The 288,358-nt window shown below is 42.4% G+C and overlaps 1 protein-coding gene across 2 annotated transcripts; it reads right to left on the bottom strand.

Moving 5' to 3' along the window:
* Nucleotides 1–64,552: 64,552 nt before the first annotated feature.
* Nucleotides 64,553–268,298, bottom strand: LOC122936090 (sine oculis binding protein homolog). 2 transcript variants are annotated; one of them, XM_044292103.1, is made up of 8 exons: nt 267,853–268,298; nt 266,841–266,897; nt 223,905–224,043; nt 194,394–194,588; nt 179,418–179,569; nt 115,266–115,361; nt 80,487–82,429; nt 64,553–66,487 (listed from the first exon to the last, which is right to left on the bottom strand). In XM_044292103.1, exons 1-7 carry the CDS (start codon nt 267,946–267,948, stop codon nt 80,489–80,491), a joined length of 2,676 nt encoding a protein of 891 aa, XP_044148038.1. In that variant the 5' UTR covers nt 267,949–268,298; the 3' UTR covers nt 64,553–66,487; nt 80,487–80,488. The 2 variants fall into 2 exon arrangements, with proteins under 2 accessions (XP_044148038.1, XP_044148039.1); XM_044292104.1 differs by lacking the exon at nt 266,841–266,897.
* Nucleotides 268,299–288,358: the final 20,060 nt, after the last annotated feature.

Genomic DNA, 288,358 nt, shown 5'->3' with positions numbered 1-288,358 from the left:
TAATGATTTTTTTGCAAAAAAATGACATTTTTCACTTTCAGTTGTAAAATTTTGCAAAAAAAACGACATCCATAAATACATTTTTCACAAAATTTATTGTTCTACATGTCTTTGATAAAAAAAAAAATGTTTGGGCAAAAAATGGTTTGGGTAAAAGTTACAGCGTTCACAAACTATGGTACAAAAATGTGAATTTCCGCTTTTTGAAGCAGCTCTGACTTTCTGAGCACCTGTCATGTTTCCTGAGGTTCTACAATGCCCAGACAGTACAAACACCCCACAAATGACCACATTTCGGAAAGTAGACACCCTAAGGTATTCGCTGATGGGCATAAGTGAGTTCATAGAACTTTTTATTTTTTGTCACAAGTTAGTGGAAAATGATGATTTTTTTAATAATTTTTTTCTTACAAAGTCTCATATTCCACTAACTTGTGACAAAAAATTAAAACTTCCATGAACTCACTATGCCCATCACAAAATACCTTGGGGTGTCTTCTTTCCAAAATGGGGTCACTTGTGGGGTAGTTATACTGCCCTGGCATTTTAGGGGCCCAGATGCGTGAGAAGAAGTTTGAAATCAAAATCTGTAAAAAATGACCAGTGAAATCCGAAAGGTGCTCTTTGGAATGTGTGCCCCTTTGCCCACCTAGACTGCAAAAAAGTGTCACACATCTGGTATCGCCGTACTCAGTAGAAGTTGGGGAATGTGTTTTGGGGTGTCATTTTACATATACCCATGCTGGGTGAGAGAAATATCTTGGCAAAAGACAACATTTTCAATTTTTTTATACAAAGTTGGCATTTGACCAAGATATTTATCTCACCCAGCATCGGTATATGTAAAATGACACCCCAAAACACATTCCCCAACTTCTCCTGAGTACGGCGATACCACATGTGTGACACTTTTTTGCAGCCAAGGTGGGCAAAGGGGCATACATTCCAAAGAGCACCTTTCGGATTTCACAGGCCATTCTTTACACATTTTGATTGCAAACTACTTCTCACGCATCTGGGCCCCTAAAATGCCAGGGCAGTATAACTACCCCACAAGTGACCCCATTTTGGAAAGAAGACACCCCAAGGTATTCCGTGAGGGGCATGGCGAGTTCCTAGAATTTTTTATTTTTTGTCGCAAGTTAGTGGAATATGAGACTTTGTAAGGAAAAAATAAAAATAAAAAATCATCATTTTCCGCTAACTTGTGACAAAAAATAAAAAATTCTAGGAACTCGCCATGCTCCTCACAGAATACCTTGGGGTGTCTTCTTTCCAAAATGGGGTCACTTGTGGGGTAGTTATACTGCCCTGGCATTTTAGGGGCCCATATGCGTGAGAAGTAGTTTGCAATCAAAATCTGTAAAAAATGGCCTGTGAAATCCGAAAGGTGCTCTTTGCAATGTGTGCCCCTTTGCCCACCTTGGCTGCAAAAAAGTGTCACACATGTGGTATCGCCGTACTCAGGAGAAGTTGGGGAATGTGTTTTGGGGTGTCATTTTACATATACCCATGCTGGGTGAGATAAATATCTTGGTCAAATGCCAACTTTGTATAAAAAAATGGGAAATGTTGTCTTTTGCCAAGATACTTCTCTCACCCAGCATGGGTATATGTAAAATGACACCCCAAAACACATTCCCCAACTTCTCCTGAGTACGGCGATACCACATGTGTGACACTTTTTTTGCAGCCTAGATGCGCAAAGGTGCCCAAATTCCTTTTAGGAGAGCATTTTTAGACATTTGGATCCCAGACTTCTTCTCACGCTTTAGGGCCCCTAAAAAGCCAGGGCAGTATAAATACCCCACATGTGACCCCATTTTGGAAAGAAGATACCCCAAGGTATTCAATGAGGGGCCTGGCGAGTTTATAGATTTTTTTTTTTTTTTGGCATAAGTTAGCGGAAATTGATTTTTTTTTTTTCTCACAAAGTCTCACTTTCCGCTAACTTGGGACAAAAATTTCAATCTTTCATGGACTCAATATGCCCCTCAGCGAATACCTTGGGGTGTCTTCTTTCCAAAATGGGGTCATTTGTGGGGTGTTTGTACTGCCCTGGCATTTGAGGGTCTCCGCAATCATTACATGTATGGCCAGCATTAGGAGTTTCTGCTATTCTCCTTATATTGAGCATACAGGTAATGAGATTTTTTTTTCCGTTCAGCCTCTGGGCTGAAAGAAAAAAATGAACGGCACAGATTTCTTCATTCACATTGACCAATGTGGATGAAAAAATCTCTGCCAAAAAAAAAAAAGGAGGGGAAAGGCGTCTGCCAGGACATAGGAGCTCCGCCCAACATCCATACCCACTTAGCTCGTATGCCCTGGCAAACCAGATTTCTCCATTCACATCAATCGATGTGGATGAATAAATCATTGCCGGGATTTTTTTTTTTTTATATACAAATTTTTTTCAAAAGCATATGAACACCGCCACCTCCTCAGCTCATATGCCTCGGCAAACGTATCTTTTACTGCAGAGGAGAAATCTCGTCTTGCAGCGCCGCATACACCGACTTGTGTGTAATCTGACAGCAGCACAATGCTTCTGTCAGAATGCACATCAGTGCTGCAGCTAGTCGATCGGTTGGTCCACCTGGAAGGTAAAAAAAACAAAACAAAAAAGAAAAAACCAGGCCGCAACGCAATAATTTTATTAACTTTATAATAACTTTTGAACAGAACATATAAACTTTAACTTTTTGAACTGAACGTTAACCTTTTTTTTTTTTTTTTTTTTACCTTTATAGGACAAACCTCTCCTTCCCCATGGGACAATGTGCAAAGCGCAAATCGCCCAAAGATGTGGCGAAGTGCGTTATGCACTTTGTCCCAGGTGAAAGGAGAGGTTTGCAGCAGCTCTGTGTGTAAATGGGCCCTAATAGCCCTGTGTGCCTGTCCTGGTGAGATGTGATCCCTATGCTAGGTGTACCTGTGTGTGGTACTTCCGGAAACACTCCCCTAAGCATAGGGCAGGGTGGTCAGGGCAGTCAGGACAGAAATAGTGGGTGTCACGCCTTATTCCACTCCTGCTACAGACACGACATCTTTTTCGGGGTGACGGTTGGGTTGAGGTACCAGCAACGACATTGGGGAAATGTCGCTCGTGTAGACGGCTAACTACACTGGTGGATGGGGCCACGGAACCTCCTGGGTACAGGAGGTTCTCGATGATCTCTTCCTGAAATTTGAGGAAGGATCGTGTTCTCCCAGCCTTACTGTAGAGAACAAAACTATTATACAGAGCCAATTGAATTAAATATACAGACACCTTCTTATTCCAGCGTCTGGTGCGGCGGGACACTAAATACGGAGACAACATCTGGTCATTGAAGTCCACCCCTCCCATGTGAAGGTTATAGTCGTGGACTGAGAGGGGCTTTTCAATGACACGGGTTGCTCGCTCAATTCGGATTGTCGTGTCTGCGTGAATGGAGGAGAGCATGTAAACGTCACGCTTGTCTCTCCATTTCACCGTTCTTGGTTACACAAGGCAGCCCTCTCCCCCCTTGCAAGACGGGTGGTAACGAGCCGTTGAGGGAAGCCCGCGCGACTAGTTCGCGCGGTGCCACAGCAGCCAATCTGTTCTAGAAACAAATGCCTGAAGAGGGCCACACTTGTGTAGAAATTGTCCACATAAAGATGGTACCCCTTGCCAAATAAGGGTGACACCAAGTCCCAGAATGTCTTCCCACTGCTCCCCAGGTAGTCAGGGCAACCGACCGGCTCCAGGGTCTGATCTTTTCCCTCATAGACACGAAATTTGTGGGTATAGCCTGTGGCCCTTTCACAGAGCTTATACAATTTGACCCCATACCGGGCGCGCTTGCTTGGGATGTATTGTTTGAAGCCAAGGCGCCCGGTAAAATGTATTAGGGACTCGTCTACGCAGATGTTTTGCTCTGGGGTATACAAATCTGCACATTTCTGGTTGAAGTGGTCTATGAGGGGCCGAATTTTGTGGAGCCGGTCAAAAGCTGGGTGGCCTTTGGGACGGGAGGTGGTGTTGTCGCTAAAGTGCAGGAAACGCAGGATGGTCTCAAATCGTGTCCTGGACATAGCAGCAGAGAACATGGGCATGTAATGAATTGGGTTCGTGGACCAATATGACCGCAATTCATGCTTTTTAGTTAGACCCATGTTGAGGAGAAGGCCCAGAAAAATTTTAATTTCGGAAACTTGGACTGGTTTCCACCGGAAAGGCTGGGCATAAAAGCTTCCCGGGTTGGCGGTTATAAATTGTGTGGAATACCGATTTGTTTCTGCCAAAACTAAGTCCAAGAGCTCCGCAGTCAAGAACAGCTAAAAAAATCCCAGGGCCGAACCGATCCGAGCTGTCTCAACCCGAACTCCAGACTGGGCGGTGAAAGGGGGAACTACCGGTGCGGCTGAAGTTGGGGACTGCCAATCAGGGTTTGCCAGCACCTCAGGGATTCTAGGGTCTCTACGGGCCTGTCTGTGCGGTGGCTGCGACGGGGTAACTACTGCACGTGCCACCGTACCAGCTTCAACTGCCCTTCTGGTGCTCGCCACTTCACCATGTTGTACGGCAGTGCTGGTACTAGGTCCAGGGAGGGCTGCGCTGCTGGTGTATGCCTCACCACGTAATCCGACAGCGCCAGCCCTACTCTGCTGCCCTTGAAGCGGATCCTGCGCAACCTGTGGTCTAGCGACACAGGGCCGGGTACGCCTGGTGGTATCAGGGACCTCAACCTCCTTGTCCGAACTTTGGGTCAGACTGCCACTGCTTTCTACAGGTTCATATTCTGACCCGCTAGATTCATCAGATGAGGGTTCCCATTCCTCATCCGACTGGGTCAGAAGCCTGTAGGCCTCTTCAGAAGAATACCCCCTGTTTGACATTTGGGCAACTAAATTTAGGGGTATTCCCTGAGACTACCCAAGAAAAAAAGCAAGCCTGTCTTACAAATGGGAGGCTAGCGAAGTACCGGAGGCCGCTGCGGTTGATAAAAAATATCAAAACTGATTTTTTTATCGCCGCAGCGCTTGTGAAGTGAATGTGCAGTGATCAAAAAAATAAATATTTTTTTGTCACTGCGGCGGGCCGGGCGTGGGTGAACGCACGTGTGGGCGACCGATCAGGCCTGATCAGGCAAACACTGCGTTTTGGGTGGAGGGTGAGCTAAGGTGACACTAATACTATTATAGATCTGACTGTGATCAGTTTTGATCACTTACAGATACCTATAAAAGTACAAATGCTGATTAGCGATACGCTAATCAGCGAATAAGTGACTGCGGTGCGGTGGCCTGGGCTCTAACCGATCGCTAAACTACCTAACCAAGGGGCCTAAACTATCCTAAAACCTAACAGTCAATACCAGTGGAAAAAAAAAGTGACAGTTTACACTGATCACTTTTTTCCCTTTCACTAGTGATTGACAGGGGCAAGAAGGGGTGATCAAGGGGTTAATTGGGGTGCAGGGGGGTGATCTGGGGCTATGTGTAGTGTTTGGTGCTACTCACTGTGATGCCTGCTCCTCTGCTGGAACCAACCGACCAAAAGGACCAGTAGAGGAGCAGGGAAGCCATTTAACACATCATATTTACTAATATGATGTGTTAGATGGCTTCTGATTTGACATTTTAAAAATCGCCAGCCTGCCAGCCACGATCATTGGCTGGCAGGCTGGTGACGAAATTATGCTCGTTCATTTGCCGGCCCGCGATGCGCATGCGCAGGCCGGCTCAGTCCGAAATCTCGCGTCTCGCGAGATGACGCACGGATGCGTCCAGGAGGAATGAATCGACCGCCTCCCGGACGCATCCGTGCGTTCAGCGGTCGGGAGGCGGTTAATGTCATTTTAAACCCACCAATTCGGGATGTTTGCCAACATACAGTGCTCTAGTATCATGTTCAACACACGGAAAACACCATTAGAGATCAAGTACAACATCTACCCACACCCATATACACTCAAAGAGAGTAAGTTATAATGATTGCTTAATTCCATGTTGATGTCCATATATAGTGGATTAAAGCGCTCCTAAAAGTATTTTTATCTGGTTTATTGTATAATAACATGTATGGATAGTCCCCGGACACCAGATGTTACAGAAAGAAGGATCAGACATGTTGCATTTCAACACTTCCTGTCCTGGACTATCTGCCCAGGAGAGAAAACAAAATACACAAAATGTATTATCATCAATGAGGAGAACATAAGTTTAGGTGACAGCATGTCTTTGGAGTAGTGCACTGTAGGCAAAGCAAACCAATTAGCGTAAGGGGTCTGCATTGGGATTATTGAGATACTCCATTGTCTAGTCCATCCTGTCACTTCCGTCTCAAACCAACATCCTGCAACAATGCATCTTTATTCTACTCTATTGGCCATGTAGTCAATAAATGTCACATTTTGTATATTTGTTTTATGCCATTATTTTTAAAAGTGCTGTGTCACTTCGGCAAATAGCATTTATCATGTAGAGAAAGTTAATACAAGGCACTTACTAATGTATTGTGATTGTCCATATTGCCTCCTTGGCTGGCCGGATTTATTTTTCCATCACATTATACACTGCTCGTTTCCATGGTTACAGACCACCCTGCAATCCATCTATCCACTATAGAAAAATGTACCAGCTTATGTGAGTTCCCATGGTCCTGGCCACCAGAGAGGCCGGCACTTTTTCCTTTAGTGTGCAAGCATGACCACCGCAGCTGGATTGCAGGGTGGTCGTAACCATGGAAACTAGCAGTGTATAATGCAATGGAAAAATGAATCAATCTAGCAAAGGAGGCAATATAGACAATCACAATACACTATTAAGTGCCTTGTATTAACTTTATCTACATGATAAATGCCACTTGCTGAAGTGAGAAAATCCCTTTAACCCCTTAAGGACCCGCGCCGTACATGTACGGAAGGCGGATCGGGTGCTGCAGGAGCTGCGCCCACCCGATCAGCGTCACGGACCCAGCAGTCACTGACAGCCGGACCCCTGCTGCATACGCCGGCATTGTTAACCCCTTGTATGCCGTGGTCAAAGCTGATACAGGTGCCCTCCGCTTCCCCATTGGGTCCCCACACTGCAGTGACGGGGACCCGAGGGCAGAGACGGCAAGCCCGATGCCTTCCATAGGCATCAGAGTTTGCCTTCTACAGAAGCCTGTGAGATCCAGCCCTTAGGGGTAAAGGTTGTATTGTAATGCATTGCAGAGGGGATCAGACCCCAGAAGTTGAAGTCCCAGAGTAAGACAAAAAAAAAGTTTAAAAAAGTGTTTTTCATAATGAAAATAAAAAAAAAATTTCAAGTAAAAAACAAAAACGTATTCCCAAAATAAAACACATAAAATAAAAAAAAATAGAAAAAAAAGAATACCAGACATATTGGGTATTGCCGCGTCTGTAACGACTGCCTCTACAAAAATATCACATGTTTGACCACTTCACCTGAACATCGTAGAAAAAATAAAATAAAAACTGTGCTAAAAAAAATATTTTTTTGTCACCCTACATCACAAAAAGTGCAACACCAAGCAATCAAAAAGGTGTTTTCCCCCCAAAATCGTACCAATCAAACCATCACCTCATACCGCAAAAAATGAGCCCCTACATAAAACAATTGGGCAAAAAATTAAAAGTACTATGGCTCTCAGAATATGGAGACGCTAAAACATGATTTATTTTTTTTGTTTCAAAAATGCTGTTAATGTGTAAAACTTTAATACATTTAAAAAAGTATACATATTAGGTATTGCCGCGTCCGTAACAAACTGCTGTATAAAAATATCACATGACCTAACCCCTCAGGTGAACACCGTAATAAAATAAAAACAATGTAAAAAAAGCTATTTTTTTGTCACCTTACATCACAAAAAGTGTATAACCAAGCAATCAAAAAGTCATACGCACCCTAAAATCATACCAATCAAACCGCCATCTCATCCCACAAAAAATAAGACCCTACCTAAGACAAGCGCCCAAAAAATAAAAACAAATACGGAGACACTAAAACATGATCTTTTTTGTTCCGTCCAGCCCTAATGCATTCTGAGTGGATGCGGATCCGCTCAGAATGCATCAGTCTGGCACCGTCTGTCCTCCGCTCCGCTCAGCAGGCGGACACCCGAGCGCTGCTTGCAGAGTTCGGAGGCAAACGGATCCGTCCAGAGTTACAATGGAAGTCAATGGGGGCGGATCCGTTCGAAGGTGACACAATATGGTGCATTTTTCAAACGGATCCGCCCCCCATTGACTTTCAATGTAAAGACTGGACGGATCCGTCTGAATACAAATTGTACTTAGACTTTTTTAGTAAAATATAATGCAGACGGTTCCGTCTGAACGAATACCATTGTTTGCATTATAGGAGCGGATCCGTCTGTACAAATACCAGACGGATCCACTCCGAACGCAAGTGTGAAAGTATCCTAAAAATGAAATATTTTGACTCAAATTTACCACTGTCATGAAGTACAATATGTGAAGAAAAAACAATCTCAGAATGGATTGGATAAGTCAAAGCGTTTTAAAGTTATCCCCACATAAAGTGACATACGTCAGATTTGCAAAAAATGGCCTGATCCATAAGGTAAAAAATGGCAGGGTCCTGAAGGGGTTAGCTTTAGCCAGATATTAAATGGTCACTAACTGTATACATAACTTTGCATAAATCAATAGATATGTCCCGAACTATTCGCCGGCGAACAGTTCCCGGCGAATATCGCATGTTCGCGTTCGCCGCGGCGGGCGAACATATGCGATGTTCGGTCCACCTCCTATACATCATCATTGAGCAAACTTTAACCCTGTACCTCACAGTCAGCAGACACATTCCAGCCAATCAGCATACCCTCCCTCCCAGACCCTCCCACCGCCTATCAAAAAGCAAGGACAGCATCCATCTTAGATTAATTCTGAAGCTGCAGTGTCACAAAGTTGTAATCGCAATGCGATTAATACAGGTTATATCAATCGCATTGCGATTACAACTTAGAGCTGGGTTCCTAATGGTTATATTGATAGAATATAACGAAGATTGAGAATATAGTGCTATATTCGTTGTCAATTCTAGCAAAACAACCATTAGGAACTCAGATCGCAATGCGAATAATGCAGGTTATATTAATCGCATTGCGAATTCAACTTAGAGCTAAGTTCCTAATGGTTGTATTGCTAGAATTGACGAATATAACGAATATAGCACTATATTCTCAATCTTCGTTATCTACTAGCAATACAACCATTAGGAACCCAGCAGCTCTAAGTTGAATTCGCAATGCGATTAATATAACCTGCATTAATCGCATTGCGATTACAACTTTCTCAAATCCGACAGTACATTCTAGCATGGAGCCGTTCCCATGGTGATGGGGACTCTCCATGAGCACGGAAGTCTGCAGAAGCTCTAAGTTGAAATTGCAATGCGATTTATAGAACTTAAATTAATGGCATTGCGATTTCAACTTAGAACTTCTGGGGACCATCACCATCACCATGGGAACGATTCCATGCTAGAATGTACTGTCGGATTTGAGAAAGTTGAAATCGCAATGCGATTAATTCAAGTTCTATAAATCGCATTGTGATTTCAACTTACCACACTCTGCGTCAACTACGTAATTTTCCATGGGAGTTTTGCTATGGATCCCCCTCCGGCATGCCACAGTCCAGTTGTTAGTCCCCTTGAAACAACTTTTCCATCACTATTGTGGCCACAAAGAGTCCCTGTGGGTTTTCAAATTCGCCTTCCTATTGAAGTCTATTGCGGTTCGCCCGGTTCGCACGTTCGCGAACATTTGCGGAAATTTTATGTTCGCGACATCTCTATAAATCAATAGTACAAGTAACCACAAGAAACTTTGTAATGTCTTCTCAGTGAGAAATTTCTAGTTCTCCTGTTACCAGCTGTTTATCAGATGCATCCTTCCCCCAGCAAATTGCATTTCAAGTTTAAAAATGCCTTATTCCTTACTCCTGCCTGATGGTGGCTGGGGTGCCGTTGATGTTGGCTGAATAAGTTGCGAGGGACAAGACAGGAGAGTAGGTGACCAGTATGGACGCGGAGACCAATAACCAGGCCAGCTTGGTTAGAGTACAAATATAGTATCTCTTTAAGGGTCCATTCACACGTAGAAATGCCTATTCTTGTCCGCAATTGCGGACAAGAATAGGACATGTTCAATTTTTTTCCAGAGCTGCGAACGGGAAGATTGGCGCCGCGCTCCGGAAATGCGGATGCAGTGATCTCCGCATTCATTCTGTCCCCATAGAGAATGAATGGGTTCGCACCCATTCCGCAATTTGCGGAACGGACGCGGACCCATTATTACGGACGTGTGAATGGAGCCTTACTGAAATATGATGGATGTTACAGTATAAATACAAGCAGTAGTCACAGTTCGCAATATATGTATATATACCGGTAATCCTTGTACAGAATGTAATTGGCTTGCAAAACCATAGCTTTTATGTATAAAATGCCTGTATGCAATAAAAATCAATGCACTGTTAAAAAACAAATCAGATGCCATATGTCTAACCTCCAGACTGCATTACAGTAAGCAGAAGGATCGCCACTGACATCTAGTGTTGGAAAAGGAATAATGGAAATTGTGGTCTATCTCATAGGAATAGAAGTTTAACCAAACTCTCACTTACCCTATGGTGATCTTAGTTTGGTTCAGTAAAACTGTATGAAAGCAGGCTTAAGAGAAAAAAAATGTATTTATCCTCTTGATCATCAGTTTAAAGTAAAGGTTTTTTTATGGTCCACCTTCTTCGATAAATACACTAAATCTCTCGGTGTTGCTGGGTATAAAAAGAAATATTTTTTCCAAATGATCAAGCCAATTGTTTCCCTATTATTTTGCAAATTTAAGTGGTTATCCATTGTGACACCACGGAAGCATGCTCTATTTTTGTGCATGATTATGGATCCCTCATGTAAATTATAGTCTATCGGTCTATGATAACTACGGACACAACATAGATGCCATCAATGTTTGGCCCGTGGTTTTCACGGATCATTGCTAGAGTATACTCTGGTAACAAATTTTTAGACTAGCAGTGTCCGTGGAATATGGATGACAGATAGAGAGCAAAAAACAGACACACAGACCAAACACAGACCCTTCATGAACCACTGACCATCTGCAGCAGAACCAAATACCACATGTAATGGATCTCCTGGCACCCCGACCGGGTACCTCCATTGATGGATGCTACTTGTGCTTCCCGAGGACTCCAAGCACTTCACTTGACACCATAACCACCACAGACCCCACGAACCGCCGCAGCTTGGTTGGGGTCTCACCGTCCTCCACCCACGCTGGACCCAAGACCAGGCTTCAGCTTCCAGTGGGTGAACCTCTCCTAAATCCAGAGAGAAGGAACCATGAACAAACTCCTACAAAAGCTAGTAGTTATAGCCAGGGGAGTATAGCAAATCTTCAGCGTATAGCAATCCCCAGTGTCGATCAGTTACCCAAGCACCAGCCTCAACATGATGAAGAGTAAAACAGGAACTCCTTATTGAACACACAAGCATTGACTCATATACACATTTTCCAACAAGGGTACCACCCGCGTGGACCTGGTTGGGAACTGAGGACATAGCAGCCAATCCTTACAGTTTAAACACAAAAACTATACATTCAACAAACACAAGGCCATTGTCTGTGACGCAATTAACAAACACAATGGCATTGCCTGTGACACACTCAATAACAGAATAGGCATTGTCTTTGACGCAAACAACAAAATACAATTACCAAAACACAATAGGCTCTGCCTGTGATACAATTACCAAAACACAATGGGCTCTGCCTGTGATACAATTACCAAAACACAATGGGCTCTGCCTGTGATACAATTACTAAACATAATGGGCTAACTTAATCACTCACAGGCAGAAAACACCCATTTTTCCCCGAAACACAGAAAGCGCCTCAAAACCCCACATATCCCCATAATACATCCATGGATAGCTCTGATCTGGGTGAACAAAATATCCAAAAATCACCCAGATTCGAGCAGGGATCCCCGAATTCCATGGAAGTCACATTTGGCCGACCACAAGCATGGCTTTCCTGCTTAAAACAGTTTCATAGATTTAGGCTGTGTATCTTCTCCTTCAAAGTTAGTATATGGGCCATAATCCTGAGGCAAGAGGCTGGCAAACAGGCCCCTCCAAAACCCAGTGGCGAGGTTATTTTCGCCACAGTACAGGACAATACACTGTCCCAGCAGAACTTCTGCTGGGACAGTATCAGCAGAACCACATTCTACAGTGAAGCACAATTTACTGTCCCAGCAAAACTGTGTATATGTATTTCTGGCTCCTTACAACATTATCTACAGTGCATGTGGTTTGTGGTTACTCAGAAAGTCTAGCTCAAAGAAAGAATCCAAGCAGACAGTGCCATACATAGAAAACTAATACTTTGATAACATGCAAAATTGTAATCCGTACTGTCACTTCCCTCTCAAACCGACATCCTGCAACAATGTATTTTTATTCCACTCTGTTGGCTATATAGTCAATAAGTGTCATATTTTGTATATTTGTGTTATGTTATTATTGTGTTTTTTTTTTACTTTCTGATTTTCTTTTTATTTTACTTTAGCTTCTATAGACAGATGTTAAATGGTTACTAACTGTATAGCTAACTTTGCATAAACCAATAGTACAAGTGACCACAAGAAACTTAACAAGAAATGTTATGGTCCGTGGTAGTGGAATCCATAACAGAATTCTTAGAAAACCTGAACCTTGTATGCCGAACTTGAAACCAGAAGTTCGCTCAACACTAATGGTGACCTATGTGTTGGTGGGGGGTGAGCAGAGAAGTTAACCTGTGTGCTGGAGTTGGGGAAAGCAGACATAGTGACCTGTGTGTTAGTAAAGTGGGAGCAGAGATGGTGACCTGTGTGCTAGTGGAGGGGGAGCAGGGATGGTGACCTGTGTGCTAGTTGAGGGGGAGCAGGGATGGTGACCTGTGTGCTAGTTGAGGGAGAACAGAGGTGGTGGTGACCTCTGTGCTGGGGTGAGCAGAGATGGTGACCTGTGTGCTAGTGGAGGGTGAGCAGAGATGGTGACCTGTGTGCTGGGGGGTGAGCAGAGATGGTGACCTGTGTGCTAGTGGAAGTGGAGCAGAGATGGTGACCTGTGTGCTAGTGGAGGGGAAGGAGAGGTGGTGGTGACCTCTGTGCTGGGGTGAGCAGAGATGGTGACCTGTGTGCTAGTGGAGGGTGAGCAGAGATGGTGACCTGTGTGCTGGGGGGTGAGCAGAGATGGTGACCTGTGTGCTAGTGGAAGTGGAGCAGAGATGGTGACCTGTGTGCTGGGGGGTGAGCAGAGATGGTGACCTGTGTGCTAGTGGAGGGTGAGCAGAGATGGTGACCTGTGTGCTGGGGGTTGAGCAGAGATGGTGAACTGTGTGCTAGTGGAGGGTGAGCAGAGATGGTGACCTGTGTGCTGGGGGTTGAGCAGAGATGGTGAACTGTGTGCTGGGGGGGGGGGGGGGAGTAGAGATGGTGACCTGTGTGCTAGTGGAGGGTGAGCAGAGATGGTGACCTGTGTGCTAGTTGAGGGGGAGCAGAGGTGGTGGTGACCTCTTTGCTGGGGTGAGCAGAGATGGTGACCTGTGTGCTGGGGGGTGAGCAGAGATAGTGACCAGTTGTGGTGGTTGGGGGGGGGGGGGGGATTCAACAATTGCTGGTCATTTCTAGTTATACGCCTGAGTATGACCACTGTGATCTCCCCCTGAATAACTAGAAGCAAAGTAGTGATAGTGACAGAAGTAAAACACCATGCCCCTTCCTTTCCTGTCAGCTCGGCTCAGTCTCTTCTGGTTGTCTGTGGTTTTTTTATGTGTATTTCTACAGCAGCTGAGGTATTAATTATAAAGTTTTGCAGTGACAACTCAGCCTGCCTTTCTGTGGGATACAGGTGTTCTGGCCCAATGGGTGCCAAGTCCCAGGGCTTATCAGGTTCTGATCCAGGGACTCGGCGCTCTATTTTAATCACCTGCTGGCAATATACCCTTGCCAGTTATAGGCTTACATCTTTGCTGTGCTCTGTCTGTGGATATTGGATTGCTTATTATTTTGACCTCGGCTTGCCTCTGACCTACCTCTGTCTAGTGATTTTGTATTGTGTTACCTGTTTGGTTCTGACTTTGGCCTAAATCAGTTTGCCTTTATTTCTGTGTTCACAAACATACTTCAATTTTTTTGAGGGACTGTTTAATGCAAACCAGCAGCATATATACGTGATTACTACACAAATAGACAGGGTAGCACACAAAAGTATCTGAAAGTGCTAACGAATATAGATCTAAATCCATTTCCTTATATTCACAAGTTTTCAATCATTTTTATTTTATTTTTTGTGGTTGTTGATTAAGGACCTGTGGTGACGTCACTGTGCTCCTCACATGGTCCATCACCATAGTGATAGATCATGTGATATATCATGTGATGAGCACAGTGATGACACCACAGGTCCTTTTACATGTCCTGAAGAAAGAACAGGAGACCGGCAGCTACGAGATCAATTGGAGGAGGTGAGTTAATTTATTTTTATTTTTTTAACCCTCAATTGACCTTCTACTAAGCATTCTGTATTAAAGAATGCTATTATGTTCCCTTATAACCATGTTATAAGGGAAAATAATACAGTGAATAGACTTTCCTAGCAACCATGCGTGAAAATCGCACCGCATCTGCACTTGCTTGCGATTTTCACGCAGCCTCATTTACTTCTATGGGGCCTGTGTTGCGTGAAAAACACACAATATAGAGCTTACTGCGATTTTCACGCAGTGCACAAGTGATGCGTGAAAATCTCCGCTTATGTGCACTGCCCCATAGAAATGAATGGGTCCAGATTCAGTGCGGGTGCAATGCGTTCATTCTCGCCCGTGTGAAAGGGGCCTAAGTTTTTACTACACCAATATGCAGGGTAGTGCACAACATCTGAGAGGCCCCAAAAATGTCTGGGTTATGGAAGGGTTCCAAACAAAAGACCCAGAGCCAGAATGTGGGTAGTAGCATTATCAACTATCCGGCCAGAAGTAGTAGGCTATAGTTTTCCCTGCTGACTTCGGAAATATGCAACATTATAGTTGAGGAGAAAGAGGATGAGATTGTGGATTGGATGACTCACTCCTCCTCTCAGTCGCAGCAGGATGATGTGGAGGTAACTTCAGAATCCAATGCCATGCCATGGAGCCAGGGTTTACAATGTTCCCCTTGCTTCTCCTCCTTGCAGCTCCAAAGAAGGCTTTCAGTGGAGTCCTCCCAGTCTTTACTGCCCTTACCTAGAAGGGTGCCTTCCTATTCCTTTGAAGTGGCAAGAAAACCCTACCACGTCCTACGGCAGATCACCAAGAGAGTCTCCTTGTTGGTGATTTGTGTGAGAGCAATCAGCTTTTGTACTGCACTGAGGAGTGGGCCGCAGACTTTAGCATAGTCATGTTGGTGGTGGTAGCAGTGGCCCCTGTAGCCGTGCTATTAATGGGGCAGTCACAGTGGCAGTCGGGGAACAGCAGGGGAGGGGAAGCAAAAGAACCGACCATGATATCCCACAGTCTGATGGAAGTGAAAGGGAGGGTGAGGACTCCGATGACGATTGTGTGCTCAACAGGACCTGAAAGCCAGATCAGGGTACTGAGGAGAAGGCAACATCAGAAGAGGAGGATGATGGCAGCAGCAATAAAGAGCAGAGGCCACGTACCAACCCAAAGAATAGCCAGGGCCACGTCTACTTCGGGATCTGGTTATGCCGCTGATGCAGTGGGTGGGTTAGGCCCAAAAAGTGCCAGAGCTAAGCCCAACTGGCTGCCTCTACCTCTGCTGTGCAAGTATCTCCCATCTGGAATTTTTTCTGCTCGCTGTCGGAAGAGCAAAATAAGACATGGTCAGGTAAACACATAGACACCACAGCTCTATTGAACCACATGAAGCAACATCACCCCATCCCGTGGGCAAACAGAAGTGGCAGCCAGCCACAGCAGCAGGAGTTCCCTAATTCTCCCTTTCCCCCTGTCAGCAAGGCCGCATCACTGAGTAGTACGGTGTCTTTTACATTGCAATCATCCTTTTCTGCTTCTCCCACTCAAACTCCTCCTCCTCTGCTCTATCGTCAGCCATCGATAACGTAATGTGTGGCCAGGAAACAACTCTATGCGCCCAGCAATCCGATGGTGTGCAAGCTAATTCCCACCTGGCCAAGTTGCTGGCGGTGCTGTACCATTTAGTCGAGTCTGCTGCCTTTAGGGATCTAATGGCGTGTGCTCAGCCTGAAATAAGAGTAGCTGACGTATCTTGCTGTCTGCCCTACAGCATTTGGGGACACACAAAGGGAATCTGCCATGGAGGAGGAGGATGACAAAGATCACAATGAGGAAGGTAAGGAGCTGCCACTGCAAGAGGAGGAGGAGGAGGAGGAGGAGTCGGAGGTGAAAGAGAAAGGGGACAATGAGAAGGATGGCACTGGCCAAAACACCCAATTGTTTCAGTGGGGGGTGGAGCCACACAGTTTCAGGCATATTGTTGACATCAAGCAGTCTGGTGATTACTGGATAGCCAAGGCAAAATGGGAGAATATTTTTCTCTGACAGAAAGGGAGGACAAATTACATTACTACCAGGAAACACTGTGTACGCAACCTGCAGTGAGCAGATGCCTGCCGCCAGCAAGTCTGAAAGGGAGGCCCCTCTCCGCCCCTTGAAGTGTCACCTCCCTCCCTCTACCACAAGCAGCAAAAGCCGCAAAAGCTATTTCAGTCTCCTCAACATGATGGAGCAGTTTTTCCACGTGTTGCACCAGGCAGAGGTCAGTAAGTAAGCCAATAGCTCCGGCCTCAACTATGGCCAGTCTCTGTCGCATACCCAGTTCTCTGACCCCATGGATTTCTGAGCAGGCAGACTGGAACAGTGGCCCGAACTGCATGCTTTCCATCTTCTTTCTTGCCCAGCCTTCAGTGTCATCTAAGAGAGGGTTTTTTAGTGCCGTGGGGGGTGTGGGGACAGCCAAATGGACAAAATTGTCCTCAGCCATTGTCCCAGGGGCGGACATATGGCCTGTGCAGCTGTCACTCCTGTGACAGGTCTTAGAAGGTCTGAAAGATTATCTGCACGTGATCTGACAGCGTCTTTTCGTTTCACTTTGTCTGTGTGTTGCTGGTATGTTCACACCTCCTGTTCAGGTGTGGATCCTTATTTAGTCTGACTTTACCCATCACTCCTTGCTCTGGATAGCTTCATTTGGTTTTGGAAGAGCTGGAGTGTGGTTCATGTTGAAGTCCTGCTCATCCATCATCCTCAGAAGTTAAGTGTTCCGCTTGTTGTGTTTTGTATTCCCCCTCCCCTGGTTGTTTACTAGGCCTCAGCGAGCGCTGGTTCCTTCACCAGGGAAGGAACGGGTTGTCTCTGCCCTGTCATTACCTTTAGGGAATCTGAGGGTCACCAGGGTTTTCTAGGTTCCTGTGAATGGGCATCTCTACAATCGAGAGGTGCCCAGATGGATAGGAGTTAGGGCCAGGAGCAGGGTTTTATAGGTGGTGACCCTTTTCCTTCCCTAGCGGTGAGGCCTAGTGTATTTACCCTTCCTTCTTGTTGTCTTTTGGTCTTCTCCCCTATTACATCCGTGACAGCAGCTGAACCAGCTGCACAGGGGCCCAGTGAGAGAGAGGCTGTCACGGTCCCTCCAGTGACAGAGGTTAGAAGATCTGAGAGACTGGCTGCACATCAGGTCATCTGACAGCCTATCTGTTTTGACTTGTTGCAGTGTTGTTGTTGTTGGTAATGACCACACCTCTTGTCTCAGATGTAGCTTGTGGTCATTATTGCTCCTCTATTTAGTCTGGACTCACACTTCATACTATGCGGTTGATATTCTCTGCCTGGAGTTGGAAGAGCTGGCGTGTTGTCCTCATCTGAGTTCCTGGTATCATGTTTTTGCAAAGAAGAGTGGGCAAATCTTGTCAAGTCAAAATGTGCCATGCTGATAGACTCATACCCAAAAAAGTATTAGTTGAAGGGTGTGCACACTTATGCAACCATATTATTTTATTTTTATATTTTTTTCTTCCCTCTACCTAAAAGATTTATTTATTTATTTCAATTGAGTTGTACAGTTTATAGGTCACATTAAAGGTGGAAAAAGTTCTGAAATTATTTATCTTTGTCTATTTTTTTACATCACAGAAATCTGACATTTTAACAGGGGTGTGTAGACGTTTTATATCCACTGTGTATGTGTATATACAGTTGCAAGAAAAAGTATGTGAACCCTTTGGAATTATATGGATTTCTGCACAAATTGGTCATAAAATGTGATCTGATCTTCATCTAAGTCACAACAATAGACAATCACAGTCTGCTTAAACTAAAGAATTAAATGTTACCATGTTTTTATTGAACACACCATGTAAACATTCACAGTGCAGGTGGAAAAAGTATGTGAACCAGAGGCGGCTCTAGACTTTGTGAGGCCTTAGGCGAAACTCGAACATGAGGCCCCCACAAATATTGTTGGGATGCTCGTGATCTCCCGTACGGCGCCCCGGCTTAGTCGTCAATAAATAAGATGTGTCAACCACTGCACGGAGTGGTGGTGTGGTCAACACTCCCCCTCCATGTATCTCTATGGAAGATTTGGAGATACACAAGTGAGATCTGGAGTACCATACAGGAGATCGTGGGGGATCCCATCGAGCGGACCCCCCCTCAGATCAGACACTTATCTCCTATCTCCTTTGGATAGGGAATTTATTTTCCTATACCAGAGTACCCCTTTAATATGCAGTGACATCACAGTAAAGGGTTAATATGCACAGTGACAACACAGTACAGGGCTTATATTTGCAGTGCACATTAACCCTGGCTATACTGAGATGTCACAGTGCATATTAACCCTGTACTGTGATGTCATATTGCATATTAACCCTGGCTGTACTGTATGTGACATCACTGTGCCTATTAACCCTGTACTGTGACTAACAGTACAGGGTGAACATGCACAGTGGGTGACATCATAGTACAGGGTTAAAAGGGACAGTGAGGTCACATACAGTACAGCCAGGGTTAATATGCAATGTGACATCACAGTATAGCCAGGGTTAATGCTAAGTGTTAATATGCACTGCAAATATAAGCCCTGTACTGTGTTGTCACTGTACCTATTAACCCTGTACTGTGTTGTCACTGTGCCTATTAACCCTGTACTGTGATGTCACCCACTGTGCATGTTAACCCTGTACTGTGATGTCACCCACTGTGCATGTTAACCCTGTACTGTTAGTCACAGTACAGGGTTAATAGGCACAGTGATGTCACATACAGTACAGCCAGGGTTAATATGCAATATGACATCACAGTACAGGGTTAACATGCACAGTGGGTGACATCACAGTACAGGGTATACACAGTGATGTCACAGTCAGGGTTAAGCAGCTGCATGCTTGCAGCACATAGTACAGGGCAGGGGCTTAAGTAAAAAAAATGGCACAATACTGGCACCAGTAACACCAGTAAGTTATTATCACCAGGCCCTAAGGTAAGAGGTTCCCAGTATAGCTAGCCGGGGGGGGGGGGGGTGGTACAGCAGCAAGCAGGACACACACCTGACCTTGGGCTTCTTCGGGCACCACGCACTGTCTGTCTTCGGGCACTGGCGGCAGTCAGACAGGGACACTGAGGTGAGGAAGGGCCCTGGCTCCTTCTCCCCTGTGGCTGCTCAGCGCTGTGAGGGCGGGTCTGGCGTTGCGTTCAGTCAGAAGACGTGCCTGTGCGGCGGCACGCTCCGAGCCCTCATCCCCAGCAGCCACTGCTCTCTTAAAGAGGCAGAGTGCAGAGGGGCTCAGAACGGCCGGGTCGCGGCGGCTCAGTCTTATTCAGTCCGCTTAGCACTGCGCAGGGCCCAGGCCACCCAGAAGCCAATAAAATTGTGGTTGCAGCGTTGTCTGGTGCTGGTGGGAGCCAGAGCGAGGCCCCTACCAGCGCGAGGCCTTAGGCGGCGGCCTAAGTGGCCTAATGGAAGAGCCGCCTCTGATGTGAACCCCTAGACTAATGACATCTCCAAGAGCTAATTGGAGTGAGGTGTCAGCCAACTGGAGTCCAATCAATGAGATGAGATTGGAGGTGTAGGTTACAGCTGCCCTGCTCTATAAAAAACACACACCAGTTCTGGGTTTGCTTTTCACAAGAAGCATTGTCTGATGTGAATGATGCCTTGCACAAAAGAGCTCTCAGAAGACCTACGATTAGGAATTGTTGACATGCATAAAGCTGGAAAGAGTTATAAAAGTATCTCCAAAAGCCTTGCTGTTCATCAGTTCAGAGTAAGACAAATTGTCTATAAATGGAGAAAGTTCAGCACTGCTGCTACTCTCCCTAGGAGTGGCCGTCCTGTAAAGATGACTGCAAGAGCACAGCGCAGACTGCTCAATGAGGTGAAGAAGAATCCTAGAGTGTCAACTAAAGACTTACAAAAGTCTCTGGCATATGCTAACCTCCCTGTTAGCAAACCTACGATACGTAAAACACTAAACAAGAATGGATTTGCGAGGGCGTGGCCGGAAGCTGACATGAGAGGACGCGGTTAGCAGGAGCTCCGGACCTCATACCCTAACTTTTCGTTAATCCTGAACCTAACAAACGCCAACATTTCCACACCGAGGAGCAAACGGTTGGGTAGATCCCGTGTGCCAAAAATGTCACGAAATAGAGCTCTTACTGCCGCAGAAAAACTTAAAGAGTTTGCTCGCCCAGATCACCAAGATGGCGGCGGAGCAGAAGGGCAGTCACGCGCATCGTCGGCCTCTGGGGAATCGCTAATGGAAGCGGAGGAAGCGACCCAGAAAGAGCCTTCACTCAAACAGGTGACGGAGCAATTACTACTAGCTATCACTACCTGCCGGTCTTCCTTATCCGGAAAGATGGAAGAAGTGAAGGTAGATATAGGCCTTCTACGGGCCGACATGCAGAACATGCGTGAGCGCATAAAAGAATCGGAGCAGAGGATCTCTGATGTGGAGGATAGAGTGCACCCGATACCTGCGCAAATATCCGAATTAGAAAAGAAAGTTGAATATTGGCAGCAGAAATGCGATGATTACGAGAATCGCACGCGGCACAATAATTTGCGCATTGTGGGACTTCCAGAAAGAGCGGAAGGTACTGATCCTGGGACTTTTGTTACCACATGGCTGAAGTCTACCTTCCCAGATGCTACCTTTTCTAATGCATTCATCGTGGAGAGAGCTCATAGAGTTCCCGCCAAAGCACCACCACCAGGAGCTCCTCCGCGCCCGTTGCTGGCGCGACTGCTGAATTCCAATGATAGGGATCGCATCCTTCAATTGGCGAGACGTAAGCAGAATATCTGTTTTGAAAACGCCACAGTCATGCTCTTCCCGGATTTCTCTGCGGAGCTACAAAAGCGCAGAGCTACGTTTGTGGCGGTGAAGAAACGGCTTTGAGAACTGGACATACCTTACTCTATGGCGCATCCAGCCCGTTTGAGGATTACTGATAGAGAGAGGAGCAGATTTTTCAACTCGCCGGCGGAAGCTGTCGCCTGGTTGGAGAGCAGACCCCGTCCCGCCAGAGACCAAAGATAACTTTATTCTTGGGACATGTGCGGTATTTTATTTTATTTTTGTGCTAAGGAGGGGATGCGATAGGAAGTGTGGTCTTAGTACCGGGAATGCAAGTTGTCTTCACCTATGCCTTGATTTCGCAAGCATTAACCTATCAGGGGGAAGTCTGTTCTTAAACGTTAATGTTCTATCTTATGCCATTCCTTGATGTGCTGTAATGAAGTTTTTGAGCTCTCGATCATGTTCGGATGTGAGAGATGGGTGGGGAGGCATCTCTCCTCTAGGTACGAATATGCATTGCTTTACTGCCCTATGATTTACAATGGGATAAGTAGCCAGACATCGATGTGAATACAATGGAGGGGAGATGCCTCACCGGGATCACGGCACTTTTATTGATGACACTATCGCATAAAGAAATATTCCAAGTTGTGCGTATATACATGCTTAATTTGAAAGTTAGGGTATGCGTTTATCCCTCATGTTATAGCTAATAACATCAGTGCGACTGGTAAAAATATACCATTAGTACTCCCCGTTTAAGTGTAGCCACGGGGGCCTTGACATTGTTTGGTTATTGCAGGACTGAAAAGTGTTTACATGGAATGAGTCGTATTCTGAGTCCTGCTTCTATATTTTGTTCTATGGTTTATGTCTATTTGTTCAATGATATGTACTATGTCAGTATTGCGATATTAAGCTTACCAAATCATGGGATTGCTAGGATGGCAGATGTGAGAGATGGGAGATACTGGGATGGGCGATGGATCCGTATGATTGAGTCTGACTCAATAAAATGGCAGACATGAGAGTAATGTCGTGGAATATCCGGAGTCTAGGGAGCGTTAAGAAAAGGGCCATGGTATTCTCTGAGATAAAGAAATTTAATCCACACATATTGTGTTTGCAGGAGACACATTTAACCACAGAAACGGTTAGACGGCTGAGGAAGCCGTGGCAACAATGGGCACAGCATTCCTGCTATACAAATATGTCCCGAGGGGTATCCTTAATGATACATAAATCGTTGCGGTGGGAACTTGAGCAAATACAGATTGATCCTGCGGGTAGGTACATATTTGTAGCAGCGTACATTCAAGGCACCCTGTATGTCTTGATAGGGGTATATATACCTCCCCCGTCCTCTTTGCAAATACTCCATCGGGCTATTAGCTTTGCAGTTTCCTACCCATCAGCTAGGGTGTTGTGCATGGGTGATTATAACATGACTATGTCTAACACCTTAGATAGGTTCCACCCGAGGGGGACATTGGAGAATGCTGACGAGTATGGTTCCTCCCTAGCTAAACTGATGACAGAGGTTGGTTGGGCAGATATGTGGCGGCTTAAACATCCTAGCGATAGGACCTATTCTTGTCATTCTACCAGTCACAATAGTTTGTCCAGATTAGATTATATTATGGGGAACTCTAATGTGTGCTCTACTAATTATAGGATTGAGTATGGAGTGAGAGGGGTCTCCGACCATTCTCCGGTACTTCTAACCTTTTTACCAGATCTTAGACAGGCAGGTCATTCAATGAAGATACATCCCTTCTGGCTAACCCTTTTTTCATCCAATGACCGTATACCGGATCAATTGGCAGTATTTGTGGAGGTTCACAATGACAACGTGGACCCCTTGTTGAAATGGGACACACTAAAGGCTTATTTGAGGGGCTGCCTTAAATCCTCCATATCTTTTGTGAAGAGAGCTTCAGCTAGGCTTGAGGAAGAGACAGCTTTGGAATGCTCTGTATTGGAGAGATTATATATTGATGATCCCACTGAACAGAATAAACAGAATTGGCTGATGAAAGGAAGTCAATATTTGAGTCTCCTGAAAGAAAAGGCTCAACGCAGGCTATTCTTCACCAGACAATTCTACTTTGAAATGGGGAATCAATCAAGTAAGCTATTAGCCCATATAATCCGGCAAAATCAGGCATCCCCAGCGATACTCAGGATTAGAGATGTAAACGGTACCCTACTGACTGAGCCTGATGCCATTGTTAATAGATTTCGGGAGTATTACCAGACGCTATATACTGGGAGGGCAGATTATACAACTGATGAGGTGAGAGGTTATTTGTCAGATATAGAGATCCCTAAACTATCACAGGAATCAAGGAACATATTGGAAGCCCAGATAACAGCGCAAGAGATTTCGGAAGCTATATCCGCACTTGCGAGAGGGAAATCACCTGGCCCGGATGGGCTGCCTGTGGAAATCTATTCCAAATATGCTGCTTCTCTATCTCAATCTCTGCTAAATATGTACAATGAGGCGTTTAGACAGGGTTGTTTGCCTCCATCCTTATATGAAGCGTTGATTGTGGTTATATTGAAGCCAGGAAAAGATCCGGAGGAATGCGGCTCTTACAGGCCGATATCCTTGCTGAATCTGGATTGCAAAATTCTAACTAAGATTTTGGCATCAAGATTGGGCAGGGTGGTTAGCCCATTGATTCATCCGGATCAGTCGGGGTTTCTGCCTGGGAGATCTACATCGGATAATATCAGAAGAGTACAGGTGATTATACAAATAGGGTTAGCTAGAGAACAGAGTTGGGCTTTGGCGTCTTTAGATGCGGCCAAGGCCTTCGACTCAATAGAATGGCCATATTTACTTACCTCGCTGGAAAAGTTTGGGTTTGGCCCCAATTTCATTAAATGGATCTCTATATTATATAAGGAACCGAAGTCTAATATCCTGGTGAATGGAACACACTCAAATAGCTTTCAATTAGGAAGAGGCACGCGGCAGGGTTGCCCACTCTCCCCCTTGCTTTTTGCATTGGCTATTGAGCCTCTGGCTATACGTATCAGGGAGGATGAGATCTTCAAGGGAATGAGTCTGGGAATGGGGGAAGATAGAGCAGGTTTATATGCGGATGACATGGTGTTATTCATGTCTGAGGTCGAAAGTACTCTCCCTAGAGCTGTAACACTAATTGATGGATTTAGTCGATTTTCTGGACTATTAATCAATTGGTCTAAGTCGATACTCTTCCCTTTATATGACATGGACCCTATACAACTTCCTAATGGGGACTTACCTATAGTATCTAGTTTTAAATATCTGGGTATTACTACTAGTACGAAAAATGCTGATTCCTTTCACGCTTCTAATGTTAGACCTCTTTTAGATTACTGTAAGGATAAATTTAGGATTTGGGGAGGCCTACCATTATCAGTAGCAGGCCGCATCAATTTGATCAAATTGGTCGTCCTACCTAAATTTTTATATATTATGGAGCATGCATCCTTTATTATCCCAAAGAAAATCTTCCAACAGTACAAGTCCATGCTAGCGCCTTTTCTGTGGGGGCCTAACAGACATAAGCTTAATTTAATAAATATCATCATCCCATATGAAGATATTGTGTACAAGAACAGAGGGTGTGCCTCCAAGTCTGCTAAAGTGTGGGAAAGGTGGTGTTGTTTACATTGGACTGCATGGTATAGAAGACTGGAGGGAGATGAGGGATGTTATTTACATGGGACTGTATAGTATACAAGATTGGAGGGAAAAGACCGGCATTATAATTTATGGGGGCACTACAGAGAAGATTGTAATTCCAGGGGATACGACAGGAGGCATTATAATTGCAGGGGGCACTGCAGGGAACATTTTAAATACTTTGTGGGCAGTGGTGGTGGGCATTACTACTGAGGGCACTATAGGAGTGCCTTATTAGGGGGCCTTATTTGTACTGAGGGCACTTTAGGGAGCCTTATTACTACTGGGGGTACTATGGGTGGGGGGATTCCTCCCAGAAGTGAGCCCAGTGACTTCACTAGCACTAATGGATGGGCTTTAGTGCTGCCCTAGCTTCTAAAGCCGCACATCAGTGCCAGTGACATCACCAGGAACACTGCTAGGCAGAAGTCTCCGCCAAGCATTGTACAAATGTAAACAAAACAGCTTTAAGATCTGGGCATCTGCTGTGAAGGGGGCACATCTGGGCATTAGTACTAGTGCTATTTGCTGGTACAAAGGGGTAATAATTACTATGTAGGAATATTAAGCTGACTGGTTGTGTACAGTTATGCTTTAGGAGTTAGAGGCATGGCCCCTGTACTGTCCAAAACATCACTTTTGTCAAAATGAACCAAGCCTGGATTCGGGAGGATTTTGACACTCCAGCTGATTCCAATGAATACACATTGCCTTGCTGGAGGTGCCCCATGTTGCCATTGTTGCTGTCTGTCTGCCTAACTACCATCACGTTCTGTAAGGCTGCTGCTGTGGTCTGCATCATGCCACTTGTGTCACTTTCCAACCATCATGTTCTATACGGCAGCTGCTGCCGCCATCTCCATCATGCCACTGCCGCCATCATGCCACTACTTTGACATGCCAACCATCATTTTCCGTAAGGCTGCTGCCTCCATCATACTGCTGCCTCTCTGCCTCCAACATGCTGCTGCAGCTGCTGTTGCTCCTCATTGTTAATCCACTACTGCCACTATCACTACTACAACCACTATTGGCACTACTGCCTATAGACAACCTTGTATGTTCCAATCTATTCTGCTCCTGCTGCTGCCACTATATCCATACCATACAATTTCCACATCCACACTGCACTGCTTTTTTTTGTCTCTATAAGAAGTTTTCTTCGTATAAAAATAAATAAATAAAATAACAATTAGCCACTATCTTTCCAGTGCCAAGGGGGAGAAATGTAAAAGAGAAAAAGCAAAAATGAAAGGAAGAAAAGGAAGTTTGTATTATGAGATACGTCAGCAGATATGGTGTACATTATGAAGTTCTGCAGCAACTCAGGTGTGTATTATGAGGTTCTACAGCAACAGACGTATATGTATGTCTGTAAAGTGCTGCTGAAATATAAGTAAATAAGTCAAATAAATAAATAGCATAAGGGTCTACAGTAGAGGGGTGTGTAGTATAAAGTTCTACAGCAGTGGGTGGTGTATTATGAGGTTCTACAGCAGTGGAGGGTGTATTATTATGTTCTACAGCAGTGGAGGGTGTATTATGAGGTTCTACAGCAGTGGGTGGTGTATTATGAGGTTCTACAGCAGTGGGTGGTGTATTATGAGGTTCTACAGCAGTGGAGGGTGTATTATTAGGTTCTACAGCAGTGGAGGGTGTATTATTATGTTCTACAGCAGTGGGTGGTGTATTATTAGGTTCTACAGCAGTGGAGGGTGTATTATTATGTTCTACAGCAGTGGGGGTGTATTATGAGGTTCTACAGCAGTGAGTGGTGTATTATGAGGTTCTACAGCAGTGGGGGTGTATTATGAGGTTCTACAGCAGTGGGTGGTGTATTATGAGGTTCTACAGCAGTGGGGGGTGTATTATTAGGTTCTACAGCAGTGGGGGGTGTATTATTATGTTCTACAGCAGTGGAAGGGTGTATTATTATGTTCTACAGCAGTGGGGGGTGTATTATTATGTTCTACAGCAGTGGAAGGGTGTATTATTATGTTCTACAGCAGTGGGGGTGTATTATGAGGTTCTACAGCAGTGGAGGGTGTATTATTATGTTCTACAGCAGTGGGGGTGTATTATGAGGTTCTACAGCAGTGGAGGGTGTATTATTATGTTCTACAGCAGTGGAGGGTGTATTATTATGTTCTACAGCAGTGGGGGTGTATTATGAGGTTCTACAGCAGTGGAGGGGGTATTATTATGTTCTACAGCAGTGGAGGGTGTATTATTATGTTCTACAGCAGTGGGGGTGTATTATGAGGTTCTACAGCAGTTGGTGGTGTATTATGAGGTTCTACAGCAGTGGGTGGTGTATTATGAGGTTCTACAGCAGTGGAGGGTGTATTATTAGGTTCTACAGCAGTGGGGGGTGTATTATTAGGTTCTACAGCAGTGGAGGGTGTATTATTAGGTTCTACAGCAGTGGAAGGGTGTATTATTAGGTTCTACAGCAGTGGGGGGGGGGGTGTATTGTGAGGTTTTACAGTAGTGGGGGGTGTATTATGAGGTTCTACAGCAGTGGGTGGTGTATTATTAGGTTCTACAGCAGTGGAGGGGGTATTATTAGGTTCTACAGCAGTGGAGGGTATATTATTAGGTTCTACAGCAGTGGGGGGTGTATTGTGAGGTTTTACAGTAGTGGGGGGTGTATTATGAGGTTCCACAGCAGTGGAGGGTGTATTATGAGGTTCTACAGCAGTGGGGGGTGTATTATGAGGTTCTACAGTAGTGGGGGGTGTATTGTGAGATTTGACAGTATTGGGGGGTGTATTGTATGGTTTTACAGCAGTGGGGTGTATTATGAGGTTCTACAGTAGTGGGGGGTGTATTATGATTTTCTGCAGTGGTGGAAATGTGAATTATGAGGTGTTGCAGCAGACAAGGTATTTATTGTGAAGTTCCACAGCAGCAGAGGAATGTATTACGGTGTTGTGCAGCATAAAAGGTGCATGTTTATAATCACTATGATTAGCATACATCTTTGCAGTTGTAAACATACCTTACCTGGGTTGTGAGCCCTTTCACATCCCCATTGGTAAACCCATAGCCATACCTAGAAGTGTAACTGCTAAGTGTTGTTCCTTGTAATAACTGTTCTGTCTTAACCAATAGGAAAGACTGTAACCACCATGCTAGTTGCCTCAATCTTGAGTAAACATGTATTCCTGACATATATGCTAGGCCCCATGCACATGACCATTGTTGGCCGGTGCTCGCATTGTGGTCCGCAAACAGCTTGTCCACAATATACGGGCACTGGCCGTTTGTGCACCGCATCACGGATGTGGACCTATTCACTTGAAGGTGCGGTGCAGAATGGAGGCACAGAACCCCACACAAGCACTCTGTCAATGCCTCCGCCTGCATACACTCCTTTTTTGCATTGTGGATGGCTCTGCTTCCGCAGGCTGCGGCCACGCGGTCAGGGCCCGTGCATTATGGACCTCATGGTCGCGTGCATGAGGCCTGTGCATTACTCTGCATATGTGGACACTGCACGGTACCACGTCTGTTGACCTATATGCAGGTTGTGATTCTCAATATCTGCTCTTAGTCTATGTCAGGGATGCCCAACATGCGGCCCTCCAGCTGTTGCAAAACTACAGCTCCCAACATGCCTGGACATCCTACAGCTATTAGGCCGTGGTTGAGCATTCCTGGTCCATGTATTTTTCCAGTAATTGCACGTATTCTGTACGTGTGGACAGTGCACTGTGCACCACTACTCTAGTCCTATAAACTTAAATTCTCTGCCAGCTTGTATTCTGCATATGCAGTATGAACACTGCAGAGTGCCATATCCATAGTTCTTTATGCTGGGTATAATTCTCGGTATCTGCTCTTATTCTGTATATACTGTATAGACAATGCACAGTACACGTTCTCTTGTTCTATATGTTGGGTGTAATGCACAGTATCTGCACAGCAGGGTTGCCAACTGCCCAGATGTTTTGTATGCTCTCCAAAGTGTCCTGTGTATACTGCAAACCACAGCCATCATCAATGATGCCAGTAAGTATGGTAGAATTATATTACAATTCCAGTAAATTCAATAGCATTATATTACAGGTGTGGTCTCTAAAACATTTGTCTATCAGTGATTTTTCGTTCTGTTGCTATTACAAGAAAATATGGTTCCCAGCCAGAGCCTCAGTCCGAGACAAAACAAATATGATATAGCTAGAGATGAGCGAATCGATTTACCGAAGTTGAATTTCCTTGCGCTTTGTGGTAACGAATTGTATTTTTTTTCCTAAAATGGCTGCTGCACATGTTAGAACATGGAACTAAGAACTCTGGGAATGAGGGATCACCCACAATGCCATGCATGCAGCCAATCAGCAGCCAGCCAGCCCTGTGATGTCACAGCCCTATAAATAGCCTCAGCCATCTTGGATTCCGCCATTTTCCAGTGTACTCAGTGCAGGGAGAGACATCAGCAGGTGCTAGGGACAGTGCTAGGAAAGACTTTATTCTGAACAAAAAAAAAACGATTGAGCAGTTCAGGGAAAGATCATTCATAGTGTAGGGAAAGGATAGGGAGGCATTATCCACACTATAGGGAAAGCGCAGGGACTAATAGGGCAGTGTAAAGCCTAGGTAATAGGAGAGATTACTATTACACCTTGCTGCACTAATTGGGGATCCAAATTGCTCTAATACTACTGCTTTTAGGTTGTTTGCACTATATGATATCTCAGTAATTCCAGCAATCCTTGCTTGTTATTGGGGTGAAAATGCTGTGTAATAAAACCAATTTTGGGGTGTATTTAGGTGAAAAATAACTATTTCCATTCACCCTTGCTTCTTTAAGGAAAGTGCAGTTTGATACAGCCAGTTTTGGGGTGTATTAATAGGAAATATAAGTACATCCACTTGCAGTTCTGCAGTGAAATTACATTGTGATATAGCCATTTTTGGGGTGTATTAATAGGAATTATAAGTACGTCTATTAGCCGGTCTGCGGTGAAATGACATTGTGATACAGCCACTTTTTGTGTGTATTAATAGGAAATATAAGTACAGCCACTCGCCGTTCTGCTGTGAAATTACAGTGTGATACAGCCAGTTTTTGGGATGTATTAATAGGAAATATAAGTTCATCTATTCGCCATTCTGCGGTGAAAGTACATTGTGGTACAGCCAGTTATTGTGTGTATTAATAGGAAATAAAAGTACATCCACTTGCAGTTCTGCAGTGAAATTACATTGTGATACAGCCAGTTTTGGAGTGTATTAATAGGAAACATACAGATGTAGCAGGGGTAACACACACACTCTTAACTCAAATTTCTTAACTCATGGCGTTATCTTGAAACAAAAGCCATTGAAAAGCAATTGCTTAACGCATTTAGTTACATTTAGTTTAGATAACATGTCTCATAAAGCATGTATGTTAACCCTGCTACCTCCGTAAGTACGTCTATTCACCGTTCTGCGGTGAAAGTACATTGTGATACAGCCACTTTTTGTGTGCATTAATAGGAAATCTAAGTACATCCACTTGCCGTTCTGCGGTGAAATTACAGTGTGATACAGCCAGTTTTTGTGTGTATTAATAGGAAATAAAAGTACATTCACTCGCAGTTCTGTGATGTAATGACATTGTGAAACAACCATTTTTGGGGTGTATTAATAGGAAATATAAGTACGTCTATTTGCTGTTCTGCTGTGAAAGTACATTGTGATACAGCCACTTTTTGTGTGCATTAATAGGAAATATAAGTACATCCACTCGCCATTCTGCAGTGAAATTACATTGTGATACAGCCATTTTTGGGTGTATTAATAGGAAATATAAGTACGTCTATTTGCCGTTCTGCGGTGAAAGTAGATTGTGGTACAGCCATTTTTTGTGTGTATTAATTAGAAATAAAAGTGCATTCACTCATAGTTCTGCTGTGAAATTACATTGTGATACAGCCATTTTTGGGGTGTGTTAATAGTAAATATAAGTACGTCTATTCGCCGTTCTGCTGTGAAAAAATTGTGATACAGACAGTTTTGGGGTGTATTAATTTACTTTTAATTTAATTATTTTAATTTACAGTATGTCTGACAGACATGTGACAAATCCTTCAAAGGGAACGGGCAGTAGTCAAAATGTTTCTGGCGCAGGCAGAAGTAGCAGCAGAAGAAGGGGGTGGCAGCAGGAGTTGCAATGACAGGCCTCCCAGTGTTATATAGCGGTTGTGTCTTGACCAGCAACCCAGGGTGCTTAAATAGTTGACTTGGTCTTCTACTTCGTCGCAAGTGACATCAGATACCCCCAGCCAAGAGTCGATGGGTTCCTCTGACACTCTTAGTTGCCATGGCCCTGGTGCAGGCCCTGTGCCCCCACCTGTCCTCAACCTGCCTCTGTCATTTTTTGTTCCTTCAGCTCAAGAAGTATTATATGCGGTAGGCTCAGCTCCACTTTTCAGCGAGGAAGAGCTTCTAGAAGACAGTAAGCAGCTGCTGCCCTGATAAGCCGCTTCCTCCAGTAGTAGTAATGATGAGAGTTGCGTGGGAGCTGGTACTGCGAGCGGCCAGGCTCCTGACTATGAGACCGGTGAGGGGGACATCAGTGATGTGCAGACAGTAGTGAATGATGATGGAACCGATCGCACTTGGGTGCCGGGTGAAGAAGGGGTTTCATCATCTTTAGGAGAAGAGGGTGGTAGCTTGCGCATGAGGCAGCTGCTGAGCCAGCAAGGTGGTAGTGTGTCCGTGAGTCAGCAGGGTGGCAGCAGTTCGAGGTCAGGAGCCAAAGGTGCCCGGGGTAGACCGCCTGCTTCACAGGAGCCTACCTACCTGGAAAGTAGTGGTGCAGGGGTACACAGAGGCAGCGGTAGCAGTCAGTCAGTGTGCAGTGTTGGGGGGGGAAATGCAATACTCGGCGGTGTGGCAGTTTTTCATCAAGCTGCCGGAGGAGGTGAATATGTGGGCAGAAGGTGAAGCGTGGCCAGGGTGCTAATGTTGGCACCACAGCGCTGCGTCAACTCATTCACCGTCACCATAAAATGGCCTGGGAAAACCGTGGCTCCAATGTAGTGGTCCAGCCTGCCACAGCAACCACTTTATCACCCAGTGGCCCACCCCCCTTTTCCTGTAACTTCAATGTGAGCCAGTGGCAGCTCATGCGTGACACCTGCCGTTTGATCGGGCCATTTGAGGAGGTCCCTTTATTTGTCAGTCACCAGGACTACTGGATAAACAAAGTCATTCCATTGCTACATGTCCTGGAACAGATGCTGCTAAATCTGGCTGGCCAGGGGACAGGAGACGTGGCGCCTACATCTAACGGCCACATGGGCCCTGTGAGGGCTGAACTGGAGGAGGAGGAGGACATTAGAGCACAAACAATGTGTAGAGAAATGGGTGGTTTTTCTGCACAGGTAAAAGGAGAGGAGGAGCAGGAGCAGCCAGAGGAGATTCAGGGCGATGAGGAAGACAAGACAGATGACACAGACACACCGTGGAAGTATGCAGTGGAGATGGCGGCAGGTAGTCGCTCCGAGTCACTGCGCAAATGGCCCGATGCATGCTCAGTTGCTTGCGTAGTGACAGTTGAATTGTCACCATTCGGCAGATGTATGAATACTGGCTCTCCACCATGTTAGACCCTCGCTACCGATCTAAAATGGGGGCCTTTTTTCCAACCGCTGACAGGGAGGACAAACTGAACTACTATCGGTAGTAGGGTGTGGAATGAGCTGCAAAAATGAGTAAATGAAATATAATGAAGAAAAATTGAGTAGTAGGATGTGCTTCCAAGCTATGCAAAAATGACATGCCAAAATTAAGAAAATGCAAGGATTCCCATAACTCCAGCTGTTGTGAAAATACAACTCCATGCTTCATTTATGCTCCGAGAACAGCCAAGGAAATGTGCATACTAGGAGTTGTAGCTTTAGGCCTCCTGTAGACGAATGTGTGCGCCCTATGGTCGTGCACGTTCCTGTGCAGGAGGCCTTATCGCAACTAAGTGCTGGAGGTTGCAGCCTTGTTTAGACAGAGGAGCTGTAGCTGGAAGGAGCCAAGATGATTACAGACCTGAAATGGTTGTGGTCAATATGAAAAGTGAGACAGCAGGAGGCATTAGTAATCCAAAAGATATCCAAGTGTACAAAATAGGTAAGGTCCTTGTTTCTCACCCTAATATCCCATATAGTCAATAGAATCCCTAATCAGATCTTTATTTCATTGTGCAAAGTTCAGCACACAGAAGTCTCTTTCCAAGTGAGTGCAACGATAGTGCCTTTGATATAACAGGAAACCAATAATGCTTAAAGGGGGTCATCGTTATCCTAAAATCCACTAAATACCACTAAATGCTTTAAAATAAAACAAATCATTGCATTTTTTGCCTATTTCCCTGTCCCCCCTTTCACCCGTGTTGAGCAAGAGGAAGACCAGAGCTGTGGGTCGGAGATCAGCAGGCGAGAAACAGATGAATATAGGATGATTTTTCATTTTAAGGCGTTTAATTGCATTGAGCTGAATGCAGGATAACTTGCACTTGTGCATTGTGACATAAGCAATTAATGATATTCAGTGGGATTGCGATTCAATGGGATCACAGCAATTTTTGGTGAATAAACCAGCATGAATAGTTAAAGACCGGCGAATGCTGCAGTTTTATTTTGGATTTATTCTGGATGATTTGGGGATACTACAGACTGGTATCCAACACTGTGTGCACCACTACCATAGAGACTTTAGCTATGGATTCGTACGTGCTGCTACTTTTTTCCTTTTCTTGAGCTCTAAAATAGTTTTCTGAGATTTCCTGTTGCATGACACTTGCCACTGTGTAGCCCCAGCCTAATTCTCACACTACGCAATTAAACAATGACAAATGGTGACATACTTCTTTGGCGCACGTCTTTCCTGGCTTTATAATTTATGAGTTTATAGCCTTCCAACGTTTTTCTGTTGGGCTCATATTAAATATCTTGAAACTAATAAGATTGTATTTCTGTAGTCACACTTCTATTCTAATAATACGAACAGAACATGTTCTAATACTGCTCATGCATCAAGCAGTACACACATATTTACTGAGAATGTCAGAATGTTACTTCTACTTACTAATACCAGACACCTACACTTCAGATTGCGTGCCTCCCTTTATAACACAGAATAATCACTGTCAATTTGGATCTGCACAGGCTGTTATTTTAATCTTTTTGGCATCTGAAACTTGAGTTGAAACTGCCAAGCATAATACATTAACTATATTATTTCTGCTTTGAAATATTTTATTTCCTGCAAAGAATTCAGGATAAGTGGCCATATTTATAGAATAGACAAACAACACAAGAAAATTGAATGGGTTCATTATAATAAAAAGCTTGTGTTATGTACAGAATTAAAAATACAAAAATGCATTTTATTTGTGATGACCAATGAACGTTGCAAAAAAAGGTGGTTAAAATAAAAAAAAGTTCAGACTTCTGTAAAAAATTGCAAAATGCTAGCACAGACACAACAATGGAATTTGATTTCAGTGGCTTTTTAACCCCTAAAGGACCTGGCCTGTTTTTGTTTTTACATTTTCGTATTTTCCTCCAGGGCCCATAACCTTTTTACTTTCCATATATTATATATATATTTGGACACACATATATATTTGGACACACCTTCTCATTCAAAGAATTTACTTTATTTTCATGACTATGAAAATTGTAGATTCACACTGAAGGCATCAAAACTATGTATTAACACATGTGGAATTATATACATAACAAAAAAGTGTGAAACAACTGAAAATATGTCATATTCTAGGTTCTTCAAAGTAGCCACCTTTTGCTTTGATTACTGCTTTGCACACTCTTGGCATTCTCTTGATGAGCTTCAAGAGGTAGTCACCTGAAATGCCCTGTCAGGTTTAATAAGTGGGATTTCTTGCCTTATAAATGGGGTTGGGACCATTAGTTGCATTGTGGAGAAGTCAGGTGGATACACAGCTGATAGTCCTACTGAATAGACTGTTAGAATTTGTATTATGGCAAGAAAAAAGCAGCTAAGTAAAGAAAGACGAGTGGCCATCATTACTTTAAGAAATGAAGGTCAGTCAGTCCGAAAAATTGGGAAAACTTTAAAAGTGTCCCCAAGTGCAGTCACAAAAGTGCCAAGGCCAAGTGCAGGCCTTCATGGTAGAGCATCTACTAGGAAACCACTGCTAAGCACAGGCAACAAGCAGAAGAGACTTGTTTGGGCTAAAGAACACAAGGAATGGACATTAGACCAGAGTCCAAATTTGAGATCTTTGGTTCCAACCACCGTGTCTTTGTGCGACGCAGAAAAGGTGAACGGATGGACTCTACATGCCTGGTTCCCACCATGAAGCATGGAGGAGGAGGTGTTATGGTGTGGGGGTGCTTTGCTGGTGACACTGTTGGGGACTTATTCAAAATTGAAGGCATACTGAACCAGCATGGCTACCACAGCATCTTGCAGCGGCATGCTATTCCATCCAGTTTGCGTTTAGTTGGACCATCATTTATTTTTCAACAGGACAATGACCCCAAACACACCTCCAGGCTGTGTAAGGGCTATTTGACCATGAAGGAGAGTGATGGGTTGCTGCGCCAGATGACCTGGCCTCCACAGTCACCGGACCTGAACCCAATCAAGATGGTTTGGGGTGAGCTGGACCGCAGAGTGAAGGCAAAAGGGCCAACAAGTGCTAAGCATCTCTGGGAACTCCTTCAAGACTGTTGGAAGACCATTTCAGGTGACTACCTCTTGAAGCTCATCAAGAGAATGCCAAGAGTGTGCAAAGCAGTAATCAAAGCAAAAGGTGGCTACTTTGAAGAACCTAGAATATGACATATTTTCAGTTGTTTCACACTTTTTTGTTATGTATATAATTCCACATGTGTTAATTCATAGTTTTGATGCCTTCAGTGTGAATCTACAATTTTCATAGTCATGAAAATAAAGAAACCTCTTTGAATGAGAAGGTGTGTCCAAACTTTTGGTCTGTACTGTATATATATATATATATATATATTTTTATTTTTTTTATTTTTTTTAAACGTTTTCTATTTACTTTTTACTGTCATTTGTAGTCCTCTTAGGGGCATTGCACGTGTGATCTTCTTATCACTTGTACCATAGACTGCAATAGAATACTACTGCCGAATATGGGAATCTGACAGGCTGCTTGTGAAGCTGTACCTCAAGCTGGGCTTCACAGGCAGCTCACTAGAACAGCGCTTGGATTCTTCACAATGCCCCAGGCTGTCATAGCAATCCATTGCACCCTGGGGACACTGGAGGGAAAAGGGAGCTCCCTCCCTCACCATTCAGATGCTGCAGTAACTATTAAACGCAGCATCTGATGGGTTATATGACAAGGATATATAGCCGGCACCCACCACATAAAGAGTGTGATCAGCACATGATACCGCTCCATACACCTCTTGCATCCTGCTGACATACTCCACAGTGCCTTACAGACATTATCATAACTCACTTTCCCCAGTGGAGCTCACAGTCTAGACTCAATCAACTAAATTCCAAGCAAAAAGTTTTTGAATGCTTTTACTTATCCAAGCCATTCTGAGACTGTTTTCTTGGGACACGTTGTACTTGATGATAGTGGTAAATTTGAGTCAATATATTTTGTTTTTATTTATCAAAAAATCCCAAAACTTTCCAAATTGAATTTCTCTGCTTTTAAAACAGTTATATCTAATAAAATAGCTATTACTTTACATTTCCCATATGTCTACTTTATGTTTGGATCATTTTGTAAATGCCATTTTATTTATTTTTTTGGGATGTTAGAAGGCTTAGAATTTTAGAAGCAAATTTTTAAGAATTTCCAAAACCCACTTCTTTTAAGGACCAGTTCAGTTATGAAGTCACTGTTACATTACTGGCTTACATAGTAAAAAAAACACTCCTCAAGGTATTCAAAAATGATTTTTTGAATACTTTTTTAATCCTTTAGGTGTTCCACAAAAATTAAAGGAAAATGTAGATGAAATTTTAGAATTTTACTTTATTGACAGATTTTCCATTTTAATCCATTTTTTCCTGTAACACAGCAAGGGTTAACAGCCAAACAAAACTCAATATTTATTACCCTGATTCTGTAGTTTACATAAGCACCGCACATGTAATTGCAAACTGATGTAGGGCACACAGCACGACGCAGAAGAGAAGGAGAAATTTATGGTTTTTGGAGGGCAGATTTCACTGGGAAAATTTGAATCACTTCACATCGGGGTCATTTATCCCCCTTCCTGACAGAGCCTGATTTTGCAAATCTGACATATGTCACTTTATGTGGTAATAACTTTGGAACTCTTTTACTTATCCAAGCCATTCTGAGATAGTTTTATCGTGACACAATGTACTTCATGACAGTGGTAAATTTGAGTCTATATATTACATCTTTATTTATAAAATAATCCCAAATTTACCCAAAATTTGGAAAAATTCACAATTTTAAATTTTTTTATTTCTCTGCTTTAAAAAAAGAAAGTGATACATCTTATAATATCATATCAAAAAGAAAGACAGGTGCACTATGCGGTCTTACTAACCCTCATACTGGTGTAAAATTGAGAATTAGCCAACATATCCTGCTTGGAGGACATGTCTGAGCCCGAGCACCACGCCAAGGTTTCTCAAGTAGCTTGGGAACCTAACGCTAAACCTACCTGGGCCGTATGGGCAATACCAGGAGCCAGTGGGCGAATTACAGGTGCGCAAGGTCCGACTCAAAGCAAACTCCCAGTAACCTCCAGCATGTGACCATGCATACAATGGGAGGAGGCAGAGAGCTCTGAGCCCCACCCAAGACTAGCTGATATAGCCCAGGCCTCACATGTGCACCAGAATGCTGCCTGTGGTTGGAAATAAAGGCACATTCAGACTAGGAGTTTCTACACCTCCAAAAATTCAAAATACAAACTACAAATTAGCGTGGTATTAAAAAGCAGGAAGTGCTCAACCCCATATGCAGTGGTGCATCTATACTGGGGGGGCAGATCCTGCACTTGTGGCCCGTTGCTAATGGCAATCCCCACGCTACTTTGTAGTTTACATCTTAAAATATGTATTACTTTACATTCCCCACATGTCTACTTAAGGTTGGCATCATTTTGTAAATGTAATTTTATTTTTTTAGGACGTTAGAAGGCTTAAAATTTTAGAAGCAATTCGAAAATGTCCAAAACCCACTTTTTAAAGGACCAGTTCAGGTCTGTAGTCACATTGTGGGGATTACATAGAGAAAACACTGCATAAATAACCCCATTGTAGAAGCTACATCCCTCAAGTTACTCAAAACTGATCTAACAAACTTTGTTAACCCTTTAGGTGTTCCACAAGAATTAAAGGAAAATAGAGAACATTTCTAAATTTCACTTTTTTGGGCAGATTTTCCATTTTAATAAATTTTTGTCTTTAACACATCGAGGGTTAACAGCCAAACAAAACTCAATATTTTTTACCCTGATTCTGCGGTTTTCAGAGACACCCAACATGTGGTCGTAAACTGATGTAAGGGCACATGGCAGGGCGCAGAAGAAAAGGAGACCCGTATGGTTTTTGAAAAGCAGATTTTGCTGAACTGTTTTTTTGCCATGTCCCATTTGAAGCCCCCACTGATGCCCCCTTACAGTAGAAACTCCCAAAAAGTGACCCCATTTTGGAAACTAGGGCATAAGATGCCTGTTTTATTAGTACTATTTTGGGGTACATATGATTTTAAATTTCTCTATATTATGTTTTTTGTAAGACAAGGTAACAAAAAATTGCTGTTTTGGCACTGCTTTTATTTATTTTTATACAACATTCATCTGACAGGGTAGATCATGTGCTATTTTTATAGAGCAGGTTGTTACGGATGCAATGATATCAAATATGTCAACTTTTTTTGTTTGTTTGCTTCAGTTTTACATAATAAAGCATTTTTGAAAAATAAATTATGTCTCCATTTTCTGAACGCCATATTTTTTTATTTTTCTGCCGATCATCTTGTGCAGGGGTTTGTTTTTTGCAGGAAGAGTTGAAGTTTTTATTTGCACCATTTTTGGGTACATATGATTTTTTGATCATTCATTATAACTAGGGTTGAGCGAACCCAAACTGTAAAATTCGGATTCGTACCCTGGACCCGAACCTGAACTTTTGTGCAAGACCCTACATTTGTGGCCTTTGCTGCAGTTGTGACAGTCCAATACAAGCGTTAAATACTGCAGTTATATTCTGGTTTAAAAAAAACACCCATTTCGTGCAAGACCCTACATTTGGGTCCTTTGCTCCATTTGTGACAGTCCAATACAAGCGTTAAATACTGCTGTTATATCAGTATTAAACCAGAGTTTAAAAAAAAACACCCATTTTGTGGAAGACCCTGCATTTCGGGCCTTTGCTGCATTTGTGATGGTCCAATACAAGCTTTAAATACCGCTGTTTATATTCTGGCTTGAACAAAACATCCATTTTGTGCAAGACATTACATTTGTGGCCTTTGCTGCATTTGTGGCAGTCCAATACAAGCGTTAAATACTGCAGTTATATTCTGGTATTAAAAAAACACCCATTTTGTGCAAGACCCTACATTTGGGTCCTTTGCTGCATTTGTGACAGTCCAATACAAGCGTTAAATACTGCTGTTATATCAGTATTAAACCAGAGTTTAAAAAAAAAAAACATTTTGTGGAAGACCCTACATTTCGGGCTTTTGCTGCATTTGTGACGGTCCAATACAAGCGTTAAATACTGCTGTTATATTCTGTTTTAAAAAAAAACACCCATTTTGTGCAACATAATACATTTGGGGCCTTTGCTGCATTTGTGACAGTCCAATACAAGCGTTAAATATTGCTGTTATATTCTGGTTTAAAAAAAACACCCATTTTGTGCAAGACCCTACATTTGTGGCCTTTGCTGCATTTGTGACAGTATAATACAAGCTTTAAATGCTGCAGTTATATTCTGGTTTAAAAAAAAATACTCATTTTGTGCAAGACTCTACATTTGGGTTCTTTGCTGCATTTGTGACAGTCCATTACAAGCGTTAAATACCGCTGTTATATTCTGGTTTTAAAAAAAAACAAAACACCCATTTTGTTCAAGACATTACATTTGGGGGCTTTACTGCATTTGTGACAGTCCAATACAAGCTTTAAATACTGCAGTTATATTCTGGTTTTAAAAAAAAAAAAACTTTTGTTGAAGACCCTACATTTCGGGCCTTTGCTGCATTTGTGACGGCCCAATACAAGCTTTAAATACTGCAGTTATATTCTGGCTTGAACAAAACACCAGTGGCGTAACTACCGGGGAAGCAGGGGAAGCAGCTGCTTCGGGGCCCGGGCTGCCAAGGGGGGGGGGGGGGGGAATAAATAAATACATCTATACACATGACAGCTGCCCAAACACACCTAGCACTGCTATATCTGTATATGACAGCTGTCCCTGCACACTCAGCTCTGCTATATCTCTATATATGACAGCTGCCCCAGCAAACCCAGCTCTACTACATCTATACACATGACTGCTGCCAAAACACAGCCAGCTCTGCTACATCTATACACATGACAGCTGCCAAAACACAGCCAGCTCTGCTACATCTATACACATGACAGCTGCCAAAACACAGCCAGCTCTGCTACATCTATACACATGACAGCTGCCCCCAACACACCAGGCACTGCTATATCTCTATATGACAGCTGTCCCAGCACACTCAGCTCTGCTATATCTCTATATATGACAGCTGCCCCAGCAAACCCAGCTCTACTACATCTATACACATGACAGCTGCCGAAACACAGCCAGCTCTGCTACATCATTACACATGACAGCTGCCCCCAACACACCAGCACTGCTATATATCTATATGACAGCTGTCCCAGCACACTCAGCTCTGCTATATCTCTATATATGACAGCTGCCCCAGCAAACCCAGCTCTACTACATCTATACATGACAGATGCCCAAACACACCCAGCTCTGCTACATCTATACACATGACAGCTGCACAAGCACACTCAGCTCTACTATATCTCTATATATGACAACTGCCCCAGCAAACCCAGCTGTACTACATCTATACACATGACAGCTGCCGAAACACAGCCAGCTCTGCTACATCTATACACATGACAGCTGCCCCAGCACACTCAGCCCTGCTATATCTCTATATATCTATCTACTGTATAGCAATACTTAGAGATATATAGATGTAGCAGGGCTGGTTGTGCTGGGGCAGCTATCATATATAGAGATATAGCAGGGCTGAGTGTGCTGGGGCAGCTGTCATATAGAGATATAGCAGTGCTGGGTGTGTTTGGGCAGCTGTCATGTGTATAGATGTAGCAGAGCTGGGTTTGCTGGGGCAGCTGTCATATATAGAGATATAGCAGGGCTGAGTGTGCTGGGACAGCTGTCATATAGAGATATAGCAGTGCTGGGTGTGTTTGGGCAGCTGTCATATGCATAGATGTAGCAGAGCTGGGTTTGCTGGGGCAGCTATCATATATAGAGATATAGCAGAGATGAGTGTGCTGGAACAGCTGTCATATAGAGATATATCTGAGATACTGCTATATCTGTATATGACAGCTGTCTCAGCACATTCAGCTCTGCTACATCTCTATATATGAGCAGCTGCCATGTGTATAGATGTACACTTAGCCAGCTATAACAGTCAGCATCAAGGCAGCTCGTATGGTCTAGTGGTTAGCTGCTCTGCCTCTGAAGCAGAAGGTCTTGGGTTCGAATCCCAGCAGACTCTTTTCTGAAATACAAGCACTGAGTCCATATAAGGACATACAAGGCGGGACACAGGAAGAGGCTGCATCGCATCGCTGACATGGAGGTAAGTAGAAGTGTTTATTATTATTTTTTTTATACCCGACTGTTACTGCCATGGGGGAGCGGAAGGCACCTGATACTGGCACATGGGGGGAGGGGGGTTGGCACCTGATACTGGCACCTGGGGGGGAGGGGGGTTGGCACCTGATACTGGCACTGGGGGGGGGAAGAGGCACCTGATACTGGCACATGGGGGGGAGTGGGGTTGGCACCTGATACTGGCATGGGGGGGAGGGAGAGAGGCACCTGATACTGGCATTGGGGGGGGGGGGAGAGAGGCACTTGATACTGGCACTTTTTTTGTGGTGGGGGGGGAGATGGCACTATGATACTGGGACATAGGGGGGGGGGGAGGCACCTGATACTGGCACCTGGAGGGGAGAGGGGGGGTTGGCACTTGATACTGGCACATGGGGGGGGGAGGCACCTGATACTGGCACATGGGGAGGGGGGAGGGAGAGAGGCACTTGATATTGGCACTTTTTAGTGGGGGGGGGGGAGATGGCACTATGATACTGGGACATGGGGGGGAGGAGAGAGGCACTTGATACTGGCATGTGGGGGGGGGGTTGGCACTATGATACTGGCACATGGGGGGGAGAGGCACTTAATACTGGCACTTTTTTGCGGGGGAGATGGCACTATGATACTGGCACATGGGGGGAAGAGAGAGGCACTTGATACTGGCACATGGGGGGTGGGAAGGAGAGAGGCACTTGATACTGGCACATGGAGGGAGATGGCACTATGATACTGGGACATGTGGGGGGGGAGAGGCACTTGATACTGGCACATGATGGGGGGCACTTACTGGCACATTATTGGGGGGCATTATGGGGGACACTAGGCCGGCAGCCTATCAGAGGCCGGACACTGAGGGGCATCTACTGGGGCACTATATATGGGGCATTTTATACTGGTACATTTTGGGGGGCACTAGCAGGAAGGGGGGAGAGGAGCACTATGGGGGAATTTACTGGGGGCACTATATAGGGGTATTTTATACTGGCACATTATGGGGGCACTATGGGGACATTAGCTCAACTGGGGGCATTACAAGGGGGTATTTTTTGCACTGTCACATTATAAGGAGAATTATTACTACTGGGGGGGGGCATTATGGTGGGCTTTATTACTCCCCCATGGTATGACCTCCTAGTAGCAGCACCAGCCTCTCCCTGCTCTGCTATCCCTCTGCCCCTTCTCCAAATCCTTATTATAAAATCTTTCTCATTAGGATAAAACACAACATCAGCTCCGCCGAGCCCCCGGCCAAAGTGTGGAAGTGGCGTCCGAGATCCCCAAGGGCCAAGCCAAGTAACTGTAAGTGTTCATGTGGAGTATGTTTATGTTATGCACATATAGCCTACACTGTGCCCCACAATATACAGTATACCGCTACACTGTGCACCACAATATACAGTATACCTCTATACTGTGCCCCACAATGTACAGTATACCTCTATACTGTGCCCCACAATGTACAGTATACCTCTATACTGTGCCCCACAATGTACAGTATACCTCTATACTGTGCCCCACAATATACATTATACCTCTACACTGTGCCTCACAATATACAGTATACTGCTACACTGTGCCCCACAATATACAGTATACCTCTACACTGTGCCTCACAATATACAGTATACTGCTACTGTGCCACACAATATACAGTATACCTCTACACTGTGCCCCACAATATACAGTATACCGCTACACTGTGCCACACAATATACAGTACACCTCTACACTGTGCCCCACAATATACAGTATACCTCTACACTGTGCCTCACAATATACAGTATACTGCTACTGTGCCACACAATATACAGTATACCTCTACACTGTGCCCCACAATATACAGTATACCGCTACACTGTGCCACACAATATACAGTATACCTCTACACTGTGCCTCACAATATACCGCTACACTGTGCCACACAATATACAGTATACCGCTACACTGTGCCTCACAATATACCTCAACACTGTGCCACACAATATACAGTATACCGCTACACTGTGCCTCACAATATACCTCTACACTGTGCCCCACAATATACAGTATACCGCTACACTGTGCCCCACAATATACAGTATACCTCTACACTGTGCCACACAATATACAGTATACCGCTATACTGTGCCACACAATATACAGTATACCGCTACACTGTGCCACACAATATACAGTATACCTCTATACTGTGCCACACAATATACAGTATACCGCTACACTGTGCCAAAGGAGTGGGGTTTACACAGGAGAAGGGAGGTGCGAAGCGCGCTGAGGGGGGCCCTTACAAATATTTGCTGTGGGGCCCAGTCACTTCTAGTTACGCCCCTGCAAAACACCCATTTTGTGCAAGACCCTACATTTGTGGCCTTTGCTGCATTTGTGACAGTCCAATACAAGCTTTAAATACTGCAGTTATATTCTGGTTTAAAAAAAAAAAACACCCATTTTGTGCAAGACCCTACATTTGGGGCCTTTGCTGCATTTGTGACAGTCCAATACAAGCGTTAAATACTGCTGTTATATTCTGATTTAAAAAAAATACACATTTTGTGCAAGACCCTACATTTGGGTTCTTTGCTGCATTTGTGACAGTCCAATACAACCAGTCAATACTGCTGTTACATTGTTGGTTGACATATTAAAAAATGTTGTGACCGTGAAGTAATTGTATAAAATTTGCCTGTCACGCTGTTGTGTGACCTCAATAAATTTTTCCTCTTTATGACACCGGCACTGCCTTACTCTGAGTGAACTTAATTGACTATTGGCGGTTACATAGTCGTCTGACATAAACCATCTTTTAGTTTGGTTGGTGAATGCAAAGAATGAGGAGAGCGTCAAAAAAGGGACGTGGCCCTGGCGTGGCAGTTCTTCAGACAATGTGCTGACGACAATACACGAGTGGTTTGCACGCTGTGCAATCAGAGCCTGAAGCGAGGCATAAACGTTCTCAACCTGAGCACAACCTGCATGACCAGGCATCTAAGGGCAAAGCACAAGCTGCAGGGGAGTATACACCTCAAAAACCAAGAAAGGTCTCTGGCTCCTCCTGCTTCCTCTTCTGCTGCAGTCTCGGTCTCTTCATCCACCTCTGGAGTGAAAGTGCCACCTGCCACCCCGCAAACAGAGGATCTGCCAGCAACACCACCACCTGGGTCACCAAGCATCTCCACAATGTCCCACAGAAGCGTTCAGCTCTCCATCTCCCAAACACTGTAGCGGAAGAGGAAGTATCCCCCTACCCACCCACGATCCCTGGCCCTGAATGCCAGCATTTCAAAATTACTGTCCTTTGAAATGCTGTCATTCCATCTGGTGGAGACGGAGAGTATTAAAAGCCTTATGGCGGTGTCTGCCCCACAGTACGTCGTGCCCAGCCGCCACTACTTTTCCAGGTATGCTATCCCTTCCCTGCACAACCAAGTAGGGGACAAAAATCAGGTGTGCACTGCGCAACGCCATCTGTGGCAAGGTCCACCTAACTATGAATACGTGGACCAGTAAGCACAGTCAGGGACGTTATATATCTATATAAGCACACTGGGTAAATGCAGTGGCAGTTTGGCGTATGTCTTTCCATCATCGAGGATTGCAGGATGCTTCAATTTGCCTCCTGTTGCTTCCTCCTCCTACTCCGCTTCCTCATCCGGTCAGCGTAACACCTTCACCACCAACTTCAGCACAACCAGGGGTAAACGACAGCAGGCAGTTTTAAAACGTATCTGTTTGGGGGACAAACCCCACACCGCGCAGGAGCTGTGGACGGGCCTTGAACAACAGACCGATGAGTGGTTGGTGCAAGTGAGCCTCAAGCCCGGCCTGGTGGTGGGCGATAATGGGCGAAATCTCGTAGCAGATCTGGGCCTAGCCAGTTTGATGCACATCAATTGCCTGGCGCATGTGCTGAATCTGGTGGTTCAGAAATTCCTTAAAAATGACCCCAATATGTCAGAGCTGCTGCAGAAAGTGTGGGCCGACTGTGCACGCTTTTGGCGTTCTCACCCTGCTGCTGCTGGCCTGTCAGCGCTGCAGGGTAACTTCGGCCTTCCCACTCACCGCCTCATATGCGACGTGCCCACAAGGTGGAACTCCATCTTGCACATGCTGGCCAGACTGTGCGAGCAGCAGCAGGCGATAGTGGGGTTTTCATACGAGACCTGTGTGCCTTGTTGCGCTGTTTTGAGTATTCCACCAACATGGCCAGTGCTGATGACGCCGTTCTCAGCGTTACTATCCCACTTCTATGCCTCCTTTAAAAAAAACGCTTCGTACAATGATGGAAGAGGATGTGGCACAGGAGGAGGAGGGATCATTTACAAGGGTTTCAGGCCAGTCATTCACAAGTGGCTACTAAGGTGGGTTCCTGCACCAACATATGCAAGGTAAACAATTGTCCAGCCAGGGCACAGTTCTGGAGAATGAGGAGATGGAGGAAGAGGAACCGTGTTCACAACAGGGTGGCACCCCAACCAGCTCATGGCCATCACTTGTGCGTGGCTGGGTGGATACAGAGGACACAGATGATACATATGCCACAGAGGACAGCTTGTCATTGCCTCTGGGCAGCCTGGCACACATGAGTGATTACATGCTGCAGTGTCTCTGCAACGACCGCTGAGTTGGCCACATTCCAACTTGTGCTGATTACTGGGTGGCCACACTGCTGGATCCCCGTTGCAAGGACAACGTACCGTCCTTAATTCCGTCACTGGAGCGTGATCGTAAGATGCGCGAGTACAAGTGCACTCTGGTAGATGTGCTGATGATGGCATTCGCACCTGATAGCGGGGGCACAGTGGAAGCACAAGGCGAAGGCAGAGGAGGAGGAAGAGGTCGCCAATGCAGTTGGGGCACCGCCAGCACCTCAGAAGGCAGGGTTAGCATGGTCGAAATGTGGAAAAGCTTTGTCAGCACGCCACAACAACCAGCCAGCACCACCAGCTGATATGGAACGTCTTAGCAGGAGGCAGCATTTCAGCAACATGGTGGAGCAGTATGTGTGTACACGCCTACATCTACTGAATGATGGGTCTGCCCCCTCCAACTTCTGGTTCTCCAAATTGGGCACATGGCCTGAGCTTGCCCTTTACCCCTTGGAGGTGCTGGCCTGCCCTGCAGCCAGTGTATTGTCTGAAAATGTGTTTAGCACGACAGGAGGGGGTTATCAAAGAGAAGTGCAGCCGACTGTCCACAGCCAATGTGGACAAGCTCACGTTCATTAAAATGAACCAGGCAGGGATCCCACAGGACTTGTCCGTACCTTGTGCAGAATAGACATGTATACCAGCCTCACCTAGCCATTGTTGCACTCCAGCACACTTTCTCTTTGTTTTATTTTTTAGATTTCCTAATGTTTTGGGGTCTACCCAAATCTAAACAAAAATAAATAATAAAATAAAATACAAAAACCAGTGGTGGCTACCTCCTCCTCCACCGCCTCTTCCATCTACACCACCACATCCACCGCCTCCTCAACCTCCTACTCCATATGGACCTCTTCCTAGATCAAGATTATTATTTTTTATTTTTACGTATTTTATGTTATTTGAAGTCATTACCCTATCCACGTTTGTTTGCAGAGCACTTGCCATGCTCTTAACCACATTTTGCTGCCTTTTGCAGCCTTCTAGCCCTTTCCATTACTTTTTAGAGCCATTTTAGTGCTCCAAAGTTCGGGTCCCCATTGACTTCAATAGGGTTCGGGTGCGGGGTCAAGTTCGGGTCCCGAACTTAAACTTTTTGTGTGATTTTCTTATGTTGGGGCTAATTTTTTTCGGGATGAGGTGACAATTGTATTACTACCATTTTGTGGGACATACGTCTTTTTGATCACTTGGAGTTGCACTTTTTGTGATGTCAGGTGAAAAAAATTGCTTTTGTTGACACAGTTTTTATTTTTTTATGGTGTTTATTGGATGGGGTGGATCATGTGATATATTGATATAGCCGGTCGTTACGGACGTGGCAATACCAAATATGTCTATTTTATTTTTATTTTTTCTATTTAAAAAAAAAAAAAACTTCTTTTTTTTTTTACACTTTGAGTCCCCCATAAGGTCATACAAGACCTCTGGGGGACATTTAACTTAACTTTTTTTTTCACTATTGATTTCTCCTGTAACTGGGGCTGTGACATAGTAGCCCCAGTTACAGGGGAAATACAGCTCCCAGAGAGGCTGTACAGCAGAATACAGCACTGTACAGCCTCAGTGCAGGGCTGATTGAGGTCTATGGAAGACCACCGGGCCGGGACAAGAAGCGCATAGCGCTTCCTGATCTATATAAACAGCGCTCGTTTAGCGCTATGTATACAGTGATCTAGAGGGCAGGGACACCTGGGAAATGTCCCTGCCTTCCCTCTGGGGTACCCTGCTGTCACTGACAGCAGGCCATTCTGCTCAGCAGCTGGACGATTAGTGTGCAGCTGCCATCTCTGAATGGACGTTCCAGAACGTTCATTCAGAGATAAACATCCACCAATAGGATGTTTATATCCTATGGGCGGATGTGAAGTGGTTAGGGTGCCACATATGATGCCTGGTGCCCCTAGATTAGAAACTCCAAAAAAGTGTCCACATTTTGGAAACTACGGGATAAGGTGGCAGTTTTGTTGGTACTATTTTTGGATATGTATGATTTTTTTATTGCTCTATATTATGAGGTAAGGTAACAAAAAATGGCTTTTCTGGCACCTTTTTTTTTTTGCAATGTTCACCTGACAGGTTAGACCATGTGCTATTTTTTAGAGCAGATTGATATGGACACAAAAATACAAAATATGACTACTTTGGTTTTTTTTGTTTCCGTTTTACATAATGAAGCATTTTTTAGAAAAAAATCTAGTTTTTATGTCTCCATTTTCTTAAAGCCATATTTTTTTTATTTTAATGCCTGGTGCCCCTAGATTAGAAACTCCAAAAAAGTGTCCACATTTTGGAAACTACGGGATAAGGTGGCAGTTTTGTTGGTACTATTTTGGGATATGTATGATTTTTTTTATTGCTCTATATCAGGCATGCTCAACCTGCGGCCCTCCAGCTGTTGTAAAACTACAACTCCCACAATGCCCTGCTGTAGTCTGATAGCTGTAGGTTGTTCAGGCATGCTGGGAGTTATAGTTTTGCAACAGCTGGAGGGCCGCAGGTTGAGCATGCCTGCTCTATATTATGAGGTAAGGTAACAAAAAATGGCTCTTCTGGCACCTTTTTTTTTTTTTTTTGCAATGTTCACCTGACAGGTTAGATCATGTGCTATTTTTTAGAGCAGATTGATATGGACACAAAAATACCAAACATGACTACTTAATTTTTTTTTGTTTCCGTTTTACATAATGAAGCATTTTTTAGAAAAATATCTAGTTTTTATGTCTCCATTTTCTTAAAGCCATATTTTTTTTATTTTAATGCCGATTGTCTTGTGCAGCAGCTCGTTTTTTTGTGGGAAGAGTTGATGCTTTTATTGGTACAATTTTTGGGTACATATGATTTTTTGGATCATTCAATATTACATTTTTGGGGTACCTTACCAAAAAAAAAAAATGTTTGTTTTACATCGGTTTAATATTTATTTTATTTTTTATGCCAATCAACTCAGGGGGTAGATGATATTTTTATAGAGCAGGTAGTTATGGATGCAGCGAAACTTAATAGGTCTATTTTTCTTTATTTATTTTAGTTTTACACAATAAAATAATTTTTGAAAAAAGAAAAATCATGTTTTAGCATCTCTGTATTCTGAAAACCATCTTTTTTTAATTTTTCAGGCAATTGTCTTATGTAGGGGCTCAATTTTGGCTGGATGAGAGGATGGTTTGATTGGTACTATTTTGGGGTACATATGACTGCTTGATCACTTGGTATTACTTTTTATGATGTAAGGTGACAAATAAAATGTATGTTTTTATTTTTAGTTATTTACGGTGTTCAGGTGACGGTGTTGATCATGTTATAATTTTTATAGAACAGGTTGTTATGGATGTGGCGATACATAATATGTTTGGGTTTTTTCCATTTTTTTTTAATTTTATGTGTTTTATTATGTGAAAAGGGACTTTTTTTATTAAAACTTTATTTTATTATTTATATATTATGAAAAACACTTTTTTATTTACTTTTTTTTTGTTCCACCTGGGACTTCAACTTCTGGGAGTCTGATACTCTTTGCAATGCATTACAATTCATCTGTATTGTAATTGCATGTCAGCTTTTACACTGATAGAGAGCTTATGAGACCCAGCCTAAGGGGCTGGATCTCACATGCTTCCGTAGAAGGCAAGCCCCGATGCCTATGGGGCCATCCGGTCCCCGTAACTGCAGCGCAGGGAACCGATGGGGACGTGGAGGGAACCCGTACACTCCACAAACCCCCTGCATGCTGCAGTTAGCGTTGACCACAGCGTACAAGGGGTTAATACGCTGACATCTGTGTTTTCATTGATGCTGGTGTATGCAGCAGGGGCCCGGCTGTCAGTGACTGCTGAGTTCATGCCGCTGATCGGGGCGGGCACAGCTCCTGCACCCGCCCGATCAGCGACCTGTAGCTGTACGGTGCTGGTCCTTAAGTCACAGATACCAGCGCCATACATGTTCGGCGAATGTCCTCTATGGGTTAAGCGCTAATTAACCCTTTAGTGACCAGTCTGAGGCCTCCAGGCAATTTTTATTTTTCATTGTCGATGTAGCCATATGAGGGCTTTTACAAGTTGTAGATTATAATGGCACCATTTTGGGGTACACATAACTTATAGTGGTGTAGAACACTATGCCTTGCAGTAAGGCCTCATGCACACGGCCGTTGGGCAGCCCACAAACGGCGGGTCGGCAATCAATAGTCGCTGGCCGTGTGCACCCCACATTACAGATGCGGACCCACTTACTTGAATAGGTCCGCAATTCCGGAACAGAGTCACGGAACACCGGAAGCACTACGGAGTGCTTCCGTGGTGTTTCTTTCCATGGTTGCGCACCGCAAAAAAAATGACATGTCATATTTTTTCGCTCTGCGGACATAGTTGAATGGGTCCGGCCCGCCGCATGGATGTTGCAATTGCGGTCCCCAATGCACGGAACAGCCGCACAACGGCCGTGTGCATGAGGCCTACCACGCATAACTGCTTTGGTAGTGATACAATACTGTTAATCTGTATGACGTGCAGATGACAGGCGTCGCTCTTAGGCCCCTTTCACACGTGCGAGATTTCCGCGCGGGTGCAATGCGTGAGGTGAACGCATTGCACCAGCACTGAATCCGGACTCATTCATTTCTATGGGGCTGTGCACATGAGCTGTGATTTTCACGCATCACTTGTGCGTTGCGTGAAAATTGCAGCATGCTCTATTTTGTGCGTTTTTCACGCAACGCAGGCCCCATAGAATGGAATGGGGCTGCGTGAAAATCGCAAGCATCCGCAAGCAAGTGCGGATGCGGTGCCATTTTCACGCATGAATAGCAGACAAATGGGCGGCTGACAAGGAAGGAAAGAAAGCTACGAAAAGATACCATGCAAAGTGGCTCACATTTATACTTTCCTTCTATCCTGGGGATACAGCTAATGACTTGATCTAATAACCAGATCAGATACCAAGTGACACAAATGAAAGTATGTACTTGCTTCCATTCATACTTGTTCTACATAGTTAGGAGTAACACTGTGGGTTTAGAGATTATCATCATAGAACACAAGAGTTGTATTGTGTAATATACAGTCTGGTCCATAAATATTGGGACACCGACACAATTCTAACATTTTTGGCTCTATACACCACCACAATGGATTTGAAATGAAACGAACAAGACGTGCTTTAACTGCAGACTGGGTATTTATTGAGGGTATTTACATCCAAATCAGGTGAACGGTGCAGGAATTACAACAGTTTGGATATGTGCCTCCCACTTGTTAAGGAACCAAAAGTAATGGGACAGAATAATAATCATAAATCAAACTTTCACCTTTTTAATACTTGGTTGCAAATCCTTTGCAGTCAATTACAGCCTGAAGTCTGGAACACATAGACATCACCAGATGCTGGGTTTCATCCCTGGTGATGCTCTGCCAGGCCTCTACTGCAACTGTCTTCAGTTCCTGCTTGTTCTTGGGGCATTTTCCCTTCAGTTTTGTCTTCAGCAAGTGAAATGCATGCTCAATCGGATGAAGGGTCATTTGATCAGGCAAATCACCTATGTGTGATGTCTTCCTCATTCAAGCACACTGTACCTGAACTAAACTCCCAACAGAACAAGTGCAGATGGCAGGTGCAGTGACTTTGAATGGAGGAGACATCCCATGGAAGTGATCTGCCTGGTCACATGACTCTCCATCTGCGGCCATCTTATGGACAAGGCCTCTGTGTGGACTGCAAAAAGGACTTACCTTATGAAAGGGGCATACCTTATGAAATACAGAAAATGGAGCAGAATTTCTACAAAGACTATATTAGTAAGTGCCGTATATACATTTTACAAACACATTGGTCAACAGTAACCAGAAAGTGGCCAACCCCTTCAAGACATTTTTAGATTAGCTTTTACAGCAGTCAATGTGCAGTATAAATAATGTGAAAGCTATATAGTTCAAGTTGTTACATTTGTGGCAATACTAATTCTGTGCAGGATTTTTTGTGGACTTTTTAAAATAAAACTTACATTTATAATTATAACATGTATTAGTCCCACAAGGAGGACATTGACATGCGATCACTTCGCTACTTACTATATGTAGTGCAGTGTATTATGCTGTCATTGGAAAACTGACAGACAATCTATTAGGCTTTGCCTCTGCATAAAAAGAAGGCATGCCCGAGGACCTTGATTAGCCTCTGCCAGCCATGTAAAGGCATTGGTACACTGCAATCACATGCACAGAGGTGCTGATGGTTCACAGAGGAACCTACCTCCCTCTGAAACCACTTAGATGTGACAATCCCAGCCATTGGAGTAGGATTCTGACTGTCATTAGAAATCCTGGCACCTGCTCCACCTAACACAGAAAACCTGTGTCGGGCTAAACCTGGAGCACCATAAAAAGGCAGGTATAAGTCCTCTTAGTGACCATGGTAAAAAGATGTATTGGTCTCACCAAGGGGTTAAATGAGTTTTCCAGCTGAATAAAAGTTGATGGCAGTGGGCTCAGAGGGGCTTAAAAACATTAAAGAACAGATGCTTACCCTCATTGATCCCCTGTTGCAGCCAAAACCGTTGTGTGAACAGAGCTTTACCCGAATCTTTCCAGATGTATTTGTAGCCACATCAAAGTAGAAAAGTCATCCTCACGCACGCTGCATTTTGCTGTACTCGCTATACAGCAGCACATACCTGTCACATCCGGTGCCACCAGGTGATGTCTCCTCTGATGTAGATCTTCTCTATCATCATCTTCTCAACTCGGTCCAGACAACTTCTTTCAGCTGCACCTCGTCTCTGCAGAGTGTGACACACAGACATCTTAGCTTCCTCACATTTCTATCATCATCTCCCAACCTGGAGTCCCAACAGTGTTCTCCTACTGCTCGCTGTGCCCCCCAATACCCCCAAATACTATCCTGAAGAAAAATGAGTGCTGTACAGATAGCACCCCCCTTCCATAGTAATAGTGCTCCTTATAGTCCCACCAATAGTAATTCCCTTCTAGTGTCCTCATTAGTAATACTGCCCCCTACAGTGACCCCAACAGTGATAATGCTCCCCAAGAGTGCCTCCATTAGTAGAAGAGCCCTCCAATATTAATAATGCCCTCACAGACACCTCAGTAGTAATAAGGCCCCCATAGTGCTCTTTGTAGAAATAAGTATGTCAGGAATCATCCTGTTATGTCTGCTTAGTTCAGATTGTCTTACCCTCAAGTTCTCCCTAAGTTAAGATGGTGGATTGTGTCTCAGCTGGGTGCCATCTTACTTCCTGTTTCACATTTAAACCTCTCAAGCCAGTTACTAATTGCTAGAGTATTGCGTTTTAGCTTCTGCTTGTGCAGTCCTCTTGCTTGGAACTAGCTCTCTAGTTTGTTCCTCCTCCTTGCGGTTTACCCTTCTACTCTGTGACATCCTACTACCTCCTGTTGCCGACCCAGATTGCCTGACTACATTCCTGTGCCTCCTGCCCTGACCCATTGCTCGTCTGACCTCGGCTCTACTGGATCCTTCGGTCCTGCACCATTGTTACCGGCTCCACCTGCCTGGCTCTGCTTCATCCTTCAGTCCTGCAACCTCCTGTTCAAGACTCTGGCGCTTCCTGTGTACAGGCCTTGTACCTGCCATTGGATTTCAGCAGTATTCCACTAGTATCGTGACAAAGTCAATCCTATAGAGCCCCCAGTAGTAATAAGAATGCCTAATGTCCCCTGGATTTAAAATGCCCCCCACAGTGCCCCCAATATTTATATTGCCCCCTCCTGTTATAATGCTCTCCCCTGCAGTGCCCCCTGTAGTTATATTCCTCCTCTTAGTGTCCTCACAAATTATAATTACTTAGCCCCTCCACCATACAGTCCCATGTAAATAACACTATTTCCCTGCCTCCGCCATAGGGTCCCATGTAAATAACACCACTCCCTCTCCAGCCACCATCAACATACAGTCCCATGTAAATAACATCACACCATCTCTCCAGCCCCCTCCAATATACAGTCCCATGTAAATAACCTCACCCCCTCCCTAACCACCTTCAACATACAGTCTCATGTAAATAACACCGCCCCCTCTACAGCCTCCTCCAACATACAGCCACATGTAAATCAAATCGCTCCGTCCCTAGCCTCCTCCAACATACAGTCCCATGTAAATAACATCACTCCCTGCTACAGCTGCCATCAACATACAGTCCTATGTGTGACTAACTCCCCTCTTTTGAGGTTGCCACGAGTGCTTTGAGAGGACTACTTGCCAGCCTCTTACCATGTGATTATGGTCCCATGTTGTATGCACCGGTTTTATGCAATAGCAGCATAGTTATATAAGTTCATGTATTTTTCTGTCTTTGGAATTGTATTGTATGTTATGTGAGGGTACCCAGATAGCTAATTTTAGTGTATTTGTGTAGTCTGAGTGCCATTCACCTAATAATATGCACTCAGACTTGAGCTATCTGGGGATATGTTAAATGTCTGTGTTTACTGTAAGGGTTGTGACATTGTATGTTTAAATGGTGATTTCTGTCCTGTTGTCTCCACATGTGTATTGGCGATTTCCCTTTGTCCTGAGAGATAATTGAATTGCTCCTAGGATGTCTCCAGGGCAGAGAGGAGGAAACCATGATGCATTGTGAGGATGTATTGTGTCTGTGTATCCTGAATTGCTGCATATCTGTCCTGTGTCACAGTCTTCCTTCTGGTCCCCTAGGGACTTGTCTACCAAATGGGACCTGCATAAATACGGGCGAGTAGCCCTCAATAAAGAGTTACTGCTTTATACCTTCATGAAGTTTTGGCTCATGTTTGGGGAATGCGATAACTAGACTCTTGGGGATTGCTATATCACAATACTCCCCTGAGTATAAGCTCTTGTAAAAGCTTGTTCATGGTTCCTGCTCTCTGGATGTAGGAGAGGTTCACCCACTGGAAGCTGAAGCCCAGTCTTGGGTCCAGCGTGGGTGGAGGTGAGTGCTTGGAGTCCTCGGAAATCACTAGGAGCATCTATCGAGGGAGGTACCCGGTCGGGGTGCTAGGAGATCCGTTACATTTGGTGGCAAGAAGTGGGATGGTGTCCTAGTGCGAGGAGAAGCGACTCAGAGACACCGGTAATGTGTGGAGTTACAAACTGAGGTCAACGCTAGCCGAGCAGAGGCTGCATCCGAGGAGGTTAGCAGTCTCCCCCTGAGACGGCCAGAGGAACCCGAAGACAGGTGGAGACGGGACCGAGGGATCTCCACCGGGATGCTGGGCAGCTGGCCTAGACCCTCAGCAGCAGCCGGAGTTGCCAGGTGTGGACGCAGGTGGTCCTTACTCGCAAATGTTAAGGGACCTCACAGAGGACCCACAGATGGCAGGTGGAGATGGGACCGAGGTCTCTCTACCGGTCCTACAGGGATGCTGGGTTGCCTGCCCAGATCTCCAACGGCAGTGCATATCACAGGGAGAGGAGACAACCGGTCTCTCTCCCCAGTGGCAACCTGAGTTCCAGGGGGAGGAGATGCTGGGTCCCTCTGCCCTACAGCAACCAGAGTCCTGGGGAGGAGAGGCAACCACCCTCACCTTCCAACAGCAGCCAGAGATACTGGGAAAAGGGGAACACAAACCCCTCTACACGGGTGCAGATGAGACCGCGGGCTCGGTGCCAGTCCTACAGGGATGCTGGATGGTCGGTGCAGATCCCCAGCCATCTCTGCAGGGATACCAGGAGGAGGAGGTAAGCGAGCCCTCCCCTTCCCAGCTACTTCCCAACCGAGTTCTGGGGGCAGGGGATGAGCCTGCGATACTCACTAATCTCTCCAAACGAGTTCTGGGGGCAGGGGATGAGCCTGCGATACCCACTGATCCCTTCCCAGTGGAAGAGCTGGCATCCAGGCAGAGCATTCCTGCTTTATACGTTCATGAAGTTTTGGCTCATGTTTGGGGAATGCAATAACTACACTCTTGGGGATTGCTATATCACAATACTCCCCTGAGTATAAGCTCTTGTAAGAGCTTGTTCATGGTTCCTGCTCTCTGGATGTAGGAGAGGTTCACCCACTGGAAGCTGAAGCCCGGTCTTGGGTCCAGCGTGGGTGGAGGACGGTGAGACCCCAACCAAGCTGCGGCGGTTCGTGGGGTCTGCAGTGCGTACGGTGTCAAGTGGAGTGCTTGAAGTCCTCGGAAATCACTAGGAGCATCTATCGAGGGAGATCCGTTACATTTGGTGGCAAGCAGTGGGATGGCGTCCTAGTGCGAGGAGAAGCAGCTCAGAGACACCGGTGTAAACATCACTCCTTCCCACAGCCGCCATAAACATACAGTCCCATGTAAATAACATCACTCCCTCCCCCAGCCACCATCAATATACAGTCCGATGTAAATAACATCACTCCCTCCCCCAGCCACCATCAATATACAGTCCCATGTAAATAACATCACTCCCTCCCCCAGCCACCATCAATATACAGTCCCATGTAAATAACATCACTCCCTCTCACAGCTGCCTTCAATATAAAGTCCCATGTAAATAACATCACTCCCTCCCACAGCTGCCTTCAATATACAGTCCCATGTAAATAACATCACTCCCTCCCCCAGCCACCATCAATATACAGTTTCATATAAATAGCATCACTCCCTCCGCCAACCACTATCAATATACAGTCTCATGTAAATAACATCACCCCCTCCCCAGCCTTATCCAACATTCAGAACCATGTAAATCACTCCCTCCCCCAGCCACCATCAATATACAGCCCCATGTAAATAACAACATCACTCCTGAACATTTTGTCCCATGATAACATCCCTCCCTTCAGCCCTGACATACAGTCCCAGTTAAATAACCATAACTCCCAGCATTGCTCCTCCTCTCCCTTTACTTACCTCTCCTCATGTAGCAGACATCACCACAGCTTCTTCCCCAGGACCTATCCTCTTCACTGCGGACCTCTCCTGCACTGGTCACATGATGGTGACACCTTTATTTGGTTTTTAGAGTGCTTTTGCACTATGTGTCGTTCTATATGTAGTTTTAGCCATAGCGACATGCACCTACATACTTTTGTTTTGTAGTTTATATGGGAGATGTGGCTGACTCCTATTTGGTCGTGCACTCCTGTAACCTGTTTTGCCTCACAGGCTGATTTTAATTAGCATGAGAACATAGTTTGCTCAGCATGCATGCTGGTATTTGCAGTCCCTGGATTCAATGGAGGCCATTTTGGCACCCGAGAGATCTTCCTGAATTTCATGGTCGCTGTCATGGCACATAACAGGTGAGTTTAGTGTTAGGACCCGTCTTATAGAGATCGCCTTGGCGAGCAGCAGACGGGCTCAAATAATTTTGTACAAAATGTATTTGCTAAGCATCTCTAATTTATTAGCAAAGCATTTGCAATATACCTTTGTACTTTATTTGGTTTGTAGAGTGCTATTGCACTATGTGTTGTTCTATTTGTAGTTTCAGCCATAGCAACGTGCACCTACGTACTGGGATGTGCTGACCCCCTTTTTTGTTTTGTGGTCAAATGATGGTGACATCATTGCAGGTCCTTCTCATCCCCTGCCTTCTGCACTGATCACGTGACCTGTGATGTCATCACAGGTCCTTCAAATCTTGCATTGCATTATATTCAGTTGTATCTGCCTGGCAGGCAGTACATTCGGGGCCTGGGACAAAACATCAGGGGTCCAGGCCCTGAATGTTTTAGCCTAGCAACGCCCCTGCTGTATACTGTATATGCCATATGGAAAAACGGAACGGATCCGAAAACACTACTGAAGCAAAAAATGTATCTTTTAAGAACGATCCGCAAAACACTGAAAAAGCCATACGGTCATGTGAACGAGCCCTTAGAATATTTCATGTTTTTCTTTTCAACTCCGGAAGCAATGTGATTAATTCCTATATCTAGAACATGATTTCAACAGTAGGTTTTATTTTCCTGGTGTAACTTTTCTGAAACATTATATGGCACCTTCATAACATCTCCATGCAGAATGCTTATGTCATGAGATCACCTATCAGGAGGATAAATAGGACTTTGTGCCAAATCTGGAGTGTTAAACTAGCATCTTTGAACTAAGGGGATTTAGACAGAACATGTTTTATGCTGATGTGGCATGTATAGTACTAAAGTCTTCTGATGGTGGAAATAGAAGTCAAATTCCATCATTCTATACATAAACTATAGATATAGCACCCATAGAAAATACATGTTCTTAACTCAACCTCTCCAGCCTTTAGATGAAACTTGAGCACCTGCAAACGTATATTGAAACCTGCCCAAACTTTCCCAGTGTATGGATTGTAATAAAGTGGTTACTTCTAGACAAGAATAGACTGAATACTTCATTATATAGTGTGGCAGACCTCTCTGCCTTTGGATTACTATATAAAACCTGATTCGTCTGTTTGTTCAGCGGTTGCTGGTTGTTCGCCCAGATCAGAGCTATCCAGGGACGTATAATTAATGGGGATATGTTGTGTTTTGGGGTGTTTTCTGTGTTTGAGAAAAATGTGTCTTCTCTGCCTAAGTGTAATTAAACTAGCCCATTGTGTTTGTTAATGGTATCACAGGCAGAGGGAAAATGTGTGTTCTCTGTCCGTGAGTAATTAAACTAGCCCATTGTGTTTGTTAACATGTAACCCCACTAAAATGTTCCTGTTTTACTCTCAATACAGATCCTTGTCTCGTACTTCGGGAGGACGGGGGATAGTTCGTATGATTCCTGTTCGACGCCTAGGAGTGTTCGGTAGCTGACGTCATATTCGGGGACAAGAACAGCTTTGGCGGCGTTAACCCCTTTACCTACTCAGGGTGCCATAACATATAGTGTTTTCCCTGATTTATCTCACACAAAACATCTTCCGCAGAGAATTGCATGGTGAAACAGCAACGTACAATGATGAGGTTTTAGTCTTCATAACAACTAGCAGTACTACTACTACTAACACTTATTTTGTATTATTTAAAGAAGTTGTCCCATCTATACACTTATGGCATATTGATAGGGTGTGTCCCTCTGGGACCTGCTGTCATCTCAAGAACAGGGCCCGATGTAAATGGAGAGCATGTCGTGCATGCATGACGTCTATTCTATTTACTGCTATGGGCTTCTGAAAGTTGCTGAACTAGCATGCTCAGCTATTTTCAGTAACTAATCAGTAGCTAGTTTTAACATTTCCTCTTCATTCATTGCTATGGAACTTCCAAATAAAGTTGTAAAACCGCGCTGCTCTAGCAGTGAAAAAGTACACCTTTCAGACACAGAAGGTTCATCTGATATGGTCAAATCCGACAAAGTGACTTCAACTTCCACAAGAATCGGTGCTCTTAATCCTTATAATATTAGAGACTAGTGATGAGTGGCAGGGGAAATATTTGAGTTTGCGATATTTTGCAAATATGTGGTAGAATATTCGTCATATATTTGCGAATATTCGTATTCGAGATTAAGTCTGCAATTGAAAAATCGTGTAAGATTATTTTCGTGATTCCGAAAAATCTGCAATGTAAAAATCGCATAATGCGAAGTGGGTCAAAAACAAATATATAGCACTATAGAATATAGTGTAGTATATTCGTTTTTTAGAATATTCGCAATTTTTTTCCATCTCAAGTTAACATTCATTGGCCCACAAGCAACTTAAGCAGGGAGGAATCATAACTTCAGATAGAAAAAAATTATGAATATTCAAAAAAACAAATATATAGCACTATATTCAATATAGTGCTATATATTCGTATTTCAGAATATTCGTAATTTTTCTCCCTGCTTAAGTCTCGATTCCTCCCTGCTTAAGTTGCTTGTGGGCCAATGACTCATTGGCCCACAAGCAAGAAGCAGGGAGGAATCATGTTTTCAGAAGGAAAAAAATGACGAATATTTGATATAATGAATATATAGCACTATATTCAAAATATTAGCGAATTCTCAAAGTTGCGATATTCGTGATAAATATTCGTAATTCGAATATTCACACCCAACACTATTAGAGATGGCTCAACATAGTGAAGTCCCGCAAGTCCTTTTTCTTATAAAATAATTTATTATACTCACAAATTCCATAAAATCTCAGTCATATAAAATAAGCGGCACTCCTCTCGCCGATTGCCCAACCCGGGTTTCTCCTCCGCTTCGTCAGGGGCATCTGCAAATCCTATAGGATTTAAGTTGAGCACCGATTGAGCACAGATTCGACCATATCAGATGAACTTTCTGTGTGTATGAAAGGTGTACTTTTTCACAGCTGGAGCAGCGCAGTTTTACTACTTTATATGCACTGTGTGTGAACAATACCCACCTCACGACGAACCTACAGCGCTCCAAGTGTAATATTGGCTTGGGATTTAAAGACTTGTCCCTTTTTGTTTTTATTTTTAAATCTATATAGTATGGAACTTCCAAGTTTGCCCAGCTAGCAGGGCCGGTTTTAGACAAAATGTGGCCCTGGGCGAAATTAAAAACGGGGCCCCAAATTCTGAAGTACTGTATCAACAGTCACATTTATTCACCTGACGCAAAGGGAGAAGTCACCGCCATGGCCCACGATTGGTTGCAGGCAGCGTCAAAATGGATGATGACATCCAGGGACCTGAGCAGAGGTCGGAGAGCACTGGAGCCGAGAGCCAGTGTCAGGAAGCAGGTAAGGCCCAGTTCACACTTCAGTTATTTGGTCAGTTATTTCCATCAGTTATTGTGAGCCCAAACCAGTGGTGAAGGCTACTCAGAGATAAGGTATAATGGAAAGATTTCCTCTTGTTCTGTGTTTTTGACCTGCATCTGGTTTTGGCTCACAATAATTGATGGAAATAACTGAAGTGTGAACTCAGCCTAAGGGCTCATGCAGACGGTCGTTACTCGTCTGCAATATATGGGCACCGACCGTGTGCCCCTCACGCAGTATTTTTATATTGCTGGAGAAAAGTCCTGGTAAGAGGACTGAAACATTGCACTGAACAGCTTTTGGGAGCAGCATGGACTTTTCTTTTCTAGATAGATAGGTAGGTAGATATGAGATAGATAGATAAATAGATGATAGACAGATAGATAGATATGAGAGAGAGAGAGATAGATATGAGAGATAGATAGACAGACAGATAAATAGATATGAGATAGATCGATAGATAGATATTAGATAGATAGATCGATAGATAGATAATAGATATGAGATAGATTATAGGGGCCAGCAGCAAATATGTCAGGTCATTAGAGGGTGACATTCTGAACTCACCAGTAAACCTCTGGAGCAGAGGAGGCCATGACAGTGCAGGGCCTCCGTGAGAGAGAGAGAGAGAGAGAGAGAGGAAGGGGCGGAGCCAAGGTCTGTGACTGCTGTGGAGCCGGTGCTATGGATGCAGCACCCAGGTCCTCACTACAGCATAAGGACCCTGCAGGCTACTGTGGGCGCGAGACCAGGAACCAGCGCTCCTTGCTGTGCTGTCTGTGCTCTTCTCAGGTGCGCCACCAGTTTTTCTACATGTGTCTGGGCAGCTCAGCCCATTTAGGGATGGGGGCCCTGGGCAATTGCCCTGTTTGCATTGTGGTATTTAGTTCTGGAGGGGTGGTATTTTGTGCTGCATTACGGTATTGCTGCCTGCCTATTTCTGTTGCCCCTGCCTACTTGTGTTACCCCACCTTCTGTCAATTTAAACCTGCCTACAACATGGAGCCACTTCTTTTTTTTTTCTAGGGCCCGGTCTGGAACCGGCAGCTGCTGGTGTCGGACCTCCACCAATGTGACACTGATGAGTTATCTTGGGGATAGGTAATCAGTATCTCGAACCTGGACAATAAGACATATGCAAACATTGAATATATGGGTTAGTTTGAATTGCATTACTGTTCGTTTTACTGTACATAGACATTTGTTTTTTTAGCACATATTTCAATCAAATTGTGTGAGTTCATCTGCCAACAATAAGACAACCTCTTCAGATGGAAACCTATAATATCAAACTTACCTCTCTAATAGTGTAATAGTGAAACTGGGCTTGCCCTGACACTGCCATAGTAGGTAGAGCCACCTCTAGGTGGAGTTCTATATATACAGATGCCATTGTGTTCAATACAAACAATATAAATCTGAAGCTGTATTCATTGGGAATATATGTATTGGGAATATATGTATATAGTGTGACCTGAGAGAGCCACCGCACTCACGCCTTTCGGAGTTAGTGTGACGGCAAGTGGTTAAACCAGTTTTGATAAATCTAGCCCAAGGTTTTTTAATAGCTGGGGCAGACCTGGTGTCTGGATACATTAATTCAGATTAAATCAACGTACCATTACCTTACTGTTCTGGAGATGTTAGTTATATAATCTGTTTCCTTTAGAAAACCTGTGTCCTGTTGCGGCATGCACTGCACTAGGCCATCCATGCATACTGTCATTTGACTACGCAATCCCAGTAGAGAGTATGGCATTGCCTGCCCTTATTACAGTATATCTAGAGCTGCCACCTCAAACACAGCCAGTTTTCTGCTGCTACATGACGGAGTCCAGGCTGTACCATGTAATTTTACAAAAGTGGGATGTCAGATGCAGGGACGGATTGGCCATAGACCTTATAGGGAAATTTCCCGGTGGACCGATGTCTTTGGGGGCCGACTGGGCCTTCCTCATGGCCGGCCAGTGAAAGTTTTTGGGGATGTATTTTGTGCTGCTGGCAGTATTTTGTGATGACTGTGGTATTTGGCTCTGTTGGGGTGGTATAATGTGCCACAATATAGTATTGCTGGCCCTGCCTTCCATCATTTTGGACCCAACTACAAAACACTTGGACCCAACTACACTTTTAGTATTTTTTTTTGCAGGGCCTCTTTAAGTTTCCAGTCCACCCCTGGTCAAATGTCATCCAGATGCTTAGGTGGAATTTCATGAATGCCAGCCAGGCAGCGTCACCCTGCAACTTTGGAAGTGTTTCATTATTGTTTGCTGTGAAAATCCAGCTGGGGAATCCTGGAGTAGAGGCACAGAAGAACATTTTGCCTTTGAACAAATAAAACAATTTATCATTATGTTTCTCTATTTATTTATTTTTGCGGTGGACTTGTGCTGTGACCTAAACTGACAGGCAATATGGTACTGTATGTAATATAGGAAGCGAAATACTGTATGTTTCATACCTCCGTCGTCTCTCTTTTATGCAAAATACATCAATGTTTCTTTCTCTGTAGCTTGTCACTTTGCATCTGTTTCTACTCTATTCCCCTACGGATCATGTCAGCAGGATGTTTTACCTGCCTGTCACATTCATATGGATCTGACAAATGGTGCAGCATTTTATTATTATTTTGTTGGGGCTTTTTTGTTGTTGTCAGAAACTGCTATAAAGGCTTCTAGCCTTAGACTGCACATTGCAGACATTGACAATCCCTGTCAGTCTGGTTGACATTGCCCACAATACTGCTTATCAACATGGCAATACTACAGCGTTCAGGGGTACACCTATCCTTTCTGCTGCCTGAGGCGAAAACTGAAACGGGCCCCCCTCAAATGCCAATTTCGTAACGTAACCCCTGTGCCACAATGAAAGTGCTCATAGCCCATGGCCCTTCCGTTGCCCCCCTCTTGCCCCTACCTGGTGCTGCCTGAGGCGATCGCCTCAGCTGGCCTCATTGGTGGTGCACCCATGGCCACGTTGTTCGGTTGCTCATATAGTCAATACAACAGATGGTAAAACCAACCCATTTAAGCTGGCATAAGCTGAGAAAGAAGGGCATCAACAAAATTAAATGGAACCCACCCCTCTTCTTTTGATACCCTAATCACCCATACATGCAGCCTCAATCCAGGTCCATGTCCTCAGATGGTCCTAGTCTAAACTTCAGTTTCTCACAGACTCCACAGACTTGCAGATCTTAGTACAGGAGCAGCATGGCGACAGACTCCACTTACTTTTTGAGCTTTCTGTATGGCTGTACTCGACGGGATTTAATATGGTTTCTAACATAATAACTACATATACACACAAATAATCAGAACTAATAGCACTGTTTGCTTTGTTGTATGTATGCCACGTAGTATATAAATCATGAAAGAACAAGATCTTCAAAGTTTGCACAGAAATTTATAGGGTAAAAAGAGATGTTCTAAAGAACAGTCCATAAAGATACCATTAGCCTAATAATCCAACAAAACACAAACACTTCAGTTCACTTTCTTTCCACACGCACAAGTCGCCTTCATTACAGTGGGAATGTTAATAACAATACAGAGTTTCTTCAAATTTACCAAAGAATGACGTATTATATTTTAATTTTGGAAACATAGGGATAGGTCGGCTGTTCCCAACAGATTAAAAGTTACAATTCTGGAAACATGTAACATGACAGAAAGAGGATTTGACACTCCACAAATTCGGAATCGAGTCCATGTTAATAAATAAAAGGGGGATTTCCGAAACAGTAGTTTAAACTGCCGATGCTGTTTTTTTTTTTGTCTTTTTTCTCCTTTTTTTTTTTTTACAAACAAAGCTATAGAAATACAGTATATACATAGTACTAACAGTACACATACACTAAAAAAAGCGGCTATGCTCCAATCCATACTGCACAGAATGCCTTGATATTGAATCCACATCATTGTAAAAAAATGCACGTCTACTTCAAATAGCAGGCACTGTGCAGAAAAGGTAAATGAGCAAATGCTTTATTTGACGTAGTAAACATATACACTGAATCACAATGTGATTTAATGAGATTTCTCCAAACTTGTATGAAAAAAAATAAGAGGGGCTACGTTACATCGGTTTCACTCTTTCTTAAAGATAAGTGCTGGCACACAAGCTCTATGCTAGTGTCGTTTTGGACTCTTGGCTACATCTGTACAAGTGCACATATTTATATCAATGTGTCTTCTACCCTGTTATATCCTCACTCCAGTGACTGAGGACCGAATTGCACATTTTTCTTCATCAAGACAGGAGTAAGCAAACACAAAAAAAGAGAATAGCAGGCAGGAAAAAAGGGGAGGAGGTTGTGGTTCTTAGAAAAGGGGTGTCTGGGGGGAAAAAAAATCCTCTTGGACCCCATTCTATCATTGGCATGCCCATACTGTTCCAATTATCATGAAAGGGCTATGTGGAGAGATTGTCTCGCTGGCTTCCTGGATCAGTGAAATCTAGGGAGGTTGAAATTTCATCCTGTATCTCTTATGACGCTCAGCAAATATCTTCTCCCTCCCTTGTCAGATTAGTTTACACCCTAGGGGAATTTTGGTCTTTAGTACAACACTTTTGCTCTGTTCCCAATTGGGGTGCTGTTTAGGGGGAGTTTAAAAAGAAATGTGAGTAGAATAAACATTTACAGATCTCTTTTGCCATCTAGCCTGTACAAGAAACCACAATATCAACTATTCATGCTGCCTTCTACTGCACGCTGTAAGGATTAAAATCCATAAAGCCTAACACTGAAAATATGGCATTAGACAGAAAGGTGGCCTTTGTTAAAATAAAAATATTAGCCATTAAAACTTTTTTTTTTCTTTAAATGTTTCAATTAAAAGTGCATCATCATGGGTAAGAGAGAGATGACTATGAAGTGTTGCTACTCCAATGCAAAACTTTTACCCTTCAACAGTTCCACACTCTACAGAACAAAGTTCAATTCTCATTGTAGCAGCAAAACCTAAGTCTCTTAAGCAACAGAAAAAGTCCATATAATTCCAGTCATACGTTGCCCTCTGGTACAGATGTTGAAGGGGGGAGTAATTCATTGGTCCACTTTCTTCTTCATGTCAGCGACTGCAGGCGCAGGGGGAAGTGAGGTGGAAAGGAATGCTCAGCATCCTAGGAGAAATGGACTGCATGGCTTTTCTTGCATGACAGCATGATGAGTAGAGACGGCAGGAGGTTGATTTGTAGTCAGCAGAGGCAGTGGCAGGATATGGAAATAAGAAGTGGACCAGCTGGTGTAGTTTGGAAAAGTGTACGTAGACTGTGCTGCTCCCGTTTTCCCATGCAAGATACCCTGTCAGCCAACATCCTATAAAATAAAATAAAAAACACAAAAAAACATGAGTTCGCATAGTGCATACTGGCATGGTGAAAATTACTCATCCCTATTCATTCAATTGGGCTGAGCTGCAATACCACACTATCCCCATGGACAAGAGTGACATTACTCCTAGAAAGACATGTTGTTGTAATCTCATGCATTAATTAAACTAATGTTCAGATTTGGCTAATTTGTTGTGAATTTAGATTTGAAGACTTCAATTGGAAATGCATACCGATTTTGCAATTCAAAGGGTGAAAATTGCAGCAAATCCGTATACACGTATACTTTTGCAGCTGAAGTACAGAGAGGACGGACAGGACAGACTGTGGTAATGGAGACTGCAAACAAGTCCTGCTGCTCATTATCTGCACCCCCACTATCTTCTCTGTACTTAATGTCTCCTCATGAACTCCATTCCTACAGAGATTCAGCTGAAGATCTTATCAGCTATATTCAGGATTATAATCCCTGACAAGTAGAGCAGAGAGGAGGATGAGGCAGCTCTTTATCTCAGTGTTGTCCTGCTGTGAGATTAGGACAGGTTTTGTGTGCACTAATAGGGTGGCAGCCATTTTATTTACCCTGATGATTGCCCCCTAGACAAAACAAGCTGTTATAGCTAATGAAAGGTTTTTGGGAATATATTTATAATAAAGTAATATTTAACCCCTTAGTGACCACCCATATGCCTTAGGGGCCTTAGGTTGGTCCGCCGCTTTTTTATAGTGGCCCAGTCTAAGCGCTGCATGGGCCCCCTGTGCAGTGGGGAGCGTGGACCCAGCTCTCACATAAGAGCCGAGGCCCTGCTCTAACAGCCCGGACCGGCAGGAGTGCCGATCGGGGCTGTTTAAAGCTTTACATGCCGCAGGCAATGGCATCCGCCGCATGTAAAGCGCTGACAGAGGGAGCAGACTCCCTCTGTCTCCCATCGGCACCCTGCAAATGCGATCGCGGAGTGCCGATGTGTGTAAAGGCAGGCTGGGGTCTTAAGAAGGCCCCAAGTCTGCCAATCCCTCTGTCAGAATTTCCAGCAGGCTGTGCCTCTCTGGCGCAGCCTGCTGGTCAATGTCAGTATAGCATTGCATTAAATGCAATGCACTATAGGGAAAATACATTGCATTTTAAAATCAATCTGAATATTGTCTGTTATAGTCCCCTTGTGGGACTATTAAGTGGTAAAAAAAAAGTAAAAAAAAACTTTATTAAATAAAAGAAAAAGTTTTTTTTCTCCATGGAAAATACACTTTTCAATTAAAAAAATTGCAAAAATAAAATCTCCTCCGTATGTTTGGTATTGCCGTGTCCATAACAACCCGGACCACATAAATATCATGTAAATTATCCCCTACGGTGAACGCCTTAAAAAAAAAAAAAAAAAAAAAAAAAAAAAAGACATAATTGCTAATTTATTCAACAATGACATAATTGCTTAATAACAAGCGATCAAAAAGCGTGATTTACTCCAAAATAATACCAATGAAAAATACAAGTTGTCCCACAAAAATCAAGTCCTCACATAACTCCTTAGAAAGAAAAATAAAACAGTTATCAGTCTTGGGAATTGGCAATGCAAAAACAAGGGGTTTTATTGCAAAAAAACGACATGAATTTGGTATCACTATAATCGTACTGACCCAGAGAATAAAGATATCATGTTATTTATACAAAAAAATGAACGTCGTAAAATTTATAACGTAAAAACGCTGTGGCAGTATTGCTGTTTTTCCCATATCCCTCCCAGAAAGATATTTTAAATCCGTTTGCTATCTGCATTTTTAGCAGATAGGATACTGAGCCATTTCCATGCACACATCAGTGTTTTATGCAGATCTGCTGTTCCTTCCGCAAATTATAGAACATGAACATGTCCTATTGTAGTCCGTTTTGTAAATGAGAATAGCCCTTTCTATTGATAGGAGTGAGAAAAACATGGAATGCACACAGAAGTTTTCTGTATTTTGCAGATTCATGGTCCGAAATACAGACCCAGTCGTATGAATGAAGCCTAAGGGCTGCATTATACCAAAAGGTTATCTGACCAGTTTCTGTCCAATCAGACCAATAGTTGGTGTGTATAACAAAAGATCTGTGTGTGTAAACGGCCATCTGACCAATGAATGGTCAGAAAATCTGTCAGATAATCTGCTGGTGTAATACAGCTGTAAGGAGAATGTATTATGTTTTAAACATATAAAATTATATACTCTTTGGGTGGCAATTTCTCCCATACAGATATCAATTGCAACAAAAATTGCCCCATTGCACAAGCATTGCCGCTGCTTGTATGACTGCTTTTGTGGTAGTAAACTCTTTGTATACTCCAATTAAGTTGTCTACGACATATCCTCTCTAAGGCCCAAAAACAAGAAGTAACAGATGTGGGGAAGCAGTCATGTCATGGATTTAGATGCACCAATATTAGTCCAGATTATCGAGAATGACTGTTCTTGCAAACGGTCATTCCCAATCATCTGGCCGTCTAAATGTGCAGCTGATCACCCAATGAACAAGCGAAACACTCGGTCATCAGGTTATCCTGTCGTTTATGTAGGCACCACCGATCATGGCTTCTGAGCAGCAGATTGTGTGGTCTAAACAGCGATCTGCTGCTAAGAAGCCATGATTCTGTATGAGGACGAGGGATCGCTATAGCGATCTCCCGTCCTCATACAGTGAAGGAGATCACTGAAGGAGCTCATCTACATCCACCTTCATGAGGGCTTCCAAACCTATGAATTGAGCATTGGGCGCAGCAGCTACCTATGATGAGACAACCTGTTTGGACTTGATTTCACGTCATGATGCTGCAGGCCCTGCCTTATCACTGATTATATCAGTAGGAGAGTTGACAGATCTAAACATTAGATTAGAAAATATCTCCCCTGGGAATGGGACTCTCTTCCAACATTTTATGGCCGCAGCCAAATCCTTAATACCACAACAATGGAACCAACCGATAGCCCCTACTATAGCTCAATGGTTACGAAAAGTCAACTTTATCTTCCTGATGGAAGAATTATCAGCATGGGAACTAAGATCCCACTCCAAATTCCCAAAAATTTGGCAGGTCTGGACAGAGTTTCGGTCATCTTCTCAGATACTACAACAACTCTCATCTCTGACACATTCCAACATGGACTGACTCTAAACCATCAATTCTGAGCCCGAGCCCTCGCACCACCCCCCTACACTACCCTCCCCCCTCCCGTTCCTTTTTCTAGTTGTATTATATCCTATGTTAAAGGTTATGTACACGATGCATACATACATTATATCAGAACACAGCTCTGCTGTTGGCTTGGGGATTCTATCTAGATAAAGCTTGATAGTTAAACCACCATATGTGATGGGATGGGCACTGTTCTGCTCACCTCTCATATATGGCCCGCGCTTTACGATTGCGTCCTCACGCTACCTATTGGCTTTGAGGTCGGGCGACCAATGGGCCTAACCACCCCTTGCCCGTGGTTCGACCGCTCTGCCCAAGAGAACTTGCCTTGACGGTTGCTCTACATTTGTTCATCATACCCATTGACGCTGTAACACCCTGATACTTTTGTGACTATGTATCGTATATCTTAAGTGTTTATACGTTTTCCTTATTTCTGCAATTGTAACGGATTAAATTATAAAATTAATAAAAAGAAAATTGAAAAAAAAAAAAAAGGAGAGTTGACAGAGAAAAGTGGGTGGGACACTGCAGGGGTCTGACCAATCGGATATTCATGGCCTATCTTGATAGGATAGAGCCCCCACAGTAGCTCAGGTACTAGACGTCATCCCGTAACTACACAGCTCCGTCCATTGTGTATTGGACAGAGTGCTGCTCCCATTGAGTGGAGGCAGTGCTGCAATTACCAGGTCGGTTCACTACACAATACACAGAACTGTGTGGTTCTGGGACAACTTCCGGTGCCTGAGCTACTGTGAAGCAGCTGATCGTAGAGGGTGCGGTGTGTCAGCCCCCCTCTCCCCACCAATTGATGTCCGTCCTGGGTCTCAGAATGAGGTGTGACTGCACAGGTGGAAGCACAGCAAAGGTGTGAGTGCGGTGGGTGACTAGATCATTTGGTGTGCTGGCCCTAGGAAATGAGAGCCCAAACCTGCTGCTTCTGAGACCAAAGGTATCCCATGTTGAAGATCCTTTAAGGTTTTTTAGTGGGCAATGATGCCACAGAAGCTGACATACCTCAGCAATGTCAGTGGTAAAGACAAATTTCATTGGGTTGTTCACATTCTTATATTCACACACAGCATTTACTTGGTGTGAATATAAGACACTACGTAGCATGAATCCATTGGAATAAATGGTGAAGAGGCCCTAGCATACATTTTGCTCTGGAGTCACAGAGAGTAAACTAAAACCCAGTTAAACTTAAAGGATAAGGTCTGTTTGCAGAGTGTGACTACTCAGTCCCAGCAGCTGATGGCTCATGGGAAGCCTTATCTTTGATCTCCTGACCTCATAAACACTTATTTAAGCGATATTTGTATCATTTTGACAAGAGTTTAGCTATAATAAATGTTTCTGAGGTCAGGAGATCAGAGATAAGGCTCCACATGAGCAGTCACGGCTGACGGGACTGAGAAGTGATACTCTGCAGACAGATTTTTTTAACTCGCGTATCTCAAAAATGGCTTCACATTTTAATAAAGACCAATTGAAAAATGATTTTTTTTTTATCCCAAAATGAGTACATTGCAATCACAAAAACATTGCCCAAAAGGTGTTCATTTATAATAAAATGAAAATAATAATCAAATATCACATTGGCACCTAAAAAGAAGACATTCTTTCTGAAGGATAAGAGCCATACATATCTATCTTATATAGGTGAAGGAAGTCATTCCCAAAATCATTTCAATGGCTTTTTCCACAAGAATTGGTAGAAACATTCGTTTTGCAATCCATGCTGATCAAAATAAGATTTACATCTTCTATGGTAAATTAGTTAGTAAAAATTTAGAATGATTATGATTCTGGAACCATACTATTCCTACTGGCATGCCATTGCTTCTTTAAATAGACATTAATTAGGTTTAATTGCTTCATTATCTGTATAGTTGGTGAGTAGAATGAGATGATGCTGTGGTATATAAATGGAGCTATTTCTGAAACCAGCATTGGTGACGTTAAGTATATCATTACAGAGAACTGTATACAAAAACATGCAAATTAGCTGTGACCATTCTTATTCACATATTAAAAAATACATTTGGAAATTCATCTTGTTGGGTTTGAAATAACAAGCTAAAACTAAAGAAGAAGCTGATTATAGTAATTAGAGTATTTACATATCAATATAGACATGCAAAATCTGTAATAGTTGAGCTGATTGTAGGGCGCCCATTTTTATAATGTTACACATCATCAAGTGCATAATAAATATTTGACCATTCATCTGCTCTGCTACTTCAGTTATTGCTCTTAATCTCTTGCGTTGAAAACTAGAGATCTTTCATATCAATCGACTTTTGGTTTATTCATTAAAGTTACTGTATAAATTCCATTTTTTGTTAACTGCAGCAGTTTATACTAAGTTTTAGAATCTAGAATTTGACCTATTAAATTATAGCCACATTTCTAAGCAACATATCATCATCATGGCTCCCTCTACCCCTGGACAGTACCGTGCTTGGTAAGCTGTAAGGAGGTCATGGCACTCACCGTAGGGCTACAGCTTCTTGAAACTGCTGATCGTCAGGGGTGCCAGGAGTCAGACCCCCACCAATCACATACTGATAATCTATATTGAGGATAGGTCATCAGTATTAAACACTTGGACAAACCATTTAACTAAATGTCTTTAAGAGAGGTGAGGTGAGTACCAATTCTTTGTTATTTTTATAACTTCTTACCCCTTTAACTCCATGTCTATGCAGTGAATTCACAACTCAGATCAGAAAAGTTCTGACCTTTATTAAGATGTATTAATGGGGTCGATGTTTATGTTCGTGTTAACTTCCTGCTGCACTGCCCTGTGGGTCCCAGCGCAGCATCGCGGGTTTTCTGATGAAAAGCAATCCATCGTGCATCCGCCTCCCTCGTTCATATTCTGCCTCCTGCTGCACATTGTCACCTTCCCTGTGCATCCGCCCCCCTGAATCATTCTTTCTCCAGCCTGCTGCAGCTTTTGCCTATATTTTACATAGGAGGCGTTTACTATGCTAAGTAGCATAGTCCTCTGCCTCCTTCATTGAAAAGAAAGCGCACTGCCCAGTGACGTCACCGGACGAGAGGGGCGGGGCATAGCGCAATGTAATGCCGTCTAGTTTCTGCCCCTCAGTGTGCTCTGCATAATCACTGAGGCTGACAATGACGTCACCGGGCTCCCTGCAAAGCGGAAGCAGAGGCTTTGGTCTGCAGAAAGGGACCCGGTACGTCACTGAATCTTTGAAAAGCGGCACTTCTGGCAGAGAATTTATGACATGAAAACGGGGCATCAGAAAAGTCTGGCAAAGGTAGGACAGGAATGTATGTAATATTTATGTGCTTGGTGTTCACTTACAGCAATGTGGAGTCAGTAAGCCAAACTTCTGACACCAACTTCTCTACTTTCCTGCATTCTTGACGCCTTTATAAATGGTTCATGTATAATATCTAGTATTAAAATTGTAAAATCGGGATTTACATCAAGAAACAAAAAAACTTTCCAAGATTCCTCTCAAAGGAAATATGCAACAAGCTATTAATGATACTATATATATATATATATATATATATATATATATATATATATATTATTTGATATTTTGAAGCCAAAGTTGGAGTCCATACTAGGGATGAGCGAATTTAATGAAATTCATTCAAATTCAATTTAGCTGGGTCCGAATAAATTCCACCAAAATTGAGAGTCCCAATTGCCCAGACAAGTTGTGGAATACATTTGGGGTCTCCTAGGACTCATTGCAACCTCTTTCTAATTTGTTAACGCCAAGACATCATTAGTAATGTCAAAGTGACAGCAACATATATGGCTATGGGTAAACGCATGACTACTGGTGTTAACTAACAACCTCTTCACCCAGCACAGTTGTATTTTAAAAAAAAATTTAAATAGTCCAAAAATGTTTGGTGTTTGTTGGCAAATGTCTGCCGGTGTGTATACACAGACACCTTCCAGGATCATGTGATCCTCCTTCCACATCTTTCCTGTCTTCTGGTCTGAAAAATGTCTGACGCTATTTTGAGAAATTTATTTGAATCGAATTGCCAAAAATTTGGAAAATCTGTGTTGAATTTGATTCAAACCAAATCAATTCACTCAACTCTAATCAGTACAATTAAACTGACTCTGACTCAGACTCTGAAAACCAACTCTGACCCCACAGCTCTGCTACTAACTGTGGTGTTAAAGACACTACAACTTTTTCTGGATAGTCTTCAAATTATAATGTTATTTGCTCAAGTTTAGTTTACACAGACCATTGAGTTCTGGACATTTTCTGCTAACACAGAACTGTAATAAGCATAAAAGACAGAGTTTAGCTATAAAATGAATGGAGTCTTTTGCAAAGTACACCACATATTACAATTATTCTATTACATGCATAGTTAATGGCATGGCAATAAGTAAAACTATTTAAATGGTCTTTAAAAAACGCTTAATCTTTTTATGATGAAATTTAAATAAAGGCTGACATGAAATAAAAATCTACTAAAATAGAATTAGTTATATTTTGGATAAAATGAGAATATTTTTTTTCCAGAGCATTAATGTATTCGGCAGGCAGACTAAGGGCAGCCGGCTATAAAATGTCTAATCTAGCTTCTAATGTGTTTCTCTGAATTGTTCACTTTAATTTTCGCAATGTCATCTGTGATTAGAGGCCAGATGGTTTACCGCATACCATCATTTTTATTTATAAGGCATCAGAAACAAATCTATACAGAAATGATTACTAAATGCAATGAATTAAGGGAGTATGACGATATTACTGCTGAGTTATAGCCAAGCTCCTTTTTATATTTGCTGGAGTAAGAAAGCAACATGCTACTGTATCTATTACATAGGTTGCTTGAAGTATTAAAAGCAACATTGTCTAATCTTAGTATCAACATGATCATATAACCATAAATTGGCACTCGGTGCCCATCCCCCGTTGCTACTACCACTTACATGCTGTGACTTTGATACAAAGTGCACAGTGACATCTAGACTAAAAATATATGCTCAAAAGGAAACCCAGGTGCTCTTGTTCTGCTGTCAGGTACACTAGCTAATCTAACACATGCTTAATGTAAGGTTAATCAAATTTAAAGGGGAAATGTCATTTAGGCATTTTATGAAATGTCATATATAAGTTTAGATGATTTGGAGCAGGATTTCAGAGTAAGAAACAAAGTAAATGCTGATAGGACTTCTAGTAGAATCAGTAAGAGTCCTGATGACCCCACCTTCACACAGTGATTGACAGCCTTCTCTATATTTACTCTGATACAGGGAAAACGGTCAATCATCTACTAAAATAGAATTAGTTATATTTTGGATAAAATGAGAATATTTTTTTCCAGAGCATTAATGTATTCAGCAGGCAGACTAAGGGCAGCCGGCTATAAAATGTCTAATCTAGCTTCTAATGTGTTTCTCTGAATTGTTCGCTTCAAGTTTTTCTATTCATACAGCCTTGAAGGGCCTGTCTCACTTCAGCACACTACAACAGATGTAGTGGCTGTTACTGAGACGTGGTTCAATGGGAGTAATGACTGGGATATAACAATACCAGGGTTCTCTCTATACAGGAAAGACAGAAAAGGCAAGAAGGGGGAGGGGTGGCCCTGTATGTGAAAGATAGCATAAAATCTAATTTGATACAAGTTAGCGAGAACAATTTAGAGTCAGTTTGGGTTACCTTGCAGCTTGATAATCATAAGGTAACTCGTGTAGGTGTGATATATAGACCACCTAGCCAAGTCAAAGAATTAGATGATCTACTAGTTGAGGAAATAGCTAAAATGACATTGAAGGGGGAAGTTATCATTATGGGAGACTTCAATCTTCCTGATGTAAACTGGAAAACCAAAATAGCTAGTTCTGCCAGGAGTACAGATATTCTAAATTCCCTACTGGGATTATCGCTACAGCAAGTAGTTGAGGAGCCAACCCGGAAGGAGGCCATTTTAGATTTAGTATTCACAAATGGGAATTTGGTATCTGATATTACTGTAGGGGAAAGCTTGGGATCTAGTGATCACCAGTCAGTGTGGTTTACTATAAGTACAGTGACTGAGTCACACCACACAAAAACAAAAGTTTTAGATTTTAGAAAAACGGACTTTTCTAAAATTAGATGAGTGGTATACGAGTCCCTATCAGATTGGAACAGTTTCATTGGAGTCCAAGAGAAATGGGACTACTTAAAAGTGGCACTATTGAAGGCAACAGAAAATTGCATTAGGCTTGTCAGTAAAAGCAAAAAAAGCAAGAGACCACTGTGGTACTCAGAAGTGGCCAAAATCATTCAAAACAAAAAGATAGCATTTAGGAATTATAAAAAAAAAAAAAACGAGGATGACAGGCAAATTTATAAGATTAGGCAGAGAGAGGCCAAACAAGTTATAAGAGCTTCTAAAGCACAGGCAGAAGAGAAATTAGCTCAGTCAGGGAAAAAAGGCGATAAGGCATTCTTCAGATACATAAATGAAAAAACAAAACTAAAAAAAGGAATTACAAAATTAAAAACAAAAGAAGGAAGGTATATGAAAGAAGATAAAGAACCTTTAAAATACATAAAGGGAATCAACAAGGTAAAAGAGGAGATAATATTTAAAAGAAGAAAAACTGCTATAAGAGGACATAGTTTTAAATTAGAGGGGCAAATGTTTAAAAGTAATATCAGGAAGTATTACTTTACTGAGAGAGTAGTGGATGCATGGAATAGCCTTCCTGCAGAAGTGGCAGCTGCAAATACAGTGAAGGAGTTTAAGCATGCATGGGATAGGCATAAGGCCATCCTTCATATAAGATAGGGCCAGGGGCTATTCATAGTATTTAGTATATTGGGCAGACTAGATGGGCCAAATGGTTCTTATCTGCCGACACATTCTATGTTTCTATGTTTCTGTGCGGTCAGAATAATCAGGACTCTCACTGCCTTTCCTAGGAGTCCTGTCAGGATTTGCTCGAAATCTATCTATCTAATATATCACAAGGACAGTTGTCATAGAAAATAGTAAAATGAAATCATATTGACTGATTTAGTCTTTCTGATGCATCTAGCATCAATATTTATCAAAACTGTCGTTATTGTGTTAAGATAGTGACTTTGGCTACAGTATCTTTCCAAATGCAGCATGTGTCCAGTACTCTGTGCTAGCATTTCACTTTTGTGAAGACTCTGTTTCCCATAAACATTATCTATATATAAAGAAGGACGTATCACTCAAAAACGCAACCATCGATTTCAACAAAACTTGGTATACACATCCCTTCCTACCTGGGGGTCACAGCTCTCTAGGACGTACCGTTCCTGAGATATTCCCAAAAAATGACCTACATTAGCCAATACAAGCTTGCAGGTCTTCCTCTTCATATCCCAACTGCCATACACACGGTCACATGTCCCTTATCAGCCACTAGAAGCTCGCCGGCCCTTAGTCTCCACATGCAAACAGTTTTACTACAGGTTTCCATAACAATCCAGAAATTTTTCTTCACTGCTGCAGGTCAGCTTTACGCTAGGGCTACACGACGACATGTGTCACACGACAATTAGTCGCACGACACACAAGGCACAACTACACTGCTACATGTGTCGCACGACATTGATGTTGCACCAATGACGCGTGACAATTTTTATAATGATAGTCTATGGTGTTGCGATGTGACAGTCGCAGAAAAATCCATCTTGGATGGATTTTTTGCAACTGTCGTGTCGCAGCCACAGCATGTCACATGTCGCAGTGCGACACCATAGCCTAGCATTATAAAAATTGTTGAGACAAAATGTCGGGCGACACATGTCGTCGTGTAGCCCTAGCCTTGAAGGGGCACTGTGGAAGTCACTGTTAAAGAGGCGTTCACTGTAGATGTTACTGTTAAGGGACAGGCCGCTGTGGAGGTCACTGTGAAAGCGGCAGACACTGTGGAGGTCACTGTTAAGGGGACAGGGGACACTATTAAAGGGGCAACTGCTGTGGCGGTCACTGTTAAAGCAGCAGGGTACTGAGGAGGTCACTGTGAAGGGAGTGGGGTGCTGTGAAACTCACTGTTAAAGGGGTGGGCTGCTATGAAGGTCAAAGTTAAGGGGATGGGCTGCTGTGGAGGCATGGTGGGGGGGGGGCAGTGTTAAGGGGTGGGGGACTGTGGAGTTCACTGTTAAAGGGGCAGAGTGCTGTAGAGGTCACTGTTATGGGGGATACTATCGGTATCTTTAAACGACACACAAACAATAAATGAAATAGATTAAATATACCTGAGCGAAGCCGGGTCCTTCTGCTGGTACATTAAAAAGCACTCTATTTAGTTAACATTACAACTGAAGCATCTAGTTGATGTGAAATACTGTGGAATTGGCACTTACTGTATATACCATAGAAAACAATATCAAATTTCCCACAAGCCATCATGAACCACATAAAGATCCATAGCACAGAGTAAAAGGCTATAATAAAGAGGTTTTCTTATGATGACATCTACTTGATCTAATCTACAACCAGTCACAAGATGGCAGCACAGCACAATGGTCAACAGACACAAACCCATATCCCTCTTTTTTCATTTTTTCGTGTTTCCGTGTTTTTTGTTTCTGCTAAACCTCTGTATATAAATTAATAAAATAGGGATAGATATTCTATATGCATAGATATGCTATGCATCATTTATATTCAGATATGGATGAAGCTGCAATCTCTGTATAAACACACTTATTACAAAACTGCACTGCTGTACATCGGTATTAGTAAAAAAAAGAAAAGCATAACGGATCTTTTAGCATGGTACCAGGTTTGCCAGAAACCTTGATGGGATGTTAAATACTTTTGTGTTGAAAAGGACAAAAATATTATAGCAGTGTTACCTTTATTACCAAGGACAGTATGCTGCTACAGATGGATCTGGATAGATTGGAGGCTTGGGCAGAGAAGTGGCAGATGAGATTTAATACTGATAAATATATGGTTGGGAAGGAATAATGCAAGTCACCCGTACATACTAAATGGTAAAACACTGGGTAACACTGACATGGAAAAGGACCTAGGAGCTGCAGAAACCAGGTTCAGGCAGCTGCTGCCAAGGCCAATAAGATCATGGGGTGCATCAAAAGGGCCATAGATGCCTGTGATGAGAACATAGTCCTACCACTTTACAAATCACTAGTCAGAACACACATGGAGTACTGTGTACAGTTCTGGGCTCCTGTAAACAAGGCAGACATAGCAGAGCTGGAGAGAGTTCAGAGGAGGGCAACTAAAATAATAACTGGAATGGGTGGACTACAGTACCAGAAAGATAATCAAAATTAAGATTATTTTGTTTAGAAAAAAGACAACTGAGGGGAGATCTAATTACTATGTATAAATATATCAGGAGTCAGTACAGAGATCTCTCCCATCATCTATTTATCCCCAGGACTGTGACTGTGACGAGGGGACATCCTCTGCGTCTGGAGGAAAGAAGGTTTGTACACAAACATAGAAAAAGATTCTTTACGGTAAGAGCAGTGAGACTATGGAACTCTCTGCCTGAGGAGGTGGTGATGGTGAGTTCACTAAAAGAGTTCAAGAGGGGCCTGGATGTAATTCTGGAGTGTAATAATATTATAGGCTATAGTTACTAGATTTCTGGAGAAGGGCTGTTTCAGTTTGAAAAAAGCTCAGGCTTGAGCTGAAACTAATCACTGATGATGCTATGATGCTTTTAATAAAAGTTTCTTCATATCGTTAAGAAAGTCAGTGACGGTCCTTGTTCGCTATATGTTATCAGTAATTGTCAGCTCTCGCTCCTTCACTGACGTGTGGGGAGTCAGTTGGCTACCCTTAAAAACAAAAGCCCACTTGCCTGGTTGTCCCAGTTCCTCCAGAGTGCCACCCCCCCGGCCCGGCCCCCCCCCCCCCCCCCCCACAATAATGGCTTTGAGACTATAATGAACCACCCAGGGATGGGATAAATGGTAGGTGAAAGAATGCTACTGCTCAGGGCGCCACCTCATGAGATCTTCAAATTAGCATTTCAAAACTAGTATTTAAAGTTTACAGCACTGCATACTTTTATAATGAATTCATCAATATCTTTAAGTCAGAGCACTGAGCTTGGTTTGATATTGCAGTAAGACAACTCTGGGTCCACACTGTGGACAGAAACTGCAGAAACTGCTGAAATCTTAATTTTTCATGCCTCTCTGGATGCCGAATTTAGTATGGCTTATCCAGCTTTTACCCAGAGTTATGGCACTGTCATATGAGCTGTTTCTAAGCTTCATCTTATTACGTTTCCGCATTGTTACTTCATAATGCACCCTTTATAGTTTGGGAATTGTGCAGACAATGTTATCTTATGAAGTGGAGGAGTACAGCTACTACCCCAATATTCTCTATATTTACTGAACAGTGGCAGTGGCATGTTGACACATTATCACAATAAAGGGACATTGGACCAGTTTTTGTATTAACTGGTTTTGCACTAATCTGTTAAGAGCTACAATAATCCAGTAAACGTGATTTAGACTTGAATTAGAGACCTGAACTAAGTAAAATTATAATTTTTAACATTTTTTATATCATTATGGATAAAAATGATAATATGCTACAATTTGCATCACCATGACTTTATACTGAAATATTAAATGCAAGCCATAATACTATGTTTATATAGACTATTCAATGAAAATGATATGATAGACTAATAAAGAACCATATGAGCACAGCAGATATACTACTAGGTTTTGTTTGCAGGCAGCTTTTCTGCCATGAACTCTATTCCATCCTAAAGACAATAATCATAAAATCTTAAGAAATTTAATTTTTATAAATAATATTTTCACAAACCTTTATTTATTTTGATTTCGAATACGGAGACACCTCCTTTTAAGTGGTGGCTCCAAATCTTCTGTCCCTGTGGTGAGAATTGGTGATGAGATTATACATGGTGATATTGCAGTCTTTTCTGCTGGTTTTGGCACAGGCTGGATAACACAGCCTGTTTTAGGCAACATCCTCAAAGCATAGGCATGGTCCTCATCTGCAGGGTTGTTTAGATTAGGATCTTGTTTGTCTCCTGCTGTCAGAGACTCTTCCACAAGACTCTTTTTGCCGGCTTCAAACTCAGAATGGCAATTTGAAGCACAGTTATTTTCTTTAACAGATTCCAATTCACTAACTGCAGGCTCCTTGTCTAATGTCTTTTTCTGCTCGTGTGATTTATCAGAGTTTTTAGTACCCTCTGTGCTCTTTGTGCCATTTACAATTACATTGCAAACTGCTCCACTGCTTTCATGACCTGGGGTACTTGGGGCTAGTGAGTTTATACCACAAAGTTTAGAGTCATTGCATGGATGTACTTTTGTTTCCACTGGGTTACTACCATCCACACAGTCATTACAATTGGTTCTATCTGAGTTATTAAAAACCACGTTTACAACACTAATGGGTTCAGATTCAAGTTTTAACTGAGTGTTAACAGCTTTCTGAATTACATTATGGAGTCTAGACCTGTTTGCCACAGTTAAATCTATGACCCCATCCTGTGGCACTTGATGCGTATTAGGGATGCTAGGTTTACTGTTTTCTGGGCTTACTGTCCTCAAAGTCAAGTCCACTACTTCGGTTTTCAAATGTTCTTGAACAACTGGAGCCTGGTGAGAGGAAAGCCCTGAACCACCAGATGAAGTGTCCGAAGGCTTTGAAGGCCTTTGTTTGGAATCCCTTGGAAGCAAAGAGTTTTTCTTTGGCTTTGCTCCTGGGCTATCACTTGATGAACTCGGAATGATGCTTTCACCATTACTGAAGAAGTCATTTGGGGGCTTGGAATCCACTGGATGAGGAATAGGTATGGGTATAGGTATTGGAACAGGTAAAGGAACAATAACTGGGTATGGCACTAAAAGGGTAGGTGGTGGCACTAAGGGAGCAAGAGATGGTAAACCAAAATTTACCATCTGAGGCATGTGTATAGGACCATTTGGCATCATGCCCATTGGAGGGAAAGGAAGACCAGGTATAGGACCTCCAGGTGGATGAGGCGGAATCAAGCCTGCTGGATTACCCGGCATAGTAGGAGTTGTTGGCGGGTGAATGTGAGGGGATAACATTGGTCTATGCATAGGACTTGATGTAGGTCCCATAACTCTAGACCCACCAGGTGGTGGACCCATACCAGGAATTATTTGATTGGACAAAGGACTATTAGGATTTGATCCATGAGGACCCCTTAGAAATGGTGGGCGTATCTGTTGTATAATTTGTTGTTCCATGAAAATGGGCAGAGGAACCGGTCCTCTATTTGTCATAATCATCGGTGGACTCCTGGGTGGCATGCCCATGGGAGGCACAATGCTGGCAGGTGGTGGAACTGGGGCGATATTTGGGCTTTCATTCAGAGGAATGGATTTGGGAACTGGTGTGGGGATTTTAGTAACTGAGCAGTTGGCAATTTCAGAAGGCGAGGCAGTGGTTGAGGCTGATGATCCAGGACCTTGCATTTGGCCAGCTGCAGACACTGGGGAAGGAACCTTTCTTCGAGCATCTGTCAATGGTATATTCCAGGAATCTGGAGTTAGCAGCTGTACCCCCGTGCCTTCTGCTTTATTGTCAACTGGAGGATGTAATGTGTTGCACAGTCCAGCTGGAAGGTTGGCTTGTGTTTCTTTGTAAAAAATGTCCATTTTGTATTGATTTAGACACTTTGCACTGCAGAATTGAAGCCTTCTTTCGCCATCTCCAAAGTCCAGGTATTCTTTTGTATGCCGTATGTGCTTACACCAATCACATACCTAAAATAAAATATAAAAGTCAGCAAGGTGAGAAGGAATAACAATAGTACACAAGAATGACATATGATACATTTGTCAAACATAAAAATAACATTAGATGTTGTTCTGATGTTATTTTATGTTGTTTTAGAGTGCTGTACCTAAAAGTGATGCATTCTTTCACCCAAAACAAGCATTACTCACCCTCTTCTCCTAAAGGCACTCATTTAAATGCCTATGTGCCATAGTTACTGTTATTAGGAATTTTAACATATTTCTCTTCTTTTTTCGTTCTATACTGACTCTTAAATATTTCTTCACTTTGACTCATGGGTTTCAACTTTTTTTTATATGCTTGTAAAATATATTCCTAAGGCCAAATCTATCATCTAGTTGGAGGTTACTAATGTACCCTAAAACCATGCACAGCAGAATCAAGTGTCCCCAAAGCATGGACGTGCTGTTTCAGAAATAATTAACACACTTTCCAAAAATCTGCATTTATATATTTTATTTGACCAAAAAAGACATTTAAATAAACTAACACAATTTTGCTCTTAAAGCATAGTTGTAAAACGATCAGTAGCTTGTACATAAGTGACCGTTATTAGCCAGGATGTGTAACCCTGGAGACAAATTGTGGACTCCTACAGTTGTTTCCATGGATATCAATATTAGTAAGGCTGATGAGTTATTTATGTCAAAACTGTCACCAATACATAAAATCCATGTGATTTTACAGAAATGCTAATACTTGTTTCAAGAGTTGTTTAAGAAATCCATGGGCATAACTACTAGGATAACAGGTATAGCAGCTGCTATGGGACCCCGAAAACTAAGGGGGCTCATCTCTACTCAGACATATGTGCAATTTGTGATGTATAGAGACAATGGAAGAGAGCATTACTTTTTGCATTATTTCTGTGCGGTGACATCACCAATTAATTTCCGTTCATCACCATGCGTATTATCATACTATTGTGATATCGCGTTGAGCCTTATTGCTGTACTGTGCCATCATTGTAAATATTATGTCTGTGCTGTAACTTCATGATGTGTATTATGCAACCATTTTGACTAGAGTCGAGAAAGCGAGCTTCAGATGCTTAATCCGAAGTTGCTTCGTTCAAAACTTAAGAATAATACTATACAGAGATTCGTCTCCGTACTGTATAAAAATGTATGGGCTCCAATGAGTTTAATAACTTCAGTAGTTGATTTTTAAAGTGGAAAACCACTTTAAAACATAAAACCAAACTCGGCTTCGGTTCTGACCAGTACCTCGGAACCAAAGCCGAGTTCGGTTTCAAGTTTTTAAGTAGTTTTCCACTTTAAAAATCAACTACCGAAGTTATTCAACAAAGTAATGCGCGACTTTGTGAATAACTTACTTCGGCTTATCAGAGCCAATACATTCTAATAATGTATGGAGACGAATCTCCCTACAGTATTATTCCGAAGTTTTGAACAAAATTACTTCGGATTAAGCCTCCGAAGCTCGCTTTGCTCAACTCTAATTGTGACGTCACTGTGTGCATTATACTTGTGCACTAGGAAAACCAACATAATCATAAGCTTCCCTCATATACATGCTACCAAAGATGGTCATGGTGGTGTGGGGACCGATTCTAAGGTCTGGTACAAGGCTCCATATGTCCTTGTTACAGCCCTACAGAAAGACATAGTAGTCTAGATAGGCATATCATTTTAAAGTATAGTCTAAGGATGAATGCAATGTATTTTGACTACTTACAAGCTCCACGTTATTTGGAATAGTAACATGGCACCCATATAGTTGTATGGAGCCTATGAGACGCCTGCATGTCTTAGAGTTCACCAAACATGCCCATAAGATTAAGTATTATGGGGCTATTCTTCCCTAGAAGCAATTCTTCTGGTAGAATACTCCATAATACAACACAATACCTAGCACCATATAGGAACACATGGATTTGCCTATGTCTATGCCATATATACACTCACCTAAAGAATTATTAGGAACACCTGTTCTATTTCTCATTAATGCGATTATCTAGTCAACCAATCACACGGCAGTTGCTTTAATGCATGTAGGGTTGTGGTCCTGGTCAAGACAATCTCCTGAACTCCAAACTGAATGTCAGAATGGGAAAGAAAGGTGATTTAAGCAATTTTGAGCGTGGCATGGTTGTTGGTGCCAGACGGGCTGGTCTGAGTATTTTACAATCTGCTCAGTTTCTGGGATTTTCACGCATAACCATTTCTAGGGTTTACAAAGAAGGTCAGAGCTAGAGGTCAGAGGAGAATGGGCCGACTGATTCAAGCTGATAAAAGAGCAACGTTGACTGAAATAACCACTCGTTACAACCGAGGTATGCAGCAAAGCATTTGTGAAGCCACAACATGCACAACCTTGAGGCGGATGGGCTACAACAGCAGAAGACCCCACCGGGCACCACTCATCTCCACTACAAATAGGAAAAAGAGGCTACAATTTGCACGAGCTCACCAAAATTGGAGTGTTGAAGACTGGAAAAATGGTTTCTTGAACATGACAATGAGTTCACTGTACTAAAATGGCCCCCACAGTCACCAGATCTCAACCCAATAGAGCATCTTTGGGATGTGGTGGAACGGGAGCTTCATGCCCTGGATGTGCATCCCTCAAATCTCCATCAACTGCAAGATGCTATCCTATCAATATGGGCCAACATTTCTAAGGAATGCTATCAGCACCTTGTTGAATCAATGCCACGTAGAATTAAGGCAGTTCTGAAGGCAAAAGGGGGTCCAACACCGTATTAGTATGGTGTTCTTAATAATTCTTTAGGTGAGTGTATAAGGCCTAATTCTGCATTTGTAGACTATTGCTTGGTAAACCTACCTAGGTAGACCTGTCACATGTATTTCTTGGAACAACATTCCAGCACCAAAAGCCTTCACCTGTAACCAGTTCTATCATTACGAAATCTAAGACAATCATCTTAAGATTCCCGTTCACTTCCTCTGCGAAATTATTGTGATTTCATTAACACATTAATTTCTCAACACCATCCGTTCTCACAGATGGCTAAGACATGATCTACAATTCAAATACAACTCTTGTTTGCACTAATGCTTTTCCTTCGTGTGGCATTTTGAACAAGAATTAATATGGGTTCTCTTGCCATTGCTATAAACAGATAAACAGATGTCAGCAGTTCTCCTGATGCCTTCATTTTTGGACAAGATAGAAGAAATGCATCATTTACCCATTCGTTACGTTTGTGCGGTTCCAATTATTCATAAATTAATACAACATTGCCAAATACATTTGAATTTTGAGAGATATAATATAATCTTTGGTCAAAAAAATAACTCTATTAGGCAAAGATGAAATGTATTGATTCCATCCAGGATGCTACCTTTTGATGGTAATAGTGGCTAATAGCAAACCAACATCTGACCACTTATTCTTGCCATATGTGACAGTCCAATTAACTTAAAGTAGTCAGGAGCTTAATTTACTTAAAAGAGTTATCCAGGAATTTAATGTTGATGACCTATCCTTGGGATTGGTCATCAATATCAGATTGTCAGGGTCCAACTCCCTGAACGCCCGCTGATCAGCTCTTTGAGCTCTGGTGAGCAATGTGGCCTGCAGCCCCCTCACTGCTTGCCAAGCACTGTGCTTGGTATTATATTCACTTGATTAGGACTGAGATGCATGTAGGCCACATGGCCCATGTAGTGTGACATCACTGGCCTAGGAAGAAGCTTAAGCACTCAAGGAATGCCGTGGCCTCTTCAAACAGCTGATCGTGCAAAGGATGTGCAAAGCATAATTGTGGTCCTGAGTGTAGTCTTTTAGAGAAGTTGTGTTTTGTGTTATTTGTACCACACAATTATCTGTGTGGTAAGTAGCATTTTATGGTTAGCACTGGTACCTTGCAGTGCTGGGGTCCTAGGTTCGAATCCGACCAGGGACAACATTTGCATGGAGTCTGTATGATCTTTCTGTGTTTGAGTAGTTTCCTCCGAGTACTCTAGTTTCCTCCCACACTCCAAAGTCCCACTGGGGACAGAGTGATGCTAATGTCTGTAAAGCGCTGCAGAATATAGTAGCGTTATGTAAGTGTGTAAAATAAATAAATATGTGACAAATTTGGGACTGTGACTCCACATTCATCCATATACATGAGTATTTTTAAACATGTGTTAGAGGTATTTGCATGGAATAATATTTAATGTGATGTACCAAAGTTGGCTAAACCTTTTAGATAGCTGAAGCCCTGGCACTCAAACCTCACTAGCCCACATTAAATATGGTGGAAAAAAAAACTAAAGTATTTAACTCCCTTATTAAAACATACCTTTGATTGAATATATTAAAACATGTGTTTTAAAAGACCCCCTACCGATATTTACAGTAAATACACCATATATCTAAAATCACAATCTCAGGCAGGTTTGTCAAGAGGTGGGACAGTTTGTGTCCTTCTTACTCATGGTTTGTAGACCCATGATATAGTAGAAGGTGGGACGATTTGTTTCCTTCTTATTTACGATTTGCTAGCACAAAGTATATCCCAGTTAGCTGTCAAAATCAGGTTTAAGGGAACAAAATATATATCCCTACTCTATCCCTGGATCTCACCCTGCCTACAGGCAGAGCACCCACACCGAAAGGGGTGACCCCACCTCTCGGTGGCTAAACCCTTTCTAGCCCCTGCCCTTACCCTAAGGATGGTTGTTGTTCCCAAACAAAGGAAACCTTGAAAAAATGGGTCCCAACACTGCATTTCCACAGTATTGCCACTGGTTCTTCAGGGGACACTACCTGATGTATGGGAGTCTGACCGGTAGTGATATGGTGATTTTGTTCTCCAGCCTAATGTCTCCTCCAGTAAAAATCCCTATAGTCAGATGTGGGCTACGAAAATAAATGGCGTCTATGTCCTGTTCAAACTTGGCGCCTTAAATAGGACTACATCACTCCAGACTCCTCCCCTCAATTTCCTGCGCCTCCTCCCATCCGCCCCATCCAGAAATCTGTATCTAATACTCTTTTCACCCCTTCTTATAAATAATACCTATAAAAAAGTCATTTGTCAAAGAGGTAGGGACATCCCCTTGGGGCACTAACCATGTAAACAGACTAATAAATATAAAAGGATGCCGCTGTGGAACGCAGATGCGTTCCACTGAGCAGTCAGAACCAGATATGACATCTCCTCATCAACTAAAGGCTCCACCCATTCAGATTTAATCCAACGCAAGGCAGAAATTACTACGGAACGCAAGTGCATTCCACAGACTTAGCAGAAGGAAATGTATGTAATTTCCTGCTCACCTCCTCCCTTATGATGCACAACGCTGTGGAACATATATGCGTTTCACAGTCCGTAAGGAAGAGATCCTCTCCATTGTTGAAAAGATGCAAAAGGGGATGGAAGCAGGTGTCCAAAAAAAAAAAAAAAGATAAGAAATTTTACATTTTCCGGAGCCGCGGACCGGAAGATCGGATGCGGACAACACAGTTTGTTGTGTGCATCCATTCCTGCCCCATAGAGAATGAATTGGTCCGCACCCGTTCCGCAAATTGCGGAACGGATGCGGACCCATTATTACAGATGTGTGAATGGAGCCTAACAGGCTGAACTGGATGGACAGATGTATTTTTTTCAGCCTTCTAAGCTATGTTACTATGTAATCTAACCTAAAAAGGAAATAAAAAAAGGGGAGTTTATATTAATAGTAATTAACTATAATGCATATAATGAAGAGGTTAACAATAGGAGTATCCAAATACATTATAGACAAATAGATGGTGATTAATGATAATCCCTTTACTGGACCTATTATGGTCCGATATGTTTGAGCTGCTGGTATATGATAGGGATGTATAACTAAAGGCAGAAGGTGGCTAATAAATAAAGCAGGGTATAGAGGACAGGTATACAGTTGCAAGAAAAAGTATGTGAACCCTTTGGAATGATATGGATTTCTGAACAAATTGGTCATAAAATGTGATCTGATCTTCATCTAAGTCACAACAATAGACAATCACAGTTTGTTTAAACTAATACACAAATAATTAAATGTTACCATGTTTTTATTGAAATCACCATGCAAATGTTCACAGTGCAGGTGGAAAAAGTATGTGAACTTCTAGACTAATGGCATCTCCCAGAGCTAATTGGAGTGAGGTGTCAGCCAACTGGAGTGCAATCAATGAGATGAGTTTGGAGGTGTTGGTTGCAGCTGCCCTATAAAAAACACACACCAGTTCTGGGTTTGCTTTTCACAAGAAGCATTGCCTGATGTGAATGATGCCTAACACAAAAGAGCTCTCAGAAGACCTACGATTAAGAATTGTTGACTTGCATAAATCTGGAAAGGGTTATAAAAGTATCTCCAAAAGCCTTGCTGTTCCTCAGTCCATGGTAAGACAAATTGTCTATAAATGGAGAAAGTTCAGCACTGCTGCTACTCTCCCTAGGAGTGGCTGTCCTGTAAAGATGACTGCAAGAGCACAGCGCAGACTACTCGATGAAGTGAAGAAGAATATTTGAGTGTCAGCTAAAGACTTACAAAAGTCTCTGGCATATGCTAGCATTCCTGTTTGCGAATCTACAATACGTAAAACATTGCTGCACGTTTACAGTTTGCACAAGAGCACCTGGATGTTCCACAGCAGTACTGGAAAAATATTCTGTGGACAGATGAAACCAAAGTTGAGTTGTTTGGAAGAAACATACAACACTATGTGTGGAGAAAAAGAGGCACAGAACACCAACATCAAAACCTCATCCCAACTGTGAAGTATGGTGGTGGGGGCTGCTTTGCTGCGTTAGGGACTGGACGGATTGCTATCATCGAAGGAAAAAGGAATTCCCAAGTTTATCAAGACATTTTGAAGGAGAACTTAAGGCCATCTGTCCACCAGCTGAAGCTCAACAGAAGATGGGTGTTGCAACAGGACAACGACCCAAAGCATAGAAGTAATCAACAACAGAATGGCTTAAACAGAAGAAAATATGCCTTCTGGAGTGGCTCAGTCAGAGTCCTGACCTCAACCCGATTGAGATGCTGTGGCATGACCTCAAGAAAGCGATTCACACCAGACATCCCAAGAATATTGCTGAACTGAAACAGTTCTGTAAAAAGGAATGGTCAAGAATTACTTCTGACTGTTGTGCACGTCTGATCTGCAACTACAGGAAACGTTTGGTTGAAGTTATTGCTGCCAAAGGAGGTTCAACCAATTATTAAATCCAAGGGTTCACATACTTTTTCCACCTGCACTGTGAATGTGTACATGGTGTGTTCAATAAAAACATGGTAACATTTAATTCTTTGTGTGTTATTAGTTTAAGCAGACTGTGATCATCTATTGTTGTGACTTAGATGAAGATCAGATCACATTTTATGACCAATTTGTGCAGAAATCCATATCATTCCAAAGGGTTCACATACTTTTTCTTGCAACTGTATATGTCTGGTCATTGTTACATGTCTGGTGGTGTTTGTTGTCCAGCATGTTTGCTAAACAATTCCCCTGTCAGTTGTGCCTTTGGTGAAAGGGCCCCTGGGTTCAACCAGCCTAGGGAACCACAAGTCCATGCGCAGCTCTGCCTGGGGCTCCCATGCATCCTGTCCGCATAGGGTTCCAGGCAGTGAATGGTGTGCTGGACACCTGTGTGTGTTGTTTGAACTGTGTCCTGTGAGGTGTAAGGGTTCCAGTACTGTTGCATGGGGTCCAGTCGTCGTTGTTGCAGCAGCAGGTAAGTGCGTGTTGTTATTGGGCTCTTACCTGCCGATCCAGTGGCTGTTCACTGCTTTTCCCTAGGCCGGTTGAAACTCTTGTTCATCCGTGTCTTGGAAGAACAGGTGGTCTCTCCCCTGCTACTATTCCAGGGATTATCAGGGTGACTCGGGGTCCGAGGTTCCTGGGTATAAGCCGTCCTACCATCCAGGTCCGCTCATACGGTCAGGGCGAGGATTAGGGAAGCATAGGAGGTGACCTGCTCCCTTTTCCCTGTGTCCAGGCCTAGTTGCTATTTCGTCTGCTCCTAATTGTACGGTGTGGAGTTTTTCCCCACTCCCCACCGTGAAACATACATTCTAGGGTAGTGTGAAGCTATAGGAAGAAGTGCGGAAGTGTGAGAAAAACAAGAAAAAAATATCTTACCTTCCTAGCAAAGCTGGGAGAATACGGATTGCTATGTCCTGAAAATAGCTGATAAAAAGGATTACCATGGTATCTAAATCTTAATCTAAGAATTAAAGCAAATGGTATAAAACAGCTAAAAAATGGTATACCTGTTGTCTGAGAGAAAATACCGCAAATGCTAAACATGGAAGGTTTATTCTAACTGCTCAGTGAGAAAAATTAAAGGGGTTATCCAAACCATATAATGCCCCCCAAAATGCCCAGGCACCTCAAACAGGTTGTAACAGTGGCTGCTGTGTGCCGCTGTTCCCCTGCTTACCGCCACAGTCCCGGGCACTGTGTTCAGTGATCTGTTGCCAGTGTTTCCTTTCAGCCCTGGCCACAGCATGCTTGCTGCTTGTTTCCTGCAGCATTTCATTAAGGGCGACCTCGCTGACTAATCCTAGCCTTCCTGTACATATATAATTGGCTCAGCCCCCTTCCCAGATGCCTCAGTGTGAAGGTCCTTGTGTCCTGCTAAGGTTCCTGATATCAACTTGTGTTCCTGACTCGTACTTGTGTTCCTGGACATTGCTACCTGTTTGATCCCTGTCTGCTTGCCTTGATTCTCCTGTTGCCAACCCGGATTGCCTGACCTGTACCTGTGCCGCCTACCCTGACCTATTGCCTGTCTGACTTCGCCTCTGCCTCATCTTTCGGTCCTGTACTATTGATCCTGGTAACGACTGCCTGTTGACAACGCCTGTACCTCTGGTACCTTTCTCAGGTACCTACTGGTCCGCCTGGACCAGCTGCCTCGTGTGCCTATCCTCCTCAAGAGGTAGCGACTTGGTGTTCCCCTCGGGAAAGTCTATCCCCACCATCAGGGGTACTGTAAAGATTGAAGGGTTCACTTAGACAACACCCTTAGAGGAGGTAGGACACAAGGCACAGTGGGTTCACACTCGCTGGTTCGTGACACAGGTTATAGTTACCCCACTCCCCGGCATCCACGTGGCTCCTGATGAACGGCATCTCCCCATTGCGCAGATCAAAACAGCGGCCGGCTATTGGCTGCCCCCCCCCAATCGCCGGATGATCCGTACAATGGGGAGAGTATAACCTGTATGAGGTGCCCGGGAACTTGGGGGGGGGGAGCATTATATTATACCCCCTTAAGATACATGCTGGTCACTCCAATAGTATGTAATAATGATGACAACACCACTGTACCTTCAGCACTAATTTATAAGAATCACATAATGGAGTAAAGATTGACAATTTAGGTCTACTCGTTCAATCCTATAATTTGATGAAAATATGTACAGCTAGTTATTTCACTGTAGCTAAAGAAGCAGAATTGTAAAAAAAAAAGTTAATTTTAGTCTCATTGTGGGGCCTGCTATTTATATTTCCATGGCATTGTGCCCGACTACTACTTAAAAGCTGAATGGATGCAAACTCATTCAACTTCTTTCCTGTGAACTATTGTACAACAATAAACCACATAAAAGATATGGCATGAGAAGAAATATTAGTCTCTTTTGATAGAGTAAAACCTAAGCCAGGTCTCTGGGATCTGATAACTTGGTTAGTAAATGTTTCATTTGGCATTCCCGCACAAGAGAAAAATAGTTTACAAATACAGCACTATGAGCGATTGTACTTGTGCAGATTCCCATAAGTGTTTTTTGTTCCCTCAAATATATCTTAAAGACAGTTCGATTTCAGCTAGTGTTTAATACATCTATGCTGCCTTGTTTTTAGTTTCACCGTGTTGTTACACAATTGTTTTAATCAACATGTGTGACATTGCTGTATAATAAAAAATAAAGACTATTCAAATATAATGACATCCTATCACAAAATCAGATCCCTGTAATGCACAGCATGTAATCCCATCAGTGGACAGAATGAGCTGAACTGATTTAAAGTTTTGTACGAAAAAATTGAAAGAACTAGCAATTTATTCATATAAACCTTTGTTCGTTCTATGCTTAGGAGTCCAGTAGACTGTCCTACTTGGTGACTGAGCCTTCCATATCACTGAGCAACCAAACAGGCTCCTAAACCCAGAATGAGCAGGTTTGTATTAGGGTTGCACCAGGTATCGAATTGATATCCAATCGATTCTTTTGTACCAGTATCAATTCGATACCGGGATTTGACATTCACCTATACTAGGCTGCGCTACTGTATCGTAGAACATGGCACGTGCTGCTCTCAGAGCGCTCCATGTTCTCTCAGCAGCACAGGGCAGAAGGAAGCAGTCTCTCCCTCCCCCCTGTGCCGCTGCTGCCACCAATGACTGGAGAGAGAGGAGGGGAGGAGCTATGGAGACTGAGCCACCAATGAAGATAACTCGCCCATTAATTCAAATATAGGAGGCGGGTGCCGGCTGCAGAATCACATAGCCGGCAACCGACCTCTATGACAGGGAGCTGTGATCAGCGGCAGTTAACCCCTCAGGTGCAGCACTGCGCTGATCACAGCTCCCTGTCATAGAGGTCGAGTGTCGGCTATGTGATTCTGCAGCCAGCCTCCTGTATTTGTATTAAACGTTAGTATTAAATCATTGTTGGCGCAGTGCATCCCCCCCAACCTCTCCTGTTTTATAATCATTGGTGGGGCAGTGTGCCCCCCCAAACCCCCCAGTATTAAATCATTGGTGGCAGTGGCCACAGGGTCCTCTCCCCTCCTCTTCATTGGTAGTGCAGTGGCAGTTCCGATCGGAGCCCCAGCAGTGTAATGGCGGGGCTCCGATCAGTTACCATGGCAGCCAGGATGCTACTTAAGCCCTGGCTGCCATGGTAAGCTCCCTGCAGCTGTGTGCACAAAGCACAGGGAAGCAGGGACAGTGTGAAGTCCTATTCACCCTAATATAGCTCTATTAGGGTGAATAGGTCATGGGATCAAAAGATCCCAGGTTCTAGCCCCTAAGGGGGTAAATAGGTATTAAATAAAAAGTTAAAAAAAAGTTTTAAAAACCCCCACCAAAATATAAATCACCCCCTTTCCCAATTTTATATATAAACAATAAATAAACATATCATATATTGCCTCATCTGAAAAATCCAAACTATTAAAATATTCAAAAACATCTCCTATGCAGTGAATGCTGTAACAGAAAAAAAAACAAAAAACTGTTCAATTCACAATTTTTTTGTCACCTTGTACCCCCCAAAATAATAGGATAGGACTGTTCTATTATGGGCCGAATGTTCCATAAAATGCGGAATCCACACACTTTTTTGGTGGTTTTTTTTGCGTGATATTGAATGGTATCAAGTATCGCAATACTTTTTTATAGTATTGAAATCGAAATCAAAATTTTGGTATCGCGACAACCCTAATTTGTATGTTTTTTAAAAATAAAATAAAGGTTCACCTCCTCTTCAAACAGTTGATCGGTAGGGGTACCAGGTGTTGGACCCTCACTGATCTGATATTAAAGGACTATCCTGAGGATAGATCATCAATATATATGGTCGGACAACCCCTTTCATCCCCATGCAGAAATAGAAGCAAGAAAAAACACCATACTTAAGAAAAAATGTATACCGGTGGATCCTCTGGTCAACTAAGTCTGTGCACAGAGGCACTGGAAGATAACTCCATTTAAAGGTAACTAAGTCAATCACTTGCTGCTAGGGACAATTCCTACAGAGATTTTTTTTTTTATCAAGAATCATAATAAAAATAATTGAATGTATTAATGATATGACCCTCTATGTGCACAATTATAACAACATAGTTCACTACACAGTTAAACGTGGATGTGTACATATTCTGTACATACTGATAGATGGATCCAGACTCCGTTGGCATTAAAGGCGTTGTCCGGGTTCAGAACTGAACTCGGACATACCCTTATTTTCACCCAGGCAGCCCCCCTAATGTTGTCATCGGAGCATCTCCTGCTCCGATGCACTCCCTTGCGCTGCGCTAGATCGTGCAGGGCAAGGTCTCTTTTGTTTTCAATAACACACTGCAGGGTGGAAACTTCCGCCCGGCACTGTGTTCGGTGATGTCACCGGCTCTGATGGGCGGGCTTTAGCGCTGCCCTAGCCATTTTACTGGCTAGGGCAGTGCTATATCCCGCCCATCAGTGCTGGTGACGTCACCGGGCTTCCTGGCAGCCCCATAGAGAGAACCTGTACATCACCAGATCTCCATAAAATGCCTTTGTCCTGCGCGATTTAGCACAGGGCAAAGGAGATCATCGGAGCATGAACTGCTCCGATGCTCAAGTCAGGGGGGCTGCCGGTGTAAAGAAAATGGAGGTATGTCCGGGTTCAGTTCTGAACCCGGACAACCCCTTTAACTGATCACAAAGTGTCCCCCTGCAGCGCCCCTTAGCAAGTTGTTATCTATGGAGAAACCTAGCAGGACAGGCAGTATTACACTATCCGATGTTTGGGTAGGATGGCTTGGATATGCACTGATTGATGATAAACACATCAAGTTTCCGGAAACAGCATGCAGTGCTACACGTTTTGCGCAACTCCCATTTGCTGCTATTAGAGTTACAGTGCCGGCTACTTGGTTATTCCAATTTCTTGAATGGCTAATATGGAAATACCCTTTTAATTATATTTTTCTCACAAATACTTTTTATAGTGTACCTTTTTTTTTACTGATCCACCTCTAATGCATTTCCACATAGAATCAGACAAATACATTTTCAGTAAAATGACAGTAAGAAAATAAATGTTTTAGTTCCATAATACAGCTGACAGATATAATTGCATTAATGACCCAAAAATGTGTTGGGGGGAAATTCTGGTTTTAGCTGATATTGACTTTTTGCCTTAGGCATAGCTTACAGTCAATAACACAATAGAAGAGGGACAGGCAGTAACTAAAACACCCATTGAACTCTTGGAAAAAGCATTAAAAGCCACCAAAAAAATAATAATTTTAACCATAACCGTAATTTTTATCATAACCCTAATATTGTCAATAATAATGATAATTAATGTGACTTAATATCAGTGGTGGCACTGTTTTGTTACCTTTGTGCTATGTAGGAAGGTTCGATTACTTTTCATTACTACATAACCCTTATACTGTATCTAGTGTGTACTGTATGTTATATTTTTGTGTAGTATCATTTTACGCCTGTCTATGATATCTCCTGTGCTGCAGGGGAATGTGACTAATTTATGATGGGACACAGGCAAAAAAGGGGCAATACAGGGGCGTAACTAGAAGTGACTGGGCCCCACAGCAAATATTTGTAAGGGCCCCCCTCAGCGCGCTTCGCACCTCCCTCCTCCTGTGTAAACCCCACTCCTTTGGCACAGTGTAGCGGTATACTGTATATTGTGTGGCACAGTGTAGAGGTATACTGTATATTGTGGGGCACAGTGTAGCGGTATACTGTATATTGTGTGGCACAGTGTAGAGGTATACTATATATTGTGTGGCACAGTGTAGCGGTATACTGTATATTGTGTGGCACAGTGTAGCGGTATACTGTATATTGTGTGGCACAGTATAGAGGTATACTGTATATTGTGTGGCACAGTGTAGCGGTATACTGTATATTGTGTGGCACAGTATAGAGGTATACTGTATATTGTGTGGCACAGTGTAGCGGTATACTGTATATTGTGTGGCACAGTGTAGAGGTATATTGTGAGGCACAGTGTAGCGGTATACTGTATATTGTGTGGCACAGTGTTGAGGTATATTGTGAGGCACAGTGTAGCGGTATACTGTATATTGTGTGGCACAGTGTAGCGGTATATTGTGAGGCACAGTGTAGAGGTATACTGTATATTGTGTGGCACAGTGTAGCGGTATACTGTATATTGTGGGGCACAGTGTAGCGGTATACTGTACATTGTGAGGCACAGTATAGAGGTATACTGTATATTGTGTGGCACAGTGTAGCGGTATACTGTATATTGTGTGGCACAGTGTAGGCTATATGTGTATAACATAAACATACTCCACATGAACACTTACAGTTACATGGCTTGGTCCTTGGGGATCTCGGACACCACTTCCACACTTTGGCCGGGGGCTCGGCGGAGCTGATGTTGTGTTTTATCCTAATGAGAAAGATTTTATAATAAGGATTTGGAGAAGGGGCAGAGGGATAGCAGAGCAGGGAGAGGCTGGTGCCGCTACTAGGGGGTCATACCATGGGGCAGTAATAAAACCCACCATAATGCCCCCCCCCCCCAGTAGTAATAATTCTCCTTATAATGTGACAGTGCAAAAAATACCCCCTTGTAATGCCCCCAGTTGAGCTAATGTCCCCATAGTGCCCCAAAAAATGTGCCAGTATAAAATACCCCTATATAGTGCCCCCAGTAACTTCCCCCATAGTGCTCCTCTCCCCCCTTCCTGCTAGTGCCCCCCCAAAATGTACCAGTATAAAATGCCCCATATATAGTGCCCCAGTAGATGCCGCTCAGTGTCCGGCCTCTGATAGGCTGCCGGCCTAGTGTCCCCCATAATGCCCCCCAATAATGTGCCAGTAAGTGCCCCTATCATGTGCCAGTATCAAGTGCCTCTCCCCCCCCACATGTCCCAGTATCATAGTGCCATCTCCCCCCATGTGCCAGTATCAAGTGCCTCTCTCCTTCCCACCCCCCATGTGCCAGTATCAAGTGCCTCTCTCCTCCCCATGTCCCAGTATCATAGTGCCATCTCCCCCCCCCCACTAAAAAGTGCCAATATCAAGTGCCTCTCTCCCTCCCCCCTCCCTATGTGCCAGTATCAGGTGCCCCCCCCCCCATGTGCCAGTATCAAGTGCCAACCCCCCCTCTCCCCTCCAGGTGCCAGTATCAGGTGCCTCCCCCCCCTATGTCCCAGTATCATAGTGCCATCTCCCCCCCCCCCACCACCACCACAAAAAAAGTGCCAGTATCAAGTGCCTCTCTCCCTCCCCCCCCCCCCCCCCCCAATGCCAGTATCAGGTGCCTCTCTCCCTCCCCCCCATGCCAGTATCAGGTGCCAACCCCACTCCCATGTGCCAGTATCAGGTGCCAACCCCCCCCCCCCCCAGGTGCCAGTATCAGGTGCCAACCCCCCTCCCCCCATGTGCCAGTATCAGGTGCCTTCCGCTCCCCCATGGCAGTAACAGTCGGGTATTAAAAAAAAATAATAAACACTTCTACTTACCTCCATGTCAGCGATGCGATGCAGCCTCTTCCTGTGTCCCGCCTTGTATTCTGTCCCGCCCTGTATGCCCTTATATGGAGTCAGTGCTTATATTTCAGAAAAGAGTCTGCTGGGATTCGAACCCAGGACCTTCTGCTTCAGAGGCAGAGCAGCTATCCACTAGACCATAAGAGCTGCCTTGAGGCTGAGTGAAAAAATATGAGACTTCTACTGTTATAGCTGGCTAAGTGTACATCTATACACATGGCAGCTGTTCATATATAGAGATGTAGCAGAGCTGAATGTGCAGGGACAGCTGTCATATACAGATATAGCAGTGCTAGGTGTGTTTGGGCAGCTGTCATGTGTATAGATGTATTTATTTTTTTTTACAGTCAGTTGTAATGCAGCCTTTATGGCTGTGAGGGTAAATGCTTTGCCACTGATTCACTTATAGATTGGAGGTTGTGGGTTCGAATCCCAGACCAGGAGACTTTTAGCAGACAGTAAAATTAGATCACTCTAGCGGCTGTGAAGGGGCCCTGAACACGATATTTATCTAACTTGAAAATAAACTGTCACACACGCTGCTTGGGGCGCCGGGCCCCCTTGGCAGCCCGGGCCCCGAAGCAGCTGCTTCCCCTGCTTCCCCGGTAGTTACGCCACTGGGGCAATAGACATTGATAGACAGAAGAGAAAGCAGATCTTATTGTTTTGCTAGTATTATACTTTTAAATATAATATTTAAAGTTGTTAACCTATATCCACAATCAGCCCACATTCCTCTAAGACTAGTGCACCAAATGCATCTGGTACAGTCATGATAACAACAGTATTGTAGAAACGTGATACTAAGGCCTCTTTCACACTACAGTTTTTTGCGTTCCGTATACGGTCCGTTTTTTGCGTTCCGTATACGGTCCGTATACGGAACCATTCATTTCAATGGTTCCGCAAAAAAACGGAATGTGTTCCGTATGCATTCCGTTTCCGTATTTCCGTTTTTCCGTTCCGTTGAAAAGATAGAACATGTCCTATATTTGGCCGCAAATCACAGTCCGTGGCTCCATTCAAGTCAATGGGTCCGCAAAAAAAACGGAACACATACGGAAATGCATCCGTATGTCTTCCGTTTCCGTTCCGTTTTTTGCGGAACCATCTATTGAAAATGTTATGCCCAGCCCAATTTTTAATATGAAATTACTGTATACTGTATTTGCCATACGGAAAAACGGAACGGAACAACGGAACGGAAACGGAACCACAACGGAAGCAAAAAATGGAACAACGGATCCGTGAAAAACGGAACGCAAAACACTGAATTCAACATACTGTAGTGTGAAAGAGGCCTAAGTGAGAGGTGATACACATGTAGAAAGCACCTGTTAATCACTTTATTGTTAAGATGCCTCGAAGTGTTAAAATAATCTCTACTTTTTGGATTTATTTTAAAGTGCTTGATTAGTGTAACACAATGATGGTTAATTGCTTCCACACATTAAAAAATGTTTCCAAATTTGACCTTAGGTGTTAGAATAGCACAGCATTTAAGAATATCATGTAATATGCATGCTGCGAGGCTCAATTGCAATAAAGCAATCACACCAAAACTGATAAAATGTGAGGGGATATAATTTAGAGTACAAATGTAGATGTTGATTTATTTTATTTTTTAACCCCTTTTAGAATACTCACAATAAAAAAAAAATCCATCTAGTGTGGAGACCACAAGTCAGTCCATTGAGTCATATCTCTAGTCCTTGTCTGACATTCTCTTTTGTCCTAAATCCAGGACTGTCATGTAAAAAACACAATTGATGAGGATTTATCAGAACCAATAAAGAAATTAAAGGGATTCTCCGGGCTTTTAATATTGATGACCGATCCTTAGGGTAGGTCATCAACAGGGGCGGATTGGCCATAGACCTTACAGGGAAATTTCTCAGTGGGCAGATGCCTGGGCCCTCCTCACGGCCGGCCAGTGGAAGTTTTTGGGTATGTATTTTGTTCTGCTGGCGGCAGTTTTTGTGATGTACTGTGGTATTTGGCTCTGTTGGGGTAGTATAATGTGCCGCAATATGGTATTGCTGGCCCTACCTTCCATCATTTTGGATCCCATTACAAAACAGGGCCACTTTTAGTATTTTTTTCCAGGGCCACTTACGTTCCCAGTACGCCCCTGGTCATCAATATCAGATCAGCGGGGATCTGACACCCAGCACCGCCACCGATCAGCTGTATGATGAGGTGCGCACAGTGTTCACGTACCATCTGCCGTCTCTCATCCTGCTGCTGCTTTGTCTATGGCAAAACAGCAGAGATCAGGAGAGACGGGAGACAGGAGTCTCCTCATACAGCTCATCGGCAGGGGTGCTGGGTGTCACCGGTCTGATATTGATGACCTATCCTGAGGGTAGGTCATCAATATTAAAAGCCTGGAGAACCATTTCAAAGGAGGATCCAAATCAAGAACCTTGTAGTCTTTGCCCCTGGTACAAGCGCCAGTCTAAAAGTATTGTAGTGTCCCACTAGGTGAATGTGGGCACTACACAAGGGTCAATTGGGCCACGTGGTATCCTACTCCTGAGGGACAGTGGCAGTGTGTTTAACAGTCCATTTTAATGTATTTCCATATGCTTTTATGTGTATTCTTCCCTGTGATGTGTGTAGCAGGCCAATTAGGGTGCAGTTCATCATACTAGACACTAGAGGGAGAAAGGGAGCCCCTAGTATATATATTCAGGCCCAGACAGGGAGGAGGGAGTCTGTGTAGTCAGGAGTCTGTGGAGAAACAGAAGTAAGAGGGCACCAGCCAGAGACAAGCTGAGGGCCTTCTCCCGACATGCAGCTAGACAGCCCAGGCTTCTAGTTGCCACCAGGGCGCTAGTGAAAGGAGACCAGCCTGCCTGAGGATATTGAGCCTGAGTTAGCTCAGAAGATTTACCCCAGGAGAAGGGTTTGCCTCCTGAGAAACCTGCAGTTCCCACAGAGCAAAGAGCAGAGCAGAAGAGTATTCCAGCCAGACAAGTAAGCTGAAAGGCAGAAGGATTATTAACTCCAAGCAAGGGATATATACCTGAGGAAGTTTGTTACCAAGGATAAAGCCAGTATTAGGGCATACGGGCCTTGGGATTGAGACAGCCAGGAGTTCTGAGGAATAGTGAACAGGATTTCTAAGGAAGAGTGCAGCCTGGTCTGTAAGTGTTTACCATCTGAGTATCTTGCAAAGAACAGTGTACCTGCCATTGATGTAAAAGCCTGCTATTGATTGCTGCTGCAAAGTGGAACTGAACTCAAACTGTATAAAGTTGAACTGTTTCCAGTAAAGAAAGTTTGGTTCACCACAACACCGTGTTCCTCACTTCTTATTACTATAAATTGGTGCGCAACCGTTACAGGCACTGGCGTCACGACCTTAAAGGGACCTTGCCCCAGGCACATTAAACACCTGCAACATCCAGGGCACCTCATCCACCATCAGGCCTGGTCCCTAAATACAGAGAGTGCCCCAGGGGACTTCTGTGTCAGTCTCTCCATCACTGCTGTACGCCTGCCCAGGGTCTCCCTACAAACTGTGACTAACCCTCGTTTGCCCATTAACCGTGACCTCACATCGCAATACCCTGCAGGGCGGCGTACTGCAGTATGACACTGAAATAACCTGTGTAGATGTCACCTGGGGGGTATAGAAATGGATAGAGAAAATACATGTGCAATGACAATACTATCTAAGCCTCCAACAAGATTAGCCTGCTTTTCTCAAGCAACCAAATTTGTATGTCGCACAGGGCTGCCATAAGGAATTTCAGGGCCGCATATCGGCAAACTCTGCTCCCCCATCCACAACCCTTCTCACATTTATAGCCATAGCTTTTTTAATTTATTTATTTTTACATCAGATCATTTTGCCATACACATCAGTAAGATTTTAATTTCTATCAACTTTTATTATGCGTTATAAACAGTGGATCCTGTGAAACGCACCGTTAACCCTTCCTCTGCCTGCCACCAGGAATGTAAAATGTAACCACTTGACTGTCCTAAACTACCAAGGTTATTAACATTAACCTGTCCACCACCCATAACCTTCTCACTGCCCTAGACCACCAGGAATATTAACGCTAACACCTTTACTGGCATACAGACATTAACCACTTTACTGTCCTAGACCACCAGGGATCAAACATTAACCCTTTGACTATACTAGATCACCAGGGATGTAGACAATACCATTAACTGCAGTAGACCTGGATGCTGTTTAAAAGTATTTACCTGGATGCTGTTTGGCCTTGTATAGCTGTCTGCTTTTCAGCTAATTATTAGGGCACGATGCTTGCTAACTACAACAGAAGAGATTGAACATTGCTGCCACCATCTTTATTATTTAAAAAACCCTGCAACTGTATGCTGGTTATACATCAACACTATAGTTAGTGTGTAAATATCGGGTGAGCAGATATGGTATGGAGACCCCACAAACCAGGATCCCACAATGTATTAACACTAATACAAAATAATTCAGAAATAAGTATGCATGCTATAAACCAGGCCTGCTCAACCTGCGGCCCTCCAGCTAAAACTACAGCTTCCACAATGCCCTGCTGTAGACTGATAGCTGTAGGCTGTTCGGGCATGCTGGGAGTTGTAGTTTTGCAACAGCTGGAGGGCCGCAGGTTGAGCATGCCTGCTATAAACAGATGCATGCATCTACAGTATAGTAGGCAAAATTATTATACCAAAATATAGTTTAGATAACCATGACCATTACCTGAAATATTCTACTTTATTGCTTGCTTATTCTATCATCACAAAGATGAATTCAATATTCAATTACTTGCTACATCCATTTACACAAGTCACCAACCTAAAATTGATGGAATTATTGCCTCCTTCATGAAACGTATAAGTAAGTAATCCAAATGGTATTTGATATTCCACCCACTTGCAAGATTTCTGCATTACTAACATCCTGTTTCTCAGGGAACATTAAATGGCAATTCTGTAAATGTCAAACTGCATTGGTTGGAAAAAGTGGCAATAATGATGTTCTTAAATAGGTGTCTCTAAATATTCCTCTGCATACAGTATATGTCACAATGTCAGAACACATTTCCTAATGGTAACTGCTGAGCAGCAGAGTAGTATGTGCTTTCCAAGAAGCGGATCACTGCAGGTGCGTCCTACAATGCAAAGGTCTTCTGAGACAGACCAGCTGCATTTATTCAATACAGATTCATTATATAAAAAGACAGACATATGTAGGCCCATTGCATTGCTCTTCGTTAATGTAAACGGTCTTTTCTTCTTTTATTATGTTAAATGTTCTTTAGGGAAGTCATTAGAAGTCTTCAGAAATTAATTAGAAAGAATAACAGTAGGGTATCTATCTGGAGAAGATTTCCCTGAAGGAATCTCCTTCTAGAACATCTGACACAAGGGGGGATTTACTAATTCTGTCTAATATTGGGACAGTGTAACCTCAAACCAGGAGGTCTAAAGATGTATTTTATTGATCACAGTGGCTTATGCTCTATGATAAATTTGGTGCATCTAGCTTCACATGTTAGACACTTCTGTCTAATTTTACACAACCATTTTTGTAAAATATTGGCACAATTTTAATCTATGCCGTTCCCACAATGTCACTCCCAATATCTCTCAAAGTCACACTGCAGTGTGAGGTGCCAAAAGAGTCTGAAACACATAATAAATGTGTGCAGGCCATGTATCTAGAGATATCATTCTGGAACATTTGGCTTAGTATATCTCACCTTGAGTCTATAAGAATGTAGTTTTCTTTGAAATTCTGGAAAGCTAACTGCTATGGGAATTTGATATTAAGCAGAGGCGTAACTTGAAGCAGCTGCGGGTCAATTTACGCAGTCTTTTTTTAATGAGATTTCTTCAGATCTCATCCATTTGGCTAGTACTGTAAATTGCTATGGATTTGCTACATGCAAATATTGCAAATCTGCAGTGCTTTGGTCAATATGTGTGTATTTTGATTCAGCGTAGCAGCAAAAAAATGCATGCATTTTTACTGCTAACTGCTGCTGTACCACAGCTCACACAGGTAAAATTCATTAAAAACCACAAAACTACAGCAGATAGTGGCAAAAACACATATGCTATATGCTGCGTGTTTAAGAACCACACCTTCGTCTGAATACACTATAATGGACTTTGAATTTAGATTTGCCTACATTTGCCTACTTAGATCAAGGAGAGACCTGGATCAATTGCATGAGTGCAAATGTGTTTAGTAGGCTTATGAGACGCAAAGGGATTGGTTTGACGCTGTTGGGTGTATTGAATCAGAATACTTAAACTCTTTCAGTTCTAAAGTGTAAATATACATTACACATATTGAATATGCTAAAGCCGTATCATTAATCATTCGTAATAATAAACTAATTCCTTTGTACTTTGAGACTGTAATACCAGCTCAATGAAAAAATACTTCAATCATCAATTCTAGGTGCTGACATGTGAATGAAATGGTAAGGATCGCATGACACAATTAAGATTCCTGCTACTAGGTCAGCAAAACAGAGGTGCGTAATAACTAAGCAGTAAGTTTTGAGGCCCTGAAAACAGATCACTTTCTACTGCTAAGGAAAAAGTTCCAGCAACGTGATAAAGGACCAATTATCATAAAACCATTTGCAGCTCAAGCCAACTCAATGCGTTATTACTCATTGTTATACAATGTTTAGCATCTATCATTTTAAATTTGCTTTGTCCTCAGTCTTGAGCAACATCTAGGGTACACTTTTTTGTGATTGGTGGTTTCTGGTGACAACTTATCACTATGCTCAAATAGGAGGAGGTTGGCATCATGTTGACAACAGAACAATGATGTCTTTATCAGCAGTTTGTCAGAAAAGCTGAGCTACAATACACAAAGGGAGAGCACAGCTGGATGACGTAGCAAGTTACTTAAAATTACTAGCTTTTTGTTTAGATGTATTCACTTCCAACAGTTCAATTGTGGATGCAAGGAGAAAGAATTTTGGCCCAGTAAAGCTAGTAACCAGAATGGGAGGTTATGATGCCTTCTCATGCAGATTTATGAATAGGAAAGAAGTTTCTGAAGCTATAACTAAATGTCCAATGTCATAAACTGCTCAAAATCAGTAGAAGAAAGAAATGTATAACTATATATCCAAATGCACTTATCATAGACACCGAGAACATAAGATAAGCTGAAGTAGAGAGTTTTTATGTACCCATTATGGTGACATTTTATTCATATTAAACACTTGTAAAAGGTTTCCAGAAATCATACTTCTATAGCTCATCTGGGTCTGTTAATTTTTTTCTAGGTATGGTCAAAATCCACTGAGGAAGGGGTACCTTTAACCCCGAAACGCATCTGGCACTGAACAGTGAAGGTTAAAAAGAATAGTGGCTTCAAGAATACCAGTGTTCTGAGATAATCTACAACAAAGATTACAAAAAAAATGACTGCATATTCACTTGCTCTCGAACACGGAACTAAAGAAACACCTCCAGAGTCACGTGACACGTCAGCTGATACGTCACAAGGGATGCCGCGGACCACGTGGGACGCCACGTAGGTCCTTGCAGGGAAAAACTAAGAGAAAATCCTGTATTGCCCGACTATAACCACAAGAAAAGCTAACGGTCAGATCCCGGACCCCCGCACCTACTTCCAGTGAGAGAACCTGGATATAGGATGAGCCCTGGAGCGGTAAGAAACAATTTTTAATACTTAGAGGGACTCTCACTGCAAGGCTGGTTCAAGTTGGAATATGGCGACCGCTGTGTTATTAACTTTAACATTATAGACTAATCGTGGAGCTGATATAGCTCATAACATTTTCAGTATATCACCTTGGGGTCCACATATTTTCCACCTGCCAGAGTAAACACTGGCAACTGTAACACAGAGGATATCATCACTATATATAGCGATTACGGCTGAGATATCGCCTCCATCTGGACTATATGGTCTATACTATATGGTTTTTAGCTTGTTGCTGATTTAGCACATTTACACCCCGTTGTTTTTTTGAGATTTTAATGAGATTTTCTGGGTCAATGTTTATTGTCTATTTGTCTAATCAAATTAATTATTCTATCCAACCACTACACATGCATTGCCAAATATAGAGACTATTTCTATATTTGTGTACATATCCACTAGGACAACTGGTGAGCCACTACGGTGCTTCTTACAAATGGTTAAAATCCAGTGATTCCTCCAAGTCAACTGAAACCCTAAATAATACATTTTGGGTGCAATTCACTCTGAAGAAACCATGAAGCAAAACATGGGTTGCCTCAACTCATTTATTAATTAATTGACCAAATTAAAGGCTAGTTTAGAACTTTATTATATATAAGAACACGGGGACAAATTTACTGATTTTGTTAAAAATGTAGACAGCATAGATAGGCAGTCTAAAGATCCACCATATTTATCACAGCTAAGGCTGGAAGATAAATTTTTTGCACAGCTAGACCCTTTGTTTAACTTTATATTACCTATTAGTTGGCTTCCTTTGCAATGCAAATTCATTTGTGCCACAATTGTAAAAGTGGGCAAAACTATCTAAGGCTTGATTTCTAGGTTCCAGTTATTGGATCTCCATAATGCAGCAGGAAATTACCTTTTTGAAATATGAGATTTTTAAATTAACCACTAAACAAACTCAGGCTGAGAACATTGCAATGCCACTGCCACAGAGGCCCCCTAGAAATGGAAGATGGGTTACTGTAGGTTCTGGTAGACTGAGAGTTGTGGATAGAAGGCATGTCCCACAGTCTGTGACTCTCCATAATTCATTTGCAGCACTTTCAGAGTGCAAGAGCACAATGGAGGGTGGCTCAAGCACAGTGGGTGAGAAACAATCATCTCCTATGCCTAAAGTATGTAAGACTGCAGCCAAAGCCAAAAAGGATAAGGTGAGGACTGATAGTAAGCAGCTGTTGGTGGGTGATTCTATCATAAGAGGTGTGAAGTTTGAGGAGAATGGTGTTGTGAGATGTCTCCCTGATGCTACCGCTAGCAGGGATAGACAACGGATCCTTAATATTGTTAGGCAAGCAAAGGAGGAAAGAGAAGTGGATGTTATTCTCCATCTTGGGACAAACGATCTGGCTTGCAATGAGGTTTCAAAGGTGAAAGAAGCTTTTCACACACTTGGAAGGGATATACGGGAGGTTGCATCAACTGTTTCATTCTCTGCAGTTTTGCCTGTGCAGAGTCTTCAGCATGACAGGAAGATGCGCATTAAGGAATTCAATGTATGGCTTGGTGAATGGTGTCTGAACCAAGGGTTTGGCTTTGTGTCTCATGTTAGCTCTCGGAATGGAAAAGAACTGTACAAGAAAGATGGTTTGCATCTTTCTCTCAAGGGAACGAATGTCCTCGGTGAACAGTTCCAAGTATTTGCTAAGAAACATTTAAACTAGGAAAGGGGGGCAAAAGAGTGATAGTCCAGCAGTCCGACTGCCCCCCGGAACAATGCCAGAAGAGGCCAGTAGCACAAAGGTTAAAAAAATGACAAGCTCAGAGTCTTGTCTACAAATGCTCGCAGTCTAGGGAATTAGATCAATGAACTTCAGGCTATAATGGCAACTGAGAATATAGATGTAGTGGCTGTTACTGAGACGTGGTTCAAGGGGAGTAATGACTGGGATATATCAATACCAGGGTTCTCTCTAAACAGGAAAGACAGAGAAGGGGGGAGGGGTGGCCCTGTATGTGAAAGATAGCATAAAATCTAATTTGATACAAGTTAGCGAGAACAATTTAGAGTCAGTTTGGGTTACCTTGCAGCTTGATAATCACAAGGTAACTTGTGTAGGTGTGATATATAGACCACCTAGCCAAGTCAAAGAATTAGATGATCTACTAGTTGAGGAAATAGCTAAAATGACATTGAAGGGGGAAGTTATCATTATGGGAGACTTAAATCTTCCAGATGTAAACTGGAAAACCAAAATAGCTAGCACTGCCAGGAGTACAGATATTCTAAATTCCCTACTGGGATTATCTCTACAGCAAGTAGTGGAGGAGCCAACCCGGAAGGAGGCCATTTTAGATTTTGTATTCACAAATGGGAATTTGGTATCTGATATTACTGTAGGGGAAAGCTTGGGATCTAGTGATCACCAGTCAGTGTGGTTTACTATAAGTACAGTGACTGAGTCACACCACACAAAAACAAAAGTTTTAGATTTTAGAAAAACAGACTTTTCTAAAATTAGATTAGTGGTATACGAGTCCCTATCAGACTGGAACAGTTTCATTGGAGTCCAGGAGAAATGGGACTACTTAAAAGTGGCACTATTGAAGGCAACAGAAAATTGCATTAGGCTTGTCAGTAAAAGCAAAAAAAGGAAGAGACCACTGTGGTACTCAGCAGAAGTGGCCAAAATCATTAAAAACAAAAAGAAAGCATTTAGGAATTATAAAAAAAAAAAAACGAGGATGACAGACAAATTTATAAGATTAGGCAGAGAGAGGCCAAACAAGTTATAAGACCTTCTAAAGCACAGGTAGAAGAGACATTAGCTCAGTCGTTGAAAAAAGGCGATAAGGCATTCTTCAGATACATAAATGAAAAAAGGAAACTAAAACAAGGAATTACCAAATTAAAAACAAAAGAAGGAAGATATATGGAAGAAGATAAAGAAATAGCTGACTGCCTCAATGAATACTTCTGTTTAGTTTTTACAAAGGAAAATGAAGGAGAAGGACCTCAGTTAGGAAAGAAGACTAATGAATCTTTTGATGCATGTGTCTTTACAGAGAAGGAGGTTCTAAGTCAACTGTCTAAAATTAATACAAATAAGTCACAGGGGCCTGATGGGATACACCCAAAGCTATTAAAAGAGCTCAGCGGTGAACTAGCAAAACCATTAACAGATTTATTTAACCAATCACTGGCAACAGGAGTCGTCCCAGAAGATTGGAAATTAGCAAATGTTGCGCCCATTCACAAGAAAGGTAGTAGGGAGGAATCGGGCAACTATAGGCCAGTAAGCCTGACATCAATAGTGGGGAAATGAATGGAAACCATACTTAAGGACAGGATTGTGGAACATCTAAAATCCCATGGATTGAAAGATGAAAAACAGCATGAGCTTACTTCAGGGAGATCATGTCAAACTAATCTTATTGATTTTTTTGATTGGGTGACTAAAATAATAGATGGAGGAGGTGCAGTAGACATCGCTTATCTAGACTTTAGTAAGGCTTTTGATACTGTCCCACATAGAAGGCTTATCAATAAAGTGCAGTCTTTGGGCTTGGACTCCCATATTGTTGAATGGATTAGGCAGTGGCTGAGAGACAGGCAACAGAGGGTTGTAGTCAATGGAGTATATTCAGACCAAGGTCTTGTTACCAGTGGGGTACCTCAGGGATCTGCTCTGGGACCCATATTGTTTAATATCTTTATCAGCGAAATTGCAGAAGGCCTCAATGGTAAGGTGTGTCTTTTTGCTGATGACACAAAGATTTGTAACAGGGTTGATGTTCCTGGAGGGATACACCAAATGGAAAAGGACTTAGGAAAACTAGAGGAATGGTCAAAAATCTGGCAACTAAAATTTAATGTTGATAAGTGCAAGATAATGCACCTGGGACGTAAAAACCCAAGAGCAGAATATAAAATCAGTGATGCAGTCCTAATCTCAGTATATGAGGAAAGGGATTTAGGGATCATTATTTCAGAAGACTTAAAGGTAGGCAGACAATGTCACAGAGCAGCAGGAAATGCTAGCAGAATGCTTGGGTGTATAGGGAGAGGAATTACCAGTAGAAAGAGGGAGGTGCTCATGCCGCTCTACAGAACACTAGTGAGACCTAATTTGGAGTATTGTGCTCAGTTCTGGAGACCATATCTCCAGAAGGATATTGATACTTTGGAAGAGTTCAGAGAAGAGCTACTAAACTGGTACATGGATTGCAGGATAAAACTTACCAGGAAAGATTAAAGGACCTTAACATGTATAGCTTGGAAGAAAGACGAGACAGAGGGGATATGATAGAAACTTTTAAATACATAAAGGGAATCAACAAGGTAAAAGAGGAGAGAATATTTAAAAGAAGAAAAACTGCTACAAGAGGACATAGTTTTAAATTAGAGGGGCAAAGGTAATATCAGGAAGTATTACTTTACTGAGAGAGTAGTGGATGCATTGAAAAGCCTTCCTGCAGAAGTGGTAGCTGCAAATACAGTGGAGGAGTTTAAGCATGCATGGGATAGGCATAAGGCCATCCTTCATATAAGATAGGGCCAGGGGCTATCCATAGTATTTAGTATATTGGGCAGACTAGATGGGCCAAATGGTTCTTATCTGCCGACACATTCTATGTTTCTATGGATGCAGATTTTTAAGCCAGGGATGGATTCAAAAAGGGGAGAAGACTCACTCTTTCCTTTATTTGAGTCTTATGTTAATGATCTTCTCCTGGATTTGGCTTCAAAAACTGCATCCAAACACCTAAAGAGGCAAACTCTAATGGTACACAAGACAACATTTCTGGACCAAAACCAACAGTCTCATTTATTCAGAAGCTTAGTCTATCACATAGACTTAAAAAGACGGCTGAACCTATAGTTCCTATACTGTCAAGTAAGTAATACTTGTCATTTCTTAACTGGAGGTGACTTTAGTGGCATTATACGATTTCTGATTGAATAATGGTAATAACTTAATTTGTATTTGACTTTGATGTCTAGTGACCATAAAGCTTCAATATAATTGTGACAGCATCTACAGTATGTTATCTACATACATTTTAAGATTCCCAGTCTAAGCCAAGTAAATACTAAGCCGGAGGCAAAAAACTGAAAATAGTACTAAAACTTTAACGCTATGGATTCAAACCATCCTTAAGAAAAATGCACAAGAACCTATACTGTTGGGAGTTCCACAAGCTCCTTTTGTGAATCCCCTCTATACAGCCTGGCAGCTCCCTTAGAGCATGTTCATTTTTAGAGATAAAGAGGCCATACAGCCAGCAATAAACAAGCGGCAAAATAACCAGTAAAACCCTGAAGGTAAGAAAGCACTTTCAATCCTCCTGAATTGAAATTTCGCCTGACAGGCCATTAGCACAGGCTCTCTGAACTGTGCCAGGAAGAGCCCTTGTGGATTTCACCGATCTGTACAAGAAATTAGATGTGAGTTACAGCTCTAGTTATATTTTAAAACCTTTTACTATACCTGTAGCATATACGTGTACTGCTTATATTGAATTCTATTTCAGAAAATTAACTAGTCAACTAATGAATTGTATGAATAACTGGTTAACTATATGTTATGAACAATGATGTCACACTATTAGCACGGGATCTGGGATATATATGTGGTATGATTTTTGATAGCAATTATTAGATTATATAGTGTTTTAGAAGATCTCAATGGTTTTAATAAAATATTTGAAATACAGGTTAGATATATAACTAATTAAATCATGGTGTTTCAGAATTTGACTCCATTTACTTATACAATAATCATTATACCACATTCTTTAAAGGCTTTTAAAGGGGTTATCCAGTGCATGCAATTATATGCCAATGATCCATTAACACTATGTTGAGATACTTACTAATATACATCTTCTTAGATAAGTGTGCCAATTCACAGATTGAGAACATAGTTATGTGTTCCTAGATATAGGTATTGCAGATTTGATGACATGTTGACACAGGCCCACGTGATTGGAAGTGGTCTACCGCTTCCAATAATGTTGGTATGTCATCAGATTACTAGACCAACCAACATACACCACAGCGGTGTACAAATAACTGGTATCACTCAAATCAATCCATGTTGCAACCTAATCAAAGATAAACTAGAAAAAAAGATTGAATGCTTGCAATCTGAATGCTTGCTTTTGAAGTCCATCCAGAGAAGGCACATTATGGGTGTCTCACCAATAGCAAGGCATTTTTCCGATACAGAATTATAATATATAATAAAATCACATCATATGCATTTATCAGGTTGTATGAAATGAACGCTTGTTTCCAAAGATTACCCCATGTGAATGTGCTGCTGGCAAACAATTAGGGGGCCGCTTACGAACATATATACGCCATGTTGCGGCATAATCTGCGACTTCTTCCCTACTCACGCCAGATCTAAAAAAGGGGGCGTGGTGCCGGGATCGGCCGGCAGGCCCATCTCATTTACATCTAGGCCTGGTTTAGGCATAGAAAATGGTCTAAGTGTAAGACCACTAGGAAGATGTCTTACATTTAAGATCAGCAGTGGATATGTCAAAGTTATGTAGAGGCCGCCGTCTCTACATAACTTCGGCGATCCACAGCCAGCACAGGGAATTATTAAGAACGATGTCTAAAACGCTGGTCTTAATAAATGCGCCCCTTAATCTGTATGGGGACGAATGATCACAGTACCAATCATTCTTCTCCCATGTTTTCTGGGTGTAAATGCAGCTCTCCCCTTTTCTCAATGATCAGGCAATTATCAGGTGATAATTACCTGAGCATTAGCCCTTGCAGAAGGACCCTAAGCCTGGGTTTATACAGGGCGTTTTTGAGCCATTAGAATAGCCAAAAGGTTTTTCAAATGCAACAAAACGCATTCAAAATTCATAAAAAAAAAAAAAAACCATGTAAACCCAGCCTAAGCTTTTAGAGTTTTTTGCCCATCTGGTTCATGGGAACCAGTGTGGAGGGAGGTGCCTAGACTGGTTGCATCAGTATGTTCCTATAGTGAATTATTTATCTTTTTACCCCAAATATACATAGATCTAACATAACAAAAAGCTAATAACTAGATTTTCAAACAAGCAAAACAAATCTCCACAGCAAATCCCTTGCTTTAATTAAAAATCCTGTTACGGTAATCTTGAAGATGTACTAATTCACCCTGAGAAGTCAATACATACGATAATACAATCATTTCAGATATTGCTATGAACCTTGGCACATATTCAATGTTCCCACTTTCACACACTGTACAGATAAAAACAGCATCCTTATAAAGCACTAGGATAAAACGTTTGCAATTTCTGTTTATTCTGTGAAATAAATTGTATAATACACTGTATAAAATAAATCGGCATCGAGAACTTAATATCTGCCAGATGACAGAAAATCTCCATTTACTACTAAATAAAATAGCCTCAAACTGGCAGAGAATCTCTGACCTGCACAAAATAATCGAATGTGAACACATTAGCTGTTCGAGCTCACTGTAAATCTTGTCTTGGCAAACTGCGCTTGAAAATATTGCAGATAAACAGGCAATTAGACAATCCATTCAGAGAAGTCATTGCTGCTGCTGTCAGTGTGCCAGACAGATAGATACCACTCTGTTTAATGCTACTACACATTGGCACGAGCTATTGTTTTAGCATTGGGAGCACAAGAGGAAAGTGTGCACATGCAAATATATTTATTCTACCCTTTTCATACATTTCCACAGTTATTTTGTATAAAACAGAGAGTATGTTTAATCCTTCGTCTATTTCATAAAAGGCTGGTTGATCACTGGATGGGACTCAATGTAAGAATGGATGTGAGTAGGTTTAAATGGACAAGTACCGACTCGCAAGCTCAAAATGAGAATACTGTATTAGGCTTTGAGACATCGTATAATTGTTCCTATAATACAAACATGTCTAAACTGCCATTATACCAGCATCAGACATCACTATATACTGTATGTTCCAAAGACAGGCTATGATCTTAAAAATATACAGTATTTTAAATGTATGGGGGGAATTTATCATCAGAGTAATATTTCAAGTTCGTGGGGTTAATGTATCAAGTCTGCTGTACCAGAAAATGGAAGTAATTTTGGCTGTTCTTTATTGTGCATTTGCACCATTTATAGGAGGCATTGTGATTTGTCTGGAAAATTGTATTTACTAAAGGTCGTACACATGTTTTGAGGGTGGGGATTCATTTTAGGGTTATAACGGAAAATAACGGAATCCATAGGATGGAATGCAAAACGGAAGCATTTAAAAGGCATTCCGTTTTGCTCCGTCCTAATAGAAGCATTCTAATAGTCTTTTTTTTGTGTATGGAGAATCCCTTTAATCCATTTTCATTGCTCAATATGTTTATAAAAAATTACTAGGCTTTTGCCCCCAAACAGATATCTAAATGCTCTGTGGTCGCTTCTATCTTTGATTCATACACACTTCTGTATATTTCAGTGATAGAAAGGGCTGCAGCAAAGAAAGACTGTGGGCAAAACTGATAGACTATTATGTCTGGTACATGGACTGAGGCGCTGGTGTGTGACAAATGGATTCAAAGAACACCAAATACAGAGTCTCAGTCACATTTAACACCCCATCTAGGTCTGAATGAGGCATGGAACAATGTATCGTTTTTAACCTTCGTGTTACTTTAAAGGGAACCTGTCATCAACTTTATGCTGACCTCACTGAGGGCAGCATAAAGTAGTGACAGACGAGCGGATTTCAGCAATGTGTCACTCATGAGCTAATAGCCAAGAACCAGCATCATAATCATTGCAGCTCAGGCCTTGAAAAGAGTCAAATCTACTTGAGAAGAGTCCTGGTTATTATAATCTCCTGCTCTCTCACCCATCTGCTGATGATTGGCAGTTCTCTCCTAGAGAGAAAGGGAGAAAACTAGGTAGAAGCCTGTCAGCCATCAGCAGGTGGGCAGGGAGAGCAGGAATTCATGAATAACCATTTTCTTTTCCAGGCCCAGTCTGCAGTGATTGTGATGTTGGTTCTCGACAACCACTTTTATTTTAATTTTCAAAGCGACAGACCGCTGAAATCAACTCACATGTCTCTACATTTAGTATGGGCAGCATAAAGTTGATGACAGGTTCCCTTTAACAAGTGTGTGGAGGAATGGAGCTTTATTAGATTCTATACCAATGATATGTCAAGATATGACAAATGCTAGGTTTTCACTACCAATGAGTAGCAACTCATGAAGAGCATATCAAACCTCCTATGAGTAAATATCTTTCTCTAAATATGCTCCTATATAGCATTGATTGTAAAATGTACAGATAAAGGCATTCATTTGGCATTTACTTAATAGATGAAAGTTAATACATTAGATTTACAAACATTTCTGCTAAGTTTCTGTAACCTGCATGATATGACAGAATGTTAATGGGATGGTCAGAGCGGTCTTAAAACATCCCCAAAATGTAATAAAAAATGAAGCTATACTAACCAGTTACTCCACTGCTGTATGCAGTGCCGCAGCTCCAGTCCTCCCCACCGAGATCTGTTTACACGATTGCTCAACTGTTGCAGCCAATGACTGGCCTCCCCAATATACAACATGACACTGCTTAGGCCAGTCATTGGCTGCAGTGGTCACATGGGGTAAACAGCACATCACCGTTGCAACCTTGTAAACAAACAATGGCAGGGAGAACCAAAACTGCAACGCTGGAAACAGCAGTGGAGTAACTGGTGAGTATAGTTTCATTTTATTACATTTAGTGGCATTGGGGACATTTTTAAACAACTTGTAGATCCCCTTTAAATGACAAACTAAGCCTGATCTTCTATATATTGCTCATTTGATAAAACTGAAGCATTTACACTTTGCTAAAGTAACAATCTCGACTTGTTTAAAAAATGATTATTGGTAATATTATTCTTACAAGTAGTTCGCAGTTATTCTTGAAGGCAAGTCTCGGAGTTTCCTTAGCATAGTGTTGCTGTGGAAAATTTTCACCATGTCCATCTTCATCTCTAGCCTGAGGGAAAATATAATGGCCTATTTAGGGACTTGAAACAAAATACCTACATTCATGACAAACAAATGGCAACGTTTAAAAAGAAAATATTCAAAATAATACATCTAAATTGTCAAATAAATATATAACACATTAGGTGGATCATGCACAAGTGGTGATTAGACTGATGTTAGCAGAACAGAATAAACATGGTAGTACGGACAATCTCATACAGCTCATCTACGTGAAAGTTTAAAAGCTCTTATGATGAGAAGTTTAGTTTAATTCTACCATATTAGATTGTGATGAATGGATCCCTCTACTCTAGGGCACATTTAATAATCATCATAATCAATCATAGAGCAAAAATGAAAAAGATGTGTAAACTTGAAGATGGCCTCACCAATGATGCCACTGAAAATGACTTACCTGTGATCTTAGAACATTTATGGATTTCAAAATCCATTTTTTTCTGCAATCAGTAGATGGGGTTTTTAAAGCCCTAATGATTTTTATTGAACAGTAGTTTGCTGTGTAATATTCAGTGCAGAATCTGAAGTAAAATCCAGGATGTTTGAACGTGGTATCACATATTGTTTTTTGGCAGTTTTTGAGCCAAAGCCAGAAATGGATGCAGCAGGAAGGAGAAGTCCTTCCTTTATAAATCTTGTTCCCATCCAACCCACTTGTGGTTTTGGCTGATAAACTACAACTGTCACAAACAGTTATGTTTGACACCACTCTATAAGAGGATATTTCCATCCAAAATGTAATAAGATGGATCACTAACCAAAATCAGTTTCTTAAAAGGGTTGTCCGAGACATTTAAAAATCCTGGATAAGCCTATCAATAGCCTAAAATAAAACACACACCCCTCTTTCCATCTCTGTCCTTTGTGGATCTGGTCTGGTTCTTCTTCCGCTGTTTCTGTATATGTGGCACAGTATATATCATATGATGGCTGTGGCCATTCAACAGTCTAAATCAGAAGACTGCCTGAAATTGTTCTAGATTCTTAATTTTCCTACACAACCAATTTCATATTAGATGCAACCTTTGAATTAGTAAGGCTGTGTTCACATCTCTGTTAGAAATTATGGTAGCCTTATTTGGTATAAGTGTTGACTGTTGGCCAGACAAAAACCACTGTATGCAGTGGTATTTGTCTGCCGAAACACAGAATTTATGCTGGAAAGAGGCCAGGACATTATGGATCACATTAAAATCAATAGGGATTCAGCGGTGATCTGTGGTCAGAAAGATGTCACTTCTCAGTAAAAGACACAAAACCATGTTTGGAGTTTGCAAAACAGCATCTAAAGGACTCTCAGACTGTGAGAAAAAAGATTCTCTGGTGTAATGAGACCAAGATTGAACTTTTTAGCCTCAGTTCTAAGCGTCATATCTGGAGGAAACCAGGCACTGCATGTGCCATGGTGGTGGTAGCATGATTCTGTAAGGATGTTTTTCAGTGGCCTGGGCAGGGAGACTGGTCAAAGTTAAAAGAAATCTGAATGGAGTAACATACAGGGATATTCTTAATGAAACCCAATCCAGAGTGCTCTGGACCTTAGAATGGAAAAAAAAAGAACAGAAACAGAATTAATCAGTACATCCTGCAAGATAAAGTAACTACACAAGTGCATGTACATGTAACAAGTGGATTAGCAAAGATATTTTTGATCAAATATATTTTCTAAGCACCTCATGTTTATGTATATGTATAGTAAATGTGGTATTAGTTTATATATAGATCATATACTTTACGTTTATAGAGTCCTCATATATTCTGTTTTCCTTTTTAAATATGGCCACATGCATCTTCATATTTACTTTATCTTGCAGGATGTGATGATTATTTCTGTTTCTGTTCTTCGTTTATGTAGTATACACTTGGAGGTGTAACAACCTCCATGTTGGTTGTGCTATTACTGACCTATCCTTCCCATAGGCTGTTTTTATTTAGTGTGATATATAACGGAGTCTAATTTCCCAACTTATTGAAGGTCTGCTGGCATAGAGCGAGTTACCTCTCTGGGCCAGCAGGCCTTGACTTGTTAACAATTGTAGCAGACAGACCATATATATGGGTTCTGTGCTCATTGAATTTAGGTGCCCATATGGCATAGAGATAAGTATTATAGAAAATAGTTTGAGGTCACCTTACCGTGGTGGATGGGCACAGATATTTGATGAAAATATATTATATTAGTACCTCATGTATATATGCATAGTAACTGTGGTATATTAATATATTCTGTTTTCTTTTTAAATAGGACCTTAGACTGGGCCAAAGGTTCACCTTCCAAAAAGACATTTACACTAAGCACACAGTCAAGAAAACACGGGAGTGGCTTATGGATAACTGTGAATGACCTTAAATGGCCCAGTCAGAACCCTGACTTGAACCCAAACAAATATCTATGGACACACCTGAAAATGGCTGTTCACCAACGGTCCCCATCCATCCAGTCAGATCATAATAGGATCTGCAGAGAATAATGGCAGAAAATCCCTAAATCCATTGGTGTGCAAACATTGTGGCATCATACCCAAGAAGACTGGAGGCTGTAATCATTGCCAAAGGTGCTACGACTGAGTACTGAATGAAGGGTTCAAATACTTATAACAAATACTTATAACCCTGTGTTGAATGGCACATTATTGTTTTACACCGCTGGTGTTCCAGTCAGTTATAGTGTATCTTATTAAGGTGCATTTCCACTATGCCAACTAGCAGACATATACAGTGGATATAAAAAGTCTACACATCCCTGTGAAAATGATAGGTTTCTGTGATGTAAAAAAATGAGACAAAGATAAATCATTTCAGAACTTTTTCCACCTTTAATGTGACCTATAAACTGTACAACTCAATTGAAAAACAAACTGAAATCTTTTAGGTAGAGGGAATAAAAAATATTAAAATAAAATAATATGGTTGCATAGGTGTGCACACCCTTAAACGAAATACTTTGTTGAAGCACCTTTTGACTTTATTACAGCACTCAGTCTTTTTGGGTATGAGTCTATCAGCATGGCACATTTTGACTTGGCACCGCTCTTTGCAAAAACTCTCCAAATCTGTCAGATTGCGTGGGCATCTCCTGTGCACAGATCTCTTCAGATCACCCCACAGATATTCAATCGGATTCAGGTCTGGGCTCTGGCTGTGCCATTCCAAAACTTTAATCTTCTCCTGGTGAAGCCATTTTTTTGTTGATTTGGATGTATGCTTTTGGTCGTTGTCATGCTGAAAGATGAAGTTCCTCTTCATGTTCATCCTTCTAGCAGAAGCCTGAAGGGTTTGTGCCAATATTGACTGGTATTTGGAACTGTTCATAATTCCCTCTAGTTTAACTAAGGCCCCAGTTCCAGCTGAAGAAAAACAGCCCCAAAGCATGATGCTGCCACCACTATGCTTCGCTGTGGGTATGGTGTTCTTTTGGTGATGTGCAGTGTTGTTTTTGTGCCAAACATATCTTTTGGAATTATGGCCAAAAAGTTAAACCTTGGTTTCATCTGACCATAACACATTTTCCCACATGCTTTTGAGAGACTTCATATGTGTTTCTGCAAAATGTAGCCTGGCTTGGATGTTTTTCCTTTCGTCTTGCCATTCTACCCCATAACCAAGACATATGAAGAATACGGGAGATTGTTGTCACATGTAGCACACAGCCAGTACTTGCCAGATATTCCTGAAGCTCCTTTAATGTTGCTGTAGGCCTCTTGGTAGCCTCCCAGACCAGTTTTCTTCTCGTCTTTTCCTCAATTTTGGAGGGACGTCCAGTTCTTGGTAAAGTCACTGTCGTGCCATATTTTCTCCACTTGATGATGACTTCACTGTGTTCCATGGTATATCTAATGCCTTGGAAATTCTTTTGTACCCTTCTCCAGACTAATACCCTTTAATAATGAGATCCCTCTGATGCTTTGGAAGCTCTCTGTGGACCATGGCGTTTGCTGTGGGATGCGACTAAGAAAATTTCAGGAAAGACCAACTAGAGCAGCTGAACTTTATTTGGGGTTAATCAGAGGCACTTTAAATGATGGCCGGTGTATGCTGACTCCTATTTAACATGATTTTGAATGTGATTGCTTAATTCTGAGCACAGCTACATCTCCAGTTATAAGAGGGTGTGCACACTTATTTCTTCCCTCCACCTAAAATATTTCAGTTTGATTTTCAATTGAGTTGTACAGTTTATAGTTCACATTAAAGGTGGAAAAAGTTCTGAAATTATTTAGCTTTGTCTCATTTTTTTTACATCACAGAAACCTAACAAGGGTGTGTAGACTTTTTATATACACTGTATATAGTGAAGGAACCATTCCTTCTCGGCAATTGCCTGCTCGTCAGTGCAGGTGAAGAGCTACATTTACATGCATCAATCACCTCCATTGTATGAGGATGAGCGATGCCTACTGACATCGCTCATCCTTATACAAATTCATTGTTTGTGGGCAGCAGATCACTGTTTAAACAACATGATTTGCTGCTCAGAAAGCATGGTCAAGGTGTCTCCACCAAAGATTATTTCATCCAATAAATGCATGCTCGTTCATCAAATGATCTGAGGCACCTTTACACAGGCAGATTATTGGGAGTGAGTGGATCCCTGGTGGATCCCATTAGAGTTGATGTGGATCTGGTGGTGTCCAGCTATGCCCAATACAGTTATTCGGTTCATAGGAGCATTCATTCCTGATAATCTGCCCGACAACTGGGCAGTGAAAATGCACCTTTAGTAGTTGTTATATATTGGTACATAAATTTCTGCAACAAATCTGTCACTTACTGTATATTCGCCTTATTGAAACCCATTGGTTGCGGTATTTACGAGAATAATTTCTCTAGTTTTTAAGGCTACATTTACATCTCTGCTAAAGTAATAAGTGGTCTGTTCTAGCAGAGGAACAGACTACAGGAATTACTCTATCCAGAATAGCCAGACAACCGGATCCCCATTGATAATAATGGGATTCATTGGCTTTCCGCTACATGCAGCAGTATTTATCTGTCAGAAAGCCAACATTTATGCCAGAAAGCCACTGGATCACGCTTTAGTCAACGGCGATAACTCCGGTAGTCTATTCTTCTACCAGAATATTTTTGTGGAGATGGGAACATAGTCTTACCCCCCAAAAAATCCTACTGATTGTGTTTTGTACATAAGGTAATAAGTTGTACAGCAATTGTCAGGAAAAAAAAGCCCAGTTTTTAGCCATTGGGAGTCTGCAACAGTGAATGATGGTTTCCTATAAGTCTTCTAAACTCGCAGATTATGAAGAGGTGCATAACTGTCAACAATAGAGTCTCATTATAAATGCAGACATAAGATATGTCTGGAGGATTATGTATGACACAGTGGAGGCTGCTTTGATTTAAATTGTTAATTAAAAAAGCTGCAATTTAAATTGTAGCATTAAGTAGGGCCATTAGACATGATGGCTGATGGGATTTTTGATTTTTGCCCCTACTTTGCTTTCTCTTGTAGACTGTAGAAGAAGAAAAAGGTGAGAGGAGGAGTGTCAAAAACATGCTCATTAAAATGTTCATTTCTCTGACATTTGCACTCTCCTCTGCTCTCATCTGATATCACTGCTCTGCCCCTCTCTCTCTTTCATTTTTATCCTGTCTCCTGAAGCTCACAGCTGAGCTGTCTACAGCCCATATGGCTTGCATATAATTATGTATATTCCATTTTGCTCTGCATTAAATTGTGACTTTCTGGCATGTCGCCAACTCATTTAAGAAAAATCCTCATGAACCAAAGAGAGAAGATGAATTGAAAATAAGAAGTGTAGATGGAAGGAGGTGTGTGATTCATTCAAGAAGCAGCAGGTAGTTGTGTGCTCTGCTCCGAGATAAAATACACAGCGTGTCCAGCTCAGCGGTAATAATCCATTGTGCAGAAATAGGGTGCTCATTTCCTTGGGAGCACTAACACCCCCTGTTATAATGAAGAATGAAATATACAATCAAGTATAAGTAATTATAAGGCACATCATCGAAGATATCAGAGTGTAGGTTTCTACTGAAAGAATTCATCAAATATTAATCTGTCACCCAGAACAGTTGTATAGAAAAGGTATATGGTAAGTCTGGTATTAACTCCCATTGCATAAATTTATTTGGGAGTCTTTCATATTTTCTAATAAATCATTTTACATTCTGTTTTTGCTAAGCAGTTACTGAAATATGTATGGGCCTCTGTTTAGTTACAAAGGATGTGGCCTGCAGGTGTAACCAACATGAGGTCCTAAGAAGCCTCTAACACCTTCATAGTCATTCGGTCATCCTATCTAGCCAAGAAAAGGTGAAGAGCTGGCCATGTATACATGCAGCTCTCCTTTTGGAAGTCTAATCTGGCTCAGCTGTCTATATAAATCTCTAAGCTTCTATCAAAAGAGCCATGCACATGAGCAGTCATCTCTCTGGGTCAGGAGACCATAACCAAATGTTTTGTCCTCCACCTACCTGAGCAGCCAGCATAGAAGGTATCCCACACCCACACAGTGCAAGAGTTATTAGCCTGCCTAAAAATAAAGGCAGGCAAAAAACATGTATCAGGCAGCCAGCAAGATTGGGGTTAATGTGACTCATTAACCCCAATCTTGCCACTGCCATGTTTTAAACATGATGGGGGGTCATTTATTTTTAATGTCAGGCTGGGCACATGCTTTTGGACTGGACCCCATGTGACTCACATTAATAGTAAGTGACCCCCAAAGTACCATCTCACATAATGGGCAACATGGGGTTAATGTGAGTTACAGAATACAGGCCACTTAGTAATATGAGGCACATGGATTGAATGTGACAATAGCAAGTGACTGTTCATGTTTGTAGCTCACGCATTAACCCCATGTTGCCCATTATGCAAGGATATGGAGACTTGATAGGGTTATTATGAGGCACATGGGGGTTATCATTAGAAACAGTTGGACCTGTGCCTCACATTAACCCCATCATCTATCACTTTGGCAGCTTCCGATCTGAGCCGCAGCTTCCGATCTGAGCCATGACATCCAGGTTGGTTACCATGGCAGCCAGGACGCTACTGTAGCCTTGGCTGCCATGGTGAGCTCCCTGTTGCCCTATAGTTATTAATAAAAAATATAAAAAAAACTTAAAACAAAACAACAAAATATTAAAAGTTAAAATCACCCCCTTTCCCGAAAAAGTCCAAACTATTAAAATATAAAAAAAATCTACTATGTGGTGAACGCCGTAACAGAAAAAAAAGAGCAATTTAAAAAATAAAAATTTCCTTGTCCCCGAAAAATAGGATAGGACTGTTCTATTATGGGCCAAACATTCCATAAAATGTTTGAAAACTCAGTTGCAGTAATACTGTCATGTACACGCATATTTGTGTAAATGTATAGCTTGTGGCTCCTGGCAGTCATACGTTTTTTTTTTTTTGGCTCTTTGTGTCTGTAAGGTTGGCCACCCCTGGTATAGTGCCTTCAAAAAGTATTTATACCTCTTGAACTTTTCCACATTTTTTTACATTACACCCACAAACTTACATGTATTTTATTGGGATTTTATGTGTGTACATAAAGTAGCAGGTATGTGTGAATTGAAAATAAAATTATACATTGTTTTCAAAAAAATGTAAAAAGTGTGACATGCATTCATATTCAGCCCCCTGTACTCTGACACCCCTAAATTAAATCCAGTGTGACCAATTGCCTTCAGAAGACACCTATTTAGTAAATAGAGTCTACCTGTGTGTGATTTATTCTCAGTATAACTACAGTTGTTCTGTGAAGGCCTCAGAGTTGTTGTTTTTTTTTTGAGAATATTAGTGATCAAACAGCATCATGAAAACCAAGGAACACACCAGAAATGTGAGAGATGAAGTTATGGAGAAGTGTAAAGCAGGATTAAGTTATAAAAAAGTATCTCAAGCTCTAAACTGTTCAATTCATCATCCAAAAATGGAAGGAGTATGGCACAACTGCAAACCTACCAAGACATGGCCATTCACCTAAACTGACAGCCAAGGCAAGGAGAGCAGCCAAGAGGCCTATGGTCACTCTCGAGTAGCTGCAGAGATCCACAGCTCAGGTGGGAGAATCTGTCTACAGGACAACTATTTGTCGTGTACTCCACAAATCACCATTAAAACTTTTGGATTAAATGGTAGCTATCGTGATGTTTGGAGTTGGTGTGGGTGGAGATTTATATGCCATAGAATACAGTGAAGCAGGTATAAAGTCCAGAACCACATGCCATGCATGCATAGCATATGCTCGTATTCAGGTTAAAAAAAAAAACATCCCTAGTATAAAGTTTTTTTGGTTTTTTTTAACAGATATATTAAAAGTGTGGTTGACTGTCATTTTATTTCAGTTGGGCTGCAGGATGATAACATATTCCAGTCAAATATACTGTATTCCAAAAGGACACTTTTGCCATATGTCTGCATAAAATCTATCGGCTCATCAGCAGATATGTTGGAACCTTTTCTTAGAGTATATGCCAATAGTACACCACAAACATTTAGCCCGAGTTGGGGTATATTTTGTGCTGTGCTGGTCTTGAAATCATGATCAGATTGCTTATTATTCATGTTTGTTCTGCTATGATATATTTATAATCTGGTGCTGCCATTCTTTTCTGTCTAAATTTTCTTTTTTCCTAGTTTTTGAAAAAATTATTTTGCATGGATTATATAACATCTTTACTGATTTTGTAACTAATGTTATATTATGCTATATATATTTGAATACATTTTTACATATACTGTGTGTGTATATATATATATATATATATATATATATAGATAGATAGACCATATACTATATATACTTTATATGACACAAATTACTAGTATATACTTTACCATATATATATATATATATATATATGTATATACACAGTTACAAGAAAAAGTATGTGAACCCTTTGGAATGATATGGATTTCTGCACAAATTGGTCATAAAATGTGATCTGATCTTCATCTTAGTCACAACAATAGACAATCACAGTCTGCTTAAACTAATAACACACAAATAATTAAATGTTACCGTGTTTTTATTGAACACACCAAGTAAACATTCAGAGTGTAGGTGGAAAAAGTATGCAAACCCCTAGACTAATGACATCTCCAAGAGATAATTGGAGTGGGGTGTCAGCCAACTGGAGTCCAATCAATGAGATGAGATTGGAGGTGTTGGTTACAGCTGCCCTCCCATATAAAAAACACACACCAGTTCTAGGTTTGCTTTTCACAAGAAGCATTGCTGATGTGAATGATGCCTCGCACAAAAGAGCTCTCAGAAGACCTACAATTAAGAATTGCTGACTTGCATAAAGCTGGAAAGGGTTATAAAAGTATCTCCAAAACCCTTGATATTCATCCACGGTAACACAAATTGTCTATATATAGAGAAAGTTCTGCTCTGCTGCTACTCTCCCTAGTAGTGGCCGTCCTGTAAAGATGACTGCAAGAGCACAGCGCAGACTGCTCAATGAGGTGAAGAAGAATTCTAGAGTGTCAACTACAGACTTACAAAAGTCTCTGGCATATGCCAACATCCCTGTTAGCGAATCTACGATACATAAAACACTAAACAAGAATGTATTTCATGGGAGGATACCACAGAGCTTATGGAGAGATTAGGACAAGCCCGGTATTTTTCTGTTTTGGACCTCACCAAAGGGTACTGGCAGATACCCTTGACGGAGGCTGCCAAAGAGAAAACTGCCTTCATCACACCAGAGGGGCTGTACCAATATAAGGTGTTACCCTTTGGTCTGCATGGCGCCCCTGCCACTTTTCAACGACTTATGGACATTGTGCTTCGTCCACATCGTCGGTACGCTTCGGCTTACCTGGACCATATTGTCATCCACAGTACCGACTGGGAAAGGCACGTACACAAAGTGCAGGCAGTAGTGGACTCCCTTCGGAAGGCTGGACTAACCGCTAACCCCAAAAAATGTGCGATAGGGTTAGAGGAGACTAAATACCTGGGGTATGTCATTGAGCGTGGAGTCATCAAAGCCCAAGTGAACAAAATAGAGGCAATACGGAATTGGCCCCGACCTGTCACTACTAGGCAAGTACATGAGGTTTGTCCCCCACTTACTAAGGTGGCCACGCCATTGACAGGGCTCTTGAAAGGACGCAGGTCGGTGATGTTTGCTGGGATGATCAGGTGGAAGGGGCTTTCTCCGTTTTGAAGTCAGTCCTGTGCGGGTCCCCAGTTTTCGTGACGCACGAATTTAAAAAGGAATTTATAGTACAGACCGATGCCTCCGAAGAAGGCCTAGGTGCTGTACAGTCTGAGGAAATCAACGTGGAGGAGCATCCCATTGTCTTCCTCAGCCGTAAGCTCACCCTAGCCGAGACCAGGTATAGTATAGTGGAAAGAGAGTGCCTGGCTATCAAGTGGGCACTCGAGTCTCTCCATTATTATTTGTTGGGGAGAAAATTCTGCCTTGTAACTGGCCACTCCCCTCTTGGCAGCACCTGGCTGTCCTTAAATAGGCAGCTGGGCTCATCAGCAGGATATCTGTTGGAGGCAGAACTGACATCAAGGTTACTTGTCTTATATGAACTTTCCAATTTGTGTGAACTAACACCAAGATATACTTTCTATTGTGTGTGAAGTAAACACCAAGACTGCAAAGTAACGCATTGTTTTGTGCATTTTCCTCAAGTGTGAATAAAACACTGAAGTTTTGCGTTAAGAACTTGTCTTTGCCTCTTACCCTATCTACCAGAGCGAAACCCCACAATATATGTATGTATATATATATATATACACACAGTATATACATCTACTATAGTTGTATATCTGTACAAACAATACATCATTTATTTATTTGTAAATATAAAGAATTTTTAATTTATTTGAAGCCGATAAATAATTATTTCTGTCAAGCATAATATGTTTAATGGTCTAAGCCATAGTACATAATAACCTAAGGGGTTTGTATTCCCAATGCCTGGTCTGTTTCACCCGAGATGGAATCCTTCAATGGTCTGATTAAAATAAATGCCTGAGAACAGATCAGATCATCCCTGTGTTTTTTTTGATAACATATTCAGGATTGCTGCATTCATCCTCTCAACAATAGATGGTGTTTTACTATAACATTCAGTGTAGTTACAATAAAGAGACAGTGCAAATAATTTACTGCTGCTTTACTAAGTCCTTACTCTAAATTATTGATGAAGTGAAAACCGCTCTGCATTCATACACAATGGAACATATTGTAGCCTGCAGAGCAGTTTCCACATTATTGCAGCTGAGATTTTCTGCAATATGGTCATTAAAAGACATATTGCGCTTAAAATAAGCGTTCAGTATACATAGAGTTATAGCAGTCTTGTTTCACAGCTGCATAAATGTGTGTGTAGCAATAAATGTTTTATGGTGCAATGTAAACACATATTTAAACGTTTTTTTATTGTTTCTATATTGATAAGCAATAAAAACAGAGAATATTAAAAGGGAACTCCTCGCCATTACATTTGAAGTGCATATTGTGGGGTTTTGCTCTGGTAGATAGGGTAAGCGGGCGCAGTACAGAGGCAAAATACAAGTTCTTAACGCAAAACATCAGTGTTTATTCACACTTGAGGCAATTGCACAAAACAGCATGTAACTTTGCAGTCTTGGTGTTAATTCACACACAATGGAAAGTTCATATAACACAAGTCACCTTGCTGGCAGTTCTGCCTCCAGTAGTCCACAGCAGGCTTTAGGGGGCCTGTTTCCCCAGCATGTGGCTCTCAGTCCTCCAGCATGGCACAAAGCCTTTAGATCCCAAAAACAGAGACATCTCTGCAGAGCTCAGCTGCCTATTTAAGGACAGCCAGGTGCTGCTAAAACCCAGACCGGCACTTAAACTACGGTCCGGTATTTGACCTCATCTGGCTGGAAACCAGCCCAGCCACACATGCTGGGAGGAAAATACCTGCCTTGCCAGACACAACCCATCACTGTGTCACAACATATATATATATATATATATATATATATATATACTATATATATATATATATATATATATATATCCCACTGGCAATTGCCCCTGCCATATATATGTCGAACGTATCTATAACCTATAATCTGCCTGATCTTGGCTTATGTCTCAGCTTGTAATGGGAGAGATTTATCAAGAACAGCGGTTTCTTCATATCCCCTATGCCACCAGTGGAAGGGCTTAATTTATGAATAGACACGTATCTCATCAGTCCATGCATCTAGAATTAAATCTATATGAAACCTACAAAAACAGTCCCCATAAGGCACCAGGTCAATCCCCTTAATGTATGCGAAATTATAAAATCAATCTTTATTTAAGGAATACAATTATACAATATCGCAATAAATAATTATGTACAACTGTATCATTTTATTCCTTAAATAAAGATAGATTTTATATTTTCATAGAATTAAATCTATGCCTAGATCCAGCCATCATTTGCACTTGTGCAAAAAATGTGCAACCTTTCTACATCAGAAAACTGGCAAATGGGGAGACAAGTTTTCCCCAATATACATTTTTTCACCATTTTAAACAGTTAAGTCGACTATGCTTTTAAAAGGGGGATCTTTGATAAAAATATATATATACATACAGTACAGACCAAAAGTCTCTAATTCAAAGAGTTTTCTTTATTTTCATGACTATGAAAATTGTAGATTCACACTGAAGACATCAAAACTATTAAATAACACATGTGGAATTATATACATAACAAAAAAGTGTGAAACAATAGAAAATATGTCATATTCTAGGTTCTTCAAAGTAGCCACCTTTTGCTTTGATTACTGCTTTGCACACTCTTGGCATTCTCTTGATGGGCTTCAAGAGGTAGTCCCAGGAAAGGAAGACCAAGAGTCACCTCTGCTGCGGAGGATATGTTCATCCGAGTCACCAGCCTCAGAAATCGCAGGTTAACAGCAGCTCAGATTAGAGACCAGGTCAATGCCACACAGAGTTCTAGCAGCAGACACATCTCTAGAACAACTGTTAAGAGGAGACTGTGTGAATCAGGCCTTTATGGTAGAATATCTGCTAGGAAACCACTGCTAAGGACAGGCAACAAGCAGAAGAGACTTGTTTTGGCTAAAGAACACAAGGAATGGACATTAGACCAGTGGAAATCTGTGCTTTGGTCTGATGAGTCCAAATTTGAGATCTTTGGTTCCAACCACTGTGTCTTTGTGCGCAGGAGATGCCCTCACAATCTGACAGATTTGGAGTGTTTTTGCAAAGTGTGTCATGCTGATAGACTCATACCCAAAAAGACTGAGTGCTGTAATAAAATCAAAAGGTGCTTCAACAAAGTATTAGTTTAAGGGTGTGCAAACTTATGCAACCATATTATTTTATTTTTATAATTTTCTTCCCACTACCTCAAAGATTTCAGTTTGGTTTTCAATTTAGTTGTACAGTTTATAGGTCACATTAAAGGTTGAAATGGTTCTGAAATTATTTATCTTTGTCTCATTTTTTTACATCACATAAACCTGACCTTTTAACAGGGCTGTGTAGACTTTTTATATCCACTGTATATATATATATATATATATATATATATATATACACACACACACACACTCTGTTAAGATCAACGCTTAAACTCAGTACATTCGGGTCACTCACAAACTTTATGTCAGATTTTACCACTAAAGAAACAACCAAGAAATAGCAGAATGGTCCTGGAATGCCTGAGAGGGCTGTGACCACTTTCATATAGGACAACAGTGTTGTTCCTGGAATAAAGACTGTAATCCATCTTCATTTGTTCTCAGTCAGTAGTAACTCTAAGTTTACCATAAAAAGTATTCAGCTTCATTAAAGAGGATTTCACGAGATGATGGCATCCCACCTCCATTCTATTAGCTGTTTGAAAGTGCTATGATACTCGGACCAGCATTGTGTCCCCTCCATTGACAATGCTCCATACAGCACAGCTTAATACTTTTAGGGGGCCTTACACACATGAATTTGCACTGGCGTTTATTTTTTGGCACTGTAAAGATGCCGGAATAAGCATATGTGCTGTCATTTTTGTGTCTTTGCCCCCTAGTGTTATCTTCATGGCCTTTTCCCTATAGAGAAGGCGATGTGAAAATGCCTGAAAAAAAAACACCAAGAGCTACAGCATGCTGCATTTTGAAAGCAAACCAGAAAGACAAAAAAGATCATCTAGTAAACAAAAACACCAGTACCAAAAAACAAAACAAAACACTTGCGTTTCATATTTCCCATAGAACTTCAGCTAATATCTGAAGCTGACATTTCCACTGCAAATAAAAGTACAAAAAGCACAGTTGTGGAATAATGCCTCTAAAGACACAAAATTGCAGCAAAACACCAGCAAAAACCTATGTGTGAAAGCTGTTTCTGGTGTTACACTTTGCCCCATTCAAGTGATTGCTGCAACTTAGACCCTAACTGATCTATGTTAAGGATTGGTTATCAGTTTTAAAGAACCCACAAACCCCTTAAAGGACACAGTGTCAGACTGGGGTGCCTAGGGCCCACCAGTAAAAATAATGTACAGATAATTATGTACGGATACATTCAAATATTACCTGCTCATACAGCAGCAAGGTTGCTACCAGATGATTGAATATGAGTGTCTGTCATGGTCTTACCTTCTTGCTGTTCTCCTTCGTTTGACATGTGCTGGCGGCCATCTTGGTTTCTGGGTTTCTTGTAGCCTCCCACCCTGCGGCTTCTCCTTCCCACTGGGAGGAGCTGGATGCCTAGCTCATATATATAGGAGGTCTGTGGCTTCAGTTCCCTGCTTGGTCCTCCTGTGTTCACATGCTTCTAAGACTGCTGCTGCTTCTGGTTCCTGATCCTGGCTTTGTCTGACTACCCTGCTGGTTCCTGATCCTGGCTTCGTCTGACTACCCTGCTGGTTCCTGATCCTGGCTTCGTCTGACTACCCTGCTGGTTCCTGATCCAGGCTTCGTCTGACTACCCTTCTGGTTCCTGACCTCTGGCTTCGCAAGACCCTGCTTCGGTTTAGCCATCCGCTTGGACTTTTGCCTTACAGCTTGATTTAATAAAGCCATCTTATTTTCACTTATCTCTTATTGTACGTCTGGTTCATGGTTCCATGACATTAGGACCAAGCCATGAATTCTGACGGTACAGGGCCATCCTCGCTACCTACGCTGGTTGCCAGACTTGATCAGCAGGATCACCTGTTGGGTCGGTTCGCTGTGGCGTTGCAAACCCTGCTTGAACGCACGGCTCATTTAGCTTCCGTTGCCGATGGGTCGGTTGTCGCTCCTGGGCCCGCTCCTACTGCCGCTCCGGTTGTTGCGCCAGAGTCTACCCCGACACCTGTTGCTGCGCCTGCGGTGTTTCGGGGCATGACCGGTTCTGCCCCCCTTCCACAGCGCTTTGGGGGAGAGCCAACTCAGTGCCGAGGTTTCCTTAACCAGGTGGGCATTTATTTCGAGTTGCTGCCACATGCCTTTCCTACTGAGAGATCAAAGGTGGGCTTCTTGATCTCGCTGCTCTCGGACAAGGCCTTGGCCTGGGCCAGCCCTTTATGGGAGAACAACAATCCGGTGGTTGCCGAGTTTTCCAGTTTTGTTGCTTCTCTTCGGAAGGTATTCGATGTGCCGGCTCGTGCTGCCTCTGCTGCGAAGCTCCTTATGTCCATCAGACAGGGTTCACGATCCGTAGCTGAATACGCCATTGAGTTTCGTACCCTGGCAGCAGAGGTGGGCTGGAATAATGAGGCTCTGGTCGCTGCTTTCTCTCATGGTCTCTCGGATGCCTTGAAGGATGAGGTTGCAGCTAAGGACCTACCAGTGGAGCTCGAGTCCCTTATTTCTTTCCTGATTTTGATAGACACCAGACTCAGGGAGAGACCTTCCTTTAAGGAGAGCCTGCGGAGGTCTTCTAACAGTTTGGCGCCTACGTTTGCTGTCCACCCGTGCCTCCATCTCCTCCCACGCCTCCTGGGGATGACTTGTCTGGGGGTGAACCCATGCAGCTGGGGTTTGCTCGCCTGTCCGAGGGGGAGAGGGTACTCCGGAGACGTGAGGGCCGATGCATGTACTGTGGTCTCGGTGGGCATTTTCGGTTGGCATGCCCGAACCGTCCGGGAAACGCTCGCACCTGAGATCCTGTCGGGGGCAGATCTTGGGTGGAGTCTCCTCGTCCCCGGTTTCCCGTGTTGACAAACCACTGATTACTGTTGTCCTCTCCTGGGTCGGGGGCTCGGTGACGACCCAGGCGTTGGTGGACTCTGGTGCTGGTGGTTTGTTCATTGATAGTGTGTTCGCTGCCGCCAATTCCATTCCTCTGCAGCCTCGAGGTTCCCCACTGGCTCTTGAGGCGATAGACGGCAGACCCCTTCTGCCGCCACACGTGACTCAGGAGACCCTTCCAGTGGGGATGGCCATTGGTGCCGTTCACAGAGAGTCGGTCTGTCTCCAGGTTATTTCGTCTCCACACTACTCGGTGGTCTTGGGGTACCCCTGGCTCCAGAAGCATAATCCGACTTTCGATTGGAGATCGGCCGAGATCCTCTCGTGGTCACCGCAGTGTGGGGCTAGTTGCATCCATGGGCCTGTCAAGTTGCTGTGTACTTCCTCGGACTCTCTGTTGCCTCCTGAATACGAGGAGTACCGGGATGTATTCGATAAGGTGCGTGCGGTTGCCCTACCTCCGCACCGCCCATACGATTGTGCCATAGAGTTACAATCTGGTGCCGTTCCTCCTCGTGGCAAAGTCTATCCACTGTCAGTAGCGGAGAATGAGGCCATGGAGGAGTACGTGAGGGAGGCGCTTTCACGCGGACACATTCGCAAATCCTCGTCCCCGGCAGGGGCTGGATTTTTCTTTGTGAAAAAGAAGGGCGGTGAGTTGAGGCCTTGCATCGATTACAGGGGTCTCAATCGCATCACGATCAAGAACGCTTACCCGATACCCTTGATTTCTGAGCTGTTCGATCGCCTCAAAGGGGCCACGGTCTTTACCAAACTCGACCTGAGGGCGGCATATAACCTGGTAAGGATCAAGGCGGGCGATGAGTTGAAGACCGCGTTTAACACCAGGACCGGTCATTATGAATCCTTGGTTATGCCCTTTGGGTTGTGCAATGCGCCCGCAGTCTTCCAGGAATTCATCAACGATGTTTTCCGTGACCTGTTGCAGCAGTGTGTGGTGGTCTATTTGGATGACATCTTGGTATATTCTGAATCCATGGAGGCCCACATTCTGGATGTCAGACGAGTGTTGCAACGCTTACGAGAGAACAAGCTGTTCGGTAAGCTTGAGAAATGCGAATTTCACCGATCCCAGGTAACCTTCTTAGGTTACATCATTTCCGCTGAGGGGTTCTCCATGGATCCTGAGAAGGTTTCGGCTGTCTTACAGTGGCCCCAGCCCAGTGGTCTTCGTGCCCTGCAGCGCTTTTTGGGCTTCGCCAATTATTATCGGAAGTTCATCAGGGACTTTTCCATGCTAGCCAAGCCTCTCACGGATCTGACCAGGAAGGGCAGTAATCCCCAGGTCTGGCCGCTCGAGGCCATCCGAGCTTTTGAGGCTCTAAAGTCCGCCTTTGTGTCGGCTCCGATTCTGTCGCATCCCAACCCTGGGTTGCCTTTTGTCCTCGAGGTGGACGCGTCTGAGACGGGAGTAGGCGCCCTCCTGTCTCAGCGTAGAACACCAGAGGGTCCTCTGCTTCCTTGTGGGTTTTACTCCCGGAAACTGTCTTCCGCGGAGTGCAACTATCAGATTGGTGACAGGGAGTTATTGGCCATCGTGCAGGCCCTTAAAGAATGGAGGCACTTGCTCGAGGGCTCGGTGGTTCCGGTTCTCATCCTGACGGACCACAAGAATCTGACCTACCTCTCTGAGGCCAAGAGATTGACACCACGTCAGGCCAGATGGGCTCTGTTCTTATCACGTTTTAATTACGTGGTCTCCTACCTACCCGGTTCCAAGAACATCAGAGCGGATGCCTTATCACGGCAGTACTCCGAGCTGTCCGGGGAGGAGTCGATTCCGACTTCGGTCATACCTCCGAATCAGATCCTGGCCGCTATTCGCACCAGCCTGACCTCTCCCCTGGGTGAGCAGATTTTGGCGGCTCAATCTGGTGCTCCCTCTGGGAGACCCAACGGCAGATGTTTTGTGCCTGAGGAGTTGCGCACTCGGTTGTTGTGAACCTACCATAACTCCAAGGCCGCGGGGCATCCTGGAAAGAATCAGCTGTCCTGGGCTGTTTCACATCTGTTCTGGTGGCCTTCTCTACGTTCCGACATCGCCGCATATGTAGCGGCATGCTCCGTTTGTGCCCAGAGTAAGTCCCCTCGGCACCTTCCGTTGGGCCTTTTGCAACCCATAGCCACCGGGGAGCGTCCATGGTCACACCTGGGGATGGATTTCATTGTGGACCTCCCTGCATCCCGAGGCCATACGGTCATTCTCATGATTGTGGATCGGTTTTCCAAAATGTGCCACTGTGTTCCTCTCAAGAAGTTACCCTCTGCACAAGAGTTGGCCTCGATTTTTGCCAGGGAGGTCTTCCGGTTGCACGGTTTGCCCAAGGAGATTGTGTCGGATCGGGGGAGTCAGTTTGTGTCCAGGATCTGGCGCGCCTTTTGCTCCCAGTTGGGGATTCATCTCTCTTTCTCCTCGGCCTACCACCCTCAGTCCAATGGGGCCGCAGAACGATCCAATCAGGCCTTGGAGCAATTCCTTCGTTGCTATGTCTCCGATCACCAAGACAATTGGGTTGACCTCCTGCCTTGGGCTGAGTTTGCCAGGAACACGGCGGTGAACTCTTCCTCTGGGACGTCTCCCTTCATGGCCAATTATGGGTTCCAACCTGCCGTGTTACCGGAGGTATTCTCTCCCCAGGATATTCCGGCTGTGGAGGATCACCTTTCCGTCCTACGTGCTTCCTGGGTACAGATCCAGAGGTCCCTTGAGGTCTCTGCGCAGCGCCAGAGACTCCAGGCTGATCGCAGACGAGCGCCCGCTCCTTCCTACCAGGTCGGAGACCGCGTATGGTTGTCCACCCGCAACCTCAACCTTCGAGTGCCCACTCCCAAGCTGGCGCCTCGCTTTGTTGGTCCCTTCCGAGTGCTTCGCAGGGTAAACCCGGTAGCCTATGCCCTTGCGCTTCCTCCTGGCATGCGGATCTCCAACGTGTTTCATGTCTCCCTGTTGAAGCCACTGGTGTGTAATCGTTTCACTTCCTCGGTTCCTCGGCCTCGTCCGGTCCAAGTGGGCAATCGTGAGGAGTATGAGGTGAGCAATATCCTGGACTCACGCCTGGTGCGCGGTCGGGTGCAGTTTTTGGTCCATTGGCGTGGTTATGGTCCAGAGGAGCGTTCCTGGGTTCCCTCCGCAGATGTCCATGCTCCTGCCTTGCTCCGAGCCTTCCACGCACGCTTCCCTCAGAAACCGTTCATTACTCCGCGGAGGAGGGGCCCTTGAGGGGGAGGTACTGTCATGGTCTTACCTTCTTGCTGTTCTCCTTCGTTTGACATGTGCTGGCGGCCATCTTGGTTTCTGGGTTTCTTGTAGCCTCCCACCCTGCGGCTTCTCCTTCCCACTGGGAGGAGCTGGATGCCTAGCTCATATATATAGGAGGTCTGTGGCTTCAGTTCCCTGCTTGGTCCTCCTGTGTTCACATGCTTCTAAGACTGCTGCTGCTTCTGGTTCCTGATCCTGGCTTCGTCTGACTACCCTGCTGGTTCCTGATCCTGGCTTCGTCTGACTACCCTGCTGGTTCCTGATCCTGGCTTCGTCTGACTACCCTGCTGGTTCCTGATCCAGGCTTCGTCTGACTACCCTTCTGGTTCCTGACCTCTGGCTTCGCAAGACCCTGCTTCGGTTTAGCCATCCGCTTGGACTTTTGCCTTACAGCTTGATTTAATAAAGCCATCTTATTTTCACTTATCTCTTATTGTACGTCTGGTTCATGGTTCCATGACAGTGTCCCTGCAGAGACTTTGAGACGGTCCTGGGGAATAGAGGACACTGGCTAGGTTTCCAGGACACTGGCTAGGTTTCCACTATACATAGAAGTCATCTCAGCTACTTGATCGTGTCTATAATAATAAACAGGGGAGTTTCTTTATAAACTATCAAGTTTTTTTATATGAACATAGGCTGGTTGAGGTGCTGTACAGTGAATATATGTATGTAGTGCAGTAGGTCTGCTGTTATGTGCCACTTGTGTAGGGGGTGGGAGACTAGGGGCCCACCATGCTCAGGGGCCCCGCGGGGATTCACCTGTACCCCTGTGGGCCAGTCCGAGCCTGAAAAGGCATCTGTCAGCAGATTTGTACCTATGAAACTTGCTGACCTGTTATATGTGCACTTGGCAGCTGTGTTGGTCCCATGTTCCTATGTGCCCACATTACTGAGAAAAATTATGTTTTCATATATGTAAATGAGCCTCTAGGAGCAACAGGGGTGTTACCATTACACCAAGAGGCTTTGCTTTTTCTGCAACTGCCACACCCTCTGCACTTTGATTAAGGGCTCGTTCACGCAAACGTATTTTGCATTCCGTATCCGGGCCGTTTTCTGCGGTCCGCATGCGGTCCGTATACGGAACCATTCATTTTAATGGGTTCACAAAAGGTGCGGACAGCACTCTGTGTGCTGTCCGCATCCGTTGCTCTGTTCCGTGGCCCCGCAAAAATAATGAGACATGTCCTATTCTTGTCCATTTTGCGGACAAGGAAAGGCATTTCTACAATGGGCCTCCTGTTCCGCTCCGCAAATTGCGGAAGGCACATGGACGGCAATTTTAAATTAAAAAGGTTTTCTAGGATTTACATATTGATTTATCAATAGCAAATCCGCTGGTTCCCGACTCCTGGAATCCGCCGATCAGCTGTATGAAGACACAGCGGTGCTTTGTGAGCACTTAGTCCTCTTCCTACACCATGTGATGTTACCGTATTTTTCGCCCTATAAGACGCACTGGCCCATAAGACGCACATAGGTTTTTGAGGAGGAAAATAAGAAAAAAAAAATTTGAACCAAAAGGTGTGCTTTTGGTGGGTTTTGAACTAATGATGGTCTGTGGATGACACTATTATTGGGGATCTCTGGATGACGCACTGTTATGGAGGGGATCTGTGGAGGACGCACTGTTATGGGGGCTCTGTGGATGGCACTGTTATGGGGGATCTATGGATGACAGTGTTATGGGTATCTGTGGATGGCACTGTTATGGGGATCTGTGGATGGCACTGTTATGGGGGATCTGTGGATGGCACTGTTATGGGGGATCTGTGGATGGCACTGTTATGGGGATCTGTGAATGGCACTGTTATGGGGATCTGTGGATGGCACTGTTATGGGGATCTGTGGATGGCACTGTTAAAGGGATCTGTGGATGACACTGTTATGGGGGGATCTGTGAATGACACATATATAGCATCTTATGGTATATATGTGTCATCCACAGATACCCCTATTACAGTGTCCCTGTGAGTGAATGACCCCTAATACGGGGGGGGGGGGGGCGGGGCTGCCATCTGGTGTTGTAATGGCAGTGAGGCCCGGAGCAGTCAGTTCTATTACACCGGGCCCCGCTCACTGTAATATTCATATGTAACGCGTAGGCATTAAACTATAGCAATCCTCTGCATACCCACTTAAAACTCCTGTAGCAGGCAGGCCGGGCGGCAGTGTAGGTCGCTACATCCCATACCTGCTCCTTCCACTTTATGAATGAAGCAGGCGCGAGCAGGTGCATGATGTAGTGAGTGACATTTCGCTGCCGCCCGCCCTGCCTGCTACGGGAGTTTGAAGTGAGTACGCAGAGGATTGCTATAGTTTAATGCCTACATTAGTGCCTTACATATAATTACTGATTATCGGGGGTGCTCCCCTCCGATCTCATATTGATGACCTATCCCATCAATATGAAGATCCATGCTACTGCTGACTGACAAATGCTTGCACTAGTTTAATAGCGTTGTCCTATTTGCTGACAATTACATTAATCTCCCTGTGTCTTAAGGCACTACATCTCTTATTTAACTTGTATTAATCAATATCCAATTAAAACACAAAATCTAATTGACAGGAAAGATACGCACATTTTGTAGGTGACAAATTGACTCCTTAGTAAAAACAGCCAGCTATTATAGGACAGAAACATTCCCATTCCTTCCCTACAAAGCACCGCTGGACGATGTTAATGAGGATACTGCATCACATAGTTCGTCTATTGGTATGGCTAACAATAGATTTACTTTTATTATCCTAACAATGGGGGGAATTCATCATGAGGGGAATATCTGAAGTCAGTTTTGCTGAGTCTGTGTTGGCGTACTTTATGTCACATTTATGAAACGTCTTACGTTGTTTCATAAATTTGGCTCATCCTTAAACCTAACACTTTTGCCTAGAAAAGTTACCCCACTTTTCCTACTCCACCTTCCTCCTGGAGTGAGATTTCGACTTCTTAAAAAAAGTCTCAATGATAAATCTGGGGTCGAGACTTATTAACATAGCTAACCAGCCCTGATTTCCACCCACATTACAAAACTGCAGTGAGTGGTGTAAATATGCAAAAAGTCTAGAATTCTGGACTGAAGGCATGATAAATCAGGGCCGATGAGGGACATTTATTAAGGCTGGTGTACCCATATGCCAGTCTTCATCCTCCTGCGCCGGAGTGAGATGTGCCTAATTTATTAAGAGGCATATACTTCTCAATAAATTAGGCGCATCTCTGCCCCACCTTTTTGTAAAGCCCCACCACTCGCCATTAAAAACAGTGTAACGTAAGGTGCACACATGCAGTGAGCCATATTTTGTGACTTTTTTTTACGCCACAATAATGGCGTAAAGAGCTTTAGAAATGTTCCTCATAGTCTTTTACAGTTTTAATAGCATGTAAAAGCAAAAATAGCATGTCCTTCCTGTGAAAATAATACCCTCCAAATGCCATGGATAAATGGGTTATACAGAATATGGCACAAATCAATGCTGAGCAACCACTGGAATTGTTCAGCAGTTATTTCTTTAAAGAGCACCTGTCGCTCAGATCAAGCCTATTAAACCACGCTTACTGCCTGGTAGGGTTGATCATGATGATTAAAATGATACCTGTCTTATGAAAATCGCCTGTGGTGTTCCTAAGAAAAAACGTTATTCCCTATGCAAATGAGGGCTTCTGTGCAACAAGGGTGTGGCCAGCACTGGAAAGCTAAGGAGCTGAGGTGCACATAGGGGTAAGGTCTCATGCACACAAATGTATTTTCTTTGCGTGTCCATTCCCTTTTTTGGGGGTCTGCCAAAAAAAGTTAACTTACTCCGAGTGCATTCCGTTTCTGTATATATACGTTCCATTAAAAAAAATAGAACATGTCCTATTATTGTCTGGACAGAGATAGGACTGTTCTATTAGGGCCAGCGAACGGACGTCATCTGTATTTTTTCCGGATCCATTTTATGCGGACCACAAAGTACATATGGTCGTGTGCATGAGCCCTTAAGCCCCGGTCCTCAGTGCACTGAAATCCTCAACTGCATAAAGAATAAAAACCTTTTTTTTTTCCCCTTTGGAATGGCGCAATTTATTTTCACAAGAAAAGTGTTGTTTTAATCAGCAGATATTTGCAAAATATCGTGAATTCGAATATTGCCCCTGCTGCTCATCACTGAAGACAGGGGCTTTTTAACATATGAGCAACAATCTTTACTCTATTTAATATCATCACTATATCTGAAGCTACCATATATCTAATCAGACCACAAAGCACATGCTCTGTACTTGTACATTATCTGTACGTGTTATTTTCTGCTAAGGGGGGCTGCTAAAATGAAGCATGCCCAGTGACCAGCTGGTTAATGTGACTCAGAAACCCCAGGCAATAGCAGCTGATGCCAGGGATTTCTGAAGTCGAACCTACATTTTCCCTCGAACGGCTGACCATGTAATACATGGATGGCCAGATCTTGCAGAGCCAGAAACACTCTTTGTTAGTGTCTCTCTATATTAATAAGAAAGACGCTGCCTTTTCTATGAAGTGACCCATTTAACTTTGCTCAGATACAATTTTATTGAATCTTTAACCCAGGCAAGAAAAAAGGGGGGTATTTTCAGTCTTGGATTATGCTGTGGATCTGCAGCATATCGAAAATGAATCCCTGTCAAAATCTGAATGTGTCACATTCAGATTTTGTTGTGGATTTGCCTTGAATTTCGGTCAAAATCTGTGCCTTTTCTGCAATAAGCAGTAAATCTACTAAATGCTTATATTTCAGCACAATTTTACATGTTCAACATGTTTTGCATTGTAAATTGCTGGCATGTTCAGTATTAGCCACGTCTGGTAGCTTATGGTGATCTATATCTATTGGAATGACTTCTGCAGCGGCAAGTTATGACACAGTGGTAAGCTCTTATGATTTCATTCTTTCCTGTACATGTAACAGTCCAGATTAACATAGACATGCATGAGCAGTCAAGGGAATAAACTGCTTTACTTGCCATAAACGGGGACATTTATTATGCTTGTTGGGTTAAGGAATCCCAAGTTATGTTGCACACCATTTTGTTGCGACTTTTTCCCTTTCTCGCCACTTTTTTTAAGTAGCGAATAAAAGGGTGTGTGGTGAGAGCAGGAGGGGGGTGAACAGCAGGGACAGCATATTTATATTCAAGGACACCAGATTCTAGCCAGTTGCACAGCCTGTGGGTGTATGCTCCAAATCTATGCTGAGGCGTGCCCCCGCATAACTTTGGCAGATCCTATGACTGCACTGGGGAATTCAAGACTGGCAATGAAAATGCCGGTCTTGATAAATGTCCCCCCTGAGGTCAAAATGTATCATACACTCTGTGACCAAAAAACTGGCACAAAAAAATTTGCAAAGTGTGGCGCACGCTGTATTTGCGCAACTTGTGAAACATTCTGGGGGTTTTAGACACCACTCACCAGCTCGTCATATTTATTATAATCTATATCAGGAAACTGGCAAGATTATAGTGGAAATCAATACCAGCTCCCTTGCTGGTGTAGATCTCCACTTTGGCGCACTGACCTGCACAGATGCACTGCAAATATTAAGAGGTATGAGCAGGGGAAAGAGTAAAGGAAATGTGTCACCAGATAGTAACACATATTCTTTTTTTCTAATCTGTTTTTATTTTCTAATTGCAGATTTTTTTATTCTATTTCTTGATGGGGGCGGCCATCTTGCTTGTGCTATTCTTAGAGAATTTTAGAGAACTGCGTTACGGCAGCCACATGGTCTGAAGGGGACCTCATTGACTTCTATGGGAGAGTTTTCTAGGCATGTTCTGTGCCCTGTGCAGAGGTCATTGTACTGGGAAAGAATAGATAAGGTCTGACAATCACCTATTGTGAATGGTGGATTGTGTCTTATCTGTACACAGAGGTGATATCATTACAGGCAGGTTTAGAATGACAGATATGCAGATAACTGCAGTAAAGTGATCGGTACACACCATGAATGGCGCTAATTATTAGACATAATGACCAGTGCAGAAACTTTTGTTGTCTTTGTTTACATATAGTAAGTAATATGGATAATTAAAACTAACCACCAAAAATTCTTAAAAAATATGTTAAACATAAAAAAGTGATTTAAACAATAGGTCATTTTCTTTTGACACATTCCCTTTAGGACTGGTGCGTAAAATGCCAGTCATGATAAATGCCCCCCATTATTGCTGATTCAGCACCATGGACAGAGGCTGCACTTGAAAAACATCTTTCATTCCTGATTCTAACATCCTAAAAAAGTCAAAAACGAAGGTGTCATTTTTGGTTCTACAAATACAAACTGGCCACCAATGGTTTCTCATATTGTACATTTACCTTAGCAGAATCAATATCTTTATAGCTTCAACTCAATTGCTATGATCATACATTCTGCAAATTGCATCAAACACTGCCTTCTATAAGTAGGCTTTAAATGACGGAATTGTGCATATAAGAACAAGGCCTCCAAAGCTACCCATGATTCTCTCTAAATATAATCTATTGGTGTGCTCAGAGGATTTCTGGCAATATAAAGCCGAGTGATCACAGAGTGTAGCGAAGCGCTTTCTCTTGGTTGGCTGCATGTACACATCCTGTGTTATCAGAGAGCGCAGCTGTACTCTGCACACATTCACAGTGATAAATTCTCAGCATACAAACAAAAAAAAAAACTACAAAAACCAGTGAAGAAATCATTTTAAATTAGAACGTGCAATTTCATGAGATGGCTGCAGATATGCACTCTCATGGTCACATTTCATGTTAGCTTTATTTATTTACTTGGAATTATAGGTATTTATTTTCATGACGCTCAGCAGGATCTAAGTAATGAATAAAAAGCATCATGCTAAGGAGGGTTGTTAAAAATGCCACATCTGAGTTTTCTCTCTCAACCTCCCATTGTGTAACTAGCTCAACGACCAGATATGGAAGTAGGTAAATACAATGCATTATAGAAATGTGGGGGCTGAACCTTGACAAGTCATCAATGTGCCATTAAATATATTAGTCAGGAGAAAGCCCAACATTATATACTGAAACTGCGGTATGTAAGGCTGGTTTGTAACTTATGCTTTTAAAGAAACTGTACCAGCAATATTATACGCCGACCACCCAAGACTGGAGCAAACAGTGTTTTTATGTTTTGCTACAAGATTTGTGTAACGTCAAGGATGTCTTCTAACATGACCATGTTAGGACTGAGAATAAAATGTAACATGGTTTGTAAGGCTGAAAAAAGACATCCACCCACCTCAGCCTGCCATCCTGCATAGATGATCCAGAATAAGGCAAAAAACAAGTGAGATATTTTCTACCAGTTCTGGCAATCAGAATAACTCCCTTGATCACCAAACCTTCTCTATAGATCTAATAACAATAAGTTGTAATATTGTTACCCTCAACAAATACATTTAGGCCACCATCACCACCTCTTCAGGCAGAGAGTTCCATAATCTCACTGCTCTTACAGTAAAGAATCCCCTTCTATGTTGGTGTAGAAACCCTCTTTACCTTGTTAATATAGTCCTAGGTATAAAAAGATCATGGGAGAGATCTTTGTATTGATCGCTAATATATTTATACATTGTTATTAGAGCTCCCCTAAGCCATCTTTTTTCTAAACGTCAGCTTCAGATCATCACTACCACACAAAACCAAATAAAGAACATACCAAAACTGAAAATATAAGTTGGGTGCATGCAACATGTCTGTATCTCTAAGCTCCTGTACAGATAGATCTCATGGGGTAACTTTGCCATAAGTGCAAAAATAGCATCAAAATGAAAATCTAAGCAACATTTAATATAAGTCAATTCAGCAAACCTGTCCTATCATGAACCTGTCCTATTGGAGTCCCTTTCTTAAGGGCAGGACCATCAGGCACTCAATAAATGGTCGCAATGCAGCAAAAAAATTCATGGCTGTGCAGACCATTGTGGTTTTCTAATATATAATTAAAAATTGTTTAGTGATTTTTTATTATTAATGGCAATTCAACATCCAAATTCTGAATATATATATTCTAGTTCAGTAGCTTTCCTGTGAATGTCAATTTAATCAGTGGTTTAAAATTTTTCACAAGTATACAGAAAATACATTAGTGGAACTTATTAAGCCTTGTACTCCTGAATTCCAGCTTTAAAATAGTAGGTGTGCAAAAAGTTGTGACTTTTTCATTTTTACACCACTCCAGTTTTATGAAAGTTAGATATGGTTAGATATGCCTATTAGTTTCACTCCAGATCAAGCCAGCAAAAGAGGCAATATGGACAATCACAATACATTAATAAGTGCCTTGTATTAACTTTCTCTACATGATAAATGCCACTTACTGAAGTGACACAACTCGTTTAAAGATGCGCCATTTCATAAATTTGATGCAAAGTATGCCAATGCAGGCTCAAGCAAAACTGACTTCAAACATTACAACATGATAAATTGTTCCTTTTATGTTGAGAACTGTCAAGAAACATTGAACAAAATACGTAATATTTTTTTCCTCTAGAGTTATCTTGTACTTAGTATGGCTTCCAAGTAAATTGACCAACAAATTCCCAATAATGGAAAGAAATACTTGTCGATTAATTCTGTAGAGACAAATTAAGTTCAGATAAAAGTGCCAGCTTGGAAATTCTTTGCATGACCCAACACCCAACATTAAATCGATCATTACTGCAAACCAGTCAGGAGAAATAGTAACAATTAATTCAGGGTAGTCTTTAGAACATTATTGTAATATTACAATAATAATAGCATACTTCTATGATGTCAGATTTTATAATTAATGCAAAAAATGCATGTTTTTGGTTCAAGTGTAGCCGAAGGAGCGTCAGAGATGCACAACCCCTCTCAAAATAGAACTTCACTCACAGGCACAAGCAAATTTTAAATTATTACTAAAACAATGTTCGCTAATGAGGGACTTGACTTGGTTTAAAAATATGTTTTTTTTCTGTATTGCCAATAAAAAAAGATCTCCTACTGAATGTATAGGCAATTGATTTCCCGTATTTCTGAGGAGATTCTCCCCTATATTAAGGGATGGAAGAGAGAACTGGGGGAAAATTCTGATCCATCCAAATGTAAGCTAGTTTTCAGACATTGCTGTGGATGTATAAATCTATAAGAATCTAGCTACAAACTCATTAGTAGATGCACAAAATGCCAGTACTCTTACATACCTACAACAAGAACATCTCTGATACACATTGTAGATGCTTAACGCACCAAGGCTCTGACTCTCACCTCTGGTAAGTTCATGTATTGTCCCCCTAAGGTCACTGGAAAGCTGTGCAGGGGGAGAGATGACAGTGACAGATGATCTTCCATCCTGCAGTCACCTCGAGACTCATCCCTCCCACCCTGCCCTGCACAGACAAAGATTTAGGAAGTAAAACATTTCATCCTGCTCCCCGACTCCAAACAAGTTCTTTACCCCAAAAATGTACACATAGACTGCAGCACCTCTATTCTATTCAGGGCAGTATTTTAAAGTCATGATATATGTCCTTGGCAGTGAAGACACAGTAAAAGCACCAATATTCCTTCAAAATATTTTTTTTTCATTAAAGGGGTTTACATTTTTTATTAAAGGGGTTGGCTTCTTCCTGGTTACTGTTGATCAATGTGTATGTAAGATGTCTACATAGCACTTACTAATATAGCCTTTGTTGATATTCTGCACCGTGTTTTATATTTCATAAGGTATGCCCCTTTTTTTGCCAACTGTTTTGTGTGCGCATAGAGGTTTTGTCAATAAAATGGCAGCTGATGGAGGATCATGTGAGGATCCCACTCAGCCCCTTCCATTAAAATACACTGCGTCTGCCATCTGCTCTGTTCTGTTGGGAGTTTATTGCAGGTACAGTGTGTGTGAATAGAGGAGAATGAGTGATGTGTCTGGTCACAAGACCCTCAATCAGCGGCCATCTTTTGGACAGGACCTTAATCCAGACAGTACAGAAGATTCGCCCAACAAGGGGACATGGCCTAAAAAAGGCACAGAATAGCCATAAAGACTATATTAGTAAGTGCCATGTAGTCATCTTACATAGTCAACAGTACTTCAGAAAGTGATCAGCCCCTTTAACTGATATTTTAACCCTCCCCAAAATAAAAATCAAGTTTGTTGTTTACTTTTGAATTTCCATCCTTGACATTTACATTGTGAAATTTACAACTGGTATGACTTTGGTGCGCTGGAGACCACCTTTGCATGCAGAAGCGGGCATAGATGTGTTTTGATCAAAATATATTGGCTAAGAGTCCCAGATTTTATTATATCAGAGTGAGGGCTTAGTCCATATATAATGTTTGCATCTATTGCAGGGATGTCCAAACTGCGGCCCTCCAGCTGTTCCAAAACTACAACTCCCAGCATGGCTGGATAGCTTACAGCTATTAGGGCATGCCTGATATATTGTGATTTATTTTCTTTATAAATGTAGCCATGTACATCCGCATATTCAGCTATCATATCGTGCAGGATGTTTTTGTATATTTTTCTGTGACTTTTGATAAATTTATGTTCTTGAAGGAGTGGCACCATCAAGTCTAAATGTGCTCCTATTCCACCTTGGGAGTGGCATTCTTTTGCCCCACCTATTCCACAGGCTGCCTTGATTAGGTGGTACATATAGCTGTGTGTGCTTCTTCTCTCATCGGTTGCTGGATGCAGATAGAGGTGACTATGAGCAGCACACTATATGTGCAGGGTCTGCTCTCCTGAATGTAGATGCCCAACGGCATAGATAGGGCATATGCATAGATAGACCACCTTAGCATGGGTAGGCAGGCACATATGTGTTTTCATCAAATATATTGGATGAGAGTCTCAGATTTTATCATATCAGAATGAGGGCTTAGTCCAAATGTTGCTATAAACATCTGCATATTCAGTTTTCATATTGTGCAGGATGTTTTGTATATTTTTCTATAAAATTATCCTATAAATAATGGATGCATTTTCAGTGCCCTGTACCCACAACATTCCAGCTTTGTTCCATCTGTGACATGGGGAGAATGCAGTGCACTGCCAAATACTTCATGTAATTTAATGCACTGCCAAATAAGCAATTTCAATAGTGGTACTCAATACAATCAGGAATGAATGTGCCATGGGGAGAATGCACTGCTATTATATGAATATCTTCCATTCAGATAGCTAGCTGCACATGTGCACGTGCATCCTTTTTATTTTTACCATACTTGTGCAACCCGAAATAACCCAAATATCCCTTTAAAAGCTAACATCCATTTGGCAAAAATGCAATGACATCCAAATGCATGATTTGCCTTTCTTTTTCAGCAAGTCATATTAAAAGGCAAACCAAATTTTTGTTTGTCTGTAAAGTTGGCTAATACCAAAAATTGGGCACTGGAATGCAATTTTTATAGAATGTTTGTGTTTGTCTTTGAATAATTTTTAAGATGATTTGTGTTCTTTTTATGTACAATCACACTGAGCTCTAATATAGAAAATAAAGTGCTCACATCTGTGTAGCCAATGATTTTTGCAGTCATTCCAACAGTAGTATGGCAGTTTATCAGCTCCTGCTTGCCTCCAGCATGCAATGGATTTTGTTATGAGAGCAGATTTTTGCTCTTATTGAAGCATCTGTGCTTCTGTGTTGCCAGGTGTGTGCATCCATTTTGATGACTAGCCAGGCCCTGTTAAGCCTAGCGGGTGCTGCTTTGCATGTTACTTTAGAAGTGCTGTACAGAAAAAGACTACTACCATGTGTCAGTCTGTGAAGATATTCCTGATTTATGGGGCAGTGGTAAAGACATCAGATGTTTAACAGTCCTGTAAAATGTGGACCCAACAGAACATGGGGCATACACGGATATGAATGCTAATATTATGAAGAGAATACACTGTGTAGCCTTGTCATTATATCTTCCATTTTTAACTACACTTTAAGCATGCTGTAGAGTAACAAGAGTAACAGTAAAGCCATGAAGTAGTTGTTTTTAAGGTCTTCACATAGTGTAATTATGAGGCAGGGAGTTTTTAGCACTTTTTTAAAGTAGAAGTTTAAAGGGAATCTGTCACCATGAATATGTGAATTAAACTGCAGGCAGCATGTTATAGAGCAGGAGGAGCTGAGCAGATTTCTATATAGTTTTATAGGAAAAAATTCACTATAGCCTGTATTAGATTCATTTAACTTTAAGCTCATTCTGGGCTTTGAAGTAATGGTGGCGGTCCTATCAGTGATTGACAGCTATCTCTGTATACACATAGAGGGATCTAAATATATAAATGACATGTTTTACTGAATCTTTTCCTATTAAGCGCCTTAAGTCAATGGGTCTCGTGACACAAGGGGGGCAGGTCACGACTGAGGCCAGTGATTGGCTGCAGCTGTGTCAAAGTGGATGCAGGGGACCCAAGCGAGGCAGCCAAGGATAGGGAGTAAAGGAGCCAGGGTCCAGTGCCCGAGAGCAGGTAAGTATGCTTCCATTTTTCAGGTCTCGCCAAGAGAGGGGGGGAGGGTTGACAAAAACTACCAGAAAAGTGGCATACTCCTTTAAGTACAAGAACATAGGTGGAAATTTTATTTTGCAAAGGAGCAGTGAAAAATGCAAGGTGGAATCTGGTTGAGCAACTAAGCCAGTTCTACTTTATACCAGTTTGATACATCTCGCCCATAGTCTTTTCATTACTTTTGCGTATATACCACAATTTTATTTATGCATATAAAAGTTAATGAATTGTAAAATGACTCTTCCAACTGCACTAATGATTCCATTAGCAATTGTGATCTATCCTCAAAGAAAAGACAAGATGCTTGAAAAGCTGATTGTGGGTTCTTCAAAGATGTAAAGAGAGCTCAATACAATTGTGTCAGAGATATAGGTTTACAGTAAAAACCCTAGTACGGAACCAGAACTATTTTAGAGAGGATTCCTCTGATTTTATTCCAGCCTATTTTCATTTTGGGCACATCCCTCTTAATTTTAGTATGAGTCAGTCTGCTTGGGGTCTTCACTCACAGATGGCTGAGCAGGAGATGAGAAAATCAATAAAAGTGGCACTGTACGCTCCGTCAAGCTAATCCAATCCATACCCAAACAGAACACTATGTTTACCTTGTTGTGCCATTAAAATTCAGGCAAAGAAAACAGCATCTTGGCCTCGCAATTGAAATATTCTGACAGTAAAAAGGTCAATGTAGGTGGTCTTATGTATAGAGTAAAGCATGAAATACCTGATGGCAAAACAGTCAATGCAACGCTAGGTACATAACCCCCCTATCTGTCAATAAGAGAGAATGTCAGATGCAAGGGTTCCTGTCAATTAATTGAATAATGTGGCTAATTGTTCACTGTTGGGTTTCTGTAGTAACTATTTCTTTAACACGATTGTGCTAAATGTAGTTTGGAAACTGCACGTAATATGCAGGGCCTTCTATTGGGCAGGGGGACGGTGCAGCTGCGCCTGCAATTGTGCTCCTACTGAGAGGCTGTCAGGAAAAAAGTGACAGCTGTACAGGGCTCTGTGCAGCAATATAAACCAGCGCTCATACCCGCTACTACTGGACGCCCAATTTATACTTTAATATCAATGCTTAAATCTAATAAACATCTGTATACAAGTACTGCACTAAGACCTATTTAATCCAATCATTTTCAATTTAGGCAAAATTCCACTTTATTTTGCTTTGATTTGTATGCAGTTTCAGAAATAAATTTGACCTCTTTTTATATAATTATAATATAGTCCTTCATACCTACTAACACATAACAGAATATAAACCGGCATAGTCTGGAACAATGAACTCAGATAATCCATGTGGCTATTGAATTTTTAGTTATCAGAGAGGAAGAAAAGACTCCCGGAGAATTGGCCACATAAAATTAGTTATTACTGAAATTGGAATATTCACAGACAAGAAATGCGTATGTGTGCAGCGCTCTGTGAATACCAACAATAAAAGACTTCCCTTAAGTGCCTGCCAGGGATTTCTTATAATAGCGTAGTCGTCTCATTTAGTTATTGTCAGTGTGTGGGTGCGTGGGCGAATACGTGGGTGGTCAGCCAGTTTTAGAGAACAGTCTACTGCAAACAGATGGAGGAAGAACATTTCCAAATCCCGCATGCTAAAGCATATCTGCTCGTGTTTAATGCAAGTCACTTTAGCACCTGTGCACGGGAAGAGCTTCCAGATTCTCTCGACAGGAAAATGAAACCATTTACTTGTAAAAATCTCGGGGTTTATGCAAAGATAACTGCGCGTTTACGAAGTAAAGACAGTGCAGGGTGCACTAAACAAACACAGTCTGACGAGAGATCCAGATTGTTTCACAGCTACCTATCATGGGTACTCGCTTTTTAATGATGCCAATCAATGCCATTCGAAATTGAATATTTTATAGTTCACTACCTATAGCTTTCTAAAAACACATAATATTACAAATTGTATTGCCTTGAAATGGTCCATTGATCTCGTAACGTATTCATATTGCCTTACTAGACATTTGGCTACCACCCTATAGGAATAAATTGAACCCAACAGACGTTTCAAGTTTACTATTTGTATAATGTGTGACCAGAGGTGTAGCTAGACTTTCCACCAACCGGGGCAAGGAATCAGAATTCTCCCGCAGATGCCCCCCTCCACAACTCCCCCTCTCCATCCCCCGCCACCAGTCACTGGGACAAGCAGTTATAATTACACTGCACCCCTCTACAAGGCAGAAGGCATGCAGGTAAAGAGAGTTAAACCTGAGGATAGGCCATCAATATCCTGACACTGCACAACCACTTTACATATCTACTAAACCAATGACAATAAATATACACTATACGGAGAAAAGTATTGGGACACAATTAAACATTGAATTCCAGTGATTCTTTCAGTCCCATTGCCACAGGAGTATAAAATCCAGCACCTAGCCATGCAGTCTGCCTTTACAAACATTTGTGAAAGAATGGGTCCTTCTAAAAAGCTTACTGCATTTCAGCATGGTACTTTACCATTGTAACCAGCATGGTTCTGTAATAGGATGTAACTCTGTAACCATTGTAATATGTCAGTCCAATAAATTTATTTCCTCCTAGATATTCCACCATCACCTGTGAGTGGTATTGTTTAGGAACCACAGAAACTTAGCCATGAAGTTGCAAACCACATAAAATTACAGAGCAGAGTCTTCGAGTAATGAGGCGCATAGTGCCTAAACGTCAGTGACCCTCCGCTGAGTCAATAACTGCAGAGTTTCAAGTCTCCTCTGGCATTAACATCAGCACAAAAATTTACAATGGGAGCTTCATGGCATGGCCAAGTTTCTGCATGCAAGCTTTACATCACCAAACGCAATACCAAGTGTTGTATTGAGTGTTGCAAAGCACATTGCTACTGTTTTTGGCAGCCTGCTGGACTAGTCTGGGTTTTGTGTATGCCAGAAGAACATTACCTGCCTGCCTTTCTGTGCCCTGATTACCTGCCTGACTACCTGTGCTAACTATAAAGTTTGGTGGAGGAGGGATAATGCTATGGGGTTGTCTTTTAAGGGTTGATCTAGACCTCTTAGTTCCAGTGAAAATAAATGTTAATGTTTCAGCATACCATGGCAATTAGAACAACACTATGCTTCTAGTTTTGTTGGAACAATGTGGGGAATACTTTTTTTCTGTTCCAGAATGACTGTGTCCCAGTGCATAAAGCAAGGTATATAGCAGCATGAGTGGGTGACTTTGGTGTGTAAGAACTTGACTGGCCTGCTCAGAGAACTGACATCAATCCCAACAAACAACTTTGGGATGAACTAGAATGGAGATTGCAAGCCAGGCCCTTTCATCCAACATTTGTGGTTGACCTCATGTTGCCCGCTGTCATCCTGCTCCTTCAGGTGGGCATGGGCAAAGCTCTACTCACCCTCCTGTGCTTTCCCCAGTGGTCCGGACCTTCTGGTCTTCCTTAACTTCTTTGCGGGGGAGGGGGATTCTGTTTATTCTGCAGGAGGACAATAACCCCAAACATACAACCAATGTCATTAAGAACTATCTCCAATGTAAACAAGGAGTCATGGAAGTGATGATATTGCCCCCATAGAAACCTGATATCAATGTCATCAAGTCTGTCTGGAATTATATGTAGAGTCAGAAGGATTTGAGGAAGCCTACATTCACAAAAGATCTGTGGTTTGTTCTCCAAGATGTCTGACGCAACCTCCCTGCCGAGTTCCCTCAAAAACAGTACCTAGAGGAAGTGATTTGAAGGGAAAGGGCAGTCACATCAAAGGGTCCATTCACACGTCCGTGGAATGGGTCCACATCTATTCTGCAATATCTGGAACGGGTGCGGACCTATTCATTCTCAATGGGACGGAATGGATGCGGAGAGCACACTATGTCCTATTCTTGTCCACAATTGCGGACAAGAATAGGCAGTTCTATGGGGGTGCCGGCCGGGAGTATTGCGGATCTGCACTACACTACGGACGTGTGAATGGACCTAAATACTCATTCAATTTAGATTTCTCTTTTGTTCAATCATTTTGGATTTTGTTAACTGTTAAAAATAAACTATTAAGCATTCTTACTTTTCAAGATTTTTTTTTTTTGCACCTGGCTGAAGCTTTTGCACAGTACTGTACAGTCCGGTCCATAAATATTGGGGCATCGACACAATCCTAACATTTTTGGCTCTATACACCACCACAATAGATTTAAAATGAAATGGACAAGATGTGCTTTAACTGGAGACTGTCCGTTTTAATTTGAGGGTATTCACATTCAAATCAGGTGAAAGGTGTAGGAATTACAACAATTTGCGTATGTGCCTCCCACTTGTTAAGGGACCAAAAGTAATGAGACAGAATAATAATCATAAATCAAATTTTAACTTTTTAATATTTGGTTGCAAATTCTTTGCAGTCAATTACAGCCTGAAGTCTGGAACGCATAGACATCATCAGACGCTGGGTTTCATCCCTGGTGATGCTCTGCCAGGCCCCTACTGCAACTGTCTTCAGTTCCTGCTTGTTCTTGGGGCATTTTCCCTTCAGTTTTGTCTTGAGCAAGTAAAATGCATGCTCGATCTGATCCAGCTCAGGTGATTGACTTGGCCATTGCATAACATTCCACTTCTTTCCCTTAAAAAACTCTTTGGTTGCTTTTGCAGTATGCCTTGGGTCATTGTCCATCTGCACTGTGAAGCGCCGTCCAATGAGTTCTGAAGCAATATGAGCAGATAATATTGCCCGAAACACTTCAGAATTCATACTGCTGCTTTTGTCACCAGTCACATCATCAATAAATACAAGAGAACCAGCTGCATTGGCAGCCATACATGCCCACGCCATGACACTACCACCACAATGCTTCACTGATGAGGTGTTATGCTTAGGATCATGAGCAGTTCCTTTCCTTCTCCATACTCTTATCTTCCCATCACTCTGGTACAAGCTGATCTTGGTCTCATCTGTCCATAGGATGTTATTCCAGAACTGTGAAGGCTTTTTTAGATGTTGTTTGGCAAACTCTAATCTGGCCTTCATGTTTTTGAGGCTCACCAATGGTTTACATCTTGTGGTGAACCCTCTGTATTCACTCTGGTGAAGTCTTCTCTTGATTGTTGACTTTGACACACATACACCTACCTCCTGGAGAGTGTTCTTGATCTGGTCAACTGTTCTGAAGGGTGTTTTCTTCACCAGGGAAATAATTATTCGATCATTCACCACAGTTGTTTTCTGTGGTCTTCCGGGTCTTTTGGTGTTGCCGAGCTCACCCGTGCGTTCCTTTTTTTTAAGAATGTTCCAAACAGTTGTTTAGGCCACGCCTAATGTTTTTGCTATCTCTCTGATGGGTTTGTTTTGTTTTTTTCAGCCTAATGATGGCTTGCTTCACTGATAGTGACAGCTCTTTAAATCTCATCTTGAGAGTTGTACAGCAACAGATTCCAAATGCAAATAGCACACTTGAAATGAACTCTGGACCTTTTATCTGCTCATTGTAATTGGGATAATGAGGGAATAACACACACCTGGCCATGGAGCATCTGAGAAGCCAATTGTCCCATTACTTTTGGTCCCTTAACAAGTGGGAGGCACATATGCAAACTGTTGTAATTCCTACACCATTCACCTGATTTGGATGTAAATACCCTAAAATTAAAGCTGACAGTCTGCAGTTAAAGCACATCTTTGTTTCATTTAAAATCCATTGTGGTGGTGTATAGAGCCATAAATGTTAGAATTGTGTTGATGTCCCAATATTTATAGCCCTGACTGTATATATTAGTAATAGCTCCAATATGCAGTATATAATAGGTTATGTAGAAAGTAAAAAAAAAATTATGTCTGGAACTAAATACAACTTTTTCCTTATCTTAGAAGCTCAAGAGAACAAACTCATGATTACATGTCCACTCGCTGTCAGATCACATGCCAATACCTTAAGCTACGTGGTGCTGGCCAGCTGCAGAATCTACAACAAAGGTCTGTAAGAATTATAATGCATGGAAGTGGCCAGGACAGCTGCCAACTATTTCACAGCAAACCGCAGTTTTAGTAAAAGGTAACATTTTACTGAGACTTCTGTATGAAAATTATAGATGTGGTTTTGTTCTTATCTCTTAGGGAAAATATGAACATCTATCTTAAGGATACCGTTTTAAATTTGGCAAATTTCAACATTTCTATTAGTAAATTGGAATAAAATTGAGCAAAGTAAAATTGTTTTGCTATTTTAATTAATAAAGCAAGAATAAAAATTTTATGAGCAGCAGACATTTGAAACAACAGTAGTAATAATAGTAAGATTCTGGTACATATCCAAAAGCAATGATGGCACATCAGTTTGATAGTTCTCTTTGAATGTGTAAAAACTCTGAACAGTGCTGCCACTCTGAACTTCGGCACTAGTCAAGCAAGAAGACTGTCACACCCCAAGAACAAATAAATTTGCATGATAAGTAATAGGCAACATGGTGGCTCAGTGGTTAACACTGTGGTATTGCAGAGCTTTGGTGCTAGGTTCAAATCTGACCAAAGACAACACATGTTCTACCTGTGTTTGTGTGGGTTTCTTCCCACACTCCAAAAAACATAGGGAATTTAGAATGTGGGAACAGTAAGTGATAGTAATAACTGTAAAGCTCGGCAAAATGTTGGTGCTATATAAGAAAGTAAAATGCATAAAATATATATACCTGTGCTACTAAAGTCCTAAGATGCCAACAAGCACTTTTTCAGTGCCACCAAATCTGACACCATGGACACCATGATAACATCAATAGTATACATAGTTATATAACTGTATGTGCACAACAAATTGTTCTTAGGCCCCAACTCTAAGGGTGGATTTAGACGGGGCAAGGAGACGTTAATTGTTGGGGATGAGGCATTCCTTCCCAACAGTCGGCTGCTTGGTAAGTAGGGATAAAGCAGCGCATTTACATGCAGCGATCGCTTGTCCACATACAGCTGCATTGTTTCTGGGCAGCAGAGTGCTGTTTAGATAGCACAGTCTGCTACCCAGAAATAAGAATTTACTTGCCAGGACTAATGAAAGTTTCACCCGAAGAACAAGTTTTTTGGTTGATCGGCTGTACCTTTAGATTGGCAGATTGTTGGGAAGAAGCGTTCGCAGGAACATTTGTTATAATCAGCCTGAATATTGGGCCGCGTAAATCCCACTTAACCATCTAGGCAACTGATATTACCGTAGTGTCCACAATCAGAGGTGGCAGCGTTAAAGAGATGGTTCTTGGTGTTAGGGCTCTAGTAGCATGGGTATATATTGCCTATTGTTAATCGCTGCAATATTGATAAGACATAGGCGGGTGGGGGGCCTCAAGAGTCCAATCCACACCATTGCAAACAAAAGGACTATTCTAGCAAACAACAGCAACTCTGCCACTGCACTGAGACTGGCTTTACCGAGTGCTCTTTTTGTTCATAGTCTTATTAAAGGGGTTTTCCTAACTCTTCTGGATAGAAGACACTGACTCTTACAGTAACGCAGCGCCCTTCTTGCAGTGTAGCCTAGGCCATGTGTTGTCACGTTCATCAGTAACATGGCCTAAGTGCAACTCAGCCCCATTAAAGTGAATGGGGCTGAGCTCTGATACCAAACACAAAAGCTGTACAAGTCTTCTTGGAGAGGTCTGACTCACAGGGGTCAAGGAACACCAGGGCAGAGAACATAGTCAGGGTCAGGCCAATGTCAAAAGACAGAGTTTGTACAATCTGTTAACAGGCAAAAGGTCAGGATAGGATGTGCAGGTTCAAATTTAGGAAGCAGAAGTCAGGTCAGGCAGCAGAAGGTCAAAACCAGTAGTCAGACAGGTGTTAAGAACAAGTAGTCCTACAGTATAACAGTAAGGAAAAGAGGTTCTGCGTCGACGCGAAATCACTAGTGGAAGCGGTCTTATGTAAGACCACTTCCACTAGTGATTTCGCGCCGACGCAGAACCTCTTTTCCTTACTACGAATTTCTTTTGGGGGACTGGACATCCCATCCAAGAGACTACAAAATCTGCGCCTGGTCTAAAGGTCTTATTTCCACTAAGTCTACAGTAGAGTTGTGCCTGCCGGAGCACAACCCTATAAGGTGAGTTTGGATATTTCTCACTTTGATATTCTTATCCGGTTGAACATACTACCCTATTGTGCGCTCTTTTTTTCTCTGTTTCCCTGTTCTCGAGGGGAAATTAGATTTCTCCGTGACCTACACTACAGTATAGCAGTGTACCTTTGCTGGGTCTAGAAAGCTACATAACCTATTGCTCCAGCACCTTGCCAGAGGGAAAAGTGCCTTAAATACACTGGGGTGAACACCATAGGTTGGGAAAGATTAAGGTGTACATGTGCTGACCTTTTAAGAGCTGAAAGGAGCATGCGCACCTTACAGGCAGAGAGAGTTCCTGAAGGCAAGACATAGGCCTGTGTGAAATGGATGGAGTAGCACTCTTCTGGTGAGAATGACTGCTCGGAAGGAGAAGAGTGACTCTGCAGACACAGGCCACCGGGAACATGAAGCAGAAGAGCAGGCAGTGTTTCAGTGTGTTATATATACTACTCACAAAAAGTTAGGGACATTTGGCTTTCGGGTGAAAAAGTAAAAAGTTCAGGCTACAGTAATATTATATCATGAGATATACTATTTTTTTGTTTGCCTTGTCTTGTGAATGGTCTTCATACACGTGTCATTCACTTAATCAGTAAATAAGGTGTGGGAGTATTTAGGAACCACACCGATTCAGTCACTGGTGGCTTGAAAAAGCGCAACAAGCGCGAAATGGCTGTTGCTTCCTAGCTGTGTTTTGCCCACATGACGCTGACCTTTTTATGTGAATAAAGCTGCAAAGAGTATTTTTTGGTGAGTGCCGCATTTTTTTTCTTTTCACTCCTTTGTTGCAAATGATATCATGAGAGTAGGGCATTTAAGTAGAAGCATGCAATGGTGATCTCCTCATCTCAAACAATTTATTGAAACAAAAGTCAACAACAGTGGTGGATATACCCCCACAAAAATGTCAGTGTCTCAATAACTTGTAATTTGGCCTTAAGCATCAATTACAGCTTGATAATTACATCTCATGCTGTTCACAAGTCAACTTATTGTCTGCTGAGGCATGGCATCCCACTCTTCTTGAAGGGAGGCCCTCAGGTTATTGAGGTTCTGGGATACAGCCTCTACACGGCGACTCAGCTGATCCTATAGCTTTTCAATGGTATTCAGGTCTGGATAAAGTGCGGGCCAGTCCATTTGAGGTAGTCCAGTCTCCAGCAGCCATTCCCTAATGATGCAACCTCGATGAGCTGGCCCATTGTCGTCCATCAAGATGAAATTAGGCCTATGTTGTTCATACAGAGGCACAATGACTGGATTAATGATGTTATTCAAGTAGTATGTGCTTGTCAATGTACCATTCACAAAGTGTAGGGCAGTTCTGTATTGACTAGACACATCTGCCCTCACTGTAACACCACCACTACCAAAGACTCGACTGGTGACAACAGTGGCTGATGCATAGCACTCTCCTCGATGTCTCCAACATCATTAGCAGCTATCATTTCTGCTCAGCATGAATCAACTTTTATGAGTGAACAGCACTGAGGCCCACTTGTCCCTCGTCCAATGTAGATGCTCCCTGGCCCATGCAAGATAATGATGTCTGTGGTCAGGTACCCTTGCAGGTTGTCTAGCACGCAGACCACGCTGATGTAAATGGTTTTAAATGGTCTGACATGATACTTGGGAGTCTTTCACCCCCCTTAAATGTGCCTGGAGTTGTGTGGCATTCATCATCCAGTTCCACAGGGCATTGTTCACAATAAAGCGGTCATCAGTGTGGGATGTGGCCAAAGGACGTCCTTTCTGTGACTCTTCTAGTCTCTCTGTATATCTGTTGCAACCTGCTGATGACACTCTGTGACAATCTAAGCTCAGTGGCCACTTCCATCTGAGAACATCTTGCTTGAAGCATCGCAATGTCGAAGTACTATTAATCAATTGTTAGGCGTCGTCTTGGTCTCATGATTTCAAAATGTGAACAGCATGATGAGGAGGACTGTTTAAATATCAATTCTAAATGAACCATGCAATTTATTGGGTGATTCATGGATCAAACACCTGTTGTGAATTTTGCCATTAAGCTCCTTGTTAGAGAACAGCAAGTTGTGCAAAAAGTACTGAAAACACTGAACAGTTGGACGTGTGCATTCAAAAGTTTACAGAAGGTCACATTAAGTTCACCAGTAAAGGTTAGAGTGCATTTTAGGTTCATCCTGAAATTTCAGCCACAAGCCAAATATCCCTAACTTTTTGTGAGTAGTGAATATACTGTATATCCCTACAAAAAACGATAAAAAATTAAAATTAAAAGAAAAATAAAGAAAAAGTGATGAGTCAGAAAAGAAAAAAAGGGGAGGAAGAAACATCTAATTTTAATCACTAGACACTATAGTAGGGGGTAAAAATTTATGTTACCTTCATTCTTGCCAAAATTCAGCAATGTGAAAACTACAAGACAGAATTTCTAATAAAGGTGTGTTAGCATTCTGGCTCAAATTGTGTCAATGCTTATAGTTTACATTTACTGTGTTTTATTGTTAGGCAGGGTTAGTAAATCTGCCCCAGTATTGCAAAAATATACCGTATATATATTTTGCTGGAAAACATTTACAGTTTTCGAATTGATTTTCATACAGAGAACAGTGATGTTTATCTTTAAAGATACGTTATTCCTCAGTCTTGGAAAAGAGTGGAGGCATTTGTGGATGTCAACCATATCGACAGTCCTGAAAGTGCTGAGGCACAACTGAATTTTTACAGTTTATCTTATCCTGTGTAATGTCTCTAGGATGCAGCTCCATTCCTTGAAATACTGGAATGTACCCTGAATGATACTCCATCCATCAAGCCAAGGAGTTCAAATAGTCAATTTACAAGGAAATGCAATTTTGAGATAAAGCACTTCTTGCACACTCTGGCTCAAATCCAAAACTACAAATGTTCACAGAAGGAATCAAACTCCTCATGTAAGAGGCAAAAATAAGAGATTTTACTGGTTTTGGACCATGTAAGCCTCTGCTCTCTCACAATTAATTCACATAAGAAACTGACAGTGAAAAGTAGTAAACTTTAAACTTGACACTTAGCAAGTTAATTACATAGTTGCAGCAAACTTAAACTTGCCTTTTCCCATGCTTTTTTGTCTGTTGATTTAAAGTTTTCTGCAACTGCATATTTAATGACTAAGCATCAAGTTAACATTTGCTACATCTGTATACTAAACAAGAAACAGAAATTGTACATTTTGTATACAGATGTCGAATAAAGTGAAGTGACTGAAAGCCCTGAAAATATTTCAGATTCCATTTGTATTAGTAATCACAAAGTATTTTGCTTAACTCTCCAATGGCACAGCATCAAGAATACAACAATAATAACACTAATTTCTCTGTTGAATGAGAAGAAATTGAAAAATACATTTTATACTGCTTGAAAAACAGGTCTAGAAAATGTAACTGACTAGCCGATGAAAAGCCTGCACACAAAGATAACGCCAGCTAGATATAATTTGTTAATTGCCATCTACAAAGGTTTAATGTGGTCACATGTATAGTAAACTAAATGACAGTTTCCCCTGCTGCTGTCATTTCTAAATACTGGAATTATTTATTCAGTGCTGCTGCAGAAAAAAATCTAGTTTAGAAAATATTCCAACAGCACCGTCTAGTAACAGCCACTGTATGATGCTATAGCCAAAAACCCTCGATCTCTATAAGTTAAAATATCTTATCTTTCTGGGGTTATTTCACTGTATGTCATTTTATAGTGTTATATTAACAGTAGAGTTTCATACAAGCCACAGAGAAATGTCATATTAGATATATTACCTAGCAAGTCATGGACAATCTTGAAATATTCAGCTATTAGAATTAGATGAACTATATATTGCAATGTCTTTATAGTCTTTTCACCTCTGTCGGCATTATTAGCAATGCCTCATCTGCCAGTAGTACAGTTTCCATAGAGCCAAAAATATACTAAATACAATATATACTGTCCATGTTAATAGCTTGAGCCTGGATTCACACATGCCGTTTTGGTGCAATGTTTTAATCCAAACACCACACTGCAAACATGACAGGAATATCAGTTGTTCCTTTATACTTTTCCTCCTTTATTTTACATCAATTTCTACCACTTGGTAGAAGAACTACATCAAACTGCCTCTATGAATCCAGCCTAAAGCCTAGTTCATACATAATTTTTTGGCAGCATTTTTAGTTTGCATTAAAAAAAGCATGCATTTTTTACAGTAGTGTTTTTTGTTTTGTTATAACTGTATGTGTTTTTCAACTTCCATAGAAATTCCTCTGGGGGGAAAAAAGCATGAAAAAAAGTGGCAAAACAAAAAAGCTTTCTCTATAGTGGATTTCATAATTTTATATAGACTTTAAACTTTAAAAGTAACATCTGGCCACATAAAAAACATGTTTGCTTCCATACAGACTTTTATTTTAGATCTGTATTATTCTTCTTGCCAATATTGTATATCATTGTGTGTATGCTATTTTGACTGCCTGATAAACAGATTGTTCCTTTAGAAAAATGCTGCTAAAAAACACCACAAAGACACAATAAATGGCAAAAAAACTATATGTGAAACCAGCAGAAATAGGTTTTCAGTTTGTTTTCCCAGAAACATTTTAGAAATATGTTCACCAGTGAAGTACAATCTATTGGCACTTTCAATAAGTATCTTATTGTGTTTTCTGGTGGAACCCACCATATATTGCTGCATTGCTTTGTCATTGGGACCAATGAACTCACCCATAGGACCTATCAACTTTATCTTCCAGCCTCTCCATCCGCACCATCCCAACTCCTGATGCTGCTATTCCCAGGATAGTGAATACTGCCTTAGGTTTATTATCTTGGTACTGCAGCTTAATGGAAATGCATGTGATCAAACAAACTTAGAAGCCCAGGGGCTTCTCATTCCGTGTTCTTCCTGCATAGTGTACGGTATGCATGCTCCCAATTAAAAGACAATAGGTTGTAGAAAATACATGCTTTCTCTGGGCATGCATGCCCAGTGGTTCAACAACAGAGAGCGACCTTCTTCACGAGCAACTTAAAAAAAAGCAGGATACATGATGGATGAGTGAAGCAAGATCTACAAATTGGTAGGAAATCTTGAAATAATGACTATTTCTGTACATTGTTTTTGAAATACTTGTGAAAATGAGCACATAATTATATAAAAGAAAGGTAAAGTGCATTCTATTGATTGAGTAACAACGTCTGAAGACAGTAGTTTCTGTGAAAGCCAAGTGTACAGAAGTAAAAGCATCAAACTGCTGACGGTATGATGTAAGGTGTTTGTGATCTATTCTGAGAATACATTAGGTCGTGTACTGATGTGGTATAACAGTATGAAAAGCAGCTAATTCAATCTGTATAACAATGTCGATGATAAACATTTTACCTAGGAATTCTGACATTTTTCTATTATAGGATGTCAAAACCAACAACAGATATAATAAACCTACTGCACTGCTACTTATTCAGTCATGATTATTTAATATGCAGGAAAAAACGTCTTATTACTTCATGCCAACACTCCTGCAGCTTCTGTGCAGATTAATAGGACAGTAAATCAGAGTACATACACAAAAGAGATAGATATGTTTATATGAGTCACTCTAAGGAATATATTCTCTTTGTATCGTTATGTAATTATTGGAACCACTCTGTTGGAACATCTCAATGATAACATGAAGTTCTGATGGGAAAATACTAAATGTTTCTCAAAAATCTGTTAGGAAACTGTAATGATCTACAGCAACAATGGAGGAATTCCACGAGCTAGGTAGTCATTGTGCCATGAAATTTGCTGCTGGTGACAAAGTTTTTTTATTTTTTATTTGACTGTCAAGTCACTACAAAAACAAATATGACTCCAGGTATAGTCTAAGGCTGGCCACACACAAGAGAAGTCTCTCAGCAGACTTATAATTTAACTAACAGCTACCTCTCCAATCTCTCAGATGAGAATGCATGTGTTGCAAGTTTGGAAAGGATGTGAGTCATTGTCAAACATAAAAGTGGCACTGACCCTATAGATAGCCAAGGCAACTGTTTAAACAAACAGTAATAGTACAATGCAAGTGAAGTGAGTATGTCTATGGAAATCTGCGGAACAGAGATTTCCTTTAGCAATATCTTAATTCCCTAATGTGGACTTTTCCGAATAGAATATCTATAATTTCCTAAAGCTGTATGACTTGACTGTATTCTATATGTCTAAATTACACATGGACATTAAATGGATATATTAGTCTCTAAACTATTCTTAACTAAGCACATAGTCATATCATATAGCAGGTCTCCAGCAATTTTAGCTGTATCTTGTAACCTGATCCTAAATTGTTGTTGGGACTCGTAGCCTGGAACATGCATTAGCGGGAGAAATGTGACAAATGTATTCTTGTTTAGAAATGAGATGGTGTAGAATGGCATAACCATGATATAAATATACAGTGGGTGCATTGTAGAGACTACACAGGTATATTGCTGGTTTTATATAGCTTCCTTTAAACTGGTTAGCAGTTAGCAGACAAGTTATTAGCATGGTTCAAAAGGAGTGTGACCACCTATGACAAAGACAAGGCTACCACATCTATTTCCAATTATTTAATGTAACCCGAAGGATAGAAATACTGAATGCACTTTTCTACTTTATTAGATAAATGGATCAATTGTCTGCAATAAGTTGGATAACTATAACAGATAAAGAATGGATAATGGAATACAATGTTGTACTACTTTCTGCTAAGAAACTCATTCTCTACCTCCATTCATTCTTATTAGTAATGCCTTATACAGTTGTAAATAATTAAAGGAGTTCTCCTGTCTATAGACAATTCTTTAGTATGGTTTAAATGGAAATGAACTGCAGCCCCGCCCCCCCCCCCCCTCCTTGCATGGCCATTACTTAGTGGCTGCCCAAAACAGCTGATTGGTTAGGGTGCTGGATGTCAGAACCCCAACGATCTGATTTTCTATCTGTAGCCCAAAGTGTAGGTTGGAACAAGGTCTGCAGACCTTATTTTTATATAAAATGTTTATTTTTAAGCAAATATTATGGCCATCATGTTGGTTGTACAGTGCTGATTATCTTATCCAATTTAACATTTAATGGTGGTTGAGGACAGTCACCCATCTACACAACAACAACAATGAAAGCATAGACCTGATTGGTTGCCAAGATCTACATCATCACATTTTTTGCACCAGTTTTGATACATCTCTCCCAAAGTGTGCCACCATATAATATGACAGGCACAGAGCAGTATTGTCCTCTGTAATGTAATAATAGAAATGCCTCATGGTTTCTTACAGAATCTGAGTATTAGATAGGACAAACATTGTGGCATGCTTTAATGCATGCTATATTACAGAGGTATTTGCTTCTAGAAGAATTGCTTCTAAGGGAAATTGGTTCCTCACAGAGTGAGTAAGCTGCCAGTTGTGTCCTGTTGCCAGGTAACTGGATGTCTCATTTCTCCAGTTCCAGTGATGCTGTGGCCCTCTGCTGTCTTCCACTGGCCACCTAGGGTTGCGTGGTATGGCTCAGCTGCTGATAATGTCAGGCAGGTCTCCTGTTCCTGACCGTGGCCTTTTTTCTGGATTACACAACTTTCTCATCCTTTAGACTTATTCCTGGCTTCCCTTCAAGTTCTTCACTACAGCGCACCCACTGCCAATCAGTGACTGTTCTGGGGGCCATGACCTGGTAACTGAAACGGGAAATATCATCCCAATGTGGGGGTTTAGGATGAAGAACAAGGATATTCCTTAGATTCCACATCCAGCCTAGCCAAAGCCAAACTGATTGCAGCTTCGAGGATCTTCTTCTCTGGTGGGAAACCTAACAATACAAATCCATAATACACACATAGCGCGGAATTTATCATGAGGGCAACGTTTGAAGGCACTTTTCCTTGAATCTGCATTCCCTTTATGGGAAATTCTCTCCTACATGCAAAAAGTGGTCATCCTCCACATGTAGTGAATAATGTCAGTTGCAGAGTATATCAGATATCCACAGATAGATTCGTTGTTTTTTTTTATAAGGAATACAAGTTGCCCATTTTGCCCATTTAGAAAAAAAATAGAAACAAAGCTGCTACTAAATCTAGGGATGATCCATTGTTAGAAAAATCTGATAATAAAAGGGCAGACACAAAAACAACTAGTATTTAGTAAACGCTATAGCAAATATTACCGTATTTTTTGCCCCATAAGACACACTTTGTCCCCCCAAAAGTCTTATGGGGTGAATCCTGCCATTTTTACATCACTAACATTGATACATCGCCGGCTGCGATGCTGCACAGCGCGGCGATGTATCAGGGGGAGGGAGGAGGGGCTGGAGGCCGGCAACTGCTGGAATCGCGGCGGGACCCTGTGCGGTCACTGTACTCTTACACCAGGCCCTGCCGCTCACAGCAGTATTCATATGTAAACTGTAATCCTTAACCTCTCCTTAACTTTAGTTACAGTAGAGCTATCCCATGTACTACTACTTACTATCAAGCTCCCGTAGCAGGCAGAGGGGCCAGCAGTTGTAAAGTCACTCCCTCACGTCACGTGCCTGCTCCGCCTGCTTCATTAATGAAGTGGGCGGAGCAGGCGGATGACGTGTGTGAGTGACTTTACGCTGCCGGCCGCTCTGCCTGGTATGGTACGGGAGCTTGATAGTAAGTAGTAGTACAGGGGATAGCGCTACTGTAGCTAAAGTTAAGAAGAGGTTAAGGATTACAGTTTACATATGAATAATGCTGTGAGAGGAGGGGCCCGGTGTATTGGGGAACACTGTTATGGGGGGGATCTGTGGATGACACATATATAGCATAAGATGCTATATATGTGTCATCCACAGATCTCACTCCATAACAGTGCCATCCACAGATCCCCCTCCCCATAACAGTGCCATCCACAGATCCCCCCATAACAGTGCCATCCACAGATTCCCCTCCCCATAACATAGAATGTGTTGGCAGATAAGAACCATTTGGCCCTTCTAGTCTGCTCAATATACTGAATACTATGAATAGCCCCTGGCCCTATCTTATATGAAGGATGGCCTTATGCCTATCCCATGCATGCTTAAACTCCTCCACTGTATTTGCAGCTACCACTTCTGCAGAAGGCTGTTCCATGCATCCACTACTCTCTCAGTAAAGTAATACTTCCTGATATTACTTTTAAGCCTTTGCCCCTCTAATTTAAAACTATGTCCTCTTGTAGCAGTTTTTCTTCTTTTAAATATTCTCTCCAAATTTAGCTTGTTGATTCCCTTTATGTATTTAAAAGTTTCTAATAGTGCCATCCACAGATCCCCCTCCCCATAACAGTGCCATCCACAGATCCCCCTCCCCATAACACTGCCATCCACAGATCCCCATAACAGTGTCATCCACAGATCCCCCATAATAGTGTCATCCACAGATCTCCCATAACAGTGTCATCCACAGATCTCCCATAACAGTGTGTCATCCACAGATCCCCATAACAGTGTCATCCACAGATCCCCCATAACAGTGTCATCCACAGATCCCCCATAACAGTGTCATCCACAGATCCCCCATAAGTGTCATCCACAGATCCCCTACATAACAGTGTCATCCACAAATCCCCCATAAAAGTGTAATCCACAGACCACTATTAGTTGAAAACTTACCAAAAGCACACCCTTTGGTTCAAAATATTTTTTTTCTTATTTTCCTCCTCAAAAACCTAGGTGCGTCTTATAGGGCCAAAAATATGGTATAATATCCCAGTAGTTATTATAAGAAACTAGAGCTGTTATATAGAGATCATTCATTACAGGACATGGCAGATAAGGTCCAATTTGTAGCAAAGCAAGCACCTACTCTAGGTAATATAGTGTCACCTATGTATTTAAAATTAATGTGCTACTGCATGCTGTGGGACATGTAGATTTATTAAAAACACAAAAGAGATCACAGTGGTGATTTTATTAATTGTTCTTCCAAAAACACAATGTAATATATGTGGAAAACTCAATGAGATCTCTACAAAAAAGTATTATTGAACTAACATATTGTTAGTCCTAGTTCACACAATATGTTAACTGCTTAGGCTACTTTCACACTTGCGGCAGGACGGATGCGACAGACTGTTCACCCTGTCGGATCCATCCTTCCACTATTTCGCCGTGCCACTCTACCGCTGCTCCATTGACTATAATAGCGACGGGGCGGAGCTCCGGCCCAGCACGGCAATGCACGTCGAAAGGCCATCGGACTAAAAGTCCTGCATGTCTGACTTTTTAGTCCGGCGGCCTCTCACCGCGAACTGCCGTACTGAACCGGAGCTCCGCCCCGTCCCCATTATAGTTAATGGAGACGGATCGGCGGTCTGGCGGCACGGCGAAATAGCGGAAGGACGGAACCGACAGGGTGAACAACCTGTCGGATGCGTCCTGCCTCAAGTGTGAAAGTAGCCTTAGAGACATTCTGCTGAGGTGCATGATGGCAGGGTGGACATGTTACAAGTAAGTGCTATGCAGACACATATGAACATGAGACCAATACAGATGTCAGCTGCCAAGTGCACATTCTACAGGTCAGTCAGTTTCATAGGTACAAATCTGTTGACAGATGCCCTTTAACCCCTTCTACCCCGGGCCAGTTTTCACCTTCCTGCCCAGGCCATTTTTTGCAAATCTGACACCTGTCACTTTATGTGGTAATAACTTTGGAACACTTTTATTTATCCAAGCCATTCTGAGAATGTTTTCTTGAGTCAATATATTTCCCCTTTATTTATGAAAAAGTCCCAATAGTACCAAACATTTTGAAACATTCGCAATTTTCAAAATTTCAATTTCTCTGCTTTTAAAACAGAAAGTGATACCTCATAAAATATTTATTACTTAATATTCCCCATATGTCTACTTAAGGCTACTTTCACACTCGCGTTTTGGGTGGATCCGTCATGGATCTGCAAAAACGGATCTGTTACAATAATACAACCGCATGCATCCGTCATGAACGGATCCGTTTGTATTATCTGTAACAGCCAAGACGGATCCGTCATGAACTCCATTGAAAGTCAATGGGAGATTTATCCGTTTTCTATTGTGCCAGATTGTGTCAAAGATAACGGATCCGTCCCCATTGACTTACATTGTGTGCCAGGACGGATCCGTTTGGCTCAGTTTCATTAAGCGGACAACAGTTTTGGTGTCCGCCTCCAGAGCGGAATGGTGACTGATCGGAGGCAAACTGATGCATTCTGAGCGGATCCTTTTCCATTCAGAGTGCATTAGGGCAAAACTGTTCCGTTTTGGACCGTTTCTGAGAGACCACAAACGGAAAGCCAAAACGCTAGTGTGAAAGTATCCTTATGTTGGCATCATTTTGTAAATGTCATTTAATTTTTTTAAGACGCTAGATGGCTTAGAATTTTAGAAGCAATTCTTAAAATTTTTAAGGAAATGTCAAAAACCCACTTTTTAAGGACTAGTTTAGTTTTAAAGTCACTTTGTGGGGTTTACATAGTAGAAACCCCCATAAATTATCTCATTGTAGAAACTACACCCCTCAAGTTCCGCAAAACAGATTTTACAAATGTTGTTAAGCCTTTAGGTGTTCCACAAGAATTAAAGGAAATGGAGAAGAAATTTCAAAATTTCATTTTTTGGGGCAAATTTCCAATTTTTATCAATTTTTATCTTTAACACATCAAGGGTTAACAGCCAAACAAAACTCAATATTTATTACCCTTATTCTGCTGTTTACAGAAACACCCTATATGTGGTTGTAAACTGATGTAAGGGCGCACGGCAGGGTGCAGAAAAAAAGGAGCGCGGTATGGTTTTTGGAAGGCAGATTTTGCTGGACTGGTTTTTAGACACCATGTCCCATTTGAAGCCCCCCTGATGCATACCTACAGTAGAAACTCTCAAAAGTTACCCCATTTTGGAAACTACGGGATAAGGTGACAGTTTTATGGATACTATTTTGGGGTACATATGATTTTTAGTCGCTCTATATTATATTTTTTGAGTGGAAAGGTAACCCAAAAATTGCTGTTTTGGCAACATTTTATTTTTTGTTTTTTACAACGTTCATCTGACAGGTTAGATCATGTGCTATTTTTATAGAGCAGGTTTTTACAAACGCAATGATATAAAATATGCCTACTTTCCTTGTTTCTTTCAGATTTAGATAATACAGCATTTTTGAAAAAAAGTTTTTGTGTCGCCATTTTCTGAACGCCATATTTTTTTATTTTTTCAGGAAGAGTTGACATTTTTGGTACCATTTTTGGGTACATATGATTTTTTTGATCATTCAATATTACACTTTATGGTGCAAGGTGACCAAAAATTGGTTGATTTGGCACACTTTTTATTTATTTACTTTTACGGTGTTCACCTGAGGGGTTAGATCATGTGATATTTTTATAGAGAAGGTTGTTACGGATGCAGCAATACCTAATATGTATACTTTTTCTTATTTATGTAAGTTTTACACAATAATAGCATTTTTTTAAACAAAAAAATGATGTTTTTAGTGTCTCCATAGTCTGAGAGCCATAGCTTTTTTATTTTTTGCCCGATTGTCCATTTTTTGCAGGATGAGGTGATGGTTTTATTGATACTATTTTGCGGGGGCATATGCCTTTTTCATTGGTTGGTGTTGCACTTTATGTGATGTTAGGTGACAAAAAATAGCTTTTTGGAAACCCCCAGCCGTGCGGTGCCAGGAGATGGTAGGGTTACCACTTGGCCAAACAACACAGAATAAGGGAGCAGGTCACCTCCTGTTGCGTCCCTAACTCTGACCCTGTCTCCTACCTGCATGGGCCGACCTTGATGGTAGGAGGGCCCATACTCAGGAACCTCGGATCCCTGCTGACCCTCCGCAGATCCCTGACCTAGGAGCTGGGTGAGACGACCTACTCCTCCTTGGCACGGAGGAGCAGGAGTCTCAATGGCCAAGCAACAAGGGGAAACAGAAAACAACTTATGGCAGTGACAGGCAAATGGAACCAACACATCACTTACCTGCCACAGACAACAAACCCTGGAACCCATGTGCAGGTGCTGCAGTTCTGAACACCAACGGACACAGCACACACCAGACATCACACAGGCACCCAGGACCATAAGCTGCAATAATAAGTAAACCCCACACACACCTTCATAACACCGTGAAACATAGTTTTATGACCAGAAGGGAGGCCCCCACTGGTAGATGGTAATATACAGGAGGCTGCTCCAGCTATGCCTGGCTGAGAGCAACCTACTGAGCCAAGCCAGAGACAGAGGCTTTATAGGCCTGAGTGGCCACACCCACCGGTCAGAACACACCCAGTGACATCACACACACTGGGAAGGGAGTTAACCCTTCCTACACCACAGAAGAGAAGGGAAAACACCAACTTAAAGGGAAATAGCACACACACTCACTCACCTGTTACCGCTGGCAACGGCATGCGTGGCAACCGTGTCCTGAAGAACAACCAGCAGGCCGAGACCCTGCCACCACATGCACACAACACCAGACGTTGCCGCGGACAACCGCAGGTGAAGGGAGGTGTCCAAGTGCATACAACCAACACAACCTCGTGCACAACAAACACACAAAGGGAGTGCACATAAAACACGTTGCCAAGGGCAACCGCACGCATGCCTGTTATCCGCGGCAACCGCACCTGAGGCAAACCACTAAATGCCCCCAGCTGCGGTTGACACAACACCAAAACCGCGGGTAACTGCATGCGGCTCCCAAGGAGTCACGACCATGACCAAGGGTCGTGACAGGAACAGTTTTTATTTAAATTTTTTTTACAGTATTCACTTGAGGGGTAAAGTCATGTGATATTTTTATAGAGCTGGTTGTTATGGATGCGGCGATACCTAATATGTCAACTTATTTTATTTATTTCACTTTAATACAATAATAGCATTTTATGTTTTAGTGTCTCCATATTCTGAGAAATATCGTTTTTTTTTGGGGGGGCAATTGTCTTATTTAGGGGCTAATTCTTTGCGGGATGAGGTGATGGTTTAATAGGTGTCTGGGCACCCGTTTCCTACACTGGTGCTAATACATATAGTGTGGTAGAAGATACATGATCTGCAAGCTATAAAAGGAGTAACACAATATACTTCATTGTGGGATACTCCATGATTGTCTAAGTTGTTTTAGTTAGAGGTCATAAGTAGCTGGAGGCAGAAGTGTCTTACTAGGTGGTCCGATGTTTTGGAAAATAATATGCAGAAATCTTATATGCAGCTTCAGAATACTAATGATGTGCCTTCATCTGGTTTTTACAGGTACCAACTATTATGAAATGCTTTGGCAATAATGAGTGCACTATTATTCAGAAAAAAATTATTTAAATTACCTTATACTCAGTAAGTAAAAAATGAAGGAGGGCTCTACTGGATAGGAACCAACAGCAGGAGATATGGAAGAGGTGACATTTGAAAGTGGCTCCCTATGAATTCAAATTCTGACCCTTTTAACAAGCCTTGGGATATGATAAGGGAAAATAACCAAATATCCATCTACAGAAAGTTTCAGGGTAATTGTCCTCCATCAATACGGAATAGGAATGTGGCTGGCTGGGTGAGATGCCTTGAATGATTTTAGGGGGAACTGGCTCTCCATAAGTCCCCTGAAACAGCTGTCTGCGGGTGGATAATTGGCTTGGCTATTTTCCCATGTCATGTCCTAAGGCTTGTTAAAAAGTCAGACTCTGACTCATAAGAAGACACTTCCAAAAGCTGGCTGTAGAGAGACATTTTAGTTTCTCTGGAAGATACCTCTTTGCATATTATTTTACAATGGAGCATTGCCACAAAATATCCATACACAGCTGGTCTCTTTAAAAACAGCCATTACAGCCCCCTTCCCCCCAAAGACAGTTTATAAAACAACTACATTTCTATTTGATATCAGAATCTAAATGTCCTCTTTGTAAGGCTGAAATGGCTGACATGGTGCATATGATGCTTTTGGATGTGGTTCTGGAGGGGTTTTGGTGGATATCATCAATTCAGTGTGTTCTGTAAATGCTGACATGACACCATTTGTTTGTATATTAGATGCTTCGTTTTTAGCATCAAGAGAATTATTTGGGTTTAATATAGGTGAGGATTAGATTCCTTATTTTGTCACTGGCGATGGGTTTGTTGGTGAGAGGGTTTCTATTTTTTTATCTGCAATCTGAACTGTGCCTCCATATGTATGATGGACTTCTCTCCTGTTATTCTTTTAACTGTGATATTTATTGCATTAAAGAAGAATGAACAATGCCAGCACAAAATGCCATTCCGTCCTATTATTATAATGTATGTCCGTATTTAGGCTAGTTTCACATCTGCGGCAGAGCTCTCCAGCAGGCTGTTCCAGCAAAGAACAGCCTGCCAGAGTTCTCCGGATCGGTATTGCTGAATACTGCTGCCTACCCACCGCACCCCATTGACTTTAATGGGGTCCGGCAGAGATCCGGCCACTGTCCAGCAAATATTTGACATGTAGTGGTTTTTGTCCAGCCGATTCCCTGCATTCTGCGCCAGAATAGCCGGATGGCCGCAGATATGAAAGTAGCATTGGCAGCTACAGTATGTGCATATGTCTAAAACGTTGAAATAATAGGTGGGAGGGTGGGAAAAGTCTGAGGGTTGGCCATGGATGCAGAGATATATTGGACATACTAGACTTTTCAAGATTGGTGCACTTGAAGATTTACTGCATTTTTGGGTTTTTTTGGTGGTTATTTTATGGTTTCCTGTATAACAGGGGTGCACAACCTGCGGCCCGGGGGCCACATGCGGCCCTTGATACCATTCTGTGCGGCCCCCAACCATCTGGTAACAGACATGTATGCCTATATCTTGTGGCTGCTCACATGCATTTTTCATGTATTCTCCCATTAGATGGGAGTCCTGGAGGTATAACTAGACATTTATGATATATAACTGTGTGTACAATACGCAATAAATACAGTATTTCACTTGTTAATACCCCTTTAACTTTTATTTTCGGCCCTTGTTATTCCTTCAGTCTGACAATGTGGCCCCCACCTAGAAAACGTTGTGCACCCCTGCTGTATAACATTTAAAAATCTAATAAAAAGATGCAATACAAAAAAAGAAAAATGTTTATGGTGCCAAGGGCTAATCGTACATGCCATATTTTCTTCATTATACACCCTGGGATGTCTAAACATTGCAAATTGCTAAATGGATCGAGTAACTCCTAAATACAAGATCACTGATGATAACAGTTCAGTTACAATTATTGACGATAATGAATGTACTGAACACAAATTTGTAGAATTAAGATAATGCTGTTTTCTGATTAGGGGTAAACTAAAAATAAAATCTATTAAACAGGATAGCTTTAAATCAATCTCTGCTCACTCTACCAACACTGCAGGAATACATTAGAATATTTGCTAATATGGCTGATTGTTTGATCAGTAATTTCCATTAATGATTGTGAGCCAAATCCAGAAGTAGAGCTTATACAGAAATAAGGCGTAATGAAAATATTTGCTCCCGTTCTGTGTTTTTGACCTGCATCTGGTTTTGACTCACAACCTTTTTACTACTTTTTGCAGCTAAAATTAAGTGACATTCCATTACTGCTTTGAACTACAGCTGTATTTCAGTAGGTAAAATCAAAAGTGACACGAAAAGTCTAGGTGTTGCCCAAGCCTGAGCATGTTGCATGTGTCAAAAAAAACAAAAAACAAAACGCATTCAGGTTTTGGAACAACATATTTGTGTTTATGCTGCGTTTCCTTCCAGCAAGGGAAAACACACAGCAAACATGAATTACATTAATGTAACTCAACTTTGAAAATAATGTAATTCTGTTTTTCTGTGTGATTTCCTTTTTCTTTTCCTTTGTTGCAAGGCTATGCAGCATAAACACTTATTGCGATCGCTGTTGCGAAAACCACACGTTTTTTGATGCATTTTTTTGGTCACATCTAAAACACAGAATAGGCGTGGTGTGTACCAGTACCCTTAGGCCCCTTGCAGACGAGTGTGTCCGGACTAGGTCCGGATGCGTTGCGTCTGTGATCAGGGAAAATTGTGCGAGTAGGTACCCAATTGCAGACAGTTTTGACTACGATTGCGTTCCGATGTTCAGTTTTTATCGCGTGGGTGCAATGCGTTTTGCACGCACGTGATAAAAAAGGTACTGTGGTACCCACACCCGAACCCGGACTTCTTCTCTGAAGTTCGGGTTTGGGTTAGGTGTTCTATATATTTAATTATTACCCTTATAACACCACGTGGTGAACGCGATTATGTCATGAAAGGTCCTGAAAGAAAAAGAAAGAAGACGATGCCGGCTGCGCGAACAACAGGATGAGGTGAGTTAATGTTATTTTCTTTTTTAACCCCTAAAGCCACATTTTAGTAAGCATTCTGTATTCAGAATGCTATTATTTTCCCTTATAACCATGTTATAAGGGAAAATAATACAGTAAATTGACTTTTATCAATTTACTTACATCATCTCCTAGCAACCATGCGTCAAAATTGCACCACATCCGCACTTGCTTGTGGATGCTTGCGATTTTCACGCAGACCCATTCATTTCTATGGGGCCTGCGTTGCGTGAAAAACGCCGAATATAGAACGATTTTCACGCAACGCACAAGTGATGCGTGAAGATCACCGCTCATCTGAACAGCTCCATTGAAGTGAATGGGTCCGGATTCAGTGCGGGTGCAATGCGTACCACTCACGCATTGCAACAACCGAACGCGGCTTTCCTGACCCGAACTGACTGTACCATAGTCAGTTAGTCTGATCGCAGGTAGTCTGATCGTGGGTGTTCTCACATGATAATGTGGGTACACTACAAGTTCATTCCATGTGAACATACAGAGTATGGCTACTTTCACACTTGCGTTCGGGTTTCCGCTTGTGAGTTCCGTTTGAAGGCTCTCACAAGCGGCCCCGAACGCATCCGTACGGCCCCAATGCATTCTGAGTGGATGCGAATCCGCTGCTTGCAGCGTTCGGGTGTCCGTCTGGCCGTGCAGAGCCAAAAGGATCCGTCCAGAGTTACATCGTAAGTCAATGGGGACGGATCCGTTTGAAGTTGACACAATATGGCTCAATTTCAAACGGATCCGCCCCCCATTGACTTTCAATGTAAAGTCTGGACGGATCCGTCTGACTAACTTTCAGACTTAGAATTTTTTCTGAAATATAATGCAGACGGATCCGTTCTGAACAGATCCCATCGTATGCATTATAGGAGCGGATCCGAAAGCAAGTGTGAAAGTAGCCTATCTTGTTTTCTCAAGACCCCCCTCCCCCCTGTAGTTAACACATTGGTGGCCAGTGCGGCCCCCCCTCCCTCCCCTGTAGTTAACTCATTGGTGGCCAGTGCGGCCCCCCCTCCCTCCCCTGTAGTTAACTCATTGGTGGCCAGTGGGCCCCCCTCCCTCCCCTGTAGTTAACTCGTTGGTGGCCAGTGGGCCCTCCCCCTCCCCTGTAGTTAACTCATTGGTGGCCAGTGCGGCCGCCCCCCCTCCCTCCCCTGTAGTTAACTGGTTGGTGGCCAGTGGGCCCTCCCCCTTTCCTCCCCCTCCTAATTAAAATCTCTCCCCCCACAGATGTAATGTATCACATGTATTTAACTCTGTCAATTTGTCATACTATTGTGATATGTTTTTGGAATGGGAAAAAATGACAAAAGCTAATAAAGATTATATTTAAAAAAAAAAATTATCTCCCTCCCTATCATTGGTGGCAGTGGAGAGTACCGATCGGAGTCCCAGTTTAATCGCTGGGGCTCCGATCGGTAACCATGGCAACCAGGATGCTACTGCAGTCCTGGTTGCTATGGTTACTTAGCAATTTGTAGAAGCATTATACTTACCTGTGAGCTGCGATGTCTGTGTCCGGCCGGGAGCTCCTCCTACTGGTAAGTGACAGGTCTGTGCGGCGCATTGCTTAATGATCTGTCACTTACCAGTAGGAGGAGCTCCAGGCCGGTCACAGACATCGCAGCTCGCAGGTAAGTATAATGCTTCTACAAATTGCTAAGTAACCATGGCAACCGGGACTGCAGTAGCATCCTGGTTGCCATGGTTACCGATCTGAGCCCCAGCGATTAAACTGGGACTCCGATCAGTACTCTCCACTGCCACCAATGATAGGGGGGGAGATTATAATTAGGAGGGGGAGGGAGGGGGTTGGGCCCACTGGCCACCAACGAGTTAACTACAGGGGAGGGAGGGGGGCTGGCCACCAATGAGTTACCTACAGGGGAGGGAGGGGGGGCTGGCCACCAACGAGTTAACTACAGGGGAGGGAGGGGGGCCGGCCTCACTGGCCACCAATGAGTTAACTACAGGGGAGGGAGGGGAGGGGGCGGCCGCACTGGCCACCAATGAGTTAAAAACAGGGGGGGGGTCTGCCCCCTGCTGCCTGGCAGCACCTGCCAGGCAGCAGGGGGCAGTCATGTACACAGTTCTTTTAGTATATTCTAACCTGAAGCATCCCCATCACCATGGGAACGCCTCTGTGTTAGAATATACTGTCGGATCTGAGTTTCACTATCTAACTCATATCCGACAGTATATTCTAACATAGAGGCGTTCCCATGGTGATGGGGACGCTTCAAGTTAAAATATACCATCGGATTGGAGAAAACTCTGATCCGATGGTACAAAAGGGACTCCTGACTTTACATTGAAAGTCAGTGGTGGACGGATCCGTTTGCAATTGCACCATATTGTGTCAACGTCAAACGGATCCTTCCCCATTGACTTGCATTGTAATTCAGGACGGATCCGTTTGGCTCCGCACGGCCAGGCGGACACCAAAACGACTTTTTTTTCATGTCTGTGGATCCTCCAAAAATCAAGGAAGACCCACGGACGAAAAAACGGTCATGGATCACGGACCTACGGACCCCGTTTTTGCGGACCGTGAAAAAATACTGTCGTGTGCATGAGGCCTAAGGCAGATAGTGATACATCATAAGAGAGTTATTACTGTACATTCCCATATGTACACTTTAATGTTTGCATCATTTTGTAAATGTAATTTTATTTTTTAGGATCTTATAAGGCTTAGAATTTTAGAAGCAAATTTCAAAATTTCCAAAACCCACTTTTTTAAGGTCCACTTCAGTCACTTTGTGGGGCTTACATTGTGGAAACCATCCATAAATGACCCCATTGTAGAAACTACACCCCTCAAGTTATTCACAACTGATTTTGCTAACTTTGTTAACCCTTTAGGTGTTCCACAAGAATTAATGGAAAAAGGAGATTACATTTAAAAATTTTCACTTTTTGGCAGATTCTTCATTTTAATTAATTTTTTCCTGTAACACATCAAGGGTTAACAGCCAAATAAAACTCAATATTTATTACCCTGATTCAGCAGTTTACAGAAACACCCCATATGTGGTCGTACTTTTGATTGCTCTATATTAAGCTTTTTGTGAGGCAAGAAAATAAAAAAAATTGCTGTTCTGGCACAGTTTTTTTTTTTTACGGTGTTCATCTGACAGGTCAGATCAGGGGTGCACAACCTGTGGCCCGGGGGTCACATGCGGCCCTTGATACCATTCTGTGCGGCCCCCAACCATCTGGTAACAGACATGTATGCCTATGTCTTGTGGCTGCTCACATGTATCTTTCATGTATTTCTCCCATTAGATGGGAGTCCTGGAAGTGTAACTAGACATTAATGGTATATAATGTGTGTTCAATATGCCATAAGTACAATATTTAAGTTGTTAATACACCTTTAAATTTTAATTTCGGCCCTTGTCATAGGTTCAGCCTAGCAATGTGGCCCCCAACCAGGAAACGTTGTGCACCCCTGCGTTAGATCATGTGCTATTTTTATGGAGCAGGTTGTTATGGACGTGACAATATTATATATGTCTACTTTTTGTTTTTCTTTTCTTTCAGTTTTACATAATAAAGGATTTTTGTCTCCTTTATTTAAAAGCCATATTATTTTTATTTTTCGGGGATTATTTTATGTAGGGGTATGGTATTCCGGCCTGGCATCCTGCTATAGATCATACAAGTGTATTACTGTAGTGCAGTGGCGGCATGAAGTGCACGGTGTCATAGCAACCATTGACGCCGTGCGCTCCTGCTCTCAGCAGGATGCCAGGCCGGGATACCATGGACCGCTCACGACCGTGTTCCACAGCCGTGTGCATTCAGCCTAAATAGTATAAATAGTAATTTTTGCATAACTTATTTTTTTTACCATGATATTCTGCCACTCAACATTGCATGAAAGCTGCTCAAGAAACACCGTGCATACTACTGTAGGTTGTATGAGGGTTTTACTTTTATTGAAATAAATAATACAATTCTCATCTGCATAATTTGCACTTCACAGATATTCTGCTGCTCAGACACAATTTTTCTTGCTGATTTCTATTTAATCATAACATTATCGAGATTAATTGTGGCAAAAAGCAGACAAATGTAAGCTGTTATTGAAGCTGCAAATGGAGGAAATTTGCTAGGCATTATCAGTACAAGCAAAGCGTGGAGCTGTGATTATTTTAATTACTTTATCTTTTATGATTTTTCTTTTTATAGGATGGAGAATAGTGTTTACTTTTGGTAACCTTGCAGTTATAATTGGAGTATTTTTTTTTTTACTATTTTAGTAACAAAGACATTTCAGGTGCTTTCTTTGTAAGATCAAATTGTCCTGATGATACCCTGGGACTGGAAAATTGCTGTGTTCTATTAAAATGAATTAGTCATCAAACTGTTGACTTGAATATTCAGATATTAGGCTCAAAGAGGTTATAGGGTTGTCCAGGGAATGAAATGTTGTTGTTTTTTAAAGGCAGGGAATGCTGTCTAACCATGTGACCACAACAGCCAATCATTGACTTAAAAAGTAGAGTGCTGTACATACAGACCAGATTGCTAAGGTAAGTGACTGGCTGCAGCGGTCACATAGTTAGACAGCACATTGAGCTGTACAGGCAGACCAGACTGCTAAGGCCAGTGACTGCCTGAAGCGGTCACATGGTTAGACAGCACATTGAGCTGTACATGCAGACCAGATCCCTCAGGCTGGGTTCACACCTGAGCGTTTTACAGCGCGTTCCTACGCGTAAAACGCTCAACAAGGAGAAACCAATGCTTCCCTATCGGCATGGTTCTCACCTGTGCGTTTTACAGCGCGTACAGCCCCAAGAAGTACATGAGCTTCTTTGGCGCGTCTTGTCGCGCGTTCCCGTACATAGACTTTCGGGAACGCGTGACAATGGACGTTCGCTTGTCTCTGTATGCGCGATTGCAAACGCCGGTACAATCGCGCATACAAAGCGCTCCATCGCGAATGCTCAGGTGTGAACCCAGCGTAAGACCAATGACTGCCTGTTTCAGTCAGATGGTTAGACAGCATACTGAGCTGTACATGTAAACCATATCCCTAAAGCCAGTGATTGCCTGCTGCGGTCACATGGTTAGACAGCACATTGAGCTGTATATGCAGATCAGATCACTAAGGCCAGTGACTGCCTGCAGCGGTCACATGATTAGACAACACATGGTAAGCTTAAATGGAACTATACAAAAAATAGTGGGCACCATCAAACCAGCAGTGCTGGAGAGGTGGGATGCTAAACAGGTATTCCTGACTTTTGAAAAATAAATTATACCAATAGCAGCCACATTAAGTCATTAGGTTTGTTTGAGATGACAAACTAATTACATCATGCTGCATTTTGAATAAAACACAACTGTTTGAAATGCTGCTGCTAATCTGTGCTGGGAGCAAGTACTGAGCAAATTTTGTCTCCTTTCCTCTTCTGGCAACAAACAATATAGTAGACTAGACTACAGTGTGTCAGCTCCTTGGAGGGTTAGAACATATGAGAGGGTCATGTGGCAGGTGGTAGTGAAAAGTAGCGTTTAGGAAAATTACAGGGGCTAGGTGACTTTTTGTCTGGTCTCCTGTGTGTGTTACACTGAAAGGCTATGTTCATTTTCATAGGCATATTTTTTATGATTGCATTTTACTCATTTTGGGCTAAAAACATTTTTTTCAATAGTTTTTTTATTAAAAATATTGAGCCGTTCTGTCACAAAGGGTTTACTGTTTTTCTAGCTATGTGAATCGTACGTTTTACTTTCACTTTGTGCCTATCACTAACTTACTAAGAGTCATAAATACTTATTTAAGCCACGTTCTTATCAGTAAAATAAGAAGTGAGCTATGAGTGGCTATAATGTGGTCACAGATAAGGAGCCATCAGATTAGCTAGCTGATGGTTCAGAGAGAAAATTTTAGATCTCTCTATTAGACCTCTATTGTCCTGAAAAAAATGGTTCACTATTTGTAATAAAAAAAAACTATTTTTAGCTCAAAATGAGTACAATGCAATAATAAAAAAAATAAATAAAAAATGCCCCCAAAGGTGTACATAGCCTTTAAGATTAGGTTAAGGGTGAGGGTTGCTAGGATAATGGATATGGATTCTGGGGATCATTTAGGATTAGCTTGATTGTCCAAAAGGTCTATACATTAGAGTCACAACACCTACAGTATAGCTCCTCCTTACACCTAGAGAAGGAGCCTTCTTAGCTATTGTGCCATGCTAATACAGAGGCTCTTCTGATTCCTTGACAAGGAGAACAGAAATGTATTTCCATTAGCTGCTCTGCAGTGCACAGAGGATCACTATGCAGAGACCCAGCTTTGGAAAGAGCATCTGAGTATGTGTGACCAGCAGCCCTCAGCTCATTAGGTGGACATGTACATTACTACACACTATGAACACCAGGTGGCGCCCCACTATTTAAGTAAATGTCAAAACTTTTCATAGCTTTTTTTTTCACCTGAATGTATATGGCAAACAATGTTACATTTTGTGACCTATACAATAAATATATTTTATGGTTGGACAACCCTGTAACTTTAACCATGCAAATGTGTCTGCTGTTTCAGCCATACGTAAACATACACCAAGATATAACCAAGCAATATTTGGGCAGAGTTTCTTCTATCTCTTACCTTGTTTCTTTTGAAGTATGCTCTTCGGCAGGCTGCAAAGCACTTTTCACTGCAGAAGCTTTTCACTTCACTTCCCATGCTCAGGGAATAGCGCTTAATCCCCACTTTCTGGCACCAGGCACACATGATTTGTACATTTGACACATCATCCTCTATGGAATAAAAGAGAGAAAAAAAGATGCAGACTGATTTAAGTAGAAGAATGGTAAGCATGTTTCTTGTCCGGATCAAACTGATGATCTGTACCACTTTGAATTAGCTAGCTTCGATGAAGTCGGCATAGAAATATCTGACTTCCTAACTATACCAACATACATGTGAGATGTATGTAAATCTCAGCAAATTCTGTTCTGTAAATCTCAGCAAATGGTGTTACGGAAGAGAATGTCACAATATGTAATGAGAAAGTGATTAATAGCGCACTCCCACTTTGAAGTAAGCAGACGTGACTCTAGTTCGTTCTCTTACAAGACTGAATTAGCTCCCCTGTATGAAATGATATAGACAGTAATTCTTATGCATTCAGCTAAATGTTTTGTTTTATATGATTCTCTTTATTAAAAACCAAGAAGCCATGGAGTGAAATATGTCCTATCCTTGTGACTTCACAGATTCTATCTAATCTAGTTAGTTCAGCTCAATGTTTTACTTTTCACCTTCTTCAATTGTCAGCAGTTTAAAGGTTATGGACACACACAAAAAATGTAATAGGGTTTTATAAAAAATTTAGCACCATATGAATTCTGCAGCTTATATGTTTTACACTACAAAGCAGTTGCAGAAAGCTGTTGTGTGATCATTGTGTGTTGTCTGTCAGATTGGTCTAATGGCTTGTTCTCCATTTCGTCTCTGACCATTTCTGAACAATCTTCAAAGCTGATTTATGCCCACCTCAATGTTCAGGAGATGTCAAATAGGAGCTATAGAATGAGGCATCACACATCTAGTCTGTTACGACAGTGGATGTGGAACTACTGTGTCAAACAACAAATTTAGGCCTCATGCACACGACCGTTGTTTTGGTCCGCATCCGAGCCGCAGTTTTTGCGGCTCGGATGCGGACCCATTCACTTAAATGGGGCCGCAAAAGATGCGGACAGCACTCCGTGTGCTGTCCGCATCCGTTGCACCGTTCCGTGGCCCCACAAAAATATATAGCATGTCCTATTCTTGTCCGTTCTGCGGACAAGAATAGGCATTTCTACAATGGGCCACCCGTTCCACAAATTGCGGAAGGCACACGGGCGGCTTCTGTTTTTTGTGGATCCGCGGTTTGCGGACCGCAAAAAACGGCACGGTCGTGTGTATGTAGCCTTAGGCTAAACCTAAGGAGGTTATCTAGGCAGTCCCCTGGTATTCAGCCTTTAACCCCTGTACAGGGATCTGGAATTCGCTGCAGGGGAACGACCAGGCCACTACCTCCTGAAGTAGTATACATGAGGTTAACAGCTGACCCATTTGGGTCACAGACACTGATGCAGGGCACCGAGGTAGCAGGCAAAAATGTTGTCAGAGACAGGCAAAAGTTAAAGCAGGCACATGCTTAATGGTAAAGAGTCTGAGGTCAGGGCAGGCAGTGGCGTGTCAATATGGAGGACAGGCACAGGTCAGGTCAGGCAGTGGAGGATCAGAGTCCAGTACACAGGCAGAAGTCAGTACACGAGTAAACAATAAAAACAGCACATCTTTGCAGGAACTAGCAAGCTAAAGAACCTATTGCTCAGGCACCTTTCCATAGGGTAAGATGGCTTAAGTACCCCAGGGTTGCCAGCTACTGCCTGATGAAGATGAGGGTTCACACATGCTGGCCCTTTGAGATTAGGGGGAATGCATGCACATGTCCTACGGGCAGAGGAGGTGAGTCATTGCGGGCAAGCAAGTCATAGCCTATGTGGAGGGACAGAGCAGACCCTCTACGAAGAAGGCAGTGAGGCAGGTTCTGGCTCCTGGCATGGTAAGTGAGACAGTGATGGGTAGAGCCAAAATATGTACTGCATGTTACTCTTGTTGATCCAACATCTGACCTAACTAGTTTGTCACCCAAGTTATGATTTCTGCGATATGACCAGAGAGGTGGAGCACTGAATTTCTCAATCTCCCCAAAATGACTCCTCAGAATTCTCCAATGTTTCCTAACAATAGATGAAATATGTGCAATATCCACACTATAGTCTGAGACAAATGGAATCTGCAATGCCTGTTGCTTAATCACAGTGGATCCCTTGATAATATCATGTATGTTAAGGGACTTAGTTTTATTTAGGCAATCAGAGACTAGCTTTCTGGGGTAACCCCTTGAAATGAATTTGTTTCCCATCTCTCATGTCAGCCTTTTATGCAGGTCTTTCAGCAAGGGACACTCCCATGGGGGACCTTGTGGAAGACTGAGACAGTTTCTTACATAAACCAATCACATGCAGTTACAGGCAGAAAACACACACACATGTGATACAATCAATCAACACAATGGGATAATGTAATCACTCACAGGCAGACAACGCCCACCTGTGATACAATTAACCAACACAATGGGATAACGTAATCACTCACAGGCAGAAGCTACACACTTTTCCCTTTGTAGAATAATCAACTGGGGGGGGGGGGGTGTTCGGTGGTCGGTAGATTCCTCTACCGAACTAATAAAACATAACATGGCCTATAATACTTCCCACATAAATCAGGGTTAATAGTTCCTTGTAGCCCCCAAGAGACTGAGGGGGAAGAATCTCCATAGTTCTGGGTCCATAGTCCGTAGGAAGGAGGCTAGCCCTCAGGCCTCTCCAGCGGCCTCAGTGACGGTTCATTTCGTCACACTGGCCTATCTTTTTTATTCGCAGCATCTGACTAAATGGAAGGGACCGAATCATTGGTTTAGGATGATGACTTTCGTATCGTAATAAGGTATTCTTATCAGTTGCCTTAATGTATAAATCCGTGCTAAGGGTCTCGCCTTGTATGCTGACCTTAGTATCCAAAAATTGCACCATCTCTGTCGAGTAGGTCAACGTAAACTTAACACCCAGATAAATTGAATTAAGAAAAGAGTAGACCCAAATGACAAAAATGTTGTCTATGTAACGCCACCACCCCAGTACATGACTGAAGTGTTGACTCACATAGACAAACAACTCCTATAGTGGTGTCATATAAATATTTGCATAGGTCGGTGCCACATTAGACCCATAGCGGTCCCGCCGATTTGTACAAAATAATCATCTTGAAACAAAAAATAGTTCTGAGTTACAATGAACCTGAGTAAAGATAAAATTTATTCCTTACATTCTGGGGTATATCCTGTAGGGGACAGACACCGAGACACTGCCTGTAGGCCCAAATCACGCTCTATCGATGTGTACAAACTTACTACATTGAAGGAATCCAAACTGGCTTACTTCAGAACCTGTATATTACCTATTTTAGTAAGGAAGACATTACTATACTTTATGTAGGGCCTAGCTGAAGTGTCAAACGGATGAAGTATTTTAAAGCTAAATTACAAAAATGTGAACCTCTCCCTGATACAATGGGATGCCCTGGAGGGGCTGTCAAGGATTAATGTATTTTAGGGAGGGTATACAGTATAAGAGTAATTGACTTCTCACAGTACAAAAAAGAAAACAATTTGTCATCTATAATGCCATCATTTCTAGTCATGTTCTTTCAAATTTATTTTTATTAAGTAGTAAAGACAATTATACACTAATTGCATATGGTGCACATGTAAGACCAAGTAATAAGAAAGTTCGATTTACAACATATACACAAGCTTGTCACACTTTAGATGTTATTAAACATACCCATTTTAAGGCATATCTAAGTGAGTGCACAAAATGCCGATACTACAGTTTACAAAAACAGCAATTCTAGGGCATATATGAAGGATGAGAACAAAAACAGAAGGGGCTTATGGAGAGGAGGGAAGAAAAGGGGGGGGGGTTGCTATAAAAGGAAGGGTATTATTAAGGGAAGGAGGAGAGATTCTGAGACAATGTCCCTAGGGCACCCATCATCCCCAAGCCCACCCACTATAATATTGGTACACATAAGATGTATTGTAACCGTACCCAAGATTTCACTAACTCGGAGGTCAAAAAGCGAAAGGTATCCAAGAGGCTCATGGGAGTAACCTAAGGTCCAGGCCTAGCATAGGGATTTCATCTCGCCTCTCTATCTTAGCCTAAATTGTGATATTGGGTGTGGTAAGATGTTCTATAATTTAACCACAGACTCCATATTTTCAAGTATCTCTCATGCTCCCTATTTTCCCAGCTCACCAACTCCTCCATATGACACAGTTGGTTTACTTTATTTTCCCATTGGGCAACTGTTGGAGGTTCTTCCTGCAACCACCTTAGGGGGATGAGGAGTCTTGCTGCTTGAATCATATGCGTTGCAAGGTTTTTTCGTAGAGGGTTGCCAAGCAGGAGTAGGGAGCCAGAGAAGCACCATTTCTGGAGTGAAAGTGATAGGGTGCGGTAACAATGTGTTGATTACGCCCAAAATTTTGGACCAGAATAACCGAATCTTTGCACATGACCAGAGTATATGACTCAAAGTGCTTGATTCCTTCCTTCATGTTCAACATACTCCTCATCTCTATTAAAAAAAGTGAACGTTGGATCATTCTGAACCTTTCTGTATACTTTCTCATCTGCCAGTTGTGATTTAATCTCATTGACATAGAATGTGGTATCAATGACCACAACTCCACCATCCTTATCTGCTGGTTTGATGGTGAGGCTATGGTCTGATGCCAGATCATTAAGTGCTTGAATTTGCTCAGAGGTCATATTCACATTCTCAAGTGGTCTATGGGCGGAGCTTTCTTTAAGTATTTTAATGTCCTTTCTCACAGCATTAATAAATGCCTCCATTGCCGGATAGATAATTATTGGGCAAAAGTCACTTTTCAAAAAAAGACCCATATTTTTCAGTTCAGTTCACTTGTAGGGCCCAAATCTAACGCAGGTCTCTGATTTTGCATATACATAATTGTGGCGAAAGCCACTTCGCCACGGTGTTTTGGAGGGGGCTGTTTGCCCGCCTCCTGCCCCTGGATTGCGGGCCCTCTCATCAGCCAGGCTTTCTTTTGTTCACAAAGGACTTGTACTAACTTGAACCCCTGGTCTAATTCGTGCCATTTTGGGATGTTAAATGTCTATGTGTATTGAAAAGGGTGGGACATTGTATACGTTGAAGTCTGTTCCATTGTCTCTCTGTGTGTATTGGCGATGTCCCTTTGTCCTGAGAGATAATTGAATTACGTCTCGGTTGTCTCCAGGACAGAAGACTATTGTGTATTCTCCTGCCTGTGATGATTGCATCAAACCAGTGTGAGGTAATTGTATCACAGGCAGAGGGGAGGATTTTGTGCGGGAGTGTCTGAGTGTATTGTACGTGGTTATTGGCGGTTTTTACAAAACCCTGTGGGTGGTAACCTTATTGGAATATATGTATAAATCAATGCTTGTGTGTTCAAATAAAGAGTTCCTGTTTTACCCTTCATCAAGTTGAGGCTGGTGTTTGGGTAACTGATCGACACTGGGGGATTGCTATACGCTGAAGATTTGCTATACTCCCCTGGCATAACCACTAGCTCTTGTAAGAGCTGTTCCTGCTCTCTGGATGTAGGAGAGGTTCACCCACTGGAGCCTGGAGCCTTGTCGTAGGTCCAGGGTGGGTAGGAGACGGTGAGACCTCAACCAAGCTTCGGCGGTTCGTGGGGTCTGCAGTGTGTACGGTGTCAAGTGGAGTGCTTGGAGTTCTTGGAAAGCACTAGGAGCATCTATCGATGGAAGTACCCGGTTGGGGTGCCAGGAGATCCGTTACATTGGTGGCAGGTGGTGGGATGGCGTCCTAGTGAGAGGAGAAGCAGCTTGGAGACACTGTTCGTGGATTTACAAAATTGAGGGCAACGCTAGTATCCGTACAGCGCCCCTGGCTACAGCAGGATGGAATCAGCTAGTCTTCAAACAGCGTTCCACTACGAGGAGGAGGATGAACCGGATTGGAGGGATGCAGTCCGGAAAGGCGTCTGGCACGAGGCCCTGGAAGATATACAGCGTCGGCGGGGCGAGTGTCTCCCCAGTGAGGAGCAGCAGTTGCGGATGCCCCTTTTGGGAGAGCAGCCCCTGGATGAGTGGGTGAGAGAACTGGAGAGCCTCGTATGGAAGGAGCTTTGGCTAGACAACACCTACCAGGCACTGTGGTGGTATGTGATTCGGCACTCCCCCTGGATGGCTGAGCACGACAGATGGCCCTGGCCTGTTGTTTGAGGCCTTCGCAGAACCAAAGTTCGGAGATGCTGGAGAGTCCCGGTTCTGGGATATCTATGACTACAGGGGGGCTATGCATGATTGGGCTACAGCGAGAGAGGTGAGACAAGACCTGGCATCTTTAGTGTCAAAGGAGTGGGAGCTGGAGCAGGATTACCAATACCACTTCACTTCAATTCGGTCCCAATATACACTGCCAGAGAGCTGGGTGGCAGTCCCAGACCTACAACCCTACAGCTGGGAAGACCCGACTGAAGTATCTCCTGCTTCAGTACCAGCTACAGAGGTAGGGGACCTCTGTGTATTACTGTACAGCAGCGGCGGCATGAAGCGCACAGCGTCATGGCAGCCATTGACGCCGTGCACTCCTGCTCTGAACAGGAATCCAGCCCGGCATACCACGGACCGCTCTCGGCCGCGGAACACGGCCGTGTGCATTCGGCCTTATTCCGTACACCTGATTAATTCACTAATGGGGACTATGTCAATTTATGGATTTTATACACTAGGTAATTCAAAACAAAGGATTACTTTTTGCAATCATGTCACAAACTGAAGAGACACTGTATAATCATGCAAGTTTTGGAATTTTTGAATTGTTATCATGTCTTATTAGATTTTTTTATAATCATGCAATTATGTTACAAGTGATTAACACTAGTATTGTGAGTGCTGCCTTATTTTCTACTACTATTTAGTGGACCCTGGACTCTGGTCTATCTGAAGGATTTTCACCCTCATTACAGTGTGCTGCTTTATATTTTTTGTTTTTATATATATATATATACAGTATATATATATATTTATTAAGGGATCGCTCTCTCACAGGGGGTCTCAATCATAGACTTCTCCTGTGACAATGGGGTTCAAGTCCAAAAGGTGCTTTATTTTGGCACTTCAGCACCATCACACACATAAACATAAAAAAATAAACACCTGCCCGTCTGAGCTTTACCTAATACACGTGTTGTCGCTACTTCACCTATGGAGCGCAGTTCACACACAGGATTATATCTGGCTTCCTCAGCCATATACGGTCCAGCAGCCTCCAGGCTGTGACCACACCAGCACCCTTGGGAGGCGATGGTCCAGAAGTCCTTCCAACTCTGACCATGCGACCCTCTTTCTATAGGCGTCGCTGGGCCCCCCAAACTTCAGGTTTTACAAAGCCTCGTGGCCCCTCAGCCCTCCTGGCTTTCTTCCTCCAAGTCATACACAGAGGGTTGTTTTATCCCTCCTTGATTGCAGCAGCAAGCCTCACCTGCGATCACCTCCGGCAACAGACAATACATGTGGTGGAAGGGTGTGGCCTGGCAGATCCCACTACCAAACCTATTCCCCAGTCCACATGAAATCCAGCCCAGAACAACATCTAGACAAAATTGTCCCAGCAAACTACACATGCATATACATGCCTTCCAGAACTTAAGCACCTATACTGTACACATCACCTTTTTTTCTCTTTATAAGACGCACCTGATGATAAGACACACCTAGGTTTTTGAGAAGGAAAATAAGAAAATAAATATTCTGAACCGAAATTGTGCTTTTGGTGGGTTTTGAACTAATGGTGGTCTGTGGATGACACTATTTTGGGGGATCTGTGGATGACACTGTTATGGAGGGGATCTGTGGATGACACTGTTATGGGGCATCTGTGGATGATGCACTGTTATGGGGGCATCTGTGGATGATGCACTGTTATGTGGGCATCTGTGGATGATGCACTGTTATGGGGGCATCTGTGGATGATGCACTGTTATGGGGGCATCTGTGGATGATGCACTGTTATGGGGTATCTGTGGATGACACGCTGATATGGGGTATGCTGTGGATGACACTGTTATGGGGGATCTGTGGATGATACTGTTATGGGGGATCTGTCGATGACACACTGTTATGGGGGAACTGTGAATGACACACTGTTATGGGGATATCTGTGGATGTCACTGTTATAGGGGGATATGTGGATGACACTGTTATGGGGGGGGGGGGGGGTCTGTGGATGACACATATATAGCATCTTGTCGCTGTGTGAATAGTGACCCCATTACACCAGGCCCTGCTCAAAGCAGTCTTTACATGTAAAGTCTGTTTATTTAATGCTCAAGCAGTGGTTCTGGTTTGTTAAACTACAGTAATCATCTGTAGTAGTACTACTATCAAAGCAGTGGGCAGGCCAGCAGTGTAACATCACTCACTCATTCACACTCCTGCTCTGCCAGCTTCATTAATGAAGTGGAAATAGCATGACTGAGTGAGTGACGTTACACTGCCGGCCTGCCCGCCACTTTGATACCGAGTACTACTACAGACGATTACACTAGTTGAACAAACCAGAGCCACTGGTTGAGGATTAGATGAATAGACTTTACATATGAATAGTGTTAAGCAAACTTGTGTTTTAAGTTCGGTGTCTAAAGTTCGGGTTCGGGTTATCGAAGAATCGCGTTATGGATTCCGCTACCACGGATCATAACAGAATTAAGAATCCATAACGCGATTCTTCGATAACCCGAACCCGAACTTTAGACGCCGAACTTAAAACACAAGTTCGCTCAACACTACATATGAAGACTGCTGTGAGCAGGGCCAGGTCTAATGGAGTACAGTGACTGCACCGTGTTGCGCCATGAGTGCAACATCAGTTGGCGGCCTCCAGCCCCACCTCCCACCCGCGTGATAGAGGCAAACTGTAACTGATACATCGCAGGCTGCACTGTGCAGCATAGCCGCCGGTGATGTATCAGTGTCAGCAATGTAAAAATTGCACCGTTCGCTTTATAAGACACACTTCCATTCCCCCCCCCCCCACACACACTTTGGGGGGGAAGGGGAGTGCGTCTTATAAAGTAAAAAATACATTATATAGTGGGAATTAGCTCTGATAGAGGCAGGATTGGCCGCCTTGCTGACAGTTAGAGACAGTGACACATGGGATGAAGTCCAAACAAAGTTCCACTTTATTGTGGTTTAAACAGCAAAAATAAATGTCCTTTACATTTCAGGCAAAACACAAAACAAATCCTGCTCGTCTGAGCAGTTACTAAACAGTATTACCCTGACTGTCCTAGGTATGGTACTGTCAGCACTGTTCACCACAGCAAGTTACTCACAAGCACCAGCGATATCATCCAGCTCTCAGCTTGGTTTCAAGATATGGTCGACTACTGGTACCCTCATAGAATTACTGCCTTCAAATGCATGTGTGCTTGGCCTTTATGGCAATGAGTAGCATGTGACATGACAAGTTCTATACCGTAATTATTTAGACTTGACAGATGGATTGATAGGTTGCTCAGATAAGGATAGTTTCCTTCAGTGTGGAGTATGCAATGCAAAAAGGCAGGAAAGCTTCCTTTAGTGTGGAGTACGCAATGCAAGAAGGTAGAAAAGCTCATCAATATAAAATGCAGGAAGGAGAACGTAGATGTTAGATGCTCAATCCATACCTTGCTCAGCTGCAACCATGTTGGCATAAAGAAGATTTATCAAGTGACATAGATTAATAAACCGTTTAAAAGGTTTAATGTAAAAAAAAGTCGCTCATTACAAGTGTGAACCGTTTCTGAATGTAAAATAATAATGATCCATGTCCTTCAAGAAATACTAAATTTATACGGCCTGATAAGCAAGGCTTGAGTGTGAGAATTTAGCTACATAAGTGAGATATGTGAGCAAGGTTGAACATGTGAAGAAACTGAATATATCAGAAGATTGAATAGTAACTTTGTGACTGTGTGAATAAGACGACATGAGAAAGGGGTGTCACCGGTAAGAGATAGAAGGTCGTGAGAGAAGAAAAAAGATATTGGTGGACAGGAAAAGAGGATCCAATCACCATAAAGTGCCCGCTCATCTAACAGTGTAAAAGAAAACCATTTTATAAACCTTGGCAAGAAGCCCAACTAAGAGGAAATACATAACATGATAACATGCAATGGATACCTTATCATGCTTTAAAAGCTACATTTGGATAAACTTTGTAATGTGGGGTGTAGACTAGCTACTGAAAACATGTGAGAAAGACCAAGTCATTTCTTGTAATAAATAACAAAATATATTTAAATAGATAGTGCATATATTTACATGTATGGCTTTCTAATGATGCAAGCTTACGTTTACAGAGAAAGACTTAGCTAAAAGAAAATGTTAACGTTTTTATTTTCTGATTGTAGATATTTTTATTCTATTTTCTGAAGATGATTATAGAGACAGACATCTTGTATTTATAAAAAGCAGCCAGCATCGGCCATAGACACAATAGACTGGTCTATGGAGGTCAGGAGGGAGCAGATAAGCTGTGATATCACCTATTGTGAATGATCGATCCAGTGTTATCTATACATAGAGTTATCTGTTATTGCAATTCTGGCCAACATAATAATGAGATTACTGCAGCTAAAATATTATTTGTACAGAAGTAAGAAAATTGCTGGCTTTTAAGATTTTATTTGCAATCGTATCCTAAGCAATACTTATACATGCATTGCAAGTAATGGACAGTAGCATACTTTTAGCCGAGCCAATATTTATAAATAAAATAATTTTACTCACATTTTCCTTAATTTGTTTAGAGAGTAACTGCACTTTTTTCCACTTTTATATAGTGCTGCCCCATAAGTAAACTTATGTAATAGATTAAATTTCCTTTTCGGGATTTACTGCTCAAATATTCACCCAAACTTACCTGTCTGCTATCATGCTGTCTCCACCAGAATCGCCATCCACTTTCCGTTTCTATAAGCTGATCGTCTTCAGCTCCAGGGGTGGAGCTTCTGTTGCTCTCCTTCCTGCCTAGCTCTGAGTGCACAGTGCCTGTGAAATTTCAGTTTCTGCTGACACAGACACTATGCATTCTTTATATTAATCTACTGGAATTGCAGAAAGGAGAGCATCGGGAGAGAGCGCACACTGACCACACAAACAGAAATTGACCACACAAACAGAAATTAATCTTCAACATCCCTAGAGCTGAAGACGAACAGTCCATAGAAAAAGACAGTGAATGGCAATTCTGTTGTGGACAGTATAAATGATATTGGGCCCTGCAGTAAGCACAAGTATATATGAATTCAAAACTGAACTTCACTGTAAGCAAAAATGTACATAGTTAATACAGTTGAAAAAAGACAAGTCCATCAAGTTGAACAAAGGGATAGGTGGGGACGCTAATTTTAGAAAAAGAGGAGTGAGACCTTGATTTCTAAGCATTTAAACTCTTTTTGAAACTGCCCACTGTACCTGTTGTGACCACATTCTTAGGTAGATTATACCACAGATTTACAGTTCTAACAGTAAAGAAGCTTTGACGCCTCGGAGACTGAACTTTTTCTTCTGCAGATGGAGACAGTGCCCTCTTGTCTTTTGAGGGGAATTTACATGGAACAGCTTTTCAGCATACTTTTTTGTATGGCCCATTTATATATTTGTATATGTTAATCATGTCCCTCCTTAGACGTCTCTTCTCAGGACTAAATAAACTTAATTCTCTTAAGCTTTCCTCATAACTAAGACCCTCCATGCCCCTTATCAGTTTAGTCGCTCCTCTTTGTACTTTTCCAGCTCCAGTGCATCCTTTCTATGGACTGGTGCCCAGAACTGAACTGTATATTCCAGATGAGGCCGCACAAAAGCTTGGTAAAGTGGTAGCATGACAATATCATGGTAGCCTAAGAAGTAGCTAATTGACCCTGTATGCTGTTACTTAATCTATGATCTAATACCAAAATCCTTCTCTACAAGTGACTCCCCGAGTGTTACCTCCCCTAGGACATATGACGAATGTAGATTATTACTACCTAGATGCATAACTTTACATTTATCCACATTGAACCTCATTTGCCAAGTTGATGCCCAAACACTCAGAGTGTAGTTTTTGGACATCTTTCATAGACTGCATTGTACTACATACAGTAGCTTGGTGTCATCTGCAAAAATAGAAACCGTGCTATTAATTCCATCCTCAATAACATTAATTAATAAATAAATAAATAAAATAGGGGACCCAGCACTGAACCTTGGGGTACACCACTTATAGATCATTCAGATTAGGAATGATTGACCACAACTCTCTGGACATGGTCCTTAAGCCAGTTTTATATCCAATTATAAACTATGGGGCACATTTATTAACACCAGCGTTTTAGATAATGGTCTTAATAAGGCCCTGAAATGGTGGTGGATCCATCAAAGTTATGTAGAGGCCCCAGCCTCTACATGACTTCCTTCGGCGGATCCACCGCCACTTATAAATGTAAGGCAGCTTCCTAGCTGTCTTACATTTAGACCATTTTCTCCACCTAAAACAGGCATACAAATGGTAAATGAGATGGGCCTGCCAACCCGTCCCCTTTCCAGCCCACAAAACTCCCACTTTTTTGGACCTTGCGTGGGCGGGGAAAAGTCACAGATTGTGGTGCACAGGACCTTTGTGCCGCAATCTCCAGCAGAAATACACCAAATATAGGCATAATAATATAATAATAAATGACCCTCTATATTTTAAAAGCCTATAGACCTTTTTTTACCTATTACACCCCTATGAGGGACAGTATGACTTAGCAAAATCCAATAACACTACATCCACAGCCACCCCTCTGTCCAGGCTTCTACTCACCTCCTCCTAAAAACAAATCAGGTTAGTCTGACAACTTTTGTCCTTGGTAAACCCATGCTGGTTATCACTTGGGATATTATTAAGAGTCACACATTCCTGTATTTAGTCCCTTATGAGTCCTTCGAACATTTTCCCCCAACAGAAGTTAAAGGGACTCTGTCACCAGTTTCTAACCCCCACTTTTAAAAATATTGTTCTGTCCATGGAGCCCTTGTGATTACTATGGTGTTGTTATAAGCTAAATCTGCTGGCTCGTTTTGTTAAAAAAACGTTTTATCTAACCTGTCAGTCATATTCTTAAGGTGCCCAGGGCGTTGCTCATGGCCTGAAGATGCCGCCCGCCGCCGTTGGTGCCCAGCTCCTCCTCTGCTCTCGTCAGCGCCGCCTGAAAATACTCAGATACACCTCCGGCTCTCCCTCACTCCCCCCTCCTTCTTTTCTAAGATCCCGCGTGTGCGCACAGGCCTGTGCCTGATGCGCCCGTGCTGACTTTTCGGTTCAGCCTCATTGAGCGAAGTGCGCATGTGCGCGCACTTCGCTCAACCTCCTGATAAGACGAACACTGCCGCACGCGTGGGATCTTAGAAAAGAAGGAGGGGGGAGTGAGGGAGAGCCGGAGGCGTATCTGAGTATTTTCAGGCGGCGCTGACGAGAGCAGAGGAGGAGCTGGGCACCAACGGCGGCGGCGGGCGGCATCTTCAGGCCGTGAGCAACGCCCTGGGCACCTTAAGAATATGACTGACAGGTTAGATAAAACGTTTTTTTAACAAAACGAGCAAGCAGATTTAGCTTATAACAACACCATAGTAATCACAAGGGCTCCATGGACAGAACAATATTTTTAAAAGTGGGGGTTAGAAACTGGTGACAGAGTCCCTTTAAGCTTACTGGTCTATAGTTACCAGTGAAGGACCTAGAGACATTTTTGAATATGGGCACCACATTTGCCTTGCACCAATCTCTTGGCACTGTACCAGTACCTAGAAAATCTCTAAAATTATGAACAGGGGCACAGCAATAACTGGACTGAGCTCTTGAAGAACTCTTGGGTGTAACCCATCTGGACCCGGAGCTTTGTTCACATTTACCTTATTTAACTTAGCCTGGACCATATCTACAGTTTTTTGTATATATAGAGCTAAAATAAAAACATTTAGTAACTCTGCCTTTTCCTCATCTGCAGTTACCATCCCCCTTTACTTTTATATATATAATATTTCATTAGTTTTTCACATTTGGCTTTAATAATATTTGCCTATCTCTACACTAATTCCTTTGCTGACATTTAGGTATAAAAAATATGTCATAGCTATTTTACCCACTTGCATCTTTATTTTAAGTAGCTTTCCAAAAATTTACATTTATTACCCATCTACAGGATAGGAGATTAATGTCTGATTGCTAGGGACCCAATGGCTGGGACCCCCAGAATCAATAGAATGGGGATCCAGAGTCCCCGATTCCTACTCGCTGCAAGACAGTGACAGTTAAGAATGCGCACTATTCAAGGGGGGTTATTTATCATCCCTGCACTCCAGAATTTTGTCTTCAAAAAGTCACATAATAGGGCTTTTGTGACTTTTTGAGGTTGTGCAACATTTTTGTGACTTTTACACAGCACCCTCCAGTTTTGAAGAATGGGGGAGAAGTGGGTGTGGTTAGCTATGTTAATTAGTTTCACTCCAGATTTATGACTGGAACTTTTTGTAAAAAGTTGTAAAAAAGAAAATTGGGACAGCATTTCTGAACAAAAGTGTTAGGTTTGAAGATGAGCCAATAACCCCATAGTCCATGGGACTGATGGAAACAGCTAAATACAATGCTCAATTCTGTTCTAGTGATCTGTGAGGGTCCCAAAGATGGGGGCCCTAACCATCAGATACGTATAACCTATCCAGTGGAAGGTAATCATTGGTAATGGTTAAAATGAATTTTTTCAATTTTTATATTTTCTGTTGTTCTGTGTCTGACTTACTGGTAAAGAACTTATATACTGCATTTATAGCATGTATTGTCATTACAGGGACATCAGCCATCATACTTTATGAACACAAATAGTACACATATAAAGTCTCTGCATACCTGCTGGTGGTTTCATGAAAGGAGGGGGGATTAAAGGTACCACAATTGGCATATTTCCATGATTTCCATGATCCCTTGACCCTGCTGGAAATTCTGTGAGCCCATTTCCTGTGACAAGCCCTGAATAATTTTGATTTGCATTGAATGGTGAGATAACACTTTCCTCTGATACTTTAGGCTTTGGCAATGAATTTTCTGAAATAAAATGAAAACAATTAAAATATATATAGTATAACATCACTATGTGTTGCTACAGCACTCACTTGAGTCTTTATTAATTCACGTTTACACATTACTCTCTACTCCCCACTACAAACAATTGCTTTTCCTATATAGATGGTCTTCTTGGGCACTCTTTCAGTTGGAAGTCATTCATGTGATGGCCATTTTCTTATTATTTCTCTTATAATTTATAGCTGTTAAAACTGACCTGTTACCTCTCCTGACATGTCTGCTTTAGTAACTACTTGCATTCCTCATGTAATAATTCTAGATAATCTATTCATTTAACTCTTTGTTGTGTAATTTTTTTCATTATTCCTGCTATAAGTAATGCATGAATTATTAGCAGTTTGCAATACAGGTCCAGGTGGGTGTTACCAGTTGGGGTGTGTCCCTGTGAAATCTGACACTGGCATTACTGATTGGATAATGTCAGACTGCATAGTGACACACCCACCAATGGTAACATCTTGACCTTCAGTGCTAACAGCTAGTCATTCATTCATAACTTTTAGCAGGAATAATAAAGGATGGACACAAAGTAATAATAATAAATGCTCCAGAATTCTTATCACAAGGGGATGCAAGTAGTTGCTAAAGCTAACATGTCAGGAGATGCTACAGGTCCTCTTTAAGACAGATGCAGTAGTGCTGAATTTGTTCAGGCTGTAAAATACCTTTTTTTTTATATGTATGGCTGATCTAGTGGAAGAAAACCAATAATAATATTTTTTTTTTCTTTTTGTTTGGTTTTCACATCATTTTTTCTAAGTTATTGTCAAGCAATCTTCCAGTAAGTGACACCTGAAGATATAGCATGTATGTTGGGCTTTTAACTTTTTATGTACTGTACATGTGGTACAAATTAAATGTATTTAACTAAATATAGATCACATTTAAAAAGTCAACAAAACCTACAAGTTACATGTTACATCTTGTAAAACCTGTAAGTTGTGGAGGGGACCCCCTGAGTGTTATTGGAAATGTTCCAGTTTTATTACTTTTTTATACCATAATATGCCAATGTCATGCCAGTGTGAACAGTGCTGATGCTTTTTTTCCCTTATTGGCCAGAGTGCAGACTAGTTGTTACTTTGGATAATTTTGTCTGCACTGTTCCTTTAAAAATAAAAATGTTCCATTGTGTACAGTAGTTAGCATTGTAGTTCTTAATTGGTAAACACTTCAAATTGGTCTTGCCCTTTCCAATATGGCTGTTGGGGTAGTATAACGGCTCCAAACACCATAATTGGTGGGAAAGCACACAGTGTTGCCCCTTGAATTGTGAGGGGCATAGAAATTCGGCTGCCGAACTACTCATGTGGGCTAGTGGCTAGTTTATAACAGGGGATTTCCTATCTGCCTTCGGGGAGTTCAGGGAGCCTTGTTGGACAGCAGTACATGTAAATGGTTTAGCCCTGTGAAGAGCTGAATTCTATTGTAGGTCAGAACATGGGAAGGAACTGTGAGAGTGTTGGCAACTGGTGCTACATGTATGCAGTCTGTCCGACCAGATTCCACAGTATTCCACAACATTTCTTTTGCTCAGAGGCTACCACTTTTTATAATGGCTTGCTTTTGGCTGACAGTGCAGGAGTATCCCTGTCTTCTGCTTCTCCTCACAGATACCTGCTACACACTACACAGAAGCTCCTAGCTAAAGGGGTTGGACCAGCAACTGTCGCTAAGGCCAACAAATTAACTCTCCCCCCATATACAGCCTTTAGGATATAAAATGTAAAACAATATAGTTTATCCTCTATAGCAGCAAACCCCTGAGTTACCCCACATGTATAATGTAAGTGTTAGTAAGCTTTGCTGACCTACACCTCTACTTCATTGTGCCCAACTAAAAGCAAGTTGCTAGCTACCAAGGAAGCTACAAATTATGCTGCAACGTGTGCCAACCTGTTTACCCTGAGTTTATATGGGAGCTGTTTTGGGGACTTAATATGGACTCCTATTCCCTCCTGGAAGCAATGCGTATTGGGATACATTTTGGCTCTGAGACAGAATTTTGGAATGTTGGAACATATTTTAAGGGTATGTAGACATAGTTTTGGCATAAGCCAAGCCAACAAATAGGCGGTATAAACTAGACTATACCGTCTAACGATACACTAGATTTATCATTCAGCATTTTCAGACTATCTCCACATTAGACAGGATTAGTCAACATGGGACAATGTGTAACATAAAAAAGTTAAATATGTAATCTGCAGTAAAATTCTCGAAAAACTCTTGTTATCTGGCTTTAGCAGAATCTGATGGGTGCTGGATTATCAAGTGTTCTTGATTATTATATCAATAATAATCAGTTCTATATATCCAAAATATAAATACTATAGTCATATAAAGACAAATATTTTTTCATAAGGGTAGAGAACCAGAATGGCAGCACAATTTTCACATGCCAATACTACACTTTCACTTTATGGCAAATTGGTTCTCTGCCATCAATTGGTTTTTGCCTTCCTCTGGATCAACTTGAGTTTAAGTATTAAACGGTTGGACTTGATGGTCATTTTCAACTATGCAATATACAGTATGCTCACTTTGGTTATAAATCAGAGCAGTCTCAATCTGTACTCTCTGCTCAGTTGCTTTGTTCTGGCCTTGCAAAACTCAACATTATCGTGCAGTATTAGGTTGTATTTCCATAAGTGACCAAGACAAGACTGACCAGAAAGTTCCAGTACAACCCTTCCATTCTTGAGCAACACTGGCTGCTGACCATGTTAACTAGAATAATTCTCCTCCTTGTAAGAGAGGATTACATGAATGCAATCATAAATGACAGTAAAACGAAGTGTCATACATTGTTGCTATTTCAATAGAACATGTAATAACTGCCAAAATATTGGAACAACCTTCATCAGCAAATGCATCAGAAACCAAGGACACCTACAGGCTACAACACCTGCAGTCTATAAAATTGTAGATAATGTCTTCCTTAAAAGGGTTCTACGGGCTTTTACTATTGATGACCTATCCTCAGGATAGGTCATCAATATCAGATCGGCGGGGGTCAGCAGACAGGAAGAGAGAAGGGAGACGGCACGTGTGCACATCTGATCAGCGGGCGTGTCGAGTGTCGAACCCCTGTCGATCTGATATTGATGACCTATCCTGAAGATAGCGCATCAATAGTAAAAGCCCAGTCAACCTCTTTAATGAATATTTTTACAACACTCTTATTTTCAAAGGAATGATCCACCCTTTTACATGGAACATATTTCTCGAATTCATAATTGCTTCACATGAAAATCCAATCTACTAGTATCTAGCACTCAAGGGCAAGTTAGAAAGGTTTGTATTATTCACTTGTGATTATGTGGAAAATTGTTATGAAGGGGGAGATTGTCACAGGAGGTGTTGATTGTCACAGTTCATTTCTGGTATATTAGAAATAAAACCCTAATTCCAAAAATGTTGGGACATTATGTAAAATGTAAATAAATATAAATTAAATCAGAATGCAATGATTTTCAAATTACATAGACCCATATTTTATTCACAGTAGATAATAGAACACATATCAGATGTTAAAAATTAGACATTTTACCATTTCATGAAAAAATTACCTAATTTAGAACTTGGTAGCAGCAACACATTACAAAAAAAAAAATGGGACAAGGGCTACAAAAAGCTGGAAAAGTAAGTGGCACTAATAAAAAACAGAGGAGCAATTTGAAACTAAGTCGCATGACTGGGCATAAAAAAAAGCGTATTAGAGAGGCATTGTCTCTCAGAAGCAAAGATGAGCAGAGGTTCACCAATCGGCAAAAAAAACTGTGTCTAAAAATTGTGGAATCATGTTCTCGTTGCAGCTCCTTCCCCCGCAAGAACTTGAGCTCCTTCTCCCTGTCTAAGAGCCGGGCAATCTGATTGGATGCACTCGCAGCCAGGGAGAAGATAACTGCGCCCAGGAGAAATAGAAGTCCACGCCTAATATAACCGAGTCACCTCATTTGCATATGAGGCAGCAAAAGATTCGGGGACCACAGCGGACAAACGAGGGGCTCTTTAGAAAAAAAGACATCAGTGGGGGCCGTAGGATAATAATTAGATTAAGGATATCCAGGTGAAAGGTCCTTTTTTAAAGCTGTATCGTGCAAATAAGTAATTTGTCAACACAATCCAAAAACTGCAGCTGCTATGGGGCCCGTGGGGAAGGGGGCCCACAGTGGAGGATAGGCCCCGCCCCCTAATTACCTTTAATACTGGCTCCCAGCCATCTACAGTCTAAAATTTCTATCGTCAGTGGAGAAAGCTAACGGTCCTTTGATGATGTCATCACAGGTCCTGTACATCTAGCAAGGGAACTGCACAGAAAATAGTGTAGTTCCCAAGTTAGAACATTGCATCTGCCAGGACCTGTGATGACATCATATTCAGCATCACAGGTCCTGCACAATCTAGCAAAGAAACTGCACCAAGAATGGTGTACAGTAGTTCCTTCCCAGGTGTCACCCCTGAGGAAGCCAGCAGAGCCTGGCTATACGCAATGGGCTTTTCTTTCCCTGACCACCATGCATACTCCCACTATCCTACCTCAATGATAAGTATTTTATTTATATCATTCATGTTGATGGATCTCATGCACTTTAAATTGAAATTTACTCATGTGGGAGAATGTTTATGGTCTTGTGGTGAGCCAGGGTGGCGTGTGGTACGCATTTGGTTCACATAGCCTTGATTTATTGTATACAATGATTTTAAGCCATTTTTGTTGAATACATTTTTTAGATGTGCGGCTCTTATCTCGGTATTCTTTTTCTTTTTTGGATCATAGTGTATGTTTCATACCGTGTGCCGGCACTCTCATTTCAATCTTGATGTGCCCCTGTTTTTTGGATTACACAGTAGTTCAGAATACCTAGAGTCCTATCTAGCCCTATAGGACCCTGATACTAATGGCAGGGATGTGACTACCTGTTCCTCCAAAAGGAAGGATGAACAGGAGTCTCTTTCAGACCTAATACAAAAAATAGGGAAATGCAACACACAGAACCCAAACAAAATACAAAAAAGGGAAAGGAAAGTCTTAACTTTAAAGGGGCTATGGAAGCACCAGGAACTTTGCCGAAACCCACACACCAGCTATCCACAACTAAAACTGGAGCTATAAACCGCATAGCATTGTGGAACAATAAATAAGGAAGGATAATGGTAGCAACTAGGCCAGGACACCGGGATCAGGGAGCAGGTCACCTCCTATTGCGTCCCTAATCCTCTCCCTAACTCCTAAACGTATGAGCGGACCCTGATGGTGGGACTGCTCATACGCTGTATACCTAATATCCTGAGTTACCCTGGAAATCCCTTACTTAGGAGCAGGGGAGAGACGACCTGTTCATCCACAACACGGAGGAACAGGAGTCTCTAAAGGCCCAACATCGTCAGGTAAGAACAACATGACAACTCACTCACCTGCCGAAGCCTCCACAACTGGAACCCGTGCATCAGTACAGGAGCCCGAACACACAGCAGGTCACAGTACAAACAACCCACACAGGAATCCAGCATACCAACTCTGCCAGAGCCCCCCATACTCACACAATGCATGGCAGCCCCAAGCAGCGCTGCAAACAGGCATCAACATACAGGGCAAAAGTCAAACATACATGTAGGGACAAACACCAACAACAGCCCAGACATGTAACAACCATGAAGACGTACAACACACCCTGAACATAAACCCACACCTAACAAAAAACAAGTGAGGTAGGGAATCAGGAGCATACATAAGGAAAGACAATTTATGTCCAATAAGGTGGCCCTCAAGGACTGGGCAGAATCACCCAGGCAAGGAGTAGAGCTCAATCACCAAATAAGGCTGTAGTACAACTGCCCCCAGCCTGCAAGCCACAGGTATATAACAAGCTTGCGGCCACACCCAGGACACACCATAATCCCCACTAGCTAGAAGATTAACCCCTACAGATCAAACCATGTGTTGCCAGTCTCACCGATCTCCTACCACCTGTCTCGGGAACGTCCGTGACACCAGGTTTGAAAGGTGTATCTGCCGGGGCCTGTGATCACATCATCACAGGTCCTTCAACCCCTAACAGCAAAGATTAGAAGTGCACAACCTGAGGAGGTAATCCACTTTTCTCTGCAAAATGTCTTTATAAACTTGGAAATTAATTTTTCCTTCGATGATAGCAATCCGTCCAGGCCCTGACGCAGCAAAGCAGCCCCAAACCATGATGCCCCCACCACCATACTTCACAGTTGGGATGAGGTTTTGATGTTGGTGTGCTGTGCCTCTTTTTCTCCACACATAGTGTTGTGTGTTGTGTTGTGTGTTTCTTCTAAACAACTCAACTTTGGTTTCATCTGTCCACAGAATATTTTTCCAGTACTGCTGTGGAACATCCAGGTGCTCTTGTGCAAACTGTAAACGTGCAGCAATGTTTTACGTATTGTAGATTCACTAACAGGGATGTTAGCATATGCCAGAGACTTTTGTAAGTCTTTAGCTGACACTCTAAGATTCTTCTTCATTTCATCGAGCAGTCTGCGCTGTGCTCTTGCAGTCATCTTTACAGGACGGCCACTCCTAGGGAGAGTAGCAGCAGTGCTGAACTGTCTCCATTTATAGACAATTTGTCTTACCGTGGACTGATGAACAGCAAGGCTTTTGGAGATATTTTTATCTCCAAAATTCTTAATTATAGGTCTTCTGAGAGCTCTTTTATGCGAGGCATCATTCACATCAGGCAATGCTTCTTGTAAAAAGCAAACCCAGAACTGGTGTGTGTTTTTTATAGAGAAGGACAGCTGTAACAAACACCTCCAATCTTATCTCATTGATTGGATTCCAGCTGGCTGACACCTCACTCCAATTAGCTCTTTAAGATGTCATTAGTCTAGGGGTTCACATACTTTTTCCACCTACACTGCGAATGTTTACATGGTGTGTTCAATAAAAACATGGTAACATTTAATTCTTTGTGTGTTATTAGTTTAAGCAGACTGTGATTGTCTAATGTTGTGACTTAGATGAAGATCAGATCACATTTTATGACCAATTTGTGCAGAAATCCATATCTTTCCAAAGGGTTCACATACTTTTTCTTGCAACTGTATATATATATATATATATATATATATATATACTGTATATACTGACACACACCGCATATATTACACAGTATTATAGATGCAATATATACAGCAGTGTACTGATACAGTATGTGAGGTAAGAGGTATAAATTACACCTCGTGCACTCTTGTATTTACTATATACCTATATCCACAGCATTTATTATATGTATTCTTGTTTATGATATATGCAGTGTACATATATATATATTGTGGGGATTCGCTCTGGTAGACAGGGTGTGCGGACGCAGTACAGAGGCAAATTACCAGTTCTTAAATCAAACTTTCATGTTTATTCACACATAAAGCAAAAACAAAATGTCACTTTGCAGTCTTGGTGTTAGTTCACACTAAATGGAAAGTCCACATAGCAAAAATCACCTTGTTGGCAGTTCTGCCTCCAGCAGTCCATAGCAGGCTTTTAGGGGGCCCGTTTCCCCTACAGTTGGGTCTCAGCCCTCCAGCACGGCACAAGCCTCAGATCCCAGTACACACACATGGCTTCTGAGCCCAGCTGCCTATTTAAGAACAGCCAGGTGCTGCCAAAACCCGGACTGGCACTTAAAATCCGGTCCGGTATTTGACCTCACCTGGCTGGAAATCAGCCCAGCAGCACATGCTGGGAGGAAAATACCTGTTTTCCCAGACCAAACCTCTCACTGTGTCACAATATATATTGTGGGGATTCGCTCTGGTAGTTAGGATAAGTGGGAGCAGTACAGAGGCAAAATTTAAACTTCAGTGTTTATTCACACATGATGCCAAAAACAAAACATCACTTTTGCAGTGTTGGTGTTACTTCACACCCAATGGCAAGTTAATAAAACAAAGTTAACTTGCTGGCAGTTCTGCCTCAGAAAGTTAAAATACAGGCTTTAGAAGGCCTGTTCCCCTGACATACGGGTCTCCGCTCTCCAGCCCAGCACAGGCCCCAGATCCCAGCACACAGACCTCCTGAGCTCCACTGTCAGACGGAGGTAATCCTCTCCACCTGGCAGTGCTGGCTGGTTTTTATGCCTGGCAAAACCCGGCCTGGAACGTGGGGAGTAGTCACTCACCCAGCACTTTGACTACTCCCAGTATGAGCCGTCCCGGATCAGCTATTACAGCCATGCTAAGTACCAAGGTGTCAAACAGCAACTGCTGCTGACACATAAAAACACGCTCTTACTCCACCGAGGCCAGGTGACACGTACCTATCATCCACGATGATTCCTTGTACCTTCTTACAATATATATATACAGCAGTGTACAATGTCAGGTATGAGGTAGAATAGATGCAGTCTGTACAAATACTACTGATACTTATAATAAATGCAGTGGGTACAGAAATATAGTATATACAGCAGTGGACTGATATGTGAGGTACTAGCTATAATAGGTGCAGTGGACACAGGTATATAGTATACCCAGCAGTATACTGATATGTGAGGTATGGGGTATACTAGATGCAGTGGGTACAGACATAAAATATATACAGCAGTGGACTGATAATGTATACTATAATTTATACCTTGTACCTCACATGTCAATACACTGCTGTATATACTATATACCTGTACACTCTAGATCTGTTACCAGTGCTGTTTTGTAATCTGAGTCTGGCTCTGATGGCATACAAAATAACATGCATTAGCAAGCACAGATCAAGGAGCAAATGGAGAGGCTCGGAATGGGTATTGGGATGTGCTATAAATGGGGCATGGGGGCCTAATTTAGATTCTTGTTAAGGGGCCCAGTGATTTCTATGTATGCCCCTGCTTCTCTTTGCCAAAGCTCATTGTAAAATGGACTGAGGCAAAATGAAAAACTTCTGTGGTAAAATTTAAAATACTTTTTGGAAACCATAGACACTGTGTTCTGCAGACTCAAGAGTAGAGGAACCATCAAGCTTGTCATCAGCACACAGTTCAAAAGCCTGCATCTATGATGGTATAGGGGTACATTACTGCCTATGGTGTGGGCAGCTAATACACCTGGAATTGCTCAATGCTGAACAGTATATAAAGATTTTAGAACAACATATACTTCCTTCAAGACATCTCTTTCAGGGACGGCCTTGCATATTTTAGTAAGACAATGTTAAACCACATACTGCATCCATGACTTCTGATGTACTGGCCTGCCTGCAGTGCAGACCTTTCGCTAAAAACATGTGGCACATCACAAAACAGAAAGTCTAGCAAAGAAGACCTAGGACTGTTAAGCAGCTAGAATCTTACATCCGACAAAAATAGTATAATTTTCCTCTCCCAAAACTCCAGCAATTTGTCTCCTCCCTTTTTCATGTAGAATTTCTCACTTTCAATATCTGATATGTGTTGTATGATATATTATGAATAAAATATGGGTCTATGAAATTTGCAAATCGCTGGATTCTGCTTTTATTTTCATTTATTTACATTTTACACAGCGTCCCAACTGATTTGGAATAGAAGTTGTACAATTGTACAAACCCTTTAGCAACTATGGTTGAACACAGGTAATGGTTGTTTGTATGCCTTTCCTGCAGGATCAACTGGCCAGTTACAGTGCATTGGGAAAGTCTTCAGACCCTTTCACTTTTTTCACATTTTGTTATTTTGTTGCCTTGTGCTAAAAAATAAATTAAAGTTTTCCCACATCAATCTGCATTAAATATCCCGCAACAAGAAAGTGAAAACAGAATTTTAGAAATTTTATTTTATAACATTTAGTAAAAAGGAAAAAAAACTAAATTTTTGACACTTAAAATTTAGATGTGGGGGCCTCACATTTCTCTTGCTAATTTTTGAGATATTTCTACACCTTGATGGGAGTCCAATCAATTGTGGTAAATTTAGTAGATTGGACATGATTTGGAAAGACACACCTCTGTCTATATAATGTTTCACAGCTGGCAATGCATATCAAAGCAAGAACCAAACCATGAGTAGGAAATAACTGCCTGTAGAGCTCAGAGTCAGGAATGTGTTGAGAGACAGATCTAGAGAAGGGTACAAAACATTTCCCAAGAGCATGGTGGCCTTTGTAATTCCTAAATGGAAGGAATTTGGAGTCTTCCTAGAGCTGGCTGCCTCCGTAAACTAAGCAATCAGTGGTGAAGGGCCTTGGTAAGAGAGCCTGACCAATTCACTCTGGCTAAACTCTTTACATCCTGTATGCAGTTGGAAGAAATTTCCAGAAAGTCAACCATCACTGCAGCACTCTACCTATCTGGGCTTTATGGCAGAGTAGCCAGAAAGATGCCTCTGGAGTTCGATAAAAAGCACCTAAAGGATTATCATACTGTGAAAAACAAGATATTCTGGTTGGATGAAACCAAGATTGAACTTGTTTGGCATCAATTCTAATCTATGCTAGGTTTACTAGCCAAAAGTTTGCATCTGGAATAAATCTTCATTTGAGGACATGCTGTCTCCATCCGATTTTCCTATTTTTGCTGATCATCTGATCTCTGTAGGGGAACTTACCACACCCCCGGAGACGTGCACCCATTGCTCACCAAACTAGGCGTGCTGTCCTGCCTTCTTTTTCAATTCTAAATTATGTCTGAAGAAAACCAGGCACTGCTTATCACCTGCCCGATACCTTTTCTACAGTGAAGCATGGTAGTAGCAGTATAATGCTATGGGGCTGTTTTTCAGTGGCTGAGACAAGACATCTAGGATTAATTTTCACCTTCCAGCAAGATAATGTCCATAAGCACACAGCCAAGACAATGCAGGAGTGGCTTAGGGACAACAAGTGTGGAAGTGTGGAAACCTTGTGGCATCATACCCAAGAACATTGGAGGTTCTAATCGTTGCCAGGATGTCTAAACTAAGTACTAATTAAAGGGTCTGAATATTTGCAGGTATGCCAATGCAATATTTTAGTTTTTCCTTTTGAATAAATTAGCAACAATTTTAAGCATTCTGAGACCTATTTATTAAGACCAGCATTGTAGATGCCAGTCTTAATAAAGCCCTAAGCTGGTGGTGGATCTGCCAAAGCTATGAAGAGGCACAGGCCTCTCCAAAACTTCGGCACATCCAACGCCAGTTCTAAATGTAAGACAGCTTCTTAGCGGTCTTACATTTAGAACTATTTTTACACCTAAAACAGGGGTACAAAATGGTAAATGAGCCGGACCTGCCGGACCATCCCCTTCTCTGCCCGTGCAACACCCACAATTTTAGACCTGGCAATGCATATCAAATTAAAAATGCTATCTGCGCTTGAAATACACCTAATTTAAGCATATTTCAGCATAGTAAATGACCCCCTCTGTTTTCAACTTCTCATTATAGGGTATTGAATGCAGATTGATGGGGAAAAAATAGATTTTTTTTTATTTCAGCATATGGCCACAACTTAACAAAATGTAAAAAAATAAAAGGGTCTGAACCGAATGCACTGAACTTCTGCATGGAAAGGATCAGTCCTTCTCTCTGTCTAAGACCCCTTTCACAAGTTTTCTGTGCCAGTGCAATGTGTGATGTGAATGCATAGCACCTGCACTGAATCCTCACCCTTTTTATTTAGTTTTTCACGCATCAATTCTAGGGTTGACTGCCATTCACTCACAGAAAAGAAAACAAAGATATTCCACTGAAAAACATAACCTTTATAAAAAAACTAAAAACTAAAACTCTCACATAAAAATAGACCAAAACCCCATAGAAAAAGCAATACTACCCCCCTAAGATGTCCCTGACTTTCCTTACCTAAAGCGGAAAAGAGTACCTGCCTGTCTGTTGTAAATTATTCAGCGGGGGAATTGACTTCGGTCATTGCCTTTCCCCTCTCTCCTTTATTTTTTCTGTTTAGAACCATCCCACTTAGAAGGGTGACCCCACACTAGACAGCATCAAAACTCCAATAATAGTAGGGTGTGTGAAGGGTTATCTAAGAAGACAGTGGGATCACCCTTATTAAGGCAGCTGTTAGGTTAGAACAGCCAGGGACATCTTTGTGGGGTACTATTACTTTTTGTATTGGTTTTTGGTATATTTTTTGTGGGAGTTTTAGTCTTTTTTTTATAATGTTTATGTTTCAGTGGGAATATTTTTGTTTTCTTTGCTACAATAAAAATTACCATGAAAAGGGGCATAAACCTTTGGTAAAACTACGACTCTGCAGCAGAACTTCTCAGAGCGCCCTGCGCCATCTCCTCTGCTTGGCTTTTCCAGAGTGAGAAGTATGGATACCATATACTTTCTGTGGATCCATATACCCGAGTAGAGCAGATGGAACATGATGATGTAGATCACACTGAGAAGCGCTGCTGCACAATCATGGCTTCTTCAAAGATTTAAGTCTCCTTTAAAAAGCTTTATTTTCATTTAGTCATTGACAGATTTCATCTGTCTAATATTAAATTGTATTTAAGCACGAGAAACCGTTCAGTGGGACAAATATGCAATAATAGGGGCATTTGAAAGGAAGCAAACACTTTTTCAATGCATTATAACCATTATTTTATTCTACAAACATAAGAGCAGCCAAAGGGTAATGAAAAGAACTGAGAGTGTAAAATATGCAAATGAGAATTAAGCCTTACGAGCCAGCATAATTATTCCTGAAAGTAATGCTAAAATGTTTTACATACGTCTGCCAGCAGACAGAAGAGTCAAGTCTGAGTGAACAGTGGCTGGCAATATGGAACTGATGCATTCAGCATGGATAAGTGGACTGCGGGCCCCTACAGCTACAAAGCGGCTGCTCAAATGAAAGCTGTGAGGACAGCATGTAGTAGCATTGATGAGCTGTTTCCTAACTTCTGCAATGCTCTTTGCATGGTAATTAACTTACTTTATGATCTAGCAAGGGAACTTCTGGCAAGGGGGCATTTGCTTTGCTTTCACAAACAAAGCCTGGTGCATGATATGCAAAGTAACTTCTGAAGCTTTGTTCTCTAGTCTCATACATGACTTACACTTCCAGAATGCATGAACTAAAACTTTTTGGGAGCATAAGGGGGTTTTCTCAGTTATAGTAAACTTTGCCCCATGCCCAAAAACTTTCTCCTGTGCAGTCCTTATCGACATAACTTCAGTTCTCCTCCCATTATTTGTATACAAGACTGCAGCGGGTATGTTGAAGTATATGGCACATGATCGCTGCAGCCTATTACTGGCCTAAGTAATGTCGTTCCATACACGGCTGAGTCCACCGATAGGTGCTGTGAAAACATGCCATACACCTCAACATCATCACTTGTATACCAACAGTGGAAGTAGGAGGAACTGAGAATTGTGTGGTAGAAACAGGTGAGCTCAACTGCCTGGCACCTCCGGCACCTCCATGGGTTCTGGCAATTATGAACTGCTACAAACTTCTTTCCACCTTCAGTGGTGACTTTAAATGACACAAAGACGTCTTACCTTCGCTTGTAACACTGTAAGGCTTAGCACTTTTTATACAAGTACACGCACAATCCCATTATTTGCCTGGCAAGGCTTTGGCCAAGTGCCACCTTTTTTTGGCTCGCTAGCCACTGATGTCAACTTATATGCAACATGATAAGGTAACAAACAGGTTAAAAATGCTGAACAAGACAATGTTACTGTATGTATGTGTACATGTATGCAGTGAGTGTGTATGCATGAATCAGTGTTCATTTGTGTATGTGTTAAAGGAAATAATAATGATTCATATTTTGGTTAATATCAACAATTAATATTCATAAATAGGCGTGAGTTGTCTATTGATGACTCTGCCTATTTATGCTATATATAATTACTAGACTAACTAAACTAGTTACCTAACTAGCTATCTTCCTTGGTTGCACTTGCACTTTTTCCCTGAACTAAGTGTGAATTACTACTACGGGGGCAACTATAAATGACTATACACTGTGTTATGAATAATAAAGTATATTTATTAAAACAAATACAAGTCTACAGTCTAATTATTGCTTTAACTATATATATTTATATCAAAGGACATATAATTATATATATATACTTACGCTGGGTTCAGACCTGAGCGTTCTGAAAGGAGCGCTCTGTATGCGCGATTGTACCGGCGTCTGCAATCGCACATACAGAGACAAGCGAACGCCCATTGTCGCGCGTTCCCGAAAGTCGATGTACGGGAACGCGCGACGAGATGCCCCAAAGAAGCTCATGTACTTCTTGGGGCGTCGGGCATTTACAGCGAGATCGTACGCGCTGTAAAACGCCCAGGTGAGAACCATGCCGATATGGAAGCATTGGTTTCTCCTTGTTGAGCGTTTTACATCGCGTAGGAACGCACTGTAAAACGCTCAGGTGTGAACCCAGCCTTATATCAACAGCACACAGTAATATATCAACAACACTACAATACAAACCTAACTACACTACACAATACACACTTCCACCCCACAAACCTACCTAAAAATACACTTACACACACACACGTAAATAGCATAAGCCCACCTACTTGGCTACACACTGTCGCTACAGGATAACAAGGGGTTATACACAAATAGTGGCACTGCAAGGGTTAATACATACAGGCCAAAGATATAGGCAGAGATGTAGCTGTGACTTATAGGTTAGTGCAATGCAGTGAATGGGTTAACCTCCTCCCGACCGCTGTACGCACCGATGCGTCCGGGAGGTGGTTGATTTGTTCCTCCTGGACGCATCGGCGCGTCATCTTGCGAGACGCGAGATTACGTCACAGCCGGCCCGCGCATGCGCATCGCGGGCCGGCTTTTCGCAGCACAGTATTTCGTCAGCAGCCTGCCGGCCACGATCATTGGCTGGCAGGTTGCTGATTTTTAAAAAATCCAATCAGCAGCCATTTAACCCCACATATAAGTAAATATGATGGGGTTATATGGCTGCTGTGCTCCTCTGCTCCTTCTTTTGGTCGGTTGGTTCCAGCAGAGGAGCAGAGGAGCACACATCACTGTGAGTACCCACTACACCACACTTAGCCCCCAGATCACCCCAATTAACCCTTTGATCACCCCTTTGATCGCCCCTGTCAATCACTAGTGAAAGGAAAAAAGTGATCAGTGCAAACTGTCACTTTTTTTTTCACTGGTATTGACCGTTAGGTTTCAGTTTAGTTTAGGCCCCTTGGTTAGGTAGTTTAGGGATCGGTTAGCGCCCAGCCCACCGCACCGCAGTCCGTTATTCGCTGATTAGCGTATCGCTAATCAGCATTTGTACTTTTATAGTATCTGGAAGTGATCAAAACTGATCACGGTCAGATCTATAATAGTACTAGTGTCACTTTAGTTCTCCCTCCACCCAAAACGCAGTGTTTGCCCGATCAGGCCTGATCGGTCGCCCACACGTGCGTACACCCACGCCCGCCCCACCGCAGTGGGCGATATTTTTTATCAACCGCAGCAGCCTCCGGTACTTCGCTAGCCTCCCATTTGTAAGACAGGCTTGCTTTTTTTTTCCTGGGTAGTCTCAGGGAATACCCCTAAATTTAGTTGCCCACATGTCTAACAGGGGGTATTCCTCTGAAGAGGCCTACAGGCTTCTGACCCAGTCGGATGAGGAGTGGGAACCCTCATCTGATGAATCCAGCGGGTCAGAATACGAACCTGTAGAAAGCAGTGGCTCTCTGACCCAAAGTTCGGACGAGGAGGCTGAGGTCCCTGATACCACCAGGCGTACCCGGCCCCGTGTCGCTAGACCGCAGGTTGCGCAGGATCCGCTTCAAGAGCAGCAGAGTGGGGCTGGTGATGTCGGATTACGTGGTGAGGCATACACCAGCAGCCCAGCCCTTCCTGGACCTAGTACCAGCACTGCCGTACAACCTGGTGAAGTAGCGAGCACCAGCTGGTACGGTGGCACGTGCAGTAGTGACCCCGTCGCAGCCACCGCAAAGACGTGCCCGTAGAGCCCCTAGAGTCCCTGAGGTGCTGGCAAACCCTGATTGGCAGTCCCCAACTTCAGCCGCACCTGTAGTTTTCCCTTTCACCGCCCAGTCTGGAGTTCGGGTTGAGACAGCTCAGATCGATTCGGCCCTGGGATTTTTTGAGCTGTTCTTGACTGCGGAGCTCTTAGACTTAGTTGTGGCAGAGACAAACCGGTATGCCACACAATTTATCACCGCTAACCCGGGAAGCTTTTATGCCCAGCCTTTCCGGTGGAAACCAGTCCAAGTTTCCGAACTTAAAACTTTTCTGGGCCTCCTCCTCAACATGGGCCTGACAAAAAAGCATGAATTGCGGTCATATTGGTCCACGAACCCGATTCATCACATGCCCATGTTCTCTGCTGCTATGTCCAGGACACGATTTGAGACCATCCTGCGTTTCCTGCACTTTAGTGACAACACCGCCTCCCGTCCCAGAGGCCACCCTGCTTTTGACCGGCTCCACAAAATTCGGCCCCTCATAGACCATTTCAACCTGAAATTTGCAGATTTGTATACCCCTGAGCAAAACATCTGCGTAGACGAGTCCCTGATACATTTTACCGGGCGCCTTGGCTTCAAACAATACATCCCAAGCAAGCGCGCCCGGTATGGGGTCAAATTGTATAAGCTCTGTGAAAGGGCCACAGGCTATACCCACAAATTTCGGATCTATGAGGGAAAAGATCAGACCCTGGAGCCGGTCGGTTGCCCTGACTACCTGGGGAGCAGTGGGAAGACAGTTTGGGACTTGGTGTCACCCTTATTCGGCAAGGGGTACCATCTTTATGTGGACAATTTCTACACAAGTGTGGCCCTCTTTAGGCATTTGTTTCTAGAACGGATTGGCGCCTGTGGTACCGCGCGAACTAGTCGCGCGGGCTTCCCCCAATGGCTCGTTAGCACCCGTCTTGCAAGGGGGCAGAGGGCCGCACTGTGTAACGAAGAACTGCTCGCGGTGAAATGGAGAGACAAGCGTGACGTTTACATGCTCTCCTCCATTCACGCAGACACGACAATACAAATTGAGCGAGCAACCCGTGTCATTGAAAAGCCCCTCTCAGTCCACGACTATAACCTCCACATGGGAGGGGTGGACTTCAATGACCAGATGTTGTCTCCGTATTCAGTTTCCCGCAGAACCAGACGCTGGTATAAGAAGGTGTCTGTATATTTGATTCAATTGGCTCTGTACAATAGTTTTGTTCTCTACAGTAAGGCTGGGAGAACTGGATCCTTCCTCAAATTTCAGGAAGAGATCATCGCGAACCTTCTGTATCCAGGAGGTTCCGTGGCCCCATCCACCAGTGTAGTTAGCCGTCTACACGAGCGACACTTCCCCAGTGTCGTTGCTGGTACCTCAAACCGACCGCCATACAAATGCCAACTTTGTATAAAAAAATGGGAAAAGTTGTCGTTTGCCAAGATATTTTTCTCACCCAGCATGGGTATATGTAAAATGACACCCCAAAACACATTCCCCAACTTCTCCTGAGTACGGCGATACCAGATGTGTGACACTTTTTTGATGCCAAGGTGGGCAAAGGGGCGCATATTCCAAAGTGCACCTTTCGGATTTCACCGGTCATTTTTTACAGATTTTGATTGCAAAGTACTTCTCACACATATGGGCCCCTAAATTGCCAGGGCAGTATAACTACGCCACAAGTGACCCCATTTTGGAAAGAAGACACCCCAAGGTATTCCGTGAGGGGCATGGCGAGTTCCTAGAATTTTTTATTTTTTGTCGCAAGTTAGTGGAATATGAGACTTTGTAAGGAAAAAAGAGAAAAAAAAAAAATCATCATTTTCCGCTAACTTGTGACAAAAAAAAAAAATCTAGGAACTCGCAGTGCCCCTCACGGAATACCTTGGGGTGTCTTCTTTCCAAAATGGGGTCACTTGTGGCGTAGTTATACTGCCCTGGCAATTTAGGGGCCCAAATGTGTGAGAAGTACCTTGCAATCAAAATGTGTAAAAAATGACCGGCGAAACCCGAAAGGTGCACTTTGGAATATGTGCCCCTTTGCCCACCTAGGCTGCAATAAAGTGTCACACATGTGGTATCGCCGTACTCAGGAGAAGTTGGGGAATGTGTTTTGGGGTGTCATTTTACATATACCCATGCTGGGTGAGAAAAATATCTTGGTCAAATGCCAACTTTGTATAAAAAAATGGGAAAAGTTGTCTTTTGCCAAGATATTTCTCTCACCCAGCATGGGTATATGTAAAATGACACCCCAAAACACATTCCCCAACTTCTCCTGAGTACGGTGATACCACATGTGTGACACTTTTTTGCTGCCAAGGTGGGCAAAGGGGCACATATTCCAAAGTGCACCTTTCGGATTTCACCGGTCATTTTTTACACATTTTGATTGCAAAGTTCTTCTCACACATTTGGGCCCCTAAATTGCCAGGGCAGTATAACTACCCCACAAGTGACCCCATTTTGGAAAGAAGACACCCCAAGGTATTCTGTGAGGGGCATGGTGAGTTCCTAGAATTTTTTATTTTTTGTCGCAAGTTAGTGCAATAAGAACCTTTGTAAGAAAAATAAAAAAATAAAAAATCATCATCATTTTCCGCTAACTTGTGACAAAAAATAAAAAGTTCTATGAACTCACTATGCCCATCAGCGAATACCTTAGGGTGTCTACTTTCCGAAATGGGGTCATTTGTGGGGTTTTTCTACTGTTTGGGCATTGTAGAACCTCAGGAAACATGACAGGTGCTCAGAAAATCAGAGCCGTTTCAAAAAGCGGAAATTCACATTTTTGTACCATAGTTTGTAAACGCTATAACTTTTACCCAAACCATTTTTTTTTTGCCCAAACATTTTTTTTTTATCAAAGACATGTAGAACTATAAATTTAGCGAAAAATTTATATATGGATGTCGTTTTTTTTGCAAAATTTCACAGCTGAAAGTGAAAAATGTCATTTTTTTGCAAAAAAATCGTTACATTTTGATTAATAACAAAAAATGTCAGCAGCAATAAAATACCACCAAATGAAAGCTCTATTAGTGAGAAGAAAAGGAGGTAAAATTCATTTGGGTGGTAAGTTGCATGACCGAGCGATAAACGGTGAAAGGAGTGTAGTGCCGAAGTGTAAAAAGTGGCCTGGTCATGAAGGGGGTTTCACCTAGCGGGGCTGAAGTGGTTAATATACTGCTGCAGAGGTCAGAGCAGCAGTGAAGGGGTTAATGCAGGTAGTGCAGGGGTTAAGAGAGGGTACAGGGAGCAGGTTGGGGATTCTGTCTCCTGAACGTAGAGCTGTCTGGATATTTAAACCCGGCTGTGATCGCTCCCGTTTTCCCGCGCTGCAGGCGTGCGCACGCATGCCTTCAGTCAAGTCCACGTGGGCCGGCTCGAAGATATGGAGTCACCACGCCAGCCAGCGCGCGCTTCCATACGGGGGATGATTTGAATCTCCCACCTGGGAAGCGCCCGCATACCTCCTGCTGCTGTAATTACAGCATCGGAGGTATGCGACCTACAGGGGCGGGGGAGTTTTTTGTTCCCCTGCCTTTGTTGTACAGAACATCTTCAGCCATAATTGTCCAGTTGTTGGCCTCCCTTCCTACAGGCGCATTCCAGAGGGGGGGCACCCGAGATGGGGGGCATATTGGCCATATTTATGTTTACTTAAAAGTATAAATATATATATAATTTGGGGCTACATACATATATATATATATATATATATATATATATAAAAACATATATATATATATATATATATATATAAAGATGAAAGAAGGCCAGCAGCACACCACGGATTTCAACGGAAAACGTGTAGTTTACTCACCCAGAGTCAGCAGCGACGTTTCAACAGCTTGTTGCTGTCTTTCTCAGCTATAGCTTGAGAAAGACAGCAACAAGCTGTTGAAACGTCGCTGCTGACTCTGGGTGAATAAACTACATGTTTTCCGTTGAAATCCGTGGTGTGCTGCTGGCCTTCTTTCATCTTTATATTGCATTGGACCCAGGTGCCGGTTCACACTGGCTGGATTTGCACCCGCAACTTACAGTGTGCTGCATCCTCATTTTTTCTAAGTATATCTATATATATATATCTATATATATATATATATATATATATATATAAAATATATATATATATATATATATATATATATACACACATACACATAAAATCTGGGGCATAAATGGGTGCATATAAGCCCACACCCTGGGGCACATAAGTGTAAATACATATACATAGATATGTATGCTAACAAAGGGGCATACATACATCTATACATACACATACACACACAACCTGGACAGACCCATATACTGGGCCCACATACAGGGGACCCATATGTGTCCACTGGCCATACAGGGCCAATATATATATATATATATATATATATATATATATACAAACATATATTAGACATATATATATATTCAAATATCACCCTTCCCTCTACAATATCCCTGTTGTCGAGTACACTACAATAACTTGAGGGAAGGGTGTCACTGTATTTGTATTTGTCACTGTTGGTGACCGTTCAGGGAGGACTAAAGTATAACCTGGCCCTTAGGTACCTAGACATCACCCATCGCGACCAACTCCTCTGACCTGCCCTTCACCGTAACCAAACGTCTCCATCCACACCATCTTCTTCTCTCTCTGGAACTTTCTTGATCTGTGGTCTGTCAGTGTCGATCTTCAGATATCAGCCACTCCCAAAGTAGTCTTTTCCTGACTCTGCAATGGCTTCACCCTCACAGTCTCTAGGTTGATCCACGTAGCAACCGTGGACTGGCCTCCTTTCATTTCTGCTTCAGGTATCAGCCACTCCCACTGTACTCTGGGATAGCTTCACCCTCACAGTCTCAAGGTTGTGAGGGTGACCCTTCTTTCTGGAGTAAGGTCAACCGTGGAATGACCTTCTGTTAGCAACGGCACGACTTTTCTTCTGACTCTTCTTCCATCTTGATTGAAGAATCTCTCGTTGAGGAGGTTCTTCCATGGACAGATATGCAGGTCTTTACAAGGCAGGTCAGAATTTCTGAGTAAGAGGTGATGTCATTGTACCTAAATTCTAACTGCGGGAAAGAACACTGCACTATCTGACATTCAGTCCAACCCTTACGAACTTCACCATTCTTGGGGTTAAAGTGGCAAATAAACTTGTAAAGGAGGGGGCCTGTCCCTAGGAGTTCTACTCTCTTCCCCATTCACACACAAACAGGTCCTCATCCCTCATCCACCCAACACCGCCAACCCAAAATGACAGGAACATACTCAATACAAATATGACATTATGGGTTTTCAGGACTGTAGAAGGATGGGTGATATTTGAATATATATATATATGCATATATGTCTAACATATATATATATATATATATATATATAGTGGCCTTATATGGCCAGTATGGGCCCAATATATGTGGGGGGATGTGTATGTGTATATATATACATGTAAACCTAAGTGCCCCCAGGTTGTGTGGATATACAGTGGATATAAAAAGTCTACACACCCCTGTTAAAATGTCAGGTTTCTGTGATGTAAAAAAATGAGACAAAGATAAATCATTTCAGAACTTTTTCCACCTTTAATGTGGCCTAAAACTGTACAACTCAATTAAAAAACAAACTGAAATCTTTAACCACTTGCCGCCGCGCTAACGCCGAAAGGCGTCATTGCGGCGGCTCTCCCAGGCTACGCTAACGCCAATAGGCGTCATCTCGCGTGAGCCGAGATTTCCTGTGAACGCGCGCACACAGGCGCGCGCGCTCACAGGAACGGAAGGTAAGCGAGTGGATCTCCAGCCTGCCAGCGGCGATCGCTCGCTGGCAGGCTGGAGATGTGATTTTTTTAACCCCTAACAGCGTCTAATATACCTTCTACCTGGTCCTCTGGTGGTCCCTTATGTTAGGATCGACCACCAGAGGACACAGGCAGCTCTGTAAAGTAGCACCAAACACCACTACACTACACTACACCCCCCCCTGTCACTTATTAACCCTTTATAAACCACTGATCAGCCCATATAGACTCCCTGATCACCCCCCTGTCATTGATCACCCCCTGTCATTGATCACCCCCCTGTCATTGATCACCCCCCTGTAAGGCTCCATTCAGAGGTCCGTATGATTTTTACGGATCCACTGATACATGGATCGGATCCGCAAAACGCATACGGACGTCTGAATGGAGCCTTACAGGGGGGTGATCAATGACAAGGGGGTGATCACCCATATAGACTTCCTGATCACTTCCCTGTCATTGATCACCCCCCTGTAAGGCTCCATTCAGACGTCCGTATGATTTTTACGGATCCACTGATACATGGATCGGATCCGCAAAACACATGCGGACGTCTGAAAGGAGCCTTACAGGGGGGTGATCAATAACAGAGGAGTGATCACCCATATAGACTCCCTGATCACCTCCGTCATTGATCACCCCCCTGTAAGGCTCCATTCAGACGTCCGTATGATTTTTACGGATCCACGGATACATGGATCGGATCCGCAAAACACATACGGACGTCTGAATGGAGCCTTACAGGGGGGTGATCAATGACTGGGGGGTGATCACCCATATAGACTTCCTGATCACCCCCTGTCATTGATCACCCCCCTGTAAGGCTCCATTCAGACGTCCGTATGATTTTTACGGATCCACGGATACATGGATCGGATCCGCAAAACACATACAGACGTCTGAATGGAGCCTTACAGGGGGGTGATCAGTGACAGGGGGGTGATCACCCCATATAGACTTCCTGATCACCCCTCTGTCATTGATCACCCCCCTGTCATTGATCACCCCCCTGTAAGGCTCCATTCAGATGCCCGTATGTGTTTTACGGATCCACGCATCCATGGATCGGATCCGTAAAACGCATACGGACGTCTGAATGGAGCCTTACAGGGGGGTGATCAGGGAGTCTATATGGGAGGATCACCCCCCCTGTAAGGCTCCATTCAGACATCTGCATGTGTTTTACGGATCCACGCATCCATGGATCGGATCCGCAAAACGCATACGGACGTCTGAATGGAGCCTTACAGGGGGGTGATCAGGGAGTCTATATGGGATGATCACCCCCCTGTAAGGCTCCATTCAGACGTCTGCATGTGTTTTACGGATTCACGCATCCATGGATCGGATCCGCAAAACGCATACGGACGTCTGAATGGAGCCTTACAGGGGGGTGATCAGTGACAGGGGGGTGATCACCTCATATACAATCCCTGATCACCCCCTGTCATTGATCACCCACCTGTCATTGATCACCCCCCTGTCATTGATCACCCCCCTGTCATTGATCACCCCCCTGTAAGGCTCCATTCAGACGTCTGCATGTGTTTTACGGATCCACGCATCCATGAATCGGATCCGCAAAACGCATACGGACGTCTGAATGGAGCCTTACAGAGGGGTGATCAATGACAGGGGGGTGATCACCCCATATACACTCCCTGATCACCCCCCTGTCATTGATTACCCCCATGTAAGGCTCCATTCAGATGTCCGTATGTGTTTTGCGGTTTCGATCTATGTATCCGTGGATCCGTAAAAAACATATGGACGTCTGAATGGAGCCTTTCAGAGGGGTGATCAATGACAGAGGGGTGATCAGTGACAGGGGGGTGATCACCCCATATACACTCCCTGATCACCCCCCTGTCATTGATCGCCCCCCTGTAAGGCTCCATTCAGAATTTCTTTTGGCCCAAGTTAGCGGAAATATTATTATTATTTTTTTTTACAAAGTCTCATATTCCACTAACTTGTGTCAAAAAATAAAATCTCACATGAACTCACCATACCCCTCACGGAATCCAAATGCGTAACATTTTTAGACATTTATATTCCAGACTTCTTCTCACGCTTTAGGGCCCCTAAAATGCCAGGGCAGTATAAATACCCCACATGTGACCCCATTTCGGAAAGAAGACACCCCAAGGTATTCCGTGAGGGGCATATTGAGTCCATGAAAGATTGAAATTTTTGTCCTAAGTTAGCGGAAAGTGAGACTTTGTGAGACAAAAACAAAAAAAAAATCAATTTCCGCTAACTTATGCAAAAGAAAAAAAATTCTATGAACTCGCCAGGCCCCTCATTGAATACCTTGGGGTGTCTTCTTTCCAAAATGGGGTCACATGTGGGGTATTTATACTGCCCTGGCATTTTAGGGGCCTGAAACCGTGAGAAGAAGTCTGGGATCCAAATGTCTAAAAATGCCCTCCTAAAAGGAATTTGGGCCCCTTTGCGCATCTAGGCTGCAAAAAAGTGTCACACATCTGGTATCGCTGTACTCGGGAGAAGTTGGGCAATGTGTTTTGGGGTGTCATTTTACATATACCCATGCTGGGTGAGATAAATATCTTGGTCAAATGCCAACTTTGTATAAAAAAATGGGAAAAGTTGTCTTTTGCAGAGATATTTCTCTCACCCAGCATGGGTATATGTAAAATGACACCCCAAAACACATTCCCCAACTTCTCCTGAGTACGGCGATACCAGATGTGTGTCACTTTTTTGCTGCCTAGGTGGGCAAAGGGGCACACATTCCAAAGAGCACCTTTCGGATTTCACAGGTAATTTTTTACACATTTTGATTTCAAACTACTTACCACACATTAGGGCCCCTAGAATGCCAGGGCAGTATAACTACGCCACAAGTGACCCCATTTTGGAAAGAAGACACCCCAAGGTATTCCGTGAGGGGCATGGCGAGTTCCTATAATTTTTTATTTTTTGTCACAAGTTAGCGGAAAATGATGATTTTTTTCTTTTTTATTTTTTTTCTTACAAAGTCTCATATTCCACTAACTTGTGACAAAAAAATAAAAAATTCCAGGAACTCGCCATGCCCCTCACGGAATACCTTGGGGTGTCTTCTTTCCAAAATGGGGTCACTTGTGGCGTAGTTATACTGCCCTGGCAATTTAGGGGCCCTAATGTGTGCGAAGTAGTTTGAAATCAAAATGTGTAAAAAATGGCCGGTGAAATCCTAAAGGTGCTCTTTGGAATGTGTGCCCCTTTGCCCACCTAGGCTGCAAAAAAGTGTCACACATCTGGTATCGCCGTACTCAGGAGAAGTTGGGCAATGTGTTTTGGGGTGTCATTTTACATATACCCATGCTGGGTGAGATAAATATCTTGGTCAAATGCCAACTTTGTATAAAAAAATGGGAAAAGTTGTCTTTTGCCAAGATATTTCTCTCACCCAGCATGGGTATATGTAAAATGACACCCCAAAACACATTCCCCAACTTCTCCTAAGTATGGGGATACCAGATGTGTGTCACTTTTTTGTCGCCTAGGTGGGCAAAGGGGCACACATTCCAAAGAGCACCTTTCGGATTTCACAGGCCATTTTTTACACATTTTGATTTCAAACTACTAACCACACATTAGGGGCCCTAGAATGCCAGGGCAGTATAACTTCCCCACAAGTGACCCCATTTTGGAAAGAAGACACCCCAAGGTATTTCGTGATGGGCATAGTGAGTTCATGGAAGTTTTTATTTTTTGTCACAAGTTAGTGGAATATGAGACTTTGTAAGAAAAAAAAAAAAAAAAAAAAAAATCATCATTTTCCGCTAACTTGTGACAAAAAATAAAAAGTTCTATGAACTCACTATGCCCATCAGCGAATCCCTTAGGGTGTCTACTTTCCGAAATGGGGTCATTTGTGGGGGTTTTCTACTGTCTGGGCATTGTAGAACCTCAGGAAACATGACAGGTGCTCAGAAAGTCAGAGCTGCTTCAAAAAGCGGAAATTCACATTTTTGTACCATAGTTTGTAAACGCTTTAACTTTTACCCAAACCATTTTTTTTTTACCCAAACATTTTTTTTTAATCAAAGACATGTAGAACAATAAAGTTAGCGAAAAATTTATATATGGATATCATTTTTTTTTTGCAAAATTTTACAACTGAAAGTGAAAAATGTCATTTTTTTGCAAAAAAATCGTTAAATTTCGATTAATAACAAAAAAAGTAAAAATGTCAGCAGCAATGAAATACCACCAAATGAAAGCTCTATTAGTGAGAAGAAGGAGGTAAAATTAATTTGGGTGGTAAGTTGCATGACCGAGCAATAAACCGCTAAAGTTGTGGAGTGCCGATTTGTAAAAAAGGGCCTGGTCACTAGGGGGGTATAAACCTGTGGTCCTTAAGTGGTTAAGGTGAAGGGAAGAAAAAATATAAAAATAAAATAATATGGTTGCATGGTGGAAAAAGTTCTGAAATTATTTATATTTGTCTCATTTTTTTACATCACAGAAACCTGACATTTTAACAGGGGTGTGTAGACTTTTTATATCCACTGTGTATATATATATATATATATATATATATATATATACTTATATAATCCCCAGGTTGTGTAATATATATGGGTGTGTGTATGGTGCCATTATGTATCTGGGGGGATGCTCTCATTTATACCTTGGGCAGGAATTCCTTTGATTCCTTTGTCTGTACATATCCTGAGCCTCGGGGGGCCAACTGGCAGTTATCTGTTACAGTCTGAGTGCATGTATTCCGTCACACACACACGATGATGTCATATCCCTGCACCTTAGGTTGAGGAGGGGGAAGGTGGGCTGCTTTTGGGCTTATATTAGGCCAAGCCAGGACAAAGGGTGGCTCTCTTTCTTGGGACTGGACCACAAACAGAGACACACATGGGAAATAAAGAGATGAACTGAGCAGCTCCATGAAGAAAGATGGACCGAACAACTCCATAAAGGAAGAGAGGCCATGAAGAGAGGCAGAGCAGCCCCACGTGCCCCTGTAGATGTCTGAGTAACCCTTTCCCTCCAGCATTGCAGTACCACATACCCTGTGTCCTTTTCCTCCTGCATTGCAGTGCCACATACCCTGTGTCTTCAATTAACCCTTTCCCTCCAGCATTGCAGTAACCCCTTTACTGCTGCCACCAATATTAACCCATGAGGTACCCCTAATACCCCTGTCCTGATTTACCCCTATTCACCCCTGGCCTGCATTGTGTTCACTGTAGTATATCCCTGGCCTGTATCATATATTAACCCTTGCAGTGCCACTTAACGCCTTATTTACCCTGTAGGGACAGAGTGTGTAGCCAGGTTGTGTGGGCTGCTAAGTAACGTGTGTGTATAAGTGTATTTTTAAGTAGATTTCTGGGGTGGAATTGTATATTGTACTGTATGTAGCGCAATTAGATGTATTATAGTGTTGCTAATGTATTACTGTGTGTGACTATAAGTATATATATATTTATATGTCCATTGATATATATATATATTTATTTATTTTATTTATTTTTTCAATGCCAATGTGTATAATTAGCCCATTCTTCTGCCCAATTTCTGTTCTGGTGTGTTTATTGGGAGAGATGGGGAATATTTATTTGGTTGCCCCGGTTCAAGGCAAATTATCAGAATCTATACTGTTATACCAAATATTATTTATACTAGAAGCTCTTAACACATAACTCGAGATTCATGACTGAGCTATTTTTGCCTCAGAAATATTCTGTCAACATAGAAGTAACAGGAAATTTGAACTTCTCCCGATTCTTGCCAAATAACCTCTTATTTTTATATGATGTAGTTTCAGTAAGAAAGGCGATTCATTTGACAGTTTCCACTCCCGGATAATGCATCAAAACTACTGTAAATCAATAAAAATAAAAAATATTTTTGATATAATATGTATAAATGTGATGGCACACTCTCATCTGGTATAAAATGGAATAAAAAATAATTGTTTTAGATTAAAAATGTTATTTTTATTTTTTAGATAATTTTTTTTATTTTATTAGTGACATAAAAGCAAGAAAAATCTTATATGCTGGTAGAAATAAAATATATTCAGAATGCCTTGGAATGTGTGATGTATGGTCACTGATGGGGGATTATCCTCTCTCTAGGGGTCTCGTGAATTGGTACACTGTATGTTTTAATGATGGTGTGGCTTATCTTTTACCTGAATGCGGTATTAATATTGAAAATAAATTGAATAATAAAGTGCTTAGGTACATAAAGTGCTATGCGTAGGCTGAGTACATAAGGTGCTGCGTAGGGCTAAATATACAAAGAGTTAAGTGCATGCTAGGTATATAAATATGCTTGGTTCAAATAGACTGAGTAAATATGTCCAAATTTTTTTTTCATTGTGCAAAATGCAATCACAACTAGGATTCCAGATAGAAACCAAAGGCACACTCAACTTAATATACCAATCACAATTTGCATTCCCCAAAAATTGTGACAGTTTTTGATTAACAGTTTGGTTTTACACTAAACATCGATGAAAACCCTGACTAAGTGGACCCCTCTGTTACCAGAACTCTGCCAAATTAAGTAAAATTGTCAAATTTGTCAATCAATTTGAAAACATAACCCTTCTTTTAAAAAGAACTGAAAATGTATGAAGCTTTAATTATGCTCATCACCTGAAGAGAATCTCTGCTTTCCAGCCATTTGTAATATCCCATTAGAGAATTGTTTTATTAGGGGGCATTCCCAACTTAGACAATTATGGCTACTAGGTGTAGTAGATGAGGTTCCTACCTCTGGCAGCAGCACCTATCTGGAGAACAGTGCCGAAAACCTGCCTGTTGAGGTTTGGGAACCACCATTCTTAACATAGGTGCAGGTTTTGTAGTCCTAACTTGAGAGACAGTGTTAAATGGGTATTGTCCTTGACCTTTCTATTATTTGGACAGTAAGAACACATAGCACCCAGAAAGGCTTCATACAAGAAAGGGGGCCTGAGTGAAAGCCTTGAAAGCATTGGTAATCCTGGTGGATTTCTAAGGTTAATGTATTCCCCTATGTTACTTTGGTCTGGGGGATTAAAGATGTTTTCCTGTTTCAGGAGGAAATTTAACAGCACATGCGATCCACTGGCAATAAAGAATAGATTGTTACTTACCAAACAGATCCTGTGCAGTCATTCTGGTTCTTCTGGCAGGGCTCTGTTTACCCGGCTGCAGCAGAGGTGTCACGTTGACAACATGTGACCACTGCAGCCAATCACTGTCCTCGTTGGTGCACTGCCAAGGCCAGTAAATGGCTGCAGCAGTCACATGTTGTTGACATGATGTCACCACTGCAGCCAGGTCAGCTGAATAATGATCTATGTTTTTAATGCACATGGATCACATATGTTGTTCATTTTCCTGCTGAAAATGGACAACCCCTTCAAGCTGAAAAAGATACTGGTTTTGGCCAGACACTGACTTACAGGGTAGCCATCCAATAGGTGGAAGAGCCAACTTTTCTCCTCCTAGATAAGAACTTATTTACATTCCCTGTGTTATTTGGACTCCATACTCTCTTCATGTCCTTATTTTATAGAGGTTACCTTACCTTTTAGAACAGAAATATGCTGTCGTCCCTCCCCATCTGTATGGTAGTTCTTAATTTCAATATCCTCTCCTTCTTTTAGCTCCACCTTGTCATAACCATACCAACCCAAAAGCTCATTCATGGTATTCTCAGCAAAATTCTGGAAAAGAAAAAAAATCCTGGTTGGTTGCAAGATCTTGGTCATTTTTTTTTAGGTGGGGGGGGGGGGGGGGGGGAATCGGGGGCACAATATAATGTTATCCAGGCAATGAACTATAGCTTATTATTTTGTAAAGTATTTTACTGGTGACACATTAGCAAAAATTATCATATGACATGTTTATTAGTAGCATACTGTGATGATTTATATTTTCTGGTACACTGGTTAGTGTTAAGTGCGAATAGCAAGAATTTTTTCGCGAATATCGGCACTTCCAGAATTTGTGAATATTTAGAATATAGTGCTATATATTCGTAATGACGAATATTCATTTTTTTTGTTGTTTTTTTAACACATACATTTCAGGTGATCATCCCTCCCTTCTTCTAGCTTGTGGGCCAATGAGAAGGCTTCTTCACAGCTTAGCAACCATCCGTTGCAACCAATAGAAAAGTTGCCTACCCCACGCCGATACTTTGGGCGCATTACGCAAATAATACATTGCCGATTTTCGCAATCAAGAATATAATCTCGAATTCGCGAATTCACGAATATATGGCGACTATTCTACAAAATATTCGGGAAATATCGCAAATTCGAATATTGCCCCTGCCGCTCATCACTAATACTGGTCAGGCTGGGTTCACATCACCATTTCGGTCTCCATTCTTCTGATCCGTCAGAAGAACAGAAAACCACAAAACTAAATGGATCCTGTGTTTTAAGCATCCGTTATGCTCAGTTATGTACATTTTGCATCCGTTTTAGCCATTTCCATCAGAGCTCAGTGATTTTAGACGGAAACAAAAATACTTTGTGTAGGGCTATTTTTCCATCTGAAATAATGGATCTTAGAGGAAAATGGCTAAAGCAGAAGCAATATGTACATAACTGAGCATAACGGATGTTTATACAGGATCTGTTTAGTTTTGTGGTTTTCTGTTGTTCTGATGGATCAAAACAACAGAAAATGGTGATGTGAACCCAGTCTCATTTAGAGTGTAGAAAACATCAGGCTTTCACACTTTATACCAATAATACAAACTGAAAAAAATGTATGCATTCAGTATTAAAAATGATATATTATAAGGTAAAATATAGTTTAACATTTTTAATATATAGAATATATAGAATTAATCTACAAACCTCACGCTGTCTAGTTGTTTGCAGGAAGCCGATCATGATTACACAGCACGGTCTGCCGCCGGCAAATGACAATTTTTAAGCAAGCTTAAAAATCTGGATTGCCCGATGAATGAGCAATTGCTAGACTGCCAGATAATCGCTAGTGACCATTCCTACGAATGCTCATTAGCAATGAACTGGACGACAATCGTCCAGTCTAATACAGGATTTAAAGCTGTAGTAGACAGCCAGATAAAGCAGGAGATTGTTGGGAGAGAAGCAATCCTTCTTGGCAATCATCTGCTCGCTAGCGGAAGAGACTACTACTATTACATGCAGTGATCTCCTCCTCAGTGTAGGGAGGAGCTATTGTTATGCCATCATTCAATCATTGTTTGCCGGCAGCAGATAGTGTTTACACAGCACAATCTGCTGCCTGCAAACAATAATTTTTAAACCTGTTGAAATATGAGAATTACCGGATCAAGTAGCTCATTCATCGGGTAATCAGCGGCAGTATTACACTGCCAGATCATTACTAACGAGTGTTACTACGAATGCTCATTAGTGATCATCTGGCAGACAATCTGCCTATTTAATACAGCATTTCGTTTCAAGCATAATCATATTACTGTAAAGTAGCTAATAAAAAGAGGAGTAAGCTCTGTGTAGACTTGCATTTATGAGTTGGGTCATGTTTTATGAAGATGAATTCTATATGTAAACTGTCTAGTCTACAAAGGGGAATGTATGCTTTCAGTTTTAATGTTTCTTTCAGAATAAAAAGGCTTTTTCTCTATATTTGTTAATGTCAAAATACATTTGGTACTGCCAAAACAAGTCCCCCAATGGGAAATACATGTCTGTTTTAGGCCTCATGCACATGTATTGCGTATTTTGAGGAACGGAACAGCTGGCCCCTAATAGAACAGTACTCCCCTTGTCCGTAATGCGGACAATAATAGGACATATGGAGATACAGAAATGGAATGCACACGGAGTAACTTCAGTTTTTTTTGCGGACCCATTAAAATGAATGGTTCCGTATATGGAACTGCCACGGAAAGAAAATAAGTTTGTGTGCATGAGGCCTTAGTATGCATAAGTATTACAAGATGAGATGTAGAATTTCTGGAAAACTAAAATTAATTCTCAAAACAAGTTTCTGGAATTCTCTTTATGTTCTGATTGCAGATTTTTTTATTCTATTTTCTGAACATGAGCTGTTCTTAACAGTACTTAGAAAGCATCCAGAAACTTGCTTTACAGCAGTCACATGGACCAAAGACACAATAGTCTGGAGAGGACCTCATTGACTTCTATGGGAGAGTTCTCTAGGAATGCTCTGTGACCTGTGCAGAGGTCATTGTACAAGGCAAGAATAGATAAGCTTTGACAATCACCTATTGTGAATGGTGGATCCTGTCTCATCTGTCACTCTAATCCTGCCTGTAAAGATATCACCTCTGTATATAGATAAGCAGGTAACTGCATTAAAGTGATCTGTACAGACCAAGAAGTTTTGTTTATTATAAGGCTTAGAGGCCAGTGCAAAAACTGCTGGATTTTATGGTTGTTTAAATATAGACATTGACATAGAAAATTAGAAATAACATAAAAAGTATGTAAAAATACGTTTAACATAAAAACGTGATTTAAACAACAGGTCTGTGGAATGAAATGGTTGTATGCCTCCTTTGACATTTTAGGGAGCTATTTAGAGGGTGAAATTACACTAATATTCTTCTGTGAATATGTTTTTCATAGTGACATATTCTTGTCAAAGGGACACTTTCATCAGACAGGAGTAATTTTTAAATCAATATTAATAGAATATGCTGTCTTTTTAGGGTTGTTGGCTTTTTTTTACAAAACATAGTTTTTCTGTAGCATAAATCTCATAAAGTTCTCAATGGTACAAAAGAAGTAATCTCAGTTTATGACTCTGCTGCACAGAGGAGGTTTATCTGCAAGGTAGACCCCATTAAAATAGTGGGTGGAGGACTGTAATGATAAGTGATGAGCAGCATAGGCAATATTCGTTTTCATGATATTTCACACATTTTTGGCCTAATATTTGCCATAAATTAGTAAATTCTAGAATTCGTGATCTCCAGTCATTATTTTCTTGATTGCAAAAATCGGCAATGTAATCGGCAATACAGGTGTGCCTCACTTTTACTACATTTTTCAAGCTGCTAGAAGTTTCCTGAGACTGGAGAAAATGGTTGGCAGCAACTTTCGTGACTGTGAGGATTTACTCCTGATCACTGTAAGTAAAGATGGCCTTGCAGTTCGCCCAGCGGTTGTTTCGCGGTGAACTTTGCTCATTAGCGATTTGCCGAACACGCGAACATATGGCCATATTCGCACGCGCCATATTGTTTTGCATAGCGACGAACTTTGACCCATGACACATCCATCAGGTGAAACAGGACAGTCAATTGAGACATTTCAGCACATGGACACACCCCCACCCTGTCATAGAACCAGATCTGGCCGCCATTTTACATTCTGCGTTTTGCCAGTGTAGGGAAAGGTTGCTTTGTGGAGCAGGGACAGGCTGTTAGGGACACCAAACGCTAGCTAATAGGGCCACAAAAGTCCTTTTAAGAACTGGTATAGGTGTGCTATTGATATGTGTTATATACTGAGGGGTGTGATATACTTATAATATACTTTCTAACATAGAAAGTATATTATAGTGCATTTGTATTGTGCAACAGTTGTGTGCGGTTCTGCTGGGATACCACAGTTATACAGAGGGACAAATGCTATTGGAACAATTAATTGCAACGGGTGTGATATACTTGTTGCCTAAAAAAAAAAGTGATTGAGGGGTGTGATATACCTATAATATACTTTCTAACATAGAAAGTATAAAGTGCATTTGTATTATGCAGCAACTATTGGAACAAATATTTGCATCGGGTGTGATATACTGATTGAGGAGTGTGATATACCTTCTTCCACAAAATACTGATTGAGGGCTGTGATATACCTGTTGCTCCAAATAAACAGGGTGGTGTGATATACCTGTTGCCCCAAAAAATAAAAACTGATTGAGGGGTGTGATATACCTATAATATACATTCTAACATAGAAAGTATATTATAGTGCATTTGTATTGTGCAGCAGTTGTGTGCGATTCTGCTGAGATACCGCAGCTAGATAGAGGGACAAACACTATTTGAAGTAACTAATTGAAACTGGTGTGATATACCTGTTGCCCCAAAAAATAAAAACTGATTGAGGGGTGTGATATACCTATAATATACATTCTAACATAGAAAGTATACTATAGTGCATTTGTATTGTGCAGCAGTTGTGTGTGGTTCTGCTGAAATACCGCAGCTAGATAGAGGGACAAACGCTATTGGAATAACTAATTGCAACTGGTGTGATATACTTGTTGTCCCCCCAAAAAAATGATTAATGGGTGTGATATACCTATAATATACCTTCTAACATAGAAAGTATATTATGGTGCATTTGTATTGTGCAGCAGTTGTGTGCGGTTCTGCTGAGATACCGCAGCTAGACAGAGAGACAAACGGTATTGGAATAACTAATTGCAACTGATGTGATATACCTGTTGCCCCCCAAAAAAACGGATTGAGGGGTGTGATATACCTATAATATACCTTCTAACATAGAAAGTATATTATAGTGCATTTGTATTGTGCAGCAGTTTTGTGCGGTTCTGCTGAGATACCGCAGCTAGATAGTGGGACAAACGCTATTGGAATAACTAATTGCAAATGGTGTGATATACCTGTTGCCCCCCAAAAATCTGATTAAAGGGTTCGATATACCTGCTTCCACAAAATACTGATTAAGGGGTTTGATATACCTGCTTCCACAAAATACTGATTGAGGGTGTCATACACCGGCTTCCACAAAGTATTGATTGAGAGGTGTGATACATCGGCTTCCACAAAATATTAATTGAGGCCTGCGATACACCCGCTTCCACCAACTATTAATTAAGGGGTTAGATTTACCGGCTTCCAACAAATACTCATTAAGGGGTTCTATATACCTGTTTCCACAAAATACTGATAATGGGGATTGATATACCAGCTTCCATCAAATATTGATTGAGGCCTGCGATATACCGGCTTCCCCCAAATATTGATTTAGGGGTTTGATTTACCAGCTTCCAGCAAATACTCATTAAGGGGTTCTATATACCTGTTTCCACAAAATACTGATAGAAGGGATTGATATACCGGCTTCCATCAAATATTGATTAGGGCCTGCAATATACCTGCTTACACAAATATTGCTCTTCTATAGGGACTTTGTCACAGGGTCATTTTGAAAATGACAAGCAGAGGAAGAGGCAGGCCATTCTGCAGGGGTGGTAGGGGTCGGGAAGGTGCACCAGGCCGGATCCTAATTGGGAAGTTGCAGAAGGTGTGTGCGATTACGTCAAAGGACGCACCAGACTTGGTTTAGTGGCTCACTCAGCCTTCCGCATTGTTCTCATCCTCTGTATCTGCACCCTCCTCACTCTGTGCTGTGTGCACCCCCAAAGACACCACCACCATAGCTACTCCACTCGAGTAAGAGGAATTATTTTCCCATCCATTCCCAGACCTTACCGATGAGCAGCCATTCTTGGCATCCGATCAGGAAGAGGAGGTAGCAACGGCCGCCACCCAGTGGTCTGACAACAGTACCAGATCAGCCCAAGGACAGAGGTCCCCGCTGTTGCTGCCTACTCCGAGATCTTTAATGTCAGTGGTGGTGAAAATGGCGATGATGACGTGTCGATGGATGTCACATGGGTGCCCACAAGAGAGTAAGAGGGGGGGAGTTCAGAGGGAGAAACATAGCAGCAGATAGGGGGTAGAAGGAGGAGAAGCAGGCCGAACTCGCAGTGCACAGGAGGCAAAAAGCAGACTGCAAATGTATCTGAAGCAAGCCGACCACATGCATGGTCACATCTTGCGCTTCCAGGATGCCGACACATGGCTCCGCAGTGTTGGAAATAGTGTTTTATATCTGCAGCCTGTGCTGTTAACGCATAAGTCATGGTAAGCCCAACACTCACCTAGAGACGACAGTCTTGAGAAGGCACCTGGCCTCCCACCACGAGCAACACTGTCAGAACCCACAAAGCCACACTCCTGGCTCTCCTCGTCCTGCCTCTTCTGCTTCTCCTCTCTCCTCCCATTTGTCCTCCATCTTCCACCGTGCCATCGTCACGTTTATCTGTCAAAAGGCAGGCTTCCGTGGCCCAAATGTTCGAACGTAATAAGTTGATGACGTCGGATAACCCTCTTGCCCAACAGCTGACCGCTGGCTTGTCAGAACTGTTAGCCTTCCAACTACTGCAATATAAACTGGTGGACTCAGAGGCCTTTAGAAAATTTGTGGCCATTGGCACACCGCAAGGAAAGGTCCCCGGAAGGAAATATTTCTCCCAGAAGGTCATCCCAGAGCTATATGGCCATGTTCAGCGGCAAGTGAATGTATCTCTGGCACACAGTGTTGGTGCCAAAATACATCTGACCACAGACACATGGTCTAGCAAACACGGGCAGGGAAGGTACATAACTTTTATTGCCCATTGGGTGGACCTTCTTACGGCTGTCAAGCATGCAACCGTGGAACCCAAGTGGATTTTGTGTTACCGCCACGGATTGCATGCAGGGCGGCCTCTTCTTCTCCTCCTCCTACTCCATCCTCCGACTCCTCCTCTGCTGACTCCTCCTTTTCCACTGCTACCACCTCTTCCGCTGCACCTCCCAAGCTCCCCAGAACCTATTCGACATCCCAGGTGAGACGTTGCCATGCTGTGCAGCGGCTGTTGTGCCTGGAAGCCAAGAGCCACACTGGTCCTGCACTGCTTTCAGCGCTGCAGTCACAGTCTGCTAACCCCGCTCAATTTGACAGTTGGTGAAGTGGTGTGCGACAATAGTGCCAATCTGCTGAGTGCGCTGAAACAGGGAAAAATGACACACGTGCCATGCATGGCACACGTCCTGAACTTAGTCGTGCAGCGATTCGTTGCCAAATACTCAGAGGTCCAGGACGTCTTGCGGCAGGCCAGGAAAATCTTACACGGCCATAGCTCGCTATGCTGACGTTCAGCGGCGACACCACCTGCCCATCAGATGTCTGATTTGTGGCAGCCCGACACGCTGGAACTCCATCCTATATATGCTTGATAGGCTGCTCCAGCAGCAAGGTGCCGTTAACGACTACCTGTACGAACTCTGCAGCAGGACAGGTTCTGGGGAACTTGTTTTCTTTTCACTGCGCCAGTGGCTGCTCATGCGCGATGCATGCAGACTTTTGCAGCCATTTGATGACATCACCAAACTGGTCAGTTGCAGCCAGGGCGCTATCAGTGACATTGTGCCTTATGCCGTCTTTCTGGAGTGTGCATTGCGTTGTGTCATTGATCAAGCCATCAAGGAGAAGGAGCAGGAAGATGAGGAAGTCGCAATGCTGAATGAATTCACGGGGGGGCTACTCCATCTGAGACATGGTCGCTGGGGGAAGGAGGAGCAAGAAGAGCAGGCTTTAAACTTTCTTTTCGGGGATCCCTGGTGTTGTCTGTGGCTAGGAGGAGGAGACCGAGGATGACATTATCCTGGGCGATGAGAAGGAGCTAGGGCGCTCCACCGCTTCCAATTTAGTGCAAATGGGGGCCTTTATGCTCCAGTGTTTAAAGAGGGACCCTTGTATAAAAAGCATAAAGGGCAAGGACCAGTACTGGGTGGCAACGTACTTAGACCCCCGGTACAAACACAAAATGGTGGACATGTTACCAGCATCACAGAGGGCTGTCAGAATGCAGCATTTCCAGGCCTTGCTGTGAGAGATGCTGCATTCTGCTGTTGCGGGCACTGGCAGAGGAATTTCCATCCACAGCGAAACAGGTGCGGGTACAATCCTACTACGCCTGCAAAAAGAGGGCGGTTTGAAGATGTGTTGGTCATTTCGGATATGAGATCATTCTTGCAACCAACCCATCGACAGCCGCCCTCCAGATCCAGCCTCAGGGAACGCCTAGCCCAACAGGTGTCCGACTACATCGGGTTAACGACCGATGTGGACGCTCTGAAAAGCGAGGAACCCCTTGACTACTGGGTGTGCAGGCTTGACCTGTGGCCAGAGCTGGCACAATTTTTCTGTACGGTGAATACCTAATTGTTGGGGCCTCGGAGGAATTCAACACCTGTGACGACCACGTGTTATCGAATTTCACCTATTATCATTTGGGGTTTATTCAAGAGGGGGATTTCGTTAGCCATGTTTTGAATCCAAATTTATATTGTATTTTATCTTGTATTTTAAACATATGTATTTGACATGTATTTGTACTGGCCTACAGTAAAATTGTTATCTAATGACCGTCTAATATACCTCCATCCACATAATCACTTGATCTTTTCTGTCCGGTGAATGCCTAATGTTTGGGGCTTGTACTCCACTGGCCTGCAGTAAAATTGATATCCAATGACCATCTAATATACCTACAGCCACATAATCACTTGATCTTTTCTGTCCAGTGAATGCCTAATATTTGGGGCCTGTACTCCACTGGTCTTCAGTAAAATTGTTATCCAATGACCGCCTAATATACCTCCAGCCACATAATCACTTGTTCTTTTCTGTATGGTGAATGCCTAATGTTTTGGCCCTGTACTCCACTGGTCTGCAGTAAAATTGTTATCCAATGACCATGTAATATACCTCCAGCCACATAATCACTTGATCTTTTCTGTCTGGTGAATGCCTAATGTTTAGGGCCTGTACTCCACTGGCCTGCAGTAAAATGGATATCCAATGACTGTCTAATATACCACCTCCAGCCACATAATCACTTGATATTTTCTGTACGGTGAATGCCTAATTGTTGGGGCCTCGGAGGAATTCAACACCTGTGACGACTACGTGTTATCGAATTTCACCTATTATTATTTGGGGTTTATTCAAGAGGAGGGATTTTGTTAGCGATGAATGCCTAATGTTTAGGGGCTGTACTCCAGTGGGCTACAGTAAAATTGTTATTTAGTGACCACATAATGTACTTCGAGCCACATAATCACAATTTCTTTTATGTCAGGTGAATGCCTAATTTTTAGGGCCAATACAAATCTTTGGCCTAAAATAGATATTTTTTGTGGGAATTTTTGACATTGATCCCCCTCTAGTATGTCACTGCCCATGTTGTTGGACTATTTGTGCACTTCTAGTAAGTATTTAGTGGCTGCAAATATGACCTGAAGGTTTTTCAGGTTCAACTGCCATTAAAGTGAATGAGGCGAACATTTGATCGCGTTCGTGAATTGTCCCGGCCGATGTTCGGCCATCACTAACTGTAAGTAATATTACATTACAGCACTGTTTTTGATGACATTTTGCATGCATGGCAGAATGTTAGCTTTATATCTCCAGAACAGGACTTCCAAAGTAAACGAGAGCTCACAGCGCATGCTCTCTAATCACTTTTATTAGAGTTCTGAAAAATAGCCAAGCAAGTACTCTTGGCTATTTTCTGAACTCTCATCTCAGTGAATGAAGGCTGGCTGTACTTGCGTGTTGCTCTCTCCTTCACTTTCGGGGACCTTTCTGGAGATAGGTGGGGATCCCCGGGGTGGGACCCACACATATCTGATATTGGTGCCATATACTGGTGATACGCTGCCAATGTCTGAGATCGGAATACCCCTTTAAGTGAGATGCTCTGTTGTGTAAAAGTCCAGATAGAGAGGAAGAAAATGCCCTATGAAAAGAGAAATGTTTCTGTAAACTGGTTATCCACTTCAACTCTATAGGAAAGAAATGTATAAATAAATCTTGAGGAGTGATAAAAAATGGAATAGTGTTAAAAATATATGTGATCAGCCAATGACAAATATACATAAATTTTGTGAGCCACACAGATAGAAATGTCTTCGATATCAAAGGGGCTCTCCGGGAATTAAGAAAAGGAAAATACTAATATATTACTTTATTATAAATATATTCCCAAATACCTTTCATTAGTTATAATGACTCATTTTGTCTGGGGAGCAATCATTAGGAGAAATAAAATGGCCACCGTCCTATTAGTACACACAAAACCTGTCCTAATCACACAGGAGGACAAGTTACTTCACAGCACTGAGCTAAAGAGCAGCCTTATCCTCCTCTCTGTCCTTCATGTCTCCTCATGAACTCCTTTACTACAGAGATTCAGCTGAAGATCTTATCACCTGTATTCAGAATCAGAATCCTTGATGAGGAGAGCAGAGAGGAGGATGAGGCAGTACTTTAGCTCAGTGTTCTTGTTTTGATTAGGACAGGTTTTGTGTGTAGTAATAGGACGGCGGCCATTTTATTTCTCCTAATGATTTGTCCCCAGATAAAACGAGCCATTATAAATAATCAAAGGTATTTGAGACTATATTTATAATAAAGTAATATTTAAGTATTTTCATTTTCTTAATTCCCAGAGAACCCCTTTAAAAATGTCTTACTCAGCTAAATCCTGCTTTCCATAATGAAATCTTTCATCACAGAATAGAATTTAGTGTTTTACAAACCCTTATGTGACCCATACTCATCCAGCCATATCTGCATTTAATATAATCTCATCCATTTGTGTTGACTGAAAAGCATATTTCAGCTTTCTGGTCCTCTTTTGAAAACAGAAGAAAAACATGAACATCTACAGCCCATAAAAAGTGCCAGGCCATATAAAGCAGCATAATACATGTATGAAGGAACCCTGATGGACCCCATTATAGTCAGTGGGCCCCATTCATGTGAAACATCCAGCAAGTCCATTATTTTCATGTTGTGCTCTTTTAGTGAAGAAGAACTACTGAAATAAGAAGATCAAAGTGAACGCAGCCTAATAGCCATATGTCCTTCAATCAGATGTAGGAGCAGAAGCCAAAGTGCAGCAAAGGTGAGTACATTTGTTTTACTTACTAGCTAGACTATATTCACATTATTTGAAAGATAAGATTCTAGATTAACATAATATCAAGAGCTAAACTCTAGCTTTTAAATTGTAGCCACAGGAAGTGTAAGTATGCATACAATATGCAGTATATATATCATATGTGGCTATCCCCATATAGATATCCTGACATAGTTGTCACACTGGCCACTAGATAAGTCACTATAAACTGATATTTCCAGTAGTCTACAGCTCTCTGGACAGCTTTGCTGTATATATTGAGGAGAGTCATTGTATTATGCTTAAAGGGTGGGTGAATTAATGACGGCTCTACAGAGGTCCTTCAAGTTACGATATTAATTGGTTCTGGGGCAACCATTGTAACATGTGACTATAACTCTATGGGAAACTAGTAATTGGTTCCAAAGCTCCAAAATGTCAACTTAAGATAAGAGAAAATGAAAAACAGATAAAGCAAGTCCTTACATATAACTGTCAGGAATAGATCCTGGAAGCTATAAAGCACTGTCTATTATGAGGACAGGAGCTTCTTCAGGGTCCTGTAGTGTACACACAGTATACCAGAAAAATAGCATGTTGCTGACCTCCCCCCGGTGTACACAGGAAAAGCTTATAGAGTACCGTACTCTATAGTACCACACTGTACTGTAATGAGGAGCTACTAGACAATTAATACAGGTGTTTTACCAGAGAAATGGCCATGTTCAATGGTTGGATCTGAGTCTGAGGCATTGTATGTTGAGTCTAGTTTCAACTTGGCCCAGGAAACACAATTTTATGTTCAAAATATTGTATCCTGAGGCCATTTTATCTTGAAGGACCATAGCATTATACTACAGGAATCCTGTATAAGGTAATATAGCAACTGTGTACACTATACATACAGATAAGGCTCTGTATACTGTACATGTCCCTTGGTCTCTGTGGGAGGAGGCTGAACCCCATCACTTCCTGGAGACTGTTACAGTCTATCAGATTTTTATGTCCATTGACTCCCATTCATTTCAGCTGCCATAAAGAACACATACCCTGTACTGTCTATATAGGTAATACAAGAAGGAAGTGCAGGTGTTCAATAAGGCCACCCCAGGGAAGGTTTATTTAAATTATAAAGAACAGCTAAAAGAGTTTAAGAAATAGACATTATTCATTACCTATATACAGAAGTCTAATTAAGTACATGACACAATCATCAGATCTGGCAGAAAAAAGCTTTCCTGGAGGTGTTATCCATTTCAGATTCATGTCACTGTAGGTTGGGGTCTGTCTCCCATATGCAGGATACTATAAATATTCTTATATAACCACTTCAAGGGACTATGCAGGACTTTAAAGGGATTTGCCACTTTATGCTAACTTATTATCAACTTACTAACTAACTAAGTAACTAACTACTGTTTAGTGCTGGTTCCTTGTGCTAACAAACGGAATCTGTGTATACATAATAATCCTGCCCCCAATATGGCTGCCGATGGAAGGGCATGTGACCTGTCCACCAATGGCCTCCATAGAGTAACACTGTACAGGCATGGATAACCAGTATATGCGCTATGCCTTGCACAGTGTTACTCCATGGAGGCCGCTCCTGTAGAGGTCTAGTCATGTGCTTCTCCGTCAGCAGCCGTGTTGGGGGCAGGATCATTATGTATACACAAGAACCAGCTGTCAACAGAAGGGGTTTATTATAGTGTTGTTTCCAGTACATTTCTAAAAGTTAACATAAAGTGGCCAACCTCTAAACCTCATGTCTGTTTTTGTAGCTTTTTGCATTCTCTATGCAATAACAATTCTGGAGAAGCTTTTCTTATACATCTATGGTGTGCCATTCTTCTATTATTCCTTTAGTACCTTTAGTCATAAACCTCTAGCAGGAACAATAGAGGGACAACACAACATAGCATTTTATAAATAGATGCTTCAGAATTCTCATTTCACGTAGAATATAATTATTTACTATACAGTGGTAACGCCTAGTATTACAGCCCAGTCCCATTTACTTGAATGGGTACAACCTGTAGAGAATTCTAATACCAGGCACTAATGGAGATCCAGAGAACCCCTTCTTTCACATGTCAGTGAATTACGGATGTGTGCTGGCCGTGGTCTCCATGGACAGCACACATGCCCATTGACTTTAATGTGTGTACAGTGACGACGAGTTTGCAGTGTTCGCCGACAAACACATGTGATCTGCCATCTTCACTCCCAAGTCCGGCGATGCAGAGGCAAGTCCTTACCTGTGCCTGCGCCGCGAGCCGCTCTGAAACACATGCGGTCACCGGCAGTTCCAAGAACAGGCTCGCGGCTCAGGCACAGGTAAGGACTTACCTCTGCATCGCCGGACTTGGGAGTGAAGATGGCAGATCGCATGTGTTCGTCGGCGAACACTGCGAACTGGCCATCACTGTGTGTGTAGTCACACGAGAGTGGTTTTCCATAGATAGCAGGTCCATGGTGACAACACAGAAACATTGCCTATTTTGTCCGTGATTACAGATCCCTCATGCACATTATAAAATATGGATACATGAAAACCAGACAACACGGGTGTCATCTGTGCTTTCTTTGTAGTATTTAATGGATAGTTGGTAAAAGATGTTCTGGAAATTAATTTTCAGGCTAAAAAACTGATAAATGGACCAAACACTGATCCTTCACAGACATCTTCAGGATGTGGATTCTTCAGGACATCATCAGGATGCTGATTCTTCAGGACATCTTGAACCACTGAACATCTTGTCACAGATGTCATCACAGATGTGTGAAAGAAGTCTTACTGAGATACCAATTATAATGCAATACGTGTTCTTTTTCTGTTAAAACTACTGATATGGTCATTTTAATATGCACGTTGTGAAGGTTGCTGAGACAGAAATAAAACTATCCACATGTGAAACACTAGTTTTTCCACATGAGAAACCGACCAGTGGCAGAAGTTTCATTCCAGATTTTGTGTAAAATCTGCCTGACAAATTAAAGCAATTGGTTTAGTAAAGTCACTAACAGATACGAACAGGGAATTACATGCTTCATTTGTATACATCCTTACTGTGCAAGAAATAACCCAGAGGTTATATTCTACATATTAAGAGTTGAAACCATTATAACTAACTAAAGAACAGCTGCCGACACCAATTAATGTAATTTCTATGATTGTGGAGCTGCCAACTGTCCTTATCTTGCAAAAAAAAAAATCACCTGCAATGTGCATTATCCCTTCTCTGTGACATTACCGTTTCCATTACTCCTGTATTATGACATCACTGCATTATCCCTGTCCTGTAACACCATGTGTGCATTGTAATTACATGTGACATCATTATGGGTTTTTTTCATGCCTAAGATCATAGGTAGATGGTGATCTTTTTCGGTGTTAAGAAATACATGATCCGCTGGCCGCTGACATCATTGTTTGTATAATTCCTGTGGTGTAACATCACTGAGTAGATTATCCCTGTACTGTGACATCACTGTGTACATTATTCCTGTACTGTGACATCATTACGTACATTATTCCTGTACTGTGACATCACTGTGTACATTATTCCTATACTGTGACATCATTATGTACATTATTCCTGTACTGTGATATTTCTATATGCATATATTATTCCTGTACTGTGTCATCACTGTGTACATTATTCCTGTACTGTGACATCACTGTGTACATTATTCCTGTACTGTGATATTTCTATATGCATTATTTCTGTACTGTGACATCATTATGTACATTATTCCTGTACTATGATATCACTATGTGCATTATTCCTGTACTGTGACATCATTATGTACATTATTCCTGTACTGTGATATCACTGTGTACATTATTCCTGTACTGTGACATCATTATGTACATTATTCCTGTACTGTGATATCAATATGTGCGTTATTCCTTTACTGTGACATCATTATGTACATTATTCTTGTACTGCGATATTTTTATATGCATTATTCCTGTACTGTGACATCATTATGTACGTTATTCCTGTACTGTAATATTTCTATATGCATTATTCCTGTACTGTGATATCACTGCCACTGCCAGTGATTGCCTTAAAAAAAATAAAAAAAATAATGATAAGCTTTTCATGGTCTAAACTTGCTGAAAAGGTGTTCCTGGAAGAGAGGGGTCCTATTCTAAGTTTGGGCACTTGCTATTAAATATAATATCAGGGCTGTAAATCAATATTCAGCCCTGACATCCATTTATTAGTATCTGTACGGTAGTGACTGCAATTACGACAGTGATTATGACGACAAAACACATCATATGGGGGCCTATAATAAATGCCCAGATGGACAGTCACCTTACAGGGGTTTTTTTTTCTTTCAATTTGCACCCCAGCCTGCTGTACCTGTGGAAAAATCCATACTCACCTGCTCCCCGCCACTCGGTTCCAGGTCCCTGGGTTTCTATACTGGTCTTCCAGTCCCCATCTGTCAGTGTCCGCACGGACAGATACTCCTGTATTGCTGCAGCCAATGGCTGACTTTAATGGTGATCTGTCCCGAAACGGCACGTCACTGCTTGGTCATGTGTCATTTGGGAACACATCACCGCAGAGGCAAGTCATTGTCTGAAGCTGTGCACCGGAAGACCAATGAAGAGAGCCAGGGAGCTGGAACTGAGTGGTGAAGAGCAGGTGAGCATGGTACAGCTGGCTGGGTTACAAATTAAATATATATATACATATAAATATATATATATACACACACACTCACCTAAAGAATTATTAGGAACACCATACTAATACGGTGTTGGACCCCCTTTTGCCTTCAGAACTGCCTTAATTCTACATGGCATTGATTCAACAAGGTGCTGATAGCATTCTTTAGAAATGCTGGCCCATATTGATAGAATAGCATCTTGCAGTTGATGGAGATTTGAGGGATGCTGTCACGGAAGGTGTACAGAAAACTAGAAGACACCAAATGAAGATCCGACTGACTAGATCCAAAACTAAGGAACCAAAGGGTAAGCCCTGTAACAGCCCTGGCTCTCTCCCTTACTGCTCAGCCTATGCAAAAATCTCTATGGTAGATGATTGCATACCCTCGTTCCTCGACTGTATGACACCTGAACACCCTATAATAGTGAGGGGGCACGACCACCGGCTCCCTACACTTAATACGGAGGGAGTCAGGGTCACCTAGGATCCAGCAAACAGGAAAACACAAATGAATGAACAAACTTATCTGTAGAAGACTCAGTAGTTGCATCCAGCATGCACACACTCCAGGAAGTTGCATAAACCGCAAAGTGATGCAGTATGGGAAGGGATTTAAAAGGATGCAATCAGTGCAACTACATGACAGCTGAGAGAGGCTAACGAGATGACAAAACGAAAGCAAAACAAAAGAACCTCAAGCAGGAGGTTCTGAAGAACGTCTGTCAGAGCTTCTCAGGTGTCTGGTGGTGACAGTTGCACATCCAGTGCACAAAGCACCCGTTCCACCACATCCCAAAGATGCTCTATTGGGTTGAGATCTGGTGACTGTGTGGGCCATTTTAGTACAGTAAACTCATTGTCATGTTCAAGAAACCAATTTGGAATGATTCAAGCTTTGTGACATGGTGCATTAGCCTGCTGGAAGTAGCCATCAGAGGATGGGTACATGATGGTCATGAGGGATGGCCAAATTCGGACTCTACCATTTGAATGTCTCAACAGAAATCGAGACTCATCAGACCAGGCAACATTTTTCCAGTCTTCAACAGTCCAATTTTGGTGAGCTGGTGCAAATTGTAGCCTCTTTTTCCTATTTGTAGTGGAGATGATTGGTACCCGGTGGGGTCTTCTGCTGTTGTAGCCCATCCGCCTCAAGGTTGTGCGTGTTGTGGCTTCACAAATGCTTTGCTGCATACCTCGGTTGTAACGAGTGGTTATTTCAGTCAACGTTGCTCTTCTATCAGCTTGAATCAGTCGGCCCATTCTCCTCTGACCTCTAGCATCAATAAGGCATTTTCGCCCACAGGACTGCCGCATACTGGATGTAAACTGTAGAAATGGTTGTGAGTGAAAATCCCAGTAACTGAGCAGATTGTGAAATACTCAGACCGGCCCGTCTGGCACCAACAACCATGCCACGCTCAAAATTGCTTAAAGGGACACTGACAGGGCCAATAAGCATATTGAGGTATATATATGGCACTACAGGTCTTATAATGGGTATTACAATCATATAAGTATCCCCCCTGTCCACATTATACATACAGTAAACTTTAAGTTTTATAACCTGCTCCAACGGTCTTCAATCTGCCCAAGGGGTGGCGTTTCACCTCTCTTGCGCCCAGCCAGCCTCCCCAACTGCCGCTTTGAAGCGCCGCCCAGCTCATGAATATTCAGTTTGCTGGGCGGCTTCTGTGGTCCATGCTCTGAAGCGCTTCGCTTAACAGTGCCCGGCACATGCGCCGGATCTTGTGAAGTCCGGTACAGTAAGCGCTGCCCAGCTCATCAATATTTACTTCGCTGGGTGGCGCCTACTGTCCCCGTCTTCACAAGATCCGGCGCATGCGCAGGGCACTGTTCAGCGCAGCACTTCAGAGCGGGGACCGCAGAAGCAGTCCAGCAAACTGAATATTCATGAGCTGGGCGGCGCTTCAAAGCGGCAGTTGGGGGAGGCTGGCTGGGCGCAAGAGAGGTGAAACGCCACCCTTGGGCAGATTGAAGACCGTTGGAGCAGGTTATAAAACTTAAAGTTTACTGTATGTATAATGTGGACAGGGGGGATACCTATATGATTGTAATACCCATTATAAGACCTGTAGTGCCATATATATACCTCAATATGCTTATTGGCCCTGTCAGTGTCCCTTTAAATCACCTTTCTTTTCCATTCTGACATTCAGTTTGGAGTTCAGGAGATTGTCTTGACCAGGACCACAACCCTACATGCATTGAACTGCCATGTGATTGGTTGACTAGATAATCTCATTAATGAGAAATAGAACAGGTGTTCCTAATAATTCTTTAGGTGTGTGTATATATATATATATATATATATATATATCTTGTGGGGATTCATTGGTGTATAACAAAATGCAGATAAGGTGTATCACAAAACGCAGGTGGCTTGGTGTTTGATCACACACAAGGAAAGTCCATAAGCAATAAAAGTCACCTTTTCTCCTGGGTGTTAATTCACACCCTGTTAGCAGTTAAGCCTCAGCAAGTCCATAGGCGGCCTGTTCGCCTTTAGAGGGGCCTGAGTCCTCCAGTCTGGCTCAAACCTCAAATCCCAGCACAGCCCTCAGTTCACAGCACACAGACTCCTGAGCTCCACTGTCAGAGGGAGGTAAATCCACGACACCTGGCAGTGCTGGCTGGTTTTTATGCCTGGCAAAACCCAACCTGTAACATGGGAGTAGTCGCCCACCCAGCACTTTGACTACTCCCAGTAATTGCCATCCCGAATCAGCTATGACAGCCATGCTAAATCTCAAGATGTCAATTAGCAATAGCTGCTGCTGACACATAAAATACCGGCTCTTACTTCACCGAGACCAGGAACCTCGATGACACATACCTTCCATCCACGATGATTCCAGGTACCTTCTTACACACACCCCCCTTGAGGGGATGAACACCTGCCATACACTATACCCGGGACAGGGCATCCACGTTTCCCTGCAACCGGCCTTCCCTATGTTCCACGGAGAACTTAAAGTTCTGTAAGGACAGGAACTACTTGGTGACGCTGGCATTTCTCTCTTTGGCCTGGCTCATCTATTTGAGAGGGGAGTGGTCAGTCACCAGACAGAACTTTCTCCCTAACAAATAGTAGCGGAGAAACTCGAGTGCCCACTTGATAGCCAGGCACTCTCTCTCCACTATACTATACCTGGTTTCAGCTGGGGTTAGCTTGCGGGATGCTCCTCCCCATTGACTTCCTGAGAAAGTACAGCACTGAGGCCTACTTCGGAAGCCTCTGTCTGTACCACAAACTCCCTATTGAAGTCGGGCGTCACCAAAACCTGTAACCCGCACAGGACCAACTTCAAAGTGGAAAAAGCCTCTCCCGCCCGCTCATCCCAGTGAACCATCACTGATTTTCGTCCCTTCAAGAGCTCTGTCAAGGGTGTGGCTATAGTGGCAAAGTGGGGAAAAAATCTAATGTAATAACCTATCATTCCTAGGAACGACTTTACTTGTTTAGTGGTGACAGGTCCGAGCCAATTTCTTATTGCCTCTATTTTGTTTACTTGAGGTTTGATCACTCCGCACCCAATGACATACCTCAGGGATTTTGTCTCCTCTAACCCTAACGCGCATTTTTTTGGGTTAGTGGTTAGTCCAGCTTTTTGAAGGGAGTCTACTACAGCCTGCACTTTGGGCAGGTGACTTTCCCAGTCGGTACTGTGGATGACAATATCGTCAAGGTAAGCCGAAGTGTACCGACGATGTGGTCGCAGCACAATGTCCATTAGCCTTTGGAAAGTTGCGGGGGCGCTATGCAGACCAAAGGGTAACACCTTATACTGGTACAGCCACTCCGGTGTGATGAAGGCCATTTTCTCTTTGGCAGCCTCCGTTGATGGTACCTGCCAGTACCCTTTGGTGAGGTCCAAAACAGAAAAATACTGGGCTTGTCCTAAACTCTCAATCAGCTCGTCTACCTGGGGCATGGGATACGTGTCGAACTTAGATACCTCATTTAATTTTCGAAAATCGTTACAAAACCGAAACGTCTTGTCCAGTTTGGGTACCAGTACTATAGGGGTGGCCCCTTCACTTCTAGACTCCTCGTTGATGTCTAGTTGCAGCATTAGTTGTACTTCCTCAGAGATGGCCTGTCGCCGAGCCTCGGGTTTCATGTCAGAGGGAGGTAAATCCACCACACCTGGCAGTGCTGGCTGGTTTTTATGCCTGGCTAAACCGAACCTGGAACATGGGGAGTAGTCACCCACCCAGCACTTTGACTACTCCCAGTAAAAGCCGTCCTGGATCAGCTATGACAGCCATGCTAAATCTCAAGGTGTCAATTAGCAATAGCTGCTGCTGACACATAAAATACCGGCTCTTACTTCATCGAGGCCAGGAACCTCGGTGACACATACCTTCCATCCACGATGATTCCAGGTACCTTCTTACTATATATATCTATTTATATATATGACGTAAATGGCTTAGCAGCTAAAAATATTCTCACACAAGTGACCGTTCCTACAAGGCTACAAGATATCAACAGTACAATGCATATTATCTTTGCCAGCGAAATTGCAGAAGGCCTCAATGGTAAGGTGTGTCTTTTTGCTGATGACACAAAGATTTGTAATAGGGTTGATGTTCCTGGAGGGATACACCAAATGGAAAAGGACTTAGGAAAACTAGAGGAATGGTCAAAAATCTGGCAACTAAAATTTTATGTTGATAAGTGCAAGATAATGCACCTAGGACGTAAAAACACAAGAGCAGAATATAAAATCAGTGATACAGTCCTAACCTCAGAAACTGAGGAAAGGGATTTAGGAATCATTATTTCAGAAGACTTAAAGGTAGGCAGACAATGTCATAGAGCAGCAGGAAATGCTAGCAGAATGCTTGGGTGTATAGCAAGAGGAATTACCAGTAGAAAGAGGGAGGTGCTCATGCCGCTCTACAGAGCACTAGTGAGACCTCATTTGGAGTATTGTGCTCAGTACTGGAGACCATACCTCCAGAAGGATATTGATACTTTGGAGAGAGTTCAGAGAAGAGCTACTAAACTAGTACATGGATTGCAGGATAAAACTTACCAGGAAAGATTAAAGGACCTTAACATGTATAGCTTGGAAGAAAGACGAGACAGAGGGGATATGATAGAAACTTTTAAATACATAAAGGGAATCAATAAGGTAAAAGAGGAGAAAATATTTAAAAGAAGAAAAACTGCTACAAGAGGACATAGTTTTAAATTAGAGGGGCAAAGGTTTAAAAGTAATATCAGGAAGTATTACTTTACTGAGAGAGTAGCGGATGCATGGAACAGCCTTCCTGCAGAAGTGGTAGCTGCAAATACTGTGGAGGAGTTTAAGCATACATGGGATAGGCATAAGGCCATCCTTCATATAAGATAGGGCCAGGGGCTATTCATAGTATTCAGTATATTGGGCAGACGAGATAGGCCAAATGGTTATCTGCCAACACATTCTATGTTTGCATCTAAAGTATTGTTCTGTTTGCTGCTTTAAACTTCTCTCAGCACGAAGTAGTTTATATGTATATTGCAACAATTATTCTCTCTTATAGTTGTTTAGTGCATTGCTTTGCGTACCACAGGCAGAAAAAAATGAATTACAAACTATAATACATGTCATATCCCAAAAAACATTTCTGTTAGTTACACCCATTTCTAAGTGAAAAATATGGATGCAATTAGAGCTTCTACAGGGGATTTCACCTAACGTCTGCAAAATATTGCATATCACCAGCTTCAGTATCACGGCATATCTTGATAGATATGTAATTCTACACACTAGGAAGCTTGGGAGGTCTTATGGGAGCTGTATTGGGCATATAGCATTTGCCTCAGCTTCCTTACAAACTGATTTTATTATTTCATACATTGGTGGCATATTGCTAGGATATGCCGCCACTGTCAGATAGGATCAGGTCACACCTCTGGGACCTGCATCTATCTCCAAAACAGGGCCACCAGAAGTGAAGGAGAATGCATGCGCCCATGGTCTCTATTCAACTTTATAGGCGTTCTGAAAATAGATGAGAGAGGGAACTCAGCTATTTTCGGGAGTCCCACAAAAGTGAATGGAGAGTGCACTACACCACTATGGGACTGCTGGAAATAGGTAAGACGTTGTTAGGCAATTTTTTGAAACTTCCATAGCAGTGAATGGAGGTTGGCCAAACTTGTAAGATTTTAAGAAATTACTAAATAAAAAATGTATTTGAGCATATAAAACACCTCATATTAACAAGAAAAGTTAATTCCAATATAACATGTATATCATTTCTTTGCCTGCTCAGAACAGGATACCTGCGGTTGTAGGTTGTCTATATGATGTCACATCCATGATACAATGACACAACCACATTGTGTACGGTATATACTTCAATTGTGTAAGTAACATAGCAAGACAGATAATAAATCAGACATAAGTCAATCTAGTTTAACCTATTCTCCTGCAATGTTGATCCAAAGAAAGACAAAACCCCAAATGAGGAAAGCCAGTTTTGCACAAAATTCACGGTAATGAATCCCTTCTTTGCTGCTGGAGACATTTTCTTGCCTCTAGACATAGTAGATGCTCCCCTGTTACATTTACAGTCATGGGTATCTCGAGCTGCTATACTATGTACGGCGCTGTGCTTGGTGAGCATAAAGGAGGCAGCGGTATTCACAGGAGCGCCAGTGCCTTCTCAAACAGCTGAGCGGCAGGAGTCCCGGGTGACTGACCCCTACCACCTATCAAGTACTGATGACCTATCAATTGGATAGGTCATCAGTATTTTTGAAATTATACTAGAAAGCCCTTTTAACCCAGGGTTCCATTTAAAATTGGGTTGTCTTGACCGTTTTTGGGACAGCCGCTTTAATGTCAATAGGTATGGAAAGCATTCAATTTTCAGAGCAAGGGCCAGACAGAATAGCATACCTGCAGTTATGGGTATTTAAAAATAAATATATGAATAAATATAAAAAAAAAAATATTATACTCCTGAAGTTGTACATTTTCTTTTACTCATGTGGTGGCACAAGCAAATATGTACTAATATACAGATGAAACTCGAATAATTAGAATATTGTGCAAAGTTCATTTTTTTCAGTAATGCAACTTAAAAGGTGAAACTAACATATGAGATAGACTCATTACATGCAAAGCGAGATATTTCAAGCCTTTATTTGTTATAATTTGGATGATTATGGATTACCGCTTATGAAACCCCCAAAGTCACAATCTCAGGTACCCTTTGCTCAGGGGATATGGATTAATTAGCTGACTAGAGTGTGAGACTTTGAGCCTAGAATATTGAACCTTTTCACAAATTTCTAATTTTAAGCTGCATTAATGCAATTCCTTTTAATTTGCATTACTGAAATAAATGGACGTTTGCACGATATTCCAATTTTTCGAGTTTTTACCTGTATGTACGTATCTACTAATATAGGCTGAATATTACTTTTTTAAAGTTACTGTAGGTGTAAATATCTAGTTGCTTGTGTGATTTCTGGTAGTCACATCAAATCCACCCTATACTGCACTTTCTATTAGTGATTATCCAACTTTGGACGAGTCTAATGTCTCTGTACATGCTCTATAGCTTACTGAGGCCATTTAATGCCAGCATGGTTCCTTTCCAGTCACTGCAGTACTGCGGTCCAATCAATAGGCTAGAACAAAAGAGTTTTTTTACGCCTGGAATAGAGGTTGCTGGAGCAAAGAGTAGCAGACAGCCTTAACAAGGAAGAATCTAAGCTCTTTCTGAGCTGTTTTCCATGGTCAGTAGCTCTATAAATCCTTACTAAATTCTACCTCTAATTAGGCTGAACCAGCACTTCTCCTGGAGAATGCCCATTAAATATTTCCTCAGTGATGCAAGATAACATCTTCTGTAATTATTTTATTGGAGTCTTTAACGGCTGAGTTAAGTCATCTGATTGGATCTGTAGAACTGCGACCAAGCAGATGTAACTGGTCATTTAGAGCAAAAACATATATATGAAACTGTTAAATGAGTTGTCCAACATTTTTTGTAATTATGAGAGGTGCAGACGAGTCTATACAACAAAGAAAATAACTAAAGTTTTACAGGTCCCTCCATTCCAGAATTGCACGTCCAGTCCCTGAGCATGCCAGTCTCTATCAGACCGGTAGTGATAATGTGACGTCACATCCAACGTTCTGTGACCACTCAGCCAATTACTGGTCTCATAAATGGCACATGACAACTGAGTCCAGTGATTGGCTGAGCAATCACGTGAACGATAGACATGATGTCATCACTTATGGTCCGACGGCGATCAGAAACACTAGGGATGCTGAAACAGAGTGACCTTTAGAAGGTCAGTTTAGGTGTTGTCTGCTCCCTGGACAATAAAAAATAATCACACAACCCCTTTAACACTATTGGTTCCATCTCCATATAAATATTACTTTATAGGGATTATCCTATGATTAATATAATAAATGAAACTCATACATAATCCAGAACATGACAATACTTTTCTAACAAAGCATGGATCCAGAGATCTCCCCATTAATTGTTCTGCTAGATTTATTTACAAACTGTCAGCTTAGGGGCATGCCCTTTCTCAGGTACGTGTCCTGTCTGATGCAGCCATTGGCAGTTGAAGGATAGAACTGAGCATGCGCTTTCATCTCAGTGAGCAGGACAGAGAAATTAGAAAACTGAGTTTGGATGAGATGCTTCCTTCTACACCCCTTACCCCACGCTTGGTACCAACCACATCACACTGTACATTCCTGTGCAGTGCTTCGATGTGGGCGCTCACTGTGAGTGTAGCAAGAACTGTTCTCCACTACACTGATGAGTGGGTGGAGCAGCATTGTTCTTCCTCATCCCCCAGCCCCAGCCAGTGTCCTCTACAGCAGCGATCCCCAACCACCGGGCCACGGATCCTCTGGTACTGGTCTGGGGGGGCGGCGGTTTTCGAATGGTGGGGACAGGAACTATTGGCTCCTGTGCTCCACTTTTTAGCCTTATAGGCTAAAAGCCACTAAGCCTGTGGCCTATGAGGCAGTGCTAACGTGCAGGAGATCTTGATGATGATTGCGACCTCCTGCGCCAGGTCACAGGAGACCTGGTGCAGGAGATCTCAATAACGTTCGCCACTGCCTGTACTGTAGTACCCGAGCATTGGCAGCAGGCTGGAAGAGGCTTGCATCTCAGACAGCAAGACAGAGGTGAATATTTTTTTATTTTTTATTTTTTCACTTGTGAAGACTACAAAGCAAGAGACATTGGATGTATATTTTAATGGGGGCACTATATGAAAAGAAGAACTGCTGGGGTAGGGGAAGCACCATTTGTAAAGAGGCACTACTGGAGGGGCATAATATGTAAAGAGGCACTACTGGAGGGAATGGCACTATATGTAAAGAGGCACTACTGGGGGGCACAATATATAAATAGGCATTACTGGGGGGTGGCACTACATGTAAAGACGCACTACTGGGGGGGCACAGTATGCAAAGAAGTGCTACTGGGGGCACTATACATAAAGAGGCACTACTAGGGGGGGGCATTTTATATAAAGAGGCCACAACTGGGAGGCACTGTATGTAAAGAAGCCACAACTGGGGGGCACTTTGTTTAAAAAGGCTACAACCGGGGGGCATTATATGTGAAGAGGGCACTATTGGGGGCTTTATATGTGAAGAGGACACTACTGGTGGACATTATATGTAAAGAGGCCACTACTGGGAGTGTTAAACGTGAAGAGGACACTACTGGGGGGCGTTATATGTACATAGGGCACTACGGGGGGCATCATATCTACTGGGGCCTAAATGGGGATGATTACTAAATAGGGGCATAAAAGCAGGCATTAATACTAAATAGGTGTGTTCAATTATGCAGAAAGAAGTTGTGGTCTGGAGATGTCATCAGAGAGATCCATGAAAGACTTAGAATAAGGAAAGAGAACGAGAGACATTATCTGTAAGTCACTGAGTGGGAGCCTAAACAGGATTATTAATTATTTTGTTTTGTTATGTGAGTGATTTATGCCCGACACCCACCACCACCACCACTGGTCTGTGGGAAAATAGTTTTTAGTGAAACTGGTCCCTGGCACAAAAAACGTTGGGTATCACTGCTCTACAGCATAAACAATTAGGTGTCAAGTCCCCTTCTATTAGCCCACGTATATAAATGCCTTAGCATGTCATGTGTTCACCCAACCAGCTGGTGGCAGTATTTTGGTTACAAACCTCCTGTTCAGCAATGCTTCTCAAAGGTCCTTCCAAAGGGTGTGACCTATCATTGAACTAATGAGAAGCGCGACCCGAATCCAAGGGCAAGTCCACTACATATAAAGCATATCACTCAGAGACTGACAGGCTCTAATACAGTTAGGAGGGGAGCCTGGCACCACATGGGCTATCCTAGATAGAAATAAAATCCATCTAAGAGTACATCTACATGGCCGTGACAGCAGTCACGCACCCAAGTATCATAGTGTGGCGGGGCTGCCATAGGAATGAATAGGTCACAGCATGACTCACAGTCTCACAAATTTGCTGGGACCGAGACATGTCAGTTGCAAAAAAATCCAGCAGTACTCACTCGTCGCGCCCAAAATCACTGTGTAGATAGACATACTCTTAATAACACAGCAAAAAAACAGCCAGGCCAGTGGTTCCTTTATACTGCATATTTTTAATTCCCCTGACGTCACAAAGTTGAAGTGCTGTAATCTCGCGCATGTGCGAGTATGCCGCATGTGAGTGCTGGCATCAGCCTCAGGGAATGAACTGCGCATGCGCGAGATTACGGCGCTTCAACTAAGTAACATCAGGAGAGCAAGGGGGAGATTCAGAGGATGCAGGCGGTGCTGGGCTCCTTCACAGTGGACGTGGCTTGGCTCCTGAAACGTTGGTAACAGTCCCTTGGGCTCCTTACTAGCCACATTTAGCGATCTAGCAGCATGTGTCCTCAGCTCTATAGGCTCAAACTAGCTGACATTTTCGTGTATGCATGTAATGAATAAGCTCTTGTGATCGAAACGTGTTGACTCTTGCAATATGCCACTGGAGTTATTATAAATTTTTATGGAATAAAGAAAATATTTTTAATCTGATACTTATCTTTTGTCTCCTAATAATACCTTGAATGCAGCTTCAAGCATCAACGTACTTTGGGCACCCTTATAAGTGGATTCCCAAATTTGCTTCCATTGCTCGTCAAATTGGGTAGGGCTCAAAATCCAAACTTACAGATATTGAAATCCCATTTGCTTTACAACCATCAGTGAGAGAGCAGCATGCTTGTTTGGGCTCTATTTTATTAGGCCCACTGGTTTCTTGGCCCCATTAGATCCCTGACTGTATATTAGTCAAGGGATCACTTTAATATACCTTTTTGGCCATGCTTATCTTGTCTGCCTCATTAGGAGTTGTGTTAGAGTCCTTTGCTGTATATTTATCCCTTGAAGAGTCCTGACGAAACATGGCATGTTGGAACTGGTGTGAGGGACACTTTCTAGGGTGAAAAGCTGTTTTAAGACTAGGTTACAGACGAGGTCACTCCTCTCAGAGCGGGTGCTCAGTATTAGATAGGCATAGTTAGATGGGACCCCTTCCCTTAATTACTGAGGGTTAAGTAGGGACAGTAACAGCACCTATTGACCTTGCTTTACATCAGCACCCAGAGTGCGACTCCAGAAGGAACCATTTGTTCTCAAGCAACACCTAAGCTATTGGACAACTTTCAACACATCATCAAGTGGCATCTGATGAAACTGGTGTCCTAAGGTGGTGATCTGCCTGACAAGTTAAACTGCTAAGACCAACCCTGGTTGGATGTTGTTTTGACATTGATTTTCCAAGCAGTATTGTATTTTACACTGCAGTGTTGAGATTCTTATAAATCATTTACCCCTCTTACTATTTTAAATTATCTCCGTTAAAGGTTACATATGTTTTAAATTTTCCACCCCTCTTTCTTACAGCATGATCTACAATTCTAAATTCATGGGATCACACATCTGTTGCAACTATTTAAAGAAATTGATTAAGAGAGTAAAATATTAACATAAAACAGTGAAAAAGGCAGTAAACTACGAAGATACTAGAACTGCTTCCTATAGCACTCATGTTAATGTGATAGGGAGCTCCAGTTTAGAGCTTTACATAGAAGAGGAATTGTTACGTTGTACTTAAATGGCTAAAAAGTTGTACATGAAAAGATCTGCTATTCTGCAATTTGTGGTCAACTAGTGGATACTTCCAACTTGTGTGGCGTACTAAACCAAACCTTTTACAAATATTGCTACAGGAAAATACAGTGCTACTCAAGAGAAGCAAAACATAACTGTTTTTGGCATCACTTATAGTAGGCTAAAAAAAAAAAGGGATCTACACATTTTTTAAATAACGTACTGTAAAGGAAACATTATTGTCTGTATTTTACATGGACGATTGGCCTCCACTGCAACATTCATAGGAAAATGAAGACCCATTGAATGCACTAGGCCAAAGAAGTTTATATATATTTTGCTTATTAAAAGTGGCAAGGTATGTAGGAGGAGTTAAAGGGGTCGGTCGTTCCATGATTATATGACTGATGTAAAAAATTAAAATCAGACATCGTATTGTACATGGCAATTTCTTTCCAACAAAGCTCGAACCTAGACTTGTATCCCACATGTGTCCAGAGCTTCCCCCATTCATTATTCCAATTGCTCTGGTAGGTTTATTTCAGGCTGGCAGCTCAGGGGGGGCATGTCCTTGGGGTGGGCGTGTCTTTTCTGAGGAGGCATGCCCTTTCTGCTGCAGCTCTCTCCCTGTAACTGTCACAGCTTCTAACAAAGGATACAACTATATTCCGCAGAGCTTTACAGACATTAGCACCACACTGTCCCCATCTCAGCAAATTGGACATAAAAAACCGACCAAACAGCAATTGGCGCTATAACGATACAATTTATTGAATAAATCAGAGTCTATAAATTTTTAATCACTTCCAATTACAACAATATTCAGATCCATATCACCAAACAAAGGTACTAGACCAAAACTGCTATAATAAAACTACTCTTAATAGTAAAACAGAATTAATCCACATACAATAAAGATAAACGAGAAGGAGGGTGAGCCTGCTAATAAACGGCAAACAATGACAAAGCTGAGGTCGATCATATGGTAATATCTCACCGATCCCCTGTCACTGCTGTTCGGACACTTCCTGAGGCCCCAGCCAGTCTTTTCTGATACCTTTAACACATAGCAAATGACCTCTCAGCCACTGGTGGTCATTTCCTGCATATTAAGGACCAAGAAGGAGACCACCCGGGACCACGGAAACATCATAATAATGGGAATTTTTTATCCATTCTGGGCCTTTTGTAAGAAATTTCAACCAATCACCGAACAAACTTTTTAAAATGCATCCTTCTCCCTATACCAGGTTGTTGCAATATCTGTAACTGTTCAGAAACTCTGAACAGTTACACAAAAACAGTCACAACTAGAAGGCATGAAAGTCATCAGAGCTTCTCCCTGAGGTATGATATTTCACAGCTGCAGAAAAAGTGTGAGAGTAGAGGGAACCTGTCCACACATTTCTTCTGCTGAACATGGTATTTATACAGCATAGTACACTGAAAGCTCATTAAGACAACCACCCAGAATTGCTTTAGAAAATGGTCTTCTACGGGAGTGGTCTTCTCAAAGATGGGCAATATGGATAGTATATAGTAGAACTGAAAAACTGTAAGGGGTGGAATCCTCAACTAAACCCCGTCAGAATTCCGACTGTAAGAGCCTGGCCAAAAGTTTATCTGTCACCAACTTTTTAAGTGCAATCAGCATTAGTTTATGATATATGATATATTTCTGATATATACTCCGGAGGACATTCAGTTGCATAGTATCGTTTATTTTTTATTATCTCTATTTGTTTTAGTTACAATCACTTTTAAACAAGGGAGTCTGTGTCCAAAACAATGACAAAAGTTTAGAGGGGCATTAAGGGCTCTTACCAATCAAATTTAGTACCGCATGTGACGTCATCAACCAATCAGTCACTTAAAGGGAAACTATCACCATGAAAAGGTAGTGTAATCTGCAGATAGTATGTTATAGAGCAGGAGGAGCTGAGCAGATTGATATGTAGTCTTGTAGGGAACGTTTCTGTAAAATTAGTATTTCATTCATTTAGATCTCTGCTCTTTAGGTGCTGAGGAATCATGTGGCAGGCCTACTTACTGACAGCTTTCTAGGTAATGCAGAGTTAGCTCTCAATCACTAAGAAGGACTGGCCACATGACTCCTCAGCACGGAAAGAGTAAAGTTTTGCTGAATGTTTTCCCGTAAAAATATACAATATATCATTCTGCTCAGCTCCACCTGCTCTATAACATGCTGCCTTCAGATTGGACTGCATTTGATGGCAACAGGTTTCGGTTAAGACTCAACCCCTCAGGGAGGACAGCATAAGGGACCTGAGAATATCCCTTTAAAGGTACGCATAACTTTTAAAAACAGTATGGAAATGTGTAAACTAACTTTTATTTTAGTTATGTCTTTAGTTACATGTTGTGTATAGGAGGAGAAGAAGAAAAGGGAACCTCTGTATCGGCGCTGTCAGCAGGAGTCAGATACCAGGTGAGTATTGGTACAAGTAGATAATAGTTTTTATTTTCAGTCTACGTGTTTCAAGGGCGGAGTGCCCCCTTCATCAGGACAGTACTTTTTTTTCTTCTCCTCCTATATGGATCATTTCATCTCGATGACCGCATTCATGGCACGTGTAGGAGCCAAGGCAGCAGCGCAGGCCCCCCGTATGCTGATCGGGTAATATCAGCCAAGCCAAACATAGCTGGTGTGACTCCTCACAACAAGAGTTGGTAAGAACAACTATTTTTATGATTTTATTCTAATAAAACAGCACCACACATGAGGCAATGCCTCCCGTCTCCTTTTTTCTCTTTACATAGTTACATGTTGTATCATTTTTCTAAATGCTTCTTACGCTGAGTCAAATGGTGTCTATACAGTGGAACAAAAACACAATTAGCAGTAAAGTCTGACATATACACTTGCTAGAGAGAAAAACCTTTTGTCATGTGGTTAACAGCTGCTACTGCTACAATATACAAACCTCTTTCTGAACAGAGACATTTATCAGAGCAAGTACTCCACTTTTCTGGCATTAAAAAGTAGCAGATTTTTGTGCAAGTAGAATTTTGTGCACAAATGTGTAATTTATTTTAATTTTATGCTGCTCCCATCATGAAAAAAGTGGACTTGGCTTACTAAGCACAGCGCCATACATTAGTATAGTGGCTGTGCTTGGTATCACGCTCAGCCCTTTTCACTACAATGGGAATGAGCTGCACCTAGAAGCACCGATACCTTCTCAAACAGGTGATCGGCAGGGGTCCTAGGTCTTGGACGCCCACCGATCAGATACTGATGACCTATCCAGAGGTCTCATAAAACCCCTTTAACTACCAATAAAACACGGACAATGTCAAAATGTATTATAGTTCTGTTAATTATACTTTAAATTGGGCCTGTCAGCAGGATCAAACTAATTAAACTAGCAATGCTAGTACCAGGGGCATAACAATCGTGGTCACAGAGGATGCAACAGCAACCAAGCCTGGCAGGGGGGAGGGAAGAAAGTGCTTGTAGCCAGTTCAATGAGGGCCACAGGAGTCTATGGCTCCCGTCCCATCCGCTTTGCCTCCTAAGCCTCAGTTCGGGCGTCCCACTGCGCAGGCGGTTGCAAACATTAATGAAGCCTCCTGCACCGAGTCTTGCAGCATGACATAATGACACGGCACAGGAGAGGGTATGGGGAGGTGTTCACAAATGCCTACACTATGGGACGCCCGAACTCAGGCCACAAGTAGTGACGGAGAGCGGAACAGAGGTGAGTATTTAGAATTTTTTTATGTGATTACGGTGCCATCTTTTTACGTGTATGGGATCAGAAGGTTTATGCCTTATTTGGGGAATCTTTGCTCAGAATTCATTAAAACATTTTCTTTTTAAATATTTTATATGGTAACAATAAAAAATTAAACACCTACCCTCTATTTAATATTGTACTACATTCAAACATATCATGGGGAGGAGGGGTCCCAATTCAAAGTTTGCTCTGGGGCCCATAGAGCTCTAGTTACGCCACTGCCTAGTACGGTTTATCATGCTGAGTAAAATGTTACCATTTTTAGGTTTCTATGTGTTGCCATTAGCGAGTAATCAGTGTCTATTGATATGCAAATTAGCTAACTGGTGCATCAAGGGGAGGGCCCGAGCCCTTAGAGCACCAGATCGTCATCATCCTCTTAAAGGAAGCCAAATGTCTTCTTTTCCAGGTGAAGGATGATGTCATTGGCGCATGCATAATAGTCATCTGCACTGCTTAGGACGGGAGAAAGATTTCTGCTATGGATGTGTTTAGCTCATTTTCATTTTGTGCCATTTTGCACAGATATTATTTAGGGTCTATCGAGAAGCCTATGAAAAGAAAATAGCTGAAAAAAGAGTGTACCGCATTTTCATAAAAATGACACTGACCTCAAAGCGGCACAAACCAAAACACCAGAATTTTAACGAACATCTGGCTGTAGCCCCAAAACAATAATCAATCATGTTAAACCTTGTAATGTCCTACACAATTGTCTCCAATAAAACAAAAAGCTTCAGTCTGCATGGATGTGCAAGGAAATTACCGATTTTAGAATGTGCCATAATCTGAACATGATCATTCCCCTTGATCTTCCCTGACAATCAGAGCTCCCTGCATTGCAACCAGCCTCATAATGATGGCCTCACGGTCCCCAGGACATTTCATTCCTAATTTATTGACAGCAATTCATCAGGGGGTCCCTCCACATAAAGTACCATGCCAAGTGGAAGCTCAACATTGTTTTAGTTTTTACAAATTCGAGAACGGATTAATGCAGCTATGATTACTGCTTTTCATCATGAAACTATACAATACAACATCACATTTACTGACATTATTTAAATATAAAAAAACCTGTGATGCCATAAAAGACAATAAATTCATACTGCATTAACAGGCTGAGCAGAGAGAGGAGTGAGCAAGCAGGGAGACAAATGATGGGTTGTGTCAGGGAATGATGTGCAGCAGCTATTTTAAAGTGAACACCCACTCGAAACACATTTTCAGATGGTTCAGAAGGCCACAGGGAGAAATGCACCCTGTAAAACAAGTATACCTGATAAAACTGCTCTTATTAACGGTCTGGTCCCAAACATTGATTTTAACCCACAAACCTGAAATAAAAATGACAGCTTTGCACAAAGATATTGTCCTTAAAAATGGCCATAAATGGGTCAAATAGCCACTAGTCTTACCAGGGCTAGGATATTGACATGATATTTACAATGATGGGAATTATTTTCCATGTATCTCCTTCTTGCAAATACTGTTTATCTACACATATATATTTTACCATGCAATAACTTATTTAATCAGTAATGACCAAGAAGTCCTATATTTCTTATGACTTAGGGCTCATTCAGACGGCCATAAGGGTTTTTTGCAGATCCGCAAAACACGGATACCGCCCGTGTACATTCCGCATTTTGCGGACCATACAGGGCCAGCACTTCATAGAAATGCCTATTCTTGCTCTATATTATTTGCGGGGCTGGGGAAAGGAACTACCGATGCGGCCCCATTGAAATGGCCTGTACATACAGACCCATACATACAGCCATCTGAATAAGCCCTTACAAATACATTTACAGAACTGATTGTTTTAGTTAAATAAATAAAAATAATTGTAGTCATTATCACAACAGAAGGGCTTAGGGTACTTTCACACTAGCAGCAGGACGGATCTGACAGGCTGTTCACCCTGTCGGATCCGTCCTGCCGCTATTTCGCCGTGCCGCCGGACTGCCACTTCGTCCCCAAAGACTATAATGGGGACGGGGGTGGAGCTCCGGCGCAGCACGGCAGTTCCCGGTGAGAGGCCGCCGTACGAAAAAGTCGGACATGCAGTACTTTTAGTCCGGCGGCCTTTCGCCATGCACTGCCGTGCTGCGTCGGAGCTCCACCCCCGGCGGTCAGGCGGCACGGCGAAAAAGGCGGCAGGACGGATCCGACAGGGTGAACAGCCTGTCGGATCTGTCCTGCCGCTAGTGTGAAAGTAGCCTTATTCGGAAGAATGATATTCCCACCCGGTAGCTGCTCCAGTATAAAACACAAAACCCCTCAAAATGAACACAGACACTCCATATAAACACTCCATATAAACTGTCCAGAACAAAGATGAGTTTCCTATCATTCGTCTGAATAAGCCCTACTGGTATGAGTAATACATCTGGTTCTGTATCATAGTTGCCAACAGTACAGAATTTGCATGGATTGTCACTAATTTTCAAAGACAGTCTCTGCAAGCGTGAGCCAAAGATAAATGGGGCCTATGTAAATCCCTCCCAAAAATAGGCGGCCCCACATGGTTTGGGTGCAGGACCTATTTGTCACACCTACTAGGTTGGTAAGTATGCTGTATGAATAGGTGTTCACGTGAGAAGTTGGCAGGATCACTGTACAGAGTCTTGGGGATATGAATGAACACACATATATATATATATATATATATACAGTATATATATATATATATATATATATATATATATATATATAAGCTTCCAAAGTGGGGCAGCACTCCACCAATACAGCGATCGTCCAACCCTTGATTCCGGGTGCATAAATATAAAAAGAAATCCACGACACAGATTCCAAGTGAATCAATAAAGTGCAAGTGCATATACTTATAGAACTCTCAATTAGGCAATCAGTGATTAATCCATAATTGGTGTATACAAAATGTTATCCTAATGCATATTTCACATGATTGAATAAAGTGTAACTAAACTTGATTACATTGTGACAAAAAATGAAAAAACATATAAATCTACTTAGTGCATATATGTCTTGATTCCTAAAAAGTGTATTATATCCCAAAAAGTGCACATGTGCATGTTTAAAAACCATAAAAAATACTTGGCTGTACATATACATCGTCATAAGAGGGAATCATGATCCAATATAGTAAGTATTCACCTTATCTTTATGGAACCGGCACATGAACGCACTTTATGGAACCGGCACTAGAGGGCCTTTCAGGTTCAATCTATATTGCGATTATACTTATCGCATGTATTGTCACATTATTGGGCAAGTATATGCACTTGCACTTTATTGATTCACTTGGCTTGGAAAGGTTCCATGAGGGGACCGAAACGTCGCTGCTGTGACGTGTGAATAAAAACTAATGTTTTCACCGTTTACAGAAGGTGTGCCGTGGATTTCTTTTCATATATATATATTCTATTTACATCTTGTATACTGGGCATTCCCTACTTGTTAAAAGGGTCTCTTGACAATGAGCTGAACACAAGGTATGGCCTCGGTGATCACTTAAGTTGTATGGAGCAACCAGACAGTAGGCACTCTGTTTCCCTGAAGGGCCACCACTGGGCAGATGAAGCATTACACAAGAGGATTTTGAATGGGGAGCTGCCATGAACTCGGAAATCCCTAATATGGCATATGAAGAGTTTTTTTTTTAAACTGGACAACCTCTTATATTGATCGTCCTTTACACTCCTCAACAATGAAATTGCAACACCAAGAAGGAAAAGTCGTGGAATTATGGAAATCACAGGATCAATAGACATGTTAAAGATATGCAATAAAAAATGGAAACATAATATCCAAAGCATCTTGATTTATTCAGTATTGAGTATGAGCGCTATGCGCAGAAATACACTTATACTCCTTGTCATCAAGATTATTAATGGTTCTCTGAGAAATGTTCTGCCATGTTGAATGCATATGGGCACGCAAATTATTAAAATTTGCTGCTGGTAGCTCCCTTTGCTATTGTCAAACAATGACATCCCTGATATGGTTGTTAGGAGACAAGTCTGGAGATGCTGCAGGTCATGGTCCACATTTAGGCACTGCATGCTGCTCACAGTAGCACAAGCAACATACGGCCTTGCGTTGTCCTGTTGAAAAACGGCTCCTAAAATAATGACTAGAGTACATTGAGTAGAGTACGGAATGTACAGCTATTGTAGATTATGCCAAACCACACCATATCCCAGGAGTAGGACCACTGTGACATTCCATTGTAAAGGTTTCTTCATGGCAGTGCCCACATGCTGTCCAGACCAATCTCCGACTATCATTGCGTCCGAGACAAAAGCGATACTCATTGCGGAAGAGGATAGACCTCCATTTCATTGTCCATTGGTATTTTGCTTTGCGCCATGATAGCCTTTGAGAGTGGTGATGTGAGGTCAATTAAACACTTGTAGCTGGATGTCTGATTATAACCCAATGTCATCCAAATGCCTTCTGATGGTTTGTGTAGATACTGTTTGTCATGCTAGGCTTAGGTTGTGACGTCCAATTTCACTTTCAGTACAGAATGGATCACTACACTTCATTCTTCTAATCACAGACGATTTGTGCATGAAGAGGTTCACCTCTGTGCACCTCTTTCTGTCATTCTAGTTTGTTGTTGTTCTCCCAACCACCGGGAATAGCAACGCTGAACAGTGCTGACATCTCCGCCTAGGTGTGTAGCAATTTGCCGAAGTGATAAACCAAGGTGTCTTAGTTCAAGGATTCTGTCCCTCTATGTTTGCGACAAGAAGAGATATTTGGCATGTCAACGAACAGAAGGCATTACAGAATCATCCCACATGACTTGATTCCGTTTTTGATGTTTCATGTAGGTAAAAAACTTTGCTTTCCATTTGGCTTTTACGCCTCTCCCACATGCCACAGATTGGAGCTATGTTCTTGAAAATTTGATCATCTGCAGATCATAGGGACACCTGCTATATTTTTTCGATTTGCATAACCTTACATCTTGTCCTTCTTGGTGTGGCAATTTCAATGTTGAGGAGCTTATTATCTTTATGTGTATAGGCACCTTTAACTGAACATGTAGCATTACAAAATCCTGTAATACAAGAAGAAAACCCCTCCTTTATGACTGCTCTATAGACTAACGGCCTCTGCTGACACCAAAACTGAAATGGCAGAATACTGCAAACAACGGTGGCAGATCACTATGACAGATATAGCCCTATAGCAGCTCACAGGCAGAAACATATCATGGAGCAAAAGAACCCAACAAATATACAGAAATAAATTATGCCTATTTCATTTTATCTGGTTTGACTATTCAGCAGGCAGCTGGCAGCTCCTTCTCAGTGTTCATCTATGACTGATTCACAATGTTGGCAAAGAACATATTGTTTCCTAGTCCTGCTTCTACCATCGGACTACTGGTATGTGAATCCTTGCCCTGATTAGCTGTTCTCTGGTAAGAAGACCACCATTTCTGAACCATAGCCCCCATTATCTTTAAGCTGCAAATGAATTTGCCTGGAGCACTTTCCAGGCTATGAGCGCCGTGTCTATTGAATTAATACACTCCAGTTAGCTCAATATGTCTTACAGCCAATAGTAGGAATCCCTCCAGCAGGAGCAGAGTGCTGATAAATAATCTCATATTTTATGAATAGCATACCATGTTTGTGTCTTGATGATTTATAACATATACATATATGCCATCAGTTACATTTGACAGGCAAAATAAATGACAGTTTGATGTCTTGAACTTGTGCTATATTTCACATGGTAACTGCACTCCCATCAGCAGCTAGTACCCACTTACTGTATATATATATATATATATATATAAGAGAAGAAAAAGTCCAGCGGGAGCACCAACCGGGTTGCGGGTGCAAAGTCCAGCAGAGGGCAACGGCTGTACCCAAGATTTGTAGAGACGAAAAAAGTCGGACTGCACTCCAAAATGATGGTGAAATAAAGTGTTTTAATCACCCATAATATGGCAACTTGCGACGTTTCGGCTCACAAGAGGGAGAAAAACCTCCAAGGCTGTGACGCTCTGCGCTGCGATTGGACAGCGCTACAGCCGGGGGAGAAGGAGACGCCCACAGAGAAAGACTGCATCTCCTCCCCATTGCTCCGATGCTCAGTATTAGCATACTGAGTGTAAGATTTGCGGGAGGCCATAACGGGGCACAGGAGCGCTATTTTAAAAAAACAGGCAGGGTGGCAGCATAGCGGGGGGTACCCCACAGGTACAGATATTTATCTCCCTTACTACAAACCAATAAAAAAGGTCCTCTTTAAATTATACAAATTACAATATGTGCAATAATTTATACATTTAGGTCTTAGCTTTTTCTGAGCACACTTGTACACGGGGAGGTGTTATAAGTGAATGACAGCTATCTCTATATACATACATCCAGAAAATGCTACAAAACCATATATCAATCTGTTCAGTCCTCCTTCTGTATAACATGCTGCCTGCAGACTGCACTGCATTTTGTGGCAACAGCTTCCGTTGGTGACAGCACAGTTATTTTCATTAAACTGACATAACTGGTAAGAAAGAATAAATAGATTTCTGTTTCCAGCAATGTTTATGCACAAGCGGAAAACTGAGCTGATACTGACAAAGAATAACCTGCTAGTGGTGCTTGGTCAATGATCACACAACCAAGGTAGAGAGTCTGCAGGAGGGCTGGAGAGAGCCTACTGCCATCATGCACAGTGCACAGACACACAGGACCAGCATCAGGTTCCTTGGTGTGGGGCGCCATTAGGTACCATGGCCGTTCCTGTCATGGAGGGAACATTGACCAGCCTTTGGTATGTCCAGGACATCTGCTCTTCAGGATATCCAGAAGCAATCCTGGTCAGCTCAGTATTCAGATCACTCCCCCATTGAGAATGTCTGGTACTGGATAGGGTGACGGATCTGCCATGCACAGCAGCCAACAACCACCTTGGCTGAACTACGGGTCCAAGCTGTAAGGAATGACATATCACAGGAAGATATCCAGCATCTGTACGATCATCCATATGCCAAAGTGACTGCCTGTATCGCACCAAGGGGAGATACCACCAAGTATTATTGTGACCCCTCCTCAATGAATACCCTGCTGCAGATTCATTCTCACGCATGCGCAGTGGTTATGGAGCGCAGATGATGACTGACACGTTGATCGTAGTTTGTAATCAGACTAGAATCACGTGCACAATGAGCATACCCTTTGACTAAGAGTGCTGGCCCAGTAGGATACAAATGATGTTAGTCTCAACAAGGGATGGGGGGACACGAAGAAAAAAAATCTCGGGATACCCCTTCAAGGAGCATTCAGATTACCATTCAATATTCTTTGCTTCGGGATATAGAGTATATATATCCTTGATTCATACAGCCCACACTAATGCAAAGATCAGACAGATCCCTTTACAGTGACATCTTAGAGGCAGAAAGAAGCCAAGTGTATTAAATATTTCTCCAAATGATGTGACTGCTATTAGGAGTAAAAGAAGGCAACAGGGCAGCAGGCGATAGAAATGAGATAAAGGTCACTGTAAGGTAAACATATTTTTTTTATTATTCTCCAATTGAAATCTAATATGAGGAAACTATGCAGAGTCATGCACTTTCTGAACACAGTGTTGTATTGTATCACATTTATATTTGCTACAACTGTCATGTACATTACACGAATGATAAGCTAATGAAACATAATATCCGTTAGTCTGAAAAAGCAACAAGTGTTAGCTTCTTCTAATCAAAGTGAAACGGTCCCGTCAGATGTAAAACAGGCAGTTTCATGGGAGGGCGCATATACTTTCTCACACTAAGGACGGCCATGATTAGACAATGTTGTAACATCAGAACACTCCTTTGTAAAGGCCCCTTTATATGGCCCAATGTCGGGAAAGAATTGGCTGCTAGTTAGTGGAGGAGATCGCTGCATTTACATTCAACAATCTCCTCTACAGTATGGCGTTAGCCATCGCTCGTTCCCATACAAAATCATTGTTGCCCGGCAGCAGAGCGCTGTTTAGACAAAATGATTTTGTTTTCTGCACCAACGATCCAACGAGTGTTTCGCTTGTTCATTGGGTATTCATGGGAACCTTTACATGGGCAGATTGTAGCTAACGAGTGTTCGTATAAACCTCATTAGCGATAATCTGGCTGAACATCGCGCAGTGTAAAGGGGCCTTAAGGCACATACATGAAGTGATTTTGCCACTCTGAATGTACATTCCCATACAAGCATTGTCCATATCTTCTCTTAGAACTGATTTTGTCACCTTAGGCACAGCAATAATGGTGTTCAGTATCTGACAGACTGGGGTAATCATAAGGTGATAGCATACCAGTAGGATAATGTGTAGCGCTGTATCCCCTTCACTGTTTTACCCTACATGGCAGCTCCCTAGCTGGCATCAGTTCCTCACAGAGCCAGGTGGTCGGGAGTGCTGCTGTGCAGAAAAGGGAAGGTAACGTAGCGTTGCTCCAGCACTGCAGCCCCTTCATCCTCAGGATTGGTGAGGTATGATAATAGTCATGGATACTCCTAGCCATAAGTCATAATTTCACAAAATGTGATTCCCCTCTACATCGGGGTTAACACCATGCAGTTTTTGGTGCAGTTAAACCTGGGAGTGGGTGTAATGAAAGGAGAAGTAGACCTTACCTTTAAACTTCTCCCAATGTGCATCATCTATCTTCTGATATATCACAGAGTATCAATGGCGGACCAAGTGCTAATACTGCCATATATCACAAGAAAAGAATCCTGAATACTGCCTCCTTTGGGTTTAGCTCTACTTCACTGAGGTGTGACTGCAGTGACCCAACCTTGTCTCTCCTGAGTGAAGCCAAGCTCAGAACTCAGTGGGTATGGTGCCCAGAAGAGTGAAGCTGTCTCCTTGCTACACAGATCATGGGGGTCTACTTTGATAACTAACTGCAATTTGTGAAGACAGAACTGGAATTGCCAATTATTTATACGTATTGGAAGGTATGTACTGTCTATTTCTTATACCAGCCAATACCACCAGGACCCTACAAGCCAGTGAGGCCTTGAAGAGCTACATTACAAAGCCACACAGACCTGAGCAGCTGCAGTTTAGAGCTTGAATTGCATAAGCAAATTGTTACATTATATCATTTACCAGTTATTTGTCAGCGACATTAGACAGTCGTCCATTAACTCATTCTCTACTGAAAAGACTTCGGAAGGGTTAATAAAAAGTAACAGCCTGTTATTACTGTCAGGAGGTAGACAGGGAATCAGTGTGCACACCAGTTCTTTTTCTTCTGTTAGCAGGGAGAGGCAATTCAATCCAATGTGGTTTGAAACATGAGTAGGTCACTGTACACCATGATAAAATTCCCTAATCTCTGGGCCAAATTTCCCTGAGGAGGGCCTCCTCCTACCCCTTTACTTTCCAAGCTGACTTTTCCATTCCCACTCTCGTGTTTCCCTCTCCTTCATTTCTTTCATTTCCCCTACCTTAAAGCCTTGATACCCGATCTGTGGCCAGTGCTCAGGTTTCAGTTTTTACAGCTTAGACCGTCTATTGCTGTATACATTCCTTTCTTTCTGCTCTGCAGTGATTACTTACCAGGGCTTATTTTACACTAGTCCAGATGAAAGCTGCTCAGATGGAGGGAAACATAGCCAGGCTGTTTGAACATTACAGATATGAAACTACACAAGAGCACATTGTGTCCTTCTTGACATTTTGTATCAAACTCATTTTACCATTTATCCACTATGTGCTTACAGTATTCGGGGACCCAGGAAAAAAAAATCCATGTGAGCATACCCAAAATATGCCTGCTGTATGGATGTGGTCCTTTTACAGAAAGGCAACAGCTACATGATGACATGAAATCATGGGCAAAAAGTTTTAAGATTGAGACTGCAACACATGTTCAAGTGTTCCTAAAGAGGAGAAAAGTTTCACTTGACCTTGCAACTATCACAAAAATTGGATCAATGTATGAAATTGCAGAGTTGCTTCCAAAGGTAACAGCTGAATTTACTGCGATTCATATGGGACTTCATCTCCCTGAGGAGCCTTGCCTAAAGTAAAAATAACATCTTCCCAATATATGTACTACACAAATTTGAAATGTAGGAACTTGATTTCCCCCTCAAACCATATCCAGGAAAGCTGCTTGACACCCAATATGGCTGATTTTACCACTACCACTGAAGTTGTCACATCCGGTATATTTTCTGTTGCACATAACTTGGATGACAACCTTTTAGTGGGCTTCAAAGGTACCTATATTGGTTGTCCCTCAACTTTCCCAGACACGGCTATGAATAAGAAGCGTCCAAATGAAATGTTGTGATTGGCTTTACACTAGAAAATGTGAGATTTACAGTATATTTAGAGGTGATTTTCTTATTTTTATTTTATTTTAGGGGAAATAATATCTACAGCAGGGACCAGCAACCTTCAGCTGTTGTGAAACTACCACTCCCAGCCTGCTCCATTCACTTTTATGCAAGTTCCAAGAATAGTTGAGCAAGTGTGCATGTTGGGAGTTGTAGTTTCACATCTGCTGAAGTGTTGGAGGCTGTCAAACAAAAAAAATCTAAAAAAAGCGATTATAAAAGCATGATAATAATCCCCCTCCAAAAAAGTTGAGAAAAGGGCAACTGTCTTCTTTTCATCAATGGCTACTCTAGGTTGGAGTAGCCGGATGAAAAGTAGCCTAGATTAGAAGAAGGGGAGTCTCTGGGCCACTAGAAGGTTTCGTCTTCCTAAATACTAAAGCATCAGTTAAAAATAGTGTAATTTTCCCCCTTACAATGTTGTTTTTGTTTCATCCCCACCAGTTCAGACAAACATCTGCTATGAAGAACAACTATCTCCCAAACCACCGAGAGCCTGCAGCCAAAATAAACAAAACAAACCCAGAGGATCCAGCACAGTCAGCCTTTATATCCAGCCAGGATAACATTTCACATGTTTTGATTAAAATTAGCTAATTTGTAATTCTAGAACCTATGTTAAAAGCTGCAATCCATATAGATCACATTAAGCGATGGCTTCGAGCAGCCAATATGTGATAGATTTAGGCAGCCCTGGAAAAGGGAGATGGGGGGTGGGGGTGCAGGAAGGCAATTAACCATTTCAATTATAGTTTTAGGTTTTGTATTCAGAAAAATAAAACAGACCCTCTGAGTTGATGTGGAGAAATGCCTGTCCACTTTAGACGATGTGCAACCTGAAAACTGAAAAATACCAAGGGTCACTGATTTGGAATGGAAATGCCACATTTGCCATCAGAAAGTTACATAGATTGTCAATCAGAAAAGACAGATAGGTAAGCCTACTACATTAAGCGGGGCCTCCTGGTCAGCAAAGCAAGGCTCACAGAGATGAATTATTGTATGGGATCATACAGTCTGAGTTGTGTATGACAAAAAATATAGACTCCCTCAACTGTTCACCATCACCAACATGCACATTCCTCTGCTGGTAAATCCTTACGGTACTCGTCTTCTAAAGTTGGTTTCTTCACTCTTTGGTCCCCTGGTATCATTCACTCTAGTAAAATAATTCACTAAACAATGGATTGTCCTTCTTTGTACTGCAGCATCTGAGGGACCAGATTGAGAGCAACCTCTGGAGAACATCTGGGTGGCCATGGCTGTGCAAGACTACTGCACACAACCTGCTCACCTGGGGGTTGTCAAACACATGAACCATCAAAACACTATAAATGACTGAAAGTGCAATAAAAATGACAAGTAACTTGGGGCGTATTACACCTAGCTAGAGGAAGACCATGGAAGGAAGCAGCTTCAGCTATACCAAGGGCACATTCTTGCCTAAACAGATAAGCAGAACTAGTATTTTGTCAAGACATTGAAGGCAGGTATGGCATTTGGAGATGTGTACTAAGCTTTATCTCCAAGTAGTATGCCCTTAGGTGAGGTGTGAACTAGTCCTTACTACTGTCTGCCTGCAGGAACATACCCAGCGCAGTGCACAGAGCAGCATGCAGTACAGTGTCACAGCCAGGGACATCCATTGATAGCTGGTCAATGGACAGGACTTGAGTGTGTGAATGTGTCTTGAGCCCAGGAGGGAGGCGGGGCTGAGACATTCAATGCACAACCTGACAGGCACCTATACATTATGGTACCATGGGCAAGACACCCTGACAAAGCAGCAGCCCCTTACCTTCATCTCCTCGTTGATCTCTCTCTTCACAGGGTGTGCAGGCTTCCTACTCCTTTTATTTTCCGGAGGTCTTCCTTCTTTTTCCATTTCTGCCATTTTTTCAATAGTTTGTGCTGATGAAATGACTGCGTGAATGAAAGAGTGTTGGTAGGATGGTGGAGCAGGAAAGTGGAGTGGCTATCCCCCCCTCTATCTAGAGGTGAAAGACGTCAGGGATTGTGTAAGGAGGGAGGGCTGGGGATGCCAGGCTGCTGGGCTGAGAGTGCCCTGCTGTCAGGTCAGCCATCTTCTGCCTCTGGCTCTGTCATTAAGCTTGCTGCTTGTTGCTTTGTGTATGTGTGAGTGGGTGTGTGAGTGTGTAGTGCTGTGCGTGTGTGTGTATGTGTGTGTATGTTTCTGTGACTGGACGTGAAAGAGAGGGAGGAGAGAAACACAGAGAGAAAGCTCCTTGTGTGGATCAGCAGAGGGGGTTACTACCTCCCAGACTGGGAGAGGAGGAGGAGGAGCTCCTAGCTGCCAAAATCTTCTCCGCTGCCCCCTTAAGCTTCAAGTAGTGCTAGACACATCTGGATGATGTGCATGGATGGAGCAGCGCTATGTCTCACACTTGCTAAGAGCTCCCATTATCCCCATAGTCTTCCTCCTCGGTGAAGTGCACTATATACATAGAAACATAGAAGATTGACAGCAGAAAAAGATCACATTTTCCATCTAACCACCCTTATATTGAATTTATCTTAGGACAGACACGGGTTTATCCTATACTGTTGTAGTAGAGCCTGTCACTTAACTCTTTATGCACTGTGATAACTCACTGACAATGCAGTGCTGCTGCTGCTGGACTAAACAATTTAGCTCTGCTACATCTGAGCCCAAAAATAACAGCGAATTATCTATAGCTGACACACACTCATTGAGAGACAGTCCTGTATAACACATCAGAGGTGGGTAAGAGAGGTAGCAATGAAAAGAAATAGGGTCATGGGCAGGCACTGCTGGCTGGAGGGCATACTTTAGGCAGATGTCTCAGATATTGTCAGATATGGTTAGGTCATTAAAATTGATGAGCAGCAGGGGCTATATTCAAAATTGCGATATTTCACAAATATTTTGTAGAATATTCGTCCTATATTAACGAATTTCGAGAACTCGAGATTATTTTATTGAATGCGAAAAATCGGCAATGTAAAAATCGCGTATTGCGAATTCGAAACGCGAAATACAGGCGTGGGTCACTTTAGGTACATTTTTCAAGCTGCTAGAAGTTTCATGAGTTTCTCCTGAGACTGGAGAAAGTGGTTGGCACAGCAGAACATTACAATAGCTTTATATGCAGATAGAGTAAAGTGCTCCAATATATTCGCGATTGCGCTAATCGGCAGTGATTAGAATATTTTTTCGCACTACGTTAAACTTCACATTTTAGCAGGTCTGACTACAGATTACTGATTGGTGCGACCTTGACATTGCTTCCTTCTCATTGGCCCACAAGCAAGAAGCAGAGAGGAATCATGTGTTCAGATGGAAAAAAATGCTAAATATTCGAAATAACAAATACATAGCACTATATTCTAAATATTCGGGAATTCTCGAAGTGGCGATATTCGCAATAAAAATTCGCTATTTGAATATTCGTGCTCAACACTGGTCATTAAAGCAATCCTTTCATTGCCCAGGGTGGTGAGTGAGCCATGATCTTCTATGGCTTAAAACCTCCTAATATCTATCTATCTCATATCTATCTAATATCTATCTATCTATATACCTACATATTTATGAATCTATCTATCTCTCATATCTATCTATCTACTCTATCTATCTACCTATTATCTATCTATCTCATATCTATCTATTTATCTCTTCTATCTATCTATCTATCTATCTATCTATATACCTACATATTTATGAATCTATCTATCTATCTCATATCTATCTATCTATTATCTATCTATCTTATATCTATCTATCAATCTCATATCTATCTATCCTCTATATACCTACATATTTATTAATCTATCTATCTACTCTATCTATTTATCTACCTATCTAATATCTATCTACCTATTATCTATCTATCTACCTATTATCCATCTATCTCATATATATCTACCTATCATCTATCTATCTCATATCTATCTATCTATCAATCTCATATCTATCTATCCTCTATATACCTACATATTTATTAATCTATCTATCTACTCTATCTATTTATCTACCTATCTAATATCTATCTACCTATTATCTATCTATCTATCTATATATCTACCTATTATCCATCTATCTCATATCTATCTACCTATCATCTATCTATCTATCTATCTATCTATCTAACAATCTGTTCACATATGGAAATTAAATCCAACATGTGGACTTGCGGATCACACGCGGACCCAATCCTTTTTATGGGGCATCTGTGTGCTGTCCACATCCATGTGGCCGTTCCGCAAATGATAGAACACGTGCTATTCTTGTCTTCCTTTGTGGACAAGAATATTAATAGATCCTGTGGAAAGTCCGGTATGCAAACGTCGATGCGCCGCAGATCACCAAGAGGTTTGTCATTCAATGGGGCTAATCTGTGGCTATTCCTGCACTTGTTTTTCAAGAGTATACGGTACCCCATTTACTTGCGTGGGATGCAGAATATTAGAGGAATCTGCACCTAAATCGTCCTTAAATCCTGACCGTGTGAGCATATCCTCAAGGCACAGAATTTTAAACCTTCCCTGTTAGACTGCTCTTGGAAATAGCTGCACATTCTCTTACCAGAGGTGGTTGATGACTTTGTTATTATGTTCCAGTCTGCATATATTGTAGATGTTTCTCTTAAGACATTTTTCACCTCCTAATGTGGTTTAATCTCAGCCTGACACAAAAGCTGGAGTCACCTATCAGAGCAAGATGAGAGCAGGGCAAGCTGCCTCCCCTTGCTGGATGTGACAGCTGGATCTAGAGGAGGGAGTGATGAGGGGACGTGATGAGCATACCAAGCTCCTCGGTCACACTGCCACTGATGAGGAGGATGATAAGGCAATGTCCGGGGTGATGTTCATTCCAGCCAGTGAGCACTGAGATGGAGGGGGGTGACAAGAGATGGGGCCATGTTTCTGTCACTATAGCAGCAGCTTTTGCTGAGCAGCATCAAATTAACTAAGAGGCTAAACTGATAGATTTCACAGGTTTTCCCAGCTTATAAAAGTAGTAATAGTGAAAATAGAACAACACTAATTCTATAAACATATTTAAACGTGTAAGTGGTGAAAACCCTACCGTGTAGACTATTACAATGCTCCCTGTTTTATAGAATTTAGTTATTATATTTATGATTTCAGTATTAAATAAGAAAAGAGATGCACGCAGTAAGAGGTAATATTAATCAGAAAAAAAATCCACATTTAATTGCCTGACAGTATGAAGTAAACTAATAACGTAGTAGAAAAAGAATACCTTGCAGTATGCAGTTTTGTATCCATATGTAAAGTGCAACAGAATACACACTTTGCTATATTGTTATAAAAAAAAGGATGCTGACGTTTACTAGCCGAGCGAATGCCAAAAAGATACTGTAAGACACTATTACTACATACACTAGGTGCATGGGATCCTATATATACATATTATACATGGCATATGGCATATGGACAGAGCCTCGCCTTCACTGGGAAGCAAAGACACACGGCGTTCTTAGGCCACGTTCACATCTGTTCTCTCTGCCGGACAGCCTGCCGGCGTTCACCAGACCCAGCACTGCCGGATTCAACAGCTCGCCACTAGATCCCTATAATGGGATCCAGGGGTGATCTGGCTGCTTTCCGGCATAAATGCTGGCTTTGAGCTGGACAAATACTGAAGCATGCGCCATTTTAAGGGCTCATGCACACGACCGTATGTATTTTGCAGTGAGCAAAAAAAAACGGATCCGCATAAAATACGGATGACGTCCGTGTGCATTTCATATTTTGCGGAATGGAACAGCCAGCCCCTAATAGAACAGTACTATCGTTGTTGCGGACAATAATAGGATATGTTTTTTGCAGAACGAAAATACGGACATACGGAAACGGAATGCACACGGAGTAACTTCCGTTTTTTGGTGGACCCATTTAAATGAATGGTTTTGCATACGGCCCGCAAAAAAAAAAACGGAACTGACATGGAATAAGCATGAGTCTAAATGTCCGTAGTGTATTGTGGATCCGCAATACACACAGCCGGCATCCCCATAGATATGCCCATTCAATTTTTTTCTGGAGCCGCGGACCGGAAGAACGGAGGCGCGTTCCGGAAATGCGGATGCAGACAGCACACTGTGTGCTGTCCGCATCCATTCCGTCCCAATAGAGAATGAATGGACGGATGCGGACCACAATTGCGGACGTGTGAATGGAGCCTTTAGACCATTCTTTACTGAGGAGCCTAGAATGTGCACCCTCCTTGGAGAGTCTCTTTACTTATACATTCTAGTTTGTTCCGGACTGAAGTGCCTACAATGTACTGCCTTCTTTGAGGTTTTAGAGATCAAGAGGTATTTAGTGATTACAAATAGTGTTGCCCAAATCTATCAAATATTCCATTCGGTGGCTTTGCCAAATTTCACAAAAAAATTTGCTTTGTGGCGAATTAGTTCATCACAAAGTGCATTTCTTTGTATGTAGGGGCACAATTACAGGGAACGGTGATCGCGCCGCCACCCCGTCGTTGAACCCCTCAGATGCCGCGTTCATCGCTGATTGCAGCATCTGAGATGAACAATGCAGGCTTTTAGGGGTTAATCTGGTTAAAAAAAAAAAAAAACTCACCTTATTCATTTCGTTGTGTAGATGAAATTTCGCACGGTGAAGTGATGATGTCATCACGCTGGCTTGCAAGGCGACTTCATACATCACCGTGTGTGAGATTTGCTTGATATCTTTATTTCAGGGAAAATTGATTCGTTGCCACAAAGCGCAAGGAAGTTTTTCCTGAAATTGGTATCAAAGTCAATTTGTTTGAATTTGATTTGCTCAACACAAATTACAAATATAGATTTTTCGCAATATGAAATAAAAAGCTGATTTCATATATAATGGACAAGAGGAATGCTGGCGATTACGCTTTCTATTTTAGTTTGACTGTGCTTCCTGGTGTTTCCTCCCTGCACCAAGATGACATATTGGAAAGACGATGGGTAATGTGGTGAGCTGGGATAATTTTTCTTCAGCAGTACTCAGGTCCCCAGTAATGAACAGGCTAAATGTATGGGACAAAGGAGCCAGTACATTTTAGGCACCTCACTACTAAACATGCTACAATGTGTGGGCTGCAGGGAGAACCTCAAAAGAGCCAGTATATAGTCTATTATAGCTCCTTTGTGGTCCCTCCCTGCAGAGCATATATTACAGAAAATGTAAAAAGTTCACGCTACAGTGATATTATATCATGAAAGCATGCAATGGTGATCTCCTCATCTCAAACAATTTATTGAAACAAAAGCCAACAACAGAGGTGGGTATACCCCCACAAATGTCATGTGGTCTTGAGCATCAATTACAGCTTGACAACGTCGTCTCAGGCTGTTCACAAGTCGACTTACTGTCTGCTGAGGCATGGCATCCCACTCTTCTTGTAGGGTGGCCCTCAGGTCAGTGAGGTTCTGGGGTATAGAGTTAGTGAGGTTCTGGGGTATAGTGGGATCCAGGTTTAGATGAAATTAGTCCTGTGCAGTGGTGTGCCTAGAGTGTTTGGCACCCGGGGCAGAATCTTTCTCTGGAACCCCCCCCAATACTTTTAAAAAATTGTACCCCCTCACAGTAGTATTGCCCTCCCTCATTGTACAACCTTTACAGTAGTTTTGTACAGATGTGTGCCCACTCACAGTAGTTATGTTCACATTGTGCCCTCTCAGAGTAGTTATGCCCTCTCTGTGCCCCTTTCACAGTTGTAATACCCTCTTTGTGCCCCCTTCACAGTAATAATCCCCATTATGCTACCTTCACAGTAATAATGCCCACTGTGCTCCCTTCACAGTAATAATGCCCACTGTGCCCCCTTCACAGTAATAATCCCCATTGTGGCCCTTCACAGTAATAATGCCCATTGTGGCCCCTTTACAGTAATAATGTCCACTGTGCTAGTAATGCCCTCTGTGCCCCCTCCATAGTAGAAATCCCCATTGTGCCCCCTTCACAGTAATAATCCCAAGTGTGCCCCTTCACAGTAATAATGTCCATTGTGCCCCTTCACAGTAATAATGTCCATTGTGCCCCCTTCACAGTAATAATGCCCATTTTGCCCCCCTTCACAGTAATAATGCCCTCTGTGCTAGTAATGCCCTCTGGGCCCCCTCTATAGTAGAAATCCCCATTGTGCCCCCTTCACAGTAATAATGCCCACTGTGCCCCCTTCATTGTACTAATGCCCTCTGGCCCTGTGTTCCCTCCATAGTAGAAATGCCCATTGTGCCCCCTTCTCATTAGTAATGCCCTCTGTGCCCCCTCCATAGTAGTAATGCCCTCTGTGCCCCCAGCTGTTTGAAGAGAGGGCAGCGCTCATATGAGAGCTGCTTTCTCTGTTCACCTGCTCATTGTAGCATTTGCAGTCATGAGCAGGTAAACAGAGCAGAGAAGGCAGCTGTCACGAGGGTGTCAAGACTCACGCCTGACTCCGTTATACCCGGGGTCGGGAAGTCGCAGCGGTTGGCTGCGCGCTCTATGTAAGATAGGGCTGTTTCCTTATGGTAGCTTTCTGGGTTTGCTTTGCAACCCTTTTTGGCTCACTCAGGGATCCGTAGCTCCTTCTCCTCAGCTGTTCCTTGTCCAGCACTCCCAACCTCCTTATATTCCCCTCTCACACTTCTCTGGTTGCCAGATATAGAGCTTCCTGCCTGGACTTCTATACTGACCCACTGGAGCTGTGTTGCTGCGTTCTCTGGTTGTTGGTCCAGAACGTTTCCCTCCGGATCCCTGTTGGACCTTTGTGGTCTGCTGTGGTCGCCCACCTGGGTTTATGTGTTTGTCTGTATTGTCTGTCCTCTCCCTGGTGTTTCCCCCTTAGTGTCAGTGGTGCGGACTAGCGATCCCACCGGCCCGTTCACTATCTAGGGCTCATTTTAGGGAAAGCCAGGGTTTAGGCACGTGATCGCCGCACGGGTGAGGAACCCGTCTAGGGACGTCAGGGCAGTCAGGTGCCAGCCGCAAGGTGAGTCAGGGGTCACCACCTTTCCCTCTCCCTTGGGCAGGGCTTTCCCTTCTCCCTCCCTGTGCGTGACGCCGGTCATTACAGCAGCGCTCATACAAAAAAAAAAAAAAGCGGACAAGCCCTTTAAAGACATACTTGTAAAACATTACATACAGCGCTACAGAACATGCAGGGTCATACAGCCCCACATATGTACCTCTTACATTCAGTGACTTCTCTTCTCTGATGTAGATATTCTCTTTCCTCTTCTTCTCCTGTTAGACCAAACCACCATGGTGACTTCTTTCAGCCGCGCCTCATCTCTGCAGAGCTTTACAAACAGAAATCTTATTTTCCTACTTTTCCATCATCCTCACCTTCTCAACACCTCATCCTGCCACCCCCAAAACTGTGTCCACTGTGCTCCCCAGTCAGACCTCCAGACCCTCAATCAGACCCCTATTCAGACCTCCAGACCCTAATCAGATCCCCGTTAGACCTCTAGACCCCCCAGTCAGAAGGCCAGACCCCCAATCAGACCTCCAGACCCCCATTAGACCAATCCAGACCCCCCAGTCAGACCTCCAGACCTCCAATCAGACCTCTAGACCCCAATTAGATTACTCCAGACCCTCCATTCAGATCTCTAGACCCCCCCAGTCAGACCTCCAGACTCCCCATAGACCGCTCCAGACCCCCATTAGACCTCTCCAGAACCCAATTAAACCTCCATATCAGAACTCAGATCAGACAGTAAAATTATCAAGTCACTTACCTCTCCTGCCGCCACTCTCCCTGTTCTGGTTGTCTTCTCTTCTCAGGGCCCGCGCTTCACTCACCTGACCTCCTGCAGTGTCAGGTCAGAGTGCGCTCTGTATGTCCTGGCGCTGCAGGCAGCCAGGACACAGCAGCGCAAACCCTAAGAGCAAGCAGGAGTAGGCGTAAGTACTGGACAGCGCTCACAGCAATTCACATCCCCTCCTCCTGCAGACTAGTGAGCGCTTACATTATGGAAGCCCTCACTAGTATTCCCTTTATAAGATGCACTGCATCTTATAAAGGGAAAAGCAATAAGCGCGTCTATCTGTATTCCTTTGCTTCTGTTCTGGCACCCCCCTGAGAGCGCTGAAAACCGGCACCCAGGGCGAACCGCCCCCGCCTCCCCCCCCCCCCCCCCGGCATGGGCTTGTCACTGTATCATTCATAAAGTGTAGGGCAGTTCTGTATTGACTAGACACACCTGCCCACACTGTAACAACACCACCAAAGGCTCGTCTGGTGATAACGACTGATGGGTATCGCTCTCTTTGACGTGTTGGCGACCATCATTTCTGCTTAGCGTGAATCGACTTTCATTAGTGAACAGCACTGAGGCCTACTGGCCCCTTATCCAGCGTAGATGCTCCCTGGCCCATGCAAGACGACGATGCCTGTTGTCAGGTACCCTGAAGGTGTTATATATATTTTTTTATGCCTTTGAGAAAGCTGCAAGGTGAAACCAGTCAGGCACTATGAGTTTTATATGCTAAATAAAAAGTTTTAATCTTGTGAGTAATTTTAAATGCGTGTGAATTAAAACACTATCGGATCCTACCCAGAGTGCATATCTTCTGCTTCTATATACAGGGCTTTCCTGCTTCCCACAAAGGAACCTGGTATCTGCGGTGGTGTTTCATTGCAGCACTTGCAGACAAACCAGCCGGGAGAAATAATAAAGGAACGATCATGTATTGTATAGCTGGCTGCTTGGACTGCGCATGGCTTACTGGAAACATACTGTAGTATGATTTGGTGAGATCTGGACAATTCATATGCCTATTTTAATATCAATATTTAAAGCAAGCAAGTTCATTCAGTTTTGCCTGCGATTGCGTTCAGTTTTTATTGCGCGGGTGCAATGCGCATTAGTGCGTTTTTCACCTGCATGATAAAAAACTGAAGGTCTACAAACAACATCTCTTAGCAACCATCCGTGATAAACGCACTTGCACTTGCTTGCAGATGCGATACGATTTTCACGCAACCCCATTCACTTCTATGGGGCCAGCGTTGCGTGAGAGACACAGAACAAAGAACATGCTGCGATAACAAGAGATCAAAAAAGCGCCATTTACTCCAAAATGATACTAATAAAAAATATAAGTCGTCCCGCAAAAATCAAGCCCTCACACAACTCTATAGAAAGATAAATAGTTATGGGTCTTGGGAAGCGGCAATACAAAACCATTTTTGTCTTTAAAAAAAAAAGGGGACTTTATTGCAAAAAAAGTAGTAAAAAGGAAAAAGAAAAACTATATGTATTTGGTATCACGGTAATCGTAATGTTATTTATACCAAAAAATGAACGCCATACATTTTTTTAAGGTAAAAACGCAGTGGCAGTATTGCTGTTTTTCCCATCTCCTTCCCAGAAAGAGTTAATAAAAGTTAATCAGAAAGTTGTGTACCCCCAAATGGCGCTATTAAAAACTACAACTTGTCCCGCAAAAAACAAGCCCTCATAAAGCTATGTAGACAGAAAATTTTTAAATTTATAGGTCTTGGAATGCGACGATGAAAAAAGGAAGAAAAACGTTTAGTCAGTATGGCCCAAAACAGTACTGGATCGCACATCCACAGCGCTATGCTTTGATCTAAACTCGCTTCTCAGTGACATTTTAAAGTGTACAGCCCCCATACTGCATGCTGTACCAGAGGCATTAGTGTACATTTTGATCAAAAGGCATAAGCCCACTCACCACGCCAAGGTCGCCTCTTTGAGTGGGACCTACTCTGACAAAAAGGCGCAGCACAATGCGGTGGCAAAGCGGCACTGCCCTAGTAGGCGGCGGGACCCAGGAGTCAAACAGCACCCCTGCTGTCCGACAATGCCACCCAAAAACAGGCTGGTCACTAAGGGGTTAAGGACCAGTTCAGGTCTGAAGTCACTTTGTGGGGATTACATAATGGAAACCCCCCATTGTAGAAAGTGCACCCCTCAAGTTACTCAAAATTGATTTTACAAACTTTGTTAACCCTTTAGGTGTTCCATAAGAATTAAAGGAAAATGGAGATGAAATTTCAAAATTACACTTTTTTGGGCAGATTTTCCATTTTAATCCATTTCTGTCTTTAACACATGGAGGGTTAACAGCCAAACAAAACTCAATATTTATTACCCTGATTCTGCGGTTTACAGAAACACCCATATGTGGTCGTAAACTGATGTAAGGGCACACGGCAGGGCGCAGAAGAAAAGGAGTGCCATATGGCTTTTGGAAGGCAGATTTTGCTTGACTGGTTTTTAGATGCCATGTCCCATTTAAAACCCCTCTGATGCACCCTTACAGTAGAAACTCCCAAAAAGTGACCCCATTTTGGAAACTAGGGGATAAGGTGCCAGTTTTATTGGTACTATTTTGGGGTACATATGATTTTTAATTGCTCTATATTAAGTTTTTTGTGAGGCAAGGTAACCAAAAAATTGCAGTTTTTATTTTTTACAACATTCATCTGACAGAGTAGATCATGTGCTATTTTTATAGAGCAGGTTGTTACGGACGCAATATCAAATATGTCTACTTTCTTTGTTTGTTTGTTTCAGTTTTACATAATAAAGCATTTTTGGAAAAAAAAATATGTTTTTGTGTCTCCATTTTCTGAACGCCATATTTTATTTATTTTTTCTGACGATCGTCTTGTGCAAGGGCTCGTTTTTTGCAGGAAGAATTGATATTTTTATTGGTACCATTTTTGGGTACATATGACTTTTTGATCATTCATTATAACACTGTATGGGGCAAGGTCACCAAAAGATTTGTTGTTTTGGCACAGTTTTTATTTATTTATTTATTTTTACAGCGTTCACCTGAGGGTTTAGGTCATGTGACATTTTTATAGAGAAGAACGTTATGGACGTGGCAATACCTAATATGCATACTTTTCCTTATTTATTTAAGTTTTACACAATAATAGCATTTTTGAAACCAAAAAAAGTTTTAGTGTCTCCATAGTCTGAGATTTATAGCTTTTTTATTTTTTGCCCGATTGTCTTAGGTAGGGTCTCATTTTTTGCGGGATGAGGTGACTGATTGGTACTATTTGGGGGGGCATTCGCCTTTTTGATCGCTTGGTGTTGCACTTTATGTTATGTAAGGTGAGAAAAAAAAATTTTGCACTGATTTATTTATTTTTTACGGTGTTCAGCTGAGGGGTTAGGTCATGTGATATTTTTATAGAGCTGGTTGTTATGGACACAGTGATACCTAATATGTATACTTTTTTATTTATTTCACTCTAACACAATAATAGCATTTTTTAACCCCTTAAGGACTCAGCCCTATTTCACCTTAAGGACTTGGCCATTTTTTGCAAATCTCACTTTAAGTGCTGATAACTTTAAAACACTTTGACTTATCCAGGCCATTTTGAGATTGTTTTTTCGTCACATATTGTACTTCATGACACTGGTAAAATTAAGTCAAAATTTTTAATTTTTTTTGCATAATAAAATACCTAATTTACCAAAAATTTGGAAAAATTTGCAAATTTCATAGTTTCAGTTTCTCTACTTCTGTAATACATAGTAATACCCTCCAAAAATGTGATGGCTTAACATTCCCCATATGTCTACTTCATGTTGAATTATTTTGGGAATGATATTTTATTTTTGGGGGATGTTACAAGGCTTAGAAGTTTAGAAGCAAATCTTGAAATTTTTCAGAAATTTACAAGAACCCAATTTTTAGGGACCACTACAGGTCTGAAGTCACTTTGCGAGGCTTACATAATAGAAACCGCCCCAAAATGACCCCATTCTATAAACTACACCCCTCAAGGTACTCAAAACTGATTTTACAAACTTCGTTAACCCTTTAGGTGTTGCACAAGAGTTATTGGCAAATGGGGATGAAATTTGAGAATTTCATTTTTTTGCCTAATTTTCCATTTTAACCCATTTTTTCCACTAACAAAGCAAGGGTTAACAGCCAAACAAGACTGTATCTTTATTGCCCTGACTCTTTCGTTTACAGAAACACCCCATATGTGGCCGTAAACTACTGTACGGCCACACAGCGGGGCGTAGAGTGAAAGGTGCGCCGTATGGTTTTTGGAAGCCAGATTTTGCTGGACTGTTTTTTTGACACCATGTCCCATTTGAAGCCCCCTGATGCATCCCTAGAGTAGAAACTCCATAAAAGTGACCCTATCTAAGAAACTACACCCCTCAAGGTATTCAAAACTGATTTTACAAACTTTGTTAACCCTTTAGGTGTTGCATAAGATTTAATGGAAAATAGAGATACAATTTCAAAATTTCACTTTTTTGCCAGATTTTCCATTTTAATATTTTTTTTCCAGTTACAAAGCAAGGGTTAACAGCCAAACAAAACTCATTATTTATGGCCCTGATTCTGTAGTTTACAGAAACACCCCATATGTGGTCGTAAACTGCTGTTCAGGCACACGGCAGGGCGCAGAAGGAAAGGAATGCCATACGGTTTTTGGAAGGCAGATTTTGCTGGACTGTTTTTTTTTACACCATGTCCCATTTGAAGCCCCCCTGTTGCACCCCTAGAGTAGAAACTCCAAAAAAGTGACCCCATTTTAGAAAGTACGGAATAGGGTGGCAGCTTTGTTGGTACTAGTTTAGGGTACATATGATTTTTGGTTGCTCTATATTACACTTTTTGTGCGGCAAGGTAACAAGAAATAGCTTTTTTGGCACTTTTTTTTGTTATTTACAACATTCATCTGACAGGTTAGATCATGTGGTAATTTTATAGAGCAGGTTGTCACGGACGTGGCGATACCTAATATGTATACCATTTTTTTATTTATGTAAGTTTTAGACGATAACTTCATTTTTAAAACCCAAAAAATGTTTTAGTGTCTCCATAGTCTAAGAGCCATATTTTTTTTAGTTTTTGGGCGATTATCTTGAGTAGGGTCTCATTTTTTGCGGGATGAGATGACGGTTTGATTGGCATTATTTTGGGGTGCATATGACTTTTTTGATCACTTTTATTACCTTTTTTGGGAAGTAAGGTGGGCAAAATTTAAATTTTCTCATAGTTTTTATTTTTTTATTTTTATGGTGTTCACCGTGCGGGAAAAGTAATATGACCATTTTATAGATCAGGTCATTACGGACGCGGCGATACCTAATATGTGCAGTGTATTTTATTTTTTTAATTTTTATTCAGTGATAAATGTATTTATTTTATTTTAACTTTTTTTACTTTTTTTTACATTTTTTTTGACCCAGACCCACTTGGTTCTTGAAGATCCAGTGGGTCTGATGTCTGTATAATACAGTATAGAACCCTATATACGGTTCTGTACTGTAGTTTACTTACACTGAACAGATCTATGCTTTTAGCATAGATCTGTTCAGCACCATGGACAGCGGGATGCCTGAGCAGGCGTCCTGTTGCCATGGGAACCTTCCCCGTCTGCCATAACTTCGCAGACGGGGAAGGGTAAGCACAGGGCTGAGGGGGGCTGTCGGGGGGCTCTCTCCCTCTCCATCGGGGGGCTGCAAAGGCACAGCAGCCCCCCGATGGAGAGGGAGGGAGCTCCCTGACCGATGACAGTTAACCTTTTCCATACAGCGGTCCGTACGGAGTGCTGGCACCCTGGTATAACCCACTAGACGCCAACGATTATTCAAGGGGAGGCGGGCAGGGGATCGCGATCCCGCCTGCTGCACCGCCCGCTTCCCGCAACGCCCCCACCGCCTGCGACACCCCCCCTGCACCACCCGCTGCCATCAAATCGTGCAGGGGTGCAAAATCTCTAATTTAGGCACTCAAAAGTTTCTGATCCCCGCGGTCAGGGACCGCGGGGATCAGAAACAGCAAAAAGCGCAGCAAACCGCAGGTCTGAATTGACCTGCGGTTTGCTGCGATCGCCGACACGGGGGGGTCACATGACCCCCCCTGTCGTTGTGACAGGATGCCGGCTGAATGATTTCAGCCGGCATCCTGTTCAAATTAACCCCTGGGGCGCCGAAATCTGCATTTAAAGTTAGGACGTACCGGTACGCCCTGAGTCCTTAAGGACTCGGGAAATAGGGCGTACCGGTACGCCCTGCGTCCTTAAGGGGTTAAACAAGCAAATGATGTTTTAATATCGCCATGTTCTGAGAGCTATAGTTTTTTAAAGTTTTTTTGTGATTTTCTTATGTAGGGAAAAAAAATTGTGGGATGAGGTGATGGTTCTATTGGTACCATTTTGTGGGACATATGCCTTTTTGATTACTTGGTGTTGCACTTTTTGTGATGTAAGTTGACAAAAAACATTTTTATGATGTTTATCAGAGGGGGTGGATCATGTGATATATTTTAGAGCCGGTCATTACGGACGTGGTGATACCTAATATGTGTGTTTTTTCCTCTTTCTTTTTAAATTTTTTATTATAAAATCAGGGGAAAGGGGCGTTTTTTCTTTTTTACTTGAATATTTTTTTATTAAAACCCCTTTTTTTAAAACTTTATTTCTGTCCCAATGCATCTATATTGTAATGCATTGCCTGCTAGTGGATTACACTGCGTAATACACTAACAGGTTGCCTAGGAGACCCAGCCTGGGTCTGGATCTTCTCGGCACCCATAGAAGGCAGTTCCCAATGCAGTGCAAGGCATTGGGCAGCCTGTGCATGGCATCGGGCTGCCTTGTCACCCATCGGGGTCCCTGCCACAGCAGGACGGTGACCGATGGGCACTCTCACCCACCGCATGCACCTTCTATGCAGCGGTCAGTGCTGACTGCGGTATAGAAGGGGTTAATCCGCCGGCATCGGCTTTTACAGCGATGCCGGCGGACACAGCAGGGGCTCAGCTATCAGGGACTGCCGGGACCTTACAGTGATCACCATGACTTAATAGTAGGTCAAAATGCGGCAGGTCACTTTTTAATAGCTAAAGCCTTATACTTTTTTTTCCCTAAAATGAAAATACTATTTGATTATCTGGCCCTAGCTTTGTAGTACACCCTCTTGACTTCTATGGTTTCATGTATCGGACATAATGAAAAAATGTATAGTCCTTAGAAAATATTAAAATTGAGTAAATCCAACCTCATAAAAAAGCCATAATTCTGAATTTGTGTGTAAAAAAAAAACTAAGGGGGTCATTTATTACCTATGTGGAGGCAGGCGCCTCTTCATAACTTCGGCAGATTCATCGCCAGATATAGGTGTTATTAATGTTTGTATGGCATCTGCCCTTTTCACCTCAGCGCCATATTTTGATACCGGACCTTAGAGCCCTTAGGCTGGATTCACATGGGCGTCACGTTTTGGCTCAGGATGCGTCCGGGGTGCATTGCGGCAAACCCGCGTGAGTAGGTATGCAATTGCAGTCAGTTTTGACTGCGATTGCATTCCGTTGTTCAGTTTTTATTGCACGGGTGCAATGCGTTTTGCACGCACGTGATAAAAAACTGACTGTGGTACCCAGACCCGAACTTCTTTACTGAAGTTCACGTTTGGGTTCGGTGTTGTGTAGATGTAATTATTTTCCCTTTTAAAATGGTTATAAGGGAAAATAATAGCATTTTGAATACAGAATGCTTAGTACAAGGTTAATTGAGGGTTAAAAAAATTAAATAAAAATTAACTCACCTCCTCCAATTGATCGCGTAGCTGCAGGTCTCTTGTTCTTTCTTCAGGACCTGTCAAAGGACCTGTGGTGACGCCACTGAGCTGATCACATGGTTCATCACCACGGTGATAGACCATGTGAGTGGGCCATGTGATGTGACGTCACCACAGGTCCTTTAGCCGGCAGCTCATGATTAAAGAAGTAAGAAGACATCGGCAACTACGCGATCAAGTGGAGGAGGTGAGTTAATTTTTTAACCCTCAATTGACCTTCTACTATGCTTTCTGTATTAAAGAATGCTATTATTTTCCCTTATAACACCATGTTATAAGGGAAAATAATACAGTGAATAGACTTTCCTCTTAGCAACCATGCATGAAAATTGCACCGCATCCGCACTTGCTTGCAGATGCTTGCGATTTTCACGCAGCCCCTTTCACTTCTATGGGGACTGCGTTGGGTTAAAAACGCACAATATAGAGCATGCTGCGATTTTCATGCAACGCACAAGTGATGCGTGAAAATCACTGCTCATCTGCACAGCCCCATAGAAGTGAATGGGTCCGGATTCAGTGCGGGTGCAATACGTTCACCTTACGCATTGCACCTGCCCGTGTGAACCCAGCCTTATACTTTTACAGAACCCCGGTGTGGCCCATCCAGTATTTCTGATGAAGGCCATGTGGCCGAAAACATTCAGAAAGTCATAATTATACTGGAAAACCCACCTTAAAAAATCAATATGATACATTAAGCAACACAGTGCAATACAAGCAGTATTTCTCAGACAGCTGCTCTTGTGACAAACTCAATGTCTTATAATGTATATTGCTGTGTGTTCCTGCCAGACAGCGTATGCACTGAAGTCTACTAACGTAATGCCAATAGTTCAGTACACGAGTTTAGCCAGGAACAAACAGCATTACTGACTGCCATAATGATGCCCTACATGGCCAAAGATAGCCTAGTGCTCTGCTCAGATTCAGAATCAGCGTTGTCCCTTGAGGCGGCAGAAAGAACCATAGGAGAGAGAACCATAAGATAAAGTCTACATGGTTGCTTGTCCCCTCCTGGGCTTGCATTGCCTACAGCCAAGCCAAGTAAGCTTGATGCCAGGAAGAAGTTCCTAGGATTAAAGATAAAGTAAGAGACAGACTACAGACAGCTAAGTTCCAGCAGAAGAGGAAAAGTTTCCTATTTAACCGAGCCAGCATAGCAGAGCTGAGAAAGCTACAGCATAGTAAAGCTGAGAGTGTTTGCCTGCCATATTTATGCCAAAACCTGCTGATGACCAAGATAAAGTTGGAAGATCGTTCCTTGATGAAAGTTTAAGCCAAGTAAAGCTGTGTTCAACATTAATACAAGTCTGGACTCAATTATTCTGTCATAATCCAAGTTATCCACCCTTTTTGCACTGCTTCGCCTGACCACGTCTGGGATCCAAGGATATCCAGGTAAGAGCACCGTGACAAGTGCTAAAGCCATACCCAAGGGACATTTAGGCAACCTTTACACCACTCTGGCATGACTACACTGGATTCCACTAACACCATCTACTTAAAGGGGACACTATGTCCTTGTTGCCTCCATGCAACTGGCGTCACGACAACTTACTCTGTAAGAGGGACTCATATCATAAAAAACTCCAAAAAGGTAAGGGATTCCCCAGGTGCCGGTGTAAGGGAGTTGCAGCTACCCTACTGGGCCCCAGATACTGTGTTCACCATAAGAGGTGCGGCAGCAGCTGTAAGAGAGATGGAGGCTTTTAAGAAGAGGTGCTAGACACAGAAGCTGATGATCGCCGAATGAAAAGCTCAAAATGGATGTACAAGAGACGTGTCTGAGAGAGTCTAGTGAGACAAGCTGTGGGACCTTTTGAGAGGCGAGTCTTCTTCTGGGGATTTCCTTTCTAGAAGACCCCTTGTTACTTTAAAAAAAATGCCACACTCTGAAAGATAGATTAGTCCACAGTGTGTTGAGACATTAAAGACAAACCAATTGGTTACAGAACAGAAAACCGCAGAGTAATTACAAGTGCGGCATGTGTTCTTTCTGTTCCCAAAATTCGCTGAGAAAAATACTATCCTTAGGGGGGGTCATGCATAAAGTCAAAGACTTCATCACGTGTCGTACATCTTACGTAGCTTACGTCATAACGTGTGCTTGCTGCAGGTTTTACATTGGTAAAACTATAAGACCTTTATTCGAAAGAGTACGGGAGCATTTAAGTTCCATTAGGACAGGTCGGGGTTCTCCCCGCCTGATTGACCATGTCCGCGTGGCCCATGATGGTGATCCATCTAGCCTCTCTTTTGCTGGCATCGAGGCCGTGGGACCCATCCCCAGGGGTGGTGATCACAACCGCCTCCTGCTGCAGCGGGAGGCTCGATGGATCATCAGGGCTAATGCCATGGGTCCGCACGGATTAAATGATAAAATGATATGGCTGTATTTCTCTAAAGTCCCCGTTCTCCCAATAGCCTGTCTTGCCTATTGTAATTTGTTGCCTCTAACCGATATTGTTTGCTCAATTGTATCTGTATTGCTCTGCAGAATACATCTTCTGACCGAGATGCGCAGGTGGCTAGGATAGAGTCACAGTTAGTAGAGCTGCAGAGGCAGAAGGACGAAATTGAGGCTAAGTTGACTCAGTCTTATACTGAAGTCAAGGCCTTCAAGGAGTGGACTGCCTCTACTGACGTGACGGTAGCCAAATTGAAGGCTGAGATTGCTGTAAGGTCCCAGCTAATGTCTGGCATGCAACAGGCCATCACCAATTTGGTGCCGGCCCTTTCTTTTTCCATAAAGTCAGGGTCGGAATCTCCCAAAACTTTGCCCTTGTTCAGGGCAAAAAGGGGGGAGAGTAGTCTGTGACCGGTCAAATCATCAGAGCAAGCTGGTCCAGACTAACAGAGATTTTTCCCTGACTTTGGAAAAAAGAACTGTTGTGAAGAGTGCATCCCTGAGGATGGAACAATTCAGGAGAAGGGAGCATGGCTGCAGTGTAGACAGACCCAAGCCATGCAGCGCAAACATCAGATGCTTTGCATGTGGTGGCCTAGGTCACATAGCGAGACACTGCAACGCAGATAGGAACATAACACACAGGACAGGAAAGCAAGTCACGTGTTTCAGGTGTGGGAACAAAGGACACATTGCAAGTAATTGCCCTTGTGCAAGTAATTGCAATGTGTCAAACAGTAGAATTAGCCAGGTAACAAATTGTGCAGTGGGGTCTAGTTGCAGAGGGATGTGTAGCAGAGGACGTGATCCTCTGAAGGTAGGGTGCTCAGACACCAGTGTTAGGATAACGAGGGGTCCTGTGAGATAAAGGGCAGCCCAATACCTTTCTCTACTTATGGGTCAAAGGTATTGGTGCTGGTATTTGACATCTAATTGCACCGTGAGGGGAAAAACCCAGACGACGCCACAGAAGAGACTAGCTATCAGCCCTGACACTCTTATGAGGCTCCAGAGGATCCCACTGGATTTTGGCAGACAAGCGACCTTTGTTCAGAGGTTTTCAAGAGACGGAGAACTGTGCCGCAATACAGCGGGAGCATTATCTCAGGCTCTGGAGAAAGTCTTGGAGATGTTCAGGTGGAAGAGTTGATCCAGCTACAATCACCCAGTGAAAGTTCTTCTGGTTCTGGTCATCATCATCTACATGGGACTGTGTATCGGAGGGTCAAGGGACTTATTGACCAAGCACACCAGAACCAGACAGAACTTTAGTGAACTAACCGGAGGAGGAGACTCAGGACATAACTCTAACACAGTCCTGTGGCCAGATATCTTATGGATACACTTGGTTTCCTATGAGGGTTCAGGATGTATAACTTATGCAATCCTGAAACCCCATAGTACTATGTACATATATAGATTATTTGTATGTTTGTCGATTGTGTACCCATAGACACTCTAGGTACAAATGTGTGACAGCCTATACCCAGGGAAACTCGCCCAACGCACTGCAGTGAGTTACAATATGGCTGTACACATTTGCATCCTATAGTCGGTTTCCCATTGACACGTGGGTCTGTGACCTACCTGTGTCTTTGGAGGTGCAGAGAGATAGGCCAGGTTGCATGAGTCTCTATGAGTACACACATTAAATGGAATTTGGTGGTGTTGGGAGGGATGTGACCTGTTTTTGTGTGAATGGGGAAAGAAGTAGATTCCCTAGGGACAGGCCCCTCTCCTTTACCAAGTTATTTGCAACTTTAACCCCAGGAACGGTGAAGTTTGTAAGGGTTGCACTTAATGTCAGTTAGTGCGGTGTTCTTTCCCGCAGTTAGAATTTAGGTACCATGACACAAGATGCAAGAAGCAGTGTCGGAAGAGAAGTCGTACCGTTAGTAACAGGAGGCCACTCCGCGGTTGACCGTACTACCTGGAGACCGTGAGGGTGAAGCTATCCCAGAGTCAGACTAAAAAAAGACAACAATGGGGGTGGCGGTAGCTACCTGAAGATCGACACTGACAGCAGGAAGAAAGAAGGCCAGTCCATGGTTGCTGCGTGGATTGACCTAGAGACTCCGAGGGTAAAGCCATTTCCCTATATTACATTGGGAGTGGCTGATACCTGAAGATCATAACAAAAGATGCCAAGAAAGTTATCCAGCGGGAAGAAGACGGTGTATTCTGTGGTTGGAGACATTTGGTGAAGGGCAGGTTGGAGGTGTTAGTCATGATGGATGATGTCTAGGTACCTAAGGAACATATTACTTTAGATCTTCCTGAACTGTCACCAAGAGTGGGGT

Source organism: Bufo gargarizans, chromosome 4, assembly GCF_014858855.1.
Source record: "Bufo gargarizans isolate SCDJY-AF-19 chromosome 4, ASM1485885v1, whole genome shotgun sequence".
Taxonomy (NCBI): domain Eukaryota; kingdom Metazoa; phylum Chordata; class Amphibia; order Anura; family Bufonidae; genus Bufo; species Bufo gargarizans.
The sequence above is the reverse complement of the archived record's forward strand: the minus strand, read 5'-3'. Positions and strand labels throughout refer to the sequence as shown.

Bases quoted from the DNA above. Each gene is read 5' to 3' on its own strand.
- LOC122936090 (XM_044292103.1), bottom strand. From the start codon at position 267,948: ATGGCAGAAATGGAAAAAGAAGGAAGACCTCCGGAAAATAAAAGGAGT. The intron at 266,898-267,852 runs GTAAGGGGCTGC...GGTATTTTTCAG, and splicing joins AGATCAACGAGGAGATGAAG to TTTTCAGGTTGCACATCGTC. The intron at 82,430-115,265 runs GTAAGAATAATA...ATTTTATTTTAG, and splicing joins AGAATAACTGCGAACTACTT to GTATGTGATTGGTGTAAGCA.